This window comes from Balaenoptera ricei, chromosome 19 (assembly GCF_028023285.1).
Source record: "Balaenoptera ricei isolate mBalRic1 chromosome 19, mBalRic1.hap2, whole genome shotgun sequence".
NCBI lineage: Eukaryota > Metazoa > Chordata > Mammalia > Artiodactyla > Balaenopteridae > Balaenoptera > Balaenoptera ricei.
In genome coordinates, this window is record NC_082657.1 from 63,966,828 (window position 1) to 64,179,541 (window position 212,714).

At 55.3% G+C, this 212,714-nt stretch overlaps 10 protein-coding genes, 1 long non-coding RNA gene and 1 pseudogene across 38 annotated transcripts; 6 read left to right on the forward strand and 6 right to left on the reverse strand.

The window, feature by feature from the left end:
• The first annotated feature begins 12,097 nt into the window (after window positions 1–12,097).
• SPIRE2 (spire type actin nucleation factor 2) lies at window positions 12,098–38,986 on the forward strand. 3 transcript variants are annotated; one of them, XM_059904534.1, is made up of 15 exons: window positions 12,098–12,479; window positions 20,173–20,213; window positions 24,571–24,930; window positions 27,606–27,686; window positions 27,773–27,937; window positions 28,524–28,610; window positions 28,784–28,907; window positions 29,001–29,170; window positions 29,834–30,011; window positions 30,996–31,108; window positions 33,309–33,443; window positions 33,535–33,602; window positions 37,579–37,606; window positions 38,215–38,330; window positions 38,559–38,986. In XM_059904534.1, the coding sequence occupies exons 1-15, from the start codon at window positions 12,209–12,211 to the stop codon at window positions 38,779–38,781; spliced, it is 2,160 nt and encodes a 719-aa protein (XP_059760517.1). In that variant the 5' UTR covers window positions 12,098–12,208; the 3' UTR covers window positions 38,782–38,986. The 3 variants fall into 3 exon arrangements, with proteins under 3 accessions (XP_059760517.1, XP_059760516.1, XP_059760515.1); XM_059904532.1 differs by having other exon boundaries at window positions 12,151–12,479; window positions 28,784–28,886; XM_059904533.1 differs by having other exon boundaries at window positions 28,784–29,170.
• LOC132353376 (uncharacterized) lies at window positions 36,274–42,044 on the reverse strand. The gene is made up of 3 exons (XR_009499021.1): window positions 41,928–42,044; window positions 38,137–40,726; window positions 36,274–37,593 (listed from the first exon to the last, which is right to left on the reverse strand). It is a non-coding gene; the product is annotated as an uncharacterized LOC132353376 (long non-coding RNA).
• A 100-nt stretch (window positions 42,045–42,144) lies between these two features.
• TCF25 (transcription factor 25) lies at window positions 42,145–65,431 on the forward strand. 2 transcript variants are annotated; one of them, XM_059904536.1, is made up of 18 exons: window positions 42,145–42,414; window positions 51,208–51,372; window positions 52,265–52,339; window positions 52,776–52,894; window positions 53,357–53,422; window positions 56,323–56,405; window positions 57,438–57,568; window positions 57,677–57,776; window positions 58,441–58,534; window positions 59,746–59,838; window positions 59,947–60,052; window positions 61,041–61,200; window positions 62,269–62,356; window positions 62,885–63,043; window positions 63,154–63,244; window positions 63,732–63,811; window positions 64,950–65,022; window positions 65,133–65,431. In XM_059904536.1, exons 1-18 carry the CDS (start codon window positions 42,223–42,225, stop codon window positions 65,289–65,291), a joined length of 2,034 nt encoding a protein of 677 aa, XP_059760519.1. In that variant the 5' UTR covers window positions 42,145–42,222; the 3' UTR covers window positions 65,292–65,431. The 2 variants fall into 2 exon arrangements, with proteins under 2 accessions (XP_059760519.1, XP_059760520.1); XM_059904537.1 differs by having other exon boundaries at window positions 42,148–42,414; window positions 63,732–63,850.
• A 300-nt stretch (window positions 65,432–65,731) lies between these two features.
• On the forward strand, window positions 65,732–81,300 carry LOC132353378 (tubulin beta-3 chain). Its single transcript, XM_059904538.1, has 6 exons — window positions 65,732–69,991; window positions 71,584–71,588; window positions 72,989–73,116; window positions 78,509–78,617; window positions 79,156–79,266; window positions 79,964–81,300. The coding sequence occupies exons 1-6, from the start codon at window positions 69,042–69,044 to the stop codon at window positions 81,037–81,039; spliced, it is 2,379 nt and encodes a 792-aa protein (XP_059760521.1). The 5' UTR covers window positions 65,732–69,041; the 3' UTR covers window positions 81,040–81,300.
• A 5,825-nt stretch (window positions 81,301–87,125) lies between these two features.
• Window positions 87,126–103,344, forward strand: DEF8 (differentially expressed in FDCP 8 homolog). 10 transcript variants are annotated; one of them, XM_059906143.1, is made up of 14 exons: window positions 87,172–87,206; window positions 92,153–92,278; window positions 92,644–92,731; window positions 92,837–93,002; window positions 93,368–93,465; window positions 94,823–94,972; window positions 95,914–96,055; window positions 97,291–97,455; window positions 98,021–98,148; window positions 98,315–98,428; window positions 99,280–99,360; window positions 99,940–100,080; window positions 100,183–100,292; window positions 101,408–103,344. In XM_059906143.1, exons 4-14 carry the CDS (start codon window positions 92,894–92,896, stop codon window positions 101,508–101,510), a joined length of 1,341 nt encoding a protein of 446 aa, XP_059762126.1. In that variant the 5' UTR covers window positions 87,172–87,206; window positions 92,153–92,278; window positions 92,644–92,731; window positions 92,837–92,893; the 3' UTR covers window positions 101,511–103,344. The 10 variants fall into 10 exon arrangements, with proteins under 10 accessions (XP_059762121.1, XP_059762129.1, XP_059762124.1 ...); XM_059906146.1 differs by lacking the exon at window positions 92,837–93,002 and having other exon boundaries at window positions 87,127–87,206; window positions 92,166–92,398; window positions 92,598–92,731; XM_059906141.1 differs by lacking the exon at window positions 92,837–93,002 and having other exon boundaries at window positions 87,167–87,206; window positions 92,598–92,731; window positions 99,283–99,360; window positions 99,946–100,080.
• Window positions 102,989–109,529, reverse strand: LOC132354302 (tigger transposable element-derived protein 1-like). Its single transcript, XM_059906135.1, has one exon. The coding sequence runs from the start codon at window positions 108,706–108,708 to the stop codon at window positions 107,074–107,076; it is 1,635 nt and encodes a 544-aa protein (XP_059762118.1). The 5' UTR covers window positions 108,709–109,529; the 3' UTR covers window positions 102,989–107,073.
• On the forward strand, window positions 109,320–143,729 carry LOC132354300 (AFG3-like protein 1). 10 transcript variants are annotated; one of them, XR_009499227.1, is made up of 20 exons: window positions 109,320–109,534; window positions 112,883–112,970; window positions 117,073–117,167; window positions 117,581–117,730; window positions 120,061–120,126; window positions 120,721–120,845; window positions 121,316–121,587; window positions 123,595–123,732; window positions 125,402–125,509; window positions 126,152–126,277; window positions 129,152–129,262; window positions 130,424–130,539; window positions 130,958–131,158; window positions 131,240–131,425; window positions 135,836–135,882; window positions 137,976–138,041; window positions 138,659–138,833; window positions 140,285–141,076; window positions 142,488–142,661; window positions 143,088–143,729. XR_009499227.1 is itself a non-coding variant. In XM_059906128.1 (18 exons), exons 1-18 carry the CDS (start codon window positions 109,415–109,417, stop codon window positions 140,303–140,305), a joined length of 2,211 nt encoding a protein of 736 aa, XP_059762111.1. In that variant the 5' UTR covers window positions 109,320–109,414; the 3' UTR covers window positions 140,306–141,267. The 10 variants fall into 10 exon arrangements, 8 of the variants coding, with proteins under 8 accessions (XP_059762111.1, XP_059762112.1, XP_059762117.1 ...); XR_009499228.1 differs by lacking the exon at window positions 140,285–141,076; XM_059906128.1 differs by lacking the exons at window positions 142,488–142,661; window positions 143,088–143,729 and having other exon boundaries at window positions 140,285–141,267.
• Window positions 133,541–141,869, reverse strand: DBNDD1 (dysbindin domain containing 1). The gene is made up of 4 exons (XM_059906148.1): window positions 141,626–141,869; window positions 135,814–135,960; window positions 135,510–135,650; window positions 133,541–134,799 (listed from the first exon to the last, which is right to left on the reverse strand). Exons 1-4 carry the CDS (start codon window positions 141,654–141,656, stop codon window positions 134,642–134,644), a joined length of 477 nt encoding a protein of 158 aa, XP_059762131.1. The 5' UTR covers window positions 141,657–141,869; the 3' UTR covers window positions 133,541–134,641.
• Window positions 143,730–146,130: 2,401 nt separating the features above from the next.
• Window positions 146,131–170,799, forward strand: GAS8 (growth arrest specific 8). Of its 5 annotated transcripts, XR_009499231.1 has the most exons (13): window positions 146,131–146,217; window positions 148,068–148,154; window positions 150,113–150,310; window positions 152,011–152,217; window positions 153,763–153,817; window positions 154,448–154,653; window positions 155,177–155,344; window positions 155,628–155,714; window positions 157,188–157,397; window positions 158,977–159,042; window positions 161,374–161,579; window positions 166,444–166,583; window positions 170,437–170,799. XR_009499231.1 is itself a non-coding variant. In XM_059906160.1 (11 exons), the coding sequence occupies exons 1-11, from the start codon at window positions 146,215–146,217 to the stop codon at window positions 161,521–161,523; spliced, it is 1,437 nt and encodes a 478-aa protein (XP_059762143.1). In that variant the 5' UTR covers window positions 146,131–146,214; the 3' UTR covers window positions 161,524–163,010. The 5 variants fall into 5 exon arrangements, 3 of the variants coding, with proteins under 3 accessions (XP_059762143.1, XP_059762144.1, XP_059762145.1); XR_009499230.1 differs by lacking the exon at window positions 170,437–170,799 and having other exon boundaries at window positions 166,444–168,755; XM_059906160.1 differs by lacking the exons at window positions 166,444–166,583; window positions 170,437–170,799 and having other exon boundaries at window positions 161,374–163,010.
• On the reverse strand, window positions 161,792–167,775 carry LOC132354312 (5-hydroxyisourate hydrolase-like). Of its 3 annotated transcripts, none has more exons than XM_059906163.1 (4): window positions 167,641–167,775; window positions 163,928–164,067; window positions 162,527–162,662; window positions 161,792–162,065 (listed from the first exon to the last, which is right to left on the reverse strand). In XM_059906163.1, the coding sequence occupies exons 1-4, from the start codon at window positions 167,734–167,736 to the stop codon at window positions 161,976–161,978; spliced, it is 462 nt and encodes a 153-aa protein (XP_059762146.1). In that variant the 5' UTR covers window positions 167,737–167,775; the 3' UTR covers window positions 161,792–161,975. The 3 variants fall into 3 exon arrangements, with proteins under 3 accessions (XP_059762146.1, XP_059762148.1, XP_059762147.1); XM_059906165.1 differs by lacking the exon at window positions 167,641–167,775 and adding an exon at window positions 164,736–164,774; XM_059906164.1 differs by lacking the exon at window positions 167,641–167,775 and adding an exon at window positions 164,439–164,652.
• A 4,273-nt stretch (window positions 170,800–175,072) lies between the features above and the next one.
• Window positions 175,073–188,626, reverse strand: PRDM7 (PR/SET domain 7). The gene is made up of 11 exons (XM_059903780.1): window positions 188,558–188,626; window positions 188,034–188,157; window positions 187,603–187,710; window positions 185,720–185,769; window positions 183,787–183,925; window positions 183,037–183,138; window positions 182,550–182,821; window positions 182,070–182,137; window positions 180,736–180,929; window positions 177,408–179,024; window positions 175,073–175,236 (listed from the first exon to the last, which is right to left on the reverse strand). Exons 1-11 carry the CDS (start codon window positions 188,624–188,626, stop codon window positions 175,073–175,075), a joined length of 2,907 nt encoding a protein of 968 aa, XP_059759763.1.
• LOC132353677 (large ribosomal subunit protein eL39-like) lies at window positions 187,218–187,373 on the reverse strand (annotated as a pseudogene).
• Window positions 188,627–212,714: the final 24,088 nt, after the last annotated feature.

The following is a 212,714-nucleotide window of genomic DNA, read 5'->3' on the forward strand; positions in this document are numbered from 1 at the left end:
GGCTGCTAAACTTGGGTAAACAAGGGTCCACTGGAGGTGGGCCCTGCTAGACAGCACGTGGCCCTTGGGGATTGCAAAAAGCGGCCACGAGTCCTCCCCCCGTCTCCGTCCCTTCCGTTTGGGCTGGTAATGGCACAGGAGTGACGTGACACAAACAGGAGTTTGAAAAGAGCTGGTGCTGAGAGCCAGGTACCTCCAAGGAACACACCTGAGCCAGCCTGCTGAGGACCACCCACGTGGAGGAGAGGTGGCCGCCCAGCCAGCAGTCCCATGCCCTGGCCAGCAGCCTGCCTGCTGCCAGAACCTGGAAATTAGGCCATCACAGGCCGTCCAGCTGCTGACTACCCACCAGTGAGGTAAACAAGGGGGAGAGGCTGGCTGAGACCAGAACTGCCAGAGACACACACAACTGCGCACTAAGCAAACAGCTTAGGAGGGGAGGGGAGCACCCACGTGGCCTTGTAAGCACCGTGAAGACCTCGGCCTTGACCTCGGCAAATGAGCAGGGCCCTGGCGGGTGCACGTCATGAGTTATGCAGCTGGTTGAAAAGAGACTGTAGGGAGGCAAAGGCAGGGCACAGAGGCCAGGGAGATGGACTCAGGCTATTATTCGGCAATGGACAGGGGGCTTGACCAGCATGGTGGTCATGAGATGGAGAGAAGTGATGAGATTGGTTCCTACTTCGAAGGTTGATCTGCCAAGTGAGGAAGAAGTGCAGAGTTTTCTAACCCGAGCCATTGGGAGAGTGGAGATACACATACATCATACAAACATATATAATACACACATACACATACATCATATACACATATACATCATACACACATCATACATACACATGCATCATACACACGTGGATCATATACACATACACCATATACACACATCATACATCATATACACATACATCATACACGCATACATTATATACATATACACACATCATATACAGAAACACATCATGCACACATTCACACATACGTCATATACACATGTACACACATGCATCATGCACACAAACATACATCATGCATACATACACTGTACACACACATCATATACATACATGCGTATATCATATACACGTGCATACATCATATATACACGTGCATCATATACACATACACATACATCATATACACACATATACATCATACACACATACATCATACACACATCATACATACATCATACACACATGCATCATATACACATACATCATACACACATACATCATATACACACATCATACATCATACATACATCACACACACATACATCATATACACACATCATACATCATACATACATCATATACACATACATCATATACAGATACACATACATCATTCACACATACGTCATATACATACATTGTACACACATGCATCATACACACATGCATCATACACACACATCATATGCATACATACACTGTACACACACATCATATACATACATGCATATATTATATACACATGCATACATCATATATACACGTGCATCATATACATACACACATGCCTCACCTGAGAGGTGGAGACACTGGGAGGACGGTTTGAGAGACAATAACAGGAGGGGCTCAGAGTTCAAATGTGAGTGTGTCAGATTCAAGATGCCAGAGCCCTGAATGGGGCTGCCAGGGGAAGTAGGTCGTAGAAGCTTCAACACACACGTACATACATACACCTGCACACGCATACACACACCCCAGGCACACCAGAGCTACCCCTCACTGCCCATCACCGCAGTCCTCATCCTTCTGCTTCAAAGAACGATGAAAAGCAGCTATTTGAAGCACATCGAACATGCCATTGTCATGACTGCGTGCCTCCTGTGCTGGGTGAGACCTTCTATCAGAAATGGGCCATAGCTCAGTGTTTCCAAAGCATCACTCGTGTGTGTGCCTTCCCAACGTCCACTGATAATCAGCATTATTTAGGGACTATTTTCCGTTAAATTTAATCACTTCTTAAAAACCAAAATCTGATTTAAAAGAAAACTGTATGTGCCAATATAAATGGAAAGCCATTATTCTCCTGCATCATAAACTAAATATGAAACAACTTAAAGAAATTTGTTCAAAATTTGCCTTTGTTTCACCTGAAATCACCTCGCGAATTTAACTTGCATCTAGGATGTGGAAAGCTGCAAAGACCATCGCTGAGGCTGGACTGGGACAACAGAAAACACCGCTCCCATCACCACCAAGCTAACAAGTGCTGAGTGACAGCAACAGCAGCCACCACTCCAGGTGAGGCCAACGTGTGCAGAGACAAGGAAGGCTGTAAGCGGAGAGTGGGCAGCTGCACTGAGAAAATCCCTCAGCAACCCATCCCCACCATTAGCACAGGGCAGTGCTGGAGGAGTCTTGTGTGGAAGGTGGCCACAGCACACTGAAACGCAAATCCAGCTCAACTCCAGACCAAACTGACTCACCCCCCACCCCACTAATGACCGAGCAGAGAAGGAGGCATGAACACTACCTCAGACTCTCCTGGCCCACACACAATGTTGGGCATGCAATCAAAAATTACGAGACAGACAAAAGAAGCGAGAGAAAAAAATCAACCCATCCCTAAAAGGCAAGGTAGGTAACAGAACCAAACCCAGATGTGGCCCAGATGTTGGAACAGTCACACAGGGAATTTTAAGTAACTATGATTCATATGCAAAAGTCTCTGGTGGAAAAGGTGGGAAACGTGCATGAAGGAATGAGGACATTCAGCAGACACGTGAAAAGTATGAAAGAGAAAAACATGGTCACAGAGATAAAGAGTGCCTTCAGTGGCTCATCCGTGGGCTCAACACAGGTGAGGAGAAATAAAAATTACTCTAGGGGCTTCCCTGGTGGCGCAGTGGTTGAGAATCTGCCTGCCGATGCAGGGGACACGGGTTCGAGCCCTGGTCTGGGAAGATCCCACATGCCACGGAGCAACTAGGCCCGTGAGCCACAACTACTGAGCTTGCGCGTCTGGAGCCTGTGCTCCACAACGAGAGAGGCCGCGATAGTGAGAGGCCCGCGCACCGCAATGAAGAGTGGCCCCCGCTTGCCGCAACTAGAGAAAGCCCTCGCACAGAAACGAAGACCCAACACAGCCAAAAATAAATAAATAAATAATAAAATTTAAAAAAAAATTACTCTAACTGGAAAACAAAGAGGAACTTAAGAAAAAAAAAAAAAGCCTCTAAGAGCTGTGGGATAGTACCAAATGGTATAACATACATGTCACAGGACTCCCGAAAAACGAAGAAAGAGAAAACAATGCAGAAAAAATATTTGAGAGATAATGGCCAAGAATGTTCCAAAAATAATGAGACAGCAAACACCAGATCTAAGAAGTTCAGAAGACACAAAATAGGATAAACATGGGATCACACACACACGCACACACACACACCCCATATTCAAACTGCTGAAACCAAAGAAATAGAGAGTCATGAAGGCAACTAGAAAACAAAGGTGCTTTAAATGCAGAATAACAAAGATAAGAATTACAGCAGATTCCTCTTTAGAAACTATGCAAACAGAAGACAACAAAGTGACATATTTAAAGGGTTGGGGGGAAAAATCAACCCACATTTCTATACCTAGCAAAGACATCTTTTTAAAAATAAAAGCAAAATAAAGACTTTTTCAGATGTGAAAAAGTTTATCACCAGACCTGCACTACAATAAATATTCAAGAAAGCTCTCCAGTCAGAAGGAATGTATCAGAGAGACACTTGGATCTACACACAAAAAAATGAATAAATTGAAGGTAAGTATAAATCACTCTAAAAGGTAATTGTCTGTTTAAAGCAGAAACAGTAGCGCTGTATTGCAGGTTTATTGCATATGTAAAAATAAAATGTATGCCAGTGCTAGCCCAGAGGACTGGACACAAGAACTGGAAGTGAACAGCTGTAAAGATCATGGAACATATCAATTGTGACAGTGGTTATATGACTGTGTTTGTCAAAAATCATTAACGTGTACATTAAAATGGGTGGATTTTACTGTCTGTATGTTATACTTCAATTAAAAATTTAACTCTCAAGGGGGATCACTGAAGGTGGCGGAGCAGGAAGACCCTGAGCTTACCTCGTCCCAAAGGCACTCCAAAATTACAGCTATTTACAGAGCAGCTATTGATGAAAAAGACTGAACCACTAGAAAAGATCTTCCACGACTAAGACATAAAGAAGGAACCTCAACGAGATGGGTAGTCAGGCGGGGTCGTGGGTTAGCCAAGACCCATATCCCCAGGTGGGCAACCCACAAATGGGAGGATAATTACAACTGCAGAGGTTCTCCCTAAGGAGCGAGGGAGCCCCACATCGGGCTCCCCAGTCCAAGGGTCTATACCGGGAAGACAAGACCCCAGAGCATTTGGCTTTAAAGGCCAGCAGGGCTTATTTTGGGAGAGCCAGAGGGCAGTGGGAAAGAGAGGCTCCACTCTTAAAGAGCTCACGCAAAACCTCACACGCTCCAGGACCCAGGGCAGAAGCTGTAATTTGAAAGGAGCCTGGGTCAGACCCACTGGCTGATCTTGGAGAGTCTCCCGCAGAGGCAGGAGGCACCTACAGCTCACCCAGGGGACACGGACACTGGCTGCGGTCTCATTCTACCGCTGGAGTTCATTCTACCATGTAGACTCTGGTGCTGGCAGAAGCCACTGTGGAATCCTCCTCTAGCTTATTAGCCTCAGGACCCAGCCCCACCTGGGCCCACCAGCCTGTAGGAACCAGTACTGGCCAAGCAGCTGTCTAGGCAGGGACATGGCTCCATCCACCAGCAGACAGGCTACCTTACGACCCCGAGCCCACAGCCGCCCCTGGACACATCCCTGCCCACCAGAAAGCCCAGGGCCTGGCCCCGCATACCAGTGCGCAAGCACTACACCTTGGACCCCAAAGCCCTGCAGCCAGAGAGCCTGGGACCCAGCTCCAACCACCAGTGGGCGGGCACCAGCTCCAGGATACCCTGGGCCCAGGCCCCACCCACCAGTGAGCCTGCTCTAGACTCTGGACCAGCCTCACCCATCAGCAGGCAGACAGCGGCCCCACAGCCGGCCTTGGTAGGATCAAGCCCAGCTCTGAGACACCTTAGGCCCCTCAACTAGCCACCCAGGGATCCAGCCCCACTCTCCAGCAGGCACAAGCTTCGGGACATCCCCGGACCCCGCAGCCAGCTGTGTCAGGAACTGGCCCCTTCTATCAGCAGCCCAACACCACCTCTGGGACCCCAGAGCCTGGCTCTGTCCACCAGTGGGCCTGCACTAGCCCCAGGACCTGGCTTCACCCATCAGTGGGTGAAGCCCTGGGATCTCCTGGACCCTGACCCTGCCCACCAGTGAGCCAGCACTAGACCCAGGTTCCGCACCCAGCCACCTCATGACCCAGCCCCGCCAAACACTCACCGGTGAGATTTCCAAACATGGTCTTTATGCGAATTGATAGTTCTTTTCTAGTAAGTTATTCCATGCAGGTAGTTTGTGTTTGACAATTTATAACACTGATCAGACAAGAGTAGGGATATGTTTACGTCACAGAACAAGGTGATTTTAGGCAGTGTTCTCATGTGTCCAGACCAGCAGTAGCCTCAGCACCACCCAGGTTTTGTTAGACGTGCAAATTCTCGGGCCACATCTCAGACCAAATGAAATAGACAATAATCTGGGAAGGGTTCCAGACCCCTAGGTCTTAACAAGCCTTCCTGTGCATTCTGATGCATGCTCAAGTGTCAGAGCCATTGCTCTAGGAATATAAAATAATTGTGATGATCTGCAAACCTCAAGTGCAATGGTTAACATAAAATAAATTTTACCCGAATGGTCAGGGTCATCACTAAAAATGTGCTGTTGCTTTGTGAATGAGGAAAGGTCAGGTTTATTTCATTCACTGCTATACCCCTATCAATTAGAACACCGTCCAGCATGTAGAAATGCATTGATAAATCCTAGTTGAGTTAAATAATTTTTTAAAAGAATCTGTTGTTCAACTTCACTCCAATAAGAGAAATGCAAATTAAGCCATTTTTCACCCATCAAAGATTCAAAGTTTGATCACACTCTGTGTCAGGGGAGCTTAGGGAAATAAAGACCCTCAAACATTACTAGTGGGAGTGTATATTGTACAGCCTCTGTGAAGGGCAGTTTGATAATATCCTTTGCCCCAGCAAGTCCATTTCTTAGAATTTATACTGCATAAGTATCAGCTGTGCTCTTACACTGTCCAAGATACTTGGGGCAGCAGTGATTATGCCAACAAAATCTATGCCCTCACGAATCACTGCGTACAAAGTTATCCATTCAAGACTGGAAAAAACCTGCCCCCCACCCCCCCAGCAGGGATATGCAGCTGTACAGAGAACGCAGAAGCTCTTCACGTGCTGATACGAACCATTCCCCACCACCCACCCCCACTGATGAGTAAATAAGCAGAGCACAGGACAGGGTGTATGGTGTGCGGACCTCAGAGTATAAAGGGGACATGTGTGCTTGAAACAGGCATATGACAGTTCTAGAAGGATAAACAAAAGACCAGATACAGAGACTGCCCCTGGGGCCAGTGTCTGGTGGAAGATTTTGCAGTTTACACCTTTTTGTACTTTTGAACATCAATCCATGTCAAATTAGCCAACAACAATTTACACAGTTATTTCTACAATCTTACCAAGTTCAGGCCCCAGCAAGCCTTTGAGGCTGACCCCACCATCCAAGATCACATGTCAGCTCTGAGGTAAAGCTTGCTTCACTCCAGTCTGTGCAGCGGAAGACATGGTACAACAGAGAAGTTCATACAGCAGCTAGTGTGTGAGTGTACATTTGGAAAGCGTTTGATTCATTTTTAACTTCCCTGCATTACCTGTTCAAAACACTGTTGACCTAAAACAATGAAACGGCCAGTTATTTTACCAGCAAAATGGGTTTACTCAGGAATAGCAAAAAATTGCAATTCAGGACATGCAATCTATGGCGAACCCCAGGCAAGCCCAGAGGACAAAGGAGAGGAACTTCTTTTATAGAGGAGAGACAGGCGTTTGCGGAGGGGATGTTGTAAACAAAGGGTCCATTGGAGGAAACTGGGAGTTGGAAGTGTAGTGGCTTTTCATTGGCTGAGCTGTGGTGGTCTCTCATTGGCTGGGCTGTTGCGGGCAGGGAGAAATTCTTCCTTCCCCTGATGGGTAGGAAAGTAGTAAGCTTCTTCCTGTTGGGTCTGCAGTTGAGGTGGGGTCGTAGGGCGTGAGTGTTCCCCCTTCTGGCCTCCCGACTCCATTTTAAATGAGGCTTCTGTTAATTTTCACAACATAAATAAAACTGCAAATGACCGCCAATGTCATCAATGGGGAGTAAACAGTGTTCTGGAGTATTTTCTTGGCTCCTGATCAGGAATCCAGGGTAAGCGTGTAAGTGCTCCTCATCCCCTGCCTCACAGGACAGCCCTGTCTGCCTCCTCTCCTCTTCCCATCATCTTGTGGGATTTCCTCTCTTCACCTGGGTTTAGCTCTGGGTCCCCGCCTCTTCTCCTGTCTCCACCTCTTCCTAATACCAGCCTAGAAATCCTGCAGCCATGCCAGCCCCAGAGCCCTTTCCCCAGAGCTGTACTGGGCTCCCTTTTAGAGATCAAGCACAGCCTGGCCCTATCTGGCATCCCTGGGGATTCGTGGGCTTTATCATTATCCCAAAATAATCCTAAAGCACAAAACCACAGCCTCTCGAGTTTCAGCTTTTCCTCCCGGACCCCTGAGCCCTGCCTCGCTGCAAGGATCGTGACAAAGACGGCATTCAGGGGCCTCTGAGTCGTGGACACAAGGGCCTGGTTGCTCACAGCGTTCAGTGTGCACAGGTCTCTTGGGAGAAGCCGACCTGTTTTTCAAGCTGAAGTGGAATTCAGTGCAGGCTGAGAGCCTCTGCCTTCCCCTCACAGCAGGTGAAGTGGTTCTACCTGTGTCTGGGGGGAGTCGAAGGGCCTTTCATCTCAAGTTGTCTTTGATGTTTAACCCAATTGCTCATATGCCTGACTCACTCTGACCTTTGTCTCAAAACCCTCAGCGCGCTCTCGGTGTGGTACCTTGGACCCTGGAGCCCTGCACCCTCCCCTCCTGGAATCAGGTAACTGTATTCCACAGGGCACCTGGGCTTGCAGTCCTAAATTATCTTTTTGGTTTCCAGGGGCCAAAAATTAGGATCCTTTAGTTTCTGTGTCTGCAAAGATGCTCAGAGGTATAATTCCTGGAGATCTGAATCTCTGGCCAATGGCAGTCATGAGCCAACCACCCCTCTGATTGCACTGCCCTGGCGTGGACATGATCTGTAATTCCCTCAAAGCATCAAACACAGAGCATGGGAAAAACCAGACATAACCAGTGGGGTTATGTAGCCGCCTGTAGCCCTTCCCCGACTGCAGAGACTGTGTTTCCTTGTGGCTGTTTCCCTGAGAGACTGGTGGATCCCTGGGGGGACCTGGTCAGGTTTTTCACTGGTCTTTCACAGGCATAAGACATCAACACCCAGTGCTCCGCAAATACGTGTGCATGAACAGCCTACACTCTAAGATGAATATTCGGGGAGTGTGTTCGCTAATGTGATAACTTGACAGTGCTTCTCCAACTCCAAGCACTGGTGGATTAGTCACATCACTAAATGTTTCGATTCTGTTTCCAAGCACAGCCTCCCTTCCCTGGGCCTTCCTTGTGCACTGGAAATGAAGGATAAGGGACATGGCTTCAGGAGTGGGCTACTGACGATCCCGTCATGTAGAAATGACCTGGATCCAACGCTTTCCAGGTTGGGTTCATGACTGACCATCAATTTCTATCTTGTTTCTCTGTTGAGACTCTGAACAGCTGGAAATACAGTTTCATTGCTAAAATCCAAGGGGCAACTTCAAGTTATGGAAGAACTAACATCTCTTTGACGCTGATGTTCTGTGTTGCATACTTGGTGGACAAAGAGCTCCATATATTAACCCGAGAGCCACTTTCTACTGGGATAAACCCCATGCCTACTTTTTTGTGTGTGTGTGGCCCCGCCCGCAGCATGCAGGATCTTAGTTCCCTGACCAGGGATTGAACCCGTGCCCCCTGCATTGGGAGTGCAGAGTCTTAACCACTGGACAGCCAGGGAAGTCCCCCCATTCCCATTTTAACTAGGCATCGTCTGCTCTCCCTCAGTGTGTGGAGCCCAGACAGCTGTCAGTTTACCCACACCACTTCCTTATGGCAGAGCCCTCAGTCTGATTTAAAATATTGACTAGGCTTTTTAAAGTATGGCTGTGCTTGGTACTCCACCCCAGGAAGGAAGTGATTACCTTGACTCTGACTTGTGACCAACGGGTGGAACTTGTCACTATACCCAGAGCTTCTAGCAACCAGATCAGAGCCTGCTGCATCTGGTCACTCGAGTCATGGGCCCCTTTGATCAGTTTTGGTTTGGTGAATTCACTTCCTTTCCCTTTATTGACTTAGATGCCACTCTCGGGCTCCCAGTCTAAGAGCTTGAAACCCCTCTCACTGCCACCACCACCTGCAGGCTGCTTCTTCTCACCTTATGTCCATTTCTAGATCTCATCTGGGGCTTTTTTGGGAGATGTATGAATAAATGACCTGGCAGGGGAAAACGATATGGCTTCTAGGAGCACTTGATGCTTCTGCTTCATTATTTGCTTGTGGCTAGAGGGACAAACCTTCAGATACCAAGAGATATGGAAGTAGAACATACCTAACTTAAAATTTTTTTTTAGTAAAACCCCAGTGTTCTAAATCTTGCTGGCTGAAGTGCACAGGGATCCCTGAAAACACAATTAATGCCAGAGCAGAAAGGGTATCATACGTTACACAGGTGACCTCAGGGCCCCTGCAGCAGGCAGGTGCTAGTCATCACTATGCCATCCACAAATTGGCACTTGCCATCTACCTCTCCGAGGATTAAATCATGAGGTGCTTCAGCTGCTGAACTTCAACACCCCCTGAAAGGAGTTTGGGGTGGAAATCAGGAAAGAGGCCCTCTGGGCACTGGGAAAAACTGGCAGAACAGTCCGTCAGATAGCCAGATATTTTCAGAAGAAGATTTTATGAGCCCAATTCTTGCATCTCCTCGTATCTAGAAAAGCACTAAAATCATTAACGGTGACATCTGCTCCTCGTGACCAGCAGCAAGTCTCTGCAAAAATGGGCTTGACTGCACATACCCCCGTTCACCAAAATCACGTATATACTGACCTCTCCCCCTACCCCTTGGGAGCAGTTTCTCAGAGCTTATCTGAAATGCTGTCTCCTGGGCTATAGTCCTCATTTTGCCCTAAATAAAACTTAACTCACAACTCTCACGTTGTGCGTTTTTTTTAGTCGAGAACTAGGTCATTACCAAGGCCCGTGGTCATCAAATGAGATCCTAAAACCGTCTGGTCAGTAAGGGAAACCTGAGGCCCTTTGAAGAACAAGGAAGGTACTTCTTGCTACAACCCAACCAGCTTCCAATTAGAGTAATTACCACCTTGTGCTCTGGGGCCAGGGTGCCCCTCCTGAGATGCTCCCACCACCAGGAGTCGAGGGGTAGCTCGGCCTACGGGAGGAGCAGAGACCCTAACTTCGGAGAGCTGGTAATGTTTCAAGTGGAAGTCTTTATCCCCACGGAATCTGAAAGCAAAAAGCACCCCTTGCGTGGGCCCATCAGGAACCGCCAGGTGGGGGACGACAGCCCTGCGGATCGCACATCCCTGGCACTGTGTGTTGTGGGTCAGGGCCTTTCCTAACCACCGTGTGGGAACTCCCCACTGTGGGTTTCTTGCTGTCGCTGATCTAAGACAGACCCGGAGATTCTCCCTTCCCTCTACTGGCAACCATGGATGGGGGTTTAGAGGGGGTAAAGATTAGGCGGGAAGATTGACCTGAGTCCCAGGTGCCTGCAGTTCACTCCGGAGACTGCAAGCCCCAGGCTCCAACTTTCCATCTACAAAGTGGCAGCGCTGCCGCCATTTTTGGCTGCATAAACGCTGAGAGCCAGGAAAGCCCTGTAAGTGTCTGGCTGCTGAACACCAAAACTTTTGATACAATTCATCTTTACCAAACTCCTTTTTGTTGGAAGATTAAAATTCCAGATGGGGTTAACTGACAGTAAGGAATTCCCAGGGAACTGTCAAGTTCAAAGTTCCACCTCAGACCTGAAAATATCGCCAGCATGGAGAAATTTCCAGGAATCTGCACGACGTCTGCTCCCCAGGGGGTTCAGGGTCGGACCCTTGCCTTCTTGTCTCTTATTTCCCAGGGCCGTTTGGCCATGTTATTCTGACCTGGTACAACCAGGGCTGAACAGGCCTCGGCTGAGCCTGTGAGCCGGTGCCGCCTCCCACGCACGGAGAGAGGCCAGGCGGGGACGAAGCGCTGCTCCATCGCCGGTGCTCTGCGCCTCTGCCCATGTTCCACGGAGACACCGGGGCTCTTAACGCCGCCGCGTGTCCCCGCTGGAAAGGGACGCTTATTAAGTGCTTCCTACTCGGGTCTTTCTGCCTCTCATCACCCTGAGTGGTGACTCCTGAGGTCACTCTGCCAGCCGGCTCTGCGGCACCGCTGCTCCTCCTGCAGTCACGGGCCTCCCGGCTCTGCCGCAGCCCAGGGTCCAACGTGCCGGGGCCCCACTATTACCGCGGTGGGTCTTGGGCTGGATGCTGGCCTGGCACGAGTGTGAGAGCCCGGCGTGGGTTCGCGGGCAAGGCGAGGAGAACCGCGTCTCAGTACGCGCCTCCCTCCGAGCGTCCCTCTGCGGGTCCCGGCTCTGCACAACCCCCCGAACCCCGTCCCTTCCACCTTCCTCACCGCGCCCCCTCACCCGGACCCTCCCCCCAGCAACCGGATCCCGGCTTCTCCACCCCCTCCTCTGGCCCAGCTCCGCGCCCCCTCCCACCTGCCTCACCCCCTCCACGGGCCTCCCCCCGCCCCTCCCCCTCCCCCCTCTCCTCCCCCTCCCCCTCTCCTCCCCCTCCCCCCTCTCCTCCCCCTCCCCTCCTGCTCCTCCCCTGCCCTCCTCCTCCCCCTCCTCCTCCTCCTCCCCTTCCTCCTCCTCTCCCAGGCCTCACCTGCGGCCGCTCGCGCTGGGCGGGGCCCGACAATGACAAAGCAGCGGCCGGCGGCGCGGGATCCGCCCCCCGCGCTTCGCGGGCGCGTCGGCCCTGGCGCGGCTGTTATGGAAACGGGCTGGGCGCGCAGGCGGCGATGATGGGGCGGCCATGGCCCGGGCCGGCAGCTCCAGCGGCGACGCGGCCGCGGGCGAGCGGGCCGGGGGCGCTGGGCGGCCAGAGCCGTGGGAGCTGTCCCTGGAGGAAGTGCTGAAGGCGTACGAGCAGCCCATCAACGAGGAGCAGGCGTGGGCCGTGTGCTTCCAGTGCTGCCGCGGGCTGCGGGGCGCGCCGGGCGGCCGGCGGCGCATCCGGGACACAGCGGACATCCTCCTGCGCAGGGACGGCTCGGTCAGCGCGCAGCGGGAGCCCGGCGCGGCAGGTGAGGCCGGGGGCGGGGGCGCGGCGGGGCGGCGGGCGGTGTCCGCCCGGGGGGAGGGGCTGAGACCCTCCCTCCCTCTGCTGGACCTGGACCTGGACCCGGCGCCGGCGCCCCCCTTCCGGCGCCTTCCCTCTCTGGACCCGCCGACCTCTCCCATTTCCGCGCCCTCCCTCTGCCGCACTGGGGGCCCCTCCTCCACCTTCTCTCTCTACGAGACTGGAAGGCCCTCCTCCCTCCTCTCCCCTTTCTGGATTGGGAGCCCCCAGCAACTCTCCGCTGGGACGTGGACCTCCGCCCCTTGCCCCTGCTTTTCCTCTCTCCCTCTGCTAGACATGAAAGTCACTCTTTCGACCTGGGACCCTCACCCCCCCTCCCTTTCCTGGATTCCCCCCCACCTGAAACCCATGTCAACATCAGGGCCAGCTGCTGGCTGGAGAGGAGGGGGCTTTGGCTCCTTGCCTGAGGCCCTTCAGCAGGGAGACTGGACTCTGTCCCTCCTACCGCGGCCCTCCCCACCTGGGCTGCTTCCTTTTCCTCTGGGGGTCTGCAGCCCTCAGACCTTCCCACCCAGTGACTGGTGGTGTGGATCCTTGTTGGAGTGGTAGGTGCACAGGCGCTCAGGCACGAAAGGAAACACATGTTTTCCTCGGGCTCGTTTTCCGTGGGTGTGAAGATTTAACAGAGAATGTGTAAAACTTGGGGAACAACTTGCTTAGTGTTCTGCTCTGAACCATGAACGGGAACCAACAATGAAGCCCTTGAAAGATACTTGAAGTCTATGCAGAATGATGAGTTTAAGTGATTTGTAGCCTCTTTAAGAAAAAAGTTTTCTTCCTGGAAAAGTAGAGTGCTGGGACGGAGCATATGATGATATTACCCCCAAAAGTGATACCCCTGGGGAAGCACACAGGCCAGCTGTGTGTGCTGGAGGGGGTGGGTTTGCAGAAATCCATGAGCAGACTCATGGAGGGCTGGGAAGGACCAGGGCAAAGCTAGCCAGAAGCGACAGCTCCTTTGGTAACAGGGAGGGTTCTGCTGAACCTCTCCCACCCCCTAGGACCGTCACTATTTCTCCACAAGCTTCTTCTCATCTCTGAACCCTGCTCCCACCTCCCTTAACATCTCAGCTGTGTGACACTTGAGAGTTGCTCTATTTTGCACAAAAACACTTATTTGACAGGAGAAAATAATAAGAGCTGGACTCAAACAGTACTGTACCCATTTTACAGTCGGGTAAGCTGAGGCTCAGGCTTACCCATAGTCACACAAGAAGCGGCAGGATTTGGATTCAGCCCTGATGCCCTCAATGCCTGTGTCCACTGTCTTCAAAGGCTGGGCTGAGAGCACGATACAGGATGGCCTCTCCTCATCGGTGGGGCCCTGGAGTCTGCATATTCACCAAGAGTTTTTCTCTTAAAGCTGTATGTCCTCCTTAAAAGACCTTCCCTGTGCCCCTCCTCATCCCGGAAGACAAGCAGTGTAACCCAGGGGGTGGCTTCTGGCACCGCAGAGCAGTACAGGACTATAATGGGCCTGCCTGGTCTCACCCTCTGACTCTAAAGATGGGGAAGCTGAGGCACAGAGTGGTAAGTGGTTCGCCACCAGTCAGATGCAGAGCTGAGGGGTCCCTGCATCTCTGCCTGTGGGGTCAGTACTCTCCACAGTGGACCACAAGGGCCATCCTCGGGTGCAGCGGTCATCTGGTTCTGTCCACCTCTCCAGCCCCGGGGATATGTCAGCCCCTTCTTCCTGGTCCCTGCAGGCCCAGCGGCACTTGTGCTGCCTTCATACTCACAGGTCGACTGGAAATCCAAGGCTGCGCTTCAAAGCTCACGTGTGGCCACTCTCCACTGACCTGTATGGGGACGTCCCAGCCCACGACACAGAGGAGCCCAATTTCATTTTCCCTTAGACATGATCTTTGGTGTCTGTCCATAAACACGTCTTGTAAAGGTGGATGAGGTTTGTGACTTGCTGCCTCTTTAAAGATTAAGAAAAATAGATTACCCTGAACTTTCTCTTCTGTCCCTGTTGAGCTTTTGTGAATCAGCTGAAACTTTAGACCAGCTGTCTCCCTAAGGTAGCTAACCCAGCGTTTCTCTGGGACTTGAGTGATTACTGGATTCACTGAAAGATGCGTGTTTATCTCGTGCTGTAATCGCAGTTGAGAAGAAGGTTCTCATCCTCCCTCAGGAAGTTCTGGTAAACGTAGGCATTAAGTCAATGTTTAAAATAACTTTAAAGAAATCAACAACCAGGGACTTCTCTGGCAGTCCAGAGGTTGAGACTCCGAGCTTCCACTGCAGGGGGAGCAGGTTCGACCCCTGGTCAGGGAGCTAAGATCCCACATGCCACGTGGCCAAAAAGAAGAAAAAAGAAAAGAAATCAACAACCAAAGTAAACCTGACTTGCAGGGGGCAGGGGATGTGGAGGAGTACTATTACTTTAGCATATGAGTGGGAATACTTCCCACTTGCAGCTAAGCAGGGGACGCTTACTCGAGTAAACTTCCTAGTTGGCAAGTCTGAAGACTTCTTCATAACTGCTCGGAAGCCCCCTTTTTCAAGTGGGAAAATGGAAAAACATGTTAACAGTGAAGTTATTTTTAAGAGGTCATTATTAAAACCTCCCGATGGGCAAGGGTGTTTTGTTTTGTTTTTAACTTGAGGCAAGAAAGTCCACCAGGCATCTCTGCAGTGCGTGTGCTGACCGTCCTCTGAGGCGAAGCCCATTCTTGCAGCGTGGCCAGTGGTCAGTGGTCCTGGGACACTTTCAGTGGCATTTGTCCGCCTGATGCCTCCAGGGCAGGCCCGCCAGGACACTGCCTGCTCCAAAGCAGCGCTCGGCTGTCACCTTGCCTGAGACCTCCCACCCTCCCAGCCGACATTTGCGGGCAAACATAACATACTTTTCTCCAGGCACCAGGCTCTCCCCCATGAAAACCCCCTTGGGCAGGTGGAGGGTGGGTTCGGGGTGTTGATGGGGCTCCTTTCACCTCCGACCTTCTCCATTCTGCTTACGCTAATTTACACACCGCCCTGCTTTTCTGGGTTTTTTTCTTGTCAGTTTTGGTGCTAGAATTTTGCACAGGCCCCTCTCTTCACGCTTGGCTGCTCATGTGACCTGTCCGCCAGGTCACACCTGCACCTGCACCCCTCCTCCCACTCCGTCCTTTTCTGCCTGTAGTTCTGAGGCCACTGGCCCTTCCAGGCCCTCCCCCCACCAAGCACTGGGCCCTGTCTCCAGGGTCAAGCTTCCCCCTTGCAGCCCACCGCTGCCTAGAGGCAAGGCCTTCCCACTTCACCTCGTTTGCAGCCCTGAGTTCCAAACACAGAGGCCGTTTAGTTTGTCCTGCGTTGGACCTTGGCATCCCTGTGTCATGAGCTTCATGGGGCCCAGTTCTCTATCTACCTCTTTACCTCCAGCCCAGTAGGTGGAGAAAAAACAGTGCTGGGGCCCCCACTCCTCCTGCATAAACTGGGCTGAGAGTGGCACGTGCCCAGGGAGTGGGGAGGACTCATGAGGGAACGTCAGTACGGAGCCCACATCACCCTGGGCCCAGGGACCTGTGCACACAGACACACGTGCTGCTCTTTCCGCCCCTGCTGCTGCTGTTTCTGTGCTGCTGTCACTGTGTGTGTACGTGGGGCCGTCTGTGCTCACTGGAGATGCCCCTTCCCACGTCTCCTGGCCCAGCATGTCCCTTCCCAGGAGCTGAAGTTGGACCCCTGGTGTTCCAGGCAACCCTGCGTGTCCTGTGGGCTCCGGGCCCTCAAAGTGGACTTGCTGGGCCTCACTGGGAGTTCGCCTCCTGAGTGACCAGGGACTGTCTCTGTAGCTTGCCTATATCTTTTTTTTTTTTTTTTTAATTTTTTTTTAAAATTTATTATTTATTTATTATTTTTATTTTTGGCTGTGTTGGGTCTTCGTTTCTGTGCGAGGGCTTTCTCCAGTTGCGGCGAGTGGGGGCCACTCTTCATCGCGGTGCGCGGGCCTCTCACTATCGCGGCCTCTCTTGTTGCGGAGCAGAGGCTCCAGACGCGCAGGCTCAGTAGTTGTGGCTCACGGGCCCAGTTGCTCCGCGGCATGTGGGATCCTCCCAGACCAAGGCTCGAACCCGTGTCCCCTGCATTGGCAGGCAGATTCTCAACCACTGCGCCACCAGGGAAGCCCTTGCCTATATCTTTTTAAAAGTTTTTATTTATTTATTTTTGGCTGTGTTGGCTCTTAGTTGCTGCACGCGGGCTTTCTCTAGTTGCGGCGAGCGGGGGCTACTCTTCATTGCGGTGCGTGGGCTTCTCATTGCAGTAGCTCCTCTTGTTGCGGAGCGTGGGCTGTAGGCGCGCGGGCTTCAGTAGTTGTGGCTCGTGGGCTCTAGAGTGCAGGCTCAGTAGTTGTGGTGCACGGGCTTAGCTGCTCCGCGGCATGTGGGATCTTCCCGGACCAGGGCTCAAACCCGTGTCCCCTGCATTGGCAGGCGGGTTCTTAACCACTGTGCCACCAGGGAAGTCCCACCTGTGTCTTTTTAAATGGCTCTCCACACAGATGGACGTACAGGTGAGGGCTGAGTGTCCAGCAGTGAGAGGTGAGTAGAGGCTGGCTGGAAAGATGAAATCCTGCTTCCGAGGAGAGCATACTTCCCTGAATCTCCTCCTGGCAGCCAGAGTATTTCTGGTTGAAACATTTTCTTTCAACCAGGTCCTTCCCGTATGGCTTTTGTCTCCTGCTCCTTGACCCCCCACCAAAGCTGCCACGCACCCTTGCTGTCATGCAGGGGTCCTCCCGGGCCCTTTGCTCCCGTGAGGGTCACACAGTCGAGACATGGTGCGGGGATGCAGCGGCTCCACCTTGCCATCCTGGGAGACGGGGAGCGAGGGAAGCGCTGCTGTGAGCCCATCGTACAGACGAGAAAACCGAGGTTCAGGAAGCAAAGCAGCGATGCAGTCACCCTCGGGGAGAGGTGGGGACAGGGCTGGCGAGTAGACTCAGCCTTAGCTTGCGCCCACTGCTGCCTGACCTTGGGAAGTTACTTAGGCCTCTGGGTGCCTCAGTTTCATTCTCTGTGCAGTGGGGGTTTGATAGCAACTGCCCCAGAGGCCGTGTGGATGTTTGGGGAGCCTTGGGACATACCTGGCCCAGGAGGCACTGGCTTGTGGGCTGTCCTGATCCTGGTCCCATGTGCCCCTCCCCAGGCACAGCTGGGGAAGCAGCTCCCGCAGGTTCACGTGATGGGCCCAGAGCAGGACTGCAGGAGGCAGGGGCCTGGGCGCTGCTCCACTGCACAGTTCTTGATGGGAAACATCCTCCGCTGCAGAGGACACCAAGCACCCCCTTCAGAAAATGGGGGCGAGGGCTGAAGGCACTGCATGGGGCAGGTGGGCGTGCGTGCGTGCGTGCGTGCGCGGGAAGAGTGTGACTGTGTGAGCTGGTGTGCTTGTAGCTGGAACTGAGATTTAGTCTCACCTCTGAGCAAGGATTACCTCACAGGAAGGCAGTCCCTCGACAAGCTGTGTTCCCTGTTGGGACACCTGTGAGATGCCTGTGCCTGGGGTCACATGACAAATGACCCCACGGTAAGCTCAGCCCACCCGGCCCTTTGCCAGTTCTGCCCCGTGCTTCTAGAAGAGGCTTCAGGTCTTTGGGGTCCCTGGGGGACCCATGTGGCCTGGAGACTTGGCTCATGGGGGATGCAGCCCAACCTCTCTGCCACTGTAGGGCTCCCTCCTGCTACCCAGGTCTTCAGGCAGAAGAGGTCCTCGGTCCCCGGGACGGCATCAACGGTTCAGTGCCAGGGCCACGCTGTGGGGGCCGAGGTATCTGTGTGGCTCCCACAAAGGGAGCACCGGGCACTGGTTGCTCTGGTCCCAGGACGTGGCCGTCTAAGCAGACACGCCAGTGAGTGTCAGGTGCTAGGGTTTCGCTGTGATCCTGTTAGACTCCTGGGAGGGAGTTTGGCCTCCGGGTACGGCCCAGTCAAGGAGGAGGTGGCCTGGAGTTGGCACCCCGGTAGCTGGGCAGATGAGCCTGAGCTGAGCCCAGGGCGCCCACCACTGTGTCAGCCCCGCCTGCAAGCCCCAGCTCCACCATTTGTTAGCTGTGTGGTCTCGGTCAATCTCTGTATCTCTCTGAGCTTCAGTTTCCTCCTCTGTAAAGAGGGAGCCGTGGCGCCAGCCTCCACAAGGAGTCTGTGGACTGAAGCCACGGTAAGTCACTTGTTAGCTCTGCAGCAAAGCGCTGGGCACGGAACCACCGCGGGGCCCCCGAGTCCGTGCGACTTAAAATACAACTGGGTTGGTGAACACTCACCTACCAGACCGTGCTGGGTTGTGATGGGCGCTGAGGGCTGGCTGCCCCCTGCCCCCTTGAAATCAGGGAAACTCGGGGCCCTGGCACCTCCGGGAAGCACCTTTATCAAGTGTGATCCCTTGCACCTTCCATGGCCCCCATTCACAGCTACAGGCTTTTACTGACCATCCAACACCTGTATATGCCCAGCTGCTCACTGGGAGTTAATGCTCAGTGTTGCATTAACTCCACTGATGCTGGGGGTGCAGTGTCTTCCATTATTTAATGGATCAGCCCGACACAAACGCGCTTTATCTTTGGCAGTCTTCCGGTCTCTTGATGGCATTTTGAAAATATTTGCAGAGTTAGCAGGTTCACTTAGCAGAGAATTGCACGGTTTGTGTTTTTTATCCACCTCAATTTAAGGCAGCTAAACTTCATACCCTAACACAGTTCTGCGTGCCTTATTCAAGGCAGGTGGTGGAAGGAGGTGGGTTTTCTGTGTCTCGTCCAGCCTGGCCCCTTGGGAGGCCTGGGGGTGGCTCAGGGAGTGACTGGAGCATAGATTCTGGGATCCCCCAGCCTGGCCACACCCGGCACCACCACTTACTAGCTGTGACACCTTGGGGCCAACGAGCTCACTCCCTTGGGCATCCGTTTCCTCATCTGTGAAATGGGTACAAGAACCATCTACCTCCTGGGCTGTACACCGGTTACACAACTGAGTACTTGTAAACATGCCAACTCAGTGCCATGTTTAATGATAAACATAATAAAATACCTAGAGCCCAGTTCAGCACCTGGGTTTCGTCCCGGAGACTCTGAATCTCTGGCAGAGACAGTCTGGGGAGAAATCCCCAAATCCAGAGGTGGTGGCCAGATGCCAGCTGACCCAGCGCAGCTGTTGGGAACTCTGGAGCAAGGCCTGCCCTTTCCACTGCGTCTGGGTTTCTCATCTAGCTCTGATTTGGGGGTGTGCGGCTTCCGACCGTGAGGGCTTTCCCTGGGCCTGGCTGACCCGAGCTGGCCCCTGGCTACTTCCTCTCTCCCCTTTCACTTGTGCCCCCAGCCTTGCTTCCCAAGGGGGCGGGATGGACCCCGTGGCCCTGTTGGCTGCTCCTCTCTGAGTGGTCGCTGTACGGGGCGAGCAGGGGCTGTCTTTGCCAGCCGACCCTCCGCCCCTGGGGCAGGGCTGCACGGCTCACCTGGTGTCCAGCCCGGAGCTGGGCCTTGTCGGTGTCCGTCCAGTGGCTGATGGCTCAGCTTTCTGGTTTCCGATGGAGACCTTGGGCTATGCGCTGTGTGCTCCGGTGGGGAGGGGGGGCAGTGGGGGGCGGGGGCCGGCCCCGTGTGTCGGGTCCCGGGGCCGCTGAAGCTGGTCCTGACTGCCTCTTCTCTCCCCTTGCAGAGTCCACAGCGATGGTGTCACCGGCCAGCTCGGAAGCCCAGGTACTTTACAAACAAACTTTACACGTTAAAGTTAGGTGTCTTGTATATCGCACATAAAGTTATACAGTTGTTCCCGTGAGGCAGGACGCAGATAAATGCTCAGTGGCTTAGTGGAAAGGCTTGATGGGGAGATTGAGCCCAGAGGGCAGGCGGTGATGGGGGAGCCCGCCAGGGTGGTGTGGACTCGGTGGGCCTGAAGTTCAGGGGAAGTGATGTACCCACCTCCCTCTTCCCTGCGACCCCCGGGCTCCTGGAGGGGCCTCCCACTGACCCGAGGGAGGAGAGGGCAAAGGTGATGTGGTCTCCGGGGCTCCCTGGTCACAGAGTGTTGGACAGGAATTGGGTCTGGGGGACAAACAGGAAAAGCAGCCCACAACCAATGTCCTGGAGCGTCCACCCAACCCAGAACGCAAACCTCACCGGCAGGACCTCTTCCTGTGTCTCCCGTCCCATCTGCCCGCCCCCAGGTAATTGAATTTGATGTTTATCACTCTCCTGCCTTACAAAAAAACAGTTTTGTGCAAATACATATTTATATATTAAACACAGTGTTAGAGCAAGGGTGTGGGCACAGGCCAAAAGAGGCTGTATGGTTTGCTGTGTAGAGTTTAGAAACAGTAATAAAACCATCCCCAAGTCTTCTGACTTTTTCTCATCGCCACGTGCTGGCAATTCTTAATAACGTCAGTGATTAGCTATCCCCTCTGGCTGGGGTGGATACCCTGCTGTTTACACAACGTGGATTTCCCATAGGATTGCTGTGAACTCTGTGCTATACCGCTTTCTGGAATTTGAGGGGGAAAAACGCAGCCACGTGTTTTCAAGAACCGATTTCACTGCTCAGCCCGGCTCCCACTGCCGGGGCTGCCCTGCTGCCCGCAGGCCCCGACTAGACTCGTGCTCACGACCTCCCGCTCCAAAGGAGGCCTCTTGTTAGCAGTTTTGAAAATATTTACAAGGAACTTTGTATGTAGGGGTCCAGTCTGCACTGTTCTGCCTGGAGCCTCATAAATCAACCCGAGAGCCCCGCCCGAGGAAGTGGGGCAGGGCAGTCTCCTGTGCTGTTTGCGTAGGTTCTCACACTGGCCCTTCAGTTACTCGGGCCGGTCCCTGGGGCTGGCCCACTGGGCCTGCGGGTGCCTGGTTCCCACGCTGCCCGGGCAGGCGGGGCCCAGGGTTCTGAGACTCTTGGCCGGCTGCCCAGATTTTTCCTTTTGGGGAAGCCGGTGGTCTTTGCCTTTGGGAAGCTTTTAAGGAGCAGCTATCAGATAAGAGGCTGCAGTGGAGTTAACCCTTTCACTGATGTGATGCCCGCACGGGCCTGCGCCCAGGAGGACGGGGGGGGGGGGGGGGGGGGGGGAGGCTGGGCGGGCGGCAGGCTGGGCTGCGCTGGAGCAGGGGAGCTTTGCTGCCTGCCCCACCCCATGGGGCACAGTGGCCTCCTTCGGAGAGACTGGGTCAGGGCCACCCCTGTGCGTGGCAGGGGCTGTGAGGCCCCCCCGGGGGGGCGGCAGTGGAGTTCACTCCCCCCAGCGTCTCCTTCCTGGCCCCCACCTCTGGGGCACGACAGGACCGCTGGAAATTTGTGTGAAGTGCGGCCCTCGCCCACCCACTCGTCCTGTGGAGCATCCAGGCGCTTTCTGGAGATCCCACTGCCACAGGGACTCCACCCGCCACGGCCTGGCCCTTCGGTCACCTGTGGGACGTGACCGGCCTTCGGGCCTCTGACTCATGGTTCTAGGGTGCGACTTGGAGCCAGGTCTGACCCTTGCCTCCTGAGGCAGAGATAAGACACCTCCAGGCTGGGAGCGTTGTTGACTTTTGCTGGAACTTTTCTCCCACTGGGGCCTTGCTCCTCCCACGCGTCCGGTGTCCCGAGCCAGGCTGACGCCCCTACGCCCCCTCCAGGCTCAGGGTGTCTTCTGAGGCTTTTCTGCAGGACAGGGAAGGTCTGTTCTTGTGCCCTGTCCCCTGCACAGCACTGACACTCGCACCTGTCCTTCAGCTCTGCTCCAGCCCACTCCCTTGGGGCCCAGGGGGGTGGGATCACAGGAAAGGAGAGGAGAGGCCAGAAGGGCCCGGGAGGCCAGGTGTCCTGGTGCCTGGTGAGGGTGCAGCTCTGTCCGTGGCACGAGGTCAGGGCAGAGGCTGCAGGCCAACCCGACCCCCAGGCCAGCGCGGCCATTCTGTGCCATTCTGTGTCTCTGCCCCACCTGTGAAACGAGAGGTTACCTCAAGGCTTGTGGCAAGGTTAAGTGGCAAAGAGCTGTTGTCATTTTGGTGTGTGTGTATCTTTTGCATCGTTGTCCTCAAGGGAAACCACAAAAGCAGTTTCAAACACAAAAACAAAGTGCCGTGCACACTGGATGCAGCTTCCTTATTTTTTTATTTTTATTTTTTTTAAGGATTTATTTATTTATTTTTGGCTGCATTGGGTCTTCGTTGCTGTGCGCGGGATTTCTCTGGTTGCTGTGAGTGGGGGCTACTCTTCATTGCAGTGCACGTGCTTCTCATTGCGGTGGCTTCTCTTGTTGTGGAGCACGGGCTCTAGGCGCACGGACTTCAGTAGTTGTGGCACACGGGCTCAGTAGTTGTGGCTCGCGGGCTTAGTTGCTCCGTGGCATGTGGGATCTTCCTGGACCAGGGCTCGAACCCCTGTCCCCTGCGTTGGCAGGCGGATTCTTAACCACTGCGCCACCAGGGAAGTCCAGCTTCCTTATTCTTATTTCTTATGCTCAGCTGCGCCACTGGCTGGCATGGAACTGCTTTCCCCTCGGTGCCTCCCTGTCAAGCAGACCCGCGTCCCAGGGCCACTGTGTGAGCAGGGACTGTCGGGTGCACACGGCACTGGGACAGATGACCATCTTCCACAGAACCTGGATTCCTAGATGTTAATGGTAGTCTGTGCAAACAGGGTTCCTCGCCAAGTAAAATTGAAAGCAGAGTGAAGAGGTCTCTCTACCGCAGGACTCAGATTCCTAATGTGCTAATCCACTTTTAAAAAAACTTATTATGGGACTTCCCTGGTGGCACAGTGGTTAAGAATCTGCCTGCCAATGCAGGGGACACAGGTTCGTGCCCTGGTCTGGGAAGATCCCACAGGCTGCAGAGCAGCTAAGCTCGTGCGCCACAACTACTGAGCCTCTGCTCTAGAACCCGCGAGTCACAACTACTGAGCCCACGTGCCACAACTACTGAAGCCCGCGTGCCTAGAGCCCATGCTCCGCAACAAGAGACGCCGTCGCAGTGGGAAGCCCGCACACCGCGACTGAGAGTAGCCCCCGCTCGCCACAACTAGAGAAAGCCCGCACGCAGCAACAAAGACCCAATGCAGCCAAAAATAAATAAATTAATTAATAAATTAAAAAAAAACATTATGGAGAAAGAATTTCAAGCATATACAAAGCCAGCAGAATAGCATGGTGGGCCCCACAGCTAAGGACACACCTGTTCCCTGCGGGCCCCGCCCCTTCCCTCCGCACCTGCCCCCTGGTGACCCCACCCTGCTCCCCGTACTCAGGTACAATTATTTTTTAGGTTTTTCTTTTTCAGCTTAAATTTACATACATTGAAATTTACATGCAGCTTAAAATACTTAAGGGAGGGGATCTCGCTTTTTGTGAGTTCCAGTGTCAAGCTTTATCGAATAAGCTAGTGTTTCTCCTCTGATTTAAAATATGCTGTTACAGCATATGAAAAGCTAACGTTTCATTAGGTTGCCTCTCTGTCTTTTTTTAACAAAGTTGTTGGGGTAAGCTTTCATTTGGTGAGTTCTGACCAATGTGTACACCACATACGCAACGCTGCACTCAAGAATACAGACCTTTTCCAGCGTCCCCCAAGTTCCTGTGCTCCTCCAACCTCCACCCCCCATGCCGGCTGGGAGCCACGGGCCGGCCCTTGGTGACTGTAGATTCGATTTGTCTTGCTTAGAGCTCCGTGTATGCGGAGCCCAGCAGCCTGGAGTTCTGGCCTGGGCTGTGCACGGGGGTCAGGGCTCCACACGGCTGCCCAGCTCACGACTTGTGAGGATACACGTTTTTCCTCTCTCTTGGTTCAGTTCCCCAGAGAGGAGCTGCAGTCCCGCGGTAAAAGCGTGTTGGATTACAAGAACTTGCCACACAGTCTTCCACAGTGGCTGTGCTGCTTGGGGAGCACGCTGTTCCCCGTCTGGGTGACCCTGAGCGCATCCCCAGGGAGGACAGCTGCTGTTCCATTTCACCATTAGAAGCCACGCGGTGGTGACCTTCTCCTGCGGCGGCTGGGACTCAGGCCCGCCGCCGGCCCCCTCCCGGCACCCCTCCAGTGCGTGTGTGCCCTCCCTGGCTGTCTGTGACCGCGGGCCCCTGTCCCGCAGGTGGTTCAGTCGCTGGGCTTCGCCATCTACCGCGCGCTGGACTGGGGCCTGGCAGAGCACGAGGAGCGCGAGCTCAGCCCGCAGCTGGAGCGGCTCATCGACCTCATGGCCAACAGCGACTGCGACGACGATGGCGGTGGCGGGGCAGCCGACGAGGGCTACGGGGCCCCCGAGGAGGAGGAGGAGGCCGAGGGCGGCCCCCGCGCCGTGCGCACCTTCACGCAGGCCATGCGCCTGTGCGCCGCGCGCCTGACCGAGCCCCGGGGCGCTCAGACCCACTACCAGGCCGTGTGCCGCGCACTCTTCGTGGAGACGCTGGAGCTGCGCGCCTTCCTCGCCAGGGTCCGGGAGGCCAAGGAGGTGAGTGGAGACTCGGGGAGGGGGGGGGAACCAGGCCGTAGGGACCAAGGACGTGGGGGCGTCTGGGAGGGGCTGAGGGTGCGGCAGGCGGAGCACGTGGGGGCGGGTGGAGCAAGGGGTGGGGCCGTGAAGGCGCCTCCACCAGCAGAGGCGGGGCCAGGTGGGCGGGGCCAGGCTGCCAGTCCCCGGTCCCTGCCTCCTTCCCTGTGTCCCTCTGTCGGTCCACAGGGCGTGGAAGTCCTCTGCTCGCAGCTCACTCTGTGTGGGACTGCCCTGAACGCTTTGCAGGTTTTAGCTTAACCCGCACACCTCCTGCTTACCCGGTTTTGCACAGGAGGGAACTGAGGCTCAGAAACTTACCTAAGTGGCACCTTTACCCTGTGACCTCACTCCTGTTGCCTCTAAGTTAGTTATTAACTTCCCTGATCCCCATGTTTACATCTGCAAAAGGGGCTGTGAGTCCTGCCTCCGGCTCACCTGCCCAGGTGATGGTTCCTTCTGAAAATAGGGTGCAGAGGGCGGCCCAGGACCCAGGCAGAGGTGCCAGCATGCTGGAGCTTTGGGGAGGTGGGCAGTTCAGTGAGAGGACACTCGCCCAGGTGTTTGCCCTGCTGGTGACAGTCTGCTGTTCCCCTCCACCTCCCTCCGTGGTTATCACCCTTTTCCCAGATGAGCAGCTGGAAAGCCTCTGAGGGGCTGTGTCCTTGCCCCACGCCACAGCTAGTACAGAGCAGAGGGGGCCTGACCCGGCTCCCAGCTGGCCTTCTCCCGGGGCTGCTCTGCTTCTTCGTGGTCTCAAAGTCACAGGAGGTGACAGTCTCCGCCCCAGCTCTCCCAGCCTCTCCCTTGGCGGGAACTGAGGTGTTTCCTTGAAACGGGGGTCACAGCCCACAGGGACCCCTGCCTTCCACCAGCATTTCACAGATGAGAAGAAACAGAGATTTTGGAGAGGTCAGGAGGTATTTTTGGAATTAACTGATGCTGGTCCCTGATTCCACCCTGGCCCTTTGTGGGCATGTGTCTCTCGTTTCCTCTGACCGGGAAGCGTTCCTGCACAACTTCCCTGGCCCTGAGCTTGAGCAGGCTCTCAGGGTTGTTTTGATCGATGGGCCTGGGACCCAGCGCAGGACAATTCAGATGCTGCTTGAGCCACTTGGCCCTCATCTGCAGCCCAATCCTAGCCCAAGGGGGGGTGGTCCCTCTGCACAGCCTGTGCCTCCGAAGCCCCATCCCCCTTCTTCCCTCCCCACGCTTCCCCGGCATCTCAGAGATGCCCTTGCAGTGCTCTCATTGTGGATGGCCCTAATGCTTTTCTGTCACCTGTCCTGTTGCTGAGGTCAATTCCTTACCCAGGCAATAAAAGCTCTTTGTTTTAGGAGCAAACAGCTCTAGACTTCAAGCAGTTGACCCAAGAGAAGTCCGGGAAATTGGAGGAGGTGGTGAGAGGGAGGCTGTTGGTGGGGCGCAGCTGGGCTGGCGTTTGGGGCAGAAACAGCCGACTCAGGGGGCAGGTAGAGATACTCCAGGCAGGACAGGAGACCCACCTTCATGCCCTTTGCGGAGACCGCCAGGTCACACGCAGGTCTATTTTTAGAATCACACACCTTGTGCTTCTCAGAGACTTGGCAGAGTTTTCTAGAGCGTCCCAAAGTGGTTGGCAAGTGGCTTGGGGTGAAAGCCAGGGTAACCAGTTCTGTCTGATTTGGGGGATGGGGTGGGCGAGGCTGTGCGCCAAAGGCAGCTGCTTCTCCAGGGTGGAAATTGGTGAGAGCAGAGCCCCAGCTGCTGCCAAGATCCAGGGCAACGAACCTAGCAGCTTCTTCCCACATTCTCAGCGTAGGACAGCTACCTAACAATCCCCAGCATCCTGCTTGGGCCCTCACCATGAGGGCAGCATTCTTCCCAGTTCGTGAAATACGTCCCTGTGACTGTTTGCCTGGACCTGCTGAGTAACTCACCCTCTCGGCCGTCCACCCACCCACCCAACTACCCATTTATTGATTCATTTATTCCTTCAACCAATGTTTAAGGCCTAGCATGTGTCACACAGTGCTAGGAGCCAGAAACACTAAGATAAGAAAATAAAAGCGAAAACAGAAAACGTGGTTCTGGCCTCACGGAGCCAACCATTCAGACAACAATCAAAGCAGCAGATAAACGTACAACTGCAGGTGGGATCGTGTGCAGAGAAGCGCCGAGGGTGTCCCATGAGGGTGGGTGTGCGTGGGGCCCAGGGGCCCTGTGAGCTGAGGTCTGAAGCCCTTCCCGGATGAGGGCGTGGCCTCCACGCCTGCGTCTGCTGTCTGTGGAAGACGCGGTGCCTGGGGGTGGGTGGGTGGGGTGTGGGTCAGTGAGGGAAGGGGGCAGATTCTACTGCAGCCAGGAGGTACTGTGTGGTGCCATGTGGAGGCTGTGCTTTCTCCTCTGCCCTTGCCTGGGAGATGCGGCCACAGGTAGCCAGTGGGACACAAGTGTTCCCGTGTGGCTCCAAGGCTGATGGCTTGGTTCCCCCAGGTAGCTTTCTGAGCCCCAAAGCCTTGTCCAAAATGCCCACTTGTCCCTTTTTTAGCTGGTGGGCTAGTAGCCCATGTGGTACACGAGCGTCCGCAGGGGGACAGACCAGCAGGGCCCACATCCCCACGGCTGCTGTTCTCCCATTTCTCCTGGACTTACAGATGCTGCAGAAGCTTCGGGAGGACGAGCCGCAGTCAGAGAAGCCCCTGATGGAGCTCAACAGCCTGGGACGCACGGACTGGGTAAGCCGTGGCCCCCGCTGGCCCGGGGCACAGCCCGGGAGCCCTGCCCGGGGCTAAGGGCCATTTTCATCTTCTCGGGGGCCCAGGCCCGACTCTGGGTCCAGCTCATGCGGGAGCTCCGCCACGGGGTGAAGCTGAAGAAGGTGCAGGAGCAGGAGTTCAACTCCCTGCCCACAGAGTTCCAGCTCACCCCCTTCGAGATGCTGATGCAGGACATCCGCGCCAGGAACTACAAGCTGCGCAAGGTCATGGTGAGCCTCTCAAGGTCATAGTGGGCCCCTCAAGGTCATGGTGGGCCACTCAAGGTCATAGTGGGCCCCTCAAGGTCATGGTGGGCCTCTCTAGGTCATGGTAAGCCATGTTGAAGGGGGTCCACGTTCAGCCCCCTCTGCTCGCTGGAGCCCCTGCTTGGTGTGCTGGCCACTGAACTGGGGCAGACATGGCCCGGAGTCACATGGCTCACGGTCCTTTCAGGGACACAGTGTGACAAGGGCAGGGAGAAGGGGACCAGGGGCAGGAGCTGAGGCTGCAGGATCGTCCCATTTAACGCTCACATAGCCCTCGCTGTGTGCCAGCATCGCTGAGAATCTTAAACGTGCGAGTTAATTTCATTGTTATGACAACCCTATGAGGTGGTGCCACTGACCCCCATTTCCACATGAAGAATCTGAGATGCAGGGAAAGCTCGTGGTCAGGCCTTGAAGGCCACGGCCACACAGCCGCTGAGAGGGAGGCTGGAGTGAGGCCCAGGCGCTGCCCGTGGCTGCATGAGCCCCTCTCAAGGCCACAGCCCTGGCAGATGGGCCCTTAGCCCTGCTGCCCTCACCCCACACACAGGTCAACGGGGACATCCCTCCCAGGGTGAAGAAGGATGCCCATGAACTTATCCTGGACTTCATCCGCTCCCGGCCTCCGCTGAAGCAGGTACCGGCTCCCTTGGGGCGTTTGGAAGGTTGGTTCTGGGGCGCTCACTGCCCCAGGAGCACACAGGGCCTCCACGTCCGCCCCTGTGATGCCGCGGGCTCCGGATTCCTCATGCAGGGTTCCTCCCCAGCTTGGGAGTCGGCCCCCACCTGGCGCTGCCACACCCCTTGCAGGTCTCAGAGAGAAGGCTTCGCCCCTTACCCCAGAAACAGAGAACGCTGCACGAGAAGATCCTGGAGGAGATCAAGCAGGAACGCAGGCTGCGCCCCGTGGAGGGCAGGCACTGGGACGGGCGGGGTGAGCACGGGACACCCCCTCCCCTGCCCCTTGCCTCCCCTCCACCCCCCAACCCGTCCTGTCCTGTCCTGCCTCACCTGCTGCCTGCCCCAGGGTTCGGCTCTCTGCCCTGCATCCTCAACGCCTGCTCTGGGGACGTCAAGTCCAGCTCCTGCATCAACCTGTCCGTCACGGATGCCGGGAGTAGTGCCCAGCGCCCGCGGCCCCGAGTCCTGCTCAAGGCGCCCACGCTGGCTGAGATGGAGGAGATGAACATATCCGAGGTCAGAGCCCACGGGTTCCTGAAGAGAGACTGAGGAGGAGGGGGGGAGGGGGAGGAGGGGGGAGGGGGAGGAGGGAAGGGAGGAAGGGGAGGGAGGGGAGGTGGGGGGGAGGGGGAGGAGGGAGGGGGCAAGGACACAGCCAGTGTCCGGCGTCCAGCTCTGTGGGGCGTGCCCTGCTGTGAAGCTGGTGTCCTGCTGTGGGGCTGGGTCTGCCCTGCGGGCAAGCATGGCCGGGCTCAGGGACCCTTTCCCATCTTGGTGGCTCAGAAGGGTCACTGGGACGGTGGCCTTGAGCCACTGTGGCCTCTGCACAAAAAGGTCTAAAGCAGAGCGCTCCGTCCTCCTGGGGCTGGGAAGCTGGGCAGCCCCCCTCGGAGGTGAAAAGCCAGCATGTCCCAGTGGGCCTCTGCATCCTGGCTGCTGCCTTCTGAGCCCAGAGACCAGGGTGGTGGCCATGTCCACGGGCCCCACCTGCCCCAGACCTGCCCTCCCAGGGCTTTCCAGGGGCCGCAGACCAGGGTCTGGTTTTCGAGGCACCCGCCTCCCCCCTGGCCTGGGCAGTGTGTAGCGGAGGCCCCTGTGCCCGACACCTCAGCCCAAGGGCAGGCAGGAGGCGCTGGCGGGCAGAGAGGTCAGGGCGGTGCCGGGCTGGTGTATTCGCAGGAGGAAGAGTCGCCGTGTGCGGAGGTGACACTGAGGCGAGACCGCTCTTTCTCGGAGCACGACCTGGCCCAGCTCCGGAGCGAGGTGACCTCTGGCCTGCAGCCCCCTGGAGACCTGGAGCCGGCTCGGCCGCGTGCGGGCAGCGTGCAGTCCTGGACGCCCAGCGCCCAGGAGCCGGGTGGGTGCTGCCCTCCCTTCCCTGGACACCCTCCTGCGGCGCCCTTTGCCCCTGCCCGGTCCCAGCGGCTTCGGAGGGTACAGGGAGCTCGCACCTGCAGGGAGGGTATTGATCACCCAGGCAGCCATCCCCCACCTTCTAGAACGTTATGAAATTAGCAATCCATGTTCATTGTAAAGCTTTAAAAAAAAGTTCCCACGATTCTATTACCTGGGGATAATTGCTGTTGACATATTGGTGTATAGAAAGAAAGCTGGATGGATGGACGATTGATAGATCCGCCTAGTCTTTCTGTCAATGGAGACGTGCCCACAGAGTAGCACACACCACTCTGGAGCCTGACCGGTGCCCTGGGCTTTGTCACGAGCCCCGCCCTTTCCCTGTCGGTCAGCGCGCAGGACGGTACGGTTCTGCTGGCCACGCAGGGTTAGTTGGTCCCCTCCGTGGTGGAGACTGGGCCCCACCAAGTGCCCCGGGTCACAGGGTTGCCACCCCGCCCAGTGCCTCCCACCAGACGTGGCCAGGCCCCCTTCTCTCCCCTCAAGGTCACCTTGAGCCCCCGTGTTGCTTTCTGGCCCCTCTCGGGATGGTCTCATTTAGTGGCTATGACTCCTGGTGTGAAGAGGTCCAGGCCAGGGATTCCGTACCTCACTGTCCCCCCGTGGTGGAGGTGGACCCCCTCTTGCCCCTCTTCCCCCTCCGACCCTCTCTGCCCCTCTGGGTCTCCAGGCAAAGTGTGGTGAGGGGGGCTGACCAAGGCTGCCACGGCCCCATCGTGGGGCTCAGATATGGGCCCCTCTGGCTTGCCGCACTGCACAGGCCCTCGCTGTGGGTGACGTGTCCTCTACTAGACTCCTCACCCCCAGGAAACCACCCCACCATCATCTCCTGCTGCCTGGAGGGCCATCTCCCGCTCCCTGGGCACAGCTGTCCGACGCCAGAACTCCTGCAGGTTGTCCTGACAGCCCCCGGCTCTTCTACCAGGTTCTGTCAGCGTCCAGTCCCGGCCTGACCCCAGCTCCCCGCCACACAGTGACCTGGGCTCAGTCGACAGGCCTGGGGCCTCCAAGGCCCCAGACGCCAATCACCGGTGGCTGGTGAGTGAGGGAGGCGCTGTCGGCCAGGGTGGCTGTGATGGGGTGGTGCGCCTGCTGGGCTCCGGGGTGGGGAGGGCTCCCCTCAGTGGCGAGTGGGGTCCCCGCTCCAGCCACCCCATCTGGGCAGGTTGGTCTTTGCTGCCACCCCCTGGACCTTCTGGGCACCGCAGCCCCCCGGGCCGGAGAAGGGCCTTGCTAAGGGGACAGCCCAGTTCCATCTCTGGGGGGTCAGGACAGGCGAGAAGCCCAGCGCCCTGTGCCTGGAAGGCAGCGTGGTGACACCAGAGAGCACTTTCTCAGGTCTCGACTCTGTGCTGTTCCCTCGCTGCGCCTCAGTTTCATTGGTTGTGAATTTTGTCTGACTTTTCATTGTGAAGAGCTAACAGTTGCTGCTGTTTTGAGGTCCCCACTTGGACCTGAACCTTGGTGCATGATTTTATCAAATGGGATGAGAGCAGTGAAGTGCCTGGGGGGCCACAGGGCACCTTGCTGGTGTGTGGAGGAACGTCCAGGGTGTGGTTGTCATAATCGCTTCCTTGAAGTTTTACCAAGAGCCTCAAGTGAGAACAGATGTTCAAAGGCTTTGGAAAGTTAAGGTCGTGTTACTGTTAATACTCCCCAACTGAAGGGCACGCTTTCCCCTCTGAGTCCTGTATTAGGTGTCTTTTGCCGTGTAAAAAAATCACCCCCAAACTTAGCAGCTACAACAACACATTTATTATCTCACAGTTTCTGTGGGTCCCGAACCCGGAAGTGGCTCGGCCCGGCGGCCCTGGCTCGGACTCGAGCGAGGCTGCAGCTGCAGTGTCGGCAGGGCTCCCGCCTCACCTGAAGGCTCCACCCGCCTCCAAGGAGGCTCCTCCCCCGGCTGTGGGCAGGAGGCCTCAGCTCCTCCCGTGTGGCCTCTCCCCGGGGCTGCCTGAGTGCCCTCGCAGCATGGCTCCCCCCGGGGTGAGCGATCCGAGAGGCAGGAGGAAGCCAGTGTCTTTATGACCCAGTCTCGGAGGGGACACACTGTCACTTCCGCCTTATCCGCTCAGTACAAATGAGTCACTGAGTCCTACTCAGGGGGCCACTTCTTGACAGCAGGGATGTCAAGGATTCGGGGGACGTGTTTGAATAGCAAGTCCCGTAAGTGTTTCCCTTCCGAGCGGCTTGGCTCTCAAACCCGAGAACTTGAGTGGCCTTGCCTCTGCCCTGAGTATGTGCTCAGCCCAATCTGCCCAGCACCCAGCTTGAGATCTCTTGGCAATGTGTGCAGTTAGTGTAACATCTGTAAGGTTTAGAGGGGAATTGTTCAAATATAAACAGCACCACCAGGCTACTAGAAACAGAAATCAGAAGCCAGAAGACGTGGACGCTTCTGGTCAGAGAAGAACACGGGGTCCCAGACTCACCTGATGCCACACAGTAGCAGCTGACCAACAAGCCTAAATAGGACAATCCTGAAAGTCTGACCCATAAACACTGTCCAACTCCCACCAGCCTCTGGTGCCTCCCATGCCGCCTCATCTTGGTAGCTAACGTTTCAATTCCGGGCGCCAGGCACTGCGTCCTCTCAGTGGAGCTGAAATGCCCCGCTTTATAGAAGAGGAACTGACGCTTTGAGAGATGGAGTTCTGTGCTAAGAACACAGGACTGTTCCCCTGGGGGCTAGGAAAGGGTGTACTCGCCATGGCGGCCCAAAGGGCCGGGCGGTTATGACGACGTGGATAGGTGCAACCGCCTGACTGGCAGACCCGGAGTCGCAGTGGATGGTTGGCGCTGGGAGGGAGGTGGGAGCGGGGGAGGGTTCCAGGAGGGGGGGCAGTGGGCCTGGGGGCTCTGGCTGGCTTTGACTGGCCTGGTGTCGGCTGGTGGGGAGCAAGGCTGGAGGCAGATGCTTCAGGTCCGGGAGCACTGCAAACGAAGGTGGGACGGGCTGAAGGGTTACATGTGCAATGAGGCCATCGACGGGCTGGGGGCTGACCGGTGGGGTGGGCAGGGCCGGTCAGAGAGCCCTTGCCTGTAGCCGGGCACAGAGAAGTCCTAGGGAGCAGTACGGCTCCCTGGCGTGGCCGAGCTGAGGAGCGGGGCGTTTTATGGAGCTGCTGGGCTTGGTGGACCAAGGCCAGGGAGGTGCCAGGGTCCTCAGGGAAGAGGGGAACTTGTGGAGACGCCCTGAGAGCCTGAGACCGGCCCCTCGGGCCTCCTGCCACAGGAGTTCAGCCACCCCGTGGAGAGCCTGGCTCTGACGGTGGAGGAGGTGATGGACGTGCGCCGTGTGCTGGTGAAGGCCGAGATGGAGAAGTTCCTGCAGAATAAGGAGCTCTTCAGCAGTCTGAAGAAGGGGAAGGTGAGGAGCCCGGGGTTGGGGCAGGTGAGGGCAGGACTGGGCCTGGCGAGTTCTGGACAAAACTGGGCTCTAACCAGGCCTTTCCGTACAGATTTGCTGCTGCTGCCGGACCAAGTTCCCACTGTTCTCCTGGCCGCCCACCTGTCTCTTTTGCAAGAGGTGAGTGAGCCTTTTGAATGCACCTTGGCTGTGAATTAACATGGGAAGGAGGGCTAACAAGCCTCTAGGCTTCTGTCCAGTAGAGCTTCCTGCGATTCTGAGGATGATCTATCAGGCACTGTGAGTCGTGCAAGGAAGGGACAGAATTTTTAATTTAATCGTAACAGCTGAGCAGCCCCCACTTTCAGCCAAGATGGGGTAACAGGAAGCAGGACAGGCATCTTCCACATGAAACAGCCAAAAAGAAAAAAAAAAACTCAAAGACATGAAACACCGGTTCTCAAGACATCAGGTATCAAGCAACCAACGGGAAGCAGACAGGGTGAGCTGTATCCTAGGACTGCCTCAACTCTGGACTCAGAGCCTGTTCAGCTCCTGGAGTGGAGGAGCTAAAGCTGAGAACCAGGGGACCCGGGCATCTAGAGTTCTCCCCTTTGGAGAGAGTCCTCCAGAAAGCAGGTCTCAAGAGACCTGCAGAAGGTCCCCCTTGAGTGTTCAGAGTTCTGATCAGCACATACATGCAAGGAAATTACTGAGGGTTTGGAAGGAATCATCTTGAAGCACAGATTGGCAAACTCCAGCCCATGGGCCAAATCTGGCCCACTGCCTATTTTATAAATAAAGTTTTATTGGAACACAGCCACACCCATCTGTTTATTATTCATTTAGCCACACCTAAAATGTTGACTATCTGAGCTTTTACAGAAAAAGTTGACTGACCCTGTCCTAAGGTTTTAAAGGAACAGTACCAGGAATAGTGTCTATTCCCACCAGCCACGGTGGAAAGTTGTGATTCATGGCTGCTGAGTGGAATACACAGGAAGGTCTTGCCTCACTAGCAGGAATAAGTGCCCCTAGACTGAGCACTGCTCCAGAACTAACAAATCGCAAAAGCAAGACCAGAAAGGACCAAACTATTCCCAAGTATCTTAACTGCTTCCCAGAGCAAAGCTCAAGAATAGGAATAAAGAAATATCCAGCACCCAGCAAGATAAAACGCCTGGCATCCAATCAAATATTATCAGGCATGTCAAGAAGCAGGAAAACATGACCCATGATGAGAAAAATCAATCAAATCACCCAGAACTGACACAGATTTTAGGATTAGCAGATAAGGACATTAAAAGGTTTTTTGTTTTTTGTTTTTTGTTTTTGTTTTTTTGGCCACACCGCACAGCATGCGGGATCTGAGTTCCCCAACCAGAGATTGAACCCACGCCCCCTGCAGTGGAAGTGTGGAGTCTTAACCACTGGACCACCAGGGAAGTCCCATGGACATTAAAAGTTTTGAACTGCATTTCATATGCTGCCAAAGTTAAAGACATGGAAAAGGTAAAGAAGAGACAAATCGAACCTCTAGGCATGAAAACTGGAATGTTTGGGATGAAAATTACACTGGATGATTTATAGCAGCTTAGACATTCAGAGGACTGTGCAGAAGAAAAGATTAGTTAACTTGAAGACGTAGGAATAGAAACTATCCAAAACAAAATTATCCAAAACAAAAACACTGAGAGAAAAAAGAATTTAGAAATAAAAAAGGTGTTGGCAAGCTGTGGGATAACGTTAAGAAGCCTAATATAGGTGTAGTTAAAGTCCCCAAAGATGTGGGGGCAGAAAAAGTATTTGAAGAAATAACAGCTAAAAAGGTTTTCCGAATTTGATGAAAAATATAAACCTACAAGAAACTCAGTGAACCCCAAGCACAAGAAATATGAATAAAATCACACCAAGACACATAATAATTAAATTGATCAAAACCGGTGATAAAGAGAAATTCCTAAAGTCAGTCAGCAAATAAAGACATGTTATGTACAGAGAAAGAGAAAGATGACTGCAGATTTCTCATCAAAACATTGCAGGCAAGATGTCAGTGGAACAACATCTTTAAGGTACTGAAAGAAGGGAAAGAAAACGGTCAGTCTAGAATTCTGTACCCAGCAAGAGGCAAAAGTAAAGACATTTCCAGAAATACAGAAGCCAAAAAAATTCTTCACCAGCAGACCCACACTGGAACAAATGTTAAACGAGGTCTGCCACGTAGATGGAAAATGACACCAGATGGAGATCTGAATGTACACAAAGGAATAAGAGCACTAGGAACAGCAACTCCTAACATATAAGATTATCTTTTTATACCTCTTTAAAAGGTAAACCAATACCCAGCACCCAGCAAGGTAAAATTCAGTGTCCATCATCCAGTCAAAGATTACCAGGCATGCAAAAAAATAATAAAAGTGTATTTTGGGGGTTATCACATATCTGTAACTAAAAAAATATAACAATAGCATTAAGACCAGAGGTGGAGGATTGTAAGTATGCTGTTACAAGTTTTTATATGAGATGGTAAAATATTACTTGAAGGAAGACTGTGGTAAATTAAAGACTATCCTATGAGCCCAAAAGCAACCACTGGAATGGCTTGTATGTCAACAAAGAAGATAAAATGGAATCATAAAAAATACTCAATACAGAAAGCATAAACAGGAAAAGGGAACAAAGAACAAATAGGACAAAAAGAAAACAAATCACAAGATGATAGACTTAAACCCAATTATATCAACAATTACATTAAATATAAATGGTGTAAACAATCCAATTAAAAGGCAGAGTTTCCCAGATTGAATAAAGAAAGTGAGACAATCTGCTGTCTACAAGACATGTAATTTATTTTTTATTTTATTTTATTTTTTGGCTATGCTGCATGGCTTGCAGGATCTTAGTTCCCCAACCGGGGATCAAACCCAAGCCCCCTGCAAACCCAAGCATGGAGTCCTAACCACTGGACCGCCATGGAATTCCCAAGACATGTACATTAAATAAAAGACACAAACTGGTTGGAGGGAGATGGGTGGAGAAAGATACACCACACCAACAGTAGTCTAAAGAAAGCTTGAGTCGATATATTAATACAATACAAAGTAGACTATGGAGTAAAGAATATTATCAGAGTTAAAGGAGTTCATTTCATAATGATAAAAGGAGGAAATAATCCTGAACATTTTCCACACCTAGCAAGAGATTCAATATACATGGAACAAAACATTGACAGGCTGCAAGGAAAAATAGCTAAATCCATGGTTACAGTTAGAGATGTGAAACCCTAAGGGAGATTTGAATGACACTATCACCAACTTGATCTAAGTGACATTTAGAGAAACTAGACCGAACAGTGGGATGTATGTTCTTATCAAGTGCACACGGAACGTTCACCAAAATTGACTATTCTGGGTCAAAAAACAAGTCTCAAAAATGTGGAAGGATTGATATCATACAAAGTATGTTCCCTGACTACAGTAAAATAAAATCAAACTAATAACAGAGGTTCGTTGATGGCGAATTAATTATGGGACATCCATGCAAGAGTGCATGGTCCCTTGTTTTAAAAAATGAATTTGGACAATTTGTACTGATGTGGAGAAGAGCCCTGGTGTATCTTTATAGGATAGTACACATGATACCCCATTTCATTTATTGTATTTTTATTTTAAATGTATGTTTTTGTTAATTTATGCTTAGATATGGAGAATGGAAACTGCTGATAGTAGGGATCATCTCTAGGATGGGCTTTACAGGAGAGGACTCCTGTCTAAATTAAAATTCTCTCTAGTGTTTGAATTTTTACAGCAAGAAGGCATTTACTTTTGAAATCATGTATGGGAAATAAAAACTGTTAATCACTGCTTAAAGCTGGGCATCTCACTTGAGGGCGTCTGGCTCTGACGGTGCTTGTGGAGAGGGGTCAGGTACCCTCCACTCCAGACCAGATGCTCCCCAGAAAGGGTGAGGAGGGGCAGAAGGATTTGGGGTGTAGAGCTGAGCAAGAAGAAAAGCAAGATTTGGGAGTAAAATGAAAGTAAAGCACTGACGTGGCCAGGGGTCAAGCAGGAGGCAGTGACAGCCTGGCCTCGCCTGTGCTGGGCGGGTGCTGGACCCCTCACAGCTGACACTGCTAACCCTCTTCTTTTCTCTCCAGAGCTGTCTGCAGTTCCTGCAACATAAAGGTGAGGACCACCTGGGGTCAGAGCGAGGGCCCGCATCTCAGGTGTCCTGTGGCCTGACTGGGCCTGTCCGGGGGTGGGCAGAGGCTCTGCTGTCTCCTGTCAGATGATCCCCGCTCACTACTCACCACTTCAGCTTCCTCCAGAGCAATCCACTCCTACACTTCCCAAGACTGCAGTTTTTAAAGACCCTTGTAAATGGTCCCTTTTTTAAAAAATTAAATATTCTGTGATAGTAGGCCAGTGCCAGGAGACCCGTCTCGTTCTCTAAAAGTCCTCCTTCTGACACCCCAAATTCCTCGAGTGTTTTTGGAAAGCCTCATTTTATAGCAGCTTGGGGTGTCTGCGTACACGCAGGTGTGCACAGAGGTAAAGGATAACATTTGGAAGGATGTCACCCCTTTACACCTCGTCCCAGAAACAATCATCTGTTTGAGGGATTTTTACCACCGCTATTTTCAAACCCTTACTTTTTATGCTGCCACTTGGCCATAGAGAGACCACCTCATCGATGTTAAGTACTGATAACATACAGGCCGCAGTGCTCCATGTTGTGTGTTGGCGGCTGTTCGGGGGGACCAAGGTGCCTGGAGTGTCTCTCTGTGTTGCAGATGAAGATGCCGTCTAAGAAGTTTGCACACATCCCCGTGTACACGCTGGGCTTCGAGAGTCCTCAGAGGGTGTCAACCGCCAAAGCCTCGCCGGCGCAGAGAAGAGACGCCTTCCAGTGCGTGCCTGCCCTTGGTGACGTCCCTGTGGTGGGCAGGCATCACAGTCACCTGGAAGCTGGGCGGGGGCCTGTGTGCTGGGGTGGGCTGGGGCTGAGAGGTCAGAGCCCAGGACCCAAATTCCGCCCAAGGAAGAGCTGCTGCGGGATGGACTTTGCTCTGCCTGCTGTGGGCGCGGGGGGATGTGGAGACTCGGGAGGACCCCTGACGGCCCCGTCCTGCCCCAGACCCCTGCAGGGGCCCCACTGGCGGAGCGTGGAGGAGGAGTTCCCGCACATCTACACTCACGGCTGCGTCCTGAAGGATGTCTGCAGCGACTGCACCGGCTTTGTGGCGGACGTGGTGCGCTCCAGCCGCAGGAGTGTGGACGCCCTCAACACCACGCCCCGCCGCGCCCGCCACACCCAGTCCCTCTACGTCTCGAACACCTGGACACTCGACCTCAAGTGATGGCTGTGGCCCCCTGGCCGCCCGGTCAGAGGCTTTTCGAGGTGCCCGGGTGACCATGCTTCTGGGGAGGAGCCAGGCTAGTCCTGGACCAGGCGGAGAAGCCCCCGTCCTGGGGCACGGCGGCCCCCGGCCCTCGTGATGTGCATGTACATATATACATATACAGATACGTTTATATAATATATACACACAGCATATATATTTATATTCATGCTTCCTGGCCCCAGAGTTCATTTGGGGTCAGGCTCACTCCAGGACCCTCCCTGGGGGAGGCTGTTTCCTCTCAGGATTCCTTGAGCAGAGCAGGGGCAGGGGGGGCAGATGGGAACAGGTCTTCTCACTCAGATGCGGAAGGGGCACGTGGGCATACAGCAGAGGGCCCCACCAGTGGGGCTCTGGGGAAGAAGGTCCTGCCCGCACGTTTTCTTTTCCGGCAGCTTCCCCTCCCTGGGTGGACGTCCAGGCCGGGACAGGGGTCCTTGGTCCCCAGGGGGCCTGGAGCACCCCCCTCGCACCTGTGCTCTCCTAGCAGGGCCGTGGGCTCCGGAGGCACCTGGGACGCCTCTCAGTGGGCTAGGATTCCCATTGGGCATCCCAGCCCTCCATGTGGAAGGTCTAAGGCCAAGCTCACTCCCGGCCCCCACCTGGCATCCGTACCCCGGCCATCCGCCACGCAGCCAGTGTCACTGGCCTCACACACTCAGAGGTGTGGGGATGGTGCTGGCCCGGGGGCCCTGGCGATGCTGGCGGTCCCGGTACGGGAAGGAGCTCTGTAAATTGCACACAAGGCCACTCCTGGCCGAATAAAGGTGGCCTCCCAGTCTCCCGGCCGGGGTGTGCACTGAGAGCTGCCCGGTTGCAGGGGTGGGCCTGTGCTCCAAGGGCGGACACTGGGCTCTGAGGGGCCACCTGCCCTCGGGTGCCATCATGACACGCACGGGCTCAGGCACACTCCATGATCTGGCCATCTTGGTCCTACAGCTGACAGGGCTGTGTGTGTGTGTGTGACAGCCGCACAGCCTGCTGCCTGTCACCTCCCAGCCTGGGAACACTTTGGCCTCATCCGCCAGATCTCTACTCCTGTTCTCCAGGCAAAGGGTTCCCTCAGGGCCGGCAGGTTTGGGGGGAACCTGTGGGTGAGCACCCGGGTGCTCTGCCTGCCCACAAGGAAGGGGGCTTCTGTTGTCACCCCCATCTTACAGATGAGGAAACTGAGGCTCAAAGAGGTGAGGGAATTTGGCCACAGGTGCACAGCTTGCCCAGGATCTTCAGCCAGGCCTATCAGATGCCAGGCTCTAAGGCCTGGCACACAGATATGGGCCCGGAGGAGGCCCCAAGGGACAGACCTTGTAACAGACGGGCCTACGGGTGAGATGCTTTCTTCAGCTAGGGTCCAGGACCCTCAATGACAATTACAGCAGCCAGGAGAAACAGCCCATTCCCAGCACTTGTTCTGAGCACTTCATGGGCAGGCAGTATTGTTATCCCCATTTTAAAATGAGAAAACTGGCACACAGAGGGTAAAGAATTGCCCCCGGTCACACAACCAGCAAGGAGAAAGCACTTCCAAGGGCAGATAATCCTGCAGGTGTGGAAACAGGGCAGGTGACACGAGCAGGGCCATGCTCCCAATAGGGGGAGACCCAGGTTCTTACCCTCACAGGAACACCTTGAAATGAAAGCCCATCGGAAAACAGACTAAGCCCCATCCTGGGACAGCTGGGCTAAGCCAGGAGGGCCCACACGGCTCCAGGGTGAGGTCAGGAGGGAGGGTCCTGCTCTCCTGGCTGCTGGGGCTCACCTCCCGCCGACTCCAGGTGCAGAAAGCTGTAGTGCTGGCCCAGGGAACCCAGCCCTGCCTCCGCTCACCTAATTTAGATCCTGACAGACGGAGGTCGCTCGCTCTAGAACTGTTCACAACCAAGCTTCTCGCTGAGGACCAGGCCTTTGGGAGCACAGAGAGAGGCTCATGTTCAGAGTTGCCTGTTCAAGGAGGGCACCCCTCACAGCCCCCCGGCTGCCGACTTAACAGACGGCAAGGCAGGAAGCAGCTCCTGGTGACACTCCCCTCGTTTCCACCCACAGGTGAGGCGATAAGCCTGCATAAGCTGGTCACACCTTGGAATAGCAGTGACGCAATCTACTGAACAACTAGCCTGATCCCTGAACAATCAATTTTTAGGAGGATGGTGCCCTGGAGGTCCTGTATGTGCTGAGCGTGACTCTTAGTGGCTGGATTGGGGTGGGGTGGGGGGGTGTGAGGCAGCAGCCACGTGCCCGCCAGCGTGAAGCAGTTCAAGATCCCATGACCAGTATGGCTGCCAGGCCAGCGGCGTGAGCACTGCCACACACACCTGCTTCCCTTCTGGGGCTGTGCCAGCAGCCTTCCTCATCTCAGCTCTGGAACCACAGACACGAAGGCAGACCCACATTCTACCTGCGCCAGTTCCTTACTCTCTGAGTCCCAGTTTCTTTACCTGTAAAGGGGAGGACGTCTACCTTCCAGGGCCAGATAAGAACTCAGGACAGGGCTTGGCGCCACAGTGAGGGTCGTCCGCGACCCTCCTCCGTCAGGGTGGGAGGGCCCCTTCCCCACACCAGACCATCCTGCCCTAGCGTTTGGACCTCTGCAGTGCAGGGGTTCTCAATCTGCCTGTACACTCTAATCCCCTGAAGAGCTTTTTAAAAATGTCAATGCCAGACCCCACATTGGAATTTCTAGGGATGAGTCCTCGACCTTCACTGTAAAAATCCCTCCAGGAGATGATGACACACGGTAAGGGTGGCGAGCCTCCACTTTAGACCACGGATTCCCACACCTAGATGTACAGGAAAATCACCTGGGACGCACTAATGACGAAAAAAAGCAAACGCCCAGGGCGTACCCTAAGGGTCGGTTTCAGCCTGCCCTGGGAGAGGGGTCCAGATCCGCAGCTTTGGGAAGCTCCTCGGCTTGGACGCGCCTACTTTTAACGAGGACAGAACTGCCTCGCCGGCAGCCCTGGAGGCGGCCTGCCGCGACTGGGCGCACCGCCCCCCCCCCCGCGACCCGCCCCCAGCTGCCGCCTGGCCCCGCCCCCCCGCGACCCGCCCCAGCTGCCGCCTGGCCCCGCCCCCGCCCCCGCCCCCGCCCCGCCGGCCCGCACTCGCTACTGGAGGCTCGGAGCCCCGCGCCGTCCAAACGTCTCTCGCTGCCGCGCCTCCAGGAGACCCAGAGACACCCGCCCGCGGAAGCGCCCAAATCTCGCGAGAACTCGCCCGGAAGTGCCTGCGCCTTCTTTGATGCCACCGCAGACAGAGAGGAAGTTCCGGAAGGCCGCAGCGCGCAGACGCGACACGCCAGACTCGCGCCACCGCGCCTTAAGTGCGCAGGCGCGCCGTCTGCTCTCTTTTCCGCTCTTCCTTCTGCCCGTCTCTAGACGTCAGCGGCTGTTGGGTCCTATGTCGCGCCGGGCCCTCCGGAGGCTGAGGGGGGAACAGCGCGGCCAGGAGCCCCTCGGGCCTGGCGCCCTGCAGTTTGTCCTCCACGATGATGATGATGTGGAAGAAGAAGGCCCAAAGCGGGGGCCAGGTGGCCGGCGCCCCCGGGGCGCAGGGGAGGAGGGCGTCCGTGTCAACAACCGGTTCGAGTTGGTGAGGCGTGGGGCTGCCTGGGGTGGGGGCCCGGGGTGGGGGCGGCATGCGAGGAGGGTCCGTGACGTCACGGGGCGGGGCTACGGGGGTCTGGGCTGCAGTGGGGGCGGGGCGAAAGGAGTGGGCGGTGGCCTGAGGCCGGGGGCGGGGCTACGTTGGCTTTGGGCTGCGGTGAGGGGCGGGGCCATAGTCCGGGGGCGGGGTAAGTGGGGTCCTGGCTGCAGCGGGTGGGCGGGGCCTGTCGTCGGTGGGCGGGGCCTCAGCGCGGTGGGCGAGGCTTCGCTCCCAGGGTCTGGGGGCGCCAACCCTGATTTCAGGGTTAAGTGTCTCCCTCGCGGTGCTGTCGCAGGGCCTTCGCAAACGATCTCGGTTGGTCCTCACAACCCAGGACTCGGTGCCTCTCTCTGCCCATCGCTGCGTCCCCATAGCAGGTGTCTGGCACAGAAAAATAACGCCACCCCCCCACCCCCGCCCCCCCGCCCCCCCCCCCCCCCCGTCTCTGTAGCGCTGGCCTCAGTCTGTAATTCTGCACGTGCTCGTTCTCGCTCCCTTGACCGACCTGTGCGGCAGGTACCGTGTCTGCTTGCTCACTGTGTGTCCCTAGCACCGTGCACCCGGCGCACACTAGGGCGCGACCGCTGTTGCCGAGTGATTGGAGGAGTACCAGTAGGTGTGAAGATCGTGGAGACACCAGCTGCCCAGCTGTCGTCTGTAAGGTTTTTTAGTCTGGCAACCGCTCCCAACTTCACAGGAAGTTGGCAGGTTAGGGGCCCATCCTAAGACTGGGGAGTGTGGGCTGCCAGTCTGGGAATTTGGTTTAGAGATTGTCCACGTTTCTCCAACGTAAGAGGCAGCCTCACCCTGTAGTTTCTGCTGGAGGCGGGACCAAGTCCGTCTTCAAATTCTCCGGACTCTCCTGCCACCTACCTCTTCTGAGCCTCCTCGCTCCCTTGTTTCTTGCCATTTCTTTGTTTTTAATTTTTTATTATGGAAAATTTCAAACACATGCAAAAATAGAGCAGTACAAGTAACCTTCACGGGCCCCCACCCAGCTTCCACGGTTCTCCACACATGGCCGGTTTTTCCCCAGTGCTCCCATCACATCATTTATCCCTAGGTTTTCCAGTCATTTTTTGACTTCTCTCAAAATCCTCGAGGCTTCTTTCCATTCCACTTGTTAACAGGCTGAAATGAGTTTGTGCTGAAGTCGGCTGTTTTCCCTGACCGTCTGTCAAGTGTACTTTCTCCTTTTTCTGACATCCTCCAGGTTTAGTCTTCTTTTTTTTTCAGTCTTAAACAACAGTAACTCATTTGGAAAACGTTCACACGTTCCAGGCCCTGCTGCGATGTCGTGTGTCTTACGGCCTGGGAAGGTCATGTTGTCCCCATTGTACAAATGAGGTAGTAAGTGACACCCACAGTGAAATCCAGGCTCTGGACTCCTTTTTTTTTTTTTTTTTAATTATTTATGTATTTATTTTTGGCTGCGTTGGGTCTTTGTTGCTGTGCGCGGGCCTTCTCTAGTTGCAGCGAGTGGGGGCTACTCTTCATTGCAGTGCATGGGCTTCTCATCGTGGTGGCTTCTCTTGTTGCGGAGCACGGGCTCTAGGCACGCGGGCTTCAGTAGTTGTGGTGCACGGGCTTAGTTGCTCTGTGGCATGTGGGATCTTACAGGACCAGGGCTCGAACCTGTGTCCCCTGCATTGGCATGCGGGTTCTTAACCACTGCGCCACTGAGGAAGTCCCTAAAATTGTATTCTGAACCATGCCCTGGTGTTTGTCTCTGAAGCAAAGTTAGCGTTCCTTCTGAAGAAGAAAGGAGGGTAGATGGACAGTGGGCCGGGTTGTGGGGATAGATGGAAAAAAAAAAAAAAAAAAAAAGGCAGGTGCTTCTGTGTGTGAATAGAGGGAAAAGGTGCGTCTGTGGACTCCCGGTGGTATCGGTCAGGTCAGAGGGACCCAGCAGCTGCCCCTGCTGAGTGCTGTGCTGTGCGTGTCCTCCTCGGCTCTCCGGCAGGACCCTGATGTTGCACAGACCTCCGTCGTAGTCTCTGGATTCAGACGCCATCTTCACATCGTCTCCTTTAGGTGTCTCGCAGACGTCTCAGGCTCAGTGTGTCCAGACTTTAACTGCCCTCTCTGCCTCCTCCAGCCTTCCCTGTCTGTTGAGGGCAGCTCCACTCTTCTGCTGCCAAGGCCATCAGCCTGGAATACACCCCTGACCTTTTTCTCTCACACACCGCATGCAAACCCTGGTGAAGTCCTGGGCGGCTGCAGGTGTAGCACCTGTGGTGTGGCCGTCGCCTCTGCCTGGATACTTCTGACCCGGTCCCGCTCGTCCTCTTGGCCTCTGCAGCCTGTCTGGGTGCAGCAGCCACAAGGATCCTGTTAGGCCCACATCTGCTCTCAGCCCTCCTTTCTCACAGCCCGCCAGGGACCGGATTGCCCGCCTCATCTCCCCCTGATCTCGCCCGCTCTGCTCCAGCCACAGGCCTGGAACACAGGTCTCCCCGCCGTCCCCTCTACCCGGGACACCCCATATTCCTGTGTCGCTTACCCCGCTCAGGCTTCACTCAGATGTCGCCTTCTGAGTCTTGCTTACCCTTCCCACCGATTGAAAGTTACAGCCCCTACCCCCCCCCCCCTCCGTTCTTCTGATCTTTCCCCTTTTTCCCTGGAAGTTATCACAGAACAAACCGTACAAGTTACCCACGTGTTCTTTTTATCTCATGCTGCTTGGCCCCCACTGCCGGAGAGTATCAGCCGTGTGAGAACAGAGACTTTGTTGTTCCCTTGCGCGTCCCCACCCCCGGAACAGTGTCTGTTCTCTTAGGTGTGCGGAGAGGTCGCGGCATGAGTCAGTGTTCCCTCTGAGGACAGAGTGTGAGCGTCTGCACACGGGCTTTGCGTCCCGGCTCCGCCTCTTCTTACCTGTGAGAACTTGGGCAGGGTTCCTAACATACGCGTCGGCTCCCGTTTCCTGGGAATGATGTTACTTACCTCATGGGGTTGTCACAAAGAGTCAGTGAACTAACGTGTACAGCCCTTAGCCCATGCCGGGCGCGCAGTACTCAGCAAATGTTGATGTTAAATCATGTTGACAGCCAAGAACTTCAGTAGAAACATGTGACCCTAAGTGGTTTAGAGACGTTTCTAGGGGCTGGTACCCCCCTCTCCCCCTGGGGAGTGGGAAGACACCCTTCTGTGACTTAATGGCTGGGACTGTCCTCTTTGCTGGCTCTTGGGTGAGTTTCCTTGGCCTTAGATTAGAAATCGTCTTTCCTACCTCATTCAGAGTGGTTTTTGAAAATCGGTTTTATTGAAATATAATTTATATGTAATAAATGCACCTGTTTTAAGGGTATAGTTTGAGTTTTGCAGCATAACGTACTGTGCAACTGTTAAAAATGGTGTTGTGAAATAGAATTTATTAGTGTTTTGGGGTCAGGGACCACTTTGACAATCTGATAAAAAACCACAAGCTTTTAAAAACTATCAGGATTTATTCTATATCATTGAAAAGTTTTAGCGAGGAAGATTATTTTTTTCTGAAGAATTACGTGTGTATGTCTCTCTGTTTTCATGTACAATATAGTGGCCAGTCTCTGAAATAAATCTAGATTGGAAGAAATCGAAGTTGTGTAATTAAATAAAAGGAAACTTGTTCCAAAGTAAGCGTCATTGATGAGGTTGCTCTTGTTTGACTGGAATAAGAACTGGACGTTGCTCGGTGACCGTCGACTCGCGGACATCTCGCGGACATCTCGCGGACATCTCGCGGACGTGGGTCATCTTCATGTTTGATGCCCAGTTCTGCTGGCAGCAGGAGCCAGACCCTGGATTCGCATTCACAAACGCATTTGGTAACAGGTGGTATTGGAACCCCTGTAGATTTTTTCACTGCTCAAGGGCACATTTGGTCGTGGATTACAATAATTTTCTAAGATTCTTCAGGTTAGTGTCATGTCACATCACTTCTTTTGTCCTCAAGTCTGTGAGAAAACCTTTAGCAGAGGTGGCCTCATCCATGCCAGTTTCCACCTACTGAAAGATGGTAGAAAGATGGGGCTTTGTCATCCCTGACTGCATGCCGGAGAAGAACTTCCTCAGTAATGTCAAGTTTTAATGTTTTCCCTCTTTTAATAGGAAAAATAACTTTTTTTTCCCAGTAGCACTCTTAGGGGCCCTAAAACGGAAGGCGTTTTTTGTTTTGTTTTGTCTTTTTCGGCTGCACCATGCAACTTGTGGGATCTTAGTTCCCCGACCAGGGATCAAACCCAGGCACAGGGAGGCTGTCCCAGCAGATCGTGGTGCTCATGCTGAGCCAGGGGACAGATCAGATTTGGGGTCTGTAGAAGTGGCTGGAGTTAAGGGGGAAGGTGCTGGAGAGGAGGAGTTCCGGAAACCTGCTCGGAGTCTTGGGCTCGATACTAAGCTGTGTTGGGCATAGAACAGCCAATGGGGGAAGGGCAACACGAGACACTCACCACCACTCGAGCTCCCAGGGTTGGGAAAACATTCAGCTCTGACCAACCAGAACACAGAGGCCTAACCGAGAAGCCTGGTGACCAGTGGAGGCTTCAGAAAGGGCCTTCCATAGCAGTAGGGCTAACGTCTCCCTCCAGTGAAGAGTACTCTATGCCTGTCTTAAGATAGCTTGAAAATAAAGTTTGGAGGTATTGTGCTAATCTGCGAGTAAATTAACTGCCTGCCTGAACAAACGTCAACACTTTATTAAGTAAAAGGACAAAATCTAGTCACTCAGCAGTGTAGCATCATGACAGCTAGCACACACTAAAAAATTACCAGACACATGAAGAAGCAGGAAAATGTGATTCATAACCAGGAGACAAAGCATTCAGGAGAAACAAGCCCGGTAAAATCATACGCAGACCTAAGACAAGATATAAATATATTCAAGGATTTAAAGGAAAGCATGAACGTAATGAGGGAAAATATAGGGAATCTCACTAGGGAAGTATAAACTATAAAAGAGCAAATTCCAGATGTGAAAAATATATATTATCTGAAATGCATAACTAGCTTGATGGTCTGAATTGCAGATTATAGATACTTGAGAAGAAAAGATGAGTGATCTTGAAGTTAAGGCAAAGACACTATCCAGACTGTCCAGAAAGGGGAAAAATAACCTCAGTCCTTTGTAGGACAATATCAAGGAGTCTAATGTCTGTAATTGTGGGAGCAGAACAGAGGCAGGAAGTTGGGCAGAAAAAATAATTGATGAAATAGTGGCAGAAACAGTCCCAAATTTGACACAAAAGAAAACCCCATAGATCCAAGAAGTTCAACAAACCCTAAGCAGGATATGATTTAGCAGCAGTTTGAATCATAACTGCTGTAAACCCATGGTGAAGAAAAGTCGTAAACGAAGCTGGAAGTTAGAGACACATTATCTACAGGGAAGCAATCACTGACTTACCGTTAGATCAGAGCAGGCCTGCAGACAGTGGGTCACCATCTCTAAAGTGCCGAAAGAGAAGTGGACCTGGCATAGTATATCCAGTGAAATGCTTCTCAAAAATGAATGTGAAATAAAGATGTTTTCATAAACCCAAAAGCTGAGAAAATTCATTGTCGAAAGGCACACTAAGAGAAATGTTAAAGGAATAGATGGGAATGTGGATGTATGTGAAGGAGTGCTGGAAATGGTGAATATTGGGATAGATGCATAATCTTTTCTAGTTTTAAAATTTCTTTTTAAGATAATTTGCTGTGTAAAGCAAAAGTAATAGTGTATTGTTGGGTTTATAACATGTGAAAGTAAAATACGTGGCCTGACTAGTAGTGGGAGGAAGGGCAGAGTGGGCTGGGCCGTTGGGTGGTCTCGTGTTTTCTGTGACATGATAGAATATCTCATGACGGATACTCTCGGCAAACCCCGGAGCAGCCACTAAAAGTATAAGGCAGACACAGTGTGCTGCTGGCATAAATGCAGATACACAGGCAAGCACAGCAGAAACAAAACTTCAGAAGTGAATTCACACACAGTCCACTGGTTTTTTCCAGAGCAAGTCAGTATCCCTGTAAGACATGGTGTTAGAATAACTGGCTGGTGGTGTGGGGAGAGATGAACTTCAGCCATACCCGCTCCTCCACACGCACAGTCACAGCTCCACACGCTAAAACTATCACACTTTTAATAGAAGTCGTAGGAGGATAGCTTTGATGTTCCTGGACTGGGTCTAGGAAGCACTAACTAATTATAAGAAAGGGTTGATACAATGGACTTCATCAAAATTTAAAAATTTTCTGCTCATCAAAAGATGTAGTTAGGAAAATGAATAGGCCTGCCGCAAACCGAGAAGGAGCTCACAAGAGCCACGACAGAGGCCTCGCCCCAGAGGGTGTGGCCCCTCAGTAACACGTCAGCCCAATTTTAGTGAACAGACACTTCCCAAAGGAGTGGGGAAGTACTCAACACTATTAGGCTACAGGTAAATGTGAATTAAAATTGTAATACAATACCCCTGTGCACCCATCAGAATGGCCAAAATGAGAGCATGTGGGGCTGGCAGCCTTGAGGCGGGGGATGAAATTGTCCGACCGCTGGAAACAGGCCTGGCAATTCAGCATAAACCTGACGCCTCACACCCCAACAACCACTTCTGGACACTTACCCAGAAGACTTCACAAATGTTCACAGCAGCTTAATCCACAGTAGCCCCAAACAGGAAACAAAAGACTCCCAATGGATAAACTAATGTGGTATATCCATGCAAAGGAATACTAGTCGCCAGGAACCAGGAGCTAACTGCTAATACAAGAACAGGACGAACCTCAGAAGCCGTACACTCCAGAAGACACTGGCCGGGCGGGCACGGCGTCCTGGGACAGGCAAAGCCACAGTGCTGAAGACCCTAGGGTTCGCCAGCATCGGCAGGAGGGTCAGCTGGGGGTGGAACGAGGCCTGTGTTTCTGGGGTAACAGGAGGGTCAGCTGGGGGTGGAGCGAGGCCTGTGTTTCTGGGGTAACAGGAGGGTTTTGTCTCCTGATAAGAGTATAGGTTACACAGCTCTGCCAAAACTTGTCCTGTACATTCATTTCAAGAGATGTAAATTGTACCCAGGTTTTTTCTTTTTTTTTTAAAGAAAAAGCTTCCTACCCCCCAGCAGAGATCCAGCCCCTCCCCCGTCCTCACTGAAGTGTTCATGGTGCCTTGTCCTGGGGATTCCAGAGAGCACACAGGCAGCAGACAAGACCCTCTGGAAATAGGGACCCGTTTGGGACCTCGAAACTGATGACCATGGCAGCTCCTGGATGGCAAGTCAGATTGACGTCAGGATGCTGGGCGGAGGTCTCGGGCCGGCGACGGCCCGCGTGGGGAGCAGTGAGTCGTGCTCCTTCGCAGAGCTCTTTCCAAAGCTCCTCAGGGTTCTGTGTGCAAGAGTCAGAGTTTTTCTTTCTGTTGAAGTTGACCTTGGCATGGAGCTTCTCATAAACTGGAATTTCTGGAAACACCTCAAGCTTCCACAGGGGGCTCAAAAATGAGAATTTTTTTTTTAAGGATGTGAGCGTGACTTAATAAAAGTAAAGCAGTTCCGGGCTTCCCCGGGAGGCGTCACCAGCGCTGAGCGCTGGACAAAGCGTGGGGCTGTTCCTCCGGGACCCCTGCTGTGGAGAGGCACCGTCCGCGGGCCCCTCACTGCAGTTCCTCCCTTCGCACCGAGGTCCACGGCGGGGCCTGGCCTCACGGTGCTGTGCCCGCCGCGGTGTGCGTGGTCCTGTCGTTACAGAAAAAGGTCTGTGAATTTGCTAGGCAGGTGTCACACAGCCCTGAGCTTCACCCTGGCCGCGTGGGGACCTCCGCTGGTGAAGATGCGAAACCAGGGAGCACAGACGCGCGTGCGTCCCTTCCCTTGAGACTTCCGTCAGAGCCCCGGGCCCCGCGGGGACAGGCAGTGGCCAGTCGCTGAGAACTTCGCCCCAGTTTTGTTCTGAAATCATCTCAGGGTTCTGGGGGTTAGAGTGGATTTTATTTTTATTTTTTTAGCTTTATATTTTTCGGATGTTCTGAATCTTTTATGTACGTTTTTGCATTTATTTTTGGACCTCGGTGAGCCAGGTCGCGTCCCTCTGATGTGTCTCGTGAAGCGTGGTGTTGGTGCTGCGTGTCGCCTCTTTTGTTTGCTGATTCATTTACTAGCAGAAGGGCCAGAACTTGTCCCGTGACTTGTCCCTGCCCCGTCTCCTCCAGAGCGAGGGTGTGAGTCTCCTGGGACCTTCCTTTCAGCATCGTGTTCCTGAGGTCTGCGTGTGCACACGAGCGTGGTTCGTCCCTGTTCACCGCTGTCTAAGCCTCCCCTGACGGATGCGTTACCGTTCTTATTATTGAGTATCTGTCTCCTGGGCCTTGTCTTCCCCCAGGCGCTGGTCCTGTCTGCTGGTGTAGAACAGCTGGCCAGAGTCCAGGTGGGAGGAGGGAACAGTGAGGCATTAGCGTGTGTGTTTACTCTGGGGTGGTGCTCGGTAGGGGGAGAAGTTGTCCCGTGTAGGATTCCTCATCACGTCACCCCTGAGGACAGATCCCGTAGCCACACAGCGCCCCAGTGTTCTCTGGGACCATGACTGAAGTGGCCCTGGCCCCGCGCTGCTGAGAGGGGAGCGCCGTGGCCGCTGGGCTAGCAGACATCTGTGGTCCTCCCTCTACAACCTCAGCGACCCGGAAGGTGCCCGCCCACCTCTCCCCGCAACACGCGTGCATCTCAGAGTCACCTTTTAATTGGTGCCTAGGATGCCCCCGTAACGCCCTTGCTCCCCCATCTGTGTTTCCAGATAAACATCGAGGACCTCGAGGAGGCGCCCGGGGTGAACGGGGACAGGACCGACTGTCTGCTCATCGATGCTGCAGCATCGGGGGACAAAAGGAGGGCCCAGAGTGGACGCTCAGAGTCCAGGAAGGACGGCGACGTGGCGGACGCGGCGGTGCCCCCAGAGCAGGTGCAGCTCCCCCCTACACGCCCCGCTGGCGTTCTCTGAGGGCCATTTTGTGAATTGCCCGGCTGCCCCCAGACTTCCTTGGGAGCCCTGATCAGATTGGCTTGGAGTCCTCAAGACTGGTGGCGGCTGGCGAGGGGCCACAGTCTGGGTCCCCAGACACGTCTCCCTGGCACGAGGCCTGCCCCCTGTTTTGGGAGAGTGCCCTTCTGCCCAGGTGGGGCGTGTTCTTCGTGACTGTGTGTCTGCAGCTCGGGCCGGGTGGACCGGGGCCCTTGGTGGATGCACTGGAAGAGACACGTAGGCCAGCTTAGGGTTGGTTGGGTGTGGCAGCTGAGCAGCACAGTGAGGAAGGGGGTCCCTATAGGAGGCCCCTCGTCACTCACCCAGCAAGTGCTCACGGCGAGCCAGTCTGTGCCCTCCAGGGACCTCTGGTGCAGCTGGGCACTCGACTGGTCTTGGGGTGCCGGGGGGCTTCCTCGAGGACCTTCACACTGATGGAAGGTGGTGGCCGGGGAAAGGCACGAGAGGTCTTGAGGTGGGGGACTGCAGGCGTGGCGGCCTGAGGTGCGGAGTCCTGGGCTCCAGGCCGGCTGAGTGTGGCAGGGAGTGGTTGACACGGTGACGGGTGAGAGCAGAGGGCAGGTGGGCGGAGGGTCCAGACCCCGTGAGTGGTCAGGGAGCCCTCAGAAAGGTGGGGGCCAGACCAGAGTCAGGGAGACCAGTGGGAGGTGTCAGTTGCTGGAGAGAAGTGGGTGCGTTCATAGGACATTCAGAAGGTGGACGGCCGGGCGGTGGGCCTGCTGCTGTGTCCCCGTGCAGCTGGCTGCTCTAGTTCTCGGATTTAAGATGTCATTGTCTGTTTCCATTGACCGAAATGAGCTTCTTTTGTCAGTCTAATACAAGTGGCAAACTCCGCAAGAAGAAAAGGAAACAGAAAAATAAGAAAAACGCTGCAGGAGAAAGCTCGGTATGTGTGGCTGGTGGATTTCCTCTCTGTTCTTTTCTGAATGTTTCTTGAGGTGGTGTTGAAAACGTTTCATTTTTTCTTGATATTTTATCTGACTAATCTAGAGGTCAGGGGAAATTACCAGATTTGTTCACTTCGATCCTTGAGGGTTAGAGCCCTCCTCTCCGTGCTTTCCATTTTCTAGCAAACATCCGAAACGGTGCTCTTCCGATGGCAGAGTCCCTTCCTGGTCTGTGATTCTGACTGTTCCTCTTACGAAGCATCTCTCCTTTTTTCTAAATGTACGTGCAGTACAGGGTGTTCAGATTGTACTGTCTTTCAGGAGGGAAACACAATATAATACTTGTTCTTTGTAAGAGTAAATCTTGCTATTGATGGTTACTTATAAAGTCAGCAAGTCAGTGTGGTGGTGAACATGTCATTTGGGGACTTGCAGGAGAACGGGCTGGAGGACATCGACCGCATCCTGGAGAGGATTGAGGATGCCAGCGACTGCAGCCACCCAGGCCCGCCCCCACTGAGTGCCAAGAAGCACGTCCTGTACGTGGAGCACAGGTGTGGCCTCGCCGAGTGAGGAGAGCTCGTCTGTGGGGACAGCGGGGAGGGGACGGGGCAACCCTGGCCTCCCAGGACCTTTCTCTAGCTCTGCGTGTCTGGGAACGTTCTTTCTTGGGCTGCATTAAAGCTGCCGTTCGGGGGTGAATTATCCATCCCCTGTTCCTTTAGGTGCTTAATGAAGCCCTGTCCCAACCGCAGACTGTTGCCAGCATTAAAAATCAGCCACCTTCCTTCCTAAGGCAGTGAAGACCCCTCGATCTCATGCCCGGGCTCACGCTGCTCTGACTCGGCCTGGCGAGTGGTGGCCGGTCTCGGCCACGGGCCGTGTGGTTGCAGAGAAATCAGGCCTGCTGGAGAGCCGTTCTCCCTGCTGGGTCCTTTTGTGACTTTCTAACATTCTCAGGATCGTTGTTAACACACTCGATTTCATTTTTCTCTGTAAAATTTTCAATTCTCTAGACACTTGAATCCAGACACGGAACTGAAAAGGTATTTTGGTGCCCGAGCCGTCCTGGGGGAGCAGAGGTAAGACCAACACTGCTGTGTGCTCAGCTGAGGGAAGGGAAGGGAGGGTGTTTCAGCCACAGTGAAAAAGGAAGCCCACGGGACCCGAAGGGGAGTCGAGGAGAAGTGGCGTGGCCTTGTCTGTGGGTGTTGGGCTCCATCACTCACTGCCTGCTCTCCCCCGCGGGTCCTAGTTTTACAAAGATTCTGAAGTTTGAGCTTCTGGCCTTGAAATCTTAGCCAGACTCATTTTTGCTTTTCGGTCGAGAGCAGTGCCAATGTGGGGTTTGGGGTCTGAGATGAGTTTGACCTTCGTGGACGTGAGTTCTGGTGGCTGGGGCCCTGCAGTCAGCGCCGCGGGAGCGCCCAGAGCGTGGGGATCCCGGACGTCCTGTGGGAAGGGGGCTCTTCTGCCTGGGCCGCTCCCTCGCAGGGCGCAGCCCCGACTGTGGGAGCTTTCCCTCGGCAGAGGCTTATAAATGCTGCTTATGAAAAAGAGCTGCTTATTCAAGCAGTTCCGAGCCGTCACCCTTGCCCCCACAGATAACCCTTCAAGGCTGTTTGCTGCTCATCTTGGGCCCCGTGCACATGTCTTGCTTCCTGAGGCTGTAGGGTTCTGCTATCTCTCACATGCCTGGTTTGCACGGCTGGGTCCTGAGCACCATTTACCCTGCGCTACTGCACCAGCAGCATGGGGGGAGCAGGCGCCCAGGGCACAGGTGTCGGGGTGCATTTGGCTGCAGCGCCTGCTGGCACTTGGCGTGGGGATGCCCAGGAGGGGTGTCACCCGCTGCCCCCCGAGAGTTGAACCCCTACGCCCCCCGTCTGCGTGCTGCTTCCTCCTCGGATCCATGGCAGGTGTAGGAGGCTTTAAAGTCTGTCATGATGTGAAGAGGAAAAATAGTCTCCATGTGTTTGTTTTTTTGGTCTTTTTTTAATTGGGGTATAGTTATTTTACAATGTTGTGTGGTCTCCATGTTTTTTTTGTTTTGTTTATTTATTTATTTATGGCTGTGTTGGGTCTTCGTTTCTGTGCGAGGGCTTTCTCTAGTTGCGGCGAATGGGGGCCACTCTTCATCGCGGTGCGCGGACCTCTCATTATCGCGGCCTCTCTTATTGCGGAGCAGAGGCTCCAGACGCGCAGGCTCAGTAGTTGTGGCTCACGGGCCTAGTTGCTCCACAGCATGTGGGATCTTCCCAGACCAGGGCTCGAACCCGTGTCCCCTGCATCGGCAGGCGGATTCTCAACCACTGCGCCACCAGGGAAGCCCAGTCTCCATGTTTTTGACTTTGTTTTTTGTTTTGTTTTGGCCGTGCCGTGTGGCATGAGGGATCTTGGTTCCCCAGCCAGGGGTTGAACCCGTGCCCCCTGCGGTGGAAGTGCAGTGTCTTAACCACTGGACCGCCAGGGAAGTCCCTGACTTTTATTTGTTTGATTATGAATGAGGTTGAGGATTTTTTTCATGTCATTCGCTCACACTTTCCTTGTATTTCTCATTGCATTTGCTTTATAATTTGCTTTTATTTTTGGTGTTAAGTTATTCAGGACATAAGGGTCTCTGACTTTGTCTTCTTTTTTGGAATATTAATGAAAAACATTTTAACTCAAAATGTTCACCTTTTTTACCTGGATTGCCCTGGGCTGGACCTTCCACCCCAACCCGTCCTCGCTTCCTTTGCATCTGCCTGGTCTGTCTGTACATGTTTGCCTGGTCTTATTTCTGTGCAAATTATACTTACTACTAGCAGTTAGTTAATCGTAACTGCATTTATTGTTTTTCACAGTGTTACTGTAGTTGTCATTTATTACGTTTCCTTCTGTAAACAATGAAGTCCTGTGCGTGGGCTCCCGTGCGCAGCCGTGGTCCCTCCTCATCCCCTCGCCCCACTCGTGTCCGGTCCCCTCGGGGTCTCCAGGTGCCGTGTGCGCTGCTCTCTCCCGGGTCCTCCCGTCTGGGCCTCCTCTGCTGCTGGTGTCTGCTCCCCCGTTGGCGCCCCACCTCCCAGTGGCAGCCTCTTCTGCATGGACGGCTCACTGCAGGGCTGGACCATCCCCGGGAGTCCATAGACGGGACAGTTCTGAGCATCCAGTGAATTCTCCTTTTTTTCACAATTACCAATAACCCAGAATCATTCCACATTTTAGTTTCCTTCAGATTTTGACCATGGTTTTCTTGAAGAGTTGTTTTTTCTCCTGCAGTTTCTTACTTTTATTTCATCCCATTCCTAACACAATCCAGATTTTTACTCAATTTTTTTCTTAATGAAATAGTTCATATTATCAAAAATGTATCCAGAGTGATATACATGGGTCCACTTGGCCACTACTCAGCTCAAGAAATAAAGCATCAGTGACAGAGCAGAAAGCCCTCGGTGTGACCACGGCTGTGGGGAGGGGCGAGCGCCTGCAGCAGAGACCCCGGCTGAGAGAGCCGAGGCACTGGGCCTGGGGGAGGGAGCTGGGCCGACCCCGCTGCCCACCCGTGCTCCTGTGTCTGGCTGGCTTTCTTCCAGAAGTGTGTGGGTGTTTGCTGCCGATGCCCCATCTCTGTTGCTTGGCGGGGCGGGGTCTCCCGAGAGGGCAGATGAGAAGGGCCCTCTGCCCTGCGCAGCCGCGTCGTCCAGGGGAAGGCAGCTCATTTGTGTCCGCGGGTCACTGCCGGCTTGCTCTCGCCTTATCGTCTTCACGTTAGGTTCTCACCTTCTGTTTTTTTCTACCTTTCCTAACGTTTTGCTGCACTATGGGTTTTCTGTTTTTCCTCCCTCTTCCGTGGTGGTTTGGTTGCTCGGATCACAGTCTGCCGTCTCGTCCGGCAGGGTGACGGCCGTTGTCAAGGCGGTTTGTGTTCTGTCCTTGTCCTGCCCTTGCCCGCAAAGGTCCGGCAGCGGAGGTAAAGCCGTACCCTGTCTGTTCTTCGCAGGCCGCGGCAGAGACAGCGCGTGTACCCCAAGTGTACGTGGTTGACCACCCCTAAGAGCGCCTGGCCCCGGTACACCAAACCAGGTGAGGGTGCGGGGCCGCAGGGGCACGCCTCTGCGTGTGCAGAGCCAGCGTGCGTGTGTGCGGCCGAGGGCCCTGGGAGGGGCTGGGGGGAGCCCCCTGTCTGGGCACAGACCCCCACCTGCCGTGTGTTTTCTTAACCGTGTGCTAATCAGTGTTTCTCCACCTTCTTCCTTTGTGCTGTGGATCCTACGCCATAGGAAGCAGTCAAGTTCACTTTATATTTTGTTGCAAACTGGAGAGTAATTTAATAATTAATAACTTAAAGAAAATTAACATTAATTTAATAATTTAAATTAGTAATTTAATTTAGTAATTTAAAGAAAAACAGCAGCAGTGCAGAAAGATTTGGGTGCAGGGTAATAATGCCCTGCCGGTGGGGGGCTTGGCTGTGTGGTGTCAAGGATCATGGGGCCCTGGGGCCTGGGATGCCCTGCGAGACCCCCTGTGCTCAGTGAGGACATGGGAAGCCATGGTCCTAGTGGGCATCTCGTCCCCCTTTTCCTTCACTCCCATGTTCCCAGCAGTGGCCCCTGGGCACAGGCAGAGAGAGGGGCTCATTGCCACGGGGTCCTGTAGGGCTGCCCTCAATGGGGCCGTTAGGAGGGTGTCGCCAGGGGCGTCCCGGGACCCTGACTAGTCTCCTGAAGGTAACGAAGGGAAATGAAGTTGTCAGGCTCACGAGAAGACCCTGGACCCCGTCCACCCAGAGTCAGCGCAAGGAGCAGAGAGAGGACGTCGTGGCTTAGCAGTCCCTGTCGCCTTGGAGGCCTGGCAGTGGCCCCTGCGCCATGTCCCACGCCCGCCTGGATCACGGCTCTAAGCAGACAGTGTCTGGGGCTGACCAGACGGGGTGGGGGAGGCGGGCTGTGCGTGTCCCCTCCCTGTTGTCCTGGGATGTCGGTGCTCCGTCCACGCTCCCGGGGGGAGGAACGTCTTCACAGGCAAGGTGTAGAGGCGGGTGTCGCTGGTGTGGCCCGAGCTGCGGGCAGTCAGCCCTGGGCATCCTGACGCCGGCACCCCCTACTCCCCCAGGTCTGTCGATGCGGCTGCTGGAGTCTAGGAAAGGCCGCTCCACCTTCGCCTTTGAGCACAGCGAGGAGTACCAGCAGACGCAGCACAAGTTCCTGGCCGCCGTGGAGTCCCTGGAGCCCAACAACATCGTGGTACGCGGGCGCCCTGGGGGGTCTCGGAGGCGCGGGGCGCGCGAGGTGCCGGAGGTGGGCCCGCGGCCTTCCTGGGCCTCGTCCCATCAGCGTCCTCCCGCCTCGCAGGTCCTGCTGCAGACCAGCCCCTACCACGTGGACTCGCTCCTGCAGCTCAGCGACGCCTGCCGCTTCCAGGAGGACCAGGAGATGGCGCGGGACCTCGTGGGTAAGGCCTGGCGGGCAGCCCCGCCTCAGTTGCTGGGGACGTGGTGGCTTTGCCAGGACGTTCTTTAAGTAGGCGCTTTATTGAGATAAAATTCATTTACCGTGAAATTCACCCCTTTAAAGCATACAGTTCCTTCGTTTTTAGTAGATGCAGACTTGTACAGCCTCATCCTTGTTGATTCTGGGTCACTTCCACCATGTGTGAAAGAAACCCGCCTCCCCTAGCCCCTGGCAACCGCCGGTCTGCCCTCTGTCTCCGGACTTCCCTGTAAATGGAATCACGACACACGTCTCCATCTGGCTTCTGTCATTTACCGTGATGTCCTCAGTGTTCACCTGTGTGGGCCGTGTGTCAGGACGTCATTCCTTTTGTGATGATGGATGGTCCACATTTCGTGGCCTGTTTCCACCCTCGGCTCCTGGGAATCAGCCCCTGGGGGTGCGTGGGCTTCATGAGAGGCGTGTGGTTCCTCCGGCCGGAGCGGGCGTGGCCAGGTCACACCTCTGTGGTTGACGTGATCCCCGTGGGCACGTCCTCGCCCGTCACTTTCCAACTTCTCGTCTCGTGGCCACCTCCCTTCTGGAGCTTTCCTCAGGAGCCACAGAGGACGGGTTTGCAGCCGCCGCGCAGAGGCTGACGCCCGCCCCGTGTCTGTTGCCTGCAGAGCGCGCGCTGTACAGCATGGAGTGTGCCTTCCACCCCTTGTTCAGCCTCACCAGCGGGACCTGCCGGCTGGACTACCGCAGGCCCGAGAACAGGTGAGCCGGCCAGCCAGGCGTTCACAGGCGCACACCGTCTTCCCTCGCGAGTGTCGTAGGCGTCACAGGTGACGTGGGTGCTAGGGTGGGCGCAGTGGGAACAGGTGCCACGGGACCGTCCACGAGGGCTCCCACTGGGGTCCCGGGGCTTCACGCTGTGTTTAAAGCTTGAACGCAGGAGGGCTGGGCCTGAGGGCGGACGGACCAGGCTGGCCTGGGCTTTAAACTTGTCCACGTTAGGAGGGAGCCTCACCGGCCGCCTCACTGCGATGGGACCGCTGGTCGTGTTTCCTTGCGTGTTTGGACTCGGTCTGCAGCCCACGCACTTGGGGTCCTCGGGAACGCCTTGCGGGCAGCAGCTCGAACGCAGCCCCATCGTGTTCCTGTCACGCATGCCCGTGGGACCCTCTTCCTGCAGACGCTCCTCCCCCGAAGCCCCCGCTCTCAGCAGCGCAGGCCTGAGCGGACACCGCGGCCTCCCTGCTGACCTCAGCCTCCGGCCTCTCAGCCTCCGCCTGCTCTTCAGGGCCCTGCAGGCGTGGGCACGCTCTCCGCTCTGGGCACCCCCGCCAACCCTCCCCGCACCACCCCCCCCCCCGCCCCGTGTTGTCTCCGGCTGTCCTGGTTGCGTCCCTTGTAGGATGTGTTCCCCAGCCTGGGGGCTGCCGTGGGCCCCAGGGCACAGTGACCCCCACTGCACAGATTGTCTGCAGTGTGTGTGGGGTCTGAATTTTCTCTCTTGTTTCTAGTTGTGTGAGTCTTGTCTCTCCAATGACATTCTTAGTTCTTTGCGATGCTGTAAAATACTAACGTTCCCAGGCATTAACAGGGCAGGGAGCTGTTGATCAAAACAACAGCCCACCAGGCCGCTGTTGAGATTTGAGAATAAATCTAGATGGTAATTACAGTAGCAGATTTAAACTCTCCTCCCTTAAATGATAGTTTTTAAAAAAAATGCCCAAGAAGATGCAGATCTCCACTAACAAATAGGCTTGGTTTTCTGTCCGTGCACACACACGTGACCGCAAACAACAAGCAGAGTCACCTTCTCTGCAGACCGGACCCTGGCGAACGTTCGCGCTGATTAGGCCACACGGGAAATGCCAGCGAAGCCTGTGGGCAGAGGGTGGACGCAGTGCCGGACGAGGCGCCAGGCGACGTGCTCTGCTGCCTGCCGTGCTCTCATTCACGAGGAACTGTCTTGGGTCTAGGAGCTTCTACCTGGCCCTCTACAAGCAGATGAGCTTCCTGGAGAAGCGGGGCTGCCCACGCACGGCGCTGGAGTACTGCAAGCTCATCCTCAGGTAGGGCTGCCGCCCGCTCCCCTCCCCACCGGGGCCGCGGCCCGCGGACGTCCGCGCCGGCCCACTGTGGGTTTTGTCTCCCTCTGCTCGCCGTGCTGCCTCCGGAAGCCTGGAGCCGGACGAGGACCCCCTGTGCATGCTGCTGCTACTCGACCACCTGGCCTTAAGGGCACGGAGCTACGAGTACTTGATCCGCCTCTTCCAGGAGTGGGAGGTGGGTGTGAGCACACGCCAGGCCGGGCAGGGACGCCAGGGGAGGGTCCGGGGCTTCAGGCAGGGCTGGGACGCCAGGGGAGGGCCCCCGGGCAGACCCCAGGGGGCCTGCCTCGCCGCCTGCTTACACGTGAGCGCGAGCGTGCAGAGGGAGCCGTGAGGTGGGGGAGGCCACCGTGGCTCGACCCCTGGACGCGTTGGTGCACGTGGGGTCTGAGACGGGCAGGAGGCAGGCCGTCAACTGTCTCATTAATAACCTGCATTTCGTATCCTAGTGGTGCTGTTTTAGATACACTGGGTTATAGATAATGTAGTGACATAGATTTCACCTGTTTTCTTTTTAATTTGGCTGCTGTAAGATGTAGGCTGGCGCTGTGCTCCTGTTGGGTGGCACCGTCTCGGGGACACCTGTAGCCGGGAGCGGGCGGGGGCCAGGAGGTGACAGCCTTTTACTTATTCTGTGTTTGAATTTCTTCACCGCACGTGTTGGTGTATAGTTGAAAGACAGCTACGTAAATTATTTTGAACTCTGGATCATGTGGCCTGCTTGGGCGAGGATTCCCCGGTGCGGGGTCTAGTTCACACAGGTTCCTGGAGTTCACAGAAATGCAGCTGCTGGGCGCCGCCCACGGTGGGGCTGCACCAGGACGTCTGGGGGAGGGGGGGAGGTTACAGAAGTCTCCAGAGACAGTGCTGTCACGTGACACATAGGCATGGGGAGGGAGGCGAGAGCCGGCCGGGTCAGCAGACGTGGAGGTGGGGCGGCCCCACCCCCCAGAGGACCCCGGCCCCTGCCTGACGCCAAGCCGTGGGAAGGTGGGCGTCCACTCTTCCCACCCACCCTGCCTGGGTCTGTCCACGTACCCCCAGGTCCTTTTATTTGCCTTTTCTGCACGGAGAAGGGGGACAGCTCGCCCAGGGACATCCAGGCCCCCGTGCGCTCTGCCTCTCTTGTCTGCACCACCTTGAAACGCCCAAACTCCTTGTAGGCTCATCGGAACCTGTCCCAGCTCCCCAATTTTGCCTTCTCTGTGCCGCTGGCGTATTTCCTGCTGAGTCAGCAGGCAGACCTCCCCAACCAGGAGCTGAGCTCTGCGAGGGAGAAGGCCTCTCTCCTGATCCAGCAGGCGCTTTTCATGTTCCCTGGAGGTGGGTGTGTCCCCGCAGTCCCCGCGGGCACGGATGGGTCCCAGCGCTTGCCCCAAGCTCACGGGAAGATGCATTTTCCAGCGGGGACTTCAGGCGCCGGGGCTGCAGTTTGAAAGCTAGCTTTGCTCTCAGGGCACCTGGAGGTTTTAGGGTGTCCTTAGATATTAACGGTTCAAGCAAAACTTATCACCTGAAGTAGACGCGTTTTCTCTGGCGGTGGGCTGGGTGTGAGAGGAAACGGGGCCAGGAGGGGCTGAGTCAGCAAACTGGGCGTCTGTCCTCGTCCTCAAGTCCCGGTTCTCACTGGGGTGAGGAGCTCAGAGTTAGGATTGTCCTGGGTCCTCTCGGATGACCTGCTGGTTTCCATGGGCCCCTAAAGCTGTGGGTGTGTGGACGGGAAAAGGGCCCACGGCTCCTCTCCTGGGCGACATTCTCAAAGGGTCTGTGACCTGAGGGAGGAGCCCACTGCCCTCTCAGGCCCTGGTGGGGCTGGGGTCCAGCACCGCGTGCAGCTCTGCAGGGGCTGGGCCGTGCAGCTCGGGCCCTCGCGCTCCCTCCCTGGCGGCAAGCCTCGCTGTGGGCGGCCGAGGCGGGGGACGCCTAGCCGCTCGGGGTCCCGGCAGACAGCGTCCTCAGCCAGCCGCTCCTGCTCATCTCAGCTGGGCTCCATCCACACGGGCTGCCTGGCCGGGTCTGAGCCGTGCTGGCCCTTCCCGATGAGGCCCCTGACGGGAGGTTAAGGCCCTGCGTGGGGGGCTGTGGCCGCCAGCAGGGCCTGCTCGCCGACCCAGAGTCTACCTGCTTCATCGGGAAGCTCCCGTCAGGCGCGTGGCTGGAGTGGAGCCTGTCCCTGGGAGAGCGTTGGGGCAGGGGTTCTCTGTGATGAGAGCATCCAGCGCATGTGCTCAGGGCTCCTGCGTGGGTCCCCTCGGGTGCAGATGGGGCCGCAGGGCAGCGGGACGGACAGCCCTCCGTGGCGGCACGGGCCCCTGGGCTGGTGTGGGAGAGCGGCCTCCCCTGCCTCTCAGCCCTGGCCTTGCGGGCGTGACGGCCCTGCTCCCCCCGCAGTGCTCATGCCTCTGCTCGAGTACTGCAGCGTGCGCCCCGACGCCGCTGTGGCCGCGCACCGCTTCTTCGGACCCGACGCCGAGATAAGGTGCAGACTGGTGGGCGCCCTGGGCAGGGGGCGGGCCTGGGTGGCGGGACTGTCCTCCCTGCAGGGGCTCTGGGGCCCTGGCCACGTGGGCATCAGCCTGGCCTGTTGGACACAGCGGGGGCCCTGGGGCTGTAACGTCCTTGCAGCCGTGAGTGTGGTTCAGACGCCTGTGTTGGCAGCTGCTGCCTTTTAAAATTTCTCGTAAAACGTGAAGGAAAACGTGGGACTTGGGAGCCAGCCACCTCAAGCCCGGTCACGAAACTGGGGCGGGCTCTCCGGTGTCTGTGCGCACAGGTGTTTGCGTTCTCCTTGTATTTAGATTCTGACTGAGGAGCTCGTTCTCAGTAAGGACGCTGCACAGGAGCAAGTGCCTGCGTGCCCTGCCCCGGGGTCCCTGTCCCTTGTCGGCAGCCCCCTCTGGGCAGCCTCTTGCCCCTCCAGGTCTCAGCACGCCCTGGATGCCCACAGGCTCCGGCGGGCGCGTGGAGCCGGGGCCCGTGGGGGTCTCACAGGCCCCACTGCCCACAGCCAGCCCCCCGCCCTGAGCCAGCTGGTAAGCCTGTACCTCGGGAGGTCCCACTTCCTCTGGAAGGAGCCGGCCACCATGAGCTGGCTGGAGGAGAACGTGCATGAGGTTCTGCAAGCGGTGGACGCCGGGGACCCCGCCGTGGAGGCGTGTGAGAGCAGGTGAGCCCGGGGCCGGGGTGCGGGCAGTGCTCTCAGGACCAGGCCCGTCTCGCGGGCGGCGCAGGGCCGCGGCCACCTCCACCACTGCCCCTCGTCTCCCTGGGCCCTAGGCGCAAGGTGCTGTACCAGCGCGCACCCAGAAACATCCACCGCCACGTGGTCCTGTCGGAGATCAAGGAAGCCGTTGCCGCCCTACCTCCGGTAAGGGAGCGGGCTGGACTCGGGCTTCTTCCTACCAGCAGCTCTGCCCCCGGCTCGGGGTCACGGGCAGAGGCCCCTCCCCTCACAGACACTCGCGTTCTGAGAGGCAGAGGCGCGCCTGCAGCTTTCCGTGACCTTATGGGGCTCAGAGCGGTGACCTGGTGGCTCGGAGCCCCGAGGCCAGTAGCCGGCAGCCTGGGAGTGAGGCCCTGACATGTTGCAGGGGGGTCACAGCATGTGTGAGGGGAGGTCCTGTGGTTCCCACGCCTGCGCCGGCCCCTGGGCTCATCCCAGGCCTCTGAGCGGGCCGGATGAGCGTCCTGGTGGAGGAAGGGCCGTCCTGCCCCCTCGCCCAGGTTTTCAGTACGGGGAGCACGGCCTCGCAAGCAAGGGCCACTCCGTCAGACTCTTCCCACTCCCAGCAGAAGGGCCTGGTCCAGAGTAGAATCGGCTGAAAGTCGCCCCTCTGCTCTGTGCCTTTCTGAAGGACGTGAGCACGCAGTCTGTGCTGGGCTATGACCCTTTGCCTCCCTTGGACACCATCTACTCCTACGTCAGACCGGAGAGGTACTTGCTGCTCTGCTCCTTTGCCCACACGGCTCCGAGGTCAGTGCTGGGGCTCGGGGGGTCTTGCTGCCTCAGACTCAAGCCCTCAGAGAATACGGTGATCTGGGGTCACGGATCAGCTGTTGCAGGCCATGTGTTTTCACTTATTTGTCCATCTAAGGCCGTTTCTCTGTCAGGTTCTGGAGCAAGTGGTGGAGATAGGGTAGGAAGCAGTTGTAGAATCCGGGAATAAATGTAAAATCAGAACTGCAGTAAGAACCTGCGAGGAAACAGCGGGTGAGCCTGACATGTGAAAGGCTGCTGGTTTCCAGCAGGAGCCTCAGCCTGTGCGGAGGCCCCGCCAGGGACGAGTGTCTGGCAGAGTCAGGCCAGGATGCAGAAGGCCCCGAGGTCCAGCCAGGAGGGCAGGGGAGGGCACCGCGGTGCCCGCGTCTGCAGGCTGCCTTCAGAATTGGCTCATACAAACGCTTTTTTTCCCCCTTTCCTTCCGGTCTTTAAAGCTTTACCTTAAGTAATTGCTTTACTTCAAGTAATTGCTTTACTTCATGTAGAGCCCGTGGTCACAGAGTCACCGACCTGGGAGAGTCACAGACAGACTTTCTCGTTTCCAGGCTTCAGGCGGACATACTTTGTAGAATGAAGTCCTTTTTGTTCTCTGCTGAATTATAAAAGTTGAGCGCCCATTCATAAGGAAATAGAGTCTCCAGTTAAACTCTCAACAGGTTAAGATGAAAATTATTAACGATCAGCGTCTGTGGCTTCAACACCAAGCTGACGTGCTGGGCGTGGCCACACTGGGGATGGCTGTGTGCTGTGCTGGCTCCAGGCGCCCAGGAAGTGCAGGGGGCCCCCCGCCGTGACGCACGCCCTAGAATCTTCTCTCCACCCCTCAATTCTGAGCGAAGGACACTTTGAAACACAGCTTTTCTCAAGAGCGAGTGGGGCTTGCCTGCAGTGGCCCCACTCTCCGCTCCACTCAACTGGCCACGTTCCGAAGGCCAGCCCCACGCTGGACCCCTTCCCCCTCGGGCCTGAGCCATCCCCCTGCCGCCCCCGCCCCCCTCTCTCCCCAGCCGCCGTGGGGGCTGCCCTCGTGGCCCCGCCAGGGGCTTTCTGACCGTCCTGACTCCCCTTCCAGGCTCAACCCCGTCAGCCACGGAAACACCATCGCCCTCTTCTTCCGCTCCTTGTTGCCGAACTACACCGTGGAGGTACGTGGAGCCCAGCACGTGGGGGCCGCCAGCCTCTGAGACCGGGTGTCGGGTCCCGGGGCGGGGGCACGACCCAGCAGGCGCGGCTCAGACGAGTCTCATTGCCGCAGGGGGAGCGGCCGGAGGACGGAGGGGCCGGGGGTCCACACCTTGACCAGGGCTTGAACAGGCTGATGCTGGCCCTGCGGGACATGATGGCCAACTTCCACTTCCACGACCTGGAGGTGCCGCGCGAGGACCACCCCGAGGGCGACGGGGAGTGGGACTGAGGCACAGGCGGGGCCCCAGCGCTGTGCAGTTACGTTCCTGATTCTGTGCTGGTCGGATCGGCCAGGTCCCCGACCTAGAAGTGCTGCCGTGTTGTCCTCCTGCCTCTGCTGTTCTATAAACGTGAACGGGTTGCGCTCTGCCCGGCGTGAGCTCTTCTTTCCGGGCGCTGCGGTCGGCGCCCCCAGATCCGCACACCCCTCAAGGCTCCCCAAGAGTGTGGCCCGTGGCCACTCACGGCCGAGCCCCAGCCCCGGGCAGGCCCTCCCCGCCGCTGCCCTGCCGGCCTGGGGCATCGCAGAGCCAGACTCCACGCTCGCTTCCGGGAGCGCCGTCAGTGGGGAGGCCGAGAGGTGTGCTTTGGAAAGGACGCTCGTCTTGGCAGCTCGGGGGGGTGTACGTGGCAGAGACTGGGGGGCACTTGGTCCAGGGGTGAACGGACCGCGGGCTGGGGAGGGTGAAGGGATGGGACCTGGTGCTCTTGAGTGACAGCTCAGAACCACACGGGCTGCCTGTGACCAAGGATCCTGTTTGGTTCTGGAAGGATCCAGGCCACCAAGGTTGTGAGCCCCACATGCTACCCTGTACGCTGGGCACCCTCCCAGCCCTGACCTCTACCCACAGAGGCTGCCCGTGTGCTCCAGGGTGTGATTGGGGCCCCAGGCTGGTCAGTGTGGCAGGAAGTGTGACCCAGCCATCTCCTGTCAGCATGCACCCAAGTCCTGGTCCGTTGGCCCATCTTCCAGGAAGTCTGTGGCATCCTGATCGTGATGTGGGCTCACCTACTGCAGAGGCCTGTGAGGTCATCCTTCCAGCTGTTCCCAAGTCGGGGGTGCCTCTGTGCCTTGAACACCCGTGGCAAGGACAGGGCCCTGCAGATGTGGTTACCCCTCCCACCATCCACAGCCAGCTCAGAGACTGAGCCTGCACTAGAACCACATGGTCCCCACCAGGGTAGCCTGTGATGAACTTCAGCAAGTAAGACAGTCTGCTGGGGGTCTTCTGGGAAGGGGTTTGATCTCTGAAAATGACAGGCAAGCAAGGAGAGCTTGGCACCCTACCTCTTCCAACCTTAAATACATTTAGGTGAGGATGTGATGTGTGGAGCTACAGCAGCCATCTTGCAACCAGGAAGCAAACTTTAAAATGAAGAGCCAGTGTCCTGGGGATAGTGAAGCAGAGGCTGGGCCCAGGAAGTGATGAAACTGCTCACCACCCCCAGGCCTGCTGCCCACCCAGTGCTCAGTCATGCTGCTCCGTCTCATGGGGGTGAGAAGACAGCCAGGGCCCTCACATCTAGACACCTACTGTAAAGGCTCAACTGACCACTCAGGCCTTGCGCTGCTCATGGATTGCTGATGGGTTGTGCTCTTTCCCATCAGGTCACACGCCACCTCAGGTCTTCAGCATGGGCACCAAAGGGTGGGCACAAAAGCCCCTCCTTTCCCCAAGTTAAAGAAAACTGGACAACCCTGGAACCCAGACCCTGTGACCCAGCTCTGGGCCAGGTCTTCCTGAGATCTCTCCTTGGTGAGGGGAGGGGGCAGGGGGGCTGGCTGCACTCCCCATGGCTGCCGTCGGGGGACCCCCATAAAGGCAGGCCGCCTCGGCATGGCTGTGGCTAGACAGGGCTACCCCTTGGCTCTGCAGGCAGCAGCTCGTCGGGCTCCAGCTCCCATGAGCTCCCTTACATGCTGAGCCTTTGTGTGCTGCGGGCCTGCTGCGGGCCTGACCCTGTTCTGGTGCTGGGGACCCAGCACTGAGACAGTTCCTGCCCTCACAGCCTCATGAGTGGTCAGCACGTGGTCTCATGTGGTATGTCCTCTGAGGGGGTGGCCGTCCCCCCCCACCGCCTGTCTGGCCAGTCCTCACTTGCTTTCTTCCGGGGGCACTAGAGGTCAAGCGGGTAGGACTGGCCGCAGGGTTAGCTGTGGTTTCACGTGGACGTTTCCCAGGCCTGTGACCAATCGCAGCTCAGCTGTACCTGCTGTCCCCCTCCCTCGGGGTGAGAACCAGACAGGGAGTCTCGAGGCCTCCCCAGGAAGAGGGCTGTGGTCTCATGGCAAAGGCCCCCCAGTTCTCCTGGCCTTTGAAGTCTCAGGCTGGGGGCGCTGGGTCTGGGGAGGCACGGCAGTCTCAAAGGCCTCATTGATGGAGCCGTGATGACACGTAAGCTAGAGGCAGGACACTGCTCGCCCGGCGGCCAGGGAGTCCTGGGACTCACGGGGCAGAGACGCCGGGGTTCAGGGCAGCGGTGCCAGCACCGCCCCCACCGTGGCTCTGCCTCGTGGTCCTGCCCTGGGACCCTTTGTTCCCTTTGGGGTTCTCCACCAGGAGGTGGGGCGCCCTGGTTCCTGCGGAGCCCAGGCAAGGCCCTTCCTTCCACCCTCCTCTACGTGGCGGGTGAGGGCTCGTGCATGGCCAGAAACAGGCAAACAGGTCCACCAGGGTGTAAAACGGTTTGGCAGAATCTACCAGAACTGAAGGTGTGCCTCTGACCATGCGGTCCCACCCCTGTGTGTCACCCAGCAGCAGTGTCTGTGACGGACGGGGGCCACCCAAACGCCCACGCGGCCTGCGCGTTAACGACCGCTGCGTGCGGCCGCGAGGGTGTCTCAGTGCTGAGTGAGGAAGGGTCCAGAGTCCACACGTATCAGGTTCCAAAACAGGCAAAGGTAACCGATGGTCGGGGCCAGGAGGACACCCCGGAGGGTCTGGTGCAGTCAGTGTTTGATTGACTGACTGATTGGGTGCTGCTCTCCCGGCTGTATTTGGATGAGGTGTGCACCAACCTGCATGTTTATGATTCGTGTACTCTCATGCACGACGCGCTTCAATAAATAGCACCAGCGGAGGCAAAGGGGGAAAGGGCTGTGTAAGTCGTCAAGGGCAGGGAAGGGAGCTGACGCTGGTGAGCAGGTGCGCCCTCCCCCGTCTGGTGGGGGGCACAGGACGGACCCAAACGGGAACATCACAGCCCAGCGCCTTCAGAGCACCAGACCCTCGGCCCGCCTGACTTCCCCAACCCGTGAGGGGCCGGCCCCGCGGTCCACACCCACCCCGCCCTCAGAGGAGGCTTTGTCGTCAGCACCGGGCCCTCTTTAGTGACAGAGTGCTGGCTCGGCTGGGGGTCCTTGGGGCAGGGCCGCCTTCAGTCAGCGTTTAACGTGGGGCAGGCGGGGTGCGTGTGTGTGTGTGTAAGTCTCAGAGGCAGGTCCGGAGCGGAACTCCCGTGCCCGCGACACCTGGAGGGGAGGTGGGCTGAGCACGGGCGCGGCTGGCCAGACTGCCTGCAGTGGTCTGAGCGCCAAGCAGCCGGGACAGGCCCGGGTGCCAGCTGCGCCATCTAGCGGCAGCCCTCACGCTGCAGCCGGGCACACGCCCGTCACGGTGCCGCCCTCAGGAGGAGGGGCTCTGCGGATGACTTTAAAGATGCTGAGGAAGGCAGGAGGTCTCGTAGGACCGGAGGTAGCAAGAGGCCTAGAAATGTCCGGATCTGGGCGACCGCACCTCCAGGGAAGAGGGGAGGTGCACTGAGGACCAGGAGAGAGACACTGAGCCCACAGGGCCGGCAACTGGGAGCTTGGGGTCCTGGCTGGGAAGTGACTGGACTCTGGTGGAGAGGCCTGGGGCCGCGCCTGGGCCGACATTTGCCCAGCCCCGGAGGACGGAGTGTGAGGGGCCTCCCGGTGGAGCCATGAGTTGAGCGGGACCCTGAGAGCAAGGACCTCTTCCTGCTCCCTGGCAGGACGATGCCAGTGCTCGGCCCCCAGAGGCAGCTGCTGGGTCCCCTCAACTCCACGTCTCCAGCCACCCCCCGCCTCGGGCTGGCCACCAACCAGACGGGGCCCCAGTGCCTGGAGGTGTCCGTTCCCGAAGGGCTGTTCCTCAGCTTGGGGCTGGTGAGTCTCGTGGAGAACGTGCTGGTGGTGGCCGCCATCATCAAGAACCGCAACCTGCACTCGCCCATGTACTACTTCATCTGCTGCCTGGCCGCGTCCGACCTGCTTGTGAGTGTCAGCAACGTGCTGGAGACGGCCGTCATGCTGCTGCTGGAGGCCGGCGCCACGGCCCCTCGGGCTGCCGTGGTGCAGCAGCTGGACGACGTCATTGATGTGCTCATCTGCAGCTCCATGGTGTCCAGCCTCTGCTTCCTGGGCGCCATCGCCGTGGACCGCTACATCTCCATCTTCTACGCCCTGCGGTACCACAGCCTCGTGACGCTGCCCAGGGCGTGGTGGGCCATCGCGGCCATCTGGGTGGCCAGCGTCCTCGCCAGCACCCTCTTCATCGCCTACTACAACCACGCGGCAGTCCTGCTGTGTCTCGTAAGTTTCTTCGTAGCCATGCTGGCGCTCATGGCGGTGCTGTACGTCCACATGCTGGCCCGGGCATGCCAGCACGCCCGGGGCATTGCCCGGCTCCACAAGAGGCAGCACTCCACCCAGCAGGGCTTCGGCCTCAAGGGCGCGGCCACCCTCACCATCCTGCTGGGCACCTTCTTCCTCTTCTGGGGCCCCTTCTTCCTCCACCTCTCGCTCATCGTCCTCTGCCCTCAACACCCCACCTGTGGCTGCGTCTTCAAGAACTTCAACCTCTTCCTCACCCTCATCATCTGCAACGCCATCGTGGACCCTCTCATCTACGCCTTCCGCAGCCAGGAGCTCCGGAAGACGCTCCAAGAGGTGCTGCAGGGCTCCTGGTGAGCTGCTGGGCAGAGGGAGGGGGTGCTGTCGTGCGGCCCAAGCCCTGGGTGGCCGGGGCAGTCCCTTGGCAGAGAGGACGGGCTACGCCACCTCTGAAGGTGTGGACGCACAGACCCTCTGGGGCCCGAGAGAGGAATGGCACGAAGCTCCAGGAGGAGCTGTCGGGGATGGAGGAGGCTGGGGAGACGGCGGGGCACTGCCCACGTCTCTATAGAGTCCCCCCTCATCCAGAGACCCGCCGCACCCACTCTGGGGACTGCCTCCCCGCCACCCCGCCCACTGGGATGTGCAGCGTGGCGGCAAAAGCTGTCGGCAGTGCTGCTCCAAGGACGTCGTGACCAGCAAGGAGGAAGGCGTGGAGCAAGGTGGGAGGGCGGGGCTTCTCTCTTCTAAGGCTCAGTGGTGACCGGAGAGCCAGGGCTCAGCCCATCTGTCGACACCGCACGCCCCCGGCAGACAGTGCCGGCCAACACCTGCTCTGGGTGAAGCAGGGGCCATCGGCCTGAATCGGGGACCAGTACCCAGGCTCCTGGGGCCAGGAAGCAGTCTAGTAATAAATTCTATGTTTGGTGCAGCCTCCTTGCCATCTGTCTTGCCTCCTTCCAGAAGCTGCTTGAAGCTTGAGGTGGAGGAATGGGGGTGGGGCTGAAGAGGGGAAGGAAGGAAGGAAGTCCCAGGAACTGGCCAGAAACCGTGGCTGGCCTGCCCAGGTGAGGAAACCACAGCCCCACCTGGGGGAGAGCGTGGAGAACCTGACCACACCCACTCGATCCTGTGTCTTTGCTTTCTCTCTGGGGTGCAAACCCCAGCCCAGAGCAACTGGCGGAAGGGCAGCAGCTGCCCTGCCCCCAGTCACCACCATGGTGACAAGACCCCAACACTGTCCAGGCGCCCTCAACTGCAGCACAAGCAGGACCACAGTGACCCATGTGTGACCCTGGCCAGAACGTGGCCCTCTCTCGGCCCAGTCCCGCAGCCCCTCGTCCGTATCCCTGCCTCGTCCAGCGGCAGGGCGGCCCGGAGGCTGGGGTCTGCTCTCTTCCAAGTACTGCCCTTCTGGGAGGAGGGTCAGGGCTCCACCAGCCCTGGGGAGTGTGAGGCAAGGCCGCCCAGAATGGGGTGAGGCTGTCCAGGGGCTGCAGGGGTGTCCAAGCCCCAGGGGAGTGGGCCTCTAGGGTGGACCGTGCTGCCTGATGCTGGGAGCCCTTGGGCCCTCCCTCTGCTGCGACCCTGGGCTGAGTTCCCACCCGGTTCCTCCACAGACACAGCATACATTCGACCCCCTTCCTGGTACAGGCTCAGTGGAGGAACAGTGATGGTACCAGCCAAATCCAAGGCAGGTCTAGTAATGCCTGCAGCCCCTGCCGCCCCCTGGCCAGCCACCCGAGCCCTGTCCCGGCCAGTTCCTGCCCGCCCACCACTGGCAGCTCCAGCCCTGACTGCTGACCTCGGAGCTGGGAGCTGGTTCCCAGCAGGGCCGGCTTTTGCTGGGAGACAGGATGATGAGTCAGCCTCGAGCCGGGCACCAGAGCCCTCTGGGGATGGAGGGGGAGCTGGCCTGGCCCGATGCCATCCTGCAGGGCGGCAGGGCGGGTGATGGGTCCTGGTCAACAGGATGCAAAGCTTCTTCCTTTGCTCAACAGGGAGGCGCAGCCAGCTCCAGGGAAGAGCCAAACGCTCACCAGGACCCCCTGAACGGGGACAGGGAGGGGCCCCAGGCAGCTGGAAGCCAACCACAGAAAGCCACATCATGGACGTGTTGTGAGGGAGGGCGTCTCTCGAGAACAAAAGGCCCATTTCTAGACTTGCCAAACTGGGGAAGCTGCAAGAGGAGAGAGAGAGGGTCGTGCACACAGCCACACCACACAAGCAGTGTGAACGCACGGACAGGAACAGGTCCGCACGCTGTGGCCGAGACCCCTCCTGAGGATTTTGTTACTGAAATATCAGGAGGACTTTATGACAGGCGGCTTCACTATAACGTCTGACCCCAGCAGACCGCTAGGCCAGTGGGTCGTCCAGCCTCTGAACTGCGTGCCCACTTCACCGCCTCCCTTCTCTCCCTTATGCGCACACCATCTCCCTACATAGCTCCCCCAGCCCACCGAATTTCCTTGGCCTCACTTGGACCAAGACTCCAGGGGTACAGGTGACATCAGGGAGAGTGAGTCAGACAGAAACCACTGCCCCACCCCCCTGTCAGTTCTGTGCCTGGCTTGTTTGTGGCCTTATGACAATTCCTGACACCGACGTCCACTGAGCAGCAGCTACATGCCAGGTGCTGTGCCTGGCAGGGGTACAAAGCAGCCCCACCTGCTAGGTCCATTTGGAATCTCATGGCAGCCCCCTGGGGAAGAAGGGGCAGGTGGTATCCCCCAGTGCAGAGAAGAACAGTAAAACTGAGATGCCATAGCAACCCACCGCCACCCTCCTGCACTCACAGCCCTTCTGACTCAGACGTTTGGGAGCCCTGCCCCATGATTTCTTTCTTCTGTTGAGAAGTCGGTGCCTGCTGCAGCCTTTTCCTGGCCACCCCGCCATTAAGGGACCCGGCAAAGCTCAGAGTACCTGGTCTGCCCCTTCGCGACACAAGACAGGGAGCTGGGAGGCGTCCATGTTGGCCTTTCGGGGTGGGAGATGGGGTTGGTCCCTACACAGGTGTGGACAAGAAAAACCCTCCTCGCAAAGCCCAGGGGTGAGGCTGCCGCTGGGGTGGGATAGAGACGGCAGCCGGGGCTGGGGCCGAGGGCCAAGGGGGCTTCTATTGTCCTCCCTGGAGCTCGCCAGCCCCTCCTTTCGGGTGCGCGGTCCCCAGACCCCTGGGGCGGCGGGAGGAGGCGCTGCAGCGCGCGGTGGAGCGGGGATGCGCGGTGCTGATGCTGCAGCCCTGCCGCATTCTGCGGCGGCGTCCCCGGATTGGCCGCGCGCGATGACGCCAGGCCGGGCGCGGCGGGCGGGGCCCAGCCTATAAGAGCGGGCGGCGGGGGCGGCAGATCCTCCGCAGCCAGCCCCGGCCCCAGCGCGTCCGCCTGCGTCCCGCAGCCGCCCGCCACACGCACCGAGCATGAGGGAGATCGTGCACATCCAGGCCGGCCAGTGCGGCAACCAGATCGGGGCCAAGGTGAGGCCGCGCGCCGCCCCCCTGCGCCGGGCCCCGCACCCGGCGCGCATCCCGGGTCCCCCCCGCCTACCCCTCGAGCCGGTCCCCGGGGGGAGGGAAGCAGGGAGGCGGTGCGCGCAGAGCCGCACCCCGAGCCTCACTCGCCACTGCGAAGCCTAGAAGAGAAGGATGGGCTGGCCCTCTCTCCGGGCTGCCGGGACGCCGGGTCGTCCCCTCTGCCATTCCCACCCCCGCCTTTCCTCTGCCCCTACCGGGCTTACCTCGGGCCTGCGGGAGCACAGCGCAGGTCAGCCTCTACGCTCCATCCACCCGCCGCTGCAGGTGCGGGGTGGCGGGGGGGCGCTGGCTGGGCGTGGCCCTCTTCTCTGGGGTCACAATGCAGCCTCGGGCGAGATGGGTGGGGTGGGCAGGTTTGGGTGGGGCCCCCCGCAAAGCCGTAATGATCCCCCCCACCCCGGCACGCCAGTAACTTGGTACCCTCCAAGCGTCCAGAGCCGCCCGCATGCCCCCGCCTAGCTTTGACCACCCTCAGCTTCCTGGCCCCACCCTTTTCCTTTGTTGGGGGAGGCATTGGGCCCGGACTCGGGATGACCTTGGTCGAGGACTGGACTCTCCCTCAGCGTAGCCCTGCCTGGGCAACCTGTCGCCCCTCGCCACAGGGTTGGATCAAACCCACGTAGGGACCGCGAGTCTCGGGGTCGGACGTGGGAACAAAGCCGGGGTGGGCGGGTGGGGTCGAGAGCTACTTCACCACTAGGCCCCTCCCCTCCATTGTTAGCCCACCTCACAGATGTTGGAACTGAGGCGGGAAGGGGATGGCGTCATCCCCAGCCGAACCCAGGAGGCAGGTGTCCCATCCCTAAGTCCAGGGTAGCTGTCCCTTGCCCAAGGTCACACAGCAAGTGGAGACAGAGCCTCTCCACCCTCCGGCTCTCAGTCTCTGCAGATGCCCAGCGCAGGGCTCAGGCTGGGTGGGTGCGGCCTGCTGCCCCCTGTGCTCTCCTCAGAACAATATGGGGGGGGGGGCGGGTTGCTTTGTCAGCACCAAGGCCAGGGACCCAGCGAGGGATGGTGTCGAGCTGGTTCCCCAAGGAGGCAGTGGGAGGAGACAGGTCCTGGAGGGGAAGGGGCCAGGAAAGGCTTCCTCTGGAGGCTGTTGCCATGGAAACCGGGCAAGAACAAAAAGCTAATTACAACAGGGCTGGGGCAGCCACGTGGCTGAGATGTAAATTGCAACTTGGGCTCTAGGGTGGAGGCGCCTCACATGGGGGGGAGGGCATAGTGGGGAGACACCCTAATCACCGAGGAGACAGCTGTGCCTGCCAGAGGAAGGGGCTGGGGGAGGGGAGGCCTGAGGGACCAAGGCCTCAAATTAAATCAGGGCTCTGGGGGCTGTCACTGACAGCTGCCCTGGACGGGCAGAAGGGGCCATGGGCTCATTAATGTGGTCACAGGGGCCAGGCCTGCCCTGAGCATCTGCTCCTCCGATAGTCAGGGGTCACTGAAGGGAAGCAGGGCAGCCTGGGTCCCACCATGAGCCTGTGGGAGTGGTGATCCTGTCACGGGGCTTCCTTCTGTGGCTGGACCGGCACGGATCAGGCAAGGGCATGTTCATGCCCAGCTGCAGCCCCATGGGTGGGGGGCAGGGCAGAGGCAGCGGCCCGAGTGCTGGACAGTGGCCTCCGCAGAGATTTTTCCTGCTTCAAGTGCAGTGGCCCTTGGGTTTGCTCATTACTTTTTATTCATTTTGGCTTAATTTCCTTAACTCTTGTTTGTTTTTAAAACTAATATCTGATCCTTTTTAACAATGCAAAAGAGAGAGTGGTGGATTTGGGGGGGAGGGGGATCGTTTCTTCCTTTTCAACCGCTGCCCTTTGCAGTGACCAATGGAAGCAGTCTAGTGGTTTCCTTCCGGCCTCCCTGCCCTGGAAAATCTCCAGAACCAAACTGGACGCGCTCACAGCGTGTGTGGGGATTTGCCTGACCCGGCGCACAGCACCTGCCCTGTGGACAGGCAGGCGTTCCTTGGCCATTTTTGTTTCCAGCTTCCGTACTGGTTGTGGCCTCCTGGTGGAGGGATAGCAAACTTTTTTCGCCCATCACCAGCAGTAGCTGACTGGGGTGGGCAAGAGGGGCTGCTTCCCCTGCTTGGGGGCGGGCCGCCCACTTGGGGGAGGGCCTGGCTGCGGGTGGGGATGGGAGTGGAAGTTATGGAGGGAGGTCAGGGCGATCGGGGCCAAGAGAGAGCACGGCTCTCGTGAGAGGTGACATGACAGCATTTATGACTCGTGACAATGACCACTACGTGTTGGGCGCTGCACCTCTCGAGGCTGCGGTGGGATTGGGTGTCGCCCTTCCCCCAAGGATAAAAAAAACGCCTGGGAGGGACAGGGCAGAAGTTTGAATCTAGGCCTGTGTGGACACATCAGGATGGGCAGGGAGCCCCCAGCTCCCACAGTGGGGCGAAGAGTCTGGGAACCCCACCCTCCTCCCCTAGGGGGGCAGGGCCGTCCTGGAGCCTTTGTCTGCGCCCAGTCTCTCGGCCGCTGGGCGGGGCCTCGGAAGGGCGGGCCCTGGCCCTGACAGCCAATGGGAAGAGGAATTTCTGGTTTCCGCACCACCCCCACCCCCCGCCCCTCCCAGTTGGGTCCTGTCGGTGCTCGCTGTGCACGGGCCGGGGAGGGGCATGGGGTCCTAGAGGGGCTTAACGGCCCCCAGTGGGCCAGCCCTCCCTCCCGGGAGCCACTGCACCCCTCTTGCCTTGGGCTCCTGCGCGCGCCCCGCCACCTCCCCCGCCCACGAGCGTAGGCGCCGGAAAGGTCAGCACCACGGACAGCGCCGCGGCGCACGCCCCCAGCTCGAGACAAAACCGTGGGGTCTGAAATAGGAGCCCTGGCCTGGACCCTGGGGTCCACGCGCCATCTGGCAGTTTTCTCATCTGTAGTGATGATCATAATTATTCTTTAATTTATAAAATAGTATTTTGTTATTTATTAAATGTTATATGATCTGTATATATAATATATTCTACTAAGTTTTTATTATTTTAAATTACAATTCGTATTTGTTTTAACTACAAAAGCTATTATTAAACATATTCTCCTTCTAAAAAGTTGAAACATTGCAGATAAGGCTAAAGTGCCCATGTGAGCACCTCACCCCTCTCGGTCCCTCTCTTCAGGCAGGACAAGTATTTTCCACCATTCTAGTCCATCTTCTGGGCATATGCACCTATGTATAAAAAATATAGCATCTGCTGCGAGATTTTTGCTTTTACTCTGTATATCACTGCAATGTGCCTTTTCCCCTAAGGGTGTGCCTTGGAGATCTGCTCATACAAGTGATGATCTTTTATTGCAACACAATATTCCAAAGTATATTGATTTTATTTTATTTATCAGTGAATATGACTTTACAAATTTAAATAACATCTAAGGCCTTTTAATTTGGTGAGGCCAACATTTGCTGACTGCTTTTATGTGTCAGGCCTTGAGTTGACCACTTGAAGTGGGTATCATATTATGTCCACTTTACAGATGAGAAAATGGAGGTCCTGAGAGGTGGAGTCACTGGCACACACTGGCCAGTGCTGGAGTCTGCACTCACTCTGGTCTGCTGCCTCCTGGAAGCCTATGCATTCCATAGCGGGGTCCAGAGAACTTTCCATAGATGTGTTGGTGGCTCGGTGGCTGAGACACTCTCTGCCCCTCCCACACTTGCCATCTCAAGCTCATCCCTTCTCTACAGGGGCTGTGGGTGTCTCTGAAGCCAGAGGTCTGGGGTGTTCCAGGGCTGTGGGGAGCAAGGCCCCCGGCTCACACTCTCCTGAGGAGGGCATGGGGAACCAAGCAGTGGGAGGAAGCTCTGATCAGGCCCTGAATGCTTCAGTGACACCGCTAATTACAGCGTTAATACACACTTAATGCAGAAAAAAAGAAGAAAACTTATCAATGACAAAAACACACAAAGGAGGAAGAAGTCCAGCCCCCACCCTTGCTGAGAGCTGACCTCTGATAACAGTCTCTTTGGGTGAAATGCCAAGATTCTTCTGTGCATTTTATAATAATGACTGTTCGTACTTTTCAGGTTTTAAGAATTTTAAAATTTTTAACTAATCTTTTTTTTTTTTTTTTTGGAGAAGTTAACATGCACATGACAAAAATTCCCAAAGAACCAAATGGTGTGCAGTGTCAAAGCCTCTCCCCCCACCCAGGACCACTCTCAGGCACGGCTGCCGGGAGCAGATTTTTGAATGTCTGTCAGAGACATCTATATATAGATACGCACGTGAAAACTGATTTCTAACTGCTTTTCTCACTGAGCAGTCTTTTCCCCAGCACATGACCCATATGTAGAGGCCCTTTGCTTCTTGGGGCCTTCACACCCATTCTTCTGAGTCACCCCAACCCTGAGGGGCAAACGGGAGGGGCACTGGTCAGTCACACGGTGTGTGACCACGATCTCCGGCCACATGGGCAGCTGTGCTCTGAGACAGCCTGGAAGTGCCCCTGGGGCGAGCACAGAGCGCTGTGCAACCTTCCCTTCACCCAGGGCGGGTGTCTTTGCGTGCTAATAATCCCACACGGCACTCACCATTCACAGGCTCTGGGCAGAGTAACTTGCTTTATTCTCACAACAACCTGGCTTCATCATCAGGCCCACTGAACGGGTGAGGCCACGGAGGCACAGAGAATCTTCAGGACTTGCCCAAGGTCACGCAGCTGGGAAGGGGTGGTCCTGCCCTGCCCCAGTCCTGAGAGAAGCGCGGTAGGTTCCTGCCCAGGGCGAGCAGGGCAGGAGGCCGGGGACAGAGTGAGCCCTTGAAGCTGGAGCTGTGCCGTCTCAGCTTGGCCAGGCTGGGTAACCCCAGGCAAGTGAGTCCCCACTTAGGCCCCTGTGGTTCCTGTTGGCTGAGGCTGCTGATGGGCTGGACGCTGCCAGGCCCTGTCACTGGACATCTTTGCCTCGACACTGAGGGGCACGCATATCCTGGACCCTGTCTCCAGCACTTACCTTCTCTGTGCTTCAGCTTTCTCATCTGAAAGGAGGGAATTAAAAAAGAAACACCCCAAGAGGGTGTTTATTACTCATGGAGAAGTGGACTGCCCAAGGCCCCTGGTCACCAAGTGCAGAGCCGGGTCTGGGGGCCCGGGTCTGTGTCAGTTGAGCCCTGAACCACCCTGAAAGCTCTGGTCTCCATGGACATGCATATTTATTATGACAATTTTCTTACAGACGACAGAGCTAGGGGCTCTTTTTCAAAGTCACTCAAAGGCCTAGTGCAGGCTTTGGGACCAAGCCCCTAATTTTGTACCAGGGCTTCAAGGCTACGGGAGGGAAGGGGCCTGGTGGGGGTCACGACCACCTACTGACCCCTCCGTTCCCCCTGCAGTTCTGGGAGGTCATCAGCGACGAGCACGGGATAGACCCCAGTGGCAATTATGTAGGGGATTCGGACCTGCAGCTGGAGCGCATCAGCGTCTACTACAACGAGGCCTCTTGTGAGCCCCCATCCTGGACCGAGGGGTGGGGTGGGGGGACCTTGACTGCTGGGGCCCAGCATCGCTGCCCTCCTTTCGGTTGGCTGGCAGGTGCAACCAGAGACTCACAGAATAAAGACAAGGGATCCTAATAACCCTAGCGAGAGTCAAATGTGTTTAATGGCCATGAGACACACGCACAGTCCGGTGGAATGGCCAGGGCTGGGCAGGGTCCCAAAGGCCCCTTCGGGAGGCCCATGGGAGGGTCCAGAGCAGGGGTTACCTGGAGAGGTCGAGCAGGGGCTACTCAGCAACTGGTGCGAAATGGTGTCTTTAGTGAACTGGCAAAATATTAACCTGCCCACGTAGACATGGGATTTGGTCCTGGCTGTCCGGATGTCAACCATGACTCCCTTTTCACACATGGCTCCTGCCTCTCTGACCCCAGAGTCTGAGCTCTTAGGGTGAGAGCACGAGGCTGGCAGTCCGGGGCAGGACTTAGGGGGCAGGAGGGGCGCCTAGCTTCTGTGACCCACGTAACCCACCCCTCTGCCCTCAGCTCACAAGTATGTGCCTCGGGCCATCCTGGTGGACCTGGAGCCTGGAACCATGGACAGCGTCCGGTCTGGGGCCTTCGGGCACCTCTTCAGGCCTGACAACTTCATCTTCGGTAAGTTTCCCCTGCCCCAGCCTCTCCTGGTGGACCCCACTGCCGGCAAACCCAGATCAGCAGAAACAAGGGCAGAGTCACCCCTGCCTGTGACCCTGTGCAGAGCAGATCTGATCTCCCCAATTTGCAGCTTGGGACAGAGTCCCAGAGAAAGGGTTCTGTGCAAGGAACAGACACCACTTGTGATTTCAAGCAGAACGATGTGTGAAACAGAGGCTTGAGCTCACAGGATCCTTAGAGAGATGGGGGGCTGGGTGGGGGCGGGGGGCAGAAGCAGAGCCTCCAGAGGACACCAGCTCACGAGCACGCAACGCAGCTGTCCTCACACCCGTGACTCTGGCGGCAGGGCCCTGGGTGCTCACACAGCGACAGGAGGAAGGCCACACCCCGCTTCCACCCCCCAGCGCTCAGCACCCCAACTGATGGGCATGACCCTCCTCCCGACCCCGGGCTGCAAGGGATTCTGGGGGCTGCAGTCTACCTTCCAGCACAGCCGGCCAGAGGGTGGGTGGGCTGGAGGGGAGCGCTGATCGACTCCCCACACGGTGTGGCTGGTGCTAAGAGCCAGGGAGGGGGTGAGAAGGTGCGGGCAACCCCACTTCATGGAGGGTAAACAGGCACAGGGCTGTGTCCGCGGTTGCCCTCAGGCAGGCTCTGGAGGTCTGACCCCGTCCGTGTCCCCCTGCCCCCGTCCCAGGTCAGAGCGGGGCCGGCAACAACTGGGCCAAGGGCCACTACACGGAGGGTGCCGAGCTGGTGGACTCGGTCCTGGACGTGGTGCGGAAGGAGTGTGAGAATTGCGACTGCCTGCAGGGCTTCCAGCTGACCCACTCGCTGGGGGGCGGCACGGGCTCGGGCATGGGCACGCTGCTCATCAGCAAGGTCCGCGAGGAGTACCCCGACCGCATCATGAACACCTTCAGCGTGGTGCCCTCGCCCAAGGTGTCGGACACGGTGGTGGAGCCCTACAACGCCACGCTGTCCATCCACCAGCTGGTGGAGAACACGGACGAGACGTACTGCATCGACAACGAGGCGCTGTACGACATCTGCTTCCGCACCCTCAAGCTGGCCACGCCCACCTACGGGGACCTCAACCACCTGGTGTCGGCCACCATGAGCGGGGTCACCACCTCCCTGCGCTTCCCCGGCCAGCTCAACGCCGACCTGCGCAAGCTGGCCGTGAACATGGTGCCCTTCCCGCGCCTGCACTTCTTCATGCCCGGCTTCGCCCCGCTCACCGCCCGCGGCAGCCAGCAGTACCGCGCGCTGACGGTGCCCGAGCTCACGCAGCAGATGTTTGATGCCAAGAACATGATGGCGGCCTGCGACCCCCGCCACGGGCGCTACCTGACCGTGGCCACCGTCTTCCGGGGCCGCATGTCCATGAAGGAGGTGGACGAGCAGATGCTGGCCATCCAGAGCAAGAACAGCAGCTACTTCGTGGAGTGGATCCCCAACAACGTGAAGGTGGCCGTGTGCGACATCCCGCCCCGCGGGCTCAAGATGTCCTCCACCTTCATTGGCAACAGCACGGCCATCCAGGAGCTGTTCAAGCGCATCTCGGAGCAGTTCACGGCCATGTTCCGCCGCAAGGCCTTCCTGCACTGGTACACGGGCGAGGGCATGGACGAGATGGAGTTCACCGAGGCCGAGAGCAACATGAACGACCTGGTGTCCGAGTACCAGCAGTACCAGGACGCCACGGCCGAGGAGGAGGGGGAGATATATGAAGATGATGAGGAGGAATCCGAGGCCCAGGGCCCCAAGTGAAGCAGCTGAAGGGGTGGGACGTGGCCGCGGCCGGGACCGAGAGGTCTGTCCCCTGAGCCATGTAGCCCCTGACACACCCCTGCCCTTTCCCCCACCAGGCCCGGTCATGTCACCCTAGGGCTCCCAAGTGTGTGTCCTTTAGTATTTACAGCATCCCCGCCCTGTGTGAGTCTTCTCAGCTGTCTTCCGCCATAGGTCAAATCCATTTTGTGTGGCCCGTTTGTCTCTCTGCTTTATTATCAGCTCCAGGCCTGATGTTTTATGGTTTGTTTTGTTTTTTTTACTGGTTTGTGTTTATATTTTGGGGGGATACTTAATAAATTTATTGCTGTCAGATACCCGTGCCTGGTGCTGGAGATTTCTTCTTATTCTGGAAAGTTGGGGCCAGAGGGGTGAGGAGGGGCAGACAGGGAGGCCCGGCGGCGGGGGCAGGACAGAGCGTCATTGTCTCCCAGTGGGGGCTGAGACGGGCCTGTGCTTGGAACCTGCAGCTGTCCCAAGGTGCAGCCCCTGGCAGGGGAGCTCCTGGCGGTGGCGCTGGAGAAGGTGGCCATGGCTGCAGGAAGCCCAGGCGTGCTCTCAGGCGACCCGGGACCAGCCCCAGTCCCCTCCAGGGTGACTCGTGCCGCAGACTTTTCCTCTGGCTTATCCGGGTGCTAGACGTTAGAGGCAGGCAGCCGAGACCCAAAGGGGAGTGAGGACCTTGAGGACTCCCCCGGAAAATGTGGTGTGCTGGAGGGCTGGGGCTTGAGCCCTGGGGAAGGGCGGGTCGGGTCAGCGAGTTGTGGGCACGGCACTCGGCGCAGCCGGGCTGGGAGCGAAGTTCTGGCCCACGCGCCCCCTGGCGGTCGTTTCCTGTGGCCGCAGGGCGTCCAAGGTCCCGCTGGAAGGGGAAACCTGGCCGCCCCCTCCTCATATAGGGAGAGAAGTGGAATCCCAGAGGCGCTGCCTGCCCGGGGCCCAGGTGAGCCCGTGCAGAGCTGGACGGGCCCAGACCCTCTGCCCTCGGCCTCCGCACACCCCACCCCTCGAAGCCAGGGTCTCATCAAGCCCAGCTCCCCCGGGACACCCCTGCACCCCACCTTTCTGGGTGGATACCTGGGCAGAGAGAGGCCGAAGGGGCTGATCTGGACCAGGGAATGGAAGCCCCGGGAGGGCCGGCATCCAGGGCTCTGGCAGGAGCGGATGCTTCCGGGCGCCTGCTCCGGGCCAGGCCAGCTCCAAGCCCGTCGCGCAGCTGACCCTGAAGAGCTTGCTCGCCCACCTCTCACGCAAGGCGGCCAGGCTACGGTGAGTGTGACTGCTGTGTGTGTGTGTCTGAGCCCCGCGCTGGGCCCTCCTCTCTGGGTGGTGAAGGCCCCGACTCCACGCCCACGGCAGCTTCACAGGGCTGCGGCCTCCATGCGCTGCGGGGTGGGGTGTCCACAGCTCAGGTTCTCAAGGGGCTCAGGGACCCCCAGAGACTGGAGCCCCCCGCCAGGTGCTGACAAAGGTGCTCCCGGTAGCCAGGTGCTCAGGCTGGGTGCCCCGGCCCACGGTCTTCCCAGGCTCTCTCCTGAGGGGTGCAAACCCGTGCCTTCTTTAACCTTTACAGTGAGGCCACCAGGTTTCCAGGCAGGAAACGAGGCTCAGAGAAGTGAGTGTCTGCCCGTTGGCAGGTGGCACGGCCGGGGGTCCGGCCCAGGCTCTGTACCTCTCCACTCTGCTTAAAGTGGCCACAGATCCACTTCCCTCCTGAGCACCTGCACCTGTGAGAACTTCGTCCTGGCTCGGGTCACTGAGATGAAGGTGGCCTCCTTGGGCCACCCTGCCTTCTCCGCCTAGAGAGCAACCCCGCTCTAGCACTCACAATGGCCTAGGACGCCTCTGTTGCTCCCTGGGGTTCCTCTCCTGCAGGGGGGGCTTGGCGCCTCCCTCCTCTCCTGCTGGGTTCCTCGCCCCCGTCCCTTGAGCCTCCGGCTCCCTTTCTTATGAGGGGCCATTTAGTTCTCTCCTGTTTTCCTCAGTCCTAGCCTCACTCCTTACCCTACATCGCAGACGTTGTGGAGCAGAGACAAGCCAGCCCTGGGCTCTGCGTGCATTCCTGACCCGCAGCATCCCTGAGCGAGCTGAATGGCTGTGCTTTACGTCACTGCATTTCAGCGTGGTTCGCTGTGCGCCTGGAAACAGGAGCACACGTGGAAAGTGTCTGGAACAGCACGTGGCCCGTAACAAAAGCCCTAAGTGTCAGCTCTCACATGCCTGTTATTAGTGGTGAGGCGAGATTATTTGCAGGGATGCTTGGACAGGAGCGGGCAGGGGAAGCCCGCTCAGGGGCTACTGAGTCTCACCTGAACCTCCCAGAAGGGCTCTGATTGGCCCAGTGCCATCCAGTATTGACACCACTATTGGATGGCCTTTGGGGCCACCTACCTCATTGGCTGTTTTGCCTTCAGGTCCGTCTGTCCCTTTCAGCCTGGGTGATGGGCCAGGGGCATCCAGACCTGGGCACACTCCCGGCCCTGGCCCTGCGCCCTCAGCCTGGCATGCGGGCTGCTCAGGGGCCGGGAGATGGCCTCACCCCCAGGGACAGGGCTGCCAAAGCAAATACAGGATGCCCAGTGACACTGGAATTTCAGACGAAGAACAAATAACATTCCACTTGGGGACATGTTTATACTAAGCAATTATTCCTCAGTTACAAAATCTGGTAATCTGAGACTGGGGTCCCCGCAGCCCCACAGCTGGGCCTGTTCTGGGGGCAGGCAGCCCTGAGCTCTTCATCCACTAGGTCACACGTCCCGGCAAACTTGTGAGGCAGATGCTTCAGAGGAAGAGGCCGAGGCCTGGAGACAGGCAAAGCTGCCCAAGACCCCGGCCTCCAGCAGCAGGGACACAACTTGAACGGAGGATGCTGGAGCCGATCATCATGGTTCCCACCACCCCTGGGGGACAACGACAGCTTGAGAAGGGGGGCAGTGAGTGTGGAATGGAGATGACCGTCATCTCTGCCCCTCTCCACGTGGCAGGGCACTTCCCCTCTCTAGGGCACCTTCCCCAGCTGCAAAGAACACGTCCGCTCATATTTTAGGAGTTGGAACTCCATATAGATCCAATTGAAAGAAAAGACGTAGGCTCTTAAAATTCTTTGAAAACGACTTGCTTAGATAATAATAAATGAGTGGGTACACATACGAGTGCAATAAAGCTCAGCATGTCAAGGCCACCAGATGCAGGGGCTGCTGCCAGCACAAGGGTGGGGTGTGGCGTGTGCGGTCCTCCCCAAGAGAGGATGGGCCAGGGCACCAGGGGTTTGGAGGAAGGATGGAGCCAAGCAAAACTGAAGGGAATCAAGTCACCGTGGGCTGGGTGTGACGACATCCACCTCAGACCAGGACTTCGAAGCTGACTAGGGTCCCATTTCCTTGGGAACTACAGAGTTCAAGTATTAATAGACGTGGGACATTGGTGTGGATGCTTCCGTATGTTTTTCTGTCTTCTTCTCTGAGGGTTTTAGAGGAGGACTGTATTCTCATCCAGCAGGAACCGTTTATAAGGTCAGCTGAGAGTCTCCCCGGGATTCCTCCACTTTCCAGCGCCTGTCATACACCTAACATTCCTTCCAGCAGCCCTGGGGAATACAACGGCATGATTGTCAGAGGAAAACTAGAGAACAAAGATGAACGTGGTTGTGCTAACGCTGGAATCGAGCCAGCATGTCCCAGATCAGTGGCTGCCTGGGGATAGAGGTGGGGACAGGGAGGGGGGATGGCAAGGGGGCAGGAGGAAGCCTTTGAGGAGGAGGATGGACAGGCTTACCATCTTAATGATCGTCATAGTTTCTCAGGTGCATGCAGTTGTCAAAACTGACCAGATGGTGCACTTAAACATGAAGCTTGCCGTATGTCAATCACACCTCCATAAAGCTGTTAAGAAAAAAGAAACTTCCAACAGCTGTCATCTCACCGCAAATCAAAGGCAGTGTGTTTACAGGGACCCGCAGCCCCTCGCCTCTCCCGTTCCCCTCCTCGCCCTTCGCCGTTCACCAGACTCCGGCCGCAGGAGGCTGCTCTCTGTTCCGCTGGCACACAGCCTCTTCTGGCGCCTGGGGGCCTTCGCAGGTGCAGCTCCTGAGCGCTCTGTCCCAGCTGTCCTGCGGTTCTCTCCTTCTTACCCTCTTGGTCTGGAGCATGATATCCTCCTCCCAGACCTTGTTTGCCACCTTGTCATCCTGTTTATTTTCTTACTGTGCTTCACATCTCTTACTGATTTGCACCTTTGCTTATTGTCTGTCTGGCTCCTTGAGGTCTGGGGCCGTGTCTGTCTTCTCCCCGCTCTGTCACAGGGGGAGTGGGCCCCTTGCCAGGTGGAACATTCTTCCTCTGAGGGCCAGTCTCACTCAGGACTGGCCCTTCCTCAGTCCCTGTAAGTAAGCACCTACGTGTCTAGGTACTGTTCTAGGCCCCAGAGAGTGAAGAAAGCAAACAAAACCCTTGCCTACAGCCTTTATTTAGTGTCTGGTGCGGGGAGGGGGGTGGGGACAGACAAAAATCAAGTGAAAATGTACAAGACAGGACATCAGACAGTGACACGAGTTATGGAGAGAAACCCAGCAGGGGCCCCTGGAGAGCAGTAATTATACTGGTTCCCACAGACACAGACTTCTCCAACACTCGCCCCCATCTCCACTGAGCAGCCCCTAGTCTCACTGTGCCTCAGTTTCATCCTCTGTGAAATGGGGTAGAATTGCAGTGCTTCCCTCCCTCACCAGTTGTGAACATGGGTGGAAGGAAGCACGACCATCTGCTGCTTGCACAGTGATTCCCTCTTCCTTTTTTCTCCCTCAACCACTGGGGTTTCAAAGAAAATTAGGGGACTTCCCTGGTGGCGCAGTGGTTAAGAATCCACCTGCCAATGCAGGGGACACGGATTCGAGCCCTGGTCCGGGAGGATCCCACATGCCGCGGAGCAACTAAGCCCATGTGCCACAACTACTGAGCCTGCGCTCTAGAGCCCGCGAGCCACAACTACTGAGCCCACGTGCCACAACTACTGGAGGCCGCACGCCTAGAGCCCGTGCTCCACAACAAGAGAAGCCACCACAATGAGAAGCCCGCGCACCGCAACGAAGAGTAGCCCCCGCTCACCACAACTAGAGAAAAGACCGCGCACAGCAACGAAGACCCGACGCAGCCAAAAATAAATAAATTAAAAAAAAAAAAGAAAATTAAATACCAACGTTTAAAAGAGTGTTTGGTTTCGACTTAAACCAGGACTTTTGTGATTATGGAAAATCTAGGCAATGCTGTCCCCTGCCTATACCATTGTCGATGGAAAATCAATCAGTCGATCTAAGGAAGAAATGGAAAATTTTATTCGAGCCAAATTTGAGGATTACAACCCAGGAAAACCATCTCAGTAAAGCTCCAAGGACTGTTCTGCCATTAGAAGTCAAGTCACAGTTATACAGGTTTTTTAAGACAGAGGGCTGGACATCAAATGACATATTATTGACAGTTTAAACAATCTAGATCTAAGCTCATCCTGGCCCCTTACAAGATCAGGAAGGAACCTTATCTTTTTCTAAAAATAGATTTTAAAATATTTATTTATTTATTTTGGCTGTGCCGGGTCTTTGCTGTGGCATGCGGAATCTTAGTTGAGGCATGTGGGATCTAGTTCCCTGACCAGGGATGGAACGGGAGCCCCTTGCATTGGGAGCGCAGAGTCTTACCCACTGGTCTACCACGGAAATCCCGGAACCCTATCTTCTAAGCAGCTGTCCTGGATGCCAGGAGAATGTCGCTCTTTGTGGTTGAGCAGGCATTTCTGCCGATGGGGAGGTTTGATCGACGCATAAATGCAGATACAGCTGCACAGCGGGGAGAGAGGAGGCCAAAGGGCAGAGAAAATTTTTATGTTTAAAATTTTCTTGTCTTGCCATAAAACATGAATTTTATTTCACGCCAGCTTGAAGAGCTGGGATGAAGTGTCACCCATTTCCTGGAGCGGGAGGTGGAGGCCTCCGGGCCGGGGGCGGGACGCGCAGACGCCGCCTGTGCTGTGAGCCTCCGGGCCGCAGGAGGCAGCAGCGGGCGGGGCGGATACAGTGTATCGAGGGCGGCGGTGGATACGATGTAACGAGGCCGGCGGGGCGCACACAATGTAGCGAGGGCTGCGGCGGTCAGGTGAGCGACGGAGCGGGCGCGGGCGGGGGTCTGGGTGGAGGAGACGGGGACGCTCGGGCCGCCGCGCCCCGGAGCTCGCAGAGCCCCCTCTCCCGACGCGGACCCCGGGGCGCAGGGCGCCAGGGACCCGCCCGAGGCCCCGGCCCGGGCGCAGAGCAGGATTCAGACCCGCGGGTCCTCACCAGGGCGCAGAGGGGTTTGGAGACTCAGCCGCCCCCACCCACTCGAGCAGGGTTCAGTGGAGAAGGCCGCCCCCCCCCCCCCCCGGCAGATGACACTGTCACTGCTTCCAGCTGCCGACACTCGCTGTCTGCAGGATCCGTGAGGCCCGAGGGGTCGCCGTGGCTGTGCCGCCCTGCGCTGGGGCTGCACCACTCGGAGCCTCAGTTGCCTCATCTATGAAACGGGCGGGCGTGGTGGAAGAGACCTGCCCCTGTGCGGAGCCAGTTGGCGAGGGTCCCCAGAGTGTATGTCGTTGTTGTGGGTGAAGGTGGCGGAGGCCCGTTTGGGGGCGGCGTCTCCCGGACGCGGGGGCGGCTGCTGCTAAGCTTCAACCGCAAACAGGCCTTCAAGGGACAGTAAATGCCCCTGCGCGGTCCTGGCGGGCCTCCTTCCCGGTGTGAGCAGTTAGGATGCACCTTCGGCCCTGCCCCCTCCGGGGAGAAGTCCAGGGGCCTCTGGTGGCAGCCGGGGTGATAGCAGGACCTCTTGGTGGCCGTGCCCCCCGGAGAACAGGAGAGGCTGGTTGGGGCACATCTGAGCTTCAGCCCCTGTTCCTCGGGGCCCTGAGAGGTCTTGGGCTTTGTTCTGAGCTTTCCTTTGATTGCAAAGCCGTGGAGTCCGCAGCCCCTGTGAGAGGAGGTCTCTGGAGGAGGGTAGACAGTGGAGTAGCGGGTTTCCTGCGTGCCTCTCAGTGCCCACCTTCCTGCGTGCTCCTCTCTGAGGCCAAGCCTGAATTCCGGGTGCAGAGCTCTCTGGGGGGTGAACCTGGTGGGGTGGTGAGGGTTGCTGTCGCTTTCCTCAAAGTCAGCTGCCGCGCACTACATCTGCCAGGCCCCTGTGTTGGGACATCATCTGTCTGCCCTCGGCAGCTCCCCTCCCACACCCCCAAATACGATTCTCCAACTTGGCCGGAGAGAAACTGGGGCTGAGAGAAGTCAGGTGACCCCACTCATTCACTCACCTGCAGCCTCTCTGCCAGGCCTGAGACTGGCACTGCCCATAAAGGGGTTAATGAGAGATGCTTTTTCCAGGAGAGCCTGTAGCCCAAGGAGGGCTGCTGGGAAGAGTGGAGGTGTTCCTGCCTTTGAGCTCCTCCGGGCATATTTTATTTTATTTATTTATTTTTCTAGGTAGGGCCTGAGAACCTGTGCTTTTTATTTATTTATTTATTTAAATTGAAGTATAGTTGATTTACAACATTCTGTTAGTTTCTGGTGTACAGCAAAGTGATTCAGTTAAATACGTAGATATAGATAGATATATTCTTCATATTCTTGCCGATTATGGTTTATTACAGGATGTGGAATATAGTTCCCTGTGCTATACAGTAGGACCTTGTTGTTTATCCATCCTATATATAATAGTTTGCATCTGCTGACCCCAAACGCCGGATCCAACCCCCCACCCCCTCCCCCTTGGCAACCACAAGTCTGTTCTCTATGTCTGTGAGTCTGTTTCTGTTTCGTAGATAAGTTCATTTGTGTCATATTTTAGATTCCACATATAAGCGATATCATATGGTATTTGTCTTTCTCTTTCTGACTTATTTCACTGAGTATGATAATCTCTAGGTCCATCCATGTTGCTACAAATGGCATTATTTCATTCTTTTTTTTTTTTTTGGGGATTTAAAAGTGATTTATTTCCAGTTCTTACTGATTTAATTTCTCACATACACTCTTTAAGAAACAAAGGACAAAGTAGGAAATTAAAGTACATTACTAAAGACACAGCAGTGTTTGCAACACACACCCATGTCATCACATCCTCTTGTTAAGTGCTGTGTGTTTCCCATGCTCAGGCCTCACCGGACAAATTCCGTTTGAGTCTAAAAAAGTAAAATATCACCCTGTGGTCCAATAGATGGGTGAAAAAAAAAAAAAAAAACTTTCGCAATTCCCTGGGGACAGGCCAGGGTTCTATTCTGGTTGAGCCCCAGCATCCAGGCTGCACAGGTAAAGAGAGAAAAGGTGGGGTTGGGTGGGATGCCAGAAACCAGAGAGGTGAGGTGAAGGGATTACAGGAAATACCTCCTGAGGGAGGGAGTCTCCACTTTCAGACTCTTTTTTTTGTTTTTATTGGAGTAAAATTGCTTTACAGTGTTGTGCTAGTTTCTCCTGTACAATGACGTGAATCAGCTATATGTATACCTATATCCCCTCGCTCTCGGACCTCCCTTCCACCTCCCCCCGCATCCCACCCATCTAGGTCGTCACAGAGCACCGAGCTGAGCTCCCTGTGCTATACAGCAGGTTCCCACTGGCTAGCTATTCTACACATGGCAGTGTATGTATGTCAAACCTAATCTCCCAATTCATCCTACCATTCTCTTCCCCTCCCCGTGTCCACACATCCATTCTGTATGTCTGCATCTCTATTCCTGCCCTACAAATAGGTTCATCTGTACCATTTTTCTAGATTCCACATATATGCATTAATATACGATATTTGTTTTTTTCTCTTTCTGGCTTACTTCACTCTGTATGACAGACTCTAGGTCCATCCACATCTCTACAAATGACCCAATTTCATTCCTTTTTATGGCTGAGTAATATTCCATTATATATATGTACCACATCTTCTTTATCCATTCGTCTGTCAGTGGATATTTAGGTTGTTTCCATGTGTTGGCTACTGTGCATAGTGCTGTTGTGAACATAGGGGTGCGTGTGTCTTTTTGAATTATGGTTTCCTCCAGATATATGCCCAGGAGTGGGATTGCAGGATCATATGGCAACTCTATTTCTAGTTTTCTGAGGAACCTCCATACTGTTCACCATAGTGCCTCTGGCCATCTTTTAAAACGCTGGGAGGTTTCTGGGGAGAGACCCCTGGGGGTGGCTCCTGACCCTCGCAGTCTCTTGGGGTAGGGCTGATCATCAAGTGACGTCAGGGACAGTTTGCTCTGCAGCGACTGTGGGTTACAGGCTTTACTGCCACGCACAAGTGCTTAATCCTCACCGCCCCCACCCCGCCCCAGGAGGCAGGCATGCTCCCTTATTTATGGGCAAGAAAATGCTCATCACTGGGAGAGGCAGCATTAAATCAGGCCTGGCTTATTATTCTTAATAGTAACAGTGATAATGATAAGTTGCAGCTGGTGTTTATTTCTGGCCAAGGTAGTCAGAACTTTGTATTGACTAATTTAATCTTTAACCCTACACAGTGGGTACTATTATTATCCCCACTTGAAACATGAGAACTCAAAAGCACAGAAAGCTTTAGGCATTTGCCCAAGGTCACACAGCTGGAGCTGACAGAGCTGGGATTTGAATAGGGCCAGTTTGTCTGCTGACCACAAGGCTGTTAGGGTGATCAGTCAGGATCTGTTTTGGCTGCAAGAGACAGAACTCCTCCTCCCAGTAACAGTAGTTTAAACAGAAGTTTATTTCTGTCTCACCTGAATGAAGCCTGGGGGTGAGCAGCTCAGGGCTTCCTCACCACTCCGGAAGAAGGTCTTAGTGAATATGGATCTCACTTGTTAGTGACAACTGGATCTCCCCTGCGCTCTGGGGGCTTCCTAGGGCACTGTGGCCCTTGCCATCTGGGGCGGTGCTGGGCATCAGGGCCTGACCACCCTGTGTGAGCTGCCCAGAGACATCAGGTCATAAGGGAGACCGTGACTTGGGCCCATGGCATCTGTGTCCTGCCCTGTTTTGACCTAGGGGCAGCTAGTCAATGGGTGCCAGGTTCTACCAGGCTGGAACTTCCAACCCACATCCCACTGCAGAGACCAGAGAGGCAGGCGAGGTCCCAGGGGGTGTGTGAGATTCCCTGCCCAGGTGCAGGGCAGCACTGGGTGGGGTGGGGTGGCCCTGGGCCACCCACTCTGGCTCAGTTCTCCTTTCATGGGCTGGAGGGCAGATAGGAGTCAGAGGATTGCCTTGTATAATAACAAATTATTTCAGACGGTAACCAGGTATAAGGAAAGCATAATCAACAACCATGCCCTTACTACAAAGCTTTAACAAACATCTGTCCAACTTCTGTGAACTCATTTGGCCCTGAAGCAGAGAGAGGCTAAGGGATGTGGACCCGCTAGTTAAGTGGGGGGACCTGGGAGGCAAACCCCACCAAAGTCCCTTCTTCTGTCTCAGGAGCATCAGCCCCGTGTGTTCGCGGCTTGCTGAGCTCTGGGCAGGGGAAAGCAGTGCCAGGCTGTGAACCAGACACTTCCTGCCTGTTTCCTTGGATCCCGAGGTGTGGGGCTGGGCATGGGCTCTGGCCACATGGGGCATCGGTGCAGCGCCAGCCTGGCCCACACGGTGACTACACAGCGTTCGTGGGCCCTCCCCATGGGGCATGGGGAGGTGGGCCCTGCCCAAGGCCACACTGCAGGTGGCAGAGCAGGCCTGAGCCCTGGTGTCAGCACTGACCCTTCTTCTGGGTGGGGGGGGGGGGGCGGGGAGGGCGGGTTCTGGATGCTCTGACTGGAAAGGAGCACCTTGGGTCCAGGGCCAGAGGGAGGCACTGAGTCCCGGCAGGTGTGATCCTCGGGTCCAGGGCCAGAGGGAGGCACTGAGTCCCGGCAGGTGTGATCCTCGGGTCCAGGGCCAGAGGGAGGCACTGAGTCCCGGCAGGTGTGATCCTCGGGTCCAGGGCCAGAGGGAGGCACTGAGTCCCGGCAGGTGTGATCCTCGGGTCCAGGGCCAGAGGGAGGCACTGAGTCCCGGCAGGTGTGATCCTCGGGTCCAGGGCCAGAGGGAGGCACTGAGTCCCGGCAGGTGTGATCCTCAGGTCCAGGGCCAGAGGGAGGCACTGAGTCCCGGCAGGTGTGATCCTGGGAGCAGCACAGCCTTGGCCCCTCGGTGGACAGGGAGGGCACGGCCCTCCCAGGGCAGGCGAGGCAGGTGGGATCCACGGGGCCCGTGCTGGAGGTGTGACTGGGCGCGCCCCCCTGGCTCTCCTGCCCCATCAGCGGCTTGGACATCGCTGCTGTTTCTGCGGGGGCTCCAGCAGTGGGCGCCGGGGTGAGGGGGCTGAGCTGGTTTGGGGAGGGTCTGAAGGGGGAGGCCGTGGTGTGGGGGTGTTCGGCCCGGACCCTCCTGGGGAAGGGAGAGGGGCCAGGCCTCCCCTCCGAAGCCCCAGACACTCAGAAAGGCGAGGGGACCGCGGCGAGCCCGGGAGCTGGACGCCCACCTCTGCCCCGCCCGGCCCGCCCGCCCGCAGGTGGGGTGCTATGGAACATGACGAGAAGCTCGCCCGGTTCCGGCAGGTCCACCTCAATCCTTTCAACAAGCAGCTCGGGCCCTGGCAGCATGAGCAGGGGGCTGGCAAGGAGGCCCTGGAGGTCGCTTCTGAAGGTGGGTGCTGGGGGCTGCTGTGCGGGTGGTCTGACCCCGTCACACCGGCGCCCCCTCTACAGGGTTCCTCCCGTGGACACGCGGGGGCCCCCCTCTTCTCTGCAGCACAGCCCGCTTTCCCCTGCTGCATCCCCTGGGGAATGAACACTCCCCTGGGCAGGGATGTGTGCCCGTCTCGTCACTGCTGTGTCCCAGGGCCCAGCACACACCGGGTGCTCACTTGGAGAACGCGTGGAGCGTGAACTCAGCGCCAAGATCTGGAGGGTGAGAGGTCAGCAGGATGTGAGCCCCGAGACTGCGGATGGAGCCAACGGGGTGCCGGGGGCCCCGGGGGCGTGTGTGCAGAGGTGGCCGGTGTCCACACGGGGTTTCACGTGTTCTGGTGTGTAGCGCTCCAGCGGCCTTTCTCGAGCCCGTAGATGTACACATGAGGCATGGGCCTTAGAAATCGGCATGTTTCCATAATATTTCCTGTTTTTGCACGGCACTCTCCTGTCTGCACAAGGATACGGGTGCCTTCGCGAATGCAAACAGGGCCGATGCCAGGGCAGGGCCCTGCTTCCCTCGCCTCCCGTGGGCTCCACGGCCTCCTCCTGGGGGTGGCAGGCTGACTCGTCTCTCTGCCGCCCTCCCCAGAGGCCCTGCCCGAGCTGCCCCCGGGAGAGCCAGAGTTCCGCTGTCCTGAGCGCGTGATGGATCTAGGCCTGTCTGAGGACCACTTCGCCCGCCCTGTGGTAAGGTTCAGGGTCTGCGGGCGGGGAGGGGGACAAGGTGAGCCCCCAAAGCACGAGGAGACGGCCATGTCCATCTCAGCAGGGGTTCCTGGGCCTGGAATCTGAGGCCCATGTGACACCTGGCTCCCACCCCCAAAACGTGTTTGCGGGCCTGTGGGGGCGGGCTGGACCTGGGATTGGGAGCCTGGGCCGCTGTTCTCCTGAGCGCTGTTCCCTCCCCTCCGCACCCGGATCCTGTGAAGCAGATGTGAGAGTTAATTCCACCTGGGGTCCCAGGGAATGCTATAGTCACGCTGTAGGGCGAGGGAGAGGGCGGGAGAGGGGAGCCCCCTGCCCACCCCCGCTGCCCACTCAGCTAGGCAGGGCCACTCTTGTCTGTGCTATATTTTGTTCCATGGAAACCTTGCTGTTTCTTGTTTTGTTTGTTTGTTTGTTTTTTAATAAAAGGGCTCTAATAATTTTTTTTTAAAGTTTGAAAGTCTTCCCGTTTTATGCAAACTATCTCCAACTTTTGAGAGAAACGTTATAGTAACATTCAAATATGATTTTTTAAAAATTCACCTGGAGACCCCAGTTCTCTTCTGCTATTCATTTTTGTTGTTCATGTGGCCTTTAAGCTTTACGCTTTGCTGGTACAGATACCTATTTCATTTATGTGTTTTGCGTCTTTATTATAACATTTCTGAGCCCCTCCTATGGGCCACACACTGGTTTCCCAGAGAGGTGGCACCTCCTCTTTGCCTGGAGGCTCAGTGTACTGGGGGGAGGAGCATGGCTTCTGAGGGCAGTGACACTCCTTTCCTGGGGCAAGGTCAGCCCCAGCTCTGAGACCTGGCCCGTCTCCCTGCCCCTGAGTCTAGGGGCTTTGCTGGGCCCCGCCCCCGGTCCACCTGTGAGGTGCTGGGGCCAGGGGCGGGCGGGTGCCCGGGGTGTCTCTGAGCTTGGTGACCGAACCAGAGGCCACTTCCTCTCCTTGTTGACAGACGAGTGTCATTTCCCTGCTTTCATCCAAGAGGAAGTTCTGTAGAAGTAAGCGAAATAGCATAGCCAGAAAAGCAATTGGATTTCTAAAAGAGGGAAGTTGTGTTTTGAGAAACATCCTGGATTAGGCCTCCAGAGGCCCGTGGGTGGACAGGTCCAGAGGGGCAGGTGGTGTCGGGGGGCTCCTGCCTCTGCCGCCCGGCTTCCCGGGTCCTGAGCAAGTCCTCGGCCACCTGGGCCACCTGGGCCAGCAGGGCCAGGGAGGTCTTCTCTGGGCGCACCTGCCTATGAGGCTGGGCCTGGCCAAAAAGGAGAGCACGTGGGGGGCATCTGTCATTGTCCCCAAACCCGCCACCTCCCACCTCCGCCCGAGCAGGGCCTGTTCCTGGCCTCCGACATCCAGCAGCTGCGGCAGGCCATCCAGGAGTGCAAGCAGGTGATCCTGGAGCTGCCGGAGCACTCGGAGAAGCAGAAGGACGCCGTGGTGAGGCTCATCCACCTCCGGCTGAAGCTCCAGGAGCTGAAGGTGGGTGCCGGCCGCCCCCCACCAGGCAGCTGGAGCTGGGCTGGGGCGCGCACGTCCGGAGGCCGGGCCGCCTCTGGGGCCGAGGGGCTGAGGTTCCACCCTCCGCACCTGACTGGCTGAAGCTACCCGGGCAGGCGGGAGGGAGAGATGGGCCCTCACCCCAGGCGCAGCCTGTTTCTCTGCTAGTGTGATGTGATCGCAGTCTCCTGGGTCATGTGTCCACCCACTGGGGCAAGTGGGTGAGTTAATCCCACCTTGAACCACATGACCCAGAGCAGGGGGTGCTTTGCCGAAGGTGACAACAGAAGGGCTCGTGGATCCTGGAAGCCAGACACCACAGGGGTCCATCATGTAGCCCTTGAGTCTGTGCCCTGTTTGGCTGGGGCCCCTCCGCATCCCTGCGCTGGTTCCTGAGTCCCTGGGAATATAGAAAGTGGAATGTTCATTAGAATATAGGTAAGGCTATGGCACGAGCTAAGACACCCCAAAATACAGTGGCTGAAAGGAATTGGTTGTGTAGTTTTACTCGTGTGGAAATGTTGTAGGTGGCCCAGGGCCCATCTGGCAGCTCTTGGTGTTGGAGACCCCAGGTCCTCCTTTTCTGGCGCTCTGCCACTCCCTGGCAAGTCCACGACAGCCCCCCACTGCCTCTGGGTCTGCACCCAACCGGCAAAAGCAATGTGGGAAGGGCAGCGAAGGCCCTTTCACTCCTGCTCACGTGCTCCGGGGGCAGCACCTAGGTACCAAGGTAGTCTGTAATCTGGGTGGTCCCGGCCTGACCAATCACTGTGTTCTATTGTAAGGGAAGGGCTGCGGCACTGGGGTAAATTTCACAACCTCTGCTACACGTGGTACCTGGGAGACGTCGTCAAGGGGCTCATGTGACGGGAAAAGAGCTGCCGCCTGGCTCACCTGTGACCCCTCCCTGGCCCCCTCCCCAGGACCCCAATGAGGATGAGCCCAACATCCGAGTCCTTCTTGAGCACCGCTTCTACAAGGAGAAGAGCAAGAGTGTGAAGCAAACCTGTGACAAGTGTCACACCGTCATCTGGGGGCTCATTCAGACCTGGTACACCTGCACAGGTGGGGCAAGACCAGACTGCTCCTTCTGGCCTGGCACTCCAGGCCCCAGGGGAGGGGGAATTCTCTGCTGTGTTTTCGGTATTTACTGAACCCTGCGGCGTGGGGGTGTGGGGGTGGGGGGGATGGGAGGTACAGCAAGGGATGAAAGACCCAGATACCTGCCTTCACCAGGCTCACATCCCCTACCACGCGTGGCTATGCAAATTTCAATTAATTAAAGTAAATAGCTAGTTCCTCAGTTGTACCATGCACATTCCAAGTACGCAATAGCCACATGAGGCTGGTGGTCACCCGTTGGACAGTGCAGACAGGACGTTTCCATCACTGCAGAAAATTCCATTGGAGGTGCTGTTGTGGATGAAAAATCAAATAAGTAAATGAAATGGTATGTTAGACATACAGTGAAAAAGAATAAGGAAAGGGACTGGCCTGTGTTGGGGAGGGGGATGGGTGCTATGTTAGGGTGAAATGAAAAGGCATCATGTGACATTTAATAAAAATCTTGGAGGTTGGGGGCAAACCAGGAGTATATCTAGGAAGGAACATTTCTGCAGGGGAGCTGTCTGTGCAAAGGCCCTGTGGTCAGTGTGTGTCCACTGTCTTCGAGGAGGAGCAGAGAGCAGTGTGGCTGGAGCACTGTGTCTGGGAGGGGGCGTGGCAGAGGTGGGCTCAGAGGTGGCTAGAGCCTTTTGCGTAAGCGCACTGGGGCTACAGGTGAGTGCAGGACGTACTTAGGTTTTAACTCCGGCTGCTGAGCTGAGTGTGGCCTGAAGGAGGGAAAGGGATGGCCTGTGACCAGGGTGGGGCGTTCGCATGAGAAGGGGCCAAGTGCAGCCCTAGCGGAAGGACTGGGGTGACGTCTCAGTAGGTGGAAAGATGCAGGCATGGAAACCTGAGCTGGGAAGACCGGGGCGGGGCTGGTCAGGAAGAGCTGGATCCCACTTAGACAGCTTGGGTTTGAGCCCTTTAGGCACCCAGATGGGAACGGCAGGTAGGTCCCTGGCCCTTTGAGTATGGAGTTGGGGGGGAAAGGTCTGCATGTACCTTCAGGGCAAGACTTGGGTGGGGACTGAAGGGACCTCTGACATTTGGGAACCTGCAGTGGTGCCTGGAGAGGCTCTTGCGTTGGTCTGGGAATCGGAGTAGAGGCCCCTGGGGGTCCCAGCAGCTGAAGGTCAGCCTGGGCCGCAGGGTGCCCACCCTTCTAAGAGGCACGTTGTCGGGCCCCCAACCAGGGTGTTATTACCGCTGTCACAGCAAGTGTTTGAACCTCATCTCCAAGCCCTGCGTGCGGTCCAAAGTCAGCCACCAGGCCGAGTATGAGCTGAACATCTGCCCCGAGGCAGGGCTGGACAGCCAGGACTACCGCTGTGCTGAGTGCCGGGCGCCCATCTCTCTGCGTGAGTGCCGCGGGGAGAGCAGGGCACAGGGCCGAGGGGAGCGGCCTGGGCCAGGAGCCCTGCCAACAGCTGTATGAGACGCTTGGGTGCGTGCAATGGCTAAGGGTAGCGTGACTCCGGTGGAGCGAGTCCTGCTCCTTTCCTGGGGAAGCGACAAGGGGCTGCTACGGGTGCCTTTTCACTTCGCACCCGGGCAGAGTGAGGTTGCAACGTGGGTCCCCTAGGAGTCCCTGCAGGGCTGGGCTGCCCTCAGCCTCCCACGTGTGGCCCCACTGTCACAGGAAACCCCCCTCGATGGGGAAATCCCGCAACAGTCACTCACAGGCTGTGTACCAGGCCTTCTTCCTAGAAATCTACTGCCTCTGGCAGTCGCCTGGCGGGAGTCCTCCTATTGTCCCATTTTACTGGTGAGAAACAGGGAAGCAGGGTGGCCTAGAAGACGATGAGTCGGGTGTGGAGGGTGGAACCCTTGGCCCCGCTGGTTCTCGTCCTGTGTGCCGTGGGCGCAGCTGGGGGAGGGACCTCGCAGGTCTCCCAGACTTTGTAACGCTCTCCCTCTCCACAGGGGGTGTGCCCAGCGAGGCCCGGCAGTGCGACTACACCGGCCAGTACTACTGCAGCCACTGCCACTGGAACGACCTGGCTGTCATCCCAGCGCGGGTGGTGCACAACTGGGACTTCGAGCCGCGCAAGGTGGGCGGGGAGCGCAGCGAGGTGGAGCGAGGGGCACGGCCCTGGGGTACAGCCCTCGCCGGCTGGGGATTGGGTGGGGAGGGGGCGTGGCCTGGGGGAGAGGCGGGGCTCAGGGTGGGGGCTTGGGGGCGGGGCGCCGGAGGTGCCGCCTTCCCGCCCCCGGCAGGTGTCCCGCGGCAGCATGCGCTACCTGGCGCTGATGGTGTCGAGGCCCGTGCTCCGGCTCCGGGAGATCAACCCTCTGCTGTTCAACTACGTGGAGGAGCTGGTGGAGATCCGGGTGAGGCTGGGGAGGGGGCGGGCGTGGGGCGACTCTGCTCCCCCCGGGGTGTGGTGGAGCGAAGAGATGCCGCCTGCTTAGCTGGGCCCCGCCGCTGTCCTTTAAGTTAAAGTCGCTAAAGCAACTGTCCAGCCACAATATGAAATAGAACGCAAGGATCAGAGGCAATTTGAATTTTTCTAGTAGCCACATTAGAAAATAAGAAGCAGGTGCAGTTCATTTCAGTGATGTAGTTTATCTAACCCAACCTATCGGTGTACATTATGGAGATACACTGCACTGTTTCTCTTTCATGCACTAGTTTGCGTCCCAGTGTGTATTCTCCACTTAACCACGTCTGTGTGCTCAGGTGCTGGACGCGGCTGGGGGCCACTCTCTTTGCCACTCAGCAGGAGGCCGGGGTGGGGCACGGGCAGGTGAGGGTGCCTCAGGCTGGTGCTGAGAGGGGTGGGGCTTGAAGGGGAGCGGGCTGAGGCACAGTAGGCTGAGCTGCCCAGATCCCGGGCTGAGGAGGGGTTTGACTGGTCAGTCTCCATCGATGGAGGCAAGCTCAGATGCGCCCGAGGTGTGTGTGCACGTGTGCAGCTGGGCTCGGGGGAGAGACTGCGGACCAAGGAACCTCAGGATCCTGCCTGGCCGGGACGCTGTGGCTTGAACTTGAGCTTGGCTGGAGCGCTCAGATCTGGGGCTGCGCTGGGGGACGGGAAGGTACCTCCATTCCCTACTGACCCAGAGGGTAAGATGACATAACTTCCTACACAGCCAGAGCAGGGCCAGCCCCGCCCCCACAGACACACCAGGCGCAGCCCCTGCCTCCGCCAGGGATGCCCACCTGCCCCTCTTGTCCACAGAAGCTGCGCCAGGATATCTTGCTCATGAAGCCGTATTTCATCACCTGCAGGGAGGCCATGGCAGCACGCCTGCTCCTGCAGGTCAGCCCACCTGCCCCGGGGGGTGGGGGAAGGGGATCTGTCGGGGAGGGTGGGTGGGAAACAGACCAGGGCCGTGAGGGGATGACTTGATACCTTGTGTGTGTCGTGCTGTTAGCAGAAGGTCTCCACACTGTCCCCGGGAACACTAGGTCTGCCGTAAGCAAACAGGCATTGTACCCACAAAAACGTTCTCTGATTCCATCCACGTGGGAAGCGCTGAGAGGAGCGGGTCTCATCCTGCAGCCTTCATGGGAGTCTCCATGGAGTGGACCAGGCACGGCCAGCCCAGGAAGGGTTGACCACAAAACACTTTTCAAGGCTCACCTGTTTATTTCTTCCACAAATACTCACTGGGTGCCTGCTGCAGGCAGACAGTGTCTGGGTCCTGGGGGGCAGGGAGCAGAGCAGTGCCCTTCGGGTTGGGCAGACAAGAAAAGCAGGAAGCAGCGCGTGTCGGGGGGTGGCGAGGTGTGTGGACAAGATAAAGTGGGGAAGGGGGCCCAGCTGCTGGCGAGCCGGGGTGTGGGCAGTGCGAGGGCCCTGGCCCGCCACCAGGGGTCACGGTGGCTGGGCCCGCAGCTCCAGGACCGGCAGCACTTTGTGGAGAACGACGAGATGTACTCCGTGCAGGACCTGCTGGACGCACACACGGGCCGCCTGGGCTGCTCGCTGGCGGAGACCCACACGCTGTTTGCCAAGCACATCAAGCTGGACTGCGAGGTGGGCCCCCCCGCGGGCCAGGTGGGGAGGGCGGGAGGGGGGCTCTGGCGGACGTGCCTCCCACCCTGGGAGCGGGCACTGACCATCCCGCCTCGCCGCCAGCGGTGCCAGGCCAAGGGCTTTGTGTGTGAGCTCTGCAGAGAGGGTGACGTGCTCTTCCCCTTCGACAGCCACACGTCAGTGTGCGCGGACTGCTCCGCCGTCTTCCACAGGTCGGTGCTCGAGACCCCGACCCCCGACCCCAACGCCGCCCCCCGCCCCCCGCCGATAGACACGGGGAGAGGGAGGGAGGGAGACACTGGGGCTTGATCTTTGCCGCCTGGTTTCAGATTCCTTTGCCTTGATCCTGAGATGTAGACTTAGACCCTGATGGTGAGACTCAGCTGAAGTTCCGCTGGGAAGAAGCCCCCGTGGGCTGGGGAGGGGTGCGCAGCCCAGACCCCGTGGGTGCGCACGTATCCGGCTGGCTTCCCTCCTCCACCGGGACTGAGGTTTAGCTGAGGTCAGAGCTTCCTAAACTTCTTAGCTCTTGTGATTTTTTTTCAAACATTCCCTAGGCCACAAGAAATACCTAACATTTTTGTTTATTAAGTACTTAGGTTCAAACAACTTAAGCATTTATGTCCTAAAGACTTGCGGGTGTTTGGAAGAGTGATACACATAAATCGGAAGAAAGATATTTGAATTCGTTAAGCACAGTTACCAATAGGCGTGCGCCTGCTGGGCCCACACAGCTTCTCACACTGGGCTCAGATGGGACCCCACCACCCCTGTTTCAGTCCACACTGGTTTTTCCTGGCACTTGATGTTCCTCAGAGCCACCGCCGACCTCACAGGTCTGCAGAGCTGGGATTGCGGTTGCAGTGACTATAGCAGAAGCTGTTGTTAAAACCGTGAGCTCCCTCGAGCTAGCAGTTTGCGTGGTGTCTGTCCTGTCAAATACTGCTACGCCCCCTTCAAACATTTAAACTGCCGTGGGGACCGTGTGCACCTCCACAGAGCCCTGAGTGGGGGCTCTGCATGGCGGTGGGGACAGGTCGGGGGTCACTGAGCTCTGAGCAGAACCCTCCCCGTCAGAGGGTGACAGGCAATAGGTGTGGAGCCGTTAGGAGGGGCCCGCACAGAGGGACAGGACAGCGGGCCTGGCAGGCACGCCTGGGTGCAGCCCTCTGCACTGACCCTTTGGGAGAAACTCCGCTTCAGTTTCCCCGTCCGTCTGGAGGGATACTGGGACCTGACTTAAGGAGCTTGTGAAGCCTCGGTGGTGGAAGTCTACATGCAGAGAGCTGTGCCCCTTCCCGGGCTGACCCTGTCTCCCCGCCCCCAGGGACTGCTACTACGACAATTCCACCACGTGCCCTAGGTGTGCCCGCCTCACCTTGCGGAAGCAGTCACTCTTCCAGGAGCCTGGTCCAGACGTGGACGCCTAGAGCTGCGGAACCCCTAGTGGGCCTGTCTGGGGCCCGCCCTGCCGGTCGTTGCCAAAGTCAAGGTGTTTCTTGTGCTCTGGAGACCCTAGGCTACAGCCCCTGGACCTCTCCCCAGCACCTCGGGGATGATGGTAAGCGCTGGGGGATGACTGGCCTCGTGGGGCACCACAAGGACCATCATCCCCTAGCGCTTACTGGGACTTGGGGCAGCCATGCCTGGCTGTTTTCCGGCTGCTGTGTGGGCCAGGATGTGCACCCCCTCCCCGAACTGCAGAGCTGTAAGGGGAGGGGAGTGGGGGAGGGATTCTTCTCATCTCCCCTTGGCCAAGAGCCCCCCACACCCTTGGGACCAAGGCTGCTGGGCCTGGGCCACCCTGGAAATCCTGGAGGGCTTCCGGGGAGTGGCCGACAAGACTGAGGAGACCAGCTGCACACACTCAGCCTTGGCCTGGGTTTTATCTGCGGTGGATGCTTTGGGTTCTACGTGGAGGGTCCCTCCCCCGGCCCCTTGTCTCTCTGGGGACCTCTGGTTGTCCCTGGCTGGGGCTGTTCATAACTATCTCCCAAGGGCCCTGCCCCTGCCTCTCCCCAGGGTTCTCTCTCTGGGTCCTCCTCTGGAGGGCCAGTCCAAGGGTTACTGGCTTTTTCTACACAGCGTGGAAGGAAGGGGCCATCTAGCTGTCACCTCTGGGGGGACCGGCCGCCGCCCCTGCCTTGGCCCAGCCCAGCTTACGCTGGTGCTCCAAGCTGGGGGGCTGGGGGTCCCGCCCAAAGAGGCTGCCCTGCTTCCGGGTATGGAGCAGGGACTGTGCCCCCGGGGGAGGTCAGGGTTAGGTGAGAGGGCTGGTGACAGTAGGCCCGGGACCCAGTGTGCCGAGGAGCTGCATCCTGCCACCACGGTGCCTGCCTGTAGAGGCCTCGGAGACCCCGACGGGGGGCCTTCCGTTTGGGGGCCTGAGGTCAGGCACCAGAAATCTTTGCTCCAGCAGAGGGAGCCCGGGATGCAGGACTGACCCCCAGCTATCCAGTGGGGGAGCTGCGTTTGCGGGGACCCTTGGGAGACCCTGCCGTCCAGGGGAAGGCCCGTGGGAAGAGGACGTCTCAGGACACGGCTGCACAGTTCTTCCTGCCTTCCTCCCCGCCCTGAACTGTGCTCGACTATTGACGCACAGGCGGTGGGCGGTGGGCAGGGGATACAGCCAGCTGGGCGTCCATCACCTTTGACTGGCAAGCCCGAGCAGAGGCTCGGCCAGCAGAAAGGCCAGCTTACCTAGCTGTTGGGCCGACGCGGGCGGTGGGTAAAGACAGCGCCACCCCCTCCTCACCCCTCTGCACCCCAGGGAAGCCCTGTCCGGTGGCTTTAGGCGACCCCCTCCGTCTGTGCTGAGCACAGTGGGAGGCTGGCCCCCATCGGGACCCCTTTCTTCTCGGGGTTGAGCGGGGGTTAAAGGCTAAATGCCCTCCTGCTACACCCCAGATCTGCACACGTCTCACCGCAGCGTCGCATTTCTGTCATAGGGATGTTGGCTATCCCCGAATTCACCGTGTAATCAGCACATCATTCCAGCTACAATGACTGTGTCCACAGGAAACGTTAGTGGACTGCCATTTGTTGGGCAAAGTTGGCTTTGTTTTTTTTAAACTACCCCCATTACCTCTGCCCCATCTCTCCCTTCTGGATGACAAATTCTTTAAACAGAATCATGTGTGGGTCTTTCTGAGTCCACCTCATGGTAGCAAGAACCCACCAAGGAACCAGTTAGCATGGGCAGGCCCTCCCAGGAGAGCTATGTAATGGGCTGCAGCCGCTGTCTCACTAAATCTGTGTTCTCCAGACCGTGGTGTGTGTGCTGAACTGGGGACAGGGCAGGGTTTGCTTGACATACGAATCAAACACAGGTTTAGTCACAGCCCACAGCCCTCCCCATCCAACGGGGTCGACTGTAATCTGGGCATCGTGCCTAGGCCTCAGTGTGCTGACCCCTCTAAGAGGCACTAAAACACATCCCTGGTGGGGCTGTTTGGGTGCCAGGAGGCACCGGGCACAGCCTGGCACACGGAGAATGCTCAGTGAGTAGAAGCTCCGTCTTCTCTGCATAACCCTCCCGGTGGAAAGACTGTCTCGTTAACGCACCGTAAGTAGTGCACGTCCCAGGTGTAGCTCCTGGGAGCCTCTCGCGTCTTCACAAGCTGGACCCACTGACAGGGCCCTTGGACTTCAGGAGAACCCTACACCCCCTCCCAAATTACATTCAAAGCTCTGTGTATGTACATTTCTCTAGAGATATGAGCCCTGGTTTTGACCAGGATCTCAAAGAAAACATCAGGAATGTGCTTGAGAAGGTGCCTTTATCCAGCTGCATCCAGACAGGCTGGTAGACAGCAGCCCTATGGCCGAGGAGACCTGAGAGCTCGATGGGGGCACAGGCAGAGGGTGGGGGAAAGGCGTGTGAGGGGGTCCGTGGGCCTGATGCTGGCACCCCCAGCTTCAAACAGCTAAGGCTGCACGTGGGCATCAGAGGACGCGGCCTCCAACCACCCCCTTCAGGTATGAAAGAGTACTTTCTTTTAACCTTTTAATTTTGACAAATTTAGGTTTACAGAAGTGTTGCAGAAACACTCCCAGGTGCCCATCTCCTGGATTCCATAAATGTTAACATCTTGCCCCATTTGCTTCATCCTTTCTCCACACTCTTGTGAACCATCTGGCAGTTAAGTTGCCCCTTTGCCTCTAAGTAACTCGTGTGTTACTCCCAAACAAGGACGTTGCCTTACACGGCTGCAGTGCGGTCATAACATCAGGAGCTGACATTGATTTGGGACCATAAAACCTACAACAAACCGTATTCACATTTTGCCATTCAGTTGCCATGTCGTTTTACCCTTTAATCTGGAAGGGTTCATGACACTGACATTGAAAAGCACAGGCTAGGGACGTCCCTGGTGGCGCAGTGGTTAAGAGTCTGCCTGCCAACACAGGGGACATGGGTTTGAGCCCTGGTTCGGGAAGCTCCCACATGCCACGGAGCAACGAAGCCCGTGCGCCACAACCACTGAGCCTGTGCTCTAGAGTCCGTGAGCCACAAGTACTGAGCCTGCGAGCCACAACTGCTGCTACTGTGGCAGCAGAACAACTGAAGCCTGTGTGCGTAGAGCCCCTGCTCTGCAACAAGAGAAGCCACCGCAATGAGAAGCCCGCGCACGGCAAGGAAGAGGAGCCCCCGCTCGCCACTAGAAAAAGCCCGCGTGCAGTGACAAAGACCCAACGCAGCCAAATAAATTAATTAAAAAAAAAAAAAAAAGAAAAGCACTGGCTAATTATTCTGAAGACTTTCCTCCAGTGTGGGTTTTTCTGATTGGATTTGGGCTTTGCACTTTTGGTGGGATTTTCACAGAAGTGATGCTGTGTCTGTAGTGGGTCATCTGTCCTACTCCTGGAGATGCTTTGGTCCCCCTGTCTCCTGTGTCCTTTTGACACGTTCCTGGCATTCTTTAGGCACTTGCTTCCTTTCCAGTATAGCAAGGTGTTCCAGGCTTATTCTGTAATTTCCCCAGTCCCAGCCCTGGAACCAGTCATGTTTCTGAGGAGCCCCAGAACCTTCTGGTGGAGCATGGCACTCAGGAAACAAGATGTGGTCGTTGGTTACGCTCATGGCTGGGGTAGGAAATAGTACCCCATGTCCATTTCCTTATTGGTCTATAAACATATTAAAAACCATGAGTTTACACTGATACTTCCAATTTCAAAACAACACGAGTCATTCTTTCCCTTTTTCATATTTGCAATTCCCTTGCTTGACAGTGAGAAACCCGGCTCCGTTATCCATAACATACTTATTTGCTCCATCCTAGAGTACACACAGAGCGCCTTCGGCATTGCTCACCTATGCTGGTGAAAAACAAGGCTACTAACAAGCGTTTAATATTTGTTTAGATTCTCTTTTGTCTCTAGTCTGAGGGCATATAGTCAAAATAAGGTGTTTAAAATTTACTTGGGTGTTTCTCCCCCTTCGTTGTGGATATGCAATTCATGCGCAATATGGTTCCGTTCATATACTCCACTGTTTTATTTCCCTACCCTTGTTTACTTTTGTTTGTGCAATATATTAACATGGTTCCCCAACCAGAACTTCCCAAAAGGTACAAAAGTTACATCTCCCCCCGACCCCCATAACCAATCTCTTTAGTCTCCGATTTCTCCTTCCTGTGTTTCTTTTCGTACAGGATACGTGTGTATTTTATTTCCCTTTCTTTCTTCCACAAAAGGTAGCACACTCTACTCTTGCATGTTGTTTTTTTCAATTAATAATATATCCTGGAAACCACTCCGCATCAGCTGAGTTCTTCCTTATTCTACTATTATGATAGCTATCATCATTTACAACTGTCTTACATTCCACCGTGTGGAAGCGCCATTTTCTATTTGACTATTTCACTTGAGACTCTTCAGGCTGTTCCGTAGCTTTTGCAGTTACAAACAAGGCTGCAACAAATAATCCGTGCACATATATTTTCTTTTGTTGTCAGTATATTTTTAGGGTATAATCCTGAAAGTGGGATGGCTAAATCAAAAGAAATGTATTTTTTATTAGTGTTCAATGCCCCTCGGTAAGGGATGTGCAAACCTGCATTCTCACCAGCAGCGAATGAGGGTGCCAGTAACGCCACAGCCACACCAAGAGAATGTGCAGTCACACTTTTTGATTACTGCCCATCTGAATGATGAGAAATGGTATCTGTGTAGCTTTCATTTGCATTTCTCGAGTGAGGTCAAGCTTATGTTTCAAGATCCAATTTACTCATTTATGAATTCTATCTTTTGCCCACTTTTCTATTGGATTTTTGGTATTCTCAATCTTTAACAGTCCTTCACATATCAGGGATATTAGCCCATTATCTGTGAGAAATTTTCTTCCAGTGTGTCATTTGCCTTTGACCTTGTTTGTAGTGTTTTATCCTCATAGAAAAGTTTCGTTTTGTTACCTTTTCATATGGTTAAACTGATTAATCTTAAATCTCCTCTGGATTTTGAGTCCTAGAAAATCTTCCCCAACACCCATGTCAAAGACATTCATCCATGTGTTTTGTAGTACTTGTATGGTTTCAATTTTTACATTTAGATCCCTCATCGGTTTGTTTATTCTTGTGTATGCTGTGAGTTATGAATTAACTATCTTTTGCCAAATTTTAACCAGCCGTCCTGCACTATTTAAAAAAAAAAAAAGCCTACCTGTATCTATTTCTGGACTTTCTATTGTATTCTACAGGTCTGAATTACCTCCCTGATTCAATCACAGAGGTTTTATAGTGTGTTTTAATGTCTACCAGGGCTAGTCTCCTCGTAGTTTGTTTTAAATAACTTTTCCTGGATCTTCTTTCATTCAATCTTCTTAAAGCACATATTTAAGTAAAATTTTACTGCCAAAATTGATGCTCTTAAGTGTCAAAATGAAAATACCAGAAGCAGGGTTTCCAGGGATGTTAAACACCTGAAAGCAGAGGCTTGGCTGGGCCTCACCCAGGAGGTCACCCTGTTGCATCTGGTCACGCACCCTGAGGTCGCCTAGGAGAGCTGCTTTGAGCGCCGCTCCTTCTCACTGTACAGGTCCCTGTAGCAGCTTATTGCGTCGTTGATTGCTCTCGAAACTTTCAGGTTCCATGCATCATCAGGGCTGTTACTGGTAAGGACCTGCAAGCCGGCCTCGAAATGCGAGAAGGCTGCTGACAGCTCCCGTGTGGTTAGTTGGCGCAGGGCAGGTGCAGCCTCTTCACCTGCCTCCTCCTCCTCTCCTGCCGGTTCCTGCTCCAGCCGCACCAGCTCCTCATTTGAGAGACCCTCCTCGTGGGACAGCAGCAGCTGGTCCACGTCAGCTTCTCCCACCTCTCCGAGCGCCACACTCTTGGCAAGGGTCACAATATTCTGTTGAAGCTGGGCAATGTTGTCTGTTTGGGACACACTCTGGAACTGAACACACTCGGGCCAAATCTTCTTCCACACGCCGTTCATTGTTGCTGGCCTGAGCTCCTCCCAAGCTATTGCAATGTTGTCCACAGCATCCATGATGCTGTACTTTCTCCAAAACTCCCTGATCTCAGCTGTATCGTCCCCATCTGTTGCTTCTAGGATGTGCTCAAAAGTCCTTCTCAGGTAATGAGCTTTGAAGGTAGAGGCCACACCTTGACCCATGGGCTGGATCGAGTCAGCTGTATTGTCATGAAGATATTCCACTCTTACATTATCAGACAGATCGCTCAAATTTACTGGGTGGCATGGTGCGTTGTCTAAGATGAGCAGTGCTTTGTTGGTGAGATTATTTTGGGCACAGTATTTTTCAATGGCAGGGCAAAAAAAGTATGTGAACCACTCATGAAAGATGCTCCTGGTTGCCCAGGCCTTTTTATTTGAGCGCCAAATCACAGGCAAATTGGGCTTGGAGTACCCCTCCAGAGCCTTGGGGTTTTCTGAGTGGTACACCAATAAGGGCTTCAACTTAAAGTCCCCAGCTGCATTGCCGCCAAGAAGCAGCATCAAGCGATCTTTGGATGATTTAAACCCGGGCTCAGCTTTCTCTTCTACCGAAATAAACGTTCTTTCAGGCATTCTTTTCCAATAAAGCCCTGTCTCATCTACATTAAAAACTTGCTGGGGGGTGTACTCACCTTCTTGGATGATGCTTTTCAGGACTTCTGGATATACATCCTCCTTGCCAGGAGCCGTGCTGTTCATCTTGAAGTGGGGCAAACAGTGGCGTTCCTTGAATCTCACAAACCACCCTTTACTTGCACTAAACTTTGCTGTTTGCGAGCTTTCCCCTTGTTCACGCTGTAAGTCATCAAACAAACTCTTAGCCTTCTCCTGAATAACGGCGACGCTCAGGGGCACGTTTCGCTGGCTCTGGTCTTCAAGCCACACACGCAACAACCGCTCCATGGTCTCCATGACTGCACTTCGGTGGCGAGTCAACCGGGAGGCTCTCAACGGAGTAGCTATTTGTGAACTCGCTTTGATTTTTTCTTTGTTATCTCGGATTGTCGCCACTGTAGAGACAGCAAGGCCTAAGGCCTTTGCGACCTGGCTGAGCTTTTCACCCACTTCAAACCGTCTTAACACTTCTAATTTCACGTCGAGGGTAATTGCTTTCCGTTCCCTTTTGGCACTCGGGATGGCCGTCGCATTTCGGGGCCTTTTCCCAGGCATCTTTGCCTCCGGAATGTACTAAAAGAACAGCAGTCCCAGGTGCGAGAAAGCCTGTGGTTACTCTATGCCCCCTTGCAGAACTTGGGGAAGAGAAAGTGGGGCTTCGAAGAGGCGCAGGCTGCCGTCCCTGGGGACGTGGAAGGGTCAGCACAGGCCGGCCCACGACACTGTCCAGGGCGGCCAGCGTGGGCCTCCGGCGTCGATCAGAGCGTCCACATCCCTGGACAGCACGCGTGGGTTTCCGTGATGCAGAAACAGCTCCGTGAGCGGCAGTAGGCTGCACAGCACACGCAGCCCCAGTGCTATGCTTCCTGCCGGAACCGGTTCCCAGCGCGGCGCCGGGACCACCAGGAGCCCGCGGGCTGGGCCTGGCGGGGCGGCGTTCGCTCTTGTGAGCCGCTTCCCATGGAGGACCCCGGAAATACCTGTCCTTGGAGACGCCGGATTTAAAATAAATCTAAAGGCGCTGGCTGTCCCCTCAGCACCTCGCCCGCGTCGGTCACCGCGGGCCAGGGCGGCGCGCAGGTTGAGATCCGAGTCAGGCCGTAGAGTAGACACCTAAGGAGAGGTCCCCGCGTCGTCGCCTTGGCCTCACCGCGCATGCGTCCGGCACCCGGAGGTCGGCTGGGGGTGTGGCGCCCTATGACCTATTCACAGCTGCGCTGGGCGTGCGCGCGCCCGAGCGGCGCGAGGTCGGGGTCGGGGGATGTCGCAGTGGCTGGTGGTGGCGGCCGGGCCGCTCGCCGTGCTGTGGCGATGCGGCGGTGGCCCACGAAGCGGCAGGACGGCCGAGGCAGGCGTGAGGGCCCTCGGAACCGCCCAGCAGGTGAGCGGGGAGGCGTTGCCCGGCGGTTCCGGGCGGCGGGGGCCGGGGCTGCGCTCGACGCCGCGGTGACGTCATCCAGCTGCGCCGGCCGGCGCGGGGACCGGGTGTGAGAACCGGGGCACCGAAAAGCGGGGGTGCGGCGGCGGCTACCACATCCCCCGGCCAGCGCGGGGGAGCGGGGCGCGGGAACCGGGTGCGGGAACCCGGGCACCGAGAGGCGGAGGCGTGGCGGCGGCGATCACACCCCCGGCCGGCTGGCCCCGGGGCTCCAGCCCATCCCCGCGGCTGAGCAGGCTGACGCTCGCCCGAACCGGTCTCCGTGTGTCCTCCGAGCCCCCGCCCTTTTCTTCGAAAGTTCCCGCTGCCTCCCAGCGCCCTGCCCACTGCCCGCGCGTCCTTATTCCAGTCTCCCAAGAGCCGCGTGGAGCGAATTGCGTTCAGGCCTCTCTCCGCTGCGAACCTACCGTGTCATCTCGGGCGCTCGCTCCGACCGCGAGGTGGTTTCCTCCTGGGCTCAGCGGTGATATGACTTCTGCACTATCTCGCAGGGTTGCTCTCTGTTATGATGACGGACGTGAAAGAGTTTTGTCAAGTCTTATGTGGTTTTTATTCGAGCAACATTCGTCGAGTCCAGTTCTGCCACTCTAATCGTAGCTAACATTTTTTGAGGGCTTCCGTGTTAAGGGCTTTACAGGGACGGTCTCCTTTAAGTCTTATACCCGTCCTGTAGGTAGGAGCTGCTCTAACTCTGTTTTAGAGGAGAGGAAACGTAAGGCCACAGCTGGTCAGCATCTGCGCTTTTAGATACTCCTGTATTGTACGCCTTCCCCTGGGTTAGATACTCTGAAATACACCATATTTTAAGGTTTGTTTTTGTACATCCCAGGGAGCAGTGATCACATTGAATTCTTTTCTGAGGGACTAATGTGGAGCCTCGGATTTTGATCGGAGAAAGTTATCTTGGTTTTAAGACAGTATTGAAAGACGGAGAAGGGTTCCATGGGTTCATTTTCTGTCCTGTCTTCAGGAGTGAACTTTTCTCTCTCATCTCTGTTCATTTTGGAGCTGGTGCACGTCAGTTTCAGGTTGTTTCCGGTAATATCAGTGAAAGCAGAGCCTTTCACCTGTGGCCACGTGGCAGCTCAGTATTGCAGGGGGCTGTGCTAGTTGTTAACCGGGTGGAAGGCAGTCATTGATGGGGTGCAGCGCAGGTGTGTCATGAATTCCATGGACCTCAGTGGTTTTAGTTATGAAGGGAGGAAGTTGGATGATCTTTGTGTTCCTTCCCAGACTGAGCTGTCCTGTTCATCTGTGGAGTCTGCTAGCCAGGGCATGTCACAGGGAACGGGACAGGCAAGGGCTTTGCCCCGTGAGCTGCTCTCCTTTGAGGGCTTGGTGACTTGTAGTCTGAGGGGGGCATGTGAAGGCTGGAGATGAAGTAGCAGACTGCTTTATAGTTAAAAGATGTGCCCATTTAACTATAGTCAGCACTCCTCAAGGGGAAGCTTATGTTCTGGAAGTTTCTATGAGTTATTTTTTCATTCAGTGAGCTTCCTACATTGTTCCTGCCACACAAGACAACAAATGTGTAGGTAGCATGTTAGGCGGTTATATGAGGTATGAAAGAAGAGGAAGCAGAACAAAGGAAGTAGGAAACGAAGAGAAGGGGTGGAGGAGGATAAATGCCACGTTATCTTAGGTGGGGTAATCGACTTCTGAAGGAAGTGAGGATTGAGCTGGAGCTGCCGGCCTATTCACAAGCGCCTGGTGGGGCTGCACCTGTGTGCATCTGAGACACAGACCAGGGTCACCTGATTTGTGATCTTACAAAGAAAGGACAGTGGTGCTTTGCTTGTTAAAGGGAGACTGTGGTGTGCACAGGCACAGCTTCACGTGTTGGCTTTGCATATCCAAACACCAAGAATGGATGGTAGACCCCTGTCTTTGCGAGCTGCATCTGACCTAATGTGGTCCCCTAACCAAATCAGAAAAAGACTAAATTATAAATTAAAATAAAGGAATTGGATATTTTCTCAAGTTTCGGGGACCTGAAGATCATACTTTGTCCTTCTAGGGTTGGAGGCTGCCTGACAGCGAGACTGGATGCCAGAATCCTCGCCACACACCTCCGGCTCCCAGTTGCCTTGCCTCAGGTGCTCACCAGCCCCTCTGAACTTCTGCGTTCCCACCCCGCAGGGGGATGGCAGCACCTGCTTCCTCAGGGTGGGCACTGGGGAGCAGAGGAGGGGACCGAAGCGCCTGGCACCCAACCAGGGCCCAGGACCACCACCTTCTGTGCGCCTTTGCCTAAACTTCCCCTCACAGTGACAGCCTTTGCGACATCAGGTTCTGGTCCCCTTGTGCGCGGTGACCTGCTGCGGTGGGGAGGTGGCATTCATGGCGCACAGGCTCCAGGAGCCTCAGCACTGGTAACCGCCATGTCTCCTTCCTGAGCTTCCCTGTTTGGAGTTTTCCCTGATTTTAGTACCTTTCTCATAGCTTACCTTACTTTTTAGTGCTCTGTGGCCTTTGATAGGGATGTGTGAATAATTTGGCTTATGAGCAAATTAATAATCATTAGGGAATGAGTTTGCTTTGGGGAATAGCCTGCCTCACCGTGAAAGATGGCACGACTGAAATAACACAAGTGTCGTCACCTGTGGATCCAGTTTCATTGTAACAAAATATTGGGAACAATCCAAATCTTTGGTTAGGTTGGGGTTTTTTTGAATACAGTTAGTACTAGGTTACTGAGTGTGCTTAGAGCTTGTTTTTTAGTATGGTGGCTTTTATTGTGCTCGTTTTTGCTGTAATGGCTTTTGACCTGTGATAGTGAAAAACCGAAATTGTCTCTAGTTCTGTCCTTAATTGATGTTAAGTATTGTTAGCAGCTTACGGTAGAAACTGTTGTTTTCCTCTCTGAGAACTATGGAAAATACAACGTCTAGGAAAACGTTTGCTTTCCTGACAAAAACACTAACCTGTGGCTGATCAAAGATAAATCATAATATTCTTTGGTTTTTAAACTTCATATGATTTTAATGTTAGAATAATGTTTGTTTTTGAGGCTGTAAACATTTCAGTGACTAAAATTGCCTGAGGCAGGAAGTGATTAGTTTTGTTTTGTTTTTTTTTGACAGCTGTAGCTCTAAAAATTCTTCATGTATCTCTGCTTTGCATTCAGTTTCTTCTTCTCCTGTTTGAATCATATTTTTAATGAGGTAAAGCAGATAAAGGCCTCAGGTTTACACCCCAGCCCAAATCCTGGTCCCTTTGAGCCTGTAACTGCCACTGTGAGAAGATGCCCCATTGGATTGCAGAGGAAGCTAATTCTCTTTCCCATTTCAGTGCCTCCAGGGAATCCGCTTTCAGCAGTTGGCTCTGTGGAAGAGACAGACGTCAGTTTCCCAGTGGCTGTGTTCAAAACCACCCAAAGGTACCTGTCTTTCTCCTACCATCGTTGGCAGCATAAGGTCACAGGAACCGAGGCGAGTGTGGCTTCCTTGGTGTCCTGCATCATGGGGAGTGGGGACAGGGTGCATGATGGCTCAGGAGGCCCGGACCTCTCGTTTTCTAGCTTCCGTATTCAGTCACGCTTAGCTCTCCCCATTTCTGGGTCACCTGCCGCCACGTCTTTACAGTTTTGATATATCAGTGTAGGTGGTGAAAGAGAAACTCTTCCAGAAGGAAGTTGCTGCTGGGTGAATCTTTTGGGGATGCATGGGAACAAACCTTTGTTTCTGCACATCTGAGGGCCAAGCTGAGCCTCACGTTTGGAAAGCAGAACAGAGACCTCATGTAGAGTGCAGTTAGTTTGGGGCACGTGTAGCCCCGAGGGCGGGCGGTGGGCTGTGCTCAGCGCTTCTCGGGAGACCCTGTGTGGAGGCTTGCAGTGCGGAGCGGAGGGCACTTAGGACGCGGAGGCGCACGCTGGTCTCGCCAAGCTGAGGTCAGGAGGAAAACCCGCTTCTCCCGTACTCTTCCTCTCCTGGGTTGACAGTGTGGCTGCTTTTGTGAGTGTGGTGTGCGCACCTCATCATTTTGTCCCAGTGGGTTTGAGAAGTTCTTTAAGAGGAGTAGAAGAAACACAGACTTAGAAAACCAACAGCTCCAAAAAAAAAAGAAAAACCAAACAAAATGGTAAAGGGGACATCTGATAAATCAGACTGTCAAAATTTTACGTTTGAGAATTTTTTAATTCTTTAATTAAGTTAACTATTTTTGGCCACCCATGCAGCATGTGGGATCCTAGTTCCCCGACCAGGGATTGAACCCATGCCCCTTGCAGCGGAAGCGCAGCGTCCTAACCACTGGACCGCCAGGGAAGTCCCCACTGGAGAATTTTTTTTTTTTTTTAATTTTTATTTATTTATTCATTTATGGCTGTGTTGGGTCTTCGTTTCTGTGCGAGGGCTTTCTCTAGTTGCGGCGAGTGGGGGCCACTCTTCATCGCGGTGCGCGAGCCTCTCACTGTCGCGGCTTCTCTTGTTGCGGAGCACAGGGTCCAGAAGCGCAGACTCAGTAATTGTGGCTCACGGGCCCAGTTGCTCCGCGGCATGTGGGATCCTCCCAGACCAGGGCTCGAACCCGTGTCCCCTGCATTGGCAGGCGGATTCTCAACAACTGCGCCACCAGGGAAGCCCCCCACTGGAGAATTTTTAAAGCGTTCATTAATGTTGAGTTAGTCTGGGGAGGTGAGCAGCAGGGGGCCCGTGTGTGGGTGGTCCTGGTATTTCCTTCCCTTCACTTGTCTGTGGACGTGGCCTCACTCCCTCCCTTTGTCTTCGGGGCTCAGCACCTCCACAGCTTGTGTGGATCTGAAGCCTCGACAGATCTGTTTGTGAAGTTATAGCGTAGTTTGGTGATGTGGGTGGGTGAAGTGAATATTCAGCGGTGTGTTTCTCCTGGGAAATGTCTCCTGCTCGGGTAGCCAGGAGCAAGAAGTGGAACGAGGCCCATAGAAGCTCGTTGGGAGGAGTGCTTACATGATTCGCTACAAACGTAAGACTTCTTTGAAGACTCGTGTTTTGTCCTTAATGTTTATGCAAATCTTCACTCTATCTTATAATGTGTTTGGCCCTTCCTGGGGTCATTCTGGCCTTCGGGCTTCCATGGCTTTGAGTTGGGGTTGCTGCAGTGGTGCCGTGTACGTCATGGGGCAGCTCGGGCTTTTATCCTGGAACTTGGATGAATGTTGTGCTCAGGCCCTGCATCTGCTGTTGTTGACTGGCTGTGGATGGATTGCCTAGTGGAGAAAGTGATTTTTGTCTCAAGTCTCTGTCTGCCCACCTTTTCTTTCTTTCTTTTTTTTTTTTTAACATCTTTATTGGAGTATAATTGATTTTATTTTATTTTATTTTTTATTATTTATTTATTTATTTATTTATTTATTTATTTATTTATTTATTATAACATCTTTGCCCACCTTTTCTTTACTCAGGGGAATGATTTTTTTTTTTTTTAATATTTATTTATTTAGCTCTGCTGAGTCTTAGTTGCGGCACGCGGGATCTTCATCGCCGTGTGCGGAATCTTTTTTAGTTGTGGCACTCGGGCTCCTTACTTGCGGCATGCGAGCGCTTAGTTGTGGCATGTGGGATCTAGTTCCCTGACCAGGGATCGAACCTGGGACCCCTGCATTGGGAGCGTGGAGACTTAGCCACTGGACCACCAGGGAAGTCCCAGGGAAATGATTTTTGTTTGAGTTTTGGGTTAGTTTCCTAAGTTCTGATGGAAAAACACATTCCTGTGTGTGTTCTCCACTTTCAGCTCTTTACTTCTGGTTTCCCCATCAAACGATTCTGCAACAGCTCAGCTCAGTTCTGACACTCTACCTGGAGTTGGCATCAGATTCCGCCCACGGGTTAAGGGCTCAGTCCTGAAATCCGCCCCCCAACACCCACTTCAGACGCCAATCACAAATCCAGGTTGTCACCTGCGCTTCTGACCAACTGGTTGTAAGTCAGAGGTTCCCGTGACCCCCTTCTCTGGTCCAGTTAATTTGCCAGAGTGGTTCACGGAACTCAGGAAACTGATTTACTTACTGGACGGCTGGTTTATTATGAAGGACGTTATAAGTGAACAGCCAGACGGAGAGATACACAGGGCGAGGTTGGGAAGGGTCCCGGGGGCAGTGCGGGGTGCACCCCTGTCCAGCGGGTGGACGGGTTCCTGTCCGCCAACGTGGAAGCTCTCTGAACCCGGCCCTTTCGGGTTTTGTGGAGGTTCTGTTGCACGGGCAGTGTTGATTAAATCACTGGTGATGGATGCAAGCTACAGAGGTCGTGGGGCGGGGGAGCTGCAAGTTCCAGCCCTCCAGGCCCCTGGACCCAGCCCCCATCCTTGGGGGCTTCCCAGAAGTCATCTCATTAACGCGAACTCTGATGTGGTGAAAGTGAAAGGGGCTTACTGTGGACAGCAGAAGGTCTTCTTTCTTCTCACTTAAGAAATTATGAGGGTTTGGGGGGCTCCTTCCGGGAAGACCAAATGTATATTTCCCATTAAAAAGCACATATCACACAAGCCAAACAAAGGTAAATATCTGTCAGACGCCACGATAGCAATTATTTGCCTTTGTCTTATGTTCTTTCCCCTTGTCGTTTTTGTGTACGCTAAAATGCTTTCTGGAAATTTTAATTGGAGGTGTAGTTGATTTAGTTACATGGGGAGAGGAGGGTTTTTCCTTGGATGTGCCCAGCTTTCCAGGACCGCTCAAGCCTCCTGACCCTTAGATTGCACTAGGAGGTAATGGGGCCTTTAGAGCACAGATGGGCATGTCCTGAGTAAGACCCATCCCCCCCCAGTACATACTTGGCATCTGACGGAAGGGTGGGGGGCTCCGGGGGTACTTATGGGGCTGGACTGGTGTAATTTCAACTGTTCCTGCTTCACACGTGCACGCTACAGGAGGAGGCTTGGGGACTGGACCAGTCGTCTAGTCTGTGGGCCACAAGTGTTCTGAGGGGAGGGGGTCGTGTCTGAGAGTTGGTGGCATGAGTGCCAGCCTGTCTCATCACTTATTTAAAAGTAACCCCTCCTGGGGAATTCCCTGGTGGTGCAGTGGTTAGGACTCCGCGCTTTCACTGCCAAGGGGCCCGGGTTTGGGGAGGTGAGATCCTGAAAGCCGAGAGGCTCAGCCCCCCTCCAAAAAAAAAACAAAAAAAAAACACTGGTGGTGCTAGGTGACAACTCACACGTGGGTACAGTCACTCATGATTTCAAAGAGTGTGAGAAGCTGTTTTAAAATTTCCTTCTTTTCTGGAAACGTGTGGGGTTGGCGTGGGCCCGCAGCCCCCACCACCTGGGCCATGCCCTGATCCCAGGAGGGCACGGCAAGTTCTCCTGCCGCCCTTCCGAAGGGCACACCGCCACGTTTCGGCTCTGCCCCTTGCCGCCCCAGCCGCTTCCCTTCCGCTCCAGGAGGCACCCGTTCTGGGAACATTGTATGTTGGAAAGCATTTTCCTATTCTCTGAATCCTCCTTCCCTGGACAGTTAGATATGATTGTTTTCTGAGGTCAGAGTTTGTGTTTTCCGTTAGGAACTAGTGAACCAAAGGACGCTGGTCCTGGAGCGGATGGAGAGAAGAGAGGAGGAAAGCGGTATGACCTTGCCTGGTGGAAGCGGTTGCAGAAGGTTTGTGTGTGTCCGAGGACCAGACCCAGATGGGCTGTCACTTTTCTGAGGAAGTAGTCACTGCAGGCTCGGGCTTCGGACAGCTTTTCTGCTTGTGTTGCAAAGATTCTAAGCAGTGGATTTAATTTCTAAAACCGCGGAGATTTCCATCTGAATTTTTAAAGACCCAGAGAAGCGATCGCCTCAGGGCTGCTGCCTGCTTCTCCTGGGTGGCCCAGGGAGCTGCAGCGCTGCTGTGGTCTCAGCCGTGGGCAGTGGGTGGGTTTGGCCTTGCACGTGGAGGCCGCAGGGAGCGGGGTCAGGAGGGAGGGTCTGGGCGACCTCTCCCGCGTCTGTGAAAGGAAATGGCCATTTTCATGTAAGAACCACCCTCATTTAACTGTAACATGTGTCTGTGTTCTATTTTTCCACAGGGAGAGGTCCCCTGGGATGACAAGGATTTCCGCAGTCTGGCTGTTCTGGGGTCAGGTGTTGCTGTGGGATTTCTCTACTTCTGTTTCCGAGATCCTGGGAAGGAAATCACCTGGAAGCACTTCGTGCAGTATTACCTGGCGAGAGGTCTGGTGAGGGACTCACACACTGCCTGCCCGGGGAGAAGGTGGCCGGTCAGCCTCGGGGTGCAGACGCATGCGGCTTTCCTTTCGCCAGTGACTGCGCCGCCGCACGCCCACGCCCGTGCTCGCCGGGCGGACGTCTCTTTAACATCACGGCCTGACTCATCTTGCGTTAGCTTTGGCTTCTGAGACTTGGTTCTGTTTGTTTATCTTTACACTTCATTCTCGAATCTGATTGAGAGCTTTCCTCCTCTTAGGGCGCCCCTGCCCCGCTGGCTCGCACCAGCAGAGTCCCCCCGGCTTGTCCTGCGGGGTGCTCAGGCTGGAGTGTAGACTTCCCCAAGCACGGAGGCCTTGCTTCCCCGTTGCCCTAAACAGCGCACGGTTAAGGTCGGGCTTTCCCCCTGTGTGGTGAGGTCCATAAGGAGCTCTTGTTTTCCACCAGGTCTGCGGCTGGGGCCTGTGTTGGCCTCTGTCCTCAGAGAGGCCGGTGGCGATGCTGCCTGTGTAGTGGGGGAAGGCTGCTGCGGCCCCTCTCGGCCGAGGACCTGCCCCTGTAGGTGTGGCGCGGGCGGGGTGAGGGTGCGGTGAGACCAGCGTCCTGGGCCTGCATTCGGGGCAGGTTCCAGACTTTCCTCGAGGTCCGACGTGGCTTACGGAGACACGGTTGTTCCAAAACGGCCTGGAACACGTAAGGGCGACGTGTTCCCTCCCCAGCCCACCTGACGCAGCCCTGCGCTCAGCTCCTGCAGTGCCTGGTGGGGCCCGACTCTCGCCTGGCTCAGTTAGACGAGGACCAGATCCCGCTCACTTGGGGGAGCTTTCACGTCAGCTGGGAGAGTCCAGCACGTGAACATGAGGGCTGCATCCTCTCCCAACCCCACCTGAGTTGTCTGAGGAGATCCCCTGATAATACCTTCAGGTGTCACGGAAACAAGTCATCTTAGGCACAGAGATTCCTGGCCTGGAACAGATGTTCTTTTGTGAAGGGGTTGTTTGGGAACAAAAAACTACAATATTCCAAAACCTCGGTAGCAGTCTTTGGTTTTTTGGGGGATTTTTTTTTTTTTTTTAAATAAACGTATGTACATTTTGTTTCTTTTTTTAATAGATATATATATATTTATTTGGTTGCGCCGGGTTTTAGTTGTGGCACATGGGCTCCTTAATTGCAGCACATGGGCTCTTTAGTTGTGGCATGTGAACTCTTAGTTGCGGCATGTATGTGGGATCTAGTTCCCTGATCAGGGATCGAACTCGGGCCCCCTGCACTGGGAGCGCAGAGTCTTAACCACTGGACCACCAGGGAAGTCCCAGTAATCTTCATTTTAAAACAGCATTGTTTTTTTTCCTGATTACAAATGTAATACATGCCTTGCTGCAAAAAAATTTGGGGAAATAAATAAAAGTATAAAGAAAGAAATCGCCGTCTGCTAACCCAGGCTGGCCTTTTTTTGTGATCCTCCTGGCCGGTCTGAAAGCGGAGCTGCTCACTCTTCTACACCCTCTGTCTGACTGTCCCGTTGCACACTCCGGCAGCGGCGCACTGCGCTGGGGGAAGCGTGACGGGTCAGCTGGGCAGGGGTCCCGCGGGGCAGGGAGGATGCGCCCTGCCTTCGCCTCCATGAACCTGAGAGCTGGCGGGGCCCGGCTGGCTGGGGCTCCGCGTGTTGGCGGAGAAGCCAGGGCGGGCAGTCACCTGGAGTCCTGTCTGCCGTGGTTCCAGCTGTGTTACAGGCGTGTGCAGGAGTCGGGTGGTGGTGAGGTTCCACACTTGTGGTCGTGTCCTCGCCGTGCAGTCCTGAGTCTTCCCGCTGTTTCCAGGAGGAGCTGTGTTGTTTCCAGTGGTTGTGGTGGTGTGGGCAGCAGGCCGTGTCTGAAGCTCCCCAGAGGGTGCGTGCCTTCGGGGCAGCGGGCTGTTCAGGCGACAGCAGCTAGCAGGCCTTGGGGCTGCACTTTCATTCTCATCGGCACCGTTTTCTCGTGGTGCCTGCTGTCCGACCAGGGATTGAACCTGGAAAGCCCAGAATCCTAACCACTAGGCCACCAGGGAACCTCCCTCCTCTGGGAGTTTTAAGCCAGTTTGGAGGCTTAGTGCTCAGATGTGCCACATCTTAATCCCTCTTCTTGCATTGGTTCCTGTTTATTAAAATAATCCCAGGCTAAAACTGTCCACGTTAGTAGGAAACAAAACCAAGACCTGTCCTGCGGAGTGTGAGCTGCCGTCGGACAGAGGCGCAGCCCGTGTGTGTGAGGCTCGTCCGAGGAAGAGGCCCAGGGTTGCTGCGCCATGTCCTGCCTGGGACCCCAGCTGTTCTGACTTGTCGTCTCTTTTCTAGGTGGACCGGCTGGAAGTCGTGAACAGACAGTTTGTGCGTGTTATGCCTGCCCCTGCGACGTCTGAGGTGAGGGCTGGGCTCAAGGCCGGTGTCCCAGACGTAGGTTTTGGTTTTGGTTTTAGCATAAGGTGTAGTTTTCTGGGAATTCCCTCGTGGTCCAGTGGTTAGGACTCCGAACTCTCACTGCCAAGGGCGCAGGTTCAGTCCCTGGTCAGGGAACTAAGATCCCGCAAGCCTCACGGCCAAAAAAAAAAAAAAAAAAAAAAAAAAAAAATGTAGTTTTCTGTTTTTTTAGAGAAATGCCTTCCCTGGTTTCACTTTCCAGCACCCACCTGTGCTCGTTTGTTTTGGTGACACGACAGGAACAGTCTTCCGAGTAGCACAGGACCCTCATAAAGCTGTAACTGTGCTTCAGTTTTGCCAAGTAACACGTGACAGCTGCCAGCTGAGATCTGGAAGGGGGAAGAATAAAATGACAGAGGAAGGCGATGTCAGCTGTCGATGGGCATTTATACTTCGACCTCAAACCTAAGCCTGTGGTTTGGGGCCAGGACAGGTGGCCTGTCAGAGCTGCTCGGGGCTTTGCTGGGAGAGGCTCTGGGGAGGGGCAGCGGCTGTGGGGGGCACCCCCTACAGCGCCTGGCGCCTTGGTCTCGACAGAAGTTCGTGTGGTTCAACATCGGCAGCGTGGACACCTTCGAGCGCAAGCTGGAGACCGCCCACTGGGAGCTGGGCATCGAGCTCGCGGAGCAGACGGCCGTGGTCTACACCACCGAGAGCGACGGGTGAGTGGGCGCAGCTGGGCCCGGGACTGGCCACGCAGCGCTTCCTGCTGAACCCACTTAGGCGTGTTACAGGCGTTCTCCGACAGTCACAGTGTCTGAGGTGGAAGATAAATTTGTTAGCTCTGTTTTTATTGAGGAAAGAATTGATCGGGGAAATGTTTAGCTAGGCAGCCTGAGGACTGTGTGCAGTGGGCCGGGAAGGGCTCAGCTGCGGGGAGGCCTTGCTGGGTCTGGAGGGGTTCTGAGGGAGGGGCCGCAGCTGCCTTGCCCGCCCCACAGGTGAAATCGGGCAGGTAGATGTGCGTGGATGGGGGAAGCTGCATATACAGGTTGGCACATTCAAAAACAAACTGTTCCCTTTTGTGTAGCAAAACCAAGTTCTGGAGCCGTCCACTGTTCATGGCCTGGAGGCAGTGTTTCTGGCCTGTCTCTCAAGGGAATGTGACAGATGGTTTTCTTGGACTTTCTAGGTCTTTCTTGCGAAGCCTGGTGCCCACCTTTCTCCTGATCGGAATCCTCCTCTATGTCGCGAGGAGGGGCCCGATGGGGGCTGGGCGTGGCAGGCGAGGAGGGGGCCTCTTCACCGTTGGCGAGACCACAGCCAAGATCATGAAGAACAACATCGGCGGTGCGCTTTGCAGACGTGGTTGGTTGCGAAGAAGCCAAGTTGGAGATCGTGGAGTTTGTGAATTTCCTGAAGAATCCCAAGCAGTATCAGGACCTTGGGGCCAAAATTCCAAAGGTACTGATGTGAGAAAGCATGGTGATGGTCTGAGCTTCGCCCTGGTTCACTATGGACAGAGCTGGGATGGTGTAGCTTTTGGTAATGCTTCTGTGTATTATTAGATCACAGTGGGGAGTAGATCATTATTAGATCATTTGCGCAGTAGAAGAGTGAAAATCCTCTTATCTGATTAGCTGTTTTAAACTATAAAACTGGAATCATAGGGACAGTGCACGCCCACCTGGAGTGTGTTTATTTCACCTTCAAGCACAAACATACGTCTTTGTTGGTGTGGTGTCTCGTTTAGAGCACAGGCCTTCCTTTGAGTTTGGCCCCAGTGATCAAATTCTCTGTTAAATATCCTGCACAAAGCACTTAACGTCTATAGTTTTGTTTCTTTAAAATGAACCGAGAATGTAGAAGCAATCTGAGTGCAGAATCCTGTATTTTTGACTGTTTCTTACTCTTTCAGTTTTCTATCCATTCAATTTGACAGCATTTTTCTTTAACAGTTTGCCTTTATTACTTTATTAGCTAAAGCCTTCAACTTTGTTTTTGAAGAAACAACTTTCTTTACCATTACTTGTTATCAAAGTATGTAATAAAAACAAGTACATGGAATTCCCTGGCGGTCTAGTGGTTAGGACTTGGGGCTTTCCTTGCCATGGCCCGGGTTCAATCCCTGGTTGGGAAACTAAGATTCTGCAAGCTGCATAGCGTGGCCAAAAAAAAAAAAAAGAAAAAACCATCAAGTACAACTCTTGTAAATGGGTCTGGGATCAGATGCAGCTGCCTCTCGGGAAGCCCACGACCCAGTAGTGGGGCAGGTGTGCGGTGTGGGCGCAGGTTGGGGTGCCGTGCAGAGGAAGTGGAGCTACGGTGATTCTGGCCGCTCCGTCTACCTGCGGGTGCCTCTGGGTGTCGACCTTCTGAGGGCCCGGCCGAGGCTGTGAGTCCTTTTCCCAGAAAGGTTTGCGTCTCACGTAGAACAGATTTCACAGGTCCCTCGCGGCATCCCTGGGCCCTGGACCAGGCTACGAGCTCTCGGGTGGATAGCGCTCACCGCGCTGACTTTCCTGGTGGCCCCGTGCTTCCCCCAGAGTGCCCTGAACAACAGGAGAGCGTGACTGACCGCTGGGGCTTTGTGGGCAGGAGGTTTGTGCTTCTGTTTGACCACCTGGTGAGAGCTGGCTGGAAAGCCGGCTGTGGGGGGCACAGAAGGCGCCCTGGGTCCCAAGGCCCCTGCCTTGAGGAGACCCTCTGTGAATCCACATCCACATTCACGGGGACGTGGGGCCCTGACGCCTTGTGGTTTTGAGTTTTGTGGCTCCCTCCTCCCTCCCTTTATGTATTTTGTTTTTGTCCTTAAAGACTTAAAAAAACAACCTTAGAGTCTCCTTTGAAATAAGTAGGTATTAACCCACACCCTCGACTAGAAATGGAGGAATATGAGCCCCGTTTAAATCTCTCCTCGATCTTCAGGCATAATGGTGACCCCGAAAGGAACACCGAGGTGTGTTTCTGGGGCGTGAATTGTGAATTTAAACCTAAAGTCAGCGTAGAAACAGGCAGGTTGTCGATCAGGAAGCACAGGTGCCAGTGGCCACACCCAGGTGCCGCCTTCACGGCTGCCGGTGGACCCGCTGGACAGAGTCACGTGACCAGGTCTGGGGCGTGGGCTCTTGTTCGTCCTGGTGTGAGTTGGTGTGTTTTCACAGGGCAGTTTGGCAAAGGCCATTAAACGTCAGACCGCGAGATCCAGCGAGCCCTGCCCTGGGAGCGTTGCCTGAAGAAATAACCTGCTCGGCTGGACTGGGGGTGTGGGGGGCTTTCCCGTGTCTGCAGCGTTTGAACATTTCGTGGTGAACGTGCGTTCATTTTACAAGCAGAAAGTAATCACACCGAAAGCAACCCTCAGCCGACCTGCGTGGAGCAGGCCTAGAAAACGCCTGTTCAGTAGAACGTGACTTTCTCCTCGGCTCCATCTGTGCCCTTTCAGAACCAGCCATTGTCTTTCTCTTTCAGGGAGCCATGCTCACTGGTCCTCCTGGTACCGGCAAAACGATTCTCGCCAAGGCGACTGCAGGGGAGGCCAGTGTGCCCTTCATCACCGTGAATGGGTCCGAGTTCCTGGAAATGTTTGTCGGCGTCGGTCCAGCTCGGGTAGGGGGATGCGCCCTTGCCCTTGCCCTGGGCTTCGTGTGGGGCCCTGGCAACAGGCGCAGAGCACAGATGGGCAGGGGGACCCGGGCGGGCAGGCAGAGCAGCTGAGATGGGAGTCGAGTTCCAGAGGCGAGGGCTCAGCTTGGTGAGCTCTTTAGTCCTGTGATGGTACCAGTGACAAAGCAGACCCTGCGTGGACTCCTGTTTCAGGTTCGTGACGTGTTTGCAATGGCCCGAAAAAATGCTCCCTGCATCTTGTTCATTGACGAGATGGACGCGATCGGCCGTGGGCACCTTGGGGGCCAGAGCGAGCAGGAGAACACCCTGAACCAGTTGCTCGTGGAGATGGACGGGGCGGCCGCACGACCGTACCCCAGGCCTTCGTCTGTGCCGGACCTCCCCGGGCGAGAGCCCCTGCTTGCTCTGTTTTCAGGAAGGCTGTTCTCGGCACACACGGTGGAGGGAGCTGCCCTCAGAGCTCAGCGCGGGACGGGGCTGACGCCCAGGCTCCTTCCACGCTGGCCTCTGACTCGGGCCGCCTCCTGCCCAGAACCCCTCTCCGCTCTCCCCCTGGGGACCACTGCTCGGGGAGGTCCCAGCTCAGCGTGACAGCCCGGCAGCCCTGCCGAAGCTTCGCGGGAAGCGTCTAGGCGTTCTTACTAGTTTCCAAATTTGGAGAAGATTTTGGAGAAGCGACCTTTGGCAGGTCTTGTCCTCGCTTTGGCTTTGGAGCTGTGCTGGGGTCCCCGACATGACCCCGGGTTTGGTGACTCGCCGGGAGGACTCCGTGTTTAGTTGGATTCAGGAGCACGGTTGAGTGCAGTGGCAGCACACAGCGGAATCACAGGGAGCCTGGCGGCTAGGGAAGCCGGCCGCAGCCTCTGGAGCCCTGGACTGGCAGTATGCAGCTGCTTGCCTGGCAGCGGGCTGGGCGACGCTCGGGAATGGGGTTTCCGCTGGGGGCTGGTCACGTGGCAGCCCCTGCCCCGCACGTGCCACGATCCCAGCCTCCCAGGAGGAAGGCAGGTGCTTCGCAGAAACCACACGTCTGCACGCACAGTTGAGGCGCAGGGCGCCCCTCTCATCAGGGGGCGGTCCTGAATCCCAGGTCCCAGAGGCGGCCGAGGGCCCCCGCGAGCAGGCCTTTCTGCGGATGAGGGCTGGGTGAGCTCAGGCCCTCGCCGCCCCGCCTGCCTTCCGGTCTGGCTCCCTGAGCCCAGCAAGCCGTCCAGGGCCTGGGTGGAGGGAGGTCTCCACAGCGGCCCCGGGCCCCGACGGTGGCGGCTCTGCCCGGCCCCTGCAGCTCGCCGCGTGGTGTCAGAGGCTGGCCGTAATAGACCAGTAATGAATTAGGATGGGCGTCCGTGGCCTGAGGAAGGTCTGCACGTGCGCCTCAGAGCAGTGGGGGCCGCGGGGACCAGAGCCGCTGGTTGCTTCCTGAGACGGGTCAGAGCTAGCCCTGGGCGTGAGTGTCCGCCCTCCTCGGAGTGGCCTGTGCAGTGGGCTGCGAGCCAGCAGGAGAAGCAGGCCCAGCCTCGGGCTTCCGGGGTGGGCGGCAGGGGTCCTAGGAAGATGGGGGCCAGCTGCGCAGGGGAGGAGCCCTGGGAAGCGGAGAGACTCCTGCTGCCTGGGCCCGCTCCTTGGCCTCACCTGCTTCTCTCCTGTCCAGGGTTCAGCTCTACCACGAACGTCATGGTGCTGGCCGGCACCAGCCGCCCCGACATCCTCGACCCAGCCCTGACGCGGCCTGGCCGGTTCGGCCGTCAGGTTTACGTTGGTGCGTGTGCTGGTCGCCTGGGTGCTGAGACGTGGCTCTCCCCTCCTTTGGGTTGAAAGTGTGGTTAGATCTTTAGCTGTGTATTTGGAGGAGGTTTTGATCGGGGTCCTAAAGCCGTGAATACAGTGTCGTGAAACGGCGGAGGTGCGTGGGTGCCCCTCACTTTGGGAAGAACAGGTGTGCTCGGGGCTGGGAGAAGGTCACTGCAGTCCATGCAGGTGGGAGCGAGGTGACAGACCTGGATCCTTCAGCTTTTATTTTTTGTGCGCCGTTACGGAAGTTCAGAGGGCGGTTAGCGAGAGGAGCACTCACCCTGGCCCTTTCCGCTGGTGAGGAGGTCCTGGGAAGCTAGGGCTTGAGTCCTGCACGGAGCCCGTGCCACCAGGGCGGCCAGACGTTTGCTTGTGGTTGGGTCCCTGTCCTGGGATGGATTTGCGCGGACCAGAGGCTCCACGGTCAGGAAGTTCTTCGATGTGATGAAGAGCTGAACGTACGTGACCTGTGGGTCGTTTCTGCCACGGGGAGCTCCCTGGCCCAGGTCGGACAGCCGAGTGTGCAGCACAGACACGCAGGGGAGGGCCCTTGCAGTGAAGTGGCTGCAGGTGACCCCACCCTGGCCCTCAGTGCCTCTCTCTCTGTTAGCCCCCCCTGACATCAAAGGCAGGTCGTCCATCTTCAGGGTCCACCTGCGTCCACTCAAGTTGGACGAGAGCCTCAGCGAGGACGCCCTGGCGAGGAAGCTTGCGGCCCTCACTCCAGGCTTCACAGGTGAGTGTGGCCAGGTGGGCCGTGCGGGTCTGGACGTGTCGTCGGTGGGTGGTGTCTCGTTGTGCCATTGGTCCTGGCATGTGCCACCCTTGTCTTTGGAACTTTTGAGTCTGATGGACATATCGGAGGCCTCAGAGATGATTAGCCCCAAGGCTGGCTTGTGCCTGTTTGAACTCCTCCCACCCCGGGAACACAGTGCAGTGACGCCTCGTCCCCTTGGCATGCTGCCCATCGAAGAGGTCATGGTTCAGCACTTCCCAAATTGGATGACAGACCTGAGTCTACACGTCCAAGAAGTTGAATAAACTGCAAGTAGGGATAAACCCAGAGACGTCCACACTGAGATACAGTGTAATCCACGTTGGTCAGAGATAACGAGAGACTGTTGAAGCCAACCAGACAGAAGGGACGCCTAGTGGGGATGGGTCTTCAGTAAGGTTAACAGCCGATTCTCCTTGGAGACCATGAGGCCAGAAGGCAGTGGATCTGGCAAAACTGTTCTTCAATAGGGAAGGAGAAATAAAGGCATTCCTAGATTGTTTTTTAAAGTTGAGGGAACGTATTATATTTAAACCTGCCCTCCAGGAACTGCTGGAGTCCTTTGGGCTGAGACGAAAGGGCGCCGGCCAGTGACTCGGAGCTGCGCGGGCAGGTGGCCCTGGAGAGGCGGCTGCATAGGTGAACGTAAAGGCCAGCATCCTGCGTGTTTTTGGTTTGCAGCTCCTCTGTTTTCCCTTTATGCTTTAAAGGGCAGGTGCTTAAACCCATAAAGACATGTCTGTGTTAATGGGCACGTAAAGTAAAAAGATGTAACCTGTGAAGGTGGGAGGGGCTGTGTAGGAGCAGAACCTTTGTACGTTGTTAAAGCTGGAAAGGGAAAAACTGATTCTAACCTTCCTGGGGAGCTGCCAGGGGACTGAAGAGCCAGCACCGTCTGTGCAGAGCAGAGCTGGAAGACACACTTCCCTAATGCAGAACTTGCTACAGAGCTCCAGTGAACAGAACGGGGCTGCTGGCACAAGGGTGGCCATAGACCAATAGAGTAGAACTGAGAGCCCAGATATGTGCTTGTACATCTCGGTCAGTTGTTTTTTAAAATTTATTTTATTTATTTATTTTTGGCTGCATTAGGTCTTCGTTGCGCACGGGCTTTCTCTAGTTGCAGCGAGCGGGGGCTTCTCTTCGTTGCAGAGCGTGGCCTTCTCATTGCGGTGGCTTCTCTTGTTGTGGAGCACGGGCTCTAGGTGCACAGGCTTCAGTAGTTGTGACTCGCGGGCTCTAGAGCGCAGGCGCGGTAGTTGTGGCGCACGGGCTTAGTTGCTCCGCAGCATGTGGGATCTTCCCGGACCAGGGCTCGAACCCGTGTCCCCTGTATTGGCAGGTGGATTCTTAACCACTGTGCCACCAGGGAAGTCCTTGATCAGTTGTTTTTGTCAAGGGTGTGAAGACCATTTGATGGGGAAAGAACAGTTTGTTCAATCAAATGCGCTGGGACAACGGTGTCCACAAGCAAAAGGACGAAACTAGACCTTAGACGACATGCAGCGGTCAACTCAAAATGGATGAGACTTAAACTGTGGAGATAGAAATATAAAGGTCTTAAAAGAAAATCTTTGTGACCTTGGATTTGGCAATGGTTTCTTAAAGCGCAAGCAACAAGTGAGAAAACAAATTAGACTTCTTCAACATTAAAATCTTCTGTGCGTCAAGGGACATTATTGAGGTGGTGAGAAGACAGCCCACAGAATAGAAGAAACTATTTGGAGATTATGCATCTGGTAGGGGTTTATAATCCAAAATATTTAAAGAACCCAATTTAAAAATGGGAAAAGGATTTGAACAGACGTTTTTCCAAAGAAGGTATACAGATGGCCAGAAAGCACATAAAAAGGTGCTCAGTGATATTAGTCATTAGGAAAATGCATATCAAAACCACAGTGTGACAGCACCTCACGCCCACCAGGATGGCCGTAAAAGGCAGATGGATGAGTTGCCAGGGGTGTAGGGAGATGGCCGTGCTCGCGTGGTGCTGGTGGGGATGTAAGATAGTGTGGCCACGGGGATCTGCCTGGCACTTCTTCAAGAAGTGAAGTACAGTTACCGTATGACCCCAGTTCCACTCCTCGGTGTCTAAGAGAATTGAAAACATTTGTTCACACAAAGGCTTTACACAGATGTTCACAGCAGCATAATTCATAATAGCCAAGAGGTACAGACCACCCCAGTGTCCAGCGGTGTGTGACTGGATAGATGTGTATAGAGTGGGTACAGAGGGCCTGCTGTACTGGCCATGTTATATCAGGGCCTTGAGCGTCCATGGAGTTTGCTGTCTCCTGTGAAGGCCTCGGGGCGGCTGTGCATGTGATGGAACCTCATTCATCTGTGGAAAGGAATGAAATACCAATACATGCTACGATAGCGGATGAATGTGAAAACACTGTGTCGCGTGAAAGAAGCACACACGAAAGACCACCTATTGTGTGATTCCATTTATGTGAAACGTCCAGAACAGGGAAATCCATAGAGACAGAAAGTAGGTTAGTTGGCTGGGCATGGGTACAGGAATTAGCCACATACATCACATCCGTGATGGAAATGTCTGAAATGAGATCAGGGCAATGGTTGCACATCTTGATAAATTTACTAAAAGTCTTTGAAATGTACACTTAAAACGGGTAGATTTTATGTTAAATAAATCATACCTCAGTAAATTGTTGAACCAAAATACTGGCTGAAAGCAACAGTGACTGACAGAGCAGGTCCCATTTCCTTCAAGTCCCTGACCTAGTTTAGCTCTGGTCCCTCTGCTGGAGATTTTCCTCTAAGAATCCGCCCTGGGGCACTGATGGGACTGTTTCTCCTTTTCCGGGTCAGGTGCTGATATTTCTAACGTTTGCAACGAAGCGGCCCTGATCGCCGCCCGCCACCTGAGTCCTTTTGTCCGGGAGAAGCACTTGGAGCAGGCCGTTGAGAGGGTCATCGGAGGTGAGCCGGGCAGTGTTGAGGGGCGGTTTCCAGCTCTGACCTGCAGCAGGCCCACCCTGGGGCCCCAGCTTCACTTCAGTGAGCTGCAGCCGTGGACAGTTTTCCAGACCAAAATCTGGGACTTGGGATCTGCCAGCAGCTTTCGTGCTCTTACTAGAGCAACATTTAGAATTTCAAAGAGATGTGACCTCCAGGGCGCTGCGTCAGACCCAGGTTCGGGTGCTGCCCGTGGCCGAGAGGCAGGTTGTTCGCGTGCTTCCTTGGGAAGCTTCAGCGTGGGGTAGAGGTCTCCCGAGTGCCCTCCCGGGGACGGAGGTCAGGGAGGTAGGTGTCCGTGTGGCCAGCAGCCGTCCTTCCTGATCCCGCCCCACGGCTGTGAGAACCAGCCCGTCTCCAGACAGCAGGTTGGCAGGGCTGCTTTGTCTATGCTTGACGTTTTGTTGAAGTGTGGCGTGCACAGACAAGTGTCAGCAGGTTGGCAGGTCTGCTTTGTCTTTGCTTCACGTTTTGTTGGAGTGTGGCGTGCACAGACAAGTGTCAGCAGGTTGGCAGGGCTGCTTTGTCTTTGCTTCACGTTTTGTTGGAGTGTGGCGTGCACAGACAAGTGTCAGCATGTTGGCAGGGCTGCTTTGTCTTTGCTTCAGGTTTTGTTGAAGTGTGGCGTGCACAGGCAAGCGTCAGTAACCCAAGGCAGTCGCCACAGCTGCTCGACACTGTCCTCGTGGCGCTGCTGAGCTGACCAGCCCTGAAGCTGAGCTCACGCGAGTATTGGTGCCTTCTCTGTGCCCTGTTCCCTGCCCGTGACTGGGTGTAGGCGGCGTAGAGAATGCTCCTGGTCTCCCTGCGTCCGGCCTCTCTGCCAGTCAAGCCACGGAGAGTAGCTAAGCCCCTTGGCTACAAACGGGCCCCCAAAGGCACCTGCCGCTTGCACGGTGGGGCGGGGCTTCGGCAGGGCAGAAGGCAGTGTAGCGTCTGGCGTGGAGGGACAGGCGCCCAGCAGGCCTGAGCGGTGTGCGTGGAGCGGACAGGCTGCGGGTCTGTCCTGGGCGGACGGAGGCCCTGACCAGCCCCCAACACGCCCGCAGTGCAGAATGGGACCTTGGCGCCCACCTCTCAGCTGTCCGTTTGTCCTCTGCCTCTTGCCATGAGCTTGACTTGTAGGTCCCGAGAAGAAGACGCGGGTCCTGCAGCCCAGTGAGAAGATGACGGTGGCCTACCATGAGGCCGGCCACGCGGCGGTGGGCTGGTTCCTGGAGCACGCAGACCCCCTGCTCAAGGTTGGCCCATCCCCTCGCGCATCTGCGGTGTGGTTCAGGGCCCACTTCCCTCCCGGGGGTGCTGTGTGGGCACGGTGCATTCCGGGCGGCGGCCCTCTTCACTCTTTGAGGATGTAATGGTCTAGAATTTGCTACAAGACTCCTTGAGGGGTGGGTGGGCAGAGAGGGGCTGCTGGTTCCAGGAGGGGCCTGGATGCTGGCCACCTGACACCTGGAGTTTCCATGTTAAACTCACCTCGCCCTAAACTTTCCCCTGATGGCACGGCCCCTCCACAGCTTCCTGGGACGGCGGGACAGAGGGGCTTTCTGTGTTCATCCTTGGGGTGACCTGTCAGTGCTGGGGCCCAGGGTTTCCTTTCCTCCTCCGGGATGCCCGGGGACCCTGGGGGTGACAGGGCGCGCCTGCCGTATCTGGCAGGCGTCCATCATCCCCCGGGGCAAGGGGCTCGGCTACGCCCAGTGCCTGCCCAGGGAGCAGTGCCTGTACACGCGGGAGCAGCTCTCGGACCGCATGTGCGCCGTGCTGGGTGGCCGGGTGGCCGAGCAGCTGTTCTTCGGGCAGATCACCATGGGGGCCCAGGATGACCTGAGGAAGGTCACCCAGAGTGCCTACGCCCAGGTAAGGCGGTGGCCGCGGGGGCTGGGAAGGGGGCTCAGGGCACCGTCCGCCAGGCTCACGCCCGCCCCTCGCCTGCCCCAGATTGTGCAGTTCGGGATGAGCAAGAAGCTGGGCCAGGTGTCCTTCGACCTCCCCCGACCCGGCGAGGTGCTGGCGGAGAAGCCATACAGCGAGGCCATGGCCCAGCTCATCGACCAGGAGGCTCGGCGGCTGGTCAGCTCCGCGCACGCGCGCACCCCGGACCTGCTGACGTGCTGCCGGGAGCAGGTGGATGAGGCGGGTGGGGCCGGCCCGTCCCCAGGGTCGGGGCGGGGGCTCTGCAGGGCGCCGGGCGGACGGCCTGGCGTGGCCTGGCGTGCAGCTGGGCAGGCGGCTGCTGGGGAAGGAGGTGCTGGAGCGGGCCGACACGGTGGAGCTGCTTGGGCCCTGACCCTTCGCGGAGAAGACCACCCGCGAGGAGCTCGTGGAGGGCACGGGTGGCCTGGAGGAGGACACGTCCCTTCCCGAGGGGCTGACGGGCGGGCGGCACGGAGTGCCCCGTGGGGGAGAGCCCAGCCTAGCGCCCCTGCCTGGAGGGCAGCCTCCGCGGTCTCCAGAGAGCAAATTAAAACGTGATAATCACAAATGGGTGTTTTCAGGTCAGGGTCCTCTGAGCCCACGGGGATTCCAGCTCCCAGAACGTGCCCTTCCACCAAGGCGGGGGCTGGGACCCTGTTCCCGAGTCGGAGGGGAGGGCAGTGGCCGAAACTCACCTGCCCCCTGGGGGCCTGCGTGTAGGACCCCCCTGGGCCTCCCACGAGGTGGGTGGTGGGCTCATCTGGGGACAGCCGCCCAGCAGGGGCACATCGGTGCTGGTCACCTCACGTGCCCCGGGGAGAGACGGAGAGGGGGCTTTTGGCCCAGTTCAGAAATCCTCAAGGTCTGTCCGTGGCGAGAGGTTCAGAACTGAGGAAAGGAGAATGCTAGCCAGGCGTCAAGCGAGTAGCTGTTAGGGTGGCGGGAGACCAGTTAGTCCTTTCGGAGGGGCCGCGCCACTTCCACAGGCGGGGCGTCTGGGGGGGTCTGAGCCTGAGGGGTACCCCAGCGGAGCCGCCCCTGTTCTCAGGGTAGGGGCCTTGCCAACCGTGCGTCTCCGGGTAGCTGTGTTCCTTGTGGCCCGTGTTGTTAGGGTCCAGGAGAGGGGGCTCTGGGTTGCTCCACGTGGGAGGACAGCCACCGGGGGTCGTAGCGAAGCTCTAGGGCCGAGTCTTCCATCCCCCGGTTGGTCCTGGAGCGAGGCCAGGGCCCAGCCCCCGGGGAGTCGGGGTTAGTGGAAATGGCCCCGGGGGTCCCCAGAACACGGCCAGGGTGTCGGAGTCGTCAGAACTGTGACAGTAGCAGCAGCTGCTGCCTTGGGGTGGGCGACGCGGGCTGACTGCGGGAGCAGGGGCACTGCCCCATGTGCCCGCCGCTGCTGTCCCCGCCGTGGCCACATGCTGGGCCTCGGGGATGAAATTTTCCAGATCTTTTGGTATATTTGCCTCAAAAATAGAGTTTCCAACTTGGGACAAACACTTTCAAGTTTGTTGTTTGTGAAACGTGTATTGCTGAATTTCTGAGATCTCTGGGGCTCATCCTGTGATGCAGCCTCGAACGCTCAGCCTCTGTGTGTTGTGCTGCTTGGCGTCCTGCAGGGGCCTGTCATGGGGCTCCTTCTGATGGAGGTGGGGTGCCCTCCTTGACCCCAGGAAGGACCCACGTCGTCCCGAGCCTGGGGCTCTGTTCCTTGGGAGGCTGGGTGCAGCCCCTCCGCGGGTCCAGGGCACTCCCCTGGTGACAGCGCCCCTGCCTGCGTGCCCCGTGCCCGCACCCCCTCCAGTCTCCTCAGCCCCCCCTTCACCTCGCACCCCGCCTGGGCCATCGCACCCTGCCTGGGCCATCGCACCGCCTGGGCCGAGGCCTGGCCGAGGATCTCGGGTTAGGAAGGCTCAGCCCCGCAGGAGGGACCGCCCGGCACGGGGCACGCGGCCTGCATCTCGTGGTGGTGAAAACGGTCCCGGTTTAGGCTTCATCCCTGGTCTCTGCTCACAGGCGGGCCCTACCTGGCGGCCACCTCCCCAGGAACCTGCCCCAGGCTGGGAAGAGCCTCTCGGGAGCGCCTCTGCCTCTTCCAGCCTGGGCTTGTGGGGGCAGGGTCTTCGCTTCTTTAACGCCTCGGGAGCCAGGGCGCTTGGCCCTGAAACGTGACCCAAATAAGAGCCCAGGGTGTGTCACAGTGGAACCCCCAGTGGCTTTAGCTGGGGGAGGACCAGAGCGCGGAGCTCCTGGAGGCCCCTAGAGCAGCCCAGCCCGCACGCCGGAGCTCCCACGTCAGCTGGAAAGGAAGAGACTGGTCAGCGAGACTTGGGACAGGGTGCTGTTTTAATCCTGCTGTTTGGAAATGAGATCTGCAGAAGCCGTAGCAAGAAGGATGGGAACTCGGCGGCGGGGAAGACCTGGGGGGCGGGGGGCGCGGCTGCCCTTGCGGGATCCCTTTTAAGTGAAATTCTTGGTTGTGTCTGGAAGACACCTCCGTGTTGCTGCCCCTCATGTGCCCCTCCTGGCGCAGAGGGCGACCCTTTTCCTGGCGGGACGTGCTGTAGCCACGCCCAGTGGGCCCAGCATGTGCCCAGGCCTGTTTTCCTTCCCCAGAAACGTTTCAGTGGAGAAGGGGTCAGGGCAGGTGGCCTTGGGGACTGAAAGCAAGCTTACACGTTTGTTTTAAAACTGTTCTCGGACTCGCTGTCTGACTGGAAGCCGGTTCCGTCCCTTAGTGTGTAAGCAGTGTGTGGAGCAGCCGAGCCTGGCGCCCCCGAATTGGGGGCCAGGCGCTGTGCCCAGGTCCCCTCACGTCCCCATGCCCCTCGGGCTGCTGCACGCGTGTGCGTGCCTGTGTGTGCGTGTGTCAGGTGGGCCGCGGGGACTGTCATGGCAAGGATGGGGGGAGGGCGAACCTCGCCTGCCCCTGCCCTGCCCGGCGGTCTGAGGCAGTCGTGACATATTTGGTGTTCCGAGCTCAGGAGGTGGGTCTGGCTCTCAGGCAGGGACCACGGCAAGCAGGGTATTAGGGTCTGGGGGCTCTGGTGCTGATACTTCCTGGGCGGCAGGAGGGGGGCAGGGTTGGAATCAAGGCGGTTAGGGCAGCAGGGTGTCCCGCGGGCTGGAGCTTGGCACTGCCGTTCAAGACTGGACCCCTGAGACCCCCGGGGGGTTGCAGAGCGCCTCTCACGGGCAGGTCTCTGCTCACCGCACCCCTACCCGGGAGTCTAGTGACAGACGAGGACACCATTCCTACAGACAGAAGTCTCATCTCATCCCTGGGCCTGGTCCCTGATCCAGGGACCAGGAAGAGCTGGACGTAAGGCCACTGGGCTGTGCTTATGCGGAGGCGCCACGTGGGGCGGGCAGCGTCCACGGGGCCACGGCTGCCCGGACCTGCCCCGCCTCGGCCCTGGGCCAGCCGGCCTAGTCCTCCTTGGGCCTCTCCACGGTGAGAAAGGTGTCCACAACGGCAGGCTGCCGCTCAGGGTCGCCGAAGGGCTGCTTCTCACGGTTCTGCTCGGCCCTGGTGCGTGTCCAGGAGGGGGAGCGCAGACAGCCGGCCCTGGGCAGCGGGTGTAGGCCTGGTGGGAACACGGGCTGGGGTCAGTATGGCTTGGGGTCCCAGGTCACTCCTTCAGCTACTGGGCTGGGCCCGTGTGTGCCTCCAGCACGGGGTCGGGCCACACGTTGGGGTCCCCTGGGCACCAGCAATGTGTACATGTGGGTCTGGGTGCAGCCCGGCCAGGGGCTTTCCTGTTGTCCCCAGGAGGGTCCCCTTGCAGCCGAGGCGCCCGCCCTGGGGGTGAGCCTGGCCCGGAGCAGGTGCCACCCCCTCACCCCCCGCCCCCCGCCTGTATGGGCAGTGAGCTGAGAAGGGGGAAGGTCCCTGGGCCCCCATACCCCCGGCGGCTCCCGAGCCGTTTCTGCGGCCTGCGGGCTCCAGCACTTGCCGGGAACTGAGCTGAGGAGGGGCCAGGACTGGTGAACACCACCCCCTTTGTGCTCTGCCTATTTGGGATTAAACCCAAGTAGTGAATTCTGCTTTCAGTGGGACTGTGGCTGTGGCCTTACGTTGGCATTTGAAAAGTGAAATTAAGGAGGGGTAGAAAAATCCCTTTGAGTCGGCAGACAGGTGTGTGAAGTGCAGAAATGGTGAGTGAGATGGTGCTGTGTCGACAAACACTTAAACACGCGTCAGAAAGGAAATCATTTTCTACAGTGGGTCTCCAGGGAGCCGTGCTGGGTGGCCTGAGGCCCCAGGACCCCCTCCAGACCCCGGCAGCAGCCCCACCTGCGGGCGAGTCGCTGGCCAGGTTCTCGTCATCTGAGTCGGCAAAGACCTCGGCCAGCTCCTGGTCGGACATGTCGGTCAACTCGGTGAGGTCCAGGAGGTCAAAGTGCACCTCCAGGGAGGAGACGCTGCTCAGGGGCTCTGCGGGCAGAGGGGCGTGTCAGCGGGGCCAGGTGAAGGCCAGTGCGGTGGGAACAAGGAGGGGCTGACCCATCCCCGGTGCCTGCTCCCCGGGGCGCACCCGAGGCCCAGGGACCCGCCTCTGGTCCCGGGGAGCACGCTGGGACAGGTGGGCGGTACTTACGCCGCCTCTCCGTGACCTGCAGGAGACCTGGTGCCGGTACTGGGACGCCCACCTCCTCCTCGGCCACAGGTGAGTGGCTGCCGGTCCCCGTCCCAGGAATGGGGGTGCCCAGGGCAGCCCTTGGCACCTCGACCTCCTTAACTACCCCTGCAACAGAGAAGGTGTTACCCGGGAGGGGACTGCGGTCTCCCACCGCCACCCCCAGGACGCAGGCTGGGAGGACTTGAGAACCTGGCCCATTGATCCTTCCCTTGAGGCTCTGGGCAGTGACCGCAGTGGCCAGGGGTGACCTTGGGTCAGGAAGCCAGACAAGGGGCAGAGGGCTTCTCCGAGGATGCTGCCCTTCCCTGTAACCCTGATTTCCAGACCCTTTGCCCTGATTACTTGAGCAGGAATGACCACAGGTCTCGCGGGGACACTTGCTGGTCCTGTCGGAGCCCCCAAGACACCGATACGGTCACCTGTCTCTACTTTTTGGTCCAACCTGGGGTCGGGTGGGCGGTTGTGCATTTCCTCGCCCTTTGGCTCCCTTTAATCCAGAACGGCCCCGGCTCACCTGTCTGTCCCGTGTTGTGTTTGAATCCACGTAACACGTTCTCACATAAAACGATTCCCGGACGGTGGACGCAACAACCCCTCCCCACCGACCACGCCTCCGGACTGGGAATGTTACTCCAGGGTTTTTTCTATGCAATTCTTGTTTTTATGTAATGGCTCATTTCATGTAATTTTTTGTCGGGTGAGAGGCGAGGCCCCTTGGGGATCTGCTTGGTGGAGACTGTGCCACTCAGGGGCGGGCCCTCCACCCCACGGAATGCTTGCTGTCACCAGGGCAGACACTGCTCCGTCACGCCTCCTACCAGCTCCTCCAGAGCGTTCCAGGGCCCTCCGCCCCACACGGCCAGGGGTCCCAGTCGTCTGGCAGGCACGTGCCCTGAGGCGACGGGACCCCTTGGCTCCCTGGCGTCCCCACTGCTGCTCTCTCTGAGCCCCCCCCGACAGAGACCCCACCTGCCCCCAGCTGGGGGACCCCCAGCTGAACAGGTGCTCAGTAAAGAGTGAGGAACGCCCTCCCGCTCCCTCAGCAGTGTGGCCGGCCATCCCGGGGGTCCAGCGCCGAGAGCTGGGTGTGGACGAAGCCACAGGAGCAGCTGCTAAGGGGGGGCCCGCCAGGGGGGCCCAGTGCCGACAGCTGCCAGTGAGGGGTGGGCCTGTGTGGCCAGCAGCCTGGCGGGCCGCGTGGGTCTGGAGGGTCCCCGGCTGGGTGGGATTTGCAGCTGCAGAGCTGGCTGGGTCGCCCCTGGCTTCTAGGAGGGAACCGCTCCCTGGGAAGCATGGCTGAGGGGGGTGGGCCTGCTGACTGGCGGGGCCTGCCTGGCTCTGCCCCGTGCTGTGTCATCACGCAGGGCCCAGGGCTGGCCCACTGGACTGGGGCTGGGGATCTGGTTTCCACCTTGCTGCCGCATTTGGAACGTGGTGTCTGAGCACCCTTGGAGGGTAGGGTTACACCCCCTGGTGTCCCGGCCCGCCCAGCCCAGCAAGGACGCCTTCCCGACCAGAGGGCACGGGAGCTGGGGTGAGCGGGGAACCTCTCCCGAACCTCAGAATCCCTGCTGAGGGTCGAAGGCCCAGGAAGCCCTTGGGGACCTTTGCTCTGCAGGACAGTGTTCTGCTTCCTCCAGGGGGGGTGGCACAGCGGCCCGGGTCCCCCTCCCCCAGGGCGCACGCGTGCCCGGAGTGTCCTGCTCTGCTTCCACACGTGTCCCATCGTGGTGGGTGGCTGGCTGGCTGGGGGCTCCGGCTAGGTGCTGCCATTCCTCTGGAGCCTCCCAGTGGGGCAGGTGGCTCTGGGTTAATAACAAGAAGAATGACAGTGGCTCATGGTTTTCTGTGCCAGGCCGAGTTCCAGCAATATGTTTTTCAGCTAGTGTCACGACCAGCTACGAGGAAGGGACAGTGGGTCTTGTCCGGTAACACCGAGGGGCTCAGCTTGTTGAGCGGGAGCTCTCAGCCACCACCTGCCGGCCAGCAGAGGGAGGGGAGACCCTGACCTTGCACCCACAGGGAAGCTAGGCCCTGACCAGGTGGAAGGGGACTTAGCATAAAAGCTGGGGCAGAGGCGGGGGTCTCTGCTCATAACGGCCCTCTCTCACCTTACCTAGAAAAGAAAGCGCTATTCACCTGTGCATCCGGCAGATTCCTGAGCGGGACTTGGATGAACAAAATAGGTGATTCCTGCCCTCTTGAGGTGGGGCAGGGCTGGGGAGCCCTGGGGGCTGTGGCCCCGCTTTGGGGACAGGTCTGAAGGAGGGTGGGAGCTGGGTGATAACTGGGGAGACAGCACCATCAAAGGCCCTGAGGGGAGCATGGCTGCCTCTGAGGGATGGCCGGGGTGGGTGAGGGCAGGGGGACACCGGTGGGGAGACACCTCTGGCTCCTCTCTGAGTGAGCTGGGAGGGTTCCGAGCTGAGTGGGACAGACTCTACCTGCATGTTTATGGGATGGGACGCAGTCCAGGTGGGAAGGAGGAAGTCCACAGGTGCTGAGATGGGGGCAGGGCAAGGAGGCAGGACCTCTTCCCCATCCAGCCTTGGGTTAGGGGGCTGGGCATGCAGATACGCCTCATTATAGATCCTAGGATCCAGGGGTTCCAGGCAGCCCAGGACAGATCTCCAGCCCCTACAGGCACAGTGGCCTTTTGTACTCATTGTAAGAAGCACATTTTATCAAATTTCAGCATCCCCGAAACAGCAAACCATCTAGTCGATGGTGTCACAGAGCCAATGGAGTATGGTAATGGTGCACTTTTAAAGTCACCTTATGTCTACTTTTTTATTCTTTTCAGCTCCCTTTGGCAGTGGTCTGGTCTTTATTTTGTAAATCCTGGTGTCCTGGCCTGTGTCAAAGCTGTGCAGGGGAGGAAGAAAAAGCAGAAGATGCAACTTCTGGCATCAAGGACACTGATCTTTTGGCTGGAAGGATGTGAAGGAAGCAGGACCTTTGCTTGGTCCTCGTGCGCAGTAGGTGCACCGTAAATGCTGGTTGAATGAATGAGCCCAAGACCCCACCCCAGAGTCACTAAGCGGCTGTGCTAGGAATCACCTGGGTCTGCCTGATACCCTCTCGATAAGCCCTTGTAGGAGGAAGGGAGAAATTCTTCCCGAGTGAGACCCCCTGCTCTTCCTGGGGTGTGAAGCAGAGGAGTGACCGATCACACAGGCAGGCACAAGGGCAGGGGTCCTTGGCAGCCTGGCCAAGCCGTAGGCTGGGTGGGTTCAGCAGACCCCAGGGTTGCCCAGGCCAGGGCAAAGGTGAGCGGTGTTTCTGATGCCCCAGGGTCAGCAGAGCACTGGCAGCCTGGCAGAGCCCCCAGTGAGGGCGTGAAGCCCCTGGCCCCTGCGGGGGGCCTGCTGCCCTGCCCTGCGGAAGCAGCACCCGCGTGGGGAGGCTGGAAGTGGCGGCCCAGGGCCTGGTATGAACGGGTACGATAGTGTTACCCTGTGCTACACTGCTGACCTATTTTCTAGCACATTCGTGCCAAGAACTTGGCCCAAATCTCAAGTTCCCTGCTGTGTGCCCAGGGTTTTGCCCCAAGCATGGAGGAGGTGCTCTGCACGTACCCAACACGAATGAGTGAAGTAATGAAGTGAATGAATGAATAGCATAAAAACCAGCATGGCTGCAGGGAGGGAGGGCTGGGCACTGCCCCCCGTTTCCCCGGCCCCTGTCCCTGGAGTCAGCGCTCCTCCTTGGAGCATTCTGAGGATGCCGGCTGGGCCCCGTCTAGGCTCAGCCCCTACAGGGCAGGGCCCAGGCCTCTCTCTCCCAGTCGGACAGACTTGGAGGTAGGTGGGCTAGAGACTTGGTCTCCCAAAGGCACCTTCGAGAAGCACACCCTGTCCTCTCCCCTCCATGTCTGTGCACTTTGATATTAAGAAATTACTGTTAATTCATTTAGGTGCAAAAATGCTGTTTTAATTATAAAAACCTTATCTTTTAGAGGTAATTTCAGAGATACTTAAGGATGAAACAATATGTCTAGATTGGCTACAAATTACTACTGAAGGAAGGTGGGTGCAGGCGGGTGAGCAGCCGGCAGGTAGCACGGGGTGAGGGGCGGGGGGGGGGGGGCTTTACCATACTGTTCTCTCTACTTGTGTGTGTGCCCCTCTCTCCAGAGTAAGTTCCAAAAAGTCAGCAAACTCAGAAAATGACAGTCACAGCTACCCATGCATGACGCCCCCATGTGGGCAGGACGTGGCTACGGGGTAAGAAGCGTGTGAAGGCCACCTCCCGCTGCTGTGGCCCAGCCCCACCACGGTGCCTGCACAGAGGAGGTTCCTGGTTAATAACATGTCTGAGCACTGCATGAGTTAGGTCTCTGGGGCTCCAGTAAGTGACGTTCAGAAATTGAAGGGTCGTTAAGCTCCCCCCCCCCCTCAGGCCTGCCCTCTGCTCCCTCTCTCTGCAGGCAAGGGGGGGTCTCCACTGAGAGAAGGGGACACGGAGCTCAGAGGGGCCTGGCTGCTTTGCCGGCATCCCCAGCCTTTGCTCTCCAAACCTGCCCCATCAAATCCTCGCAAAGCTGCCACCCGGAAGCCCCGGGGTCCTCGTACTGCCAATGGGAAGAAAAAGCTGGATCCCTCCCACGAACAACAAAACAAAGAAAACCCACACCCACTAGCCCCTGAGTGTCTCTGGTGGTGCTTGGAGGGAGCGTGACATGAGCCCCTAGACAGCCGTCTGGAATGCACCTGCCCAACTCAGCCTGCAGACAGAGCAGTAGGTGGACCCACTGCTGCAGGACACCTCCAGGGCCAGCATTTTGGTCTCCAGAGCAGGCCACTGGTGTGGCTAGGGGACCCCCAGCGGACCCCTATGTGGTCAGGGAGTGGCTCCTTGGCATGGGACCTCCAGGAAACCCCGGGGGCATCTGGGGCCTGGCTGGGTGGGTGGAGGAGCCCGGCACTTTGCATCCAAGTTCCGAGGCCGATGGCACAGGAAACCCCTCCTGAAAGGTTCCTGGGAGGTTCCTATGAACCTGTCCTAGGAAAGGTTTCCCTCCCACCGGGCCAGGGCCAGAGTAGGGCCAGACTCCAAGGGGAGAGACCCCCGGTACATCTCTACCGTCCCGACAGCTGGCAGGGGCCGTGAAGAGGGGTCACTCCGTGCACACCTGCCCTCCCAGATGTGTGAGCTCCTGGGCCTCGCCCCGGCAGCCAGCAACCCCTGCCGGCGTGGGAGCCTCCGCAGGCGGCGCCAGGTGCGCCCCCCGCTCCGAGCCCCTATCTCAGCCTGGTGCCCCGAGGATCCCGGCCGCGGCCTCCCCGCCCTACCCCCAGGGAGGCTCGGCTGGGCCGAACAAAGCAGACGCGCAGCTAGGAGGGCAGCACCCCCCCCCCCCCCCCACGCCTCGCTGACCTGCATCCCGACTCTGGCCCTGGCACGCCCCATCTTCCAGATCCCCGGCTCCGCTGGGAGGGGGCTCAGGACCAAGCTCTGGGCCAACCACTCAGGAGCGCGCCAGGCACCGCTGCCCGGGTCGGGAGCGCGGAGGACGAGGGGGCGGGGACGCGATCCGTGCGCCCCCCGCCCAGCGCGGGGGCCGTTCCGGGCGGTGCCCCCGCTCGTCTTCCCGGGCGCGGCGCACGAGGCTCCCCCCACTTCGGCCCGGCGCAGGGGGACTCGGAGCTGCCGGTGGGTCTTCACGGCCCCGGGGCGTGGCCGATGTGTGGGCCCAGGGGGAAGGGGCTGCGGGCCGCTGCGGGGAAGGCGCAGCTCGTGGGCTCCCGGGGGCTGGGGCCGCACTCACCTCCCGGGCTGGCGCCCTCCGGGGGCTCCATGCGGCCGGCAGGGCCTGGGAGGGGCGCGCGCGGCGGCGTCGTCACCCGGCCCGGGCGCCCCTGCAGCTGCGGCGGCGACTCGGCCCCGGCTCCCGGCGCAGCGCATTGGGGCAGCAGCCGGGGGGCCGCGGCGGCGGGGAGGAGCCCGCGGGGCGGGGCGCGCAGCTGCTCCGGGGCCCTGTTCTTCACCCCCCCCCCCCACCCCGCCACCCCGTTCTCTTTCCCAGGCCCCGCAGCACAGGTGCGGCCCCGCCCCGCCCCGCGCGCGCCCCCTGCCGGCCCCTGCCCCTGAGGACCCTCTCCCACGCGGAGGCTACCCCCTCCTGCAGACCCACCCCGACCTGCCCGCGTCCCCCAACGCTGGCCCGGCCCCTGCGGCCCCTGCGCGCGCCCTCATTCAGCAGCCGCGCCGGCTTCCGTCCGTTTGTTCTCCCCCGCAAATCTGTGGGCCGCCAGCTACGTGCCGGCGCTCTGCGGGGTATGGAGGGGCGGGCCTAACACCCTAGGGCCCTTAAGCCAAGAATTGCAGATTGTGATAAATGCTATGGAGAGACACGGCGAGGGGGCGGGAGGGGCGGCGAGAGCGTCTAAGGGCTAGGCTGGGGGCAGGGGCGGGGGGAAGGGAGGTCAGGAGAAGGAGGCGGGCAGAGAGGGGGCCCCGGAAGGAAGGCAGGCAGGGTCTGGGCGTGCTGAGAGCACCAAACGGTTCGATGGAGCCCCACTTCCAGACGCTGGACCCTGCACGAGGCCCTGGAATGCGGCTTTGTGCCAGGCCCTTGGTGCATTAATTCTCCCGGGGAATCCTTAGAAGACGGGATCCTGATTTTCCAGGTGAAGCTGAACACAGGGTAGGCAGCCGACCAAGGTGCCACAGCCGGGCGCTGGAAGCCAGGAGATCCAAATGCAAGCCCATGGTCTGCACAAAGACAAAACAAACCGAAGAAAAGCATCAGGGAGACAGAGTTTGTTCCCAGCTGGGCGTGGAAAAATCCGCAGAGGAGGGAGGTATGAACTTGGTGTTTGCAGGAAAGGCACCCTCCCAGAGGCAGGTTGTCCATACAGCTTCAGCCAACCAAGGGCCTCACCACCTGGTCCAGCTCCAGTCACACGGAGCCCATGGACTTTGAAACGGTCAGTCAGTGAGGCAGGCTAATAGTTCCCATTTTTCTTTAGTTTACAAAACAAACAAAAACAAAAACTGCTAAAATGATCTCATGACCCACGAGGACAAGCCGCTGCAGTTTGTACTCTGTGCCACTCCAAGAGGCAGGTCAGCCCCTTGGGGACAAAGCTGAGCTACAGGGTGGGTGGTGGGAACATAAGGAGGTCAGGACAGTAGGTGGGCACTGGCTGCTCAGACTCAGCTGGGGTGGAAGTTTGTATTGTCTCAAAATGGTCAGAGCAGTATTTCTGATTCCCCGTGTCTTCCAGAACTTTCTGCTCCCGTCAAGACATTCCCTGTCTGTGCCCCTTCTGCTCGAACCTGGGCAAGCTTGTGGCTGCTCTGGCCAGTGGACTGTGGCAGGTTGATGCCATGTGACTTCCAAGGCTGCGTCTTAAGTAGGATTCAGCTCTTTCCGAAGGCTCCCCTGGAACCCGGCCACCCTGTGTGAGAAAGCCCAGGCCATTTGAGGGGCCACTTGAGTGTTTTCTGGCCCACAATAGCCAATGAACCAGACATAAGGTCTCAGCCAGTAGCCAGGCGTGAGAGCCTGCCTTTGAGCCACCCCCAGGGGTAATATGTAGAACCGAGGTGGGCTGTCCCCACCGAGTCCCAGCCAAGTTGCAGATTCATGGGCAAAACAGATGTTGTCGGGCTTCCCTGGTGGCGCAGTGGCTAAGAATCCGCCTGCCAATGCAGGAGACACAGGTTCGAGCCCTGGTCCGGGAAGATCCCACATGCCGTGGAGCAACAAAGCCTGTGCGCCACAACTACTGAGCCTGTGCTCTACAGCCCGTGCTCTGCAACAAGAGAAGCCACCGTAATGAGAAGCCTGCGCATTGCAATGAAGAGTAGCCCCCCGCTCGCCACAACCAGAGAAAGCCCGCACGCAACGAAGACCCAACGCAACCAAAAATAAACAAATAAATAAACTTATTAAAAAACAAACAAACAGATGTTGTCACTGTATTTCATTTGGGGGCAAGCTGTCACACAGCCATAGTAACTGTAACAGTATTGGTGTTTATTAATTATCCCCATTTGACATATGAATAAATGGATACAGACGGAGTCTTGTCAAGGGCATCCCAGCTGGTAAACAGCAGGTGATCTGACTCCAGAGGCCAGTGCTTATTTTTAACTTTTCATTAAAAACATTTTCATGTAAATCAACTATACTTCAATTAAAAAATAAACTAAAATAAAAAAGGAAAAAAATCCATTTTCAAACAAAAGTAGAGAGAATAGCACAGTTAACCTACGTGAACCATCATCCAGATTCAACGATTACCAACTCATGGCTGATCCTGATTTTTCTTTACTTTCAATGCCTCCCTCCACTGCTGGGTTGTTTTGAAGCAAATCCTATATATATTATGTCATTTCATCTGTAAATACTTCACTGTTTATCTCTAAAAGAGAGTCTAGGCTTCTTAAGCACTGTGTTATCCTAACATCCAGGCCTCCATCGAGTTGCTGCTGTGGTCTGAGGCAGTTTACCTGGATGACCAGGTACGTGGGTGTTAGGAAGAGCCAGGTATTAGACATAGGTCAGTGGATTTGTATGTATTAACATTTGGTCTTTGATTTTACAGGAAACTCAGATGCCACTTATCTGGATTTCCGAGATGCACAGCTTGATGCTGAATAAAAGTATCTCAAGCCACCCATGTGAAGAAAAGGCTCTTTTCTAAAAATCTGAACTCAAATATGAAAAGCACAGGTCGCTGTGGGTCTTATTGGGAGCCCAGAGAGCTGGCAGCAAGGCCTCCCTGAACTATTCATCTCTGCAGTGCACACTGATAAACCACGCCGTGCTGTTGATTTGTGACAGATGAATACCCTGTCTCATTATCCTGAGCTAACCCTCCTATTCTTGCCCTTTTCGTTGAAAGGAATTATTGTTAATGCATTTATTTAATTCAGGACTCCCAGCCAGACTTCTAAAGCAAAAAGCCCGTCAGCATGAGGCACCTAGCGTATTGGGTCTGCAAAGTAAGTGTTAAATAATTATCATTACCCCATTGTGCTACCCAGCTGCACTGTCTCACCTGCCAAAACCCCTCTGGGAGGACCCCATCTTAGGGGAGAAGACCCCTATCAGGCCAGAGGTTTCTGACACAGAGGCTCAGGCTCTTGTCTGCCCGGCACAGTGACACCACCAGACCTCACAAAGGCCTCAGGGCTGCTATAAATAAATCACAGCCCTGTGCCATACAGTCCCTCCAAAGGGCTGTTCCTTTCCAGGAACGATCAGGGCTTGGGTGGGCAAACAGGAAGCCCCCCAGGCTCGTCGCTGTGGCTCTCACATGCATGCCCCTGTGTGGGTGCCTGAGCCTAAGCAAGCCCAGCTACGGAGGCACCTTTGTCTCCCACCTGAGCCTTGTTTCATCATTCACACCCTGCTCCCAAGGAAGCTCTCCAGGGAGAGAAGATTCTTCTCCATCCCAAAACTGATGGAAAAACATGACCTCATGCAAAACCACTATTTAGGAAGATGCTAAAGTTGAGAGTGTAGAAAAAAGACAACAAATGGTGTGTAAAGACAGCACCTTGCATGTAGGTAATTGGGTGGGAGGAGGGATTGGAAATTTGCTTTGGAAATCTTAAAGCGGTTAGCAGTTTTCAGAGCAAGAGCTTAGGAAAGGAACCTGATGACTTTTTTTTTCTGCAGTGCGTGTCTGGAAACCTCTGGCAAAGGTTTCTAGTTTTTCCTCATCACAAGGACAAGGCCTCTTCAGGCAGACCGGTTAATTTTTGTGAAGGGGAGACTTGCTGATTGCAAAACTTTGGACCCAGCTGGAACATGTTCTCTTCCCTACTTTTGTTTCTTCTGAGGGTTTGTGGAAACCCAGCTATCTTCCAGCCTCAGGTGGGAGGAATCTTCAAAGATGGGCGGGGGTGGGGGTGGGGTGGGGGTGGGGTGGGCCCAGGGGCAGAGCCTCAGCCTGAATTTGAATCTAATTTGGAAAACGTCGCGGCGCATATCTTTCCGGCTCCTCCCGTCACTCACTCACTGAAATTATGCACTGTAGGACCCGTACGCACGTACAGTAAGAAGTGGATGGAAACAGTTCCTCCCACCTCCATGGAGCTTAAGTTCTAGTGGGGAAGACCCGCAATAAACAAGACACGTCCCGCAACGAACGCGTTCACGGGCGTCGTGGAAATCTAGCTTGTGGATGACGCCCAGCTGCGGCCCAAACCCAGTGACTCAGCCCAGCGCGTTGCTGGGGACGCGCTCCCGCCGTTGCCAGGCCCTGACCCCTCGGGCGGACTCTCGCGAGGGTCCTCGAGACTTCGCGCGGAACCTAGCAGCGGTTGCCTGGAGACCGCGCAGCCTGTGCTGTGTTGGCGCGTTGGTCTGCGGGTCGCGGCCGGCGGGACTCCGGCGCCATGGTGAGGAGGGGTGGGGGTCTGGTAGGGTCCGCGCCGGGTGCCTGGGGCTCGGGGGCCTGCCCTGCGCGCAGGGAGACCCCGGGACGGGAGGCCTGGAGCTCTGGGGTCCCGGAACTGAGGGCTTGGCGCTCTCGTGGAGTCCTCGCGGGGAGGGCCCAGGGTGCTGCGGACCCTGGACCCCGGACCCCGGACCCCGCACCCCGCACGCACCTGGAGCTGAGAGACCTGGGCTCTCCAGGATCCTGTGCTCACAGGGGTGGGTGGTCAGAGAGCACCCGCCTCCCCCGCCCCCCAGATCCAGGGCCTGGTGTGCGCGGAGTCCAGAACAGAGAACTTGGGTCGAGGGGCTTTCCTACCTGGAATGGAAGGCTCATTGATGAGATCCTTGGGACCTAGGGTCTCACCTGGCAGGGGCCTGGGACACACAGGTCCTCCAGTCTTTGGGGTCGAGAGCCCGGGGCATACCAGGGTGGTCAGAGGACCCTGTACACCGGAGGGTCCTGACAGCGGGTCCAGTGCCCGTGGAGTCCTTCGGGGCAGAGCTTCAGGGTAGAGGAACCGCTGTTTCCTTGGAGAGCCCGCGAGGAGTGAGGCCGGTACTGAGCAGAGCAAGGCGGGAGCTTGCTACCTCTGGGGCTCTCCATCCCGACCCCTCTCTGTGGTGGGGCTCACAGCTGCGCCACCCCACCCCCGCCATGATGTAGGGGTTGTTGGTAACTCAGTTTCCAGGCAGGGTGGCCATCAGCTATGGGAGGCAGGGACGATGCCTCTCTGTGGGGGAGCCCCAGGGGCTCTACCGGGCGGTGGCCGCCGGCTGACTGTCCCTGACGCTGGGTGGTGACAAACCTTCAGGCTCTTCTGATGGGGTGGACTTACTGGAGTAGAGGGATTGGAAAGAGGGCATTGTATTAGGAGTGAAGATTTCCGTGGATGGGTCTTTTGAAAGTCAACTGGAAAAAGACCACCAAAATACATTACTTTTACTAGCTTGTGGGAGTATAGGGTGATTTTCCTTTTTTCTTTACGTTTTGTAAGATTTCCACCAAAACTTTTTTTGTAGTGAAAATGTTACAGAGTCACGTAGATGCGCGTACACACACACACACACACACACACACGCACACACGCACACGCACACACGCACAAGCATGGGCCACAGAAACTCGGGAGAAGTAAAGGCAGAAGAATAAGGAAATTCACCATCTGCTGAGCGGCCCTCGGGAAGGGAGTGAGGGTGGAAGGTCTCCTCTGGCACCTTGTTGAAGTTGTTAAAAGCGGCCTCGCCCCATTGACAGAGCCCACAGTGAGTGCCACGGTCTGGTCCGGCTCCCTCCACCAGGTTTCTCTGAGGTTTTGTGTTTTGAAGGAGGAAACCCTCATCTTGCCAGCTTTGATTGTTGCTGTGAGGCACCTCTCCCTACACTCACTGAACAATTTATTGCAGGTTTCCTCATGGTGCTTGCCAAGCATTATAACCAGTGTGGTAACGTTTGACAGTGTGGTACTGGGGAATCTTCCTTTTTGAGGCCGAGTAGACTTAGCATCCACACCAAGGAGGTCTCTGCTATATACTAAGGAACAAGTTTCCCTCCCTTCCTTTCTGAGGGAAAACAATATTCTCTTCTGAGAAGGCAGATTTCTCCTTGCTGCTCCAAAGGTGTCAACAGAATGTGCCTGTGGTTAACGGTGGGAAACCTTAGGGCAGAGTGATGTGGTCTGGGTGGGAGCAGGAGACAGTGGGCAGTCAGATGGACGTTCCAGAACAGGAATTCCTCTCCCAAGCGGCCCCGGGAGGGAATCAGCCAGCCAGAAGGCGAGCTCTAACCCAACCATCTATTCTTCAACCGAAGGCGCCCAAAAAGAAAGGGAAGAAAGGGAAAGCCAAAGGTACCCCGATCGTTGACGGTCTCGCTCCGGAGGACATGAGCAAGGAGCAGGTGAGCGGGCTGGCCTGAGCCGCGGACCAGCGCTCGGTTGGAGTGGGATGGGTTTGCTACTCCGCGCTTCTAGGAGCCTCTTTCAGACCGCTTCCGCGTGCACCTCCCCTCAGCCTGGCTCCTGCTGCCCTGCCCACACGAGGATACGCCCCTCCCACGCCTGCACGCCCAAGCACAGCACGTTTGTAAAACAACGCGGTACAGGCACATGGGTGAACTTTTTTATAGGGTAGTAGGCATTTGGAAGGAAATGTCTTTCTGATATAAAAGCTGTTTTAAGTTTTCTGTGATTTCTTTCATTCTTATCTTTTTTAGGCACCTGATGTTTACAGAGCTGTTATCGTAGTACATACACCTATAGCATTCTCATTTATTTTATTTACCATTAAACATTGTGAATTATTTTTGGCCACTTGTTCATTTTGATGAACTTAAGGGCTAGAGAACATGGTTATATAATTACAGTTTCAATTACAAGGCTCCTGAAACCTGTAACGTGTGCAAACTGTGAGAGCAAGTGTGGTCTGGGAGCATCTGACATGCACTCCTGTGAGCGTTAATGACACTTACTTACTTTTGATGGTTTTGAGATAAGGAAATGAAAGGTGACTGAAAGAGGCATAAGACCTGAAGTTGGAGAGCTGGGCCGAGGCCCTTGAACAGTGGTGGAGAGGCTTTGTGTCACAGGCAGGGAGCCCGTTGGCAGTGTCCGCAGAGGGTGGTGGGTCAGGTTGTGCTTTGGAAAGGTCCCCAGGCTGCCGCGTGAACGGCTTACCCACCGCGCTGCCCCAGCCGTCAGGCTGTTTCTCGGCTCCCCGTTTCCTCCTGTCCGGTGGGGACAGAACTGTGACGCGGCAGTGGTCAGTCTGCAGAGCAGAGCTTGCTCCGGTGTTCCAGGTGTGGACACCTCGGAAGCTTCCAGGGTCCAGGCAGGAGTGAGAGACTCAGGGCAGCTGTGGCCAGTTCGCTGCATGTTAACCTGTGGGCCCTGGGCTCCAGAGCTGTCTGTTTGCTGATTTTTGTAGAGAAGCTTGAAATCTAGATATTTATAAGAAATCTAGATATCGAGTGATGGAACGTCCAGAGTGAGCCAGTCAGAGTCCGGAGGAGCCTGGTTTGGGTCCTTTGTTTGATTGACACAGTAGACCCCCCTGTAGACCTCCCTCCTGGGGAGCCCAGCCCCGCCCCGGCCTGGTGGCCCTGTTTTTTTTTTTTTTTCTTTAACCTATTTGCAGATTTGCATTTGGCTCTGGACCAAACCATCTTGACTGTTTTGGGTCTACTGGTTTTGTATATTTTTTGCTTAACGTATACCTTTAAAGGTGAAAGGTTTTTTACATTTTGCATTGTTTTGTGAACATATTTACATCATTCTCATATCTTTGTGTTGTTGGGCCATATAACCTTCCAGCTGTTATACTCTAATTTCTCAACCATTCTCCTATTTATTTATTTATTTATTGGCCGCGCTGCGTGGCTTGTGGGATCTTAGTTCCCTGACCAGGGATTGAACCCGGGCCCCGGCAGTGAGAGTGCGAAGTCCTTATCACAAGACCGCCAGGGAATTCCCAACCATTCTCCTACTTAAAAGCATCTTAGATCATTTCCTTTTTAATTATTTTGCTGTTGTAATAATTGTGTAGCTAATATCTTTAAGTGGAAAGCTCCTGTGTTCTTTTGAGAAATTTCTTTAGTGTAAATCCCCAGGAAGGAATAAAAGGATATAATCATTTTATGACTCTTGGCCAAATACAAGAGATTTCTGCTGTTTGCTGAACGTTCCCTGTCCCCGAGCCTTCCCAGCCCCCTACTTTAACTTCTCACTTTTAGCTCTGATTTACTTTGAGGTGAGAGCGGCCCCTCCCTCTTTCTTCCTGGCCTTTCTCCGTCCACGCTCCCCTGGCGGCAGGTGGCCCCGCCCACCCCGCCTGCCTCACTGGCCCCGTTCTGCCGGCCAGGTGGAGGAGCACATTGGCCGCGTCCGGGAGGAGCTGAGCCGTGAGCGGGAGGAGCGCAGCTACTTCCAGCTGGAGCGGGACAAAATCCACACTTTCTGGGAGATCACGCGGAGGCAGCTGGAGGAGAAGAAGGCTGAACTGAGGAACAAAGACCGGGAGATGGAGGAGGCTGAGGAGAGGCACCAGGTGGAGATCAAGGTGAGTGGGGCTGGCCTGTCCCCATAGGAGTTGCCACATGGGCAGAGGAGCTGGACCGGGGGCCAGGGACATTGTCTCGCCTTGCTTTTGGGAGTCACAGCCCTTTGTGTCCCTGACGTGGGGAACCTGAGGGTATTTTTTATGTGTGTGCAGGTGAACCTCTGTGTGCAGGTGGGTATGTGTATGAAGGTGGGCAGCTGTGTGCAGGTGAGCCTGTGCAGGTGGGCATGTGTGTGCAGGTGGGCATGTGTGTGCAGGTGGGCATGTGTGTGCAGGTGAGCCTCTGTGTGCAGGTGGGCATGTGTGCAGGTGGGCATGTGTGTGCAGGTGAGCCTGTGCAGGTGGGCATGTGTGTGCAGGTGGGCATGTGTGTGCAGGTGAGCCTCTGTGTGCAGGTGGGCATGTGTATGCAGGTGGGCAGGTGTGTGCAGGTGAGCCTGTGCAGGTGGGCATGTGTGTGCAGGTGAGCCTGTGCAGGTGGGCATATGTGTGCAGGTGGGCATGTGTGTGCAGGTGAGCCTGTGCAGGTGGGCATGTGTGTGCAGGTGGGCATGTGCGTGCAGGTGAGCCTGTGCAGGTGGGCATGTGTGTGCAGGTGGGCATATGTGTGCAGGTGAGCCTCTGTGTGCAGGTGGGCATGTGTGTGCAGGTGGGCATGTGTGTGCAGGTGAGCCTCTGTGTGCAGGTGGGCATGTGTATGCAGGTGGGCAGGTGCATGCAGGTGAGCCTGTGCAGGTGGGCATGTGTTTGCAGGTGAGCAGGTGTGTGCAGGTGGGCATGTGTGTGCAGGTGGGCATGTGAGTGCAGGTGAGCCTCTGTGTGCAGGTGGGCATGTGTGTGCAGGTGGGCATGTGTGTGCAGGTGAGCAGGTGTGTGCAGGTGAGCCTGTGCAGGTGGGCATGTGTGTGCAGGTGGGCATGTGTGTGCAGGTGGGCAGGTGTGAGCAGGTGTGTGCAGGTGGGCATGTGTGTACAGGTGAGCCTCTGTGTGCAGGTGGGCATGTGTGTGCAGGTGGGCATGTGTGTGCAGGTGAGCAGGTGTGTGCAGGTGGGCATGTGTGTGCAGGTGGGCATGTGTGTGCAGGTGGGCATGTGAGTGCAGGTGAGCCTCTGTGTGCAGGTGGGCATGTGTGTGCAGGTGGGCATGTGCGTGCAGGTGAGCCTGTGCAGGTGGGCATGTGTGTGCAGGTGAGCAGGTGTGTGCAGGTGGGCATGTGTGTGCAGGTGGGCATGTGAGTGCAGGTGAGCCTCTGTGTGCAGGTGGGCATGTGTGTGCAGGTGGGCAGGTGTGTGCAGGTGAGCCTGTGCAGGTGGGCATGTGTGTGCAGGTGGGCAGGTGTGAGCAGGTGTGTGCAGGTGGGCATGTGTGTACAGGTGGGCATGTGTGTGCAGGTGAGCCTCTGTGTGCAGGTGGGCATGTGTGTGCAGGTGGGCATGTGTGTGCAGGTGAGCAGGTGTGTGCAGGTGGGCATGTGTGTGCAGGTGGGCATGTGTGTGCAGGTGGGCATGTGAGTGCAGGTGAGCCTCTGTGTGCAGGTGGGCATGTGTGTGCAGGTGGGCATGTGCGTGCAGGTGAGCCTGTGCAGGTGGGCATGTGTGTGCAGGTGGGCATGTGTGTGCAGGTGAGCCTGTGCAGGTGGGCATGTGTGTGCAGGTGGGCATGTGCGTGCAGGTGAGCGGCGGTCCTCCCCCGGCCCGCAGGTCTATAAGCAGAAAGTGAAGCACTTGCTGTACGAGCATCAGAACAGCTTGATGGAGATGAAGGCGGAGGGCACCGTGGTCATGAAGCTGGCGCAGAAGGAGCACCGCATGCAGGAGGGGACGCTGTGCAGGGACGTGCGGGCGCTGAAGGTGGGGCTGAAGGAGCAGGAGCTGGCCAGCGAGGTGGCGGTGAAGAACCTAAGGCTGGTAGGTACCGGGCTGGCTGTGGACGCCTCGGGATTCAGTCGAACTGGGAATTCATATTTCTGTATAATAACTCCTGCATTTTGGCAATTAAATATTAAACAACAACAGCAGTAGCATGCAGCCAAACAAGCCCTGTTTGGGGTCCAGACGCAGAATTCTGTCTCAGGCTTGAGCAACAGGTTGGCTTCCCATGAGGGAAATCCGCCCCAGGGTCCTTCTCTGCATACTGTTGACCCCTGACCCCAGAGACTCGTGCACGGCCCCTGAAGCGAGCAGCCCTCCAGCCCTTTGGCAGCCACAGCAGTTTGTCCTGTGATCTGTGCTCTCAAGTGCCTCGCTGACCTTTGAGACTCTTTGGTCCTTTCTGAGGGAGGCTGCGGGGTTCCTGGTGGAGGTTGGAATTCCTTCTTAAGCGCCGGGCCCGGTTCTGATCTCTGGGGACACAGAGGATGGGGCTGACAAAATGCCTGCCCACGCGCGGCTGATGGTCTAGAATGGAGAGGCTGCCCTTGAGACAGAAGACAAAATAAATTGTCAAACCTGTGTCGCAGGTCTGTGGGCATTAGCGCTACAGGAAGGTGCTGAGAATGAGGGTGGTTGCATTTTTCTACGCGTTCTGGAAATTCATTGAGAAGGTGATACCTGGGCAAGGGCGGAGGGAAGGCAGGGCTGGGGGAGACCAGGCCCTGAAAAGGGCTGGGGATGGACCAGTGCCACGGCCCCCAGGAGTGAGGAATGAGGGGTCTGGGGGACAGGACTGAGTCGGGGACCTCTGGAGGGTGTGGGCAAAGGGAGGATATGTCCAACTTTGGTTTTCAAAGGTTGTTCCTGGCTGTGGGTTGAAAGACTTTGTCAGTGCACTTGCCTCTGTGTATGTCTGGAGGCAGCCCAGCCTCAACTGAATCTGGAAATAAATCAGTAACACTGCAGACTTTGCCGTGAAGCTTGAGGGTGCTGAAGTCTTGGACGCTTGAGGGCGGTCTGGCCTTTCTGACAGAAGCACAGAGCGGGCTGCCTGCCAACAAGTACAGCGGTGCGGGCTCTCTGCTTACGCGAGGCCTGGGCGTGGAGTAGGTACCTGGTCAGAGTGCCGCTCTGAGTGAAAACACTGCTCTAAAGTCTAATTTAAACTTTTTATTCAGAATTTATAACTGTCTCTTAAAATAATTTGTAACGGTGTTCTAAGCCTAAGCAGGTTAGCAGACAGCGGGGAGCCGGCAGCTCTGTGTGGGTCTGGCCCCTGCTGTGCAGCCTCTGGGCAGGGTGGGAGGGGCTGGGCAAGGCCAGGGCTCGGGATGTGTGTCAGCCTTCTCTGCAGCTCCGAGGCGACCTGCGCTGAGGGAAGTCCATTATCAAACGTGGAATTTACCAAACCTTGTTATTCCGGGCTGGGTCCATGAGCTCGGAGGTGGGGGGCCCAGCAGACGCAGCACAGGTTTACTGAGCCGGGCTTTCCTTGCCAGTGAGGCGAGGGGCCGGGCTGAGGGGCCGGCGTCTGTCCCGTCCCGTCTGACCTCCAGTGACCGGCCACTTCCGCCTCTGCAGAAACACGCCGAGGAGATCACCAAGATACGCAAGGACTTTGAGCGGCAGGTGCGAGGTCAGCGTCTCCCGCGCTCCGTGTAAGACGGCCCCAGAGCCCCTCCCGTCAGGAAGGAACTGCCCAACAGCGCTTGCTAACCGGGCACATAAACCAGTTAAAACAGCCCAGACGTGCAAAGCGAGGCTGGTGGACTATTCAGGATCCCAGAACACCCTATTTCCACGAGAGGTGGGAGGCTGTGAGGACCACCCACTACCCGCCCATACCCCCAGGCACAAAGCGGCACCTAGAAGCGGGTGGTAGTTATCCAGCCTCGTGGGCAGCGTCCAGGTCTCCCGGCCTGCGGAGGCTCCAGCCTCGGAAGTCTGTCTGGTTTACTAATAGGGCCCGTAGTCTGGCTGGCTGGCCGTGGTTAGAGCCCATTGGGACTGGGTGACACTCGGCTGTTGGGATCCCTGAGGCAGGGATTGATTAGCAATGCCTGCGATGGGCAAGGAGGGCAGGCAGGTGTGTGTGCTGGTGCCACAGAGCAGGAGAAACTCCCCGCCCTGTCCTGCTGTCCGCAGAGCTGGTTGGTGAGGCCTTTGTCCTGGTGGGTGTTCTCGGCCCTGGGCACAGCTGCCATCTCTTCTCGTAGCCACAGGGCGAGCATTCTCCTCAGCTGCTCTGTGTGCTGCTGCCTTTCAGAAATCGAGGCCAAGTATGATAAGAAGGTCAGGATGCTTAGGGATGAGCTTGACCTGCGCCGGAAGACAGAGATCCACGAGGTGGAGGAGAGGAAGAACGGCCAGATCAGCATGCTTATGCAGCGCCACGAGGAGGCCTTCACGGACATCAGGAACTATTACAACGAAATCACCCTCAACAACCTGGCTCTCATCAACTCCCTCAAGGTGCCGCCGGGGTGCCCAGCCCCCTTGGGCCGACACCCCTGCTTGTAGAAACATTTGACCCTGCCCTTCTGCTGCCCTTGATCGAAGCTCACAAGTTGTGTTGCCCGCTACAGCCGTCGCTGCGGTCTGGCTGTTGCCCTAACCCTCACGTGGCAGGGAAGTGATACACCTGTGTGCACTGGGGTATGTCAGAGGTCAGGCGGAACCACAGGGGCGTCATCGTCGCCCAAGTGCTGGCAGCCGTGCAGGATGTCCTCTGGGGGTCACAGCAAAGTGTAATCTCTCAATTTGCACGGAGGCTGAATTACTAGAAAATTCACAATAAATTAAAACTGTGAAAAAATACTGTGTGTTTACACATAAAACAGATGTAGGTCCTCACGGTGCTGGCAGGACCATTCTCTGTGGGCAGGAGAGCTCGCGGCCCGCTCCCTACAGACCGCAGCCCCTGGTCCCGGCTGCCGACGCCCCGCCCCTCGCGCCCACAGGAGCCCCCTGACCCCCCCGCCCCTCGCGCCCACAGGAGCGGATAGAGCGCATGCGGAAGAGGGAGGAGCTCCTGGAGAAGGAGGTGACGGAGGCGGCCACGCAGAACAGGCGCCTGGCAGACCCCCTGCAGGAGGCTCGGGACGAGATGAGTGAGATGCAGAAGCAGCTTGGGGGCTACGAGAGGGACAAGCAGATCCTGCTGGTGGGTTTCTGCCCAATTCCTGGCCCTCCCTGGCACCTCCTCCTGGGCGTGGAAGGGCAGGAAGGGCAGGGGTGCTGAGCCCCTCCTTCCTGGGCCTGGTGGCCCTGGGGCATGTGAGGTTGGCACCTGTTCTGGGAGATGGGTGGCCCCGGCGGGCTGCCCTGGCGGCTCAGCCCCTCAGGTCTGGGAGCCGGTTCCCTCTGACGCTCACCTGGCCTGGCTGTTGCTCGGGAGCTGCATCGTGCGGGTGCCTGAGCCACCCCCACCCCCATTTTCTCTCCAGTGCACGAAAGCCCGTCTGAAAGTCACCGAGAAGGAGCTGAAGAGCCTGCAGTGGGAGCACGAGGTGCTGGAGCAGCGCTTCACCAAGGTGAGCGCCCGGGACGCCCGGGGGCCGGGCAGGGCTCCCAGCTCCAGCAGCTGGAGCTCCCGTTGCCCTCCCCGTTCTGCGCGGCTCGCAGTGGACGGCCCGGGTCTCAGAGGGCAGTTCCTGGTGGGGAGCGGGTTGTGCCCACTGCCGTCCCCTGGGGCTCTCCTCTGAAGCGTGGAGGTGGCCTGGCCCCTTGAAGGAAGGGCTTTTTTCATCTGTGTGTGTGTTTCTAAGTCCCAAACATTTATGTGTGCGTTGTAAGAAAGCCTGTGGGTGCAAACACGAGGGCCCTGGGGCTGTGCGCTGGTCCTCACAAGTGGTCAGAGCTTCCTGACTCTCCTCCCAGACTCTTGTGTGTCCCGGCGTAGGGACACTGCTTCCCAGAAGTGAGGGCGTCTGGAGCGCCCGTGTTCTCTTCTCAGCCTGTGTGCCGTCTCTCCGATCGGGTCACACTTGAAATCTCTGTTTCAGTCCTTTGCTGTTACAAGCATCCTTTTAAGTTCGTCTTTGTGCAAATGTGTATCCCTTTCAGGGAAGTCGATTCCTAGCAGGGGAACTGCTGGGCGAGAAGGTTCACGTTCAGGGTGCAGATAGTCTGCCGGGAGGGATGTTCAGAGTTGTGACCCCACCCACAGTGCCCAAGGGGCCACTTCCGCCGGCACCAGGTCTTCGCTGACGTGATTGGGTGGCAGGTGTCTCGCTGCACGTGCTTTTCTGCAAAGATGGCCCTCCCTGCCTGCAGGTCCCGGGCTCTGGATTGAAGCACATCTTGAGAATACGATCCTGTAGTTAGAAAGACACGGTGCTACAGGGTTTCAGCACAGCCCTCTCCTCTTCCTAGCAGTGATGTGTGTTTTTACGGCAGTGCAGAACATTCTGGAAGGAGTCCCAGCAAATGCTCAGATGGTGGCCTCTGGGAAGCGGGGTTGAGGAGTGTTTTCTTTTTCCGTTTTACACCCCTACTCAGTCTTGATTTTTTAATGGTGCACTGTTAACAGTTAAAGGAGATGGAAAGGACCCTGTCCTTGGTGGACAGGCGGGTGGCTCCAGCGCTTGCTCTAGGCCCGTGTTCCAGGGTCTGGGGCCGGCAGAGGGAGCGGACCTCCAAGGGGCCCCCACCCCAACACTGCTGAGTCAGGCCCTGGACCTCATGGGGATGATCAGGGATGTGGTCCCGAGTCTGCTGCCCAGACCCAGGGCAGGGCTGGCCCCAGCCCCTCTGGGGGTCTGTGCAACTTGTACTAGGGTCCCCGTGGCTTCCTGAGACACCTTCCCAGAGTTGTTTCCTCCTGCCGCCCATGGTGTGGACAGCCGTACACCTCTAATTCGGTCACAGAGAGTGGGGCTCAGGCAGTGTAGAGGATGCAGACCCACCTGCCCGTGGCCGGGCGCTGGTGAAGGTGGTGTGTCGTGGCCCTGGGGCAGAGCCGGGAGGGCCTTCTTGCCAGTGAGATGCCCGGGCGCATCCCGCAGGTGCAGCAGGAGCGGGACGAGCTGTACCGGAAGTTCACCGCAGCCGTCCTGGAGGTGCAGCAGAAGGTGGGCTTCCAGAACCTCGTCTTGGAGCGCAAGGTACAGGCACTGGCCGCCGTGGTGGAGAAGAAGGAGGTGCAGTTCAACGAGGTGCTGGCAGCCTCCAGCCTGGACCCTGCGGCCCTGACCCTCGTGTCCCGCAAGCTGGAGGTCGGTCCCGGGGGCTCCCGGGGAGTGGCTTCCGGCAGCCTGGGCTCCGGTCGGGGCTCCTGTCTTGTGCCCCAGCCTCCGTCCCTCAGTGGAGAGTCTCAGTTCGCCTCGGGGAGGGGCGGCTGTGGCTTCCTGGGCCCGAGCGCCCAGGCCTGTGTGTGCCATCGGGCTCCCCAGGTTCCCGGGCTCTGCCCTAGCATCTGTGAGGTCTGCCCCGGCCCCTCCTTAGCCTCCCAGCACCTTCGAGCCCGCGTCCACTGCCAATTCCAGCTTAGCCTCTCAGCCAAGGCCGCGGCCGCCGTCCGCCTGGGACACTGAGACGTGCTGGTCGAGGCCGTGGCAGGGGGAAGGCAGGGCCGTGGGTGGCCTTTGGGATGGCTTCCCAGAGGGAGTCACATCTGAGCAGAGGCTGGAGCGTCGGTTCACTCGTGAGTCTGCAGTTGTGTGTGGCTTCCCTCTGTGCTGCGACTGTCCCGGGCATGGGGCACAGCAGTAAAAAGACAGACGAGGCCTCGGTGCCCACAAGCCAGCAGGGTGAGCTGAGGACTCAGGACGGCGGTTGCCACTGCCGCTGGCTCAGCAGGCAGGAGCCCTGATGCCCCTGGCGGTGACCTTACCTGGAACTGGCCTTGCCCCTCTGCTCCCTGACCTGGGTGGGACGTGCCACAGAAAAAAACGGGTGATGACGGACAAGGGGTCTTTGGTGCTGCTAGGGAAGCGTGACCTAGCTCTGGGATCCTGGCCAGTTGGGTGACCTGTAGCCGCCAGGCCTGAGGTGGCCCCAGGTACGGTTTCCTTGGGGGTCTAGGAGACGGACACAGACCACAGCTGGCCCCATGACTCCACGGAAGGTCCTTCCACGCTGGAGGGCCTGTCCGTCCCTGCTGTTCATTCACACAGAAGCAGATCTTCTGGGTTACAGGCCTCAGATGGCAACAGGAGGGCAGGAGAGGGTGGGCAGGGCTGACACAGGATGACTCGTCACCAGTGGAGGAGGGGGCTGGGGTCCGAGGTGATGTCGTGCCCACGGTTCTGGCTGAGACCAGGTGTTTGCTCACAGGGGAGCGATGGCCCTGGCTCAGTGGGTGGCAGTGCCTGGAGGACCCAAGTTACCCAGGCTAGGCTCTCGGGGCTGGGGTAGTGCAGCCTCGTGGTGGGGCCTCGTCTGGGCCGGCATCACCGTGGTCCTGAGTCTGGGGGCTCGTCTCTGTTCTTGTCCCTGTCGTGTGTGAATCACAAAGGGGAGGAGGGCTTTCCTGCTCTCCTCTTGGGAAGGACAGCCGGTCTGGCAGCTCGGCCAGGCCCTGTGCTGCCAGCGACCAGGATGAGGGGATAAAAGCTAGACCCGTCCATGGCAGTCACCATGGCTGTGCCTGGGGGCCAGGGCAGGGCAGGTGGGGGATCGAGGGGGTTTTCCCTGGGATGGGGTTGGCAGCCGGGGTGGCTCCAGAAGCAGGCCAGGCTGCCCCTTCTCACCATCTGGGCAGTTTCCTTATGGAGACGCAGATCTGTCTCCCTTGGAGACCTTTCCACATCAGCCGCTCCCTGTGTGGACATCCTGACGCCTTCCTTTCCTCAGGACGTTCTGGAATCGAAGAACAGCACCATCAAGGACTTGCAGTACGAGCTGGCCCGGGTCTGCAAGGTGCGAGGAGACCCCCACCCCTCCCCCATGTTCTGCAAGGTGCCCGGGGCTCCACACCCCTCCCTCAGGCCCCTTCCTCACCCGCGACCCCACCTGATCTTTACCTTTGGGTGCTGACACAGTCTGAGGCCATCTGCGCCTGCCCAGCGTCACTTGGCGTGCACGTGGCCTGCAGCACATCCGCATGGCTCTGACGCTGTCCTGGTGTCCCTGATGGGGCCTGCCCAGTGCATGTCTGGTGTCCTGTCCAGCAGGCTCTGTCCCTGTGTCCCTGTCCGACCCTTGCTCTGGCCCCACGGTGCTAGCCTGGCCTCTGGGGTGGTTTGGGGTGGGGGGTCTCTGCCCCTTCAGTTTAACGTCCACGCCTTCCAAGCAGGGGCAGTTAGGGTCTGATCTCTCCTGAGTCCGTTGTGAGTCTGGCGAAAGCCACACGCAGAGGCCTCCTGCAGCTGGGGAGTGCAGTGCCCTGACCCTGGTGCCGTCCGTGCCCTGCACCCAGCGTCCCCAGCTCCGTGGCTGAGCCCGCAGCTCTGTCAGTGCTTGGCCCGTGGGGACGCAGACACGGTGCTGCCTGCAGACGCGCTGACCGAGAGCGCGCACCCGGCGGGTGTGACTCGTGAGCCCTGGGCTGTGGAGCCCCAGGATGAAGGCAGTGCCCATCATGGGCACTGGGCTCCATGGTGACCAAATCCCCTGGGCCTTCCCTGCCCATAGGGCCCTCCCCAGGTGCTCTGGGAACCCCTGATACTTATATGCATTCTTGGGGGTATTTCCGTAACGCACATCTGATTGTGGGGAGGGCTGAACCCCAGAGATGGGTGAGGGCCAGGGCCCAGCCCCTGAGTCGTCCTGGAGCCCGGCCCTGGCTCACCCTGGCTCACCTGGCTCTCAGCTCCCAGCACCTTGTCTTGGCGGTGCTGAGGACAAGGAGCCCCTTTGAGCTTTTGCTCTGAGTCGGGCCAGGCTCTAAGCATGTAACATGCATCAGCTTTTCAAACGCTTGCAACCGTCTGGTGAAATGTGCCCTTTCAAAAACATCTGCTTTTAAAGGATGGGGGAACAGAAACCCTGTCTGCGTTGGCCCTGCCAGCACTGTTGCCCAGATCTCGGCATTTCTGGGGTGGGGGAAGGGAATAGATGCCAGTAGACAAGGCAGGGGTGCTGAGCCTGGAGAGAGAAATGCTTGCAGGGAACCGGGAACTCAAACCACAGTCCTGCTCTGAGTGCACACCCTCTCAGTCTCCCCAGCCGTGGAACAGGGATGGTGGGGGCATCTTCCATCGTGGGTTAACCGAGGTCCCGCACATGAAGCGGTTGGGTAGTGCCCGATAAAAGTCCTCAGACTCGGGCCAGAGTTGTTCTCGACAGAAGGAAAGCCTCTGGTTGTCTTCTAGCTGAGCCAGGAGGTGTCTGTGCATGGCCATCACCACCTGCTCATCTGGACCCACTCTTCTGGGGAGGTGGAAACTCAGCTGCATAAGATCCCTGGGCAAGTCACTTGGCTTAAAAGGGTGGCCCCTTCCATGGGGCCTTTGATTGGTTTGGTCTTGATGACTCCAAACACTGGGGTTTGTCCTGCTTTTAATCATCATAATCATACCCCTGGTGCATTATGTTTTCCCAAAAGCTTTAAAGGCATGTTCACAGCCACTAACCACCAAGCAAATGATCTCCTTAAGACTGGAATATTGAAAAGGACGTGGGGAATGACGGACTTAAAAAATGTGAACCCGAAGTCTTGACCTGTGAATCCCAGAGATTGAGGAAAACAAAAACAAAAACCCAAACAGAATCAGCAAAAGCTGAGATAATACAGGTGGTAGCTGTGAGCGGCACTAATGCCTTAAAGTTTTGATCCTATCTCTCAGGCTAAGAGTTTGATCAAAAGGGGGGACTGTTAAAAAGAAACAACAGGCCCTAAACGGAGTCACTTATGTGAATCCTACCAAGACTTAATACCTAATCTAATTGAAGTTTTAGCCTCTCCCTAGAGTGGAAATTTAAACCCATCAGCAGTGGGAGGTGATCTGCCTAAGACCCCCTGCCTCCCCCAAGGGAAGGTGCCCACCCTTTTAACCTCCTTGTCGCACCCTCCTGTGCCCACAGAAGCCTCCATTCTGTACAGCTCCTTGGAGCACCCTTCCGCTTACTAGATGGATGGGATGCTGCCATGAGTAAAGCCAATCAGATTCTCAAATTTAAATAAGCGTGTGAGGGTCTGGGTCTGGTGTAGTGAGCACCTGGTGAAGGCTAGCTCTCCACGGGGCTGGGTGGGCCTGAGCGAGGGTCAGCCCCGGCTATCCCTCCCCTGAGGCCTCTGTGTCCCCACAGGCCCACAATGACTTGCTGCGTACCTATGAGGCGAAGCTCCTGGCCTTTGGGGTCCCCCTGGACAACGTGGGCTTCAAGCCCCTGGAGACGGCCGTGATCGGGCAGACGCTGGGCCAGGGCCCCGCAGGACTCGTGGGCACCCCAGCGTAGCCCCTGCCCGGGGCCACTGCCCGGGTGACACCCCCCTCACGCACCGAGGACAGCAGGTATTTGTTCTGTAGACGTGCGTCGTCAGCAAATGAAGGTTTTCACAAGTGCTGCGTGTCCTGTTGCGTGGCTGTGGGGAGAGGCGCCCCCAGGGCCCATGGTGCCGTCCGGCCCCTTCCGCGAGCCCGCCAGCTCTGTGCGCACGCCCGCCCCCATCCCACCTGGGGCTGGGCAGCTCCAGCCGAGCGTGCCTAGTGACCGCAGCCGCCTCGCAGATGCCAGCAGCAACTTTACTGAAGCCTGAGTGACAGCTGCCACTGGGAAATCGGGGCCAGAACGTCCCCGGGAAGTGTGAGCCTGGTGCCCGGGAGCAGCAAGCCCGCCCTGCTGGTCGGGGGCGGCTCAGCCTGCGGTGGTGACGGGTCCGGGCTCGCAGGCCGGCTGCCGCTCAGCCGCTAGCTCCCTCGGTACGTGGTATAAGACCACGGGCTCAGCAGCAGCGGCACGTGGAACTTGTGGGTCTCATTCGTGACGGTGAAAATGACCTGCGGGCAGAGGGGACACCGGGATAGCCAGGGGCAAGCATGGAGCGCACTCAGCCTGGCCCCAGTGCTGCCGTGGACTCAGGAGCCCAGACGGCTGGCCTGGGGCTGCAGTTGTGGGGCAGGAGCCCCAGGGCCAGCGGGGAGGGGGGGGCGGTGGGTGTGGCTGGGTCCTCCCCAGAGAAAGCACTCGATCTGAGGGGCCCTGGGCTTGCAGGTTCCCAAGGGGTCCCGCCTGAACAGGTCAACTGAAGGGGGACGGTGAGCTGGATGGGGCTCGGGTGACCCTCTGTCCGCAGGGGCTGAGGCAGCCTGACCCCGGAGCAGGGCAGGGACAGGCGTGATGTGGTCAAGTCCGGCATCCCTTTCTCCTGGGAGCCCGAAGCAGGTGCGAGGTGGTGGGAGGAGCAGGGCCAGCCTGTGGGTCACAGTGAGTCATGGGCCTCCACCCGTCTGGCCCTCACCTCCACGTACGGGTAGAAGCTCTCCTGGCCCCTCTTCTGCCAGTAGCCCTCAGTGTCGAAGGACAGCTTGTAGGTGCCCACCTTCATCTGGCCTGGCAGCAGGAGCCCAGGGCAGCGGCCGTCAGGGTCCGTGTAGCTGGGGAGAGGAAGTGGGGGGCACTGCAGAGGTGGCTGAGGAGCCCCCGGCCTGGGTCCCCCGGGGCTGTGTGCCCACCGGCCTCAGATGCCCCCGCAGCCCGACTGGTTCTCGGGTGAGCAGGCCTGGGCGGCTCTGGAGCAGGACAGCCTCCAGGACCTGGGGCTCTGGAGCAGCCCAGGGACACTGCGCACTGTTTAAGAAATCACAGAGAAGCAGAAGGGAGAAAATTCCCACAACCTGCCCCGTGAGCAATAATCACTTTGTATCTGGCATGTATACTTTTCAGATTTTCTCTATGCATAAATATGCTTATTTACAAACTTTAAAAACGGGTTGTACTAGTCACACTGTTTTATAACGTGTACTTTTTGTTTAATATACTGCGCGTGGCTTTCTGGTTCAGTAACCGTACCCAGATCGCCGTCCGCACGGTGGCCTGTTTCCAGCGGCACCAGTGGAGGCTCTGAGGGCCTCTGCCCACCTGGAGCCCCCGCCACCTCTAGCCGTGCTCGCAAGCATCTGTGCTGTGATCAGAAAGGGTGGCGTTTACCAGCGCAGTTTAGGGCGTGGCTGGGAGTGGGTCTGTGTGGCCCCCCCGCCCCGGACTCCGTGTGTTCCTCCAAGCTCAGGCGGGACCTGGACCCCCGGCTTTTCTGAAGGGCTCCACACCCTCAGGCCCGGAACCTCTGGGGTCCAGCCTATCAGCCCACACCAGCGGGAGGGTCGGGGGAAACTGCTCACAGGCTGACCCATGACACCTGCCAGTCTGGGCTGGGCGTCCCCCCGCCGAGCCTGGGCCTGGGGCAGGGGTAGCGCTGCCAGGCGGCGGACACCTCCTGCTGCCCCAGCCGTCCCCCCTTGCCCCCCCAGTCTAGGAGAGGGGTGCCTGCGGTGTCTGTACACAGGGTGTAGTGAGAGTATAAAGAACGTCCCGTGCTCGCCTGCTGCCCTGCACAGGCCACCCGGTAGGCAGTGGCAACCGGGCCTTTCAGGCTGCACCTAGGCCTCAGCCGGCCCAGCCCGCAGGAAGAGACAGACCTCTCTTGCCCCTGCAGCGGGCACTTGCGGTGTGAGCTGCCCAGCACGTTCTGTGGCCCTGACCAGGACTCCACGGCCTAGGGAAAGAGCGGCCCTGAGGGTCTGTAGGACACTGTCCGGCTGGGGTGAGCCCTGCTCCCTGCCCTTCAGGCCTGCACCCCTTGTCCTGGCGTGGGGCGGGGAGGTGGTCTGGACTCGAATCCTGCCCCAGCCCGCTCTCCTACCTTTTCCTCAGCTCGGTCCACTGCTGGCCATGGTCCTCGAGCCTGGACAGACGGAGGCAGAGGCCCTGGGCCGGAAGCCCTGAGGCAGTGTCCAGTACGTGTGTGGTCAGCGGGCTGCTGCCCGGCTCCATGCCTCTGCCCTGGGCCACGAGAGGGGCAGAGATGCTGCTTTGTGTCTGCGCCCGCCGGTATGAGGCAGCGGAGTTGGTGTAAACAGCCCCGGGGGACAAAGTCCCAAACTGCCCCTGGGCCCTGGGTGAGGAGCTGCGGGTGGAACTGCCACTCAGGCTGCGGTGACACACTGCCATGCAGGTCGCTGGCCTGTCCCCCTCCTCCCCCAGCAGCCCCCTCCCCCCAGCACTGAAGGGGTCTCCACACCCAGGGGCCTCGCCCTCAGTCGGTGCCGGCTGTGGGTGGCCACACGGGGTTCTTCTCCCGGAGCCCAGCTCTGTCCCCTCAGCCCCAGGTGGAGGAGAGGTCAGGGGCTCCGAGTCCGGGCCTGTCCCCCTACCTCCGGGGAGCCCAGGTGTCGCTGGAGTGTCCGCAGCCGCAGGGCGACCCCGGAGCTCATGCCGGGCCGGCCTGGGGGCTGGCGAGGTGGCCACACCACGCTGCCACCCCCAGAACCTCCCCGGGCTCCTGCCCTTCCCCGGGCACCTCCCAGGCCCCGGGGACCACGTGTCTGACCAAACACGGGGCGGAGCCACAGGGAGGGGGGAGGCCGGTCTGGTTTGCAGTGGCCTCACCTCCGTGCCCACCTGGAGGGGCCCGGGGTGCCCTGAGGGGTGGGCGATCGCAGTGCAGAGACCTGCGGGGCCGTGGAGGCTCCTCCCGGCCCGGAAGTGGAGAGGCCCTGGGGGGGGCGGGGGGGCTCGAGGGGCGGGGCTCAGGGACGTTGGGGTGGAGTGCTGGGCGGGACCGGACGGGGAGGGGCGCGGGGAGGGGGTGGGGCTCTGGCGGGGCGGGTAGGTCCAGCCAAGGTCCACTTCGGCCGCTGGGCAGCGCAGGGCGAGCCTGACGACCCCCGGGAGTCCCTGAACCGGTGTAGCTTGTTTTCTTCCCTGGGAAGGTTGGGATCTGATGGAAGCCCCGACAGCCCACTTTGTGGTGCCTCAGGCGGGACCGATGGCCTGTGTGGTCGCACTGCCCGCCCCTCCTCCTACTCCCTCTGGCCCTCGACCCCCAAGGAGCAGGGGCCCTGCCCACTGACAGGGTAGGGTCTGGGCTATTCAGAAATGAGGAAACAAGAGACAAGGCTGAGCCGACGGGCACGAGTCCATCATTGTTTCGCGGTCGTCCATGATGTACACACGGAGCAGACTTGACATAATGTATAAATAAAGATAAGGGCGTTCTCTATTTACAGTCTGGCTGACTGTTGCCTGATGGGTTGGGTTGCTCTGGTTGTGGAGTCATTTTTCTTGTCGCTAAAGAGCCTTTTCTAATGATTTGGATAATGAGTGTGGCCAATTTGTACGTAAAGGGTCAGACCCCTCTGAGGTGGGGAAGGGGACCTTTCTAGCGACACTGGGGTGTGGGTTACAGTGCTTTGCTGGCAATCAGAAACGTCTGTCTGAGATTTAAATGCCTGTGACGTTTGGCAGGGCTCATGTCTTTAGGAGGTGGCCCCAAAGAGACACACACCTGTTTTGGTAAATGCCCATGGGGACGGGACCAGAAACAACCAGACTGTCCCCACGGGGGACTGTTAAATACATGAACTCCGCCACACACAGCAACTGTGCAGCCCAGTGAAAAGAGCGAGGCCCATTTGTGTGTAAGGTGAATGGTCTTGGGGGGGGAGGCGTGTATAGCTTCGTGGTTTTAAATCCACAGTAGCTTTCAGCCCGTTACAAGGGCAAGCTCACTTATCACCATCACAAGCTCAGGGTGCAGCTATTAGAATCCCCTTTTTACAGAGGAGGAACCTGAGGCACAGGGGGGCCATGTACTGGAATACTTTCTAGTGTGGCACACAAAAGAATGATGATACCAGGTCCACCTCTGGGACAAGCAGTTAATTATTTTCATTCTGTAACCTTGCTTTGTACACTTAAAGTCTCAAATGTCGTAAGCAAGCTGACAAAAACAACAATCAAACCTTTTTTGGAGGGTGCCCTTTCACCCCCTCCGTCTACAGCGCTGACGCCTTCTCTGCCTGAGAGAAAACCTAGTTCTGGGAGAACGCGGGGCAGGGCAGGGCGTTGTCACAGCTCCTTCTGGGGCCTCGCTAGGGCCCCCTCCCCAGCCTGCAGGCTTCACCGGGAACCTTCCCTGTGCCTCTGGGAGGGCAGTGAGTAGGCATGGGGGTCCAGCCTAACAGGCCCAGTGCCAGCCATGCCGTGCTCGCCGCGTGACCCCCGAGCTGTGACCCTGCTGCCTAACACGTTCCAGCCAGGAGTGGCCACAAACCCCACTCGGGGGAACGAAGTGCGCGTCTACCTGCTGGGCCTCTTGTAAAAAGAGACCAGACACAGGCCTTGAGCTGCTCCCTCCCCCCATTCCTTTCTGACCAGGTGAGTGTGATGCTGGAGCCGCAGCATTCTACCCCCGCCCCCTCCCCGGCACCAGGAGGACAGACACGGGCCCTACGGAAGACACACGCTGAGGACGAAAGAAGCTGCATCCCTGGTGTTGCCACTGGGCTGCCTGGCAGGTGGGTGGGGCCTTTCGCGTCTGGATTGTGTTACGTGCAGTGATTTTAAACCACTCGCGTTGATTTTTCCAGGTGGGTAGCCCAAAGCGTTTCTGCTTCAGGGAGTTGAGATCATGCAGGTAAAACGTATAACTACACACAGGGTGCTCAGTACCTTGGAACTGACCATTCTTCCCGGGTGGCCAAGACGCTGAGCAGCAACGAGAGACTCCCGTCCTCCTGTCCCAGTGAGAAGGCAGCTGGTCGGGCTGCCGTCTGGGTCTGCGCTGGTGCTGGGAGGTCCCCGCCCTACCCTGAGCCCCTGGAGAGGCCCACGTGGGACCACCCTCTGGGGCCCCGCTGAGGCACTGCAGCTGTGCTATGACACGAAGGGTGCCCGAGCCCCTGCCCCTACTCCACACCCCACCCCCGGAGTCCTTCCAGGCCGCTGTGACGGGAATTTGTGGTCAGAACTCAACGGAAGGGACATGAGGGCAGCTGGGACCTTCCTCCACTGAGGAAATATTGAACATCGCCAGGTACACTGAGGTGACACAGGTGACAAGGGGAAGGCCATTTCACATGGTACTGTGCGCTGAGAAGGCCACACGATGGGCGGTGCCAGAGGGTGACAGGTGCTGGAGGTCAGGGGGCCTGCCGGCAGGCTGAGGAAGGCGAAGCCAAGGGTGGGGGTCACAGGAGGGGTGCATTTGGCCCCCGGTAGAATTTCAGCTCCCCAAGGACCTAGGTTATTGTCTGTTTCCTCAAGGCTGTTCCCGTGCCTGGGTTAGGACCTGGCCAGAGGTAGGTGCTAAATCAATATCCCTTGAATGAATGGACAGAAGGAGTGTGCAGATATGCACAGAGGGCCAGTGAGTGTGCAGATACGCAAGGGCAGAGACGTCAGGCTGCAGAGCGGGAGTTAAGTAGATGAAGAAGGCAGAGATGCAAGAGAGCGCGGGAGGGAGAGAGGCATGGTTTCCGGGCCCTGCTTCCCAGCCCTCACAGGGCTCTCCTCCACCCCAAGCCCGTCTGCACTCTGTTTCTTTACGGGAAGCTCCCTCTGTCCTTCACTCACCCGTGTGTCCTGCACTGCGCGTCTCTGAAGCAGCTCCGAGTCTGTTCCCACCACACCACCTGTGCCCGAAGCCTCCTTAGCCCTAAGCCGGGGCATCGGAGAGCTCTGGCCAGAGATGAGGCCCCTTCCCTGCCCCGGGACAACCGCACCTTGTCTGTGTCGTGGACTCTGCTTTCTGCACCTGTGTGCCCGTTCGGGTCACTGCCTGGGCCAGGATTGGCTGCCCTCGCCCTGGGACAGGGAGCATTCGTGGGTCAGTGCATCCCAGCGGGTTCTAATGTTCCGCCAGGCTGAGGACCGCTGGCCTGCATCATGACACTGCTGCTCAGCAGTGACACATGGGCCACCGTAGAACATAGTTCACGAGACATCCGCTGGTCTCAGCTGGACTGCGAGGTCGGGCCGAGGATGGGAGTATTGGTGCCTCTGGTGCCTGGGATTGCGGCTGCGATCACAAGCCTTCACCTTGGGGGTTGCCGGCACACAGGCACGTGGTGGTCAGCGCGGGGATCAGAGGTGCTGCCAGAGAGCAGACACACCAAATGTGGGGGGCCTTCCCTCCACTAAGGGACTGGCTTCCCGGGCGCTGTCTTGTCAGGCACACCTCAGGGCTCATCTTGGCCCACCACTCAGCAGAGAAGCAGACTTTGATAAATTCAGACCATCCCCTTCCAAAACTGACCCAGGAGGAGACTTCCCCCGGATTGAGATCTGCTCAACGTATTCCCAGTCCCAGCACCGAACTGGGGGGTCCTGGGACCCCTTCAGTTATGTGGTCAACACTTACGGGGTCAGGATGCCAGGAATGTTTTCCGGTTTCACCAGGGGATGTGGTCTAATTTTGTGGCAGGCAGAGCCACTTCTTTTTGCCAGGTAGAGGAGGGGCCTTGTGGGTACAGTTCTGATTTCCTCCAGGGGTCCCTCAGGGCGCGTTGTGCCCGGGGCTCACCGTCAGCCTGTGTGCGCCAGCAGGACCCCGCCTGCAGCAGCCGCCTCTTCTGACTGGTTGGTCCATGTGCCAGCTGGTCTGGGGTCTGTTCTCATGGGTTGAGTGTCTGTTCTGAGTGGCTGGTGTCTTCTTCTTTGTTTAATCGATATTTTTTTAATTGACATATAGTTGATTTACAATGTTGTGTTAATTTCTGCTGCACAGCAAAGTGATTCAGTTATACATAGATATACATTCTTTTTTAAAAATAATCTTTTCCATTATGCTTTACCATAGGATATTGAATGTAGTTCTCTGTGCTGTACAGTAGGACCACGTTGTTTATCCATTCTGTATATAAAAGCTTGCATCTGCTCACCCCAACCTCCCACTCCCTCCCTCCCCCAGCCCCCATCCCCTTGGCAAACACCAGTCTGTTCTCTATGTCCGTGAGTCTGTTTCTGTTTCATAGATAGGTTCATTTATGTCATGTATAGATTCCACATATAAATGATTCCATGCAGTATTTGTGTTTCTCTGTATGACTTACTTCACTTAGTATGATAATGTCCAGGTCCATCCATGTTGCCGCAAATGGCCTTATTTCATTCTTTCTTATGGCTGAGTAGTACTCCATTGTATATATGTACCACATCTTCTTTATCTCTTCAACTGTTGGTGGACATTTAGGTTGCTTCCATGTGTTGGCTATTGTGAATAGTGCTGCTATGAACATAGGGGTGCATGTATCTTTTTGAATTACAGTTTTGTCTGGATATATGTCCAGGAGTGGGATTGCTGGATCATGTGGTAGTTCTATTTTAGTTTTCTGAGGAACCTCCATACTGTTCTCCATAGGGGCTGCACCAATTTACATTCCCACCAACAGTGTAGGAGGGTTCCCTTCTCTCCACACCCTCTCCAGCATTTATTATTTGTAGAGTTTTTAAGGACGGCCATTCTGACCCGTGTGAGGTGGTACCTCATTGCAATTTTGATATGCATTTCTCTAATAATTAGTGATGTTGAGCATCTTTTCATGTATTCTTCTTCTTCCTTTTCTTTTTTAAAAATATTTATTTATTTATTTGGCAACATGCGGGATCCTCGTTGCCACGTGCGGGATCTTTGTTGCAGCGTGCAGGATCTTACGTTGTGGTATGCAAGATCTAGTTCCCTGACCAGGGATCAAACCCCGGGCCCCATGCATTGGGAGCTCAGAGTCTTAACCAGTGGACCACTAGGGAAGTCTCCTGTATGTCTTCTTTGGAGAAATGTCTGTTTAGGTCTTCTGCCCATTTTTTGATTGGGTTGTTTTGTTTTTTTGTTGCTGAGTTGTATGGGCTGTTTGTATATTTTGGAAGTTGAGCCCTTGTAGGTCGCATCGTTTGCAAATATTTTCTCCCATTGTGTAGGTTGTCTTTTCGTTTTTTTTATGGTTTCCTTTGCTGTGCAAAAGCTTGTAAGTTTGATTAGGTCCTATTTGGGTTTTTTGTTTGTATGTTTGTTTCTATTGCCTTGGGAGACTGACCTAAGAAAACATTGGTATGATTTATGTCAGAGAATGTTTTGCCTACGTTCTCTTCTAGGAGTTTTATGGTGTCATGTCTTATGTTTACGTGTTTACCGCTGGTGCCTGTTCTAGTTGGGTGATGTCTGTGCCTCACCAGCTGGGACAAATGTAGATTTGATTGCGTCACTGGGTGGCCCCCTCCTGAGCCCTGACCTGTCACTGCAGCCCAGCAGTGGGCACACCGATGGTTCCCCTGTGCTGGTTGATGGTGAACGTGTTGTGATGCGGCACTGAGGAGCTTGGCTGAGGGAGTAGGCAGTGGCCACATTGTTCGTATCCTTATCGCCATCTGCAGAGGTTCCTGTGGGGACAAAGGGGAGAAGAGTTGATGGTGTCAACAGCTAACAGCCAGCACGACCAAACAAATTAATATAAAATCTAAAATTAAGGACTTCCCTGGTGGTGCAGTACTTAAGAATCCACCTGCCAGTGCAGGGGACACGGGTTCGAGCCCTGGTCCGGGAAGATCCCACACGCCGCAGAGCAACTAAGCCCGTGCGCCACGACTACTGAGCCTGTGCTCTACAGCCCGCGAGCCACAACTACTGAGCCCGTGGGCCACAACTACTGAAGCGCGCCTAGAGCCCGCGCACCGCAACAGAGCGGTCCCCGCTCGCTGCAGCTAGAGAAAGGCCGCGCACAGCAACAAAGACCCAATGCAGCCAAAAATAAATAAATAAATGTATTTTAAAAAACTCTAAAATTAAATGTCTTCGCTTTTTAGTCTACGCACTATGCAGATAACAAAACTGCATCAGGTGATGTAAGTGCCAGCTCAAATACTTCACCAAAGTCTTATAATTATTTCCAAATGATTTGTTTACTTTCTCAGAAATCTTCACGTCATCCTTTGACGTGACTGTCACTATAGGAACCCTGTGCACCATTAACCTCAGGGGCTGAGACACTGTTAGGTGGCTGAGGGGAGGGCGGTCTTCCGTAGCCCATCTTTCCATCTGTCCCGCTGCTCTCGGGTCCCTTCTGTCCTCCCTTTTCCCCTACCGTTGTCAGGGGACTCCTGTCTGGACCCTGGCCACGATGCAGGAGCTGGGGCCGAGCACACAAACCAGAGGGAGAGAAGTGGTGAGGCTGGGCCGAGGGGTTGGGGGCAGTGTGTCCTGGTTGCTAGAACCAAGCCTCTGGTGTCTGGTCCACGGAGAGGACCCGAAATGGCTTTGCGCCTCAGGAGGGCGATCCGAACACAGCCTGTGCTGCCTGGTGAGTGGCGTGGAGGCCCAGGAGGAAGCGTTAGTGGCTGCTGGTCGCAGGTCAGGAGGGGAGAGAGCACATCCTCTCACAGCTCCCTTTGCTACGAAATGCCCGGTACCTCCTGTGAACCTCAGCGTCCATCCCCAGGTGTCGGTCGGAAACGATGGGTATGTGGACACGGCAGCGCTGCCCGTGGTGCCTCGTGAGACCAACAGAAGCTTCCGGAGAAGCAGCTGCTGGGGCACCGCCGAGTCTGCAAGCAGGCTGGCGCCTGGGGAGGGAGAGCCGGAGGGAGTCCTGCTGGCCCCGGAATCAGGAGCAGTCAGTCAGGTTGCTGCCTTCAGGGGCACGAATTGGGAGCGTGAAGGGAATGGGGCCAGAGCAGCTGCGGGGGAGGGTCTGTGAGCAGGAGGGACACGGCAGGGGTGCGGCCGCCAGCGGGCGACCCCGGACAGCGGGCGACCCTGGACAACAGCAGCCCCACGATCCCAGAAGGGCCCCCGTGCTTTGTGGCCCCTGTCGACACATCTCTGTGAGATTCTGCCTGTGGGCCCCCCCAGCCCCAGTGCTGTGGAGCAGGGTCTCTGCTGCTTGAAACCACAGAGACCTTTGCAGTCCTGGAGCTGCCCCTGCTCATGTCAGGGGGAAGCTTCAGGGCAGTAAGAGTTTCTTTGATATTCGTACTTCAGTTTCCCAGAGTCTTCATATTTTCCTTGATTTTGCTGCCGTGTGTCCCTGAAACCCTCTGTTGTCTCACGGGGTGGGCTTTCTCTGTCACAGACCCCCTCAAAGGCCTCCCGCCGGGTGAACGTGGGCTTGTCACTCGGCTGCACAGTCTCCACGGGGCCCTTTGTCCCACTCTTGCTGTCCCCAAGCTGGGTCTAGAGAAGGCCCGTCCCAGCGAGAACCCACTTTCTGGCTTTATCTCTCGTCCCAACGACCGGGGAGTCTTCCAGCCTCGGAAAGATCACTCAGGGCTTCCTGCTTCAGTGCTCACGGCAGAGAGCTCGCGTCCTCACAGGAAGCACTTCAGCTGGGCACACGCGTCCCTGCAGCTGCATGTGACCCGTGACCGCGCTCCCAGGGACGGACCACGATGGGTGATGGGTGAGCTCCTGCACCACTTGCCTGAAGGCACTTTGCCCCCCAGCCCCTTCCTTCTCCCCACTCGGGGGTGGAGTGTGGGCCTGGCCACGAACTCGCTTTGACTGTGGGTGAGGGCGTCCTGGAGGGAGAGCAGGGAGGGGGACCTGGGTCCCCAGGGAGGCCGTCCAGCGAGGTGAGGCTTCGTCTGGGCCTCGGTTGGGCTCGGAGGGTGTGGCCGAGGGTCTGCTGGACAGGACACCACGTGCAGAGGGCCCTCAGCCTCATACTGATGACAGCAGAGCCTGCGCTGAGAACTTCCTGTACCAACCCGACAGCAGGGGAAGTGGAGGCTCCAGGGCTTCACGGTAACTAAGTGCAGAGCAGGGAGTTGACCGAGCTGAGCTGGCGGCTTGGATCCTGCACGCTTAACACTGGAGTGACAGGACCTGCTTGTTCTCTCTGCTCGGCCCTTCTTGCCACCTTCTCCTCCAGCCCGCACCCTTATTTTTGCTGCAAGAGTCATGCCTCTCGCTTTATTATGTATCTTTGCAGCTAATACTTGCGGTAGAAAATGTCTACTCCGCCATCAGAAGCCGGCATCTCATGGACTCCTCAGCCTCGGTGAGTCCTGAAGCTCTTCCACGACCGTAGAGCTGGTTCCTAACACCCAGCTCTGCCCACCTCCACCTCTGCAACCCTCATGTGTGGTACCTGCAATATAACAGGTGCTCAAAAAATGTTTCATGAATAACTTCAGAACTCAGTGGTTGTCTGACATATTTAGAAAAGGAGTGGCCGCCCCTATTGCCAGCACCCCTGAAACCCCGCAGGAGACACAAGCTAGTGTGGTCCCTTCTCTCGCCCGGGGGAGCGTCACACCAGCCGCCCTGGCTCCCTGCCTGTAACAAACACACCACAAGGAGGCTCGCTGGCCCCTGGGCCAGTGATGCTGTAAAAACCCGGCCTTGTCCCTGTGAGATTTGGTGTGAAGACAACACAGAAACAGAACCAGCAAAGAAGGATCCTGGTCAGGAGTAAATCCCTCTCCATAGTGACCGTGTGAGACCCAAGCACTCCCTCTGCTAAGCCTGCTCCGACTGTTTGGGAAGGGGCCCTTGTGACTCTCCGGGCGGCAGGTGGGAGGGGTAACCCAGCCTCTCTTCTGCCTCCTGAGACCAAGGTGGGCATCGGGGAAACAGCCGCACCTCGGCCGGGGGTCCAGAGAGGGTGTCCCGAAAGGACAGGGCCTAGCCGCCCAGTGAGGCCAGCTCTCGCCCACGCCGCACGGGCCTGCTGGAGGGTCTTGGGTTTCCTGGCATCCAGCGCCCCCACCGCCAACCCCGGCCTGCAGCGTCTTGGGAGCCCCTCGCTGGCAGGCCCCCCGGGGGCAGAAAGCCGCACAGCCACCGAGAAGGAGGCTAAGCGCGCAGGACAGGTGAGGCCAGCACTGCGTGTCCCATGTCCCCTCTGCTCCCCAGGGAGCACCCCAGCCCCGGGCCGGCCATGGCCTTTGTCCTCTTTGGTAGTGTCTTTGCAGTCAGTAGTCCCAGACACCTTCCTCTGGAGGGGAAGACGCAGTGACCGCGGGAGGGGTGAGGGCGGGGTGTGCTTTAGCCCTAAACCCGGGAAGCTGCAGAACTTCCTTGAGCCCCGAATGCACCACATGGGTAAACCTGCAGCAAACCAGGCCAAGATCTGGACAGATTCTCAATGGAAACACTTTTCATGTCCAACAAGAGAAGGTCTGTTAAACCCCGGTCTGACCCCGGGACGTGGGGCACGTTGTAACCATGGAAACTGAAGGGAAGGCGTTTGAGAGGCTTCTTCCTCGGTGTCTCCCCTAATGGCCCCTGAAGGTACTGGACCCGGAGGAGAAGCACTCGCTCTTCTCTCCTCACTTCAGGCCAGGCGGTGCCCACCCCTCACAGCCCCTGCTCCTCCGCCCTGCTTCTGAGTTTGGTCACGATGCCAAAGCGGGCTCGTCTTGGTGAGCAAAAACAGAGGCCGGTGACAAGGTAAGATGGGGGCTCAAAAGATTTCGTAGAAGAAAAACATTCACGTGTGTTCCTGTGTGTGTGCACGTGTGTCTGTGTGTGGTGACGAGATGCTGTATTAATTGGTGTTCCCTATACAATTATGGGTGGCTTTTATTTTCTGTATTTTCTAAATTTCTTTTTTTTCTAAACAACTGCATATTACGAGAAAAAAAAACAACAAAGCTGTTGACATCAAGCATGAGAGCTTGCAAAATAAGATCTTAAGGTACATATTTCAGAATGTTACAGGAGTTTTCTCTGGGTGATAGATGAACGGCCTCCTACTTTTAAAAACGAACTTAAGAAAACCTCTTTGGTAAGTTTTCAGCGGCCTGAGCTTTGAGGACAGCGTCTGTGGGCGACACCCTCCCCACAGGCAGCTCTGCCTCAGGTACTGGCCGGGCTCGTGGCCGACCAGGTGGAGTCTGGCAGCCGAAGACCAGTTTACCCTCTTGTGCTCCGCGCTCACCTGCTCAGCTAGGGTCCCGGTAGAGCAGCAGGCAGGTGGGGCTGGCACAGCCATGGGGCCACTGCGGTCAGAGCGGCACGTGTGATGGAGGCTGCTGGTGCCCTGTGTGCCCGTCCAGGGCACCCGCAGTGTCAGGTGGAGGCCCGGCAGGTGTCCCGGGGACAGGACAGGCGCCTCAGCCGAGCCCAGCGCGTGTCAGGCGGCGCACATTCCTCCGAGCCCCCCTTCAGCACGCGGATCGTGGCTGCCAGCAGCTGCCGGTGGCGGGAGGGTGTATAAACCGCCAGCCCCCTTGCTAGAGGTGAGCCGAGACTGGGTGAGAGGCCGGAGTGCCTTTTTGTGCCTGAACTGTGGGGTCGCACACCATCGCCGCCACCACACGGGTCCTGCATCTTCTGTGCAGGCCGTGGATGATGGGGGCCAGGGACTCGGGGCATCTTGGGGGCTGGCGGCCTCGCCAGGAGTGAGGCTTGTTGCCAGAGGGGAGGGGAGGGGAGGGGGCAGGCCTTGAACTGCTCAGCCTTGCAGGGGATTCTAGGGCCACCTCTGGTGGGAGGTGCAGGTGAGAAGCCCCTGGAAGTTTCTGGGGCCCCTCCCCCACAGTATTTCAGTCGAAGCCCCTCTGCCGGCATCACCCCCAACTCCGTCCCTCCCGTGGCCCCTGCAGAGAGCCGCAGAAGATGGAAAGTTTATGGCGCTTCTCTTCCCATAGGGAAACAAAGCCACAGACACACACGTTCCCTTAAAAAAGCATGAAAGAAAGGAGACAATAATAGTGGATGTTTGTTATTGACATCCACATGGTTCACGCAGAGATGCTTCACAAGCCTGCACGGGGAGGGTGCCTAAGGGCCGTTGTTCGTGGTCATGGGGTCTGGGCTCCCCCCTTCGGCCTTCCTGAACCCATCCTGGTGGGGACAGGACTGGGCCAAGTTAGGGCTCCCTCAGGGGCAGGGAGGTTGTTCAGAGAGGAGAGGATGGGGCCTCCTTTCTGTACCAGAACTCAGTTCTGGGTCTGAGCACAGCGTGGCCTCCTGGAGCTGTCAGTGCCCTCACCTACCCAGCGGGAGAGGCCTCGTGCCACCTTGTCCTCACGTGCAGGCTGTGCACCTGCACTGCTGGCTCCACGGGAGCCCTGAGCTGCCGGGGCCTCAGGGCCGTTAGCCGTGAGCCCGCACTGTGCGGGCCTGCTCTGCTCACAGCGTGCCCCATTCTCCATCAGACTTCTCTTAGAAAAAGTGAGTTGAAGGATAAAATATTCAACAGTGAAGAATTTCAAGGTGGCGACGCCGTTGCACTGAAGCACACAGGCCCAGGTACATAGCACGTGCGTTAGAGAAGCTGCGGTGTGGGCTTCGAGGACACTGTGTGCAGGGGGGCAGGAGAGGTTCTGAGACTCACGGGTGGTCCGGTTCCTGCAGACGCGGCTCCAGACTCTGTTCTCAGCAGGTGTGGGCGAGGGCCGCCTTTCCCAGGTGACTGTGTGTGGAGGGGCTCTGGGCCTGCCCAGGCTCAGTGGGAAGGGCAGCGGTGGGAAGGGAGGTTGCCCGAACTTAGCATCCTGACCTCTCACCTCCTCGTCAGGGCAGCTGAGTCTGCAGGTGCAGCAGCTGTGTCTGACCAGTGCCTGAGTGGCCCCTTCTTTGTCCAGCTCTAAAGACCTGGAAGACGTGGGCAGGGAGAGAATAACAAAGGGCGGGGCTTGCACTCTCAGCCAGCCTCTGTGCCAGATTCTGCCCGTGCTTATCCATCAAACCAAAAGGCTGGCGCTCCCATCCCATTTTATAGACTAGAAAAGAGGCACAGAGAGGTTGAGCACTTGCCCTAGGTCACACAGCTGGTGAGGGCAGAGCTGAGAATTGACCCACTATGGTTGGATCTGGAGTCCACATGCTGTGCTGACCCTGAGGGGACAGCAAAGAGAGAGCGAGGGAGACCAGATACCCCAGATTGAGCCAGGCACACAGGCATGCACACACACATGCACGAGGCCTTCACCTTTGAGGCTTCAGAAGTCAGAGGAAACCAGAGAGGAACGAGGAGAGGCCAAGAGAGAATGCCCTTCCAGGGGTTCAGTTCCTATGGAGACCGGGGCTGCGAGTGTGAGTTCTCTGTGGCCCTCTTGGACCCCACTGCTTTCAGTGATAAGGGGGGAATGAGGTACACAGTCTGGGCTTCAGATTTGTATGGAGACAAAATTTATTAAAACAGGAGTCCAAAAAACCATGAAGGGGATTGGTATGAACATCTCCAGGGCAATTAAGAAACCCTCTGCTGTTTATCTACCTTCTCTCTTATCGTGAAAGCGGAGGATCTATTTAACCCGTTATTTCTGTGCTCATCACACTCTTAGGGAATGTAAGGGGTCATAGACTTCCTTTGAAGCTCCCTCAGAGCTGAGGTATGTGGTGGCTACATTTATCCTCCCGTGGCTAAGATGTGGTTTTTTGGTAATGACTCCCTCACCCTCCCTGCAAACGTAGGGCTTCTCCCCTGTGTGTGTCCTCTGGTGTCTGATGAGACCTGACTTAAGCCTGAAGTCTCGCCCACACTCCCTGCAAACGTAGGGCTTCTCCCCTGTGTGTGTCCTCTGGTGTCTGATGAGACCTGACTTAAGCCTGAAGTCTCGCCCACACTCCCTGCAAACGTAGGGCTTCTCCCCTGTGTGTGTCCTCTGGTGTCTGATGAGACTTGACTTAAGACTGAAGTCTCGCCCACACTCCCCGCAAACGTAGGGCTTCTCCCCTGTGTGTGTCCTCTGGTGTCTGATGAGATCTGACTTAAGCCTGAAGTCTCGCCCACACTCCCTGCAAACGTAGGGCTTCTCCCCTGTGTGTGTCTTCTGGTGTCCGATGAGATTTGACTTACGACTGAAGTCTCGCCCACACTCCCCGCAAACGTAGGGCTTCTCCCCTGTGTGTGTCCTCTGGTGTCCGATGAGATTTGACTTACGACTGAAGTCTCGCCCACACTCCCCGCAAACGTAGGGCTTCTCCCCTGTGTGTGTCCTCTGGTGTCTGATGAGATCTGACTTAAGCCTGAAGTCTCGCCCACACTCCCTGCAAACGTAGGGCTTCTCCCCTGTGTGTGTCCTCTGGTGTCCGATGAGATTTGACTTACGACTGAAGTCTCGCCCACACTCCCCGCAAACGTAGGGCTTCTCCCCTGTGTGTGTCCTCTGGTGTCCGATGAGATTTGACTTAAGACTGAAGTCTCGCCCACACTCCCCGCAAACGTAGGGTTTCTCCCCTGTGTGTGTCCTCTGGTGTCTGATGAGATCTGACTTAAGCCTGAAGTCTCGCCCACACTCCCCGCAAACGTAGGGCTTCTCCCCTGTGTGTGTCCTCTGGTGTCCGATGAGATTTGACTTACGACTGAAGTCTCGCCCACACTCCCCGCAAACGTAGGGCTTCTCCCCTGTGTGTGTCCTCTGGTGTCCGATGAGATTTGACTTACGACTGAAGTCTCGCCCACACTCCCCGCAAACGTAGGGCTTCTCCCCTGTGTGTGTCCTCTGGTGTCTGATGAGATTTGACTTAAGCCTGAAGTCTCGCCCACACTCCCCGCAAACGTAGGGCTTCTCCCCTGTGTGTGTCCTCTGGTGCTTGATGAGACTAGACCTATCCTTGGAGCCTTGCCCACAGCCTCTGTACTTGACTTTTACAATTCTTGATACTCCTGCCCCCATGAATAATTTGCCTGTGTCCTCTGGATTCACTTTCTGGCCTGTGCTGGGCCCTTCCTCCATCATTCTCTCATGTACCCTAGAACTCCCCATTTGTCCTTTGGGAGAGTAGGAAAAGGCCCTTGAAATCCTCCTTAGCCTTATCCTTTTCAGCAAAGGTTTGGACCTTTCCTTGACCTCTTGACCTTCAGGTTTGTCACTCCAGCTGTGTGGATCAGAATATTGCTGCTGCCGATTTTGATAGCCTGGGCAGGGATCCTCTGGTTGGACGCGGTCTCTTGCAGGTGTTCTCGGGAGGACCTGAGACGGGTGACCGCATTGCACCTGCTGGCTGAGGGATTTCTGACTGGAGAAGGCCAGAGAGCAGGAGCCACATGGATGGATCTTGGGCTCTGGGTCTGCTGAAAGAGGAAGCTTTTGGTCAGGTAGATGGTTTGTCTCCGGTAAGGCCTGAACCACTAATCATCTCAGTGTTGACAGTGCAAGCTCTGTCTCCCAGCAAGTGTGCCTTTACAGTCTACTTTTCCATTCCATTTTTACTCACTCCGTCTTCTTCAGAAATCCAGAAAGCCTGTATCAAGGGCCTTTTCTACCTATGGCCCTGACTAGGGACCTTCAAGTAGCATCAGAGGCAGCGTCACTCCTTATAGGAGGTGGAACTGCAGTGACCTTTGCCCACGTACGAGTATCTGAAAAGTCCTATCACTTTGTGACAGAGGGGCCACAGGTATTTTATCCTGTTGGGAGAGAACACTCTTGATGACGGGTGGAATTGCCCCGAGTGACTTCCTACAAGGGGAAGGGATTTATTAAGTTAGGGGCACTCATCCTGGAGATCTCCAGATGTGGAAGGCGGGGTAGGGTAGTGGTTAGAGCACCTGTGAGTAAAGCTGGATTTGAGGCTCCTCATTCACAGAGACATATTAGTTGAGCAGCCATTGTGTCTGAATCTCTGTGAGGAGGTGGGATTCAGATTGGACAAGACCAAGTGGTCCAGGTCCCACTGACTAAAGGACTCTGGCTCCTGATGCCCCCAATAGGTCATGAATTGCTTCTCGCTCAGTTTCCCATAAAGCGGAAAATGAGAATACATCCTTCCTCAGAAAGCCTCACGAGTATTCACACCTCATTGATTTCAGTCAGGCTTAGTCCGTTTAAAATGCAGTAGGAAGTCCTGTTTAAAAATACACCCCAACTCCTGCCCTTCTTCAGACAGTCCACTCTCCCCTCTGCCCTGATGATGAACTGACCGCTGAGCGGATTCCCCACTGCTATCTCTTTCCAAAAAACGAGCCAAAGCATGATCTTAGAGCAGAGAACATGCCCCTCGCAGCTGAGAACCGCACGGTGGTTTCACGTCACCCGGGAGGACCCCCGTGTCTGTGCGTGGAGCACAGGCCCTGAGGCCTCCGTGTTCTGCCCAGCCTCCTGCCTCTCCCTCTGTGCTTCCTTCTTTGACCACCTGCATGGCCTCTCTTTCCTGCCCTGGTGCTGCGGCACTGGCCGCTCCCCTGCCTGGAACACTTTGCCCACAAATGCTGTCTCTGGAGAGCGCCACACCCCACCCCTCCGCTCACATTGATCCAAGGCACTTTTTCTGGGCTACTTTTCCTCAAAGCACTAATTGCTGTCTGGTATGAGGCACATGCTGCTCGAGGGCAGTGATTCTGACCGACCTGTTCAATCTCTATTTCCAGTTCGTGGAGCCCTGTCTGGCACAGTGCATGAACTCGTGTGACAGCAAACCGAAATGGTGACTGAATGCAAATCAACGTGTGCACATATCATCTAGAAATATGGAGGGGATTAAGAAGAAACAGCTAAAGGTGAGAGAGCTGGTAGGTGCTTGAAAACTTGTTTTTTTCCTCTAAGCCTTTCAGCCCTAAATGATGTTATATATTTTTTGCATGAAGGATTAAAAAAATTAGAAGAAAAAACTTTTAATATAAAAAATTTTCCTAAGAGTCAAAGGCTTATGAATCAATTTCTGAAGCATCTTAACTGAAATTTTACTGACTCCAGACTGGAGTTTACTCCATTCAAGAGCCGGACCATGAAAGCTCCCCAGGAGCGCTTCTTGCTTTGTGTTGGAGGAGAAGCGGTGCCCACCTCTGCCCGCCGCGAGCTCGCCCTTCCACCTGCTGCCCCACTTGATGCCGAGCTCCTGGCTGTACTCCTCCCCGTACCAGACCAGCAGTTCGCAGCCCGGCCTGACCACCCGGCAGGTTCGGTAGAAGATCTGCCTGTGATACTGGAAGGCCACCAGGTTCTGCTCCTCGTCATCCCGGGCACAGTTCACATACCTGGGGTTGGGGCCGGGAAAGGGAAAGAAGGCACAGGCGATGAGTTCCCTCCGTCTGTCAGACCCAAGCCAGCTCCTGGCCTCCGCGCTCTGGCACTGCCCCCAGCTCCCACTGCGCCTCCTCGGGAACCTTCTGTTCACACCTGCGACCTTGTCCTGTGAATCCCTATCTCCAGGTGCTGTTTCCAGCGCGCATCCAGGCCGGATTGCTTTTCTCTCCTTACCTAATTAGCTGTTTCCAAAGCCCAGTTCCAGACTTGTCTCCACCTGGATTGGCCATAAAACTGGGGACCTCTGGCTTCTCTAAACTCTCAATGAAGTTCTGTTTTTATTCCACAGAACTTGGTGCTTCTAGTTTAGCACACATCCCTCAGCACTCAGCCCCAGCCTACGTTCTCTCGAGAGGCCTGTCTCCAGTCTCCCCACGTGTATCCAGGGCCTCCCATTCACTTGCCTCCCCCAGGTTCCTGTAGAAACTTGGAGAGCTCTCTGACTTAGCTCGAAACACAGAACAATAGTAGTTTATTCACTTTCTGCCTCCCCTGATGAAAGGAGGGGACCTTAGAGAAAGGGGCGGCTCACAACCATCCTGCAGTCCGTTTGTTCCCCAGCTTCAGAACCCAGTTCTCACTGGAACCAAGGCTGGGAAGGTGGCCGCCCTCACAGACTAACGGTCCCTCATGTTAGGTTATGCTGGTGCTGTGCACTTCTTGAAAAATAGGAAAATTATGATTAAATATTCCTAAAATCAATTGCTTAATGTCTGTCTGCAGTGTGTCCTCCGTAAGGACATGGGTTATGTGATCTGTTTAAGTAATGGACTCCGTTTTCTAAACTGGAGCATAATAGTAAGTGCTTGATAAGTGTTAATTAGGTGAATAAGTGTCCCTGGTGAGTCTAGACTCCTCAAGTTGTTTTCAAGTACCCCAATTTTCTTGAGCACAGAGACGTATTTTGAGGACGTATACTATATTTTTATTTCCTTTTTTCTGACGTCTCTTGAAATGAAAGAGCACTGTATGGAAAAAAAGAGGGACAGAAGATGTAAAAACCATTGAGGGGGGCAGTTTGAGAAGGAAAGGGACATGGGCTTGAGAGAGATGAGTGTCCTCTCTGGAACCTGGAAACCTACTGGACTTACCTCATCCAGTTGGCCCAGGACTTGTCCTTTCCATCCACGTACTCGTAGCAGTTTCTCCCTTTGGTGATCTGAGTGTCAGAAAAAGAAGTTAAAGGCTTTTTTTCTTTTCTTTTTGGTGGGAGGTGATAGAAGAATTATTTCACTCTGCTATCATCAATGCTCTTCAGCCTGCATGGATGCAGCTGCCGGTCGTGACCACACAACAAGCTCCTTCATCACCATCCTCATGTCTGAGTCTATTTGTCCCCTCAGGTCAAGGGCCCCGCACGGGAGGAGCCACTTCTCTGTGCCGGTACCACCGTGCTCCCACCCGTCCTCTGATCTTTAAACAGAAGTTCCGTGTTCATGCAAAGTGCACTCAGTACACAGAGCTAACCGTGTTGTCCCCATCCACGTCCTAGCATGTTGAAGGTGAGGCCCCCCCCCATCCACAGAAGGGATGTGGAGGCCAGAGGACAGGGGAAGAGGTGGGTTTCTCACCAGCCAGGAGTACCCACTGTTGGCGGCCTCTTCATCTTCTGTGATCTGGCCCTCATAGGGGCCAAAGTGCAGACCCAACGGCAGATCGGATGCCTCGTTCCATACGCCAAGCCCAGCCTCAGGGATGCCTGATGGTCTGATACTTAATCCAGGGGGCAGAGTGAGGGCTGAGCGGTTGGGATGCCCCTTCTCCACTGCACTGTCCTTTACAAATGTAGGGGCCCCGTGAGCAGCACAGCTGTCAATGAAGAAGTTCTGACACTTCTCACAATCTGGAGGCGAGAGCAACAGGGATTAGGGAAGATACAGTGCATGTTCCTGGTCGTAAAGACCTCCAGAAAGAACCGGGGCGCTCATGTCATTTGGCCTCAATCCTGTACCCCAAGTCACTAGACAAAGGGGATGATTTGGGGACCAAATGCTAAGGTGAGATTATTGTAGCAAGACATAACAGCCTTCTCTGTAATGGGCCAGTGGGGTCACTCACAGAGGTAGTCGTCGTCCTGGGGCTCGCTGACCTCTTGGTACACATGGCCCTTTCTTTCTCGTAGGCTATACATCTTCACTTCAATCTGCTTTGTTCTGCGTTCTAAGTTGGAGAAGAGTAGGTAACTCTAGGTAACAAGGTTGGTGGGGTCTGGAGTGTTGGTCCCTGTTTTATCAGAAAATGTGAAATCCCCTCCCATCAAATTATCACCTGTCCTTCTGTATACTTTGTTTTTTCCCCCTTTAACTACTGGTTCAGAGAGACCGAGGCTCCACACTGACTACAGATGCCCAGTTCAATGTTAGCTTCCTGTTCTTCCCGTTATTAGGTTTAACTTCCCAACCTTTCTACTTAGAAAATGGTTCATTGACACATTTACTCATTCAGAAAATATTTGTTAAGGCACATTACATGTTAGGCACTGAGCAGAGGCCTTAACTAAGAAAGCATGGTCCCTGTTATCACAGATGGATTTTTGAACAACGTGTATGTGTCAGTACTTTTATATTTAATTTAATGCTTTCAAACACTATACGAGTTATGTATCCTTATATTCACTTTAGAGATTAGCAATCAGGACCTCAGAAAATGTGTAAGATTTTCCCAAGGCCCCAGTGCTAACTTCACGTCTCAGATCAGTCCAGCCTAAACCCACGCCTACCCCAAGTCCACCCCACACACCTAGGCCATACTAATCAGCCTTTCTAGAGGAATTAGAGGGACTAACGCCCCCAAGGTATTTTCTCTTACCCAGCTTTTGTCTAGCGTGCCGTGCAGAGGTGCTTGCTGCTCCGGTAGGGGGCGCCGGGCCCCTTGCCTTCTGCGGTTGCGCTGCTCCTGGCAATTTCTTCAAACTAGATTCATTACTTAATGGCACCAGGGGCACTCCCTTCAACGGGAGAGTCACATAGTAAAAGACAACATGCATTTCTTTAGTTCTTTAGGGCTTATGAAGTGTTTTCACATGCATGACTTTAGTCAATACTTCAACAACCCTTGGAAATACCCGGGGCGGGTGGAGTCTGAACGCTAGAGCGTAAATAAAGGGCCTAAGCGGGTAGTGAATCAAGACTAGAACCCATATCTTAAGGTTCCTTCCCTTCAACTTTCTCTCAAATTCCTCCGTAAAAGTGAGAGCGAGGCAGGGAGAATAACTGGGAAGAATCAACAAAGTCTGGGAAAGAAGCGGTGGGTAAGGGCTTATAGAAAAAAAGAGGGGGTCTTCTATTAATTAGTGGACCTCTGATGGACGAGGAAATGTGGAAAAGTACAGAGGGGACAAAACACTTCTGGAAAATGAGGTGACAGAGCAGTGAGATTGGGAAGAGAACAAAGAAATGGTATGGCAGAAACATATCTAGACAATAAAGAAAACGATGCTGAAAGTTGCAGGTTGCCATATCCCAGAGAGAATGTTTGGAATTAGAGTAGCTGGTTCCCATCGATTCTGCTTGAATAAGGCTGTACGACTAGCTAGTTCTCCTCAGTTTCCTGATCCATAAATTGGTATACATGCTAATTCTTAACGTTACAGTGGACATGAAATTTAATAACGTTCACCAAATTGTTTTGTGAGCTATTGATATTTAACACAGTGTGAATGTGAGAGTCCAGCCCTGCTATCAATTTACCCCCTCAACTGTCTCCCTATTTGAAATCTAGCTCACAGATACTATCTTCAGCACTCCTTGACCCTCTTACTTCTAGGTGAATGTTTAAATGTGGAGTCACTCAGGGGCCTTGAGCTGGGCCTGGGACTTCTGAGAAGAAACGGGTATGGACCAGGCTCTCAAAGCTTGCAACGCAGGGGCAGGCTAAACAAATGATTCCAAACATGAGAGTTGCCTAATTAGAGCTCAGAGGAAGGAGCTGTTACTTCCTCCTGCAAGAATGAGCATTTGAAATCAGTTCCAGAGGGATGAGTTTCTGTTGAAACGTGGGTAACCTCTATGAAGTCCTTAAGTTATTTTCTTATTTGTTGTTTTCAATTATCAAACTTGAAGCTAGTCAGGGCTGGAAGATGCTTCCTCTTATCAGAGTAGGCGGCTCTGAGGTTGGGGCATCCATCTCCTTCTCCGTCTCGGACAATCCACTCTACAAATTGCCTACACATCTGTCAGCTTCCTGTAGTCAGATGGTCTTAGCATGTCACTCACTTTGGCGTAGCAGAAAAGAACTGAAGTTGAAATCATCCATCAGATGAATGATATAAAGATGTATGAATAAGACAGTGTAAACTTTATAAAACTATGGAAGTTCTACTCAGCTTGTAAGTGTTTTAGAGAAGGAGCTTTGGATGAGATTGCACTACCAGTGATACTGTGATCTCAGGCATATAATCATACATTTCTTTACCTCAGTTTCTTGATCTATTCAATATAAATGGTGATAGTTACACTACCTATAGGTACTATAGGATTGTTTTAAGGTTTAAAGTGAGTTTATTCATGTAAAATGCTTAAAATAGAGTCTGAAATATTATGAAAATAATGTGAAAATAGAACGACCTACTATTGTTGCTATTCTTATTAACTATAAAAGTGACAATGATATCAGACATTGTGCTAAAGAATCATGAAAGGAAGCAGCAGTGTCTAGGATACTCTGTGTGTTCTCCTATTCTTACCTGTGATTGGATCCATGAGGAAGATTTCCTTGTCAACAGGATTTGGGAAATACTTACCTTCTGGTGTTTACTGTGCTCCACTCTGAAGGCCACCCAAGAAGGTTTAACTAAAAGATGATGAGAAATCAGTGTTTCGGTTGGTAAATGTTTCCAAACTCTGGGCATCTGAATTAAGGACACAGAATTCTGAACCAGAGAGGGACAAGTACAAGGATTACCAAAGGGGGAATGGAAAATGATTTCTGTATCATCAACGCCTGTGCTTCTGCTGGGAGCATCACATAGTTTTCTTAAAATTAAAAAAAAAATAGACAAAACCTCATCTGTGCTTCATCCTATGTTCATAAAGTATCAAATAAATTTACTTCATGACAAAAATACTCAACAAAGTAGGAATAGAAGGAAATTACCTCAATATAATAAAGGTCCCATATGAAGAGTCCACCTCTAACATCATACTCATTGGGGGAAAAAGTGATCTCTTCTAAGATCAAGAAAAAAGGCAAGGATGCCCACTCTCGCCACTTCCATTCAACATAGTACTGGAAGTCCTAGCCAGGGTATTAGATAAGAAAAGGAATCAAAAGGCTTCCAGTTTGGAAAGAAAGAAGTAAAATTAGGTTTGTTCACAGATGACATGATTTTATGTGTAGAAAATCTTTAAAATTCCACAGAAAACACTGTTAGAACTAATAAAAGAATTTAGCAAAGTTGCAGGATACAAAATCAACACTCCAAACTCTTTCTATGCACTCGGGACTTCCCTGGTGGCGCAGTGGTTAAGAATCCACCTGCCAATGCAGGGGACACGGGTTCGAGCCCTGGTCCGGGAAGACCCCACATGCCGCAGAGCAACTAAGCCCGTGCGCCACAACTACTGAGCCTGCATGCCGCAACTACTGAGCCCGCGTGCTGCAACTACCGAAGCCCGCGCACCTAGAGCCCGTGTTCCACAACAAGAGAAGCCACTGCAACGAGAAGCCCACGCACTGCAAAGAAGAGTAGCCCCCGCTTGCCGCAATTAGAGAAACCCCGCGCGCAGCAATGAAGACCCAACGCAGCCAAAAAAAAAAAAAAAAAAAGAGAGAAAACTATTGAGAATTATACTGGAAAACCCATACATCCACCTTCATTCAGTCTTATGTCACCATTCTGCCACAACCCCTGCAGGTCTTTTAATTTCTATTTCAAAATTCAGAAACAAAAACAAACAAAAAACTAACCAAGACACAGTGAAGCCACCTGCCAGCCCTTACTCCTCTGGTGATGAATTTGGTACTTCTTATTCACATTCAAATTTTTATACATTTACGGCCTTTTAATGTACCTATAAACAATATATATATATATATATATTTTCCAACAAAAGGTCTCATATTTATTACTGAGCCAAAGCACTAATGCAGAAACACTGACACAAGGAGAAAAATCATTTTTTTCCAATAAAACAAATGGATGCGTTTGTCCAGATAGTAGTGATGTTTTCAGAGTGATATGGTAAGAGGCAAGTGACCTTCCACAGCATAAATACGTGTGCCACCTCATGTGTGGCTCCTTATAGACCCAGCTTGGCTCTTCTCCAGTGTCTTCTCTTGGAGTTGTACCTGGTTTTATTACCAGTTTTCATTTGAGTCCACTGGGGAATGGGGCGATTCTACTTTTGTTTCTTGCCCAGGAATCGCTCGATCGTGAAAGTCTTGTGAGAAGACATGGTGAGGAGCAGAGTCAACCGCACATTGGATGGCAGAGAAGGGGAGGCTAATTATTTTACATATTTAAAAACTTTATATGGATAGTCTCTTACTGTATAATATTCTGTTTTGCATCTCGCTTGTTTGGTGAACAATTATGGGGTTTTTTTGCTAATGCCTGAGATGCAGCTGAGACCTAAACCCAGGTTGGTTTCAGGAAGACACCTCTAAATCTTCCTGGCCCCTCACCTTGCTGCCTTGGAGTCCATTCTTCATCAGAATCCTCAGGGTCATCCACCTGGGGTTTGGTGGCCTGCCTGCGGTGACACATGAAAGCTGGCCGAGGGGCTCTGAGACCTGGAAAGAAGCAAAATCTTCGTTCCAAAAGGGAAGAGCTGGAAGGAGGAATAAAGCCCAGAGGCAACGGAAAGCGCCACAAAGTCAGTGTGACTTGGTAGGATGGGCTGGGAGAGTCTAGAACGAGGCGAGAGGCGAGCTCTGCGTTGCCAGGGCCAGGCCCACACCGAATACGAAAGAACACACATTTCCTGCAGGTTCGTCTCCACACAGAAGGGAACTGTGAGCCGATGAGGCCACCCGAGAGAGAGCCGAGCTCACACGGAGACCGAAGACCTGCTCCACGCCCCCCAGGCTCCCAGGCAGCCAGCATTTCCCGTTACCTATAGCAATCAGGGCTTCATAGTTCTTTTTCACATTCCTGTATCGGACTTTTTCCCATTCTCCCATCTGTGTCCATTCGTCCTTGGAGAAGTATATGGAAATGTCTTTGAAAGCATCTTTGGCCTAGAGAAAATAACAGCCTTCCTCAGTGACTCACTCATCTCAGTCGAACTTAGAGCTGGGCCGCCCCCGCCGCCTTGGGCAGGCTGTAGCCTGATGCCGCTGGCGGCCTCTGTGAGACAAGGATGAAGGCGCTCCTTCCTGACTGCGTCCTGCTTCACTGAGCAAACGCTGAGCATTTTCCTCGCTCTCCCCGGACACAGAGCGGTGGACGATGCTCGTGTCCTGTGTTCCCCCCCCCCCCCGCCATCTTAGCCAGCACCAGGCACCCCCATCCTGTGTCCCTTCACAGAGGAGGCCACCCAGCGGCGCAGGCCCGGGGTCTGTGGCCCTGCAGGGTCCAGCTCCGCGAGCCTCCCGTAGAGCCGGCTTGGCGCCCGGCTTTGCCTCCTGAAGCCCTCACCGTGGGCGTCCGCTCTGCTCTCCCAGCGTCGCCCTCAGCGCGCTCCTCCGGCCGCCTGTCGGTGCTCATGAGCCCGGGACCGCCTCAGGGCCGAGGCGCCTGTGGGAGGGGAAGGCGCTGAGGTCGCTGCCCAGAGCCAGGTCTGCGTCCCCCGGGTGGGCTGTGCCGAGCAGGAAGGTGCGAGGAGCCCCGCAAGGGTTAGAGGATGCGGAGGGTACTGATGGCGTGCATGGAGCCTCACCGGCCACGGCAGCGCCGCCTAACGCGAACCAGGCTCGGCTTCCTCAGTCCCCCTGCAGCCCGGCGCCCCTGAGGAAAGGCACTGGCAGGCCGTGTCTGCGGGCGTCTGAGGGAGCCCCGAGGAGCCCGGGAGCCCCGGATGCTGCGCTGGGGGCAGGGCGACGACCAGGGCTCGGTTCCAGCGACGGACGGGGACGGTTTCTCCAGGAGGGGTTTCGGGGCTCTCCACCTGGGGGCTCCGGAAAAATCTGGGCGTAACGTGCGCTCTATGCCTAAGGGACAGATCGCTCAGCCTGAGGAGATCTGGGTCACTCCGGCTGAGGGAACTGGGGTTCCTCAGACCCGAGGGGATTCGGGGTCCCTTAGGCTGATGGTATTTGGCGTCTTTGGGCTGAAGGGATGTAGAAGGCGCAGGCTGAGAGAACTTGGGACCTGTGAGCCTGAGGAAATCGGGGGTCTCTCGTGAAGGGGCTTTAGGTTCTCCCACACTGAGCGTAGCTGGGGTCTTTGAGGAGGAAGGGGTTAAGAGTTCCCGGGCTGAGGGTACTCCGCGTCTCTGAGGTTAGGGAAATTTGGTCTCTCTGCGGGTGCTATTTTTAGGGCGCCTAACCTCTAGGGGTTACTCCAGGTATTTGGGGGGTCTAAGCATTAGGGGATTTGGTGTTTCTGTGGGTGAAGGGACTTTGGGTCCCCGAAGCTGAGGAGATGTGAGGTCCCTCAGGTTAGGACCCGGGGTCCCTCCAAGCTCACGGGATTTGGAGACCCTCAGGGTGAGGGGATCTGGGGCCTCCCAGCCTGGAATTTGGAGGCCTCGGGCTGAGGGTTTATAAGGGTTTCGCAGGGCGTGTTCCCGTCAGTCTCCCCCCTGTCCCCTCGCGTGGCCCACCCCGGCCCGGCGCGCGGTCCAGCTCCCGCGGCTTCGCGTCCTCCTGAGCTGAGGCGAAGCGAAGGGGGCGGAGCCGGCTCGTAAAGCCCCGTCAGGCACAAGCCACCAATCGGCGCTGCGACCGAAGTGGTCCCGCCAATAGGCGGCCGGGAGGGTGCGGAGCGCGCACAAGGTCCCGCCCCGCCGCTCGGGGATTGGCTGCTCTGGGTCCCGCGCGTGTCTAAAAAGAAGCCTCCAGCGCAGCAGGAGCAGCTTAGCGGTTTTCATTGCTTGCTTTTTCCGCCCGCCGTCAGGCACCCCGTCTTAATCCTGGAGCCTCAAGCGGGAGGTGGGTCTTTAGGGTGGACGTGGCCATCCAGTGCCCTGAACGAGAGTCTTTGCTGCACCGGACGGTAGTCGTGCTCCCGAACTTTCTCCTAGGTCCACGTGTTCCCTTCCTTGTAAAATCCAGTTTTGGCAAGAACTGTATGTGATGAGTATTGCTTTATTCAGGGGAAGACTAGGTAATTAACTAAAATCTGATGAGACACAAAATAAACAACATACGGTCAAAGATTTAAACGCAACAAATGGAATAATAAGTATATTAGAAAAAACACTGGGAGAATTTTAAATCTCAAAGTAGAAGTGGCATTTAGGAGTAATCTGTATCTTTAAGCAATGTAGGTCTAAAAAGGCTTCGGAAATGAGATATAAATAAAACCAAAAAGCCCTGCAAGTGTTTTCCATTAAAATGAGGCATCAAATTCGAGGACAATGGATCTGCAGAGGGGGCTTCACAAGATAAAATGGGGAGAGTGTTTCTGCCCTTTACCTAGCTTTGGTCACAGAAACATAACATGATTTCCATGTATTGGAAGCAAGACAACTGACTGTAGAATTATTGTCAAGGTGGGACCACGAGTGCTGGTTGGGGGTCTGGATGGAGAGATGTTACCAGAAAACTGGGTTTGCCTCTTGGTGGGTGTAGAGCCAAAAGACATAACCCAGCCAAAGACTGGGAGAAGGAGGGATTTATTACTTGCAGCAAGTAAGGAGAACACCAGGGATCTTGCCAAAACAGTGTCTCCCCAAACCCCCACACTGGGGAAGTTTTAAGCTATGGGTACATGCATGTTCATGGAGGGCCTTGGGCAGTAGGCAGAGTCCAAGCTTTAGATGATTGAAGTCTTGAGGGTCAGAAGCGGTCACCATCGGCCTCCCTTAGGTTACATTTGATCTGGCGTTGATAGATGATGTAGCTATAGATATCTATTCTTTTTCAGATTCTTTCCCCTTATAGGTTATTACAAAATACTGAGTGTAGTTCCCTGTGCTATACAGTAGGTCCTCGTTGATTATCTATTTTATAAATAGCAGTGTGTATGTGTTAATCCCAAACTCTTAATTTATCCCTCCCCCTGCCTTTCCCCTTTGGTGACAATAAGTTATAAGATTTTATATTCCTCAGAAATGGGGGCGATTTTAGTTTCCTCAGAAAGAGAGGTATCATTTTCAATGGAAAAGCATTCAAAAGAAGATTGAAGCTTCAGCCAAGATTATTAGATGTACATCCTTCGAAAAAAATCACTTAATTTCTCTAAACTTGACCTGACAAATAAGACAAAAACCCTCCACTGAACTTGCTTATAATCAAGTGATGGAAATATCAAATGGAAGTGTTAGAAACATCTTATTTTACACGAGCCTTATACACTGCTCTACGTTCATTACAGTTTGGTTTGCACATCTGTTCACTGAAGTTACAATGTTCTCAAATTCTGTTACTGATCCTGCAGAGTCGGCCCCAACAAGGGTCCCCCTGCCCAGTGTCATTGGAGCCAACAGATCGAGACTGAGTTTGGTTCAGAAGCAAAGGAAAACTTTATATTTTGATCAGAGAATGGAGAGGTGAGAGCGTGCGCTCCCCCGCGGGCTGTGGGCCGGGCTGCTGTGTAGGGATCCCGTCAGCGTCAGCGGGAGGGACGGGGCGGAGCGCTCGAGGGCCGGGTTGGCTGGAGCTCAGGCTCTATGTCGCGGAGTCTGCACGGGGTCCCGCGAGCTGAGGTGTGGGCCCAGCCATTTTGCACTAGGAAATCGGGTCTGAAGTGCCGGGTGTGAGGCCTCTGCATGCGGAACCCTAGGAGCACGTGAAATTGGACAAAGCACAAAGGAAAAAAAGGTTAGACTTTATTTTATTGCCCAGATTCTATTTTTATCTCCCAGGAATTTTTAATGGGCTTTGCCGGTGACAAACCCCTCCTCTGCCTTTTGTCCCATTCCTCATTCTTGGGGCGCTGAGGGTGCAGACCCCTCTTCTGTAAATGCTTCGTGCTGAGTTGGGTGTCCTCATACCCGGGGGGAGGGGCAGGACTTATCCCCAGCAGCCTCCAGGTGAGGTTGATTGCCCCCAGGCCTCCTCCCTCACTGCTCGTCCGCCTGAGCACCAGCATTGGAAGTTTTATAGATTCTAATGACCTTTAAGGGTCCAGGAGAGAGATGCCCAGAGACGCTGGGGGGGCCGGTTTTACCCCGCCCCACATTTGTTTGGCCACACTTGGCTGACGGTTTCTGCCAGCCTAGATGCTCTGACCAGTAGTCTGCGCTTTCTTCAATTAGGCTCCTGAATTAACGTACAAACAGCACCAGGTGTCAGAGCCTTGCCTGGTCAACTCCCAGACGGTCCAGGGCCGGTGGTGATCCAGGACCATGACGGCCACTGAGGCAACGGCCTTTTGAAGTAGCTAGGAGTCGAGCCGGTCTCATTGGCCGCCGTCACCGCGGTGGCTGCTGGCTTTTCTATGGTGACAGCGTTATATACGGTTCCCCCGCCAAGCTTATTAGCTCCCCTCTGGGTGCAGTAATTCCTGCAACCAGTAGTCTGCTCTTTTGGGGCACACTCTTGTTGTTTTCTGGAATAGAAGCTCCAGGTCAAAGAGATGGTCACATGAGTCGTCATGGGGGCCCATTGCCCCAGGTTGTCTCTCTGGAGGTTGGAGCTTGAGGGCCTCCTCGCTCGAGGTCAGTGTGTCCACGGAGCGACCCCTGCAACTTCAGGGCAAGGTGGGTGGTTAGGATCACCAAGTGGGGTCCTTTTCCCTTAGGAGGGAGAAGGCCTTGCGTGCTGCTGATTTCCAGGTTTTTAGATACCCCCAGTATCCTGGCCCGGTGGGGCGGCAGGCCCAACCCTTGGTTACCATGGTTTCTCCTACCCGGAGGGCATACTTGCGTTGTTCCATTTCAAGTGGTCCCAGTTTTTGCACTATTACTCCAAGGACTATTCACCTTCTACCGGGAATGTAAAGGTCAAAGAGTTTAGCTAAACTAGGGAGGTCCAGGGCAAGGGTCTGAATTGACTGCTCTTTCCATTCTTGAAAGGCCGCTTCTGGATTCTATTCAAAAGGATCATCATCTTTTCCTTTCAGTGTTTCATATAGAGGCCCAGCTATTAGACTGTAGTTAGGGACCCAGATGCAGCAAACCCCGGCCTCCCCAGGAACCCCTAAGCTGTCTTCTAGTTTTAGGAAGGGTGAGGCTGCAAATGGCTTCTTCCCTTTCCTGGGATGGGCTTCTCCGACCTTCTGTGAGAATGAAGCCCAGGCAGGTCACCTTAGTCTGTGATATTTGAGCCTTTTTCTTGGACACCTTCTATCCTTTATTGGCTAGGTAGTTCAGAGGCCTCCTTAGTAGGGCTGGCGATCAGAATGTCATCTGCATATTGAAGGAGGGTTCCCTTCTCCAGAGGGAGATCTTTTAGGTCTTTAGCTAAAGTTTTCCCAAAGATGGTGGGGGAATTTTTGAACTCTTGGGGCAGGACATTCCAGTAGCATTCTTTTTGTTGTATGTTGAGTCCTGCCACTCAAAAGCCAAAATTTCTTGTGACTCTGGGACTAATGGAATACAGAAGAAGGCATCTTTTAAGTCTAATACAGAATACCATGTCCTGGTGGATGGTGGAATGACCAGCAGGGTGTAGGAGTTAGGAACTACTAGGTGTATATCCTCTGTGGCTTCACTGACTGTCCTGGCGTCCTTTACCAGGTCCCCAGCAGCCCACGGGGCTCTCGTGGGCAGGCCCCTCCCTGGATATGGAGCTCCCCTGGGCAGGCACCTGTCAGGGCTGGGCACCCAGGAACCGTGCACGTAGCCCTCATTGCAGAGCACCCCCAGCTCACCTGTCGCTCAGAGCTGACCCAGAGCACCTCAGAGCAGGACTTCAACTAACAAACAGCAGCTCCGACAGGTCTGTGACCCTGGGCTTCACTCTGTGCGGCCTCCCTCCGCCTGGTCTTCCAGAGGCTTCCACTGCAGCTGGGGCACCAGGCCCCTGTCTCCACCCACCACCCCTCCTCTCCCTGACTCCTGGGTTCCTCTCATTAGGAGAGGGTCTTCTTGAAGTTGTCTCCCACTCATGGACCAGATAAAACGATTAGAAAACAAGCCAGAGCTGCAGCCCTGTGTGTATCCTGACTCTCAGGATGCCACACCTGTTCCTTGGGCCTGGCCGGTGCAGCAAGGCCCATTTTCTGCAACTGTGAGCCCCTGAGGGGCGAGGATTGGCTGACCTGGGCAGCCTGACCCGGCCGGCCAGCCCTCCCCAGGTGTGCCTGGGCTGAGGTCAATATAAACACCCCTCCAGGCAGCAAGAGCCCTGCAGCTGTGCCTGACGCCATATTCTCTGCGCCATATTCTCTGCCCCGTCAGCAGTCTCGGGGCTGGGCTGGTGGGAGGGAGTAGGGCCCACGGCTCTGTGGGTGGCCCGGTGTGAGTGGGGCTCTGCTGGACTTTCTGCAGGAGTTGCTGGGCTGCCACCTGCTAAAGAAGAGGAAGTGTCACCCATACCTGCCGCTGGAATTTCTCCCTGGGCAGAGGTGAGGAAGGAAAAAAGCAGTGGGGGCCGGGACAGGAGGGGTACCTCAGGCAGGGAAATGGAAAGCTTCCAGAAGAGCGCCCGGGGCCAGGACCATCCTGGCTGGCCTGCAGGCACCAAGTCGGGCCTGCGTGCTGTCGCTGGTGTGGCCCTTCCTCTAGTCTTTCAAGTCCTTGCACACATTCAGGTGTTTTACCTGGGAAGGGTGGGAAAAGTTCAGCAGCAGCTGGCCTGGGGCTCAGCTCACGTTTACTCGGAGACGCCTCGGCACGGTCCCCCAGCTTTGCAATGAGGACGCTCCTTGTGGGGGGGCTGCTGGCTGCGTGTGAGACGATTTCCCACCTCTGACCAACTTCAGAATTGTTTACCACTGGAGCAAGTGCCCTGATAGGGTTTTCCTCTGTATAACTGGTGGGTTCTGCTTTTTTTTTTCCTTTTTTCTTTTTTGGTTCAAGGTAGGTTTTATTCCTCTTTTTTGTATTTATAGATATAAGCATGGAAATAATTCATTCATATAAATACATCTATGGGAAGGGAAGAACTTTTTTTTTCTGTTTTTTAAAAAAATTTTATTTATTTAAAAAAATTTTAAATTTAGTTTTATTTTTTTATACAGCAGGTTCTTATTAGTCATCAATTTTATACACATCAGTGTATACATGTCAATCCCAATCTCCCAATTCATCCCACCCCCCCCACCACCACCCACGACTTCCCCCCCTTGGTGTCCATACGTTTGTTCTCTACATCTGTGTCTCTATTTCTGCCCTGCAAACTGGTTCATCTGTACCATTTTTCTAGGTTCCACATATATGTGTTAGTATATGATATTTGTTTTTCTCTTTCTGACTTACTTCACTCTGTATGACAGTCTCTAGATCCTTCCACGTCTCTACAAATGACCCAATTTCATTCCTTTTTATGGCTGAGTAATATTCCATTGTATGTATATGCCACATCTTCTTTATCCATTCATCTGTCTATGGGCATTTAGGTTGCTTCCATGACCTGGCCATTGTAAATAGTGCTGCAGTGAACGTTGCGGTGAATGTGTCTTTTTGTATTATGGTTTTCTCTGGGTATACGCCCAGTAGTGGGATTGCTGGGTCATATGGTAATTCTATTTTTAGTTTTTTAAGGAACCTCCATACTGTTCTCCATAGTGACTGTATCAATTTACATTCCCACCAACAGTGCAAGAGGGTTCCCTTTTCTCCAATAAATGCCTCTCCAGCATTTATTGTTTGTAGATTTTTTGATGATGGCCATTCTGTTGTGAGGTGATACCTCATTGTAGTTTTGATTTGCATTTCTCTAATGATTAGTGATGTTCAGCATCCTTTCATGTGTTTGTTGGCAATCTGTATATCTTCTTTGGAGAATGTCTATTTAGGTCTACTGCCCATTTTTGGAATGGGTTGTTTTTTTTTTAATATTGAGCTACATGAGCTGCTTGTAAATTTTGGAGACTAATCCTTTGTCAGTTGCTTCATTTGAAAATATTTTCTCCCATTCTGAGGGTTGTCTTTTCGTCTTGTTTATGTTTTCCTTTGCTGTGCAAAAGCTTTTAAGTTTCATTAGGTCCCATTTGTTTATTTGTGTTTTTATTTCCATTTCTCTAGGAGGTGGATCAAAAAGGATCTTGCTGTGATTTATGTCATAGAGTGTTCTGCCTATGTTTTCCTCTATGAGTTTTATAGTGTCTGGTCTTACATTTAGGTCTTTAATCCATTTTGAGTTTATTTTTGTGTATGGTGTTAGGGAGTGTCCTAATTTCATTCTTTTACATGTAGCTGTCCAGTTTTCCCAGCACCACTTACTGAAGAGACTGTCTTTTCTCCATTGTATATCCTTGCCTCCTTTGTCATAGATTAGTTGACCATAGGTAAGTGGGTTTATCCCTGGGCCTTCTATCCTGTCCCATTGATCTATATTTCTGTTTTTGTGCCAGTACCATATTGTCTTGATTACTGTAGCTTTGTATTATAGTCTGAAGTCAGGGAGTCTGATTCCTCCAGCTCCGTTTTTTTCCCTCAAGACTGCTTTAGCTATTCGGGGTCTTTTGTGTCTCCATACAAATTTTAAGGCTTTTTGTTCCAGTTCTGTAAAAAATTCCACTGGTAATTTGATAGGGATTGCATTGAATCTGTAGATTGCTTTGGGTAGTATAGTCATTTTCACAATATTGATTCTTCTAATCCAAGAACATGGTTTATACCTCCATCTGTTTATATCATCTTTGATTTCTTTCATCAGTGTCTTATAGTTTTCTGAGTACAGGTCTTTTGCCTCCTTAGGTAGGTTTATTCTTAGGTATTTTATTCTTTTTGTTGTAGTGGTGAATGGGATTGTTTCCTTAATTTCTCTTTCTGATCTTTCATTGTTAGTATATAGGAATGCAAGAGATTTCTGTGCATTAATTTTGTATCCTGCAACTTTACCGAATTCATTGATTAGCTCTAGTAGTTTTCTGGTGGCATCTTTGGGATTCTCTATGTATAGTATCATGTCATCTGCAAACAGTGACAGTTTTACTTCTTCTTTTCCAATTTCTATTCCTTTTATTTCTTTTTCTTCTCTGATTGCCATGGCTAGGACTTCCAAAACTATGTTGAATAATAGTGGTGAGAGTGGATATCCTTGTCTTGTTCCTGATCTTAGAGGAAATGCTTTCAGTTTTTCACCATTGAGAATGATGTTGGCTGTGGGTTTGTCATATATGGCCTTTATTATGTTGAGGTAGGTTCCCTCTATGCCCACTTTCTGGAGAGTTTTTCTCATAAATTGGTGTTGAATTTTGTCAAAGCTTTTCCTGCATCTATTGAGGTGATCATATGGTTTTTATTCTACAATTTGTTAATATGGTGTATCACATTGATTGATTTGTGTATATTGAAGAATCCTTGCATCCCTGGGATAAACCCCACTTGATCATGGTGTATGATCCTTTCAGTGTGTTGTTGGATTCTGTTTGCTAGTGTTTTGTTGAGGATTTTTACATCTCTATTCATCAGTGATATTGGTCTATAATTTTCTGTTTTTCTAGTATCTTTGTCTGGTTTTGGTATCAGGGTGATGGTGGCCTCATAGAATGAGTTTGGGAGTGTTCCTCCCCCTGCAATTTTTGGAAGAGTTTGAGAAGGATAGGTGTTAGCTCCTTTCTAAATATTTGATAGAATTCACCTGTGATGCCATGTGGTCCTGGACTTTTGTCTGTTGGAAGACTTTTAATTTTTAATCATTTTCAATTTCATTACTTGTGATTGGTCCGTTGATATTTGCTCTTTCTTCCTGGTTCAGTCTTGGAAGGTTATACCTTTCTAAGAATTTGTCCATTTCTTCCAGGTTGTCCATTTTATTGGCATAGAGTTGCTTGTAGTAGTCTCTTATGATGCTTTGTATTTCTGTGGTGTCCGTTGTAACTTCTCCTTTTTCATTTCTAATTTTATTGATTTGAGTCCTCTCCATCTTTTTCTTGATGAGTCTGGCTAATGGTTTATCATTTCTGTTTATCTTCTCAAAGAACCAGCTTTTAGTTTTATTAATCTTTGCTTTTGTTTTCTTTGTTTCTACTTCATTTATTTCTGCTCTGATCTTTATGATTTCTTTCCTTCTACTAACTTTGGGTTTTATTTGTTCTTCTTTCTCTAGTTCCTTTAGGTGTAAGGTTAGATTGTTTACTTGAGATTTTTCTTGTTTCTTGAGGTAGGCTTGTATTGCTGTAAACTTCCCTCTTAGAACTGCTTTTGCTGCATCCCATAGGTTTTGGATCGTCGTGATTTTGTTGTCATTTGTCTCTAGGTATATTTTGATTTCCTCTTTGATTTCTTCAGTGATCTCTTGGTTATTTACTAATGTATTGTTTAGCCTCCATGTGTTTGTGTTTTTTACACTTTTTTCCCGTAATTGATTTCTTATCTCATAGCGTGGTCAGAAAAGATGCTTGATATGATTTCAATTTTCTTAAATTTACTGAGGCTTGATTTGTGACCCAAGATGTGATGTATCTTGGAGAATGTTCCATGTGCACTTGAGAAGAAAGTGTAATCTGTTTTTGGATGGAATGTCCTATAAATATCATTTAAATCTCTCTGGTCTATTGTGTCATTTAAAGCTTGTGTTTCCTTACTAATTTTCTGTCTGGATGATCTGCATTGATGTAAGTGAGGTGTTAAAGTCTCCCGCTATTATTGTGTTACTGTCGATTTCCTCTTTTATAGCTGTTAGCAGTTGCCTTATGTATTGAGGTGCTCCTATGTTGGGTGCATATATATTTATAATTGTTATATCTTCTTCTTGGATTGATCCCTTGGTCATTATGTAGTGTTCTTCCTTGTCTCTTGTAACATTCTTTATTTTAAAGTCTCTTTTATCTGATATGAGTATTGCTACTCCAGCTTTCTTTTGATTTTCATTTGCATGGAATATCCTTTTCCATCCCCTCACTTTCAGTCTGTATGTGTCCCTAGGTCTGAAGTGGGTCTCTTGTAGACAGCATATATATGGGTCTTGTTTTTGTATCCATTCAGCAAGCCTGTGTCTTTTGGTTGGAGCATTTAATCCATTGACGTTTAAGGTAATTATCGATATGCATGTTCCCATTACCATTTTCTTAATTGTTATGGGTTTGTTTTTGTAGGTCCTTTTCTTCTCTTGTGTTTCCCACTTAGAGAAGTTCCTTTAGCATTTGTTGTAGAGCTGGTTTGGTGGTGCTGAATTCTCTTAGCTTTTGCTTGTCTGTAAAGCTTTTGATTTCTCCATCGAATCTGAATGAGATCCTTGCCGGGTAGAGCACTCTTGGTTGTAGGTTCTTCCCTTTCATCACTTTAAATATATTGTGCCGCTCCCTTCTGGCTTGTAGAGTTTCTGCTGAGAAATCAGCTGTTAACCTTATGGGAGTTCCCTTGTATGTTATTTGTTGTCTTTCCCTTGCTGCTTTCAATAATTTTTCTTTGTCTTTAATTTTTGCCAATTTGATTACTATGTGTCTCAGCGTGTTTCTCCTTGGGTTTATCCTGTATGGGACTTGCTGCGCTTCCTGGACTTGGGTGGCTATTTCCTTTCCCATGTTAGGGAAGTTTTCAACTATATAATCTCTTCAAATATTTTCTCTGGTCCTTTCTCTCTCTCTTCTCCTTCTGGGACCCCTATAATGCGAATGTTGTTGTGTTTAATGTTGTCCCAGAGGTCTCTTAGGCTGTCTTCATTTCTTTTCATTCTTTTTTCTTTATTCTGTTCTGTGGCAGTGAATTCCACCATTCTGTTTTCCAGGTCACTTGTCCATTCTCCTGCCTCAGTTATTCTGCTATTGATTCCTTCTAGTGTATTTTTCATTTCAGTTATTGTATTGTTCATCTCTGTTTGTTTGTTCTTTAATTCTTCTAGGTGCTTGTTCTTTAATTCTTCTAGGTCTTTGTTAAACATTTCTTGCATATTCTCGATCTTTGCCCTCATTCTTTTTCCAAGGTCCTGGATCATCTTCACTGTCATTATTCTGTATTCTTTTTCTGGATGGTTGCTTATCTGCAGCTCATTTAGTTGTTTTCTGGGGTTTTATCTTGTCCCTTCATCTGGTACATAATCCTGTGCCTTTTCATTTTGTCTATCTTTCTGTGAATGTGGTTTTTGTTCCACAGGCTGCAGGATTGTAGTTCTTCTTGCTTCTACTGTCTGCCCTCTGGAGGATGAGGCTATCTAAGAGGCTTGTGCAAGCTTCCTGATGGGAGGGACTGGTGGTGGGTAGAGCTGGGTGTTGCTCAGGTGGGCAGAGCTTAGTAAAACTTTAATCCACTTGTCTGCTGCTGCATGGGGCTGGGTTCCCTCCCTGTTGTTTGTTTGGCCTGAGGCAACCCAGCACTGGAGCCTACCTGGCTCTTTGGTGGGACTAATGGCGGACTCTGGGAGGGCTCATGCCAAGGAGTACTTCCCAGAACTTCTGCCAGTGTCCTTGTCCCCACGGTGAGCCACAGCCACCCCCTGCCTCTGCAGGAGGCCCTCTAACACTAGCAGGTAGGTCTGGTTCAGTCTCCTATGGGGTCACTGCTGCTTCCCCTGGGTCCCAATGTGCACACTACTTTGTGTGTGCCCTCCAAGAGTAGAGTCACTGTTTCCCCCAGTCCTGTTGAAGTCCTGCAATCAAATCCCGCTAGCCTTCAAAGTCTGATTCTCTAGGTATTCCTCCTCCCATTGCCAGACCCCCAGGTTGGGAAGCCTGACGTGGGGCTCAGAACCTTCACTCCAGTGGGTGGACTTCTGTGGTATAAGTGTTCTCCAGTTTGTGAGTCACCCACCCAGCAGTTATGGGATTTGATTTGATTGTGATTGCGCCCCTCCTACCGTCTCATTGAAGCTTCTCCTTTGTCTTTGGATGCGGGTATCTTTTTTGGTGAGTTCCAGTGTCTTCCTGTCGATGACTGTTCAGCAGTTAGTTGTGATTCTGGTGTTCTCGCAAGAGGGAGTGAGCACACGTCCTTCTACTCCGCCATCTTGAACCAATCTCCACTGGTGGGTTCTTAATTAGCAATGTGAATGGTAATGTTAAAGGTCCTGAATCAGGACTGAAATACTTACTCCCCACATGGACAGGTGTAAGAACCTGGGGAGGCCACGTGAAGACAGCACCCTTAGGGCTTCTCACTTAACCCCTCAACATTCTGGTGTCCAACCACTGCTTTAGGATTTCTGGGGGCCAATGCTGGCTCTAACGGTTCCATAATCTAGCCTCTGTCTGCCTTTAGTGAGACCCACATCTCCAGGATCTTACAGAGCAGGGTCTGTGTGACTGTTCTGTGGCTTCTCTAACAAGTGACCACAAGCTGGGTGGTTTAAAACAACAGGAATTCATCCTCCCCCAGTCCTGGAGATCAGACATCTGAGATCAAGGTGTTGTAGGACTGAAGTCCCTCCAGAGGCTCCAGGATACGGTTCTCCCTGCCTTTTCCAGATTCTGGGGGCTCCAGGCTTCCCCAGGCTTGCGGCTGTATCCCTCCTGTCTCTGCCTCTGTCTTCACGTGTCTTCTCCTGGGTCTGGGTCTCTCCTCTTTTGTCTCTTACAAGGACGCTGTCATTAGATAGGTGGCCACCGTAACCCAAGATGACCTCACCTCGAGATCCTTAACTACATGTACGAAGACCCTTTTCCCAGATATCGTCCTGTTCACGTGTTCTGGGGGGACACATCTTTTGGGGCCACCATTCAACCCATTTTCTGTGTATAAAATAACCCTCATTTTAGGAGATTACCAAGGTCTCATATAGATTGGCACAGACAACAGCCATGTGGGTGGGGGTCTGGTGATGATGAGGATCCTAGAATCACCAGGAAAGGATCAAGGCCTGGCTTCATCAGAAAGTGAGCTCGTCCACCATGGGGTCCGTGGAAACAGCCACTCCACTCGGTCCATGGAAAGGGACCCAGTGCAAAGTCCAGAAGTGGTTACCTTGCAAAGCTGGCTCTTCTGGGATTTCATCATCAATAGCATCATGTAACCAGTGACTACGGGCTTGGAGGAATCTCTTTCTGATACGTGATGACAGCACTGTCATTTTAGGCACAGCAAGCCTAGAATAGGAATGTTTGAAGGAGAAGAGTTTGGGAGATTGTGAAGCTTGGTTGTCAAGGAAACTGAGCAGGTTTTTCAAGGTTGTCAAAGAAACTTCTCTCTTAAACTGAAGGCAGGGCTGGGAGAGCTGAACTCCAGGGATCTTTTAAAGGGGCTGCTCTGAAGCACCGTCACCTGAGTGGTGGTCTCAGCATGAGCTGGGTTTTGCGAAGTGTGAAGAGATTAAGCCTGACTTTCTGTGACAGCTGGGGAGGGGTTTGTAAAGCACCTTGGCTTTTAGGGCAAAGGTTTGTTGCTGGAGCAAAGTGTCTCCTAAAACTGGGCTGAAGCTCAAGATGTCTCTGTCCCTTTCATGTGAGAGTCCAGGGCAGGTGGGTGGCAGGTCCCAGGCTCTGTCCCCCTTGTTTCTCCTCCCTGCTTCCAGGTGAGGGCTCCAACCAGCAGGGTGGGGTGACCAGGTGGGCATCATGCCCTCCGTCCTAGGATGCAGGCTGGCCAAGCTCCTCACCACCTCCACCCCTTCCCCTTGGTAACATGAGACACTGGGTCCCAGCTGCAAGGGATGGGAAGGCTGGGAGGTGCAGGGTAGCTGTGAACAGGAAAAAGGGAAATGGGTTCTGATGGGCAGCTGGGCGGCTGTCCTGTGAGGGTCGCCCAGACGCTAGCACACAGACTCTGGGTCCTGTGAAGCTTTGATGCTTTGTGGTTCTGGAAATCCTATAGGAGACGGTCCACAGCAGGTGAAGCTAATGCCCTCAGTGGAGGTGGTGAAGCCAAAGATCTCAGTTCAGACTGAAGGTGCCGATGTGGGCATACATACAGGACAAGACCATCTCGTGTGGATGGACTTCAGGCACGTTTAACGTGAATGCAGTCACGTTAATGCCTAGCACCTTCTATCTTGTGCCTCTCCTCAGGGACCCCCTCCTCAGTTCCTGAGGATCCTGTAACTCCCGTACAGGGGGATGGAGAGTGGGCTCTGTCCAGTCTGAGCCCTGAGTTACCCTGCGTGTGAGTCTGCTCAGGACCGCCGTAACAGATACCACAGACTGAGCCGCTTGAATAACAGACCGATCTCCCAGTCCTGGATGCTGTCTGAGATCAAGGTGTGTGCAGGCTGGCTTCTCCTGAGGCCTCTCTACTTGGTACTTAGACAGCCGTCTTCTCCCCAGGTCCTCATGTGGTCTCCCCCTTTGCCTATCTGTGTCCTAATCTCTTCTTGTAGGACATCAATCCTATTGGATTAGGATCCACCCTAGTGACCTCATTTTTACGTTGATCTCCTCTTTAAAAGTCCCATCTCCAAATACAGCCACATCCTGGGGTCCTGGGGGTTAGGGATTCAGCATGTGAATTTGGGGGGACATGGCTGAGCCTATCCCATCCTCCTTAGGAGCCAAGCGTGCCTCGGTCCTTCCTTCCCTCAAGTCACACGAGGTGATGTAGTGGCTCAGGGAGAGGCCACTCGTGCAGAGTCTGTGTCCCAGCTGGGGAGACCTTCTCTGTTCTCTCTGATCAGGCCGTGGCCGTGCCAGCCCCCTCCTGAGGTGAGCGGTTCTGGGGTTTCCTGCCGTGTCGCCTGGCCGGCTGAGGTGCTCATTGTCAGGGAACCCAGGAGCCAGCAGCCTCGTGGGGATCCCGGGGACTCTCAGGGCCTTGGCAGATGTCTCTCCCAGCAGATACCCTAGCGAAAGTGGGGAAACATTTGGGGGATTACAGGTGGGGGAGAGTCACAGTCTCGTTTATGCTTCAGAAAGACCACGTTGGGGTGGGATGTGAGGTGCACGGTGCGGGCAGGGAGTTTTGCCAGGGCCTGATGGAGGAACCAGGCACAAGATCGGGCTTGGGCCAGGGCTGTGGGCGTAGAGGTGAATTAGTGTGGGAACTGGCCACAGACTGTTGTCAAAATCTCGGCTTCCCTGTGCACCGAGGCCAAACAGAAATACGGAGACAGGGATTTTGGAGGAAGAGAGAGATGGCTTTATTCTTCTGCCAGGCAGAAGGGAAGACACAGCCAGCTAGCGCCTCAAGAACTGGGCCCGCCCTCCTTGAGAATCAGGGAAGGTTTTATATGTGTGACTCTCGCAGTCCGGGGTATAGGATGAGGATCAAAGTAGTGAAGGTCTTGCATTCCTCCTTTTCTTTGCATTATTTCAAAACAGTCATAGTTGGCATCAGGCCGCCCGGTAATTGGGGTCCGGCGGTCTGGTAATTGCGTCGGTTTGCCTCTGGTTTATCAGCCGGTGACCTTGTTTCTGAAATGCAAAGACTATAGGGGGTGATTTGTTATGAGGGGCATATAGAATGTAAGTGCTGGACATAATAAGGTTAGGGAGTGAGAGGCAGGGGATGTAACTCACACAGAGTTCGGGGTGATGGGTGCCAGAGGTAAGTTACATAGTGTCAGGGAGTGAGGTTCGCTTTGTAAAGTACAAATCTAGTTACTACAAATTAGTGACAAAGTAAAACAAGGAGTGATGAACTCTTTCAGGCCAGGTTATGTTTCTTCTCTAACCTGTTTGCTGTTCCCTTTGTTTTCCTTGTTCTCAGGGGAGGGAAAACTTCATTTCTATTTTTGCTGCAACAAGACTCTGGAGGAGCAGATGACAGTCAGTGGGGCACAAGGAGAGTGGGAGCCTGGGAGACCCCAGTGTTACCGAACCAAACTTGGGTCCGCTTGCCCGAGTGCAGTAAAGCCAGTCTACTGACACCGGGTGTGGTGAAGGGAAGTGCAGCTTTAATTGTAAAAGTGCCAATACAAGGAGAACAGGCGGCTTGTGCTCTGAATCCCCGAACCCCCTGAAGGATTTCAGCACAGCAATGTTGAAGGCCAGGTGAAGGAGGGGGGTCGCAGGGTATGCGATGAGCTGGTGCACAGTTCTCTGGTTGATGGTGAGGTAACAGGCGGTTAACACTCTAAATTCTCAGGCACCAGAAGTTCCGGGGCTGTTCAAGATCATCAGGTAGTTAATTTTTTCCGTTTGGTGGTGGTTTCAGCATCTGTAAAACAACTCAGGAAGCGTGTGTCAGATGCTGTTATCCAGGTACTTCAGAGAGGAGCTACAGCAGAGGATATGGGGGGGGGGGGTCTGTCCTGGGAAGGCCCCGTAGGGTCCTGCTCGGTTACATCCGGTGCCTGGGCTCAGCAACCTGGGAAGGTGGGGCTGCTCCCGGGTGTGGGGAGCTGCAGGATCCCGGTCCCCTGAGGGCCCTGTTAGCCCCCAAGGTGAGATGGGGGTGCAGTGACTGGACAGAGGCGTCTGGCCTGGGAGAGGGGTCCGGGCTGGAAATGTCACGGGAATCATCGCAGGGAGGGAGAGGAAAGGCCAATGGGGGCAGGTAAGTCACAGCAGACTATGTGCAGGTGACTGCGGTCCTGTTGGAAGCAACTCAGAGCCAGAAAGGAATGGCCGTCAGGGGCTCAGCTCCATTCTCTTGTTCCTTTGTAAAACCGCTGTGTCAGAGCTTGAGACACTGCCAGGAGACGTCTGGGCCCAGTGGTGCCATGGCTTCATCAAAGGGGCCCAGGGGGAGCACAGAACCACTGCAGACACTGCCCATGTCCTCACTGGGAATGAATCCCATCGGGGCTCCTGGGCTAACAGACTTGAGGGAACCTCTGTCCTCAGGACTGGTCCTCCTCTTTCCTCTCACCTGCTGGTCAGAGGCCCAGGAAGCCCCAACCTGGCTCCACCCCCAGGGCCTGGATTCTGGGACAGCTTAGGGGTAAGCAAGACCCTCATGCTCCTTTATCTGCTTGGGGGCGAGAATGTCTTAAACGCTTCAATTGACTGATGATGGAGGGCTGAGTGTTTCCAGCAGGTATGGGTGGAAAGATGGGGCATGGAGTTCTTGTGTCTGCTGGGTCTTCCCAGCGTGAAGATCTGTGTGTTTCCCCCGGCCAGTCAACATCCTCCCAGGAAGCCCAGATCCAGGATTATGAGGGCAGAGGCTCTCCCCTTGCTTATCTGTAACTTCCCGCTCCCACAGCAAGGAGCCTGGCTCCCACCATCTGCCGTTTATGTATGCATTGCTCCTTTCCAGGTTACATGTGCAGAGGTTTCAGAATTGTTAGCTACTACACCCTGGAAAGAACTTCGTAAAATAAAGCCCACTGTATATGTACGGTCCAGTTTGCCTTTAGTCTACAGATTCCATTCATTTCCAAAGGTAACTTAGGTCAGCACCTTTTATCCCATCCCCTACAGTGAGTTGTTTCCATACATTTCTAATACAGTTAGACTCTGTCACATAATGTATTCCATCCTGCAACACTCCTACATCCTAAATAACTAAATTTGAATAGATTATGATTGACCCCTTGGGCTATACACATCTGTGGGCTTAGACAAATGCATAGTGACAGGTATCCATCCTAGAGTGTCACATGGAACACTTCAAACCCCCACCCCATGATCTGCTTATCATCTGTGTAGCTTTGCCTTTCCCAGAGTGTCACCAATGGGGTCATACTGCGTGCAGCCTCCTCAGCCTGGATGCTTTCACGTAGCAGTATATACTGAGGATTTATCCATGTCTTTCCATAGGCTGATGGTGCATTCCTTTCTGCTGAGTAGTATTCCACTGCACGTGTATGGGTGGAAAAACAATTTTCCCTCTACTTTTCTAGGTTCTTGGTTGAGGCCCCCCTGCCCCTGAAATAAAAGACAGATTACCAGGAGAAAAGCAGAAGTTTAATTACATGTATACCTTCTGAATACAGGGAGGATAGCAAGGAAAACTGAGTCGCTCCCTGAAATGACCAAAACCATCCCCTTAAATACCGTCTTCAGCTAAAAACAGAAGAAAGATGCTGGGGAAGGGGGGAAGGCCAGTTTTGGCAGGTTATCCTGCAAAGCACAGTAAACAAGCGTATGAGTGTTTGCACATTTAAGTCAGGACTTCTCCAGTGAAAAGAGTTACTTAAGATTTAATTATCCTTCTATTTTTGGTGCAAAGAGGGACATACCCTTATAAATGGAGACTTCTCTATTGTAAATGTCCTTCATAAAACGGCAATCTCAGTTTTCTGAGATTTTTTTTTTGAATAAACTTATTATTTTATTTTTGGCTGCATTGGGTCTTCGTTGCTGCATGCAGGCTTTTCTCTGGTTGTGGCGAGCAGGGGCTACTCTTCATTGCGGTGCGCAGGCTTCTCATTGTGGTGGCCTTTCTTGTCATGGAGCACAGGCTCTAGGTGTGCAGGCTTCAGTAGTTGTGGCACACGGGCTCAGTAGTTGTGGCACACGGGCTCAGTAGTTGTGGCTCGCGGGCTCTAGAGCGCAGGCTCAGTAGTTGTGGCGCACGGGCTTAGTTGCTCTGCGGCATGTGTGATCTTCCCGGACCAGGGCTTGAACCCGTGTTCCCTGCATTGGCAGGCGGACTCTTAACCACTGAGCCGCCAGGGAGGCCTTTTTTTTTTTTTTTTTTAAAGCAGACCAATAATCCTTATGCCAGAGAGACATATTTTGGGGTGGCATATTCTACTCGCCTTGACATGGATGTACCCCAATTTGCTTATGCATTCATCTTTTGAAGGATATCCTGATTTCTTCAAGTTTTTAGCCATTATGAAAGTGCTGTTGTTCATAATTGCATCCTCGTTTGCATTTGGACATAGGTTTTCAAAGCAGTTGCCTAAATGCTGGAAGCATGATTGTTGGATCCCAACGTGAGACTTGTTTAGCTTTGGAAAAAACTGCCAAATTGTCTTACAAAGTGGCTGCACATGCATCCCCCCAGCTATGAGGGAGAGCTCCTTTTGTTCCTCACCCTCTAGCCATTGGTATTGTCATATTTTTGGAGCTTAGCAGTGCTAATAGGTGTGCTGTGATATCTCATGATTTTAATTTGTAATTCCCTAATGGTATATGATGTTGAGCTTGTTCCTGTATGACTTTTACTCTCTGTATATCTTTTTTGGTGGGATGTCTCTTCAGATCATGCTGTTCACGTTCACGCTGAGAGGAGCCCTGTCTCCTCAGGACCCGCTGGGGCTTTGGCTTCTGGGACACGCGGGGCTGAGTCCACGCTGATGGCCGGGCTTCGGGACAAGCCGGGGTCGAGTCCACACGAATGGAAGCCGGGTCTCCTCAGGACCCCCTGGGGCTTCAGCTTTGGGACACTGTGGGGTCCAGTTCATGCTGAGAGGAGCCTGGTCTCCTCAGGACCTGCCGGGAGGTGACGCCGCTGAGGGAAAAGGTGAGGAAAAGTGGGCAGAAGCTTCCTGTACGTGGCTGACCGCTGAGGGTGTCAGTCTTCAGAGGAGGGGCTTGATGTGGAAAACTGGGTTTTTGGCCCCTTTTGTGTGTGGTGTAGACAGAATTCAGTGTTGTTCTTTGGCGTGTGGCGTCCGGTTTTCCCAGCACCGTTTATTGAGGGGACTGTCCTTTCCCTGGTGTATGTTCTTGGCTCCTTTCTTGTGAATTAACTGATCACATACCTGTAGGTTGATTCCTGGGCTCTCTGCTCTGTTCCTCTGGTCTGTGTGCCTGTTTTTGTGCCAATTCCACACTTTTTTGGGACTGTAGCTTCGTAATGAAGTGTGAAGTCAGGGAGCGAGATGCCTCCAGCCCGTTCTCCTTCCTCAGGGTCGCTTTAGCTCTTCTGGGTCCTTTGTGGTTCCAAACACATCTTAAGATTGTTTGTTCTGTTTCTATGGAAAATGTCATTGCACTTTTGGTAGGGATTGCATTGAATGTGTACATTAATTTGGCTAGGATGCATATTTTTTTTAAATTAAAAAAAAATTTTGGGCCACACCGTGTGGCATGCAGGATGCGGGATCTTATTTCCCCAACCAGGGATCGAACCTGTGCCCCCTGCAGTGGGAGCACAGAGTCCCAACCCCTGGACGGCCAGGGAAGTCCCACCTTAGAATGCATATTTTCACACTATTCTTTTTACCCATGAGCACGGGGTATCTTTCCATTTATTTTTGTCTGTTCAGTTTCCTTTATCAGTGTCTTCCAGTTTTCAGTGTGCAGGTCCTTCACGTCCTTGGTTAAATTTACTCCTGCTTATCTTTTTGGATGCAATTGTAAGTGGGATTTTTTTTTTAAAATTCTTTTTCTGATGGTTCATTATCAGTGTATAGAATCACAAATGATTTTTGTGCATTGATTTTTCTTTTTTTGTATCCTGCAGCTTTACTGAATTCATTTTTTAGTTGTAACAGTTTTTTGGTGGTTGAATGTGGAAAACTAGAATTCAGAAATCCCACTGTTTCAGCTACATCCAGGTCACCCACAGCACCCAGGACATAGTGGCTCCCAATGTAATCTTCCCACGGTGCCTCTCATAGTATGTGGACTCCTACGAGGGTGATTGGCATCCCCACTGCGGGTGAGCTGGATCTGGGTAGGGCTTGGCCTCTGTAACAGAGTTTGATGTCTGTATTTCTGGCGTGGTACGACATGGTTGTTTGATAAGTACTTTATTTTCTAGTAAATTTCCAGTGTATAAAAAACTTTAAATAGCAGTATCAAGTTTTCCACATTCACAGAATACTCCAGTTTGTTTTACCCTGTGAGAGTGGGAGGGCCACTCTCCCAGGGAACCAGCACATAACCCCAAAGTGAGGAATAATTATGGTTTCCACATTATAATCCTATCCACAGACCTGCTTCAACTTTCACCAGCTGCCCCAGCTTTGTGGAAATGTACTTTCCTTCGAATACAGTTTTCTTTTCCTGGAACCATCACTGGGGCTTTTCCTCACTTTAAAAACCTTGCTGGATTTAAAGTGTACAAGATGAGCATGATCTGGGTGGTTTTTCTGTATGGCTTCTTTCACTTAGGATGTTTTCAGTGTTTATCCACATTGTAACATTGATCATTATTTCATTCATTTTTTTCCATCGTGATTAAAAACACATAACATTTACCATTTAAACCATTTTTTTAAAGCTTTTTTAAAAAATTTATTTTATTTTTTGGCTGTGTCGGGTCTTTGTTGCTGTGTGCAGGCTTTCTCTAGTTGCGGCGAGAGGGGGCTACTCTTCATTGCCATGTGCAGGCTTCTCTTGTTGTGGAGCACGGGCTCTAGGAGCATGGGCTTCAGTAGTTGTGGCACGAGGGCTCAGTAGCTGTGGCTCGTGGGTTTAGTTGCTCTGCAGCATGCGGGATCTTCCAGGACCAGCGCTTGAACCCATGTCCCCTGCATTGGCAGGCGGATTCTTAACCACTGTGCCATGAGGGAAGCCCCATTTAAACCATTTTTAAGTATACAGTTCAGTGGCATTAACTACATTCACATTGTTGTAAAAATATCCTCACCATCCATCTCCAGAACTTTATTTTCCCCATGTGAAACCGTAGCCATTAAACACTAACTCACCTCAACCCCTGGCAACCTTATTCTACTTTGTCTTTGAATTTGACTTATCTGGATACCTCATACTAGTGGAATCATAGAACGTTTGTCCTTTTTGTGTCTGGCTTGTTTCACTTAGCATAATGATGTCAAGGTTCATCCACATTGTAGCAAGTGTGAGAATTACCTTAGTTTTAAAGGTTGAATCATATCCCATTGTGTATATAATACACTGTACTTATCCATTCATCTGTTGAAGGATGTGTTGTGTTGCTTCCACCTTTTGGCTATTGTGAATAATGTTGCTATGAATATGGGGTACAAATATCTGTTCTAGTCCTTGCTTTCTAATATTTTGGGTGTACACCCTGGAGTGGAATCAAGGGATCATACATTTTCCATGTTTTTGAGGAGCCACCATACAGTTTTCCACAGTGACTGTATAATTTTACTTTATTCCTTTATATGACAGAATAATGCAGCTTATGGATCTACCTTATTTTGCTTATCCATTTACCTGCTGATGGACATTTAAATCTTTTCTACCTTGAGCTACTGTGAACAGTGCTGCTATGAATAATTGGTGTACAAGTTTTTGTTTGAACACCTGTTTTCCATTTTTTGGGTATATATCTAGGAGTGGAGTTGTTGAACCACATGGTAATTATATTTTATATTTTTGAGTAAATGCTAAAGTTTTGTACACATAGACTGCACCATTGTACATCTCCATAAGTAACTTTTAAGGGTTTCAATTTCTCTACACTGTTGCCAACATTTGTTATTTTTATTTATATATTTTAAAATTTATTTTAAAATTTATTTTTATTCTAGTGTGTGTGAAGGGGCATCACACTGTGGCTTTAATTTGCATTTTCATCATGACTACTGATGTTTGACATCTTTTCATGTCCTTGTTGACCATTTGTATGTCTTGCCTGGAGAGCAGTCCATGCAAGCCATTTGTCTGTTTCATAAATTTTATTGTTGGTCTTTTTGTTGATGAGTTGTAAAAGCCCTGGGTATATTCTAGGTAAAGAGTCTTATCAGATATATAATGTGCCAATATTGTCTTCCATTCTGTGGGCTGTCTTTTTACTTTCTGGATAACCTCTTTTGATGCACAAAGGTTTGTAATTTTGAGGAAATCCAATTTATCTATTTTTTTCTTTCATTTCTTATGCTTTACTGTCAAATCTAAGAAACCATTGCTAAATTCATGGTCAGGAAGATTTAATTCCTTGGTTTATTTGAGAGTTCATACAGTCATCCCTCGGTACCCACTAGGCCAGGCTTTAGGCCTGGGGTTGAGTCAGTGTGAGGGTTCAGGGGTCACAGTTTAGGGTTATGGGTCATTGTTGGAGAGTCATGGTTCGAGAGTTATGGTAGAGGGTTGTGGTTAAAGGGTCAGGGGCGAGGGTCTGGGGCTAGGGTTGTTAGGGGGTTAAGGTTAGAGGTTAGGGTTCTTAGGGTAAAGGTTAGAGTTAGGTTTAAGCACAGTTGACCCTCATTGCCCTCCCCTCTCCTTCTCTCTGAAGCCTCCAGAATGGATAGGACTTGCCCAGGGTCAAACAGGAGTCAGGGAGCTGAGGTCAGTAGCTGTTTTTCTGGCCTCCCTTCCCCCAGTCCTGGGCTCTGAGAGAAGAATGAAATGTCTGTTCTTGTCTCGGACTGTTTCTCATCCAACTCAACCTCTGTCAAGGATTAGGGAGGGTGTCAGAAGTCATGCATTGTTTCCTTCTGCCTTCCTACCTGGGAAGGGTGACGCTGGCCCTACTCTGCCTGGGCAGCCCCAGGTTCCAGCACAGCCCAGACAGGAGGGCACTCAGTGGGCATGTGTGGATTTATACAGGACTGGGTGCAGTGACCTGCCAGCCCCCAGATGCTGCCTTCTTAAGGGCTGGTGGGGCCCTCCTGGCACTGGAGGCATCCTTTGTCCCATCTGAGTGGGCATGAATAGATGATCAAGTCTCAGGCAGGACAGCCCTTGACCTCTGACTATCCAGGTAGGCATCTGTGGTCCTCTAGCTCAGTCTAGCCTGGGCATTGTCAGGCCCTCATGTACAGTTACGGAGCTGACCGTGATGCTGGGCAATTCAAGAGCTACCTGGTCAGTGTAGACATTCCTTTGAGAAGTTTCAACTACCAACATGCATGTGGTTGAGAAAAAGGCCTCCTGCTCACAGCCTCATAGGCTGCCAAGAGAAGTAATAATCCTCTAAACATTGGAGTGCGTCCCTGACACAACAACCATACAGCAGACCACGGCCCTGCAATCCTTTGTCCTTTCAGTCGTTAGAAACTTT

What these genes read in the sequence shown, in the direction of transcription:
- SPIRE2 (XM_059904533.1), top strand. Translation starts at nt 12,209, where the DNA reads ATGGCCCGGGCCGGCAGCTCCAGCGGCGACGCGGCCGCGGGCGAGCGG. An exon ending in ACAAGCTGCGCAAGGTCATG is followed by an intron (nt 27,938 to 28,523) that starts GTGAGCCTCTCA and finishes CCCCACACACAG; the next exon opens with GTCAACGGGGACATCCCTCC. An exon ending in CAGAGAAGAGACGCCTTCCA is followed by an intron (nt 38,331 to 38,558) that starts GTGCGTGCCTGC and finishes GTCCTGCCCCAG; the next exon opens with ACCCCTGCAGGGGCCCCACT.
- LOC132353378 (XM_059904538.1), top strand. Translation starts at nt 69,042, where the DNA reads ATGCCAGTGCTCGGCCCCCAGAGGCAGCTGCTGGGTCCCCTCAACTCC. An exon ending in GCAACCAGATCGGGGCCAAG is followed by an intron (nt 73,117 to 78,508) that starts GTGAGGCCGCGC and finishes TTCCCCCTGCAG; the next exon opens with TTCTGGGAGGTCATCAGCGA. An exon ending in CTACTACAACGAGGCCTCTT is followed by an intron (nt 78,618 to 79,155) that starts GTGAGCCCCCAT and finishes CTCTGCCCTCAG; the next exon opens with CTCACAAGTATGTGCCTCGG.
- DBNDD1 (XM_059906148.1), bottom strand. Translation starts at nt 141,656, where the DNA reads ATGGAGCCCCCGGAGGGCGCCAGCCCGGGAG. An exon ending in GCAGGTCACGGAGAGGCGGC is followed by an intron (nt 135,651 to 135,813) that starts GTAAGTACCGCC and finishes CTCTGCCCGCAG; the next exon opens with AGCCCCTGAGCAGCGTCTCC. An exon ending in GGCCAGCGACTCGCCCGCAG is followed by an intron (nt 134,800 to 135,509) that starts GTGGGGCTGCTG and finishes TGTTCCCACCAG; the next exon opens with GCCTACACCCGCTGCCCAGG.
- LOC132354312 (XM_059906163.1), bottom strand. Translation starts at nt 167,736, where the DNA reads ATGCCCCGGCTTAGGGCTAAGGAGGCTTCGGGCACAGGTGGTGTGGTG. An exon ending in GCGCAGTGCAGGACACACGG is followed by an intron (nt 164,068 to 167,640) that starts GTGAGTGAAGGA and finishes CTCGTGGCCCAG; the next exon opens with GGCAGAGGCATGGAGCCGGG. An exon ending in GCTTCTACCCGTACGTGGAG is followed by an intron (nt 162,066 to 162,526) that starts GTGAGGGCCAGA and finishes CTCTGCCCGCAG; the next exon opens with GTCATTTTCACCGTCACGAA.
- GAS8 (XM_059906160.1), top strand. An exon ending in GGCACCAGGTGGAGATCAAG is followed by an intron (nt 150,311 to 152,010) that starts GTGAGTGGGGCT and finishes CCCGGCCCGCAG; the next exon opens with GTCTATAAGCAGAAAGTGAA. An exon ending in TCGTGTCCCGCAAGCTGGAG is followed by an intron (nt 157,398 to 158,976) that starts GTCGGTCCCGGG and finishes TCCTTTCCTCAG; the next exon opens with GACGTTCTGGAATCGAAGAA.
- LOC132354302 (XM_059906135.1), bottom strand. Translation starts at nt 108,708, where the DNA reads ATGCCTGGGAAAAGGCCCCGAAATGCGACGGCCATCCCGAGTGCCAAA.
- DEF8 (XM_059906138.1), top strand. Translation starts at nt 92,608, where the DNA reads ATGGAACATGACGAGAAGCTCGCCCGGTTCCGGCAGGTCCACCTCAAT. An exon ending in TGAAGCTCCAGGAGCTGAAG is followed by an intron (nt 94,973 to 95,913) that starts GTGGGTGCCGGC and finishes CCCCCTCCCCAG; the next exon opens with GACCCCAATGAGGATGAGCC. An exon ending in GGGACTTCGAGCCGCGCAAG is followed by an intron (nt 98,149 to 98,314) that starts GTGGGCGGGGAG and finishes CGCCCCCGGCAG; the next exon opens with GTGTCCCGCGGCAGCATGCG.
- TCF25 (XM_059904537.1), top strand. Translation starts at nt 42,223, where the DNA reads ATGTCGCGCCGGGCCCTCCGGAGGCTGAGGGGGGAACAGCGCGGCCAG. An exon ending in GATGGCGCGGGACCTCGTGG is followed by an intron (nt 57,777 to 58,440) that starts GTAAGGCCTGGC and finishes TGTTGCCTGCAG; the next exon opens with AGCGCGCGCTGTACAGCATG. An exon ending in GCCTCTTCCAGGAGTGGGAG is followed by an intron (nt 60,053 to 61,040) that starts GTGGGTGTGAGC and finishes AACTCCTTGTAG; the next exon opens with GCTCATCGGAACCTGTCCCA.
- PRDM7 (XM_059903780.1), bottom strand. Translation starts at nt 188,626, where the DNA reads ATGAGCACCGACAGGCGGCCGGAGGAGCGCGCTGAGGGCGACGCTGGG. An exon ending in ATGGACTCCAAGGCAGCAAG is followed by an intron (nt 185,770 to 187,602) that starts GTGAGGGGCCAG and finishes ATCATCTTTTAG; the next exon opens with TTAAACCTTCTTGGGTGGCC. An exon ending in GCCCTACGTTTGCAGGGAGG is followed by an intron (nt 175,237 to 177,407) that starts GTGAGGGAGTCA and finishes GCTCACCTCTAG; the next exon opens with CAAGGGGGCTGGCGGTTTAT.
- LOC132354300 (XM_059906127.1), top strand. Translation starts at nt 109,415, where the DNA reads ATGTCGCAGTGGCTGGTGGTGGCGGCCGGGCCGCTCGCCGTGCTGTGG. An exon ending in ATTACCTGGCGAGAGGTCTG is followed by an intron (nt 117,731 to 120,060) that starts GTGAGGGACTCA and finishes TCTCTTTTCTAG; the next exon opens with GTGGACCGGCTGGAAGTCGT. An exon ending in CGGCCGTCAGGTTTACGTTG is followed by an intron (nt 125,510 to 126,151) that starts GTGCGTGTGCTG and finishes TCTCTCTGTTAG; the next exon opens with CCCCCCCTGACATCAAAGGC.